The 269226-nt window shown below is 37.6% G+C and overlaps 7 protein-coding genes, 1 long non-coding RNA gene and 1 pseudogene across 21 annotated transcripts; 5 read left to right on the top strand and 4 right to left on the bottom strand.

Moving 5' to 3' along the window:
- Positions 1-18597: 18597 nt before the first annotated feature.
- si:dkeyp-28d2.4 (B-cell receptor CD22) lies at positions 18598-25908 on the top strand. Of its 2 annotated transcripts, XR_007895605.1 has the most exons (11): positions 18640-18677; positions 19022-19095; positions 19237-19641; positions 20964-21281; positions 21426-21689; positions 22017-22107; positions 22218-22260; positions 22527-22781; positions 24106-24373; positions 25037-25082; positions 25390-25908. XR_007895605.1 is itself a non-coding variant. In XM_051681811.1 (8 exons), the coding sequence occupies exons 1-8, from the start codon at positions 18655-18657 to the stop codon at positions 22734-22736; spliced, it is 1428 nt and encodes a 475-aa protein (XP_051537771.1). In that variant the 5' UTR covers positions 18598-18654; the 3' UTR covers positions 22737-24099. The 2 variants fall into 2 exon arrangements, 1 of the variants encoding a protein (XP_051537771.1); XM_051681811.1 differs by lacking the exons at positions 24106-24373; positions 25037-25082; positions 25390-25908 and having other exon boundaries at positions 18598-18677; positions 22527-24099.
- A 413-nt stretch (positions 25909-26321) lies between these two features.
- Positions 26322-37684, bottom strand: LOC127431425 (phosphoenolpyruvate carboxykinase, cytosolic [GTP]-like). Its single transcript, XM_051681808.1, has 10 exons — positions 36869-37684; positions 32265-32480; positions 31879-32063; positions 30730-30936; positions 30432-30619; positions 29849-30011; positions 29269-29484; positions 28455-28592; positions 28230-28325; positions 26322-27509 (listed from the first exon to the last, which is right to left on the bottom strand). The coding sequence occupies exons 1-10, from the start codon at positions 36898-36900 to the stop codon at positions 27040-27042; spliced, it is 1911 nt and encodes a 636-aa protein (XP_051537768.1). The 5' UTR covers positions 36901-37684; the 3' UTR covers positions 26322-27039.
- Positions 37685-46937: 9253 nt separating this feature from the next.
- Positions 46938-56303, top strand: LOC127431433 (proteasome activator complex subunit 1-like). The gene is made up of 11 exons (XM_051681815.1): positions 46938-47160; positions 47336-47368; positions 47728-47790; positions 47960-48061; positions 48228-48282; positions 48587-48684; positions 52305-52373; positions 52485-52552; positions 52690-52744; positions 55745-55831; positions 56016-56303. The coding sequence occupies exons 1-11, from the start codon at positions 47122-47124 to the stop codon at positions 56100-56102; spliced, it is 756 nt and encodes a 251-aa protein (XP_051537775.1). The 5' UTR covers positions 46938-47121; the 3' UTR covers positions 56103-56303.
- A 144-nt stretch (positions 56304-56447) lies between these two features.
- On the bottom strand, positions 56448-59551 carry LOC127431431 (fat storage-inducing transmembrane protein 1-like; annotated as a pseudogene).
- Positions 59552-60191: 640 nt separating this feature from the next.
- On the bottom strand, positions 60192-70381 carry LOC127431427 (DDB1- and CUL4-associated factor 11-like). Of its 2 annotated transcripts, none has more exons than XM_051681810.1 (15): positions 70166-70381; positions 69330-69528; positions 69081-69208; positions 68792-68910; positions 68533-68597; positions 68241-68341; positions 66746-66892; positions 66604-66658; positions 65889-65957; positions 64753-64810; positions 64046-64231; positions 63333-63486; positions 63043-63195; positions 61292-61398; positions 60192-61147 (listed from the first exon to the last, which is right to left on the bottom strand). In XM_051681810.1, exons 2-15 carry the CDS (start codon positions 69515-69517, stop codon positions 61043-61045), a joined length of 1635 nt encoding a protein of 544 aa, XP_051537770.1. In that variant the 5' UTR covers positions 69518-69528; positions 70166-70381; the 3' UTR covers positions 60192-61042. The 2 variants fall into 2 exon arrangements, with proteins under 2 accessions (XP_051537770.1, XP_051537769.1); XM_051681809.1 differs by having other exon boundaries at positions 70170-70381.
- Positions 70382-71499: 1118 nt separating this feature from the next.
- LOC127431435 (elongin-C-like) lies at positions 71500-73051 on the top strand. Of its 7 annotated transcripts, none has more exons than XM_051681820.1 (4): positions 71500-71586; positions 71832-71859; positions 72109-72252; positions 72582-73051. In XM_051681820.1, the coding sequence occupies exons 2-4, from the start codon at positions 71856-71858 to the stop codon at positions 72770-72772; spliced, it is 339 nt and encodes a 112-aa protein (XP_051537780.1). In that variant the 5' UTR covers positions 71500-71586; positions 71832-71855; the 3' UTR covers positions 72773-73051. The 7 variants fall into 7 exon arrangements, with proteins under 7 accessions (XP_051537780.1, XP_051537779.1, XP_051537784.1 ...); XM_051681819.1 differs by having other exon boundaries at positions 71522-71586; positions 72106-72252; XM_051681822.1 differs by lacking the exon at positions 71500-71586 and adding an exon at positions 71685-71703.
- Positions 73052-73580: 529 nt separating this feature from the next.
- Positions 73581-92120, top strand: LOC127431434 (probable ubiquitin-conjugating enzyme E2 W-B). Of its 2 annotated transcripts, none has more exons than XM_051681816.1 (6): positions 73581-73638; positions 74700-74791; positions 86239-86341; positions 88110-88265; positions 90304-90379; positions 90475-92120. In XM_051681816.1, the coding sequence occupies exons 1-6, from the start codon at positions 73624-73626 to the stop codon at positions 90486-90488; spliced, it is 456 nt and encodes a 151-aa protein (XP_051537776.1). In that variant the 5' UTR covers positions 73581-73623; the 3' UTR covers positions 90489-92120. The 2 variants fall into 2 exon arrangements, with proteins under 2 accessions (XP_051537776.1, XP_051537777.1); XM_051681817.1 differs by having other exon boundaries at positions 73604-73638; positions 74703-74791.
- A 5808-nt stretch (positions 92121-97928) lies between these two features.
- On the top strand, positions 97929-268691 carry LOC127431424 (double-stranded RNA-binding protein Staufen homolog 2). Of its 5 annotated transcripts, none has more exons than XM_051681806.1 (15): positions 97929-98053; positions 100341-100548; positions 101683-101813; positions 104792-104954; positions 105325-105460; positions 131146-131305; positions 134727-134831; positions 151605-151817; positions 152525-152662; positions 157489-157620; positions 158883-158940; positions 170987-171291; positions 192785-192898; positions 246600-246688; positions 266810-268691. In XM_051681806.1, exons 2-15 carry the CDS (start codon positions 100350-100352, stop codon positions 266934-266936), a joined length of 2070 nt encoding a protein of 689 aa, XP_051537766.1. In that variant the 5' UTR covers positions 97929-98053; positions 100341-100349; the 3' UTR covers positions 266937-268691. The 5 variants fall into 5 exon arrangements, with proteins under 5 accessions (XP_051537766.1, XP_051537764.1, XP_051537767.1 ...); XM_051681804.1 differs by having other exon boundaries at positions 246600-246706; XM_051681807.1 differs by having other exon boundaries at positions 105310-105460; positions 246600-246665.
- Positions 154357-156885, bottom strand: LOC127431438 (uncharacterized). The gene is made up of 3 exons (XR_007895608.1): positions 156570-156885; positions 156336-156412; positions 154357-155197 (listed from the first exon to the last, which is right to left on the bottom strand). It is a non-coding gene; the product is annotated as an uncharacterized LOC127431438 (long non-coding RNA).
- Positions 268692-269226: the final 535 nt, after the last annotated feature.

Here is a 269226-nt window from a genome sequence, read left to right as displayed (position 1 = left end):
CCATGAATACTAAGTGTAGTACATGTGTAGTTAATAATGAGTTAATAATGATGTGCCCCTTCAAGTAAAGTCATGACATGATGCTGCATTAACAAATCATGGGTTATAATAATAATAATAAAACTTTATTTTCTATAGCGTCTTTAAAAGTTGCATCTCAAAGCGTTTTACAAGAGAAAAATAAAAATACATTGAAATACTAAAAAGAAAAAGAAAACATGCAATCAGAACAATTAAAAAAGAATACAATAATAATCATATAATAATCACAGAAAAGCAACCCTAAAAAAGTGAGTTGTAAGAGAAGATTTAAAAATATTCAGCATGTCTAACCTCAGAGGGAAGAGAGTTCCACAATTTTGGAGCAAAAGAAGAGAAGGTCCTGTCACCCATAGAATGTAGACAAGTAGAAGGAACAGTTAAAAAACCAGATTAGGAGGAACGGAGAACACGCATTGTAGTGTAGGGGATTAAAAGTTCAGACAAGTATTGAGGGGCCAAACCATGCAAAGCCTTGTAGGTAAGCATGAGAATTTTAAAGTCTAAACGAAACTTGATGGAGCCAGTGCAAGGACTCCAAGATAGGAGTGATGTGATCACATGTCCTGTTCCTAGTCAAGATTCTAGCAGCAGAGTTTTGCACATACTGCAACTTATTTAAGGTAGATATAGAGACCCCAATAAGTAAAGCATTGCAATAATCAATATGAGAAAATACAAAAGTATTGATCGGTTTTTCAGCCACCGAGAAAGATAACATGGGGTGCAGTCTTGCAATGTTTCTGAGGTGGAAGAATGATGTTTTAACAATATTTTTGACATGAGGATCAATTGTTAAATTTGCATCAAATATCACCCCCAAATTTTTCAATTTTGTTTGAAACTCCATAGCAGAGCCATCCATATTTAAGGTTAAAGAACCAGCTTTATGAAGCTGGTGGGGTGAACCAATGAGCATAACCTCAGTCTTGTCACTGTTGAGACAAAGAAAATTTATAGACATCCATTTTTTTTATCTCAGTAATACATTGTGCAAGAAAGGCGACAACCACACAATCACCAGGTTTTGAATGGATGTAAATTTGGGTGTCATCTGCGTAAAAATGATAATTAAGAACAAGAGATCTTAAGAGCTGACCAAGGAGAAACATGTAAATGCTAAAAAGTAAGGGGCCCAAAATCGATCCCTGAGGAACACCACATTTAGACAAACCAAATTTGGACCTACATCCACCCAAGGAAACAAACTGCCAATGATCTGAGAGATAAGACTTGAACCAGTTTAATGCAGTATCAGTAACCCCAAAGACTGTCTCAAGACAGTGTAGTAAAAGAGAATGATCTACAGTGTCAGAAGCGACACTGAGATCAAGAAGGATCAGAATTGAAAGACACCCAGTGTCTGAAGCTATTAACAAGTCATTTGTAACCTTAACTTATGCCGTTTCAGTGTTGTGGAGTTTGCGAAAGCCAGACAGAAGGGGCTCAAAAAAATTGTTTAAATACAAAAAAGGCTAAATTAAAATTGTGTGTTAACTTCATGAATTAAATCAAATCTCTTTTTAAAGAAATATGAAATGCAAGTAAACTATATTGAATTAAATCTCTTTTTAAAGATATATAGTAAAAACTTACATTAAACCCCAAACTTACCTGTAAAGACATACAAGACACTTTTAGATTATTTATATTGTGCAATTTGTCTCTCCCCATCTCACTGGATGTCAATGCTAATAGGCTAATATTAGTACATAATATGTTCAAATAACAAAATATGCCAGCATTACTGAGAAGTGCCTCAAACAGCGAACACCAACAGTAGAGTGCGCCGCTTATAACTGAAACCAACTCTCCACATACTCCACGTACTGGAAATTTAGCAATTTAACTGTTTGCACTTGCTTTGGATGAAGTTAAACAAATGATGTGTTGATTTCCATTCATAAATGTACACATCATCATCATCATCATCATCATCATCATCCTCAACAACATCATTTTGAATTTTGATGAAACTTACCAAGTAAATCATGAAAAATAATGACACATAATATAACCAAATATTGAATCAGTAACACACTCTTTCCTATATGTTCTGGATGATGAGTGAACCAGAGCATGTGAGCGAAGCGGAGCGGTGTGACACTCTACTCAATAACCCGCTCCATGCGCATGCGCTCTGCTCAACCGCTCACGGCCCAAACGAACACTCTGCTCAAGTACTGCTCACGCTCACCGGTAAAAAAAACGTTAGCTGAAATCTCGCTCCGACATGAAATGTCTTTGTAGTATATTTGTTTCCGGGCACGTCCACAGGGGGGTGGCTACATTGGCCCGAGTAACTGCCCCTTTACCCACATGGGCTGAGGTGCAAAACTCTGGGTGAAATATAAACTAGGCCAGGGGTCAGCAATCTTTTTGACATGGAGTGCCATTTTTTTATTTTACTTGTCAATGGCTGTGCAACGCTTATGCATTCCAATCTACTGTACATCTTGATATAATCCTTCCTCATGATCACGCAGCGTGTTTTCGTGAGCTGAATGGGAGGCTAAACACTATTAAAGTGTGTGACAAGACTCACGCTGTGCGTGCAAGCCATTCGCGCATCACAAGCCAATCAACTATTTAGCCCTTTTCGTTGAATTGCACCTGTAAAATCTTAAAACTTTATTGCCAGGGTTCATTTATATTTTGAGTAGACTCAGATTTTTGAACCCCATGATGTGGGATTATGTTTTCTCTTTTAATTGTTTAATGTAATTTTGAGTGTGACCATGGTTTAAAGAGGGTGTACCTGTATGCTGGGTGGAAATCTCAAGGATTAATAGTGGTGTTCTCCTTACTACATGGCATGCTGATCTGAAAGCAAAAAACAAAAAACAAATGAAACACGGAATGTAGGCTGTCATCCACACAGCCAAACCGCAGCAAAGCGGGCGCATTTACTCATGCGATTAACCGAAAGTGAAGCGCTGCCGGCCTGTGATGCGCGAATGGCTTGCACGCGCTGCATGAGTCTGTTGGGTATACTGCAGTCTCGTCACATTTGAACTTTTTTTTAGCCTCCCATTCAGCTCATGAAAACACGCCGTGTGATCATGAGGAAGGATTACATCAAGATGATTGAAATGCAGGTGCGGAATTTATATAAATAAAATAATGTACTCCTCTCTTACTATTGCTGGCGTGCCAGTGATTACCCCTCCATGTGCCTATGCTGGCACACGTGCCATAGGTTGCCGACCCCTGGGCTAGGCTATAGGCTGACATTTATTAAATTATCAAATGCTAACTTTAAAGTCACGAGCCAGGACATTTGCGTGTTTAGCAAAACTCTTTATGAAGACACGATACAATAAACGTAGCAAACTTTAGGCGATCTAGCTAAAGTTAGTCTCCAGTACCTATTTAGCCTGTTTACAACCTGCTTTCTTATAAATTAACTTAAGCACCCGACGAATCAATGAAAACCGTCGTACACAATGTGTGTCAAAGCTGAAAGGGACAAAATAGTGTTTTTTTTAAATCGTGTTTTAAAGTATAGACGTTAAAAGCATGCAATTTCTGATCTTCGAGCGTATCTGAGACAAAAGTTAGTGAGACTTTTTTAGTTTACTATATAAATGACACATCATAGATGTATTCAGATTTTTATTATAAAATGTATTATATTCTGATATTTCATCATAGTATGGCCCCATATCCACAGAGGTCTGGGCTAAGCCCTGAATGTCTACTGACCCTAGTACCGCCCCTGGATAAAACATATGTGTGTGGTGCGGAAACTCACATACGTGCAAATTTTTGGTTTTCAGTTTAAACTGGATCTGAGTGACACAACTGACCCAGAACAACACAATCTATTCAACTTTAAAGTTTGTTAGAGTCATTTATGGCAATAATGAAAACATGGGCGAAGGGGTTCGGTCTTTAGTTGGCTGGCAGAAGCCGCCACTGGCGGATCACATGACCTGCCACCAGCCACTAGCAGATGGGGAGACGACAGTGGTAGATAACATGACCTGGCAGTCCATACTGGCAGGAGTCAAACACCTAGTGGCAGGTCACGTGACTATCCTCTTCGTCAAATGGCTGGAACCATTGACAACTGTCAGATTTATGAGGATTGTTAATCTCTTAAATCTATTTACAAAGCTCCAAATTTTGCTCCCTTTCTTCTACTGTAACTTCAAGGAATTATAATCATTTATTCTCATGGATCTAATCTTGGATATGATCATGGATCTAACGCTGTTTTACGGAATTTGCCTTTAAAGCAGTCGAATTACCATGATCAATGACCCAGAGTTTGAGCTCTGAACTTTGCATTCCTCCTTCCGCTCCCTACAAGGAATTACATTAATTTATTCTTATGGATCTATTCATGTAAGTCTCTTTATGGAATTTATTTGTCTTAAGAGCTGTCTATTGACCATGATCTCAACTGGTAAGAAACATCCTCTCGTACTGGTCGGTAAATTCAGCCAGCTGCTATTACGTTTAATAACCCAGACTTTTGCAATATTCCTTCCATTATCAACCCCAAGGAATAACATAAATGACTCTTTATGGATCTATTCTTATGCATTAAAGCCATCCTGTCTGTATTTATGTGACATTAAAGCTGTCTAATGACAGTGATCCCAAATGGGAAAAAAATTCCACTTGAACTGGTTAGTCAGTTCAGCCTGCCATGATTGCGTTTAATAACCATGATTTTTGCATTATTCCTTATAGTTTCACTCCCAAAGAATAATATAATTTTGTTCATATGTATGTTTTCTTTGCACCAAAGCCATCCTGTATGTATTTATGTGACATTAAAGCTGTCTAATGGCCATGGCCCCAACTGGCCACTTGTACCAGTTAGTCAGTTCAACCCACCACAATTTGTGCAATATTACTGACATTATCACTCCTTAAAAATGATATCAATTTGTTCATATGGATCTATTCTTATGCATTAAATGCATTTTTTCTGTATTTATTTGCAATGAAAGCTGTCTAATGACTGTGATTTAGACTGGTAGAAAATTGCTGGTTAATTCAACCAGCCGCAATTGCATTTAATAACCCATATTTTTGCAATATTTCTTCCATTATCACTTCCCAAGAATAACACTCATTCATTAATGACCGTGGTCCCAGCCTGCCGAAAGTTTCTGGTGGTTCTGAGGGCCAAATTTCCCGATAATGATGGATCTTAACTCATAAGAGCATTCTCTGTGGTTCTCTAGAATTTAATTTCTAATAAATCAAGTGGCCACTTTGTACCAACATGGTCATGCACACAAATCCGTGTGTTTAATTGATTTATTGGCCTAATTATTATCATTCATTAACTGATTATTTTTATTTCATTTATCTTTTTATGTATTTTATTTTAAATTGTATAATTATATATTGTTTTACATTAGTTCATAAAATGTCTGTGGCCCACAGACATGTTTATATGAGAAGTAGAGCTAAACAATGTTAATTCAAATATAAATAAAAAAATAAAACGAAATTATCCTAAAGCATAAAGTTTAAAAATCTCAAAATAAATGTATTAACTGATTTAAACAGAATGAAGTGTGATTTCACAATTGTCATGCAGGTGTCAGCATAAGTCTTTGTCCTTAGAATGCTCTTAAGCACACTATGATAACTCCAGATCACTCCTAGATGTAGCAATAGGCTACTACTTACTGTAAGTTCCAATGCTTTTGGGAAACGGGCCGTAATTCTAAGATTCGTACGATTCTACTTAGGCTTATGATGCTTTTGGGAAACGAGGCCCTGGTTAGTCAATGCAGCCAGTCGCTATTGCGTTAAACAACCCTGATTTTTGCCATCTCATTCTATTATAAGTCCAACACACTCTCATGGTGAAATCGCCAGGATTCGTACAACTTTTCTAAATTTGGCTAATTCATATGATATCTGCACTCGTTTGAATTCCAACGAAATTCACTACAGCCAATGACGTCGCTGGACATGGTTTCCATCTAATACGCGACAATTACTTGCTTCTGTCACACACAACAGCTTCCTATCATGTTTACACACTCTACTGATTGGTTAAGTTTAGATAAGGGGTTTGGGTAAGGGCATAATATTAGTAAGTATGTCCTTTACACCTGGTGCGCAGAACTGGTGCTTACTTCCACATTAGATATCCGGGAATTTGCACGTGATGAAGTCGTATGAGTTTATGCAAACAGCATCATGCAACACCATACAAAATAGCCAACTCGTAAATTATATAGGACTTTTCATGTATAAGTCCCAATGAAAGATTTCAGTTTATGCTTTTGGATCTATTCTTATACATTTAAGACCCTGGCTTTTAAAGCTGTCTAATCACCATGATGGTTAGTCAAAGCCAATATAATGTTTTATGTTAGCATATTAATAATAACAATATTAATAATAAAGATAATAAACATAATTATTATTAAATACTTTTTCTAGTCTTTCATATATCTTTTATGTTATGAAATATAACATGGTTATTGATAAAATCATTATGATTTTAATATAAATAAATAGGCCTTATATGTGGCTACTACTAATTACATTAACATTTTAAATATATTTATTTAACAGACGCTTTTATCCAAAGTGACATACAAAATGAGGAAAGATATACAAAATAAGCGATTCATCTTAAGGAGTCAGTAACATGAAAAGTTATGCAATTCAGTGTTTCATCTGTATTAGATAATGAGTCAAGACAGAGATTAGAGTGCAACATTTTTTTTTTAAGAATGAAGGGTCTAGCTTCTCATAACAAACCTCTGGATTTATTGATTTTTATAACTATTTAATTATGAATCGTTATTTATTGCGTTTATTATTGTAAATACAGATTAAAAATATGTGTATTACTTAAAAGTGTTTTTTAATGGTTTTTGTGTTATTGTGTTTATAAGAATTATTTTACATATTCATTTAAATGTAAATTGCTGTAAAAAAATAATAATACAAAAAATAATACAAGTGTTATACAGTAAATCCATGTTTGGAATGCCTAAAAGGTTCTACTGTATATGGGTCATTCTGCTGAATTAGTTCAAACTGTGGTCCCACAATGAAAAGAACTATAACAAAAAAAAAAACAAAACAAAAAAAAAAAGAATTCAGATATTTGATATGAATATGTTATGATCCATTTAAATCCAAGGCATTGATTGAAATAATAAGCTAAAATATATACAAACACATAATTTATAGGGTTCTTTATTTTCTAAACTTTAAATTAACTTATGAAAATAATATTTAAAAAAAAAAACATTGTTGTTTTTTAAAATATATTTTTGATTTCTTTTAAAGAGAATGGAAAATATATATGTTTTATTAAGGGTTAAAACATTTAAATTATACCATTTAAAAAGGCTGTCCCACATTTTCATGTTACTACTGAAATACTGAAAGTTTTAGTAGTCCATTGGCTGAGCCTGATTTTAGCCTGTATTTTTGAATGGGAACAGGATGTGAGACTATTGGCCATATACATAGACAAGTTATTCCAATCACTTCGAAGTAAATGTGCCCCAAAGTCAGAAAAATCAGTGTATAAATTTAAGAATCTCTGCCTGGAATCTATGAAACCCCTCCATCTCTCTGAAAATCTGAATGGTTATCTTCAAACAAGAGAGAGAGAGAGAAAGAGAAATACCATCACTTATTATATATATAAGAAAGATTAAATGTTTTTGGCATCATAAATGTTCAATTTGAAAACCATAATACACATACAGTTGTGCTCAAAATTTGCATAACCTGGCAGAAATTGTGAAATTTTGGCACTGACTTTCAAAATATGCAAAAAAAAAAAAAAACCAAAAAAACTGTCTTTTATTTAAGGATAGTAATCATATGAAGCCATTTATTATCACATAGTTGTTTGGCTCCTTTTTAAATCATAATGATAACAGAAATCACCCAAATGGCCCTGATCAAAAGTTTACATACCCTTGAATGTTTGACCTTGTTACAGACACACAAGTTGACACACACAGGTTTAAATGGCAATTAAAGGTTAATTTCCCACACCTGTGACTTTTTAAATTGCAATTAGTGTCTGTGTATAAATAGTCAATGAGTTTGTTAGCTCTCACGTGGATGCACTGAGCAGGCTAGATACTGAGCCATGGGGAGCAGAAAAGAACTGTCAAAAGACCTGCGTAACAAGGTAATGGAACTTTATACAGATGGAAAAGGATATTAAAAGATATCCAAAGCCTTGAAAATGCCAGTCAGTACTGTTCAATCACTTATTAAGAAGTGGAAAATTCAGGGATCTCTTGATACCAAGCCAAGGTCAGGTAGACCAAGAAAGATTTCCGCCACAACTGCTAGAAGAATTGTTCGGGATACAAAGAAAAACCCACAGGTAACCTCAGGAGAAATACAGGCTGCTCTGGAAAAAGACGGTGTGGTTGTTTCAAGGAGCACAATACGACAATACAAAAATGAGCTGCATGGTCGAGTTGCCAGAAAGAAGCCTTTACTGCACCAATGCCACAAAAAAGCCCGGTTACAATATGCCCGACAACACCTTGACATGCCTCACAGCTTCTGGCACACTGTAATTTGGAGTGACGAGACCAAAATAGAGCTTTATGGTCACAACCATAAGTGCTATGTTTGGAGAGGGGTCAACAAGGCCTATAGTGAAAAGAATACCATCCCCACTGTGAAGCATGGTGGTGGCTCACCGATGTTTTCGGGGTGTGTGAGCCCTAAAGGCATGGGGAATCTTGTGAAAATTGATGGCAAGATGAATGCAGCATGTTATCAGAAAATACTGGCAGACAATTTGCATTCTTCTGCACGAAAGCTGCGCATGGGACGCTCTTGGACTTTCCAGCATGACAATGACCCTAAGCACAAGGCCAAGTTGACCCTCCAGTGGTTACAGCAGAAAAAGGTGAAGGTTCTGGAGTGGCATTCACAGTCTCCTGACCTTAATATCATCTAGCCACTCTGGGGAGATCTCAAATGTGCGGTTCATGCAAGACGACCAAAGACTTTGCATGACCTGGAGGCATTTTGCCAAGACGAATGGGCAGCTATACCACCTGCAAAAATGTGGGGCCTCATAGACAACTATTACAAAAGACTGCACGCTGTCATTGATGCTAAAGGGGGCAATACACAGTATTAAGAACTAAGGGTATGCAGACTTTTGGACAGGGGTCATTCCATTTTTTTCTTTGTTGCCATGTTTTGTTTTATAATTGTGCCATTCTGTTATAACCTACAGTTGAATATGAATCCCATAAGAAATAAAAGAAATGTGTTTTGCCTGCTCACTCATGTTTTCTTTAAAAATGGTACATATATTTCCAATTCTCCAAGGGTATGCAAATCTTTGAGCACAATTGTACATTCAGTGACTGAAACTCATCAGTACTCTTTGGTCAAGATTCTTCAACCTTAGCTCAAGTGTAAGCTTGTCTATCATTCTACTGATAAAAGGCATATTTTTTAAGGAAATAATTATACTTTTCTTTTTTTTTTTATCTGCTTTTATCAAGTCACCAATAAACATAAAAAATTATGTGGTATTGGTGGTTTCCTTAAAGACTTTAATTTTGCTCAAAATGATTTTTCCTGCAATGAATGTGAATGGTGACTGAGTGTGTCAGTCCACATCATTCTACCTAACACCTCATTTTGTGTTCCACTGAAGAACAAAAGGGTTTGGAACAATATGAGACTGAGTAAATGATGGCAGCATTTTTATATTTGGATGTTTTTTTTTTTCATATTAGGTGTGCTGCATTCTGTTTTTTTCCAGAATGGGTCTGCTATGTATATATCTTTATATATCTTCAAAACAGACATTTTGGGAGACAGCTTGTAAACAGTAAATAGCGTTTTTCCCCTTCTATCGTAAAATCTAATAAGGCACCTTTGTATTAATACCACTGATTGTGGCTTTCTCCAGTGCAGTGTTCACTGCAGTGCAACAGTCAGTCACATTAAAACAGTTACTTCCACCTAAACCCATTTCTATGACTTATGTCTACTCAGCGTAAATTAAATGTAGTGTTAATTCAATCCTTCACTCTCTCCTCCAGTGCTCTCAGCTCTCCCTCCACCTGTGCAGGTAGATCAGCCCCAACCTGTTGGGTGAAGTAGGTTCTGAGCTCCTGTGTTTCTTTCTGCCAGAAGGGCTTGGGCAGGTCAAAGAGGGCACCTGTATCTATATTACCACCCATGCCTTCTGTGTTTATGGCACCCTTTTGTGGAATCCAACCAATAATGCTCTTGGTGGCAGCCTCATCTTCGCTGGTTCGGCCACATCGCTTGAAGATCCACTCGAGGACCTTCAATACACAGGTAAATGCTATCTCAACTGAACAAACCATATACATACCAGGTTAATTTTATTGTGAGAGATGCAGGTTAGCTGTGCTGTGGCATCCATTTAGAGTTTGGAACAATCACAATCTTGTATGCTCAACAAAGTCTAAACACAAAGGAGAGTTAAAAAATCTTTAAGAATACACACTGTTAATTAAATAAAAACTTTAGTTTAAGGTATAATCATTAAGTTCCGTGCTGTTGATTACCTAAGAAAATAATTCTGATTTCCCTCAGTTTGTAAAATGCACTTACAATGGAAACTGTTGCTGTTCTGCTGCAGTCCATTATGCACCACTTTTTAATTGTCATAAAGTTGTTGCAGGAATAACATAATGGTTTAAAAAAGTTATATTTTTAGCGTGCACAGTAGTCTAACACTGCTCGTCAATGTCATTTGAGATAACCAATCAAATCGATGAAGGCAGGATTTAAATTAAGAAGTTTAGCGGGAACCAGGTGGATTATTCCAGCGACATGCAGCACGCATCAGTGTCAACAGTTTAGGTTAAGATTGTTAGTGTCATTTAAGATGCCAGTATCTAACTAAACATGCAATATTTGCCCACTGTTTTATGATTTAAATGTTGTACAGACCAACAGTAATTTCCACTGGTGCAAACTATTCACAATTTGGAGAAATTTGCCGTTGTGAATTAAAAATGTCATGCACAGTACGTTATTTGGATGTCATTCATAATTGTGAATGTAAAAACATTAACGGAGAAGTTTTCAGCATGTCAGGCTTAAGATAAAGAGTGAATGTGTGGACATCGTAAAGGAACTGAATGAATGTGCTAATCTGGTAAGTTTCTGAAGTAGCTTTTTAGAAAATTCACTTGATATTGTCTTAGAAAGTGATCTATAACACAAAGTAGAGCGTTTACACCCTCAGATTAAAACTAGAACATGGTAAGACCTGTGACTTGTGGCTTCCATTGAGTTTTTAGGTTGTGATGAGGACAGATTAGTGTCATATATGTTTAATGCAAATATTATTAGGTAATAATTAAAAATCAATTTAAGATTTTCTAAATAATTTCTTTGTCTTTAATTCAGAATTTTGTACAGAATCTCCTAAGAGTCTTCTTTTAAAAGAGACCATTTTATTTTGAGTATGTCCTCATCAGGTCTGTGCTAAAAAATTAGCCACCAGTTAAAGTTGTTCACCTAAAAATTGAAAATTTACTTTTACTCACTCATTTACTCACCCTTATGTTGTTCAAAACCCACATGCTGTTACGTTTTCTTGGAACATAAAAATAGATATTTTAAGCAGCTCTATTCCACAGAATAACAGTTTATAGTGAGCAGGAGCTGTCAAGCTTCACAAAGGACAAATACTATAAAGCGTAATTAAAGGTTCAGTATAAAGACATCATAACAGTAGTCCATATGACTCGTGCATTATATTCCAAGCTTTCTAGGGCCACACAACAGCTTTTTGTTGTATGGACTACTTTTATGGTACATTAATAATGATTTTTTTCGGGGCCTGGGTAGCTCAGCAAGTATTTACGCTGACTACCACCCCTGGAGTTGCGAGTTCGAAATCAGGGCGTGAGTGACTCCAGCCAGGTCTCCTAAGCAACCAAATTCGCCCAGTTACTAGGGAGGGTAGAGTCACATAGGGTAACCTCCTCGTGGTCGTGATTAGTGGTTCTCACTCTCAATGGGGCGTGTGGTACATCGTGCGTGCATCGCGGAGGGTCGCATGAGCCTCCACATGCTGTGAGACTCCACGGTGTTATGCACAATGAGTCACGTGATAAAATGAATGGATTGACAGTCTCAGAAGTGGAGGCAACTGAGACTTGTCCTCCAGCCACCCGGTTTGAGGTGGGTAACCGCGCCACCACGAGGACCTACTAAGTAGTGGGAATTGGGCATTCCAAATTGGGAGAAATGATTTTTTCCCTTTGGACCTTGACAGTAGTGATCAGTATGAACTGTTTTTGAATGGAAAAGGGCATCATTAGAATTCTTGAATAAAAGATTGTTTTAAGATTCTACTGGGGAAAAAATACAATGAGGGACAACTTGATGGCAGTAAATAATTTTGTGTATTTTCTTTTTGCTAGCCAACTGACACGGTCATGTCATTTTATAGATACATCAGTGATGAAAAGAAAATCAAATTTTATTCATCTTTTATTTGATACAGCTCAAAAAAGAAAGAAAAGATGACTAAAACAGGCAAATTGCTAGCAATGTAGACACAGTGGGAGTCTTGTTCTATGTGAATTTCTTTGTGAAAAATTATTTATATAAAGACCAAAAATTATATAAATATAAATGTTGGTGCTTTTTCACATTTAAAGCCTTTATTTTGAAAATGACTGCATTCAGAGCTTTTACTACTTTTAAGGACCAAAGAGGACAATTATATTTGCACACAACTCATACAACACAAGTACCTAAAATGCTGCAAGCAGTCACTGATGGCAGAGGAAGCTACACACGGTGATAAGAACCAAGGATTCTTTTAAACAGAATAATTTATGTAACTGTATTTATAGTTTTTTTCATGTGGAATATGCGTAAGGGATAATCCATGACTAGGTGTGTGTTAAACTATTTTAAATGTACGACGTGGAGGCAAAGAACCACCCAACGTGAAGCACTCATGGTCACAATACTTTTTGTCTTAATAGGTGGAGCTGTAGATCTAACGACCCTTAGATAAAATTAACCTTTTTTTTTTTTTCTACCACTCAAAATTTGCACTGCAAAAAAATCGATGACAGCTGTAACTAATCAATTCTGGCAAGTGATCATGGTATAAGCGGGATAATCCACAGCTAGGTGTTCATTAAACTATTTTAAATGCACTTCACGGAGGGTGGTTCTTCGCCTCCACGCTGTGTATTTAAAATAATTTAACACACACCTAGCCGTGGATTATCCCTTACATAAATTATGCAGCCCCTTTAAGACATTACATAAGGGTGTGTTAACTTGTGAGCTAAGTGTAAACTTATAACTCCAAATATACTATCATAAAAGAAATCAAAAATCACAGACCTGTCACCCTGACGTCTGTGGTCATGAAATCATTTGAGAGACTGGTGTTGGCCCACCTGAAGAACATCGCTGGATCCTTTCTAGATCCCCTTCAATTTGCTTATCGAGAAAACAGGTCTGTGGATGATGCAGTCAACATGGGATTGCATCATATCCTGCAACATCTGGACAGACCAGGGACATATGCAAGGATCCTTTTTGTTGACTTCAGTTCGGCTTTTAACACCATCATCCCAGCTATTCTCCAGAATAAATTACACCAACTCTCTGTTCCCATATCTATCTGTCAGTGGATTACCAGCTTTCTGATGGACAGGCAGCAGCTTGTGAGACAGGGGAAACTCACTTCCAGCACCTGTACAATCAGCACTGGTGCCCCCAGGGATGTGTGCTCTCCCTTCTACTCTTCTCCCTCTACAGCAATGACTGCATCGCCAAGGACCCCTCTGTCAAGCTCCTGAAGTTTGCAGATGACACCACTGTCATCGGCTGCATCCGAGATGACGATGAGTCTGCATACAGAAGGGAGGTTGAACAGCTGGCTGTCTGGTGCAGTCAAAACAACCTGGAGCTGAACACACTCAAAATGGTGGAGATGATTGTGGACTTTAGGAGGAACACCCCAACACTGACCCCCCTCACCATTCTAAACAGCACTGTGGCAGCAGTGGAGTCATTCAGGTTCCTAGGCACTACCATCTCAGGATCTGAAGTGGGAGACCCACATTGACTCCATTGCGAAAAAGGCCCAGCAGAGGGTGTACTTCCTTCGCCAGCTGAGGAAGTTCAACCTGCCACAGGCACTGCTGATACAGTTCTACTCAGCAGTCATTGAGTCTGTCCTCTGCACTTCAATAACTGTCTGGTTTGGTTCAGCTATGAAATCAGACATCAGAAGACTACAAAGGACAGTTCAGACTGCTGAGAGGATTATTGGTTGCCACTGTTGCCTTCTGCCTGACGCTTTGGAGCTCTGAGCACCAGAACCGTCAGGCACAGGAACAGTTTTTTTCCCTCAGGCTCTCCATCTCACGAACAGTTAAATTGCCCCATTGAGCAATAACTATGTGCAATACACAGTTTAGTCTTTTTTATATTTATCCAACACATCCTACCTCTTCTGCCATTACATTCCTCTGAAAAAAAAAAAGAAAAAAGATTTGCACTACGTATGTGTATGTGTGTATGTGTGTATGTATGTATGTGTCTGTGTGTGTATGTACAAATTTGTATAATTATTTTTTATTTTTTATTATTATCTATGTCTTGCTGCTGTTTTTGTATTGTTTTTATATTGTTGTACACTGGAAGCTCCTGTCACCAAGACAAATTCCTTGTATGTGTAAGCATACTTGGCAATAAAGCTGATTCTGATTCTGATTCTGATAAGTGTCACATGGCTTCTGTAAATGTATTAATGTAAACACACTTTTCCTTATTTAAAAAAAAACTGAGTGACTGAGACAAAAAAATCTGTGGCAATCAACAGCATAACGTAGACCATCAAAGTTTGCATGTAACCTGAAATATTCCTTAAAGTACACAATTTGAAATTCAATTACTGAATCAAATACTACTACAAAAGCTGTACTGTTTTTAATGGGGAGCATTTAGAGCTATCTTATGCATATTTAAGCACATAATATAATAATCTAACATGACTACGAATAGAAAGTTTTCTTAATGAAGCACTTTCTGCATTAATTTACCTTGTAGATTCTCCACAGCCTCCTGAACTTAAGCCGCAGTGATCTACCGTATGTGATGGAGAACACAACAGTCAATGTAAGCTGCTGTGCTGAAGCCCCCTGTCTCAAACAACCTCCTAAATTATCCTGGTCAAACATCCCCAAATCTGCCATCATTACAACACAGTTACAGGAGAAACCTGATAAAACCCAGTCAGTGTTTTCTCAAATCACCTTTAAACCTTCATACATGGATGACAGAAAGAACATCTCCTGCACTGTTACATATCCAAGAAATACATCTAATGACACAACTGTGGAGACCACCATGATGCTACAAGTTCTGTGTAAGTTAATTCCCGCTCTTATGAGTATTGATATTGTCAGATGTGTAGGGTTATGGCAATAATCAATGTCATATATAAATACATTTTTTGTTTTTGTTTTTACAGAGATCTCATTTATGTATGTACATACTGTATATATTTAACTTTTATGAATGCGCTTCTGTTTTCTCTCAAAGTTCCCCCAAAAGAAACTCATGTCACCATTAAGCCATCTGCTACAGTCCCTGTTGGCACTAATGTAACGTTGACCTGCAAAAGCAAAGCCAGTTCATCAAATGATATGAACTACACCTGGTACAAATGTGGCGTGGAGTCTGCTGATGCCAAGCTCAAGGTAGCTTCGGGAAAGAAGATGACCTTTAATGTAACCCACAGTAATGTAGGATGGTATATATGCAAGGCACAGAATATACTTTGTGAACAGACATCAATAGAGGTCCAGCTGATAACTGAAGGTGATTACCAAAAAACATTTTACTTTGTTAATATTTGGACTATTTGGTATCTGGCTGCAGACAGTCCATTTTTAGTGTGGACACATTTGAAACTTCTCAATATTTCAAATGACACATTTTCCCAACAATTTTATTATTTTACTGTATTTCAGAACAGAATAAACATTTCAATCTTATGATTGCTGGTTTTCTGGGAGGAATATTGGCTGTGCTTCTGTTTTCTGCTCTTATTTTAAGTATGAGGTAGATTTAGTTTCATTCTCTTTCATTGCCCCATGCATAGTACAAATTTCCACACTGTCATTATGAATATTATAATTGTGTGGCACCATACATACTACAAAAGCACTTATAAAAAAATAACATTCTGACCTTCCTTGCACTCTCATAGGAAAATGACTTCCACTAAACACACTGCCAAGGGGAGGGATCCCTTTGCTCAAGTAAGTTTCTCATCATAGTATTTTTATTTATTTATTTATGATTTATTTGATAGGGACAAATAGATAAACTGAAAACAGCTATTCAATGCAAGTATCATAGTGTTTATAGCAAATGCTAATTTGCAACATCCGTCCCTAAAAGGACTTTTATGAGACTACGAAGTTTAAAACAGTAAAATAAACTGAGTACAGCAAGACACCATAAAGCTAAATTAAAAATATAACAAAATACACAAATTCAAGGCATTAGGTTTAAAAACTAGACATGAGTACAGGTTTGTGCTGAATTAACCAGGATTTGGTTGCTCTCTTAAAAGTGAAGTTTGCAGCAAATTTCTAATGATCAGGTAGCAAGTTCCAGAGCTTTGCTCCTTTCACAGAAGAAGCTGTCTGAGCAAAAGATGTTTTACAGAATGGAACTTTACAATTGCCACATGAAGCTGCTCTGGTGGATCTACTACAACTCTGTAATTTCTTGGGGGGTGAGGGGGGGGGGGGCATATCATTTATACAGTTGAACACAAGCTTTACATAATGAAAATCAATAAAGTTTACTTAACTTAAAATCTTATATTTATTTAAAATATGAGAATGATGGTACCTTATTTGCTTTTTGTCCAGAATTTTCAAGGCTCTATTATAAAGACACTTTATGGATTTAACTGTCGACTGGTTGGCCTGAGACCAAATAGTTAAACCATAGGACAGATGTGAGAATATCATTGAGTTCTGGTATATAAGAAGTCAGGATACTAGACATGACATTGAAATGTTAGGCATTATTATTTATTTATTTTTATATTCACAAGCTAATTCATTGATTGAGAAAAAAAATCAATGTATAGACGCATACATTATTTAGAATTATTCTTTTTCTCTTACTGACTGCAAAAAAGATATTACATATAACATTTTGCACATAAAATATGTTTCTAATCTGTTTTCATTGGGCACAGGATAATAACAGACATGTATTATCTAAACAATGACATCATGATCAATGAACAGAGGAATATTTCTGATGATAAAACACTAATCGTCTACACTTTCAAACTACTGCATCACAAGAACAGACTTTAAATCTGATGAATTCACAGAAATAGAGTATATTCAGGTGTGTTAGAAATGTGTATCATGGCCAATAGTAAAGCTATTAAAGGATGCTATGCTTATAATGCACCATGTAATTTTATATATATATATATATATTCAAGTTTATTAATTTAGTAAATGTTGATGAGCTGTTTTCTTTATTGCCTTTACTTAGTAAAATTAATGTTGGTAAATACATGCTAATTTGTAAACATGAATTTGTTGAAAACTAAATATTTTTGAAACTTGTGTTTTGAATATGTCTCTTGAATCCTCTTGGAAACTCTGTGTTTACAGTGGATCATATGTGACTCAGAGAAAGACTATTGGAAATAAATGGCTTGTTGACTGGTTATTGGTTAAATGGATTATTGTGGCCGAACTGAATCTTATAAAGACAATTTTAAAATGAAAATGTGATATTCAATGTTTATGGTTTTAATGGTAGGCCTACTGGCTTAAATATTTGATCAATTTGCCTACACAATGTACATTTATATGACTTAAAGTTATAGTTCACCCAAAAATCCTGTCATTATTTACTCACCACCATGATGTTCAAGACCCATATTACTTTTTTCTTCCATGAAACACAAATGAAGATGTTAGGTAGTATGACAACCTCAGTCACCATTCACTTTTGATTGTATGGAAAAAAGATGAAAGTGAACGGTGACTGAAACTAACATCTGTTGTGTTTTGACAGTAGATAGAAAAGTAAAGGTGATAGAGGTTTGGATGAGGGTGAGAAAATTATGACAGAAAAAAAAATACATATATATATATATATATATATATATATATATATATATATATATATATATATATATATATATATATATACACGCATACTCGCATACATGGTTGCCAGATTGCATAAATTAAGTATGACATAAGGTGAAATACTGTATTTCCTATTTGTGCATGTATAAATCACTAATTGGGGTGTTTCATCTATTATCTGGCAACCCTGAGCATATTAAAAGCTTATGGATGTGCGATAGGTCCCAAAGTCAGATAAATGAAAGATCTAATAAAAAACGTTCATGATAAATTGACCCGCAGGCAGTAGTTTGCCCTGGTCTGCAAATGAGGGTGCTCTAAGTTTCGTTTGAACACCCCCTGCTCTTCAGTGTTCCAGTGCTAGTACAACTACTGGCGGGTAGTCAGTGAAACATCACGTCACTGAAGCTTTTAGTTGCACAAGAGGAAGACAAGTTTCTTAACTTCTGCTCTTTTTTGAATGCAATACCGTACTGTTCAGAGGTAAGGTTTTTCTCTTGCAGACTCTTTAAAAGGATCAATCATTAGAAGAATGTGAACATTTAATATTTATTTCAAATTTTCACAGTTTTTTCATTGTAGTAATAAAGTATCAGTGATTGATTCCTGTGAGAGTTTACAGTTACGAACTCAACAGTGGAATACATGTTTCTCTACACAGTAATTTAGCACACAAACTTAAAGTACATTTATTAGCTTACAGTTTAGGACACAATAATGGCAAAACTTTGTGATGCATAAATGTATGTAATATGTATGTAATACATGTAAACATTTCAGTAAAAACTCTAAACCTCAGACTGATTCTGTCTTAAAATCTTTTTTAGAAATCTGGAGATGTCTGTGCTCAAGATCACTTCCCTCATTATCATCAGCTCAGTGTTACTACATACACAGTCAGGTAACCTTGCACTCAGTTTATTATAACAAGTACAGCATTGCTGATATAACAACACAAGTACAAAACTGTGTATGCTTAACGGTGTTAAAACAGGGTAGACTGGTATATTTGTTCTATCACTAAAGTGTTTTTATGTTTCAGCTGACTATTTGTACTTTGCCACGTTGCCTCACAGAGCAACAGCTCTGACAGGCTCTTGTGTGCAGATACCTTGCACATTCAATATCTCTCATTTTGAGGACAAACTGCAGAAGACAACATTTATTTATGGAAGCTGGCTGAAAAATATATCACAGTTTGCTCACAAAGACAGTTTTATCGCTTTTAATAGCAGTCACAACATCGTTAAAGGATTCAGTGACATACAGATGATTGGAAATCTTTCTGAGGGTAACTGCACCACTGTCTTCAATGACATCATGAAGAATCATTCAGACCTCTATTTCTTCAGACTGGAAATGGAGCCAGATGTGTTCAAAGCAACATTTAACACCAATCATGATTATTCAATTAAGTCACACAAGACTGTGAGGATCAATGTCACAGGTAAGTGTTCTCTCTAATGAACAGACCATCAACACATCTTATTTTTTGTGAGAGTTTAGCTTAAGTATCCAGTGTCAGTATAAGGATATTAAAAATAAACAGACTTACCAAAATGTAAACTGTAACTTAAAAGAAAATATGATATTTATTACATTAAAACTTAATTCTACAAACAGTAATAGGTAGGCCTACATAGGATTTTAAACCAAATTTTGCAAAATCTGCAAACTGCATTTTAGCAAAATACCATAACAGTTTATTAAATTGTATCTTTGTTAGGTGATTGTCCGCTATCTTAAACATAATTATTTCTTATGTATGTAGTGACAATAACAAATTTGCCATCAACATTTAAAGGTGCACTCAGTAATTTTTTTCCCCTCATTAAAAAAGTTTAACTCCTTAATACGTGAATTGTAATTTTGCAATATATTTAGGAAATCATGACCACTCACATTAAAATGAAGACTCCAGTCATATCAGTAACCTTATAAAATCTGTTTTATTCTACATGGAGAGGGTCCGCACATGGGGGCTGCCATGTTAGAATCACATGACCAGCTGAATACTACACACTTAATCTCAGTAACCGTCCTGTTATTTGACACTTTCAATCATGGCTGACTGTGAATAATACATTTCTACAATGGCATCTGAAACTGAAAACTATAGCTTTTAAATTATGTTGCATCCAAGCTGCTAAGTGTCAGTTTAAGTCCAAGATAACACAAAGACAAAAGTCACTGAGTGCAACTTTAAATCACAAGTACTTGATTATATTGATGTTTTACCAGTGATAGATTTTTTGTAGGGCTCTTAAAAGCATGAAATGAACTGTATTTTTGTATTCTGCTGCCTTTGTCATCTCAAAAAGTGTGTGTTAAATGAATAAATGTAAATGTAATCCTTAGTGAAGGTCTTGGGACTGTTTGTGTTCTTGCGCTGTCATCAGCCAATCAGCATTTTCAGGAAGTTATTTTCTTGTTGCTGCACAGTAGTGAGTGAAAAGGGAAGTAAGAACAAGCAAATTAATACCACAACCAACCACTACACTAATACCAGTGAAATAGTCGATCTGTAAAACATAATTGATAAAAACCACACCTCAAGTGCAACTGCCAGACAGAATCCTGACAAAAAATACAGACATGAAAATTCAGACAAAGAAAGCACCCTGTAATGTACAATATAACAAATTATCTGCTGTCTTTAAAAGTCCACTGTTTTCAATTACAGTGCAGCTTTGGTCCTACTGACCATTTTTTCTCCTTGTCATGGATGTTCTCTTCATGATAAACTTTCTAAAATCATTTACACTGTAGATTCACCACAGCCTCCTGAACTTACACCCAATGATCTACAGGAAGTGATGGAGAACACAACAGTCAATGTAAGCTGCTCTGCTGAAGCCCCCTGTCCCAAACAACCTCCTAAATTATCCTGGTCAAACATCCCCAAATCTGCCATCATTACAACACAGTTACAGGAGAAACCTGATAAAACCCAGTCAGTGTTTTCACAAATCACCTTTAAACCTTCATACATGGATGACAGAAAGAACATCTCCTGCACTGTTACATATCCAAGAAATACATCTAATGACACAACTGTGGAGACCACCATGATGCTACAAGTTCTGTGTAAGAGATTAAGTAATTTTGCATGCTCATTTTCTCGTTCTCGTTATCAAATGTGTATGTGTATGGTCATTCAGTGTCATGTATCAAAAAGGGGAAATATCTCAAGTCTCATGTTATGAATGTGGTCATGCTTTTCGTCCCAAGATCCGCCAAAAGAAACTCATGTCATCATTGAGCCATCTGCTTCAGTCTCTTTTGGCACTAATGTAACTTTGACCTGCAAAAGCAAAGCCAGTCCATCAAATGATATGAACTACACCTGGTACAAACATGGACAGGACTCACCTCTAGCTGGGGGAAAGAAGATTTCCTTTACTGTATCTCAGAATATAGAAGGATTGTACTTCTGCACAGCAGAGAATAAACATTGCAAACAGTCATCAGCAGATGTCCAGGTCGCAGTTAAACGTGAGTGTAGCATTGGAATACACAACTGTATTTTTGATTTTAATGTTCAGATGCTAGGCTCCCTGTTGAAAAGACTAGCATTGCTAGTTCACTAGCATTCAGAACCTTTCAACTACCACAAGCTAACCCTCATTTTCACATACAGTACCTGTATACATACAACTTTTATTTGGATATATAATTGTTGGCAGAAGTTACAATTTGTGCACAAACTAGGTATTACTTAAAAACATTGATTACAGGTCTTCACTTATTTGTGTCCGTACGGCAGCAATGAGGATTTTACATTTCACAATGTATTGTTTGTAACAGTCTGATGTATTTCAGGTCAGAATGGATCATATAAACTTGTGATTTATGGTGGAATAGGAGTTTTGGCTTTGCTTCTGTTATCTGCAGTATTTTTTTATTGTATGAGGTAAAAGTATCCTACAACATTTCTTATGTCTTCAATCTTGTATTTATAAGTTATACTGTATAAGCAAAACACAGGAATTATTTTAAAATTACATTGTATTCTCTCAACAGGACTAAGATATTGGGTCAGGGAAATGTCAGAGGAGGAGATCAGGTGTGTACCACTCTGTTTTAAGGATTTTAATAAAATACATTAAAATATAGATTATTTAAGAAATAATACTTCTAAAAATGTTTACCACTATACCAAGAATCTTGTTCTTGTTATACTTTTTTAAAGTAATATTTCTTCTAATGTTCTTAAGACTAACAATTACCCTCAGTTACTGGAGGAAAATATCTCTTCAAACACCAGTTAATTTATTTTAGACCATATTTATCTATAGACCAGATAATTGTTCACAAAATCCTTTTCCTCAGGCTGTGGATTCAAACACTGACATGGCAGCTATCTATTCTAACACCACACTCACGATCACCAAGAAGAGTGAGATTTCTGAAAAAAAAAACAATGAGCTCCACTATGGAGAGATTGACTTCTCCAAACTCCAGACAGACCACATGACAAAGAAAGAGAATATCAAAGACCCAGAGACAGAGTATGCTGAGGTTCATGTGTCAGAGAGATAGAAGCAAATCAACAGTGTTCAGCAACTGGACGAACTTTATGCTCAGGTCAAGAAAAAGTGATTTTTGCTACTGTTAAATCTATTTTCTGTGTGGGGGTGACACTTGTCAGCTTTTCAAAAATGCCATACTAACATTTCTAATGTGTGGTGTCACATTTGATAAAAAAAAAAAATAATAATGTCCAGTTGTGAATGAATGAACTCTCTGACATGCGATAATGACCTGGATGAATGAAAACCTTCACAGACATTCTGACCTAATATTTACTAAAGGGAGAACTTGGTTTGATATAAAACTTTGGATTTGGATCTGTATACACTTATATATACCAGAGTGATGTACATTTTGGAATAAACCTTTTTCACAGACCGTGATGACACATTTCCACCTTATTTAGCAGCGTAAATCTAGCTTTTTTATATTTTAACTTTGAAAATTATTTAGTAAATTTATACTATTTTTCTTTGAAAAAACTCAAAACTGCTTGAGGGGTGAAATGTTGTTCTGTGTTGTCGAATACGCTGTTGTCAGCGCGCTCAGAGCAGTTCACGTTAGAAGCCACCGGGGTCAGGACAGGTCAGTTTTTCAAGTAGGGTTCGGGTTTGTAGTTTATGAAATAATATACAGGCCTTCCGAACTTGCTTCGCCCATGTGCTCTCACATTCTCTTTGTTTTATATTTGAACATCACTGTAAACAGGGTGATTTATTTTGAAAGTTTACACATTGCTTTCACAACGGAAGTACATAGACTGCATTTAACACTTGGGGGAATGGGTTCTTGTTAGAGTTTGCAGCAGCTGCTGACAGACCTCCTTTAAGTTTTAATGTATTAGCTAACTTAAATGTCTGGTGTTAGTTTTAATTCATTTACATTATATACTGTAGCTAGTTTTGCACACAAATAATGGAAATTTGTTCATGACAGTGGTTGAAAATTTCTTGCCCATCAATTACTATTATAAATATTAGTTCATATTAATCTATAAATTCATTCTGCGAATTAGAATCATGTAAATATGCTTGAGAACATCTTGCATGAATAAATCAGGAAATCCTGACCCTTATTTCTCACAAGTGATATTTAAATTTATTGTTATATTTCATCTCAAGCATACTCTTCACTGACACTTTTGTCTGTTTTGTTAAACTAACTTGACAAAAAGTTAATTCCATTTAAAGTTAATTTTCAAAAAGGGAAGATAATTCCCTCTCTTATGAGTATTGATATTGTCAGATGTGTAGGGTTATGGTAATAATCAATGTAGTTTATAAATAAATAATTTGCTGTTTTTACAGAGATCTCATTTATATATGTACATACTGTATATATTTAACTTTTATGAATGCGCTTCTGTTTTCTCTCAAAGTTCCCCCAAAAGAAACTCATGTCACCATTAAGCCATCTGCTTCAGTCTCTGTTGGCACTGATGTAACGTTGACCTGCAAAAGCAAAGCCAGTTCATCAAATGATATGAACTACACCTGGTACAAACATGGACAGGACTCGCCTCTAGCTGGGGGAAAGAAGATTTCCTTTACTGTATCTCAGAATATAGAAGGATTGTACTTCTGCACAGCAGAGAATAAACATTGCAAACAGTCAGTCATCAGCAGAAGTCCAGCTGATAATTAAAGGTGATTGTTGCACAAACGTGTCAACAAAATTTTTATTTTTTTGATATTAAGACCATTTGTTGTTGCAGACAGTCAATTTATCATCTGGATACATTTTTAATACTTTGAATTATTACTTGAAATATTATTGTATTTCAGGACAGGGTGGACCCTTTAATCTTATGATTGCTGGTTGCGTGGGAATAATTGTGGCTGTGCTTCTATTTTCTGCTCTTGTTTTAAGTTTGAGGTCAGTTTTGTTTAATTATATCTTATTGCCTCATAGTGCATATTTAGGGAATTTGCAGCATGCTAGAACACTAGCACAGACGCCTCACGTCAGTGTTATAGATGGGCTCTGAAAAAATATTTCATAAATAGTACACTCATGTATGGCAAAACAATGACAATTTTGAATCCTACAAGTTATTTTATTAATTTAGTTGCAGGTGTAAAATATTAATCTTAATTTTCTAGGATTTACATGAGCATTCTTTTAAAGTCATTTGGCATCTCACATTGTTTAGTCGCATATATTTTTCTGTCAATGCTGATTTAGACTTTATTAGTGTAAGTGAATATTATTATGCAGAACATATGCACTACAAAAACACATAGTCATCTGAATTGTGATCAAATGCCCAGAAAAAAAACAGAATTTTGAACTTTTTCACACTTTTATAGGAAGAAGACTTTTTAAAAATCCTCTGCCAATGATCCCTCTGGTGAGGTAAGTTTTTAAAAAGTTTTATTTTTTTTAATTTTTTTTTTTTTATGTAACAGGTCAGGATACAAGACACTGTAAAAACATATATATATATATATATATATATATATATTTAGGTTAACATATTTTTTTCAGTGTGCACCGAAATGTTATTTGAATGAGTCTTAGACATTTATTTATTCACTCCCCATCTTATTTACAAATTAAAGATTTTCCTTTACTTAAAATAATTCCTTTTGATCCCACTGCTTGTGAGAGATATTACTTGTAGCAAGTAAATGTGTTCTTTATCTGTTTTCCTTGGGCACAGGATATTAACACAGATGTGTATTATGAAAACACTGCCATCATGATCACCACTGCCAAACAGGACATCTTGATCAATAAACAGCTGAATATTTCTGTTGATTAAACACTGATCATCTATTATAGCGAAACAGACATTTCAAGACTGCAGAACTATTGCATCACAAGAACAGACTTCAGGAATGATGAGTATATGAAATAAAGTAAATAGAGTGTATACAGTTGTGTTAGGAATTACCGGCGTAGTCCGAGGAATGATGTGCCAGAAAATTGCATTCCTAAATGCATTGATTTATAAATAAATCAATAAACACATCTGTATTAATTCAGTAAACATTTATGAATTCTATTCTTTCAGTAATTGGCTTTGCTTATAAGAATTGGTGTTGATAAAATGTAATTCGATTGTGATCTTTTATTTCCATTTTATTGAAACCTGTATTTTGATTTTGGCATCCATTCCTTTGGAAACTGGACTACATGGGACTAAAGTACATTTCTTGTTGACTAGGTAATTACTAATTGGTTTACTTTGCATTGTCACATTCTCAAATCTGACAATGTTCAAATATGAATAAAAAACAATATATATATATATATATATATATATATATATATATATATATATATATATATATATATATAAAATCAAATACTGTATTTTTTTCCCAAATCTTCATGTATAAAGAGTGACCTAAGACATATTCTAAGATATGTAATTAGGAGAGTTTTAGTGGTCTTGTTCTTTGTATAAAATGTTTATATTTTTAACTGTAATATATAGGCCATTTTCTGTTTGTATTTTGTAGACATTTAGCTCTCTTAAAAAAAAAAAAAAAAAACAGCATCAGTTTAGTTTTTGCTTCCATTTTATAATAATGACAAAACTTTATTACAATCATTGTGACGTAAAGAAAAATACCCGACACATTAAGATTCAGATTTTTTTTTTTATTCTGTCAGCTCAGGTAAAAACATACATTCAGTGACTGAAACTCATCAATACTCTTTGGTCAAGATTCTTCAACTTTAGCTCAAGTGTAAGCTTGTTAATCATTCCACTGATTAAAGGCATATTTCTTAAGGAAATAATTATACTTTTTTTTTATCTGCTTTTATCAGGTCATCAGCAAATGTAAAAAATTATGTGGTTTGGTGGTTTCCTTAAAGACTTTAATTTTGCTCAAAATTGTGTGTGAGTGTGTCAGTCCACATCATTCTACCTAACACCTCATATTGAATTCCCCTGAAGAAAGCAAGCGTTTGGAACAATATGAGAGTAAATGATGGCAGCATTTTTATATTTGAATGTTTTTTTCATATTAGGTGAACTATCCCTTTAAACTGTATGTAGTGTACCCATGTGCTGTATTTTTTTTTTTCCAGAATGGGTGTGCTATGTATATATCTTTATATATCTTTTATGTGTTCAAAACAGACATTTTGGGAGACAGCTTGTAAACAGTAAATAGCGTTTTTCCCCTTCTATTGTAAAATCTAATAAGGCACCTTTGTATTAATACCACTGATTGTGGCTTTCTCCAGTGCAGTGTTCACTGCAGTGCAACAGTCAGTCACATTAAAACAGTTACTTCCACCTAAACCCATTTCTATGACTTATGTCTACTCAGCGTAAATTAAATGTAGTGTTAATTCAATCCTTCACTCTCTCCTCCAGTGCTCTCAGCTCTCCCTCCACCTGTGCAGGTAGATCAGCCCCAACCTGTTGGGTGAAGTAGGTTCTGAGCTCCTGTGTTTCTTTCTGCCAGAAGGGCTTGGGCAGGTCAAAGAGGGCACCCATATCTATATTACCACCCATGCCTTCTGTGTTTATGGCACCCTTTTGTGGAATCCAACCAATAATGCTCTTGGTGGCAGCCTCATCTTCGCTGGTTCGGCCACATCGCTTGAAGATCCACTCAAGGACACGGGCGTTCTCTCCAAACCCTGGCCAGAGGAAGGAGCCGGTCTTCTGATCTTTTCGGAACCAGTTAACATGGAAGATCTTAGGGAGCTGGGTCTGGGCCTTCCGTGTCTCCATACTCAACCAATGGGACAGGTAGTCGCCAAAGTTGTAGCCGAAGAAAGGACGCATGGCGAAGGGGTCATGCATGATAACTTTGCCTAAAGAATATGAGTGATAAATATTATACGTTATTAAAGAGTTTCAGTAACAAACTTTCTGATCACTATGCAAGTCAGAGTTTAAAGTTACTAAATATTAAATGTAAGGGATAATGTACAGTCAGCTGGTTGTTACTACAAATTAAACCCAGACAGGGTGGTCAGGAACCCAACATGTAGAAGAGGGTTTATTTTGCAATAAGGATGAGCTGATTGTACATTATACCGCTTATTACACAGTGTTGCATAATGTTGATTACCACAATAAATAATTTCGACTAGTCTTTTCTAAAAACGGAATGGAAGTGAATAGGGCCAATTTTTGGAGGATTTAAAGTCAGAAATGTGAAGCTTATCAGTTTATAAAATAACTTACATTCATTTTTCTGTGGAAACTTGTGTATTTTTGAGCTGTAAAGTTGTTTAAAACTTACAACAAAGTTGTAATATTGGATATAACTTTATGCAGAAAAGGTTAGTAAGCGATTTTATCACACTAAAATCATGTTAACATGCATATTGTTCACATCTTGTTGCTATACTTTTGAATTAGTGAGTATTTTAACATTTACAGATTGGCCACCTTCACTTCCATTGTCCAATATCAGAACGGTGGGTGGTGCAATCAGAATCGAGTATTCCAGAGAGCTGTGTAATAATACAATTGATTACTGAATTCCTTTACATTTATCATATGAGGGATTGAAAGTCAGATTGTACCTTTATGTTCAGCAGCAGCTGTAGATTCGGATCTCATGGAAGCGCCCACAAACACACCATGACGCCAGTTAAATGACTCGTACACCAGAGGCACACCTGGGAAACAGGCACAAGTACATTTAGAGAAAATGAAATCTGTATTATCTCTATTACAAATACTAATATCTAATCGAAACAATATAAATAATGTGCAAATAGTGCTGAATTTGATTCACTGACACCCACCCTCTGGTCTTCTACCACCAAAAATTATGGCATCGATTGGGACGCCCTCATCACTCTCCCACCGTGGGTCTATGATGGGGCACTGGCCAGCTGGTGCGCAAAATCTGGAGTTCGGATGGGCACACAGTGTTGAATCACCTGAGAAAAATAAGAAAGACAGACATGTTGCTGTTTATTAAAAATCAAAGCCAACAGATTAAGCACATACTGTAGGTTAAATCTTATGGTCAATATAAGACCAAAAATATGACTATAAGTATGTACATGGCTATTAATCGTGGTTAAAATTTAGTAGGATCAATTTATATTTTGATTGCAAAACCAAACCAAATTTCCGTCAGCATTTGAAATGTTGAAAAGGAACATGTAGAGCTCCCTCTCATACATTCCACTCATAATAAAAATGTCATAAATGTTTTCAAGATTTGTGCAGCTTTTGTTAAAATTGTGGATCTGTTGTGACGAGGAGGAGGGCGTGGCTGGGCTGTGAGTGTGCACGCCTGGTGCTGAGCGGCCCAATCAGCGGGAGAGACATAAGAGGAGGAGTCAGGAGTGCTGGAGAGAGAGAGAGAGACACACATGGAACTGTGTGTGTGTGTCGTCATGTTATTATGTTCCAGTTCAGTGTTTTAAGTTGTAATTAAAGTCTTGTTGAGTGTCAGTCTGGTTCCTGCCTCCTCCTTTACTGACGAACGAGAGGCGTGTCTGCCACATCTGTATTTATTATTATTACATATTCTTCCTGTGACCTTGATGTAGCATACATTAGCTCAAGAAAACAATACAGAGAATATGCTTTTAGGAAACTACATACCATACTTCCATGATTTTCCATGCCAGTCGGTGAGCTTGATTCCAGATGCAGGTGGTTCCAGTCCCTCCCACCATACCCCTCCATCACTGGTCTCTCCCACATTAGTGAACACTGTGTTCCTGGAGATGGTTGCCATGGCATGAGGGTTGGTCTTTAGGGACGTCCCGGGGGCAACTCCAAAGAAACCATTTTCAGGGTTAATAGCTCTGAGCTTACCTAGTGGAGAGATACAAAATACACAGTCTGTATTAAAAACATCTATTTATAACCACAGAGAACAGCCGGTTAAACATTACACCCTCTAATAGACCAACATGCATTAGTACACTATACAGCCAAATTGTTTCTTAGCAACTGGTAGTTTACATACTTTTTTAGTATGTTTAGTTTAGATATAAAGCTAATTTTATGAGTGTTTTGCTTGCTGAATAATTTTGGTTTTAATTAGTTTTCTCTCTTTTGCTCAATAAAACTGCAAAAATAATATATCTGGTGGTGTTTTTTTGGCCTCTGTATAACCAACCATGTTAAAGTGTAAAAATAATTGTGTAGGTTGTGTAAGACAAGTCATGTTTCTCACCCTGACTGTCAAATTTCATCCAGGCAATGTCATCGCCCACACATTCAACTTTCCAGCCTGGCATTGCCGGCTTCATCATGGCCAGGTTGGTTTTCCCACAAGCACTGGGGAAAGCTGCTGCAATGTAGCGCTTCACTCCCTGAGGATTTGTGATTCCAAGAATCTAGAGGAAAGAGAGAGAAACAGATATCTCTATCAATTTCATGTTAATAAATCATCCCATTTCTCTAGCTAATAGAGTAGATGGACTGCAAGTTTATATCAAGGTGCTTGATTGCTACTTGATCAAAATGGCAATATGTAAGGTTGTAAACTATACAAAAAGTTTTAAATAATTTTAACTTTGATTTCAAATATTGGACATTATGCAGTACAAATAAAAGATCCTAGGCATACTTTTTAAAGGACAAATACAATCAGATCTGATACTAGGTTTGATCCCCAACACTAAAAAAACTTTTTGAGCATGGATGTTTTATGAATTGTTTGCAGGAACATTTAGGAAATTATTGAACATTCACATTTTGAAATATTATGTGGACATCTTTCTAAACGAAGCCCCTGTATTTCTGGAGTCCCTTACCAGCATGTGTTCAGCCAACCAGCCCTCATCTTTGGCAATACGAGAGGCAATACGAAGAGCAAAGCACTTCTTTCCAAGCAGTGAATTTCCACCGTAACCGCTGCCGAAGGACAGGATCTGTCTGGTGTCTGGGAGATGTGAGATCAATACCTTCTCAGGATTACAAGGCCAGCTGTTTACTAAAGGAGCTGGGAGGGAAGAGTAGAGGAAGAGGTATAGACAAAAAAGACATGAATATTAGCTAAATAAGGGTTGAAGCATTAATTACATTCAACATTAATGTAAACTAGTACAGTACCTTTGAGTGGTAGAGGTCTGCCCACAGAATGTTGGCATCGCACAAACTCTGCTCCCTCTGCCAGTTTCTCCAGGACGGGAGTTCCCATGCGTGTCATGATGCCCATGCTAGCCACCACATATGGAGAATCTGTCACCTGAACACCAAACTTTGCAAGACTAGAGTTCACTGGGCCCATACTAAAGGGGATTACAAACATTGTCCGTCCTACAGAGGGACATAAATATAAAAATATTTTTACTTTTAAGCACTACAAATAGTATTTAGTCAATCTCCTTCAGGACTATCCTGCATTATGGTCTGGAGTGCATTCAAGTTACATATTTTATCAGTTTGTCTGTTCCCTGGGAATTGAACCCATTACCAATTTGTCTGTATCAATAATTACAAGTCACAGACTGCCCCTGTCTCTCGAGGTGTACCGCAGGGCTCAGTTCTTGGTCCTCTACTTTTCCTTATCTATATGCTCCCCCTTGGCCACAAAATTCGACGACATGGACTTAATTAGCATTGTTATGCTGACAATATGCAAATATACATTAGTTCTCAGTCCCCGTTAGGTTTTCTACCTCCTTCCATTAAATCATGCATCCAAGACCTAAAAGTGTGGAAGGCTTAAATCTTCCTAAAATTAAACAATGATAAACTAAAATCCTGCTAATTGTCCCTAAAGCTCTTGTGTCACATCACTCCCATTTTATACCAACTTCACTGGCTACCTGTTTCCTATCGTATACAATTTAAAATCATTGTTACTATTTTCAAAACTATCTACGGCTTGGCACCACTCTATTTGTCGGAACTGATTCACCCTTTCACTCCTGCGCACTTTCTTAGGTCCTCCTATGCTAACTTACTAGCTGTACCAAAATTCAGATTGTCCTCAGTGGGTGGCAGGTCTTTCAGTGTCACTGCCCCTAAACTCTGGAACTCCTCCCCCAACATCTCCATGATATTTCCTCAATCCAACAGTTTAAAATTGAATTGAAAACCCATTTATTTGCACTCTGTTATTCAGAAGTATTCATTTCTATCACTTGTTTTAGGACTGATGTATTTGCCACAACTTTTCCTATTTCTCTGGTGGTTAGCTGATATACTTGACTGGTTTCAGTTATTGATCAGTAGTTTCAGGTAGCACACACACACCTGCCATGCAGCCAGGAAAGCGATCCTCTCTGGCCTTCTGGAAGTCTCCTTCACTCATCCAGCTGCCCAGCTGGGACTTGGTGCCTCCAGTGGGGATGGGAATAGTGTCTCTCTGATCCTTAGTGACAATCACTGTCTTACTCTCCACACGAGCCACATCTTTAGGGTCAGTACGTGCCAGCCAGCTGCACACAGCAATCAACAATTATTACAGATCAGAAACAATTTATATCAAGTTTAATACAATGTCAAATCATTCATGTTGTCATTAGTATTAGTTTGAATGATTTCAATATGAAGACACTTAGGGGGGAAAAAGTACACAAGATCAAAGTCTTCGCAAAGAAGTGGCAAAACCAGCCCTGAAGCCGTCTGTGGGTACTCACCAGTTTTCATATTTGGTGAGTTTTTTCACCATGCCATCTTTCTCCAGGTTGGCCAGAATATCTGATGTCTCCTCTGGTGTGCCTGTGACCAAGTGCACTTTGGCAGGTTTACACTCAGCTGCAGCCCCTGACACAAACTCCGCCACAGATGGAGGCAAAGAGGGGATGGAGGAGAGGGACCGGGCCCCAACTGAAGCTTTACTGAGGGCATTCCGCCTGTAGAGACAAAATTCAACAAACAAAAACATACAATAATAACATAACTCTTCATAGACTTTCCTTTACACACAATAAACCACTGTCTAGCATTAATCACACCATAAGGTGACAGATGGCAGACCGTAATTTTGCTAAGTAGGACATGTTCCTGGATCAACAACCTTGTTGGTCTTGGAACAACATTCCTATCAACCAATCAGATTTTAGGGTCAGGCTTTATGTTGGGGCTTCATTAAACATTCTTATCAACCAATAATTTCCCTTTGATTTCATGAAATGATAATGGTTAGTATTAAAGTTCATGGTTATGGTAAGGACTGTTTGCTTGACAGGAATGTTGTTTTAGGAGTAATACAAGATGTTAATCCAAGTAAAGCTCCTACCTGGCAAAACCAATAATAGACATAATTTCTTGAAATTCTTGTGACCAACATTTGGGAATGATGCTCCAAAGATTTTAGTTTGAATTGAATTATTGAGAAACCAAGGGCAGTTCTGAAGGTTTTGAGTTTGTTCTCCAGGAGCTGCATGAAAACAATGGGGCAAGACTAGGCACCAGATCCAGCATCATGTCAGTGGAACAGGTGTAGGAGTGATCATTTCTTTAAAAAGAATGCCAACCATAGGCATGGTATATAAGGGTTATTTTCTCACAGCTACCAGGCCAAACCACCATAAACAACAACACTAACAAAGCATTCAAATCACATTGTTCCACTTCTTCTGCAGGCACTGTCCATGGAAAAAGGTACAAGGTTTCAGTGAAGATAATCCAGTATGTGTCCCCACCACATACTGGAATGTATCTACATATCTAAACTTTTTAAAGTCTAGTCTACAGACCTCAGCTGAACATATGGATCTACATAATGACACTTAAGATTAATGAATAAACATTCAGTTGATAGTAGCATATTGCATCTCAAGTGCATTACTTATCTGCTGTATGTATTAGATATCTTTGACTGAAGCTGAAAGATAACTGATTTAGAAACTGTAAGACTAATCAGTGGTGTCCTTTGGAACAAAATGCACTACTTGTACACTACCAGTCAAACATTTGGACAAACTTGACTGAATTTATGCTTTTCATGATTTTAAAATCATCAAAAACAATCTAAAGGCTGATGCAGTACTTCAACGTTTGAAATAAGTTTTGAAGACAAATATACATTTTGCCAAAGAAACATTTTCTTAGCAAAACTACAGAATGTTATATAAATGTTAAATGATACATTTCTTTAGTGGATACATTGAACTGGAAGGTGAAGGAAAATCAGCCAACAATTGCCAGCATATATGGTAACTCCTTCAAGGCTGTTGGAAAAGCATCCCAAGTGACACCACATGAAATTGGTTGAAAGAATGCCAAAAGTGTGCAAATCAAGGCTAAAGGTTGAAGAAACTACTTTGGCTACTTTGAAGAAAAGAAAATACATATAGTTTTGATTTATTTATCCCGACTTAATATGGAGAGTCAACTATAACTAAGGTATTCGTTTGTTGATTTCCCTTTAAAGGAATATTCCGGGTTCAATACAATTTAAGCTAAATCCACAGCATTTATAGCATAATGTTGATTAACAAAACATTTTGACACGTCCCTCCTTTTCAAAGCCAAAATCTTGGTTACAGTGAAGCACTTACAATGGAAGTGAATGGGGCTAATCCATAAATGCTAAAATATTCACTGTTTCAAAAGTATAGCCACAAGACGTAAACAATATGCGTGTAAACATTTAGTGAGATAAAATAACTTACTAACCATTTCTGTATAAAGTTATATCCAATTTTATAACTTCATTGCCATTATGACCCTGTAATCCCATAAAAACTATGATTTTTAACAACTTTACAGTTTTTTACTAAAAAAAAAACACAAGTTTTAACAGAAGAATTAATGTAAGTGCTTTTATAAAATTATAAGCTTGACATTTTTGCATTTAAACCCTCCGAAAATTAGCCCCATTTACTTCCATTGTAAGTGCCTCACTGGACGAGTTGACATAATTTTTTGCCACAAATGATGTAGACTGAGTTAAACTTATATTGTGGCTCAGTAGTGCTATCAAAACATTGCTCTATTTGTTTAGAGTATACGAAAATCCCAACATAGCAACATCCCGACTCAAACAATGGTGTATGCCTGGGGCGAGAATATTGTTTGTTTGACGAGTGTTCTGGAAACTTCATTATTGGAAACTTGTCATTATTTTTGCACTTCCGTTTGGTGACTCTAGTGGTGCAGTGCAGAAATTACCAGCTTCACCTTTAAAAAAATTTGGTCACTGCATAATTCCCATACTTCTGTGCTATTTCATAGTTTGGATGACTTTACTTTTGAGTGAATGAAATACTTTATTACTCTCAAATATGTAAAATAGTAATTATAAAGAATAAATAGGTCTGTTTCATTACAAATGTACATGGCTACAGGGTTTAAGTGCGCAAGTTAAACAAAAGAAACAGAAGGCAGAGACATAAATAAGGGAGAAGAATATCCTGTAACCTTTACCACAAGAAAGCATAGAAAGAATGAGGTAGAGAAAGGGAGAGAGCTAAAGAGAGAGAAAAGAGACATTTTCAGTGAACAAACAAAACAACAAAAACAGAACAATGATTACATGACAGAGGAGGGCTGACTTTTGTCCTTTTTTGCCATTCAGTTTTAGCCTGTAAGGGTCAAAAATCATTTAAGACAAGCTTTTCCTTGTCATTCTTTAACAATGTTAGCTGAACCCTGGAAGCAGTTTCAATTAACAAGACTTGTGACTGGAAAGCCTGGTGACTAAAATAGGGAGGATATCTAAAGGCTAGCAAGAAATGGTCAGATCGCTGACTTTTACCCATTTATTTTGTTTAGCTCAAGTCCCAACCCCCCACTCCAACACATTCTTCTCCATGCTTCCAATCTATTGTTTTCTAAATTCATAACATGTATATGAACTTTACTAGAAAAAAGATAAGTCTCTCAGTCTATCACCATTTTGACCCCCACAATCTCTCCCTCTCCCAATAATGGCTGAGCTTTACACCATTAATTATCGTAGGCAGTTAATAAACACACTCCCACATGAACTGACCAATCAGACGGACTCCCTTGAATTCACTCCCCTCCCATCAGAGCCTGGTTGAACTGGGCATGGCCACAAACAGCAAACTCTGTTCATGCATGCACACATAACACACGTTTTATGAAAAATGAGTGCAGCAATGAAATTGAGCCAAAAAAAATAGCCTTTACTTTCTGAAACATATGCATGCAACAAGGGTTGCAGTAGCCATACTCCTTACGTGGACGCTTCAGTGAAAATTAATCTTGTTAAACAAGTTAGTAGACTGTTTGACTCAAAATACACACACACGTACACCAACAGTACGTGCAACAATCAGTTCCTGGTATCATGCATGTGGAGGGTAAAGTTTAGCAAGTGACGTTCACACTGTGCATATTTACTTGAAGTCTTCCGTTGATATAATCACTTAGTCTGGTGAGAGAGTGACAGAGCAGATATAGATGCAATAAAAAAAAGTTTTGAACAAGGATATGCAATAATATCTGCCAAGACATTCTTTAATTCGACATCTCGCTCTCTCTATATAACTAATCATGCTTTGAAAGGCCAAAAGAATGTCTGTTATGTGCGACTGCTCATTCATAACACACCTTCTTTTTTGATTATAGAAATGAAATTATCTAAATTAACCAAATTTTCAGACACATTGTGATACTGGTGATTCCTTTTCAGAGTCAAGGTGATTTATCTCTTAGGCTATATGTTAAAACCTGTCTATAACCACTAAAGAGAAAAGCCAGTTCTCTACGTGACTTACATTTCAGCATTCCTAGGTATAGTACGTATACTTTGACATGTACATAATGTGTCAAAAGTCATTATTTGGGAGTACCAGAACTATAACATTTTATGGTATTATAATTTGCTATTTATCTCAATATAACCCCATCTAGATAATTCAGTTTTGTAGTACAATTCACTACCCCCTCAAAAAGGGAGTTGACCCTGTAATTCTACAGGAATGATGCAAGTCTGTTTAAATATCTATTCTCTCATCAGTAAACTATACAACAAGGATGTTTACTTTGGAGAAAACCCAAATGCAATATATTGAATTGGACAGCCAGTAAATTCATGCAAGGTATACCTTTAATTCTTAAAGGTTTCACAGTTCTTTGGCCAATGTGTATGGACATTCAGTGAACCATTTCTAACCATTAAGGTTAGTTAACCATAGAGATATGAAACACCATGCAAGTTGGAGTGATACACTTTGCATGGTGGTGAATGCAAATACTAGACACAGATTTAGAAATTGTAACCATGTTAAGCAATGATAATAATAAAGATATAAAAAAAGACACTCACCTCCTTAGTACTCCAAGCAACAGGCAGGACATCTTTGGTGCTAATACTGTAAATTTCGTGCAGTAAACAACTTAAATTATGGCTTATGAGAAAGAAAGAAAAAAAAATATATATATATAAAAAAAAAAATAATAATAATATGAGAGGGGTGACTTGGTCCTCTTCAATCCTGGGCACCTCTCATATCAGACTGTGATGAAGTCCAGCTCTTGAGGTAGAGTAAGACCCTTGCACTTTAACACGTGTAACTTATCGTTATCTGATCCCACCCTCATATCCTCCGCCAATAATGACACGCTCTTCTCCCAATTGCAAACCAACCTGCGATCATCGTATGTTTCAATAATAAATAAAGCCTGCTGTATTAGCAAACTTCCTAGTCTAAAAACATATTTTCAAAGTTCAGCATTTCAGTAGAGTAGGCGCGCGCTTTCAATAAAACACGACAAAGTGGAGTGCAGCAACACTGTGTTAAATCACGGACGAACCAGAACTTTAGTGTCTGCCGGCTAATGCAAGCCTATTGGTTCCTGTCTATCCGATTCCGCAATGGACACGATGAGCTCGTGCCGCACGTCCCGCGCTGCTGCTCAGCTCTGGCTGCGAATAAACAATTGAGTAAAGTACTGTAGAGCTGAATCTTATATTTAAAGCTTCCCTGAGTTCTGAGGTGGTGCTCGTGCCCAGTCAGCAGATGTTGATAAACGTTGACGGTGTGTGAATGGTCACGCGGAAGCTCGTTGGCTCAGTGACGTCGCTCCATTCATCGTCACAGATGTGTCTGTGTGTGTAGGGCTCGAGACACTTTTAAATGCTCAATGAGATTAATAAGATGGTAATACATGAAAAAAGACGGTTATAACGTGCCCAGTAGCTAGTATGTCTGCTTATTACTTTACATTAAGTGTCGATTTAATGGTGCAACAGTTCAAACACCCTGACTGCCCAGCTGAAAAAAAAAAAAAAAAAAAAAGAGAGAACTAAGCTAAAAAACTAAGCTGGTGGGCAGGTCTTATCTAGTCATCCTGTCAGGCACTTTTTAGCTGGGCCTCCCAGCTTTGCTAGTCATATATAACATGGTGAATTATATGGTGATGTATTCTTGTTGGCCTAATAGCGGTAACACTTTTCAATATGGTTAAATTAATTAACATTAGTTAACAAAATTAGTTAACATGAACTAACAATGAACAATACTTTTACAGCATTTATTAATCTTGGTTAATGTTAATTTCAACATATAGTAATATTTTTTTAAAATAAAAAGTAGTATACAGTATGTTAACATTAGTTAATGCACTATGAACTAACAATTAACTAACAATGAATGAACAATTGTATTTTTATTAACTAGCATTAACAAAGATTAATGAATGCTGTAAAAATATATCATTCATTGTTAGTTCATGATACCTAATGCATTAAATAATTTACCGTTAGAGCTATGTATTTTTATAGAACAATAATGTTTAAGGTGTCTATAATAGTTTATAAATTGTTTGTAAATGATACCATAGAACTATTAAGTAGAGTTATTAGGCCAGTGTTACCCATAGTGCAATGGTGATCATTGGAAATAAAGATTTGATTAGAAACTAAACAAATGAACCGTTGGTTGTGATTTATCAGGCAATCCTTGAGACTGGAGAGGTTATTGCTTATACAACATAAGTCCTTGATCAGTGTTTGGAATTAAGCTCTAGTTAATGTATACCTAGAGATCTATTGTTTTTTATAGAGATACAATTTTAAAAGTAAATTTAAACACTTTACTATACAGGCTTCATTGCAAGAGATGCCTTAGTACATAAAGTAATGTCGAGTTGTCAGTGCACACCAAAACTGCAGCAAAACTAAATGCATGGTAAACTCTAATGCATGCAAAGTCTGCAGTGGAATCACTATGGATGATTCTCAATCAGAAGGCTGCAGCCTAGTTAGGCTGGATATCTCAGCTGCCACATCATCAAGCACATTTGAAGACCGTCTCAAGTGTGAGGATCCATTGGAAGGCAGCCTCGTTTCACAGCCTTTGTTCGCCATATTTTGGAGGATGCATCAAGTGCATCCTTCGCGGCCTTCAGTCACCCACATTCCCTTGCACATGCACACTTACTAGACCGTCTCATTCTAGTGCTGAATGCTGTGGAGGAGTCTAGCCTACAGCCTCAGAAGGACTGGTCTAGGAAGGACACAGCCTAACTAGCAGTGTTGGGTGTAATGCATTACTAAGTAATTAATTACTGAAAAAAATTACTTATTCATTGAAAAAAGGTTAAGTGAGGGATTACTCTTAATTTTTCAGTTATTTAATTACAGTTACTTCTGATGTGTTAAATACTGTATAGACTATAGAACAATTCTATATAAAACAATAGTGAATTTAAAATCGAAATGTAACATCTAATGTTAAAATGTATAATGTAAAATGTTTTCTAATTAATTTCTTTGGCCAGTTCATGAATAATTTATTTGATTTAATATGATTTATTTGAAAGAATTAAAAGAACAATTTCAAGTCTATCCTTGTATTTTTCATCTGGTTGAGGTTGATAAGGGTTTTAGTAATAAGTAAATAATTAGTAATAAGTAATGCAATTACTTTTCAGACAGAGTAATTAGTACAGTAATCTAATTACACTGTAGAAGATGTAATTAGTAGTTAGTAATTCATTACTTTTTTAGAGTAACTTACCCAACACTGCTAACTAGGCTGCAGCCTTTCGACTGAGAATGATTGAGACAGAGAGAGTGTGTGAGACGTGAGAGCGGACAGGGACCTGGGAACAGGCTAAAGATCACAATGTTTGTGAAAGAGTGGTAGATCAGTGGATATAGGATAAAGATAAGGTGAAAGAGCCATTGTAGTTAGACTTTAGTCAGTGTGAAGTAACAGTATATCAACTTTCAGAGACCAAAAGCTCATATATAATTATTATCTCCAATACAATACATTTAAACACATTCAAAGCTAACATTAAAATAATAAAAATTAATATTGCATGAGCAACGCATTTGTTAGGAAACATCTACTAAATAAATGTATCCCTATGCCCAGATTAGTTTTCTTGGTTTTGTACCAGTACACACCCTTGTTAGACTACATGTCAACAGTGATGGTTAGGAAACTCAGCTCGTAATATATGTTTCTCAATAGACAGACCATGAAAATTATCCAGCTAAGGACTTTAGGACATAAAAGAAGTGTTTACAAACAACTCATATCTGACAACAAATATTTTATTAGATATAATTTTAGCAATACTTGCTTATTCTATGCTTCAGGTAAATACATATATAATTAAAAACCTTAAAGATTGTACATGAATTTGATCAACGATTGTGGTTATGATACTAAAGACTATATACACAAACACATACGCTAGTTTTGATGACAAAAGAGGACTTTACACTTTGGACTGAGCAGTAAGGCAAAAACAAAAAGTATTACATACGTCATGTCAACCCAAAATAACTCCCCTTAGAGTTTTAACCCATTTAAAAATACTTATTGTTTGAGCCTAGAAAATGATTACAATTACACAATTTTGTACACATATGCACATTGCAAGTTAAAATTCATTCTTCAATTCAATTTGACAACAACAAGGAGATGAATAAAGTGTTGAATAATCTCCTTTGATATGGAAACCACCAATGCAGCACTGTAAATAGTGGCATTCTGTTTCATCAGTGGGTATCTAACAGTGGATGAAAGAGAGTAAACTATTCAGTGGATGAACAGAAAGTCATTGAATAAACAAGTTCTCTAATCTTGTCGCTTTTAATCTTGATTTTATTGATTAGATCTTGTTGGCTGAACATAATTGCAGTGCACTATGGTATTTGTATTGAGGGAAATCAGCACACAGTGTTCTCTATATTTCCAGATGTGTGGCCTCTGTGCATTGTTTTTACCAATACAAGAAACTTTTAGCAATAAATAATGAATTTTAGATTGCTTAACAAAGTACAGCACATATAATACTGTTTTCCTTTGTCTGTCAGTTACACTATATTGCCAAAAGTATTCGCTCATCTGCCTTTAGACACATATGAACTTAAGTGACATCCCATTCTTAATCCATAGGGTTTAATATGACGTCGGCCCACCCTTTGCAGCTATAACAGCTTCAACTCTTCTGGGAAGGCTTTCCACAAGGTTTAGGAGTGTGTTTATGGGAATTTTTGACCATTCTTCCAGAAGCACATTTGTGAGGTCAGACACTGGTGCTGGACGAGAAGGCCTGGCTCACAGTCTTCGCTCTAATTCATCCCAAAGGTGCTCTATTGGGTTGAGGTCAGGACTCTGTGCAGGCCAGTCAAGTTCTTCCACACCAAACTCGCTCATCCATGTCTTTATGGACCTTGCTTTGTGCACTGGTGCGCAGTCATGTTGGAACAGGAAGGGGCCATCCCCAAACTGTTCCCACAAAGTTGGGAGCATGGAATTGTCCAAAATCTCTTGGTATGCTGAAGCATTCAGAGTTCCTTTCACTGGAACTAAGGGGCCAAGCCCAGCTCCTGAAAAACAACCCCACACCATAATCCCCCTCCACCAAACTTCACAGTTGGCACAATGCAGTCAGACAAGTACCGTTCTCCTGGCAACCGCCAAACCCAGACTCGTCCATCAGATTGCCAGATGGAGAAGCGTGATTCGTCACTCCAGAGAACGCGTCTCCACTGCTCTAGAGTCCAGTGGCGGCGTGCTTTACACCACTGCATCCGACGCTTTGCATTGCACTTGGTGATGTATGGCTTGGATGCAGCTGCTCGGCTATGGAAACCCATTCCATGAAGCTCTCTACGCACTGTTCTTGAGCTAATCTGAAGGCCACATGAACTTTGGAGGTCTGTAGCGATTGACTCTGCAGAAAGTTGGTGACCTCTGCGCACTATGCGCCTCAGCATCCGCTGACCCCGCTCTGTCATTTTACGTGGCCTACCACTTCGTGGCTGAGTTGCTGTCATTCCCAATCGCTTCCACTTTGTTATAATACCACTGACAGTTGACTGTGAATATTTAGTAGCGAGGAAATTTCATGACTGGACTTGTAGCACAGGTGGCATCCTATCACAGTACCACGCTGGAATTCACTGAGCTCCTGAGAGCGGCCCATTCTTTCACAAATGTTTGTAGAAGCAGTCTGCATGCCTAGGTGCTTCATTATATACACCTGTGGCCATGGAAGTGATTGGAACACCTGAATTCAATTATTTGGATGGGTGAGCGAATACTTTTGGCAATATTGTATTAACAAATGCAGTGGTGGTGACCTTGTCTCTATAGGCCTTTTAAAGAGAGTGAAGTGTCTGTTTAGAATGCAGTACATACTGTAAGCCTTTGTTTTGGTAAATGATAATCAGTGTTGGGTAAGTTACTTAAAAATAGTAATCCATTACAAATCACTAATTATTTCTCTAAAATTGTGATCAGATTACTTTACTAATTACTTCATTGGAAAACTAATCACATTACTAATTATTTTACATTTAAGTTACTGTACTGTCCAAAACACGTTTCCGGTCAATAAATTCAAAATAATGTCTATATTTCTTTCTTGTTCATTGTTATGCACAAGTCACTCAGCACCTCAAATTTCTCCTTCACAATGATTCGTTACAGGGCCATAATTCTTGTATTCTACATAAATAATATTTTAGAAATAAGCATAACCTAAAATGTTCTTAAAAGTAATTAAATTAATTGAAAGTCAGTAACTGTAATCTGATTACAATAATTGAAAATGTAACGAATTACACTACTTTTTGACTACAAAGTAATTAGATTACAATAACTCATTACTTTGTAATTGGATTATACCCAACACTGAATACAGGATTGGGGAGTAACAGAATACATGTAACGGGATTACGTATTTAAAATACAAAATATTTGTAACTGTATTTCACTACAGTTACAATTTAAATTGTTGGTAATCAAAATACAGTTACATTCAAAAAGTATTTTGATTACTGAAGAGATTACTTGGCATTTTATTGTCATTTGTTCAATTTAATATTTATTCTTTTCAGTTGGAAAACATTTATCCATATATAACAATACAATCCGAGGAGTGTTTAAACAGCGTTGACATTTTTTAAAAGGTGCACTCAGTAATTTTTTACTCATTAAAAATAGTTTAACTCCTAAAGACATGAATTGTAATTTTGCAATATATGTAAGAAATCATGACCACTCACATTAAAATGAAGACTCTAGTCATATCAGTAACCTTATAAAATCTGTTTTATTCTACATGGAGAGGGTCTGCACATGGGGGCTGCCATGTTAGAATCACATGACCAGCTGAATACTACACACTTAATCTCAGTAACCGTCCTGTTATTTGACACTTTCGCTTACTGATTAAAGGAATCATGGCTGACTGTGAATAAAACATTTCTACAATGGCATCTGAAACTGAAAACTAGCGATTTTGAATGATGCTCCATCCAAGCCGCTAGGTGTCAGTGTAAGTCCAAGATGACACAAAGACAAAAGTCACTGAGTGCAACTTTAAGATGTGTTACATTTATACAAGGAGACTGAGAAGTAAGTTTGGAGCAGCAGAAATAGAAATAAACCTTGTGTATATTGGCATGTGAACATTTAGCTTTATGCTAAGATAAAATGCTATTTCTAGCCATTTTACATGCACCTGATACCAGGTACGATCATTATCAAGAAAATCTATGTTAGATCACTTTTTTCTCTCTCTAGTAAGACCAAAAATCTTATTCTTGATGATAACTTTTGTATTTTTATTTTATTTATTTTTTCTGTAAAAATATCTAAAAATCCTTGAAACAAGATCAATTTGCTTTATCTTGTTTTAGAAGCAACATTGCATAAGATATTTAGGCTTTTTTTTTTTTTTGTTTTTTGTTTTTTTTTTAGATAATGTATTTTTAACATGTGTATTTTTTTCTTACTTAGGCTACTGGCAGTTATTGGCAATCTACCAGTGCTAAAGAAGTAATCAAAAGCAGTGTTTCCCTGTCACATATTCCCTGTTTTGTTTTGTTTTTTTGCATTGACTTTTATGTTGAAATTCTTGTTTAGTTCCCATGATCCTGTTTCCTGTTAGTTTGTAGTCCTTTTGTAGTTTCATTTTATGATTGGTTTTCCCCTGATTGTTTCCACAGGTGTTCCTCGTTCCCTTGTTTGCCCCTGTGTATTTAAGCCCGTTTTTTCTCTGTTTCTTTTGTCAGTCTTCACATGTTTTTGGCATGTTCTGTACCTGGTTCCCTGTTTTTTGTTTTCAGTTTTTATTCAGAGTTACTTTGTTCATCTTTTGTTTCCATTAAAAGCTGCATTTAGATCCTCCAGCCTCGTTACAGAAAGACTGACCAAAAAATGGATCTAGAGTCCGTCAGAATTCTGCTCCTTCAATAAGGGGACCGTCCAGTTAAGGATCACGTCTGAGTTTTTAGAGCTGACAAATGTAGTGCGCTATCCAGACCGCTCTCTGGTGGTTTTCTTCCTGGCCGGTCTGAATAGTGCACTGAGGGAACTGATGCCTCCGGCTGATCCTCACTGGACGCTCAGCGAATATGTGGAGGAGGCTGTGGAACTCTGCGGTTCCCTTTTATACAGTAGATTATGGTGGGAACCCCGGGCCAAAACCTGCGTCCACGGCTCCCTGTCTTGAGGCCTTCCACGGCCTCCTGACCCAGTCGCCCTGGCTCTCCATCCTTCCGGCTCCGCCTTGATTTCAAGCCTCCCTGACTTTGCCTTGTTCCTCTGCCCCTTGTGTCCCCCTTGAACTACCTGTTTTCCCCCACATCCCATGGACAACTTTTTTTTTTTATTGGAGTGTGTGGAATCCAATCCTTAAAAGGGGGGCTCTGTCCGCCCCCCCCCCCCCCCAATTTTCCATTAAAAGCTGCACTTAGATCCTCCAACCTTGTTACATTCCCAGCTGTTTTTTTTTTTTTTTTTTCCTGCCATGGCACACTTTTTACGACTAAATTCTGCGGCACACCACTATCCCACACAGGCTAACCATCGTCAATATTTTTCCTTTTTCAAGAACTTGTTCATGTTTTCTGTCCGTCTTGGTAGCGTGTTTACTTGTTTGAAATGTGGCTATGCAAAAAAAAAAAAAAAATTCACATAGGTAGGCTACGCTGTGTGAGGTCACATGTGGCAAGAGCGCTAAATGGGTAATGAAAAAACAACAAATTTGCTTTTCTAATTTGTAGATTTGTTCTTGCAATGCCACAAATTACAGAGATGCAAACTTATGAGGGGCGAAAAAGGTAAGAAAATCACTGGTCCACGAATATTTTAAAGAATAAGTTGAAAGCACCAATTCCAGCTGGTTTAGTGATTGGATTTTACAATTGTGCAGAATTAGTTGCAAAATAAAGAGTATTTTTGTGAGGCTTGCTTCTGTTTCACAAATTTGTTCGAGTTTATCGATTAGATCAGTGACCCCTTCTGGAAATGCCATTAGGTGGGGACAAATGAGCATCTTATGTGCTATGAGTGAATCATTTTGAGTATTCATGACCGAAATCTACCAAGAGACTTTATAGTGTTTAAGCATTAAAAGAAAGCAGATCTATAGTCTTCCTTCAGTCTGAGCATTATTTTTCATTCAAAAAGACAACAATAATAGTCTAATAACAGTGAGTTTCAATAGCGTCCTTACCTTCTCCTTTATTAAAACTTGCACGGCTACAAATCTACTGACTTCAGTATAAGAATTATAAACACAAAGCAGATAAACTGCTGAGCATGGCTTTTATCAGAAAAGACCACAATAATAGACAAATAATAATAATAATTTTGAGTTTCAATAATGTTCTTTCGTCATTGTAAAGCGCATTTCACATGAGTTGAGTCGAGACATCAATGCTCCGTTCAACGCCAGCATCAAGCGCCTCGTTGCCCTCCACATGACAAGAGCTGCAGAAAGCGTCACAGAGGGGCGATTTTACGAGTTTGCCATGTAAAAAAGCGGGAGGTGTGCACAATAAACATTGAAAACATGTATTTGGAAGAGAGAAAAAAATCTTGCAGTTGCTTTGATAGCAGAAAGTAATAAAAAAATCACTCGTTAATGGTTAGGTCTAAGCATTTTCTTGGTGAATTTAAATTAGTCCAATAACTGGGGTCTCTGATATTCGTAAACGATAAGGTAATATTTAATTAAAAGAAATGAGACATTCAATATCTCCACAAATTTGGACAGTTTTTAAATATTTCTTGTTACTTAGTATTCTCAAAGACATTTTTGGTGAAGCAAAAATGTGTGTGAAAAACACTTTGGTGTAAAGTGACGTCACTTCATAGACTTAAATGTATTCTGCAGTGGTGACGCGAGTCATGTTAAAGACCCTTAACGAGTATAAATATCACTCACTTTTGCACATTAATCATTGCTCTTCACAATCACAAAAGTGACCGATTAAGGTTTCAAAACGGCGAATTTCTCCGAAAGGTGAGTAGTTTGGATCCCTGAATTTATTTATTTATTTATTTTTTCATGCATTTATTTATTTCGTGGAATTTGATAATTATCCACAGCACACCTGACAAATTTTCACGGCGCACTTGTTGGGAAACACTGCTCTAGAGTATTTAGAATACGTTTCTGACCTTGAGTAATCAATAATCAATCAACAAATGACATTTTACAGCATGTCAAATCAAATCACTTTTATTACTTTTAATAAACAGCATGTAATCTGTAGTGGAATACATTTCAAAGGTAACCATCCCAACTCTGACTGATTATAACACACGTGTGCATGTTGAGTTCATTATATCCATCTTCCATATGTATATGATGAATATATTTAAATTGTAGCAACCCCAGGTGGTACTGTGTACTGTTGCTTTGGATAAAAGCACCTCCACAAGCATCTCAGTCCAGTTAAACAAAAGCTAGACATTTTGCGTCAGTATGTGTTACTCATTGTGCCCTATTACCCCATTCTACCCCATTTTTTTCTAGTTGGCAAAATAGCAGGACTCTTATCCTAGTTCGCTTCCGTTGTTATGTTGTCGCCTCCTTCTGGTCATATCGGTAAATATTTATTTAACACTAAATTCACTTTCATTTTCATTCTTTGTGCTGAGTAACGGTGGCTTGTCGTCGTTTCGTCGATGACAACTGGATATTTACTTTTCTGTCGTATTTAGATCCCACGCTATCTACTGGGATAAATACATTCAGTAAGCGTTTATTTGCAAAAAGGTTTCATAAAGTTTTGCACTAAGGTACATTTCTGCAGCAATGACTTCCTTAGACATGAGCCCCGCGTCTAAAAAACAGGTAAGCCACGCGTTAAAGGCCTGAAAACTGCTTTAAGCTGATTTCTGACTGTCGTTTGGGCGAGAATACTTGATTTTGAGTCGACCATCTACCAACATAGTATAACGAAACGTGTAGTGTTTGTGTGTTGACTGCGCGTGATAAGTTTGACTAACACTTCCTATCTAAATTGCAGGTGGATGGATTCGCCCAAAAAATTACTAAAGAGGTAAATACAGATTCCTTCAGTTACCCTCTCTATAATACTTTGCAAAGCATTTACCATGGTAATCATAATTTCTCCCAAAATACCATAGTTATTTATTGTGACTATAGTAAAACTGTTGAAACTTGCTATTAGCCACCACTGTCATTAATAACAAACAGGAATGACAGACTTTTACACTAGGTTCTTACACTGTTTTGAAGGAAACTCCATACAGTGTTAATGTATTATGGTTTTACAATAACTGTAATAACTATGGTATTTTAGTGGAAACTATGGTTACCACGGTATATTTGTAAGGGATATCATGGTTATTTTTTGTAGTGTTATGTTAATGACACATGTCTTATACCTTTCAAAAGGCCGAACAGTTGCTCTCTAACTTCTTCCCAGAGAAGATTGCAGAGATGGACAACCTGTTGCAGGTATGAAGTCATACATGTATTTAGAGAGAGAGAGAGAGCAGGTGTCAACATTCAGTCACTATGACTGCACAGAGAGATTATACTGGAGCTTTGAGTATAATGCTGCTGCTGCTGTTGTTGTTTGTATTTATGTTATTTATTTATTTATTTATTTATTTTTTGTCTCTAGGGATCCTATAGTCTAAAGGATCTGTCTGTCATCAAGGCTCCTCTAGAAATCCCAATCCCAGACCCTGCCAAAGAAGAGCTCAAGAGGAAGAAGAAAGAGGAGGCAATCATAAAACATGCTATATTATTGACAAAGCTGCATTATTCGCCTTAAAAACGTTATTAGTTCATTGATGCTTGATCTACTGTATTGTGTCACAACACCTGTCTGTGGTTTGATGAAGTTACTACCTAGACTTGAGCTCATTAATGAAATATTATTTGCACAGAAAGAGGCCAAAGAGGGAAAGAAGAGTGGAGCTAAAGAAGAAGAAGAGGATGAAGGTAAATTAATTCTCCACTATGGAAAATGAATCTGAAAATGTGACTTGCTCTTTTTTCTTTTCCTTGGTAGAGAATTCCCCTAAATATCGTCTCAGTAGGTGTAATTCTCATCCTGAACACTGGATGGCAGTGTGACCCCTTGAATTACTGAAAAAGATTTAAGCAACATTTTGAATTTCTGTGTTGAAGTGCATTTATCTCTGTCATAAGAAAGTAATTTGTAATTTGAAGTAAAAGTGATTTTGAAATGTATGATGATGCAGGAACACAAATTAAATCTAATGATGTTGATTCGATTTGAAAGGCCCTCCCTGTGGTCCCATCGCCTGCAATGAGACAGTAGAGAAACTCATCAAACAGATCAAGCCTGAAATTCAGACTGTACAGGAGTGTCTTAACACGGTGAGGTTTTAACACTATAGCAATGGAACATTTCAACATTAGTGTCACCTATTGGACACAAGGATTTAGATGGCTCAGTTTTAAATTGTGCATGTGTGTTACTTGAGATGCTGCAAAATAATAATAACAATATATATATATATATATATATATATATATATATATATCAGTCTGTTTTTAATATTTACACATTTGAATTGTATGACACATTTTTATCAAACTGAATTGAGTAATCCCTAACAATGTACACTGGTGGCCAGAAGTTTGGAATAATGTACAGATTTTGCTCTTATGGAAAGAAATTGGTACTTTTATTCATCAAAGTGGTATTCAACTGATCACAATGTATTGTCAGGACATTAATAACGTGAAAAATGACTATTACAATTTGAAAAAAATGTTCAGAACTACTTAAACTACTTCAAAGAGTTCTCATCAAAAAATCCTCCAAGTGCACCAGTGACAGCTTTGCAGATCCTTGGCATTCTAGTCTGTCAGTTTGTCCAGATACTCAGGTGACATTTCACCCCACACTTCCTTCTCACACACCTTACAGTCTAGCTGATCCCACAAAAGCTCAATGGGGTGTAGGGCTTTACTGGTTGTTTAGATCAGTGTTATTATCAGAAATAATTAATAATTATTTCTGTAGTTATTAATCAATATTTAAATTAATTAATTGGATCTAACTCATTAAAACCTCATATGGGACTCCAGTAAATGTAGTGTGCTACGTTTAGGAGCAAGTTTGGTTATTAGCAACAATTAATAATTATCAAAGATAATTATTAATTATTATAATCAATAGAACATTGATGAGAATCAATGTTAGTTTTTAATCCTTTAAATCAACAGTTATCAAAGATAATCGTTAATTGTTAACGTCGATGAAACATTAATTAAAATTAACACTAGCTTATTGATCATTCAAATTCAATCATCAAAGATAATTATCAATTATCAAAAATCAGTAGAATATTAATAAGGATTAACATTGACGGAGCACCACCCTGAAATCAGGGACTAATAACCGAATATTAGATTGTTTTCTTAGGAAAATCGACATCCGAAGAATATCGATTTTCGGGAAAAAAAACAATGAATGAAGGCTTGAATCCGAGCACTGACATCCCGTCAGCACGACACAGGCGTATGCAAAACAAACCAAAACACTTATCTTTGTAATATAAACAAAGTTTATTTATGCAGTAATATCAATTAATAATTAATACAATGCAGTCAATAAACGTCCGACTTACAACTACAAACTAAACAGTGATATGATTAGATATGGAAATAAAAATAATCCTATAACACATAAGGTGTGTGTGTGACAGTGTGTTTGTTTGTGTGTCAGTGTGGTTAGTGAGAGAGAGAGAGATTATTAAGTGACAGCCCGAAAGCTGATTTCGCGATAGCTGGAGATAAAGCAGCCGTGTTCATCACTCAGAGACGCGGTTTTACGAGCGGGGCTCGTAAAAGTCCCTTGTTATTTGACTCTTTAATGGATGAACTCAGTTGCTGTCTCACCCGTGATGGCGAAAATGCACAACAATCCAATTTGGTTGGACCACAATACAGCAAAACAAATTTGTGATAATTAATACCCTGAGTATTAATAATGAGCGGACATGGCGGTCCGTAAACTGTACAAGCAAAAACCTTGAAACACAAGAATAGCACACTATAATATTCTATCTCTGCCCAGACGTAAACCTCTTACTTGAATCGCATGAGGACACAGGTAGAATGTGTTTTCCTCCGTCCTTTAACTTTGACCCGGTTCCTTGAGGCTCGGGTGATGACGAGAAGACGTTTCCTCGCGCTGTCGGCGGGCGGTACGGCTGTTGATTCTCAGAGGGCGGTACGGCTGTTGATTCTCGGCGGGCTGGCGGAGAACTCAGAAATGTCGACTTGATTGAAGATGGAAGAGAAATCTTTAATCTCTTCACTTCTGTAGGCCAGTGGATGAAGATGTGAATTGCTCGGCGGTCTCCTTCGGATCCGTTAGAGTGTTCGGTTGAACACAGAGTAATCTCAACTCGTCCAGCGAGATGGAGATCGTATGGCTACAGTTTCAAGTCGGACATTACATCCTTATGCCACGAGGTTGCACCGGAGAGCAGCAAAAAGCTACATCCGTATTCAGTGAACAAAGTCGCTGGAAGCCACTTTGGAAGCATTTCAGAATTATTTGAAGTCCTGATGATGTCATGTTTGAGGGACGTTCTGTTGTGTGCCTCATCCAATAGGAGCTGAGTGCTCAATCCTTTAGTGAGCAAGGCTTCATGGATTTGTAGTCTGTTTTGGACTCCCTTTGTTTGATTTTGGCACGATTTGTATCAGTAAGATTTACGACTTAGAAGGTGGGGGCTTAAGTTATGTTTTTACGACTGTGTTAGGCCTGCCTTTGTCTTCTGTCTGAATACATGAGGCCCAACAGGGGTTAAGATCCATAACACTCTTTTCCAATTATCTGTTGTCCAATGTTTCTTTGCCCACTCTAACCTTTTCTTTTTCTGTTTCAAAAGTGGCTTTTTCTTTGCAATTCTTCCCATAAGGCCTGCACCCCTGAGTCTTCTCTTACATGAAACTGGTGTTGAGCGGGTAGAATTCAATGAAGCTGTCAGCTGAGGACTTGTGAGGCGTCTATTTCTCAAACTAGAGACTCTGATGTACTTATCCTCTTGTTTAGTTGTACATCTGGCCTTCCACATCTCTTTCTGTCCTTGTTAGAGCCAGTTGTCCTTTGTCTTTGAAGATTGTAGTGTACACCTTTGTATGAAATCTTCAGTTTTTTTGGCAATTTCAAGCATTGTATAGCCTTCATTCCTCAAAACAATGATTGAGTGATGAGATTCTTAAGAAAGCTGTTTCTTTTTTGCCATTTTTGACCTAATATTGACCTTAAAGCATGCCAGTCTATTTGCATACTGTGGCAACTCATAAACAAACACAGAGACAATGTTAAGCTTCATTTAATGAACCAAATAGTTTTCAGCAGTGTATGATATAATGGCAAGTGATTTTCTAGTGCCAAATTAGCAATTTAGCATGATTACTCAAGGATAAGATGTTGGAGTGATGGCTGCTGTCTAGATTTGAGCAAAAATTACTTTTTTCGAATAGTGATGGTGCTGTTATTACATCAGTAATGTCCTGACTATACTTTGTGATCAGTTGAATGCCACTTTGGTAAATTAAAGTACCAATTTCCTTCTGAAACAGCAAAATCTGCACATTATTCCAAACTTTTGGCTGCCAGTGTACGTTATGAATTTAAGCATGATGTGAAGCATTTAATTAAACTTAAATACTTCATTTGTTTAATTTATTAAAAATATTGTAGATTATTTAAATATTACATTTTACAAATTTGTCATACAACTGAAATGTATGAATCTTAAGAAATTGACTGAAATATTTAAGTGCACTAATTTATGCACATTTGAAACCAAAGAAACAGTTGATTTGCTTATTTCTTAGAAACCACTTTTACAGGCGCAAACGTAAAATGTTCAATTAGTTTAATTCGTAGTTAACGACATGCTTCATGTAGATGTTTAGAGTCTTGTAAAGTTTGTTGCATAGTTTAATATATGTATTCAACCTTTTTGCAGGTGTCGATTTGGTTACAGCTACTGATCCCCCGTATTGAAGATGGGAACAATTTTGGAGTTTCTGTACAGGTCAGTCAACCACAGCTTATGTTATATTTTTGAAAAAAAAAAAAAAGAATCCAAAGATTTACAGTAAATTTTGATTCAGTTAGAGATAAGACAATATATAATTTCTCACAGGAAAAAGTTTTTGAATTGCTTACCAATACTCGTACCAAGATCGAGGGATTCCAGACACAGATTTCTAAGTAAGAGACCAGACAGCATCACAACCCTAAAATCAAACATTAACTGCCATGTTTTTATTAAAAATACATTTCCTTTTTGTTAACCTAGTCAGCATGTGGATTGTGATTCATTTGTCACTGTATTTCTGTATAATCAGGTACTACAGTGAGAGGGGAGACGCTGTAGCCAAGGCTTCCAAACAGCCACATGTGGTCAGTTTATTTTGTGTGTGTTATTTAAAGGAGATTTTGCCATTGCTGGTTACCACCTGGGGAAAAAAAAATAGTAAAATCTTTGTTTAGGGTCGCCATTATCATGAAAACCTTAAAATACCAGGGAATTTTAAATGTTGTTTTCCAGGGCTAGAAAGTCAAACGAATTTAATAAAATCTCAAATGTCAGGAAAAAGTCATGGAAATATTAGAATCAGAATGAGCTTTATTGCCAAGTATGCTTACACACACAAGGAATTTGTCATGGTGGCAGAAGCTTCCAGTTCAAGAGAATGCAACGTGTATATACACACATACAAACATATACAATTAAAAATATGTACGGACAGTGACAAAAAAATGATATAAAAATATGGCATAATAAAAAAAATAAAAATAAAAAAAAGATAAATATACAATAGTGCAATAATGTTGTTAGAATATTTTATATACAGATATATATTTATGTGCAGGTAATGTATTGAAGAAGAGGTAGGACATGTTAAATAATGTAAATGAAAAATGGATATAAATTAGAATGGCTGGATTGAATATTGCACATGGTGTATTGACCAAAGGAAAGTTTTTGGGGACAGTTTTAACTGTTCATGAGGTGGATGGCCTGAGGGGAAAAAACTGTTACTGTGCCTGGCTGTCCTGGTGCTCAGTGCTCTGTAGCGCTGGCCAGATGGCAACAGTTCGAAGAGGAAGTAAGCTGGGTGAATAGGGTCAAGAGGGATTTTACCAGCCCTTTTCGTCACTCTGGATGTGTACAGTTCTAGCAGGGTGGGTACGGGAGCGCCAATAATCCTCTCAGCAGTCCGAACTACCCTTTGAAGTCTTCTGATGTCTGACTTGGTAGCTGAACCAAACCAGACAGTTATAGAAGTGCAAAGGACAGACTCAATGTCTACTGAGTAGAACTGTATCAACAGAGCCTGTGGCAGGTTGAAGTTCCTCAACTGGCGAAGGAAGTACAACCTCTGCTAGGCCTTTTTCAAAATGGAGTCAATGTGGGTCTCCCACTTCAGGTACTGTGAGATGGTAGTGTCCAGGAACCTGAATGACTCCACTGCTGCCACAGTGCTGTTCAGAATGGTGAGTGGGGGTAATGTTGGGGTGTCATCTCCACTGTTTTAAGCGTGTTCAGCTCCAGGTTGTTTTGACTACACCAGAAGTCCTGCTGTTTAATCTCCCTTACGTATGCAGACTCATCGTCATCTTGGATGAGGCAGATGACTGTAGTGTCGTCTGCGAATTTCAGGAGCTTAACAGAGGGGTCCTTGGCGATGCAGTCATTGGTGTAGAGGGAGAAGAGTAGTGGGGAGAGCACACATCCCTGGGGGGCACCAGTGCTGATTGTACATGTGCCGGAGGTGAATTTCCCCATTCTCACTAGCTGCTGGCTGTCTGTCAGAAAGCTGGTGATCCACTGACAGATAGAGCCGGTAACAGAGAGCTGGGTTAATTTAGTCCATAGGAAAGCAGGGTTGATGGTGTTAAAAGCCAAACTGAAGTCCACAAATATCCTTGCATAAGTCCCTGGTAGGTCTAGATGTTGAAGTATGTAATGCAGTCCCATATTGACTGCATCATCCACAGACCTGTTTGCTCTATAAGCAAATTGAAGGGGATCCAGAAAGGGTTCAGTGTTGTCCTTCAGGTGGGCCAACACCAGTCTCTCAAATGTCTTCATGACCACAGACGTCAGAGCAACGGGTCTGTAGTCATTAAGTCCTTTGATCTTGGGTTTCTTTGGGATGGGATGATTGTGGATTATTTGAAGCAGCAGTGAACTTCACACTGCTCCAATAATCTGTTGAAGATCTGTGTGAAGATGGGGGCCAGCTGGTCAGCACAGGATTTTAGACAAGTGTGTGAAACACCATCTGGGCCCTGTGCTTTCCTTGTCTTTTGTTTCCGGAAGACCTGGCACACATCCTCTTCACAGATCTTAAGTGCAGGTTGAGTATCAGGAGAGGGGAGGAGGGTGGTTGCAGGAGGTGTAAATGTTTATGTGCTGTGAAGGTCAGAGCAGGTGTGGCGTGTGTGTGTGACTGGGCTTTTCAAATCTAGAGTAAAACACATTCAGGTCATTAGCCAGTTGTTGATTCCCTACAGTGCTGGGGGATGGTGTCTTGTAGTTGGTAAAATCTTTCAGGCCTCTCCACACTGATGCAGGATCGTTAGCTGAAAACTGTTTTTTCAGAATAGCTTCTTTTAGCCACTCTAACCTCCTTTGTCAGTCTGTATTTGGCCTGATTGTACAAGATTTTATCCCCACTTCTGCAAGCATCCTCTTTGGCCTGACGAAGCTGCCTGAGTTTTGCTGTAAACCATGTTTTGTCATTGTTGTATGTTAAATAAGTCCTAGTAGGAATGCACATGTCCTCACAGAAACTGATATATGATGTCACAGTATCTGTGAGCTCGTCCAGGTCGGTGACTGCAGCTTCAAAAACACTACAATCAGTGCAGTCAAAACAGGCTTTTAGTTCCAGCTCTGCTTCATTGGCTTCATTTCTTGAGTGAATATATATTTTTCTAGTTTTTTTTCTGCTTTTAAAATGTTTAACGAGCTAGATATTGCTGTTGTGTAGAGTAAAACTTACTTAAAATGAATAGTTTCAAAATGAGTAATCAAAACGAATCACAGATCGGTCTAAATTATTTATTAGTGAATTGGTATGAATGATTAAAAAAAAGGTTACCCTACCAGTAATTACAAACGACTGGAAAGGTCATGGATATGCATTGGTCAAAAAGGGTGGGAACCCTGTTTTTTCAGAATCTACTATTTAGAGGTTTTAAAACTAGTGAAAAATATTTCAAATATCTGTAGAATCCATTGAACAATACTTTGAGATTCAGTTGATTAGTGCTTTCAAACCATGTCAAAAATAATTAAAAGATCTCATGAAATATTTGAAAGATGCCTTAGATTCTACGGATTTGGTTGTTTTGATTTATTGGTATTGTCACTTTGCTGTATGACATCAGGGAGATTTCAGGCAGCTTGTCCATGAACTGGATCAGCACCAGTACTGTGAATTACGCATTGTAGTCCTGGAGATTCGCAACACTTACGTAAGTTCAGACTTTGCTAACCTTAGACAAAACATTTCTGCATCTTATGTTGCTGTTCTTTAATTAACTTACATTTATTAAAGTTGATGCTTCCTTATCTAATAAGATCTGTCTGAAATTGTAAATCACCTGTAATTTACTGGCTGTAAGTTTTGGCTCTCAACCATTCTCTTTCCAATTTTAGGCTGTGTTGTATGATGTCATCACTAAGAATCTTGACAAGATTAAGAAACCCAGAGGAGACTTATCCTCCAAAGCACTTATCTACTAAGAACCCCAGCCAATCTGCACTGAAAAGACACAGACACACAAACATACACATTTTCTGAAAGTGAAACATGTCATATTGTATTTCGCATCTACTGTCATAGTGCATTGACTAAAGCTTCAATTTCATTTATTACAGAAGAAATCTACTGTAGTACTGTTTTTTTTTTTAACACAATAAAGTTGTGATACCGTGTGTAACATCGCTCATGTTTCCTGTTAAATCTAACACAGAACATGTCTTTCCATAATCTTGGAAAAGCATTAGGTTATTTGAAAAGACAAAAGAGTTTATAATAAAAGAAGTCCTCTTAGGGTGTTTGCCAAGACAAAAAAGGAAAAAAAAAGAGCTAAAATTAAACACTAAAATTAAATCACACTTAAAATGTATGAATATATCATAAATAAACTATAAAGCAAAATATTTAACCAATAGGCATTATTTTAATGATATACAGCAAAACACTTTTCAAGCAAAGTATTTCACAAAAAGTTTATGAATTCAAATTATAAAACAATAGATATTTTGTTCAAAAGTAAGATGAAATTATTTGGACATTTTATGGTTGTCCAAATAAACCCTTCAAGACATCAAAAGACCCCATTGTGACATAGAGGCACCATTATGACATGACATAAAGACTGCATTATGACAACATAGAGGCCAAATTATGACATCATAAAGATTCCCATGTTGTTCCAAATGCATGATTTTCTTGCATGGAAAAAAAAAAGTTAGCCAGAGTGTTACTTACTGAAACTCAGTCCCCTTTCACTTTAATTAAATGGGAAAAAGATGCAATGAAAGTGAGTGGTGACTGAGGCTAACATTCTACCTAACATCTCATTTTGTGTTCCACTAAAGAAAGAGAGTCGTGTAGGTTGGAAACAGTATGAGGGGGAATGAAATACAGTATGACAGAATTTTTAATTTTGGGTGAACTATCCCCAAATAGCTTTTATGGCCCACTTTACACTCTCTCTCTCAAACCTCTCTCAAATAAAGACTATACATTTATGTGAACACATCTGGTGTGCACATACACTGACAGCACCAGCCTGGCTTCAAAGTGAACCAGCCCATGTGATGTCCCTTCCATCCCAAATACCTCCGAGCTCCACCAACCAGCTGGGAGGGGAACTGTGGAAAGTGTGCCAGCAAGCTGAGTATTAGGAAAATCCAGAGACTTAACAACAACATGCACAACAGGAAAAGTATCCTCAATGGGAACCCTAGAGCCAAGCAGAGCCCAAAAACACTAATTTCCGCAACACAAGCACAGAATCAAGATATCAAGTTACTTTACATCCCTGCCACTTTAAGGCATGCAGCTTTGCCCTTTTCCTGTCTCAGAAGCAACAAGGGGCCCCTAATGGCTTTTCAGACTCAAGGAGCTCCATGGGGTTCCAATGGACTTCTGTGGTGGTATGGAGTGGCTCGAAGCAGCTTCGTGAGGCATCCACTAGGAAGGAGAGTACACGGCAGAACAGAGACCACAGAATGCCAGCCACAGCAAGCCGAGAGAGGTGACGAATAGAGTGAATTGGGGAGTTACTGATGCAGTATGACAGAAGAAAGATGAAGGAGCCACAAAAAACACAGGTCCAGCCCCAGCATGAATGCAGAAATAGCCTAAAAGATCAAATTCATAATGAATAAGAAATCAATCAGGCACAGCACATGCACTTAACACAATGAAATTAAAAGAGACTAATGTAATATTTCCATTGTATGTGCACTCAATACAGTTCTCATATATTAAATATTTAAAAACATTTATTGTAATATATTTAAAATATATAAAAAATATTCACAATATTTAGTTAAATATTATCTTAACTATTATGTTTTTATTATAATTAATTATGCATATTATTTAATAAATATTTAATAATATGTATTTCTATAAAAGAAATACAAAATAAAAGATGTTAAATATGTAGTAACAGTTGATGGAAATAAACAGATCAGCCTCAGAGACTTCAAATGTAATAAGATCTTATAAGAAGTTACTCAGGCTTACAGTTGCAGCCAGTAACTGAAAAGGAGAGTTGGATCTTGCCTGTACAGGTAGTGGTTCTTGTTGCCAAATATGCTGTACTTGGAGTCCCAGAGTCTCAGAACAGGTCCAAACAACACCATCACAGAGAGTAGGAAGTGAAAATAAAATCTGAATAACAAATAACCTAGTAGTCCAGCTGTGAGATCAGTGACAACCACCAAAGCTGTGTGTAGAAGTTTGTTAGTAGAGTTTTGAATCCTACGTATCTCCATTAGCCCACAAGATCCATACGGGTTTACTCAAGGCAGTGATTCCAATGCATTTCCAACAAACAGACTAACAGCATGAATTCAGAAAAAGACAGATGAAATTGCTCAACCATATGTCAGTGGTCTGTTATTGGCCCTTGTGTGTTTACACAACCTGCTGGTTTATGCCACTTCTCTCAGTTAGAGTCCATGACATCATTCAGGTCCCTTACAGCCCCAAACATTCCCATCTTATCAGATTTCTCTTCTATATGACCCTGTGTGTCTGACATAAAGCAGTACAGCAGCATTCCCTTTGTGTTTTAAAAGGTTTGTATCATTTCCAAGTGTTTTTAAAAGATGCATTATAAATTTATGTGTGTGTAATATAACAAGCAGATTTTCTTTAACCCTTAAATGCATACGTACCTCATTCCACCCCCTGTACCTCATCGATTTTGTAAGTTGTGCCCACACATCTTAAGTATTCCTTAATCCATCTCTTATAAATAGTGTAACACACAAAAAATGAATGAATGTTATAAAACAAATGTTATAATGGTTTAAGAACCAAAAGTGTCTAGGCTAGAGTCCCTTGGCAGTGATTGATTTTTTTCACTTCCATAAATTATACTTTTGATGATTATTTTATATCTATGTAAGTTTACTATCACAGGACAGCTATTTCTTTGTTTATTACAAGATAAATGAGTACTTTATTCATACAAATAAATACTATATCACATTGATTTTCTGTGCAACAATGGTGAATTATCTGTATCCCATATACAGTAGGAGTACACATACATAGTGTATATGCTATTTCTTACTCAAGGTGTTTAAGTGATTGACTTGATTGACATTTGACATTGCTATTCGATGAAGAAACAACATGGAAGTAAACTATAGCAAGTGTAACACATGAACAGTATGATATGACTATTGTTATTTTAGTGTAATACTGAAATGATTTAAGTTGTGCATCTATTTAGAGTCAATAAGGGCCTGAGAAAATACTTATGTGTAGCTTATATGTAGATTATGTGTTATGTGTAGCTCAGTGTGTTTGACAGCCAGTTGTGTTTCATGAAATTTCAGTGAAAATAATGAATCCTGTTCTAGATTTGTCCTGATTTGTTGCATTATTTCTTTGATATATGAAAAATAAAACATCAAAATATATTTTATTAAAATAATTAGAAAATTTGACATTATCTGGGAATTTTGTAGATCCATTTGTGATGGATATATGTGCCGGGTCTCTAAAGACCCAAATACGCAAGAGTGTTTGGTGAAATTCGAATGCATTAAAGAAATCTTGGCTCTAACATAAATTAAAATAAAGAAAAATCTGTTTGAAATAAATTCTGAACATTGACCTAGGAAAGAAAAAATATCTGTAAAAATACAGACTACGTAGGAGGATTTCCTAGATTGCTTTCGTCTAAATTGTTACTTTGAAATTATTTAGGTTATGAGAGACTGGCTCTTTTTGTGATGTATTTGCTATTATGCATTGAAACATTATAAAGCAAACCTATACTAATATAAATGTACAATAGGTACTTTTCCCCTCATTTTGGGCTACACATTTACTGTAATAAACATACTTTTCTCATACAGAGCATTTTTTTTTTTTTTTTTTTACTTTTTCACCCTTTTCTTTTATCTTCACAGACACATTTTAGAACATTCCTTGAAATAATCTAAATGTATATAAACTTTGATCTTGTCATGAATTGCTGGAATAACAGTCAATTGAAATTTTCAGTTCACCTTTAAATACATGTAGGACATAAGAGAAATTGACTTTTGAGATATGATTTAGACTCAAAACAAAGATAAAGTTGTGAGCATAAGTTTAATAATTCTTGTAAAACAATTTAGTGAGTGTCTCAAAGAGTTCTAAATGCACTTAGATCACACACAAAACAAATCTGTGTCGACAGAAACATACTTGCGAACACTCTCACACACACATACACATAAAGAAACTCACTTCCGCATCCGTAAACCCATGACAAAGTCTCCAGCCACACTTATACCACACATTCAGATTTTTGACAAGGAAAACCTTTTTCTTTACATTGAACTACAAAATCAAATCCTGGACATTAATAGCAATAAAATATCTTACAATATTTAGAATTATTTTCCAATGTTTTTTTTTTTTTTTTCAGTTTTAGAAACATATCCTTCATGTCTAAATTATTTTGCTATATTTACTTATGCAAGTATTGCTTTTTTGGTAAAGCAACATTGTTGCCATACAGTGGGATTTCAAGCAAAGCATTGTCTGAAATAATGCTTCCATATTATTTGTGAAATTGAAATCTTTCACTTAAGTTTGAACCTGCTCTAAACAATCCCCTGGGAGCTTAGAAAGAGGTGTGACAGTAGGCATAAAAGAGAAATCATAAAAAAAGTCTCCATTACCTATATGTCACTGCACCTTTATGCTTAAACTTCTATATCTGTATTGTGATTTTTTTCTTTTTTCCTTTTGCAGACAGACAGAGCAATGTGGAATCAAACAAATAAAACCCTGACAAAATGGAAACCCTGCCTACTACATCATCAATGTGATTTTACAACACTCTGCACAACATTTGTTCTCTTTTATATATATTTTGTTAAATTTCTGTTTTCAAATCTGCGGAGACAGCACCACAACCCATCCCTGTCTGACATCATCAACATTTCGCTGTCATCTCCACCTCTTCCACGCTCCTTCGCTCTCTGTCTTTATCCAGAGGGTGATTCTGTGCGTGTTCCCACAAACGTATAGCACCATCCCACTGAGGACACATGAAAGGAAGATGAAATGTAAAAGGAGAAAAAATAGCCAAGCTGTCGCCAGTATCAACAAACAATTACAAAGAGTGATATTTAAGCACTGACAATAGACCTAAATTTATATATTATATAAGATGTTTACTTACCGAACTGCTAACCATGTTGACTTGATAAGGGTGCCAACTGACGTCCCTCACACATGCATCATGATTGGACATTTTGGACACAACGGATCCCGTCAATACATCATAGACTTCAGAAGGAGTGGGAGAAAAAAAAAAAACAATCAGGCAGATTAGGATAAATATGAAAAATCCACAAACTACATCAAAGACATTTTTTTTGTTATTTAATCATGAAAAAAATAAAAAAAATTGTCATGTGACAAAACATGTGACAAAACAACATGGCACAGATCACAGCGGAGTTTATCTTTGGGAGAAACACCAACAAAACTACATCTGGTATGAAACCAAATTAAGTTTGTACATTGAAACCTGTTTGAGTCAAAAGATTAGAGTTTCATCCGATATGCCATTTATATTATTTGAGTGATTTATCATGAAACGCCAGGCTGCTAAACACGATGTACACTATAGTGGACAATAGCACAAGGTTTTCATTAGAAATCCTATATTTACTGTAAATTTTTCACATTGAGGAAAAAATTGCTTTCAGAGGCCTTATAAGGAGTTAGACCAGTGCAGACAGACAGCACACTGGAGGTTAAGTCATTCACTAAATAGGGAGCAAGGGAGCATCCTATAGCTTTCCTATGAAGCCAAGTGCATTCACTCCTAAAATCCAACCAAAAGTTCAGTTTCAGACTGCAGATGATGTTTGGACCACTCAACATGTTTGGCAGACATGGGACAATGGTAATCAGTACATAGATTCAGAATTTATCATGTATAATTTTATTTTAACATGGTTGGCAGTGATTGGATGATGCTGGCTATTACTTTGAATCAGAATTAATTATGCTAATTTCTGATGTAATGTCTGTAATGTCTCAAAAACATGAATAACCAACACTCCTATAAACATAAAAACAATTTGATTTAAAAAAATTTGACTTTCTATAGCTTGGTATTATTTAAAATTTCACAACTTAGTCCCGCTGTCCACATATGTGGACATAATTTTTTAAGAAAACTATTTGCTCCAGAAAATTATTATTTTTATTGCATGTTTATTAGGTTCTACTAGTTACAAATCAAAAAGGGAAATGGAAAATGCACACAGCAGTCACACTCAGATCTCAGGAAGTTAAGGCATGATACACTTTTGATCCTTCTTTATACACTACCTGTCAAAACTTTTGAAACACTTGCCTGAAATGTTTCTCATGATCTTAAATAAATGTTTGAAATTAGTTTAGTAGACAAAAATATAATTGTGCCACCATATTAATTTATTTCATTATAAATCTAAAATGTAATAATAAAAAAAAGTATTTGAAATTGATGACTTGGACCAAATAATAAAGAAAAGCAGCCAATAAGTGCCCAACATAGATGGGAACTCCTTCAGTACTGTTTAAAAATCATCCCAGGGTGATACCTCAAGAAGTTGGTGGAGAAAATGTCAAGAGTACATGTCTGCAAATTCTAGGCAAAGGGTGACTACTTTGAAGATGCTAAAATATAACACAGTTTTGATTTATTTTGGATTTTGTTTAGTCACAACATAATTCCCATAGTTCCATTTATGTTATTCCATAGTTTTGACAACTTTACTATTATTCTAAAATGTGAAGAAAAAAAATTATAATAAAGAATGAGTAAGTGTTTCAAAACTTTTGACCGGTAGTGTATATATAGTCAATGATATCTCTTTATTACAAAGGTTACTAAACCACTCCACTGTTCAGGCAGGTATATGTGGACACACTTACTGACGATTTTGCCTGTTGAACAGCCTGTGTAAATAAACTTCTGTCCAGTGCTGAATTCAGGGGAAAAGCGACACCGAATGAGCGTGTGTAGAACCCCGTGACCCCTGTATGTCATTACAGAGGTGTCGCCGGTCAGCTTATGCCTCTTTATTGCTGCAGAACAACAAGACAAGATGAAATGATAAAATAAAACAGCCGCATTGTGTTCATGTGTAAAATTAGGTTGGAAAATACTCCAGTTTGTCTGACAGGTTTATTATACATAGACATCCTAAGTAAGCTACACAAACCTCTCTGGGGAACCTGCTGCCAGCGGTAGTCCCAGTTCTGTTGTGTGACAGCAAGTCGAGAAGCAGCAAGTCCTTCTTTAGGGGAAAATTTCCTCACGTCCCACAGCTTAATAGACTGATCTTTGGAGTTACTGATCAAATACCGAGCGTCGCCCTTCAGAACAACATACAAATAATGCTTAGTGCACTAAATTTTTAGTCATGTATCAGTTGACTGATGTTTTTAAACTAAAGCAACTAATACATATCAAAATAATATTTCCATAGTATTTGAACCCGGATGACCACACTCATACGTGCTTGTTGAACATTTTATTTCAAAGCCATTGGCATGACAGAGCCACGTTGAAAGTCCTTTGGTATGCCTCATAATACTGAAAATGTTTATAAAAGGAGACTGCATGGCTGAATGCTTCTTTTTATGCACCTGTTAGTAATGGGTGCAGCCGAATGAGCCAAACCCATAAAATAGAAAGGGGCGTCTTCATACTTTTGGCCCTTTAATGTACCGTATATGAGTTTTTATTTAGTTACTTAAAAGGCTGCTCTACTATCTTGAGTGTAAATTGTACTGTGGTGATTCAATATAACCATTTTGGCTTATACTGATACATAATAATGTCAAAGGTTTTTTTATGTTTATCATAATTGATGTACATCACAGTGTCTTGGCATGATTCCACCAGATATATTGTGGTAATGTGTTAATATACCTTGCTGTGTATGAAGGTGATTCCATCTCTGTGTCCTGCCAGCTGACCCACAGGCTGCGGTCTGTCTTCTCTGAGTGTACGCCTGTCCCAAACCTTACAGAGAGCGTCATCACTCCCTGAGAAGAGTAACTGTGATGAACTGTCTGCAAATGCTACAGCATTCACATCATCCTCATGAGCGTCAATCTGAGAGACAGAGAGAAATACATATTAGTTATGCTTCTAACAAGGGCAATTTCTTCTTGGATTATTGTATAATATTCTCACTAGTTTATCACTGATCTCAAAGAACTAATTTTAATTCGGAGTGGTAGACTTTTGATTTACGGTGACCAGAAAACTGTAGAGGTTAAATTCTGTCATCATTTACTCACCCTCATGTTGTTCCAAACCTGTATGATTTTTTGTCACCCAGAATGTTCGCTTTAGTCACCATTCACTTTCATTTAATCTTCTTTTCCCCATTCAATGAAAGTGAATGATGACTGATGCTGTCAGTCCTTAACAGTCTGCCTAACATCTCTTTTGTGCTCCATGGAAAGTCATATGGGTTTGGAATAACATAAGGGTGAGTAAATGATGAGAGAATGTTCATTTTTGGATGAATTATCCCTTTAAAAGGGACTTAAGACTTATGGTCACAGTATAGAAGAGAATGTATGACATTAATTTGCTAGTTCACACATTCACCAACATGTGAACCATACCTTAAGAGTTCTCTTGTTTTGTTCACGATCGAACACATACAGGCAGCCATCGTTTGCACTGTTTAATAGAGATAAAGGTATCTCAGGAACAGTGACAAATTATCTTAAACATACACTTCATTTCACCATATGGCAGCATCAGAAAAGAACTTGTCCATTTAGGGGCAATATTTTTCCCCTGGACTTGATTTTCAAGGGATTTTTCTTTTTTTACCTTTATGAGGGCTTGTGCTTACTTATCAAAATAAAAAATAAAAAATTCTTCAATTTATTCAATTAACATAAATTCGCTAAGTAATTATATAGCATGTTTCAAGCAATAATGTGCATACCCAGACCTAGAATACAATATAAAAAATATATCAGATGTTTCAAATAAACATTTTATTTTATTTATTTTTTTTGCCACTACATTGTGTATTTTAGGGGCACTTTTGTCACTTTTGATGGCATTTTTGCCCCAAGCCCCCCTTAATTTCTGACCCTGCCGTGTGGGTGATTCTCATGAAACCTGTTAAGAAAATGTCTTTGTCATAATTAAACCAAAATCAATAAAAAAAAAAAGAAAAGAAAAAAGAAAATGAAGCCTACATTTAGGAATATTACAATTTATTTTATTTTTTATTGTGACATTTTTTTCAGGACACTTAAGCACTTTTGCCCCCCAATTCTAATTATCGTAATGCGTCCGGATGTTTTACTTTAACTATTCCAGTTGTTTTCAATGATGATTCTTGAAAATGTAACAGTAATTTTTTTACTGTATTAACACGTTTTAACATTTAAATCAGCCATACTATGTATTTATACTATGATGTATAACTACTTTACAATTTAAATAATGCGTAATTTTTTTCACACTGCGTTAATGAGAATATCACAATGGCCATCTTGCATTGTGGTAATAACAATGCATGAACAATGCATTCAAAAATGGCCCTAAAAATAGGCTTAATTTTTCTAATTTTTTCTTTTGATTTTGGAGTCAAACAGTACCAAGACATTTTCTTGACAGGTTTAGTGAGAATCACTCATGTATGGTGAGTGGAATTCAACTAATCCAACAGTGTAATTGGAAACAAAAAAAAAGCTTCCAGACATGTTAATAAATGTAGAACACAGAATAAGATACTGACCCGCCTAAAATCTCTTTTCCATCTGTGGATGCTGCCAGTGAGAAAACACAGAACCTCCGTTCATCTGGACTGAAAGAAGAAAAAAAAAAAAAAACCTGTCAGCATCAGTAACACTCTAAACATAAACGACTATAGTCCATGGTAATTACATTAAAATAACTTACAGGCTATATACTAACATACACAAATATAAACCTTTGAATGTATGAACTCTTTTCCATTTGCACAGCTCTACCTTACTTGTGGTCCAAATCTCTAAAAGCATAATATAACAGTTGTTTATCACAATATTATGCAATGTAAAGCAGCTGTGAAAATGGTGACATGAATTTAATGAGGAAAGCAGCTTGGTTGTGAAAAACACGCTGGCAAAGTCAACAGCTGGCATTTTTAGCATATCTCAGCAGACAGGAAGTGTTGCTGTTCTCACATACAATCAGAATAAACAAATGGTTTTTTCACATCATATTAACACTAAATTTTTAACTATATTTTCCTTCCTTTATCATAAAACCTCAAAATAAACAAAACAAAAAAAATATGACAAAACTTTGCCAACATGTCCAGCTTGGTTAACTCACAGTCATGTGATGGATTTAGTGATGAATGGTTGTTATTGTGATCTGTTCTACTGTCTGTCATCCACATGAGGAACAAGCATACAGGTGATTACCTGAGTTGTAATGCTATAATGTACTATGAGGGAATCACTAACTTGAGGTCCAGAGCAGTGTGTGTTTCATTGTCCCCATCTATACTGCACACATGGACTATGGAAAGAGAACACAGACAGATGTGCATCAAAAGAATGTCAGTACTCTCAACAAAACAGTATGGGTGAGTTGTCCCTGTCTTACTGTAGTCAGACCAGCTGGAGTAGAGCACACAACTGGCATCAGGGGTAAAACACACATCCAGAACGCTCCAACCCACGTCTCTGGCCTTCACAGTTTTCTTCAGAGCAAAACGCCCTCTACTAGTGTCATATAACCTGATATTCTGATCTAAAAAATAGAGGCATAAATACCAGAGTTTCAATTACCGTGATTCAATTATAATTTTGAAGATTGCATAATAAAAACACAGAACCTAATTAAAAAAAGAGTTCAAACATTAAACTTAAATTAGTACTTTAATGACAAAAATGATAATAACATTTATACTACATGAATTAAGTGAGACTTTAATTACCGCGCTTGCAAGATAGCACTGTACTGATATCACTGAAGTTCTGGTTAGGGGTTTGTTCCTTAACTTTAATACCCAAACATGAAGTATTATATCCCTAGTCTAATTCACCACGAACCACTAAATGCACAGACTTAAAGGAATATTCTGGGTTCAATGCAAGTTAATCTCAATCGACAGCATTTGTGGCATAATGTTGATACCACAAAAAATTAATTTTGACTCATCCCTCCTTTTCTTTAAAAAAAAAAAAGCAGAACTCTGGGTTACAGTGAGGCACTTACAATGGAAGTGAATGGGGACAATTTTTTGGAGGCTTTAAAGTCGAAGCTTATAATGTAAAGCTTATAATTTTATAAAAGCACTTAGATTAATTCTTCCGTTAATACCTGTGTATTTTTTGAGCTGTGAAGTTGTTTAAATCATAATTTTTTACAGTCATTTTAGGGTTTGTTGACATTACATTGTCATGACCAACGAAGTGGTAAAATTGGCTATAACTTTACACAGAAAAGGTTAGTAAGCGATTGTTTATGTACTAGACACATGTGGTTTGTGTCTTGTTGCTATACTTTTGAAACAGTATTTTAATGTTTACGGATTGGCCCCATTCACTTCCACTGCAAGTGCCTCACTGGAACACATATATTTAAAATTAAATTACTTTTTTTGGTAATCAACATTATGCCACAAATGCTGTCGGTTGCGCTTAACTTATATTGAACCCGGAATATTCCTTTAAAGTACAGACTAAAAAAAAGTTTACAATTTTGCATACTGAATAATGATTGGTCTTGTCTTCCCTGCATTTCTTTAACCATTTATAGATGCCTTTACACAGCACAGTGACAGCCAATCCTGTGCCTCCAACTGAAAAACAGATGCATGCTGAGTGTCATATTGTCAAAGCAGCTCTGATCTGGCATTTATTTATGTAGAACCAAAGCCTAAAACCTAAGCTTACCTACAGTAAAATATTAGCACTATAATTTTGCTGCTTTGCAAGCACTGGTCTTTCCTTGAGGAAATGAAAACCTAGTTGTGATAAAGTCCTTTATTATACATTTTTGTGTGTCTCACATGTGGATTTGGAAAATTATTAAGCATTGAAAATAAATGCTAAGTGCAAAGACTTGGTCGACAGTTAAGGAATCTCTGTTTCACCTTGGCATGCTGACAGGAACATGTTTCCTTCGTCACTGTAGACTCCACAAAAGACTTTCTGTTGATAAGTGTCCTTGTATACGACATGATTGGGCATGAAACTATTAAGAAATGTTTATGAATTGTTGTTATGAAAAGTATGCAAAAGACTGATCAGTTTAAGAAGCAGAAAGAAAATTCCATTACAAATGTACTCTGTGTCTGTATAATGTCTGAGGATACAGCATACATCAATGTGTCCAATAGGCATTATTATTTTAGAATAGCGTTTGCATGTGTGTGTTACACTCACTGCGAAAGAATACGGCTACACTCTCCATGAGAGAAACTTGACCCGCGACACCGTCCCTGTTCCCGCTTCAGCAAACAATAAAAACAGTTAGTTTATAGGAAGATGCAGACACACTTCTGAATTATCACAGTTTCTTTAAATACTCAACATGCATCCTGTATGAACAGTGGACTGCATAAATATAGATTCTTTGATCTCAAATCTGAGAAGATTTTTTTTTTTTTTTTATGTGATGTATGCATGTGTAAACTCATTTTACCTCTGCCAGCATATGTGTGAAACTGTGTCTCCCCTTTAGTCCTGAGGAAGCAGTGGCAAGCAGGATCTGAGTTCGGATCTCACTGCGATCTACTTCCTGTGTGTCTGGTTGGGCATCCACTGAGAAAGAATACAAAATATGTATCATATGATGAGCAAAAACACATTCATATCAGTGTGTACTGTGGGTTTATGTTTTTGTATACTTTTTTCTTATTGAGGGGCCATTAGTTTCTATTAAATCATTTCTAAACCTTGAAAAAGACTATAAAGGTCTGTATTATACTCACCAGGAGGGTCATATCGATGTCCTAACCGCCCATCCCAGGCCCCATCGCTGTCCTCGTCAGAGTCTGAATATGACTGCACGAGCTGCAGGCCTGTCGCTCCACTTCCATGGACCAGGCGCACCTGGCCCCTATGGTGGATAAAATGTAGAACACTTTTTAAATTTTATACAAAATGAAACTAAAGAAAGGACAAACAAAAAGGGGGGAGTATCTCCAAATAAATCTCATACGGGTTATTTATTTATTTACCTCCGCAGTAGGTACGCCAGAACTTGTGCTAAGTCAACGTCCTCTTCTGATCCCGACTGTCTCTCTGACTGCCTCTCTGCCTGTGTGTGGCCCGTCTGGTTGGAATTCTGGTTGGGTTCTGGTTCTGACTGGTCTGGGTTGTTGCCAGAGCCCTGACCGGACATCCCAGAACTGGACTGAGAGCCCATAGACTGATTATCTGCCAAATAATGTTCAGAAAAACAATCACACTCAAGAGTTAGTCTTTATCATTGTAAAAAGCAAACTACATTATCAAATCAATAAACATAATCTATAGAACCTCATTTAGCCTTTGATTTGTCAAAACAACAATACTTTCAAAGGATAATACTTGTAAATAACATGACATTCAGCCGAATATGAAGACATTATATTACAGATTCAAATCTGATAAAAAAAACCTGACCACAGAGCATGTCACAATGCAAAAATCCATAAAACTAAATAAAAATAATGAACACTGAGATGTGGGGGATGTCAGTGTTGTTTATATCCCAATACTTACTCTCAGATGAATTATGGTGTCAAATAGATTATTTAAATTAGGTTAGTGAATGTTGACATAAAGCTTAGCTGACAAAAGGCTGTAATGTAACTGACAGGCGAAGATAGCTAAAATGACAGGCTAGAACTGAAAACTGCAAATAGCATGGGAAAAACTTCATATAATGGTTTCAGATGTAGAAATTAGAGTTTAGCATAACACAATTCTAAAATTATACATATTACTTTTAATATCCATATAAAACAGCCCTTTGTTAAGTTAGCCCAGGAGCTAGCAGACTGCAAGCGACCTACAAAAGAGAGACACCTACCTACCAGTTATATGATAGCAATGCTCTGACAGCTTCTTGACTGATTTTGTATCTTTCTGCAGACCTCGGTAAATTACCAAGAAACGATGTAGTCAAAATTGACTTTATAAATGTGTTAGTTCTGTGTGCTAAACGCTTCAGTTCTTCCCTTAGGTGTTTTCAAGACTCTCCAGGTTCGTGACGCGCCATGTTGTTTACGGGTCTCGAGACTCGCCTTCCTCTGGTCACGTGACCCACAGACGCGCTCGTGCGGAGCAAACAAAAATAATAGAACAAGTACGTTGACACCATTGTGTTAACACATTTAACGTTGTGCTTGCACTAGCAATAAGCGGAAATTGTAGATGAACTTTATTTAGGTCTTGAGTCTCTCCCAAAAATTTCCACAACTCTGGGCGTGGGAAAATATTTTAAAATAATCATTTTGAAGAGACTTACACTACTAAATGACTTCAACTAAGGCAATGTGTCTTTTATGAGCCATCATAACCGTAACATAAATGTGTCACAATATTTAGCTAGTACAAGATCTAGGTGCATATTTCCGACTGACTGGGTGGACCATAACAGGAATAATCGACATGAGTTGCCTAATAATATTGGCCTGTACGAGATCCTATAGTTTAAAAGGGGTATTATATTCTATAGCCGAGTAATAACAAGTAAAATATTAATAATCATAATAATAAAATAAGTAAATAATAAAAAACAGAATTATTAGAAGAACTGAATCTACAGTTAGAAATACAGTATATTAAGCACTCTGTATTTCTTGTCCAGGTACAATGCGCCTCATTTACTGGCTTTTTTTTTTTTTTTTTTTTTTTTTTGCTGTATTAAGTGTATGTATTTGCTATTATACAATGTCCTATAATAAAATGTCTGTATTTAATTGGATTTAAATTATATATATTAAGTTTAATAAATGTTTTAAGATGATATATTACATGTTTTCTGTTTTTATTTTTTTATTGTAACTTTTTTACTTATTTTTTGTTTTAGATTTATATTTTATTGATATATATATATATATATATATATATATATATATATATATATATATATATATATTCATATTATATTCGTATTCATTTATTTTTTAGTTTGTTGTTTTATCATTAAAAGTTTTTATTAAATAAAAAGGAGGATTTAAATAAAGTTATATTCTAACTACATATTTACATCATAGATCAGAGATCATATCTGAGAGTATTGTTTACATGTTCTGTCATATTAATATTATGGAGCTCATTCTCCTTTATGTAAAATCCAACTTTCGTGTGTGTGGTGTATACAGAGATCGTTAAAAAAAATTGGTCTGATCAGTGTGGTGACCGAGAGGACTTTTATAACGTTGAACTGTATTATTGAACCGGAAGTATTCGGTTGTGTCTAGTACCAACTAGTTTTGTTGTTTTGTGGTAAGTACAACAGTTTTACACTCAGGTCTTGACTTTAACACCGGGTGTCCCGCTAATTGCGGTGGTTCGGGGCGGTGGCGGGTCAATCCACTTTGTTTGGGTGACGGAAGGTTTCAGGTGTTTTCCTGCACTGAAAATACTGTGAATGTCGGGCCGCACTCTCATATGCTGCTTCATAATAATACAAGTCTTTTCCACAGCAGTGCTCAGTTACATAGCCCAATGTTTTTGTTCTGTTGTTTCAGGAGTAATACAGTTCCTGTGAAACAATGGGTTTGTATTGGACTTATTGAACTTTATAGAAAATTGGAATATCTCGATCATCTCTCAAATGCTTTTTGTAAATACATTTGATACTTTATGAAACCAGTTGGATTGGTGTAGGACGTGATTGATGTTAAAATGTTAATTTGTTCTGATTTCTTCCTTGTATATGTACTCTGCTGGATAAGAATGTCCAGCTTCTGTTGTGTCTTGTTTTCCTGGAGGGGTTCATATAATATTTGTTCTATATTTCAGCAGATGTTGAAGAGAGGATTTACGGTGGTTGCGAGGGCCCAGATGCTATGCACGTAAAGTTGATCTCCACAGATGGTCATGAGTTTATTGTGAAGAGAGAACATGCTTTAACCTCTGGCACCATCAAAGCTATGCTGAGTGGACCTGGTAAGTATGAAACAAGTTCAAAGTCTAGATTTCAAAACATGTATGCCGCTGTCAACACCAAGGTCATGGGTTCAATTCCCAGGGAACACAAACTGATTAAAGGTACACCTTGAAGTTGCGTTGGATAAATATGTCTGCCAAAAGAAATGAATGTAAAATTATTCATGTTCTATAGTGTTTTTTGTTTCTGTTTATGGTGTTTTCAACCATTTTACTCTTTAATACAAATTATTTCCAATTCACTCCATCTCATTTTTTTTTTTTCTTGATGATTTACAGTACATCTGATTATCTTTTGCTATTGTGTGTTTTTCTTTCTTTGACTATAGGTCAGTTTGCTGAAAATGAAACCAATGAGGTAAACTTCCGAGAGATCCCTTCTCACGTTCTCTCCAAAGTGTGCATGTATTTGACCTACAAAGTTCGTTATACCAACAGCTCAACAGAAATTCCAGAATTCCCCATTGCTCCTGAGATTGCACTGGAACTGCTCATGGCTGCAAACTTCCTAGACTGTTAGATAGTAATGGTGTATAAGTTTACTGTGACCTACTTACATGCCATTTGTTCACCATTATATATGAATCTCTGATTATGAGTGTGTATTTATAAATATTAAAGAGTTTTTTGCTTTGTTTTATGAAAACAAAGGCTTGACTGCATGCTTAACTTTGTAATGAATTGATCATTTGTGTTTTGTATGCAATGTTTTAAACATCTCTTAATCATTTTGTATTGGCTAGTCTTTTGCAATTGTCTGAGTGACATCTGCACTAGGAATAAATATGGATGAAACTAATATATAACTGGTATGGTTTATGAATTTCCAGACTGTTAACATGGCTTTTGCAGAGTGTTGTCTGCAAATGTATGACTATACAGAATGAACCAAATTGCTTACTTTTAAAGTTTGTTCATAAATTACTGTTAATTCTAGTTAGATTGTACCTCTTGGTCAGCTCATAAATATCTTTGTGATATTTATGAATGATTAAATTAGAATAAAGAGAGCTTTTTTAAAATCGAAGGTCAAAAACATACAAACCAAAGATATCCATATCAAGGCAAACAAAAATAAATAGGGGTAAAGACAACACTTGCACTTAATTCCGCATCCTCAACTATATTCAGCAGTAGATCTCGATTGATTATTATTTACATTTAATAATATAGTCTAAAATAATAATAAAAAACATGAAAAATTCCTTGGACATGCAACAAAGGGAGTTATATGTGCAGGAAAGGTGTGGATTTTATGATTTTGGGACTGTCAACAAATGTGTTGACAGTTTGCAGTGTGCTCGTGTGTCACGTGACGGTGACGTCAGTCGCCCTGCGTTACTGTGCGCCTCTGATGCAGGGGGAGCCATCATGGCGTCGATGCAGGTAAGATCACAGCTGACATCTAGCTCTGTTTAATCTGTCAATCACGCCTCGAACAGGTGCTGAGTGTAACGTTTCTGATAGTGTTGATGGTGTTTTGTATATAGGCCTAATAAGGTGATCGAATTGTTGTGTGTTATTTGTTAAACCATAACTTGTCCTCCTCGCTCTGCCTGAGCTGTCAGGGTGAGAATCATCGGCGCTTTAAAAGCAACAGCTGGCGATGAAGACTCACAAAAAACAGTCGATATAATCAGTAGAATATATATGTTACTTTGAGAAATATTGTTTATTTTCCCGTGGCTTTAAACCTTGATTTCTCCACTTATTTTATACATCCTTACAAGATTACTAAGGAAACCACGGGATGTTTGAACTCATGTTTTTTATTACCTGAACGTGTACGGTGTATAATTTGATCTATATAATTAATTAATATAATTATATAATTAATCTCCCATAAACGAATTAAATACATAATTTAAAAACACTTGCAATGTCTGTACGTCTTTTAGTACTGTATAAACATATTAGTGTTTTATATTTGCTTATGAATGTAAAATTCAGAAGGAATATGGAGGTTTAAATGTGTCACAACAAAGGGTGTCGCAAAACTTAGTGAGATGTCCAGAGACAGCTTTTTTCTATTATTATATATATATATATATATATATATATATATATATATATATATATATATATATATATATTATAATATAATAATAACAAACATATAGACATTGCATGTAAAGTTAAACTATGCCTTCAAAAAAAAAAAAAAAAAGTACCCAAAAATGTCCTAGATGCAGTTACAGTAAAAATAAGCGAGAAATATATGTAAAGAAAATTAAATTAGCCACAAATACATACAGTAAGCGGCTATTGAAATATACAGCTATTTTTACATCGTAGGAGCAAAACACATCCAGTCTTTTAAAGATGCCAGCTGAAATATTTCAGCACTGTAGTAATGTTTCTGATTCAAATAACATTGATGAAGTCTCTGGTATATTCTATTAATAATTTACTGATATGATTTTTCTTTTCTCTCTTGTTCTTAATAGAAGAGGTTACAGAAGGAACTGCTAGCCTTGCAGAATGATCCGCCCCCTGGAATGACTTTGAATGAGAAGAGTGTACAGAACACCATCACACAGTAAGAACCTCACTTCTTGACTCAATATTTAATCTTCTACCCATGTGTGTAATCACTGTCTACTTATTGACTGGCTGTCTTTTTCATGTCATTCTTTATCCCTGATGGAGGGCACTCATAGGATAAATCTGTGAGAGTGCAATATGCCTAATATTTTTTTTTTTTAGTTATTATTACTTACTTGTGTGCATATAGTTTGGCATCATATCATATTATATTTTGTCATTTATTTATATATATATATATATATATATATATATATATATATATATGTATACACACACACACACACACACAGGGTTGGGGAGTAACGGAATATATGTAGCGGGATTACGTATTTAAAATACAAAATATAAGTAGCTGTATTCCACTACAGTTACAATTTAAATCATTGGTAATTAGAATACAGTTACATTCAAAAAGTATTTTGATTACTGAAGAGATTACTTTGCATTTTATTTGCATTTGTTTCATTTAATATTTAGTCCTTTCAGATGGAATACATTTATACATATAAATGATGCGATCCAAAGTGCATTTGAACAGCGGTGAAACACTTTCTTATGATGTGTTACATTCATACGAGCAGACAGAGAAGTACGTTTGAAGTAAGTTTGGAGCAGAAGAAATAGAAATTGACCTTGTGTAAATTGTCAGCTTTACGCTAAGCTAAAATGCTATTTCTAGCCATTTTACTTGCACATGTTACCAGGCACGATCATATTTGTTTATCAAGAAAATTCACGTTAGATCATAATTTCTTTTTTTCTAGTAAGACCTTTGATATTAGGGAAAAAGACATATTCTTGATCATAATTTTTGTATTGTTTTCTTGTAAAAATATCTAAAAATCCTTAAAACAAGATCAATTTGATTAATCTTGTTTTAGAAACAACACTGCATATTTAGGTTTTTCAGAGAATGTATTTTTAACATGTATTTTGTCTTGCTGTACTGGCAGAGTTTTTATAGTCAAAACAAGTGAAAAAATCTACCAGTGCTGAAGAAGTAATCCAAAGTATTTAAAATACGTTACTGACCTTGAGTAATCTAATGAAATACATTACAGATTACATTTTACAGCATGTATTCTGTAATCTATAGTGGAATACATTCAAAAGTAACCCTCCCAACCCTGTATGTATGTATGTATGTGTGTGTGTGTATATATATATATATATATATATATATATATATATATACACACACACATACATTTAATCGTAGAAAACATTCCCTGTCTTAGGTCTGTTAGGATCACTACTTTATTTTAAGAATAGGGCTGCACCTAACGATTATTTTTTTTATAGATTAATCTAACGATTCTTTTTCCGATTAGTCGATTAATCTAACGATTAATTTGCCGATTATTCTAAAGGTTTTTTATAATTATTACTTGATTAATATAACAATTAATTAACCCAAAATAAATATACAAAATTTGTCTCATTAATATTTCAATATTTTATTAAATCATCTTCTCTTAAACACAAACAAATGTACAAGAAACAAAGTGTGCACTGCAGGGCATTATTCTGCAACAAAAAACAGTGTTACTATGAATGCAAACTTTAATACAGTGAAAAAGACTCTATTAGCATAACATAAATATATATATATATATATATATATATATATATATATATATATATATATATATACAAATTTCCAACATTCTTTTGAATGTCCATGTACTAAAATAAAATATTTGATGCCATGAGTGTACCTTCATTTACTATTACTATTATTTTGAATGGCCATGGAAAATGAAGCAATGTGATAATTTTACCTGGTCGCAAAAAGCAGTCCGTTAATTTACCTGATGAATTTTCACCTTTTGCTGACACTTTATGCTTTGCAGAGCTAATGTGTGCTTTTAAATCACTTGCACCTTTATTAGCAACTGACACATAAGTGCCAGCTTTACATGTCATACATTCTGCTTCCCCCGCATCTCGACCTGGATGAAAGCATGGGAATTTTGTGCAAATCTTCTGTAAATTTGCACTTTCGTTAGGGCATTGTTTCCACTCAGCTGTCATTTGCTGCTACTGTCAAGCTGTTTGATGCCGAACACAACAGCGCTTTGTGCGTTCACGGAGAGATTGACAGGCAGAATTTTAACTAATAGTTGCTGCAAGCCTCTTATAATTGACCAATTGGTGTGCGAGAAGGCGAGGCTTACAAAGAGGGGTTAAAGCAATGCAAATATGCGTGTACACACAATGAAGTATTAGACCAGATGCACATCATAATGCAACTAAAGCCGAATCCCGGACATTTTTGCAAATTTAGAAATCCCAGCCGGACGCTTTTTGAAAAAGAGGACATGTCCGGGAAAAAGAGGACGTATGGTCACCCAACGTTAGCAGCGGTGCAGAAATTACTTTTAACATGGGGGCGATGAGGAAACATTTAGAAAATCAATTTAAAGTGACTACTACTAACAGAAACACGTGTTGTAATACTAATATGGCACGCTTGGGTGGGGACAAAAAGTAAACAGGACATACGGTGCTGCCTTGCTGCCGTCTTGACAAAGCGCTCTGGGCTGCTTTCGCTTCAAGTGTTCGTTCATGGCGGTTGTACTGCTGTGATAAACCATTTCCAATTTGCATAGATTACACAGCACCACATTGTTGGGTCTCTGGCTAAAATACTCCCACGCTTTAGATGACCGTAGGTGAGTTTTTTTTAGCTGCAGCTTGTTTTTTGGGGGAATCCATACTTAAACCGGGCGCTGCCATTTTAATTACTCCATTGCGACGCGCCGACGCATGTTATGCAAATCGACGTATTTCTGTAATCGATGACGTCGATTACGCCGATGAATCGTCCCAGCCCTATTTAAGAATGTGAATTGTCAGGGGCCTCAGTGGTAAAGACGCTGGCTACCACATTCCCAGTGAGTAAGAAGTTTACATACAATTAGTTAGTATTTGGTAGCATTGTCTTTAAATTGTTAAACTTGGGTCAAACATTTTGGGTAGCCTTCCACAAGCTTCTCACAATAAGTTGCTGAAATTTTGGCCCATTCCTCCAGACAGAACTGCTGTAACTGAGTCAGGTTTGTAGGCCTCCTTGCTCGCACACGCTTTTTCAGTTCTGCCCACAAATTATCTATCAGATTGAGGTCAGGGCTTTGTGAAGCCACTCCAATATCTTGAATTTGTTGTCCTTAAGCCATTTTGCCACAACTTTGGAGGTATGCTTGGGGTCATTGTCCATTTGGGAGACCCATTTGCGACCAAGCTTTTACTTCCTGGCTGATGTCTTGAGATGTTGCTTCAATATATCCACATAATTTTCCTTCCTCATAATGCCATCTATTTTGTGAAGTGCACCAGTCCCTCCTGCAGCAAAGCACCCCCACAACATGATGCTGCCACCCCCATGCTTCACGGTTGGGATGGTGTTCTTCGGCTTGCAAGCCTCACCCTTTATCCTCCAAACATAACGATGGTCATTATGGCCAAACAGTTAAATTTTTGTTTCATCAGACCAGAGGACATTTCTCCAAAAAGTAAGATCTTTGTCCCCATGTGCACTTGCAAACTGTAGTCTGGCTTTTTCATGGTGGTTTTGGAGCAGTGGCTTCTTCCTTGCTAAGCAGCCTTTCAGGTTATATTGATATAGGACTCGTTTTACTGTGGATATAGATACTTGTCTACCTGTTTCCTCCAGCATCTTCACAAGGTTCTTTGCTGTTGTTCTGGGATTGATTTGCACTTTTCACACCAAATTACGTTCATCTCTAGGAGACAGAATGCGTCTCCTTCCTGAGTGGTATGATGGCTGCGTGGTCCCATGGTGTTTATACTTGCATACTATTGTTTGTACAGATGAACGTGGTACCTTCAGGTGTTTGGAAATTGCTTCCAAGGATTAACCAGATTTGTGGAGGTCCACAATTTTTTTGGCTGATTTCTTTTGATTTTCCCATGATGTCAAGCAAAGAGGCACTGAGTTTGAAGGTAGGCCTTAAAATAAATCCACAGGTACACCTCCAATTCAGTACACCGCCTATCAGAAGCTAATTGTCTAAAGGCTTGATATCATTTTCTGGAATTTTCCTAGCTGCTTAAAGGCACAGTTAACTTAGTGTATGTAAACTTCTGACCCACTGGAATTGTGATGTAGACAATTAAAAGTGAAACAATCTGTCTGTAAACAATTGTTGGAAAAATTACTCGTGTCATTCACAAAGCAGATGTCCTAAACAACCTGCCAAAACTATAGTTTGCTAATATTAAATCTGTGGAGTGGTTAAAAAATGAGTTTTAATGACTTCAATCTAAATGTATATAAACTTCTGACTTCAACTGTGTTTGTGTATATATGTATGTGTGTGTGTGTGTGTGTGTGTGTGTATATATATATATATATATATATATATATAAATATGCAATACTGTTCATGTGTTTTACACTTGCTATTGTTTACTCCCATGTTGTTTCTTAAGGCCTTTGCACACCAAACGCGAATGTTCAGCGTGATTTCTCGCCGCGATCAACATTTTGAATCAAAACAATAGATTCCTAACTAGCCATTCTCACCTTGAGCGAACATTCGCGGCGAATTGCACATCGAAAAAGCTAACCTTTTTTATTTACGGTGAGTGTGTCGATTTACGGTGAATGTGCCCTGACCAATAATATATAAGCTTAAGAAGCATTTTTTTTTCTCATATGGGTTCTCTTAACATGTAAATGATATTGCTGCATCACTGCTTTGCATCCCCTTTAACAATTATCTGATTTTATGTGGACTGTCTTCATAATTTATTCCATATTGCTGCGTTGTGTGACCTTTGCATTTAATCTTAAGTGAGTTCTCTTATATCTTTAATATAATATATATTGTGGCATCTTTGCCTTTGTATCACTTTTTAAATAAACAACTTTACAGATCTTAAGTGTTTTTCTTTGCCACATATTAATGATATAATTACTATTAGTGTGACTTGCAGTGCACTCTGTGCACCTTTGAATACCAAAAATAAAATCGTTATTGCTGTGCTATTTTTAATAATTGTTAACAGCCTCTGTCGTTAGCAGTATTAAAGTATCTAATAATGGGTCAGAATGAAGATGGGTTTTGGTGGGTGAGATCGCCAGCTTGCTTACTGGGAGTCTAAATACAAATATTATTTGTTTATTCTAAGGCACAATTTACAATAACGTTTTTTTTATCAAACCGCACAGTTATGATTCTCATATATTACCGATATTACAGCTTCTTTTTCTGTTAAAGCATAATTTTCTGTAAAGCTGTTTTGAAATAATGTGTGTTGTGAAAACCGCTATACAAATAAAAAGTGACTTGATTTATTGCTTGCACTCTTGGAGCGTTTAAATTTCATCACGTTTAACTAGTAACATGCAGGGTTTTAAACAAATATAACACAAGTAGATGTACATGGCAATAAGATAGTCAAACATTTGTTTTAACAGTCATTATAAATGTGCATTATGCAGTGATTATAAACAAATGCACTTAACACAAGAACATACAGTATGCATGTCAGTGGCATATAATTAATATTGTTCCAAATGATAAGATATTTTAGCCATTAAACCATTTTTTACACTCAATTCTTTCTAATCCCCCCTCAGACTGTGTGTATACATGATAATACTGTCAGTCAACTTGTACAGCAGGTGAACTGAAATAGTTTGTGAAGTGTCTCAATAGTTTTCTTTCTTATTGAGCAAATCAAACACACACTTGTCATCGCTGCTGCAGCTGGTAGAGAGATGCGTTTTATTTTTTTCAATCTGCTCACTAGAGAATCATTTGCTTTTCATGTTTGTTTTGCAAACTTGTCAAATGGTTAGTCCTTCTTCTCACCCGGTGATGGGCAGAGGGCAGACCAGCTCAAAGGTGAGCATGAATGTGCTAACGGCAAACATTCGTTTAGCTTTCTATGGGAAAGAGCCATTCGTCAGTGATTCGCCTCTCATAATCGTGTCGCGTTTGGAGTGAAAAGGCCTTTAGTCAAATAGCAGATTTAAAATGTAAATCAAGTCAATCACTGAAACATCAGCACCACCTTGAACAAGAAATAGCATGTATAGTATGTGTGTACACACATATGGGATTCAGATAATTCACCATTGTTGATAATCCACCATTGTTCCACTGAAAATCAACGTGATATAGTGTTTATTTGTATGACTGTAGTACTCATTCCTCTTGTAATAAACAAAGAAATATATAACATGTGATAGTAAACTTATATAAATATGAAATGATCATAAAAATATTATTTATGGAAGTGAAAAAATAACATACAGGAGGAGAATTCATAATAAAAAAAGATTTAAATTTTGATCCGTTTCTCACCCACACCTATCATATCGCTTCTGAAGATATGGAGTCATATGGATTACTTTTATGCTGACTTTATGTAGTTTTTGGACCTTCAAAGTTCTGGGTACCATTCACTTGCAGAGCTGAGACATTCTTCTAAAAATCTTTTTGTTCAGTTGAAGAAAGAAAGTCATGCACTTCTGGGATGGCATGAGGTTGAGTTAATGATGATTTCATGTTTGGTTGAACTATCCCTTTAAATGGTTCTTGATCTTGTTTTTGGCATTCACTCTCTGAATAAATTAATAGTAGCTGACAGCGAGTAGCGCATTTTTACAATGACATGGGTAACTGAGAACATCTGATTTGGCTGTTGCTGCATCTACGCCACTAGGTGTCTGTGCAACATAAATATAAAAAATACACAAATTAAAAAATATTACATATTTTGTAAATATCTAAATAAATGTACCAATATTAAATGAATGTACTAGATACTGCAAGGTAGAGGGTTCTAATATGGACATATGTGTTTGTTCATTATTAAGGCATGTTACTTTATCTCAGGTTTTAATGACCTATATACTTTTTGGTAATCAAGCGATTATAATAAAATATCGTTTTTGCAATTTTGCCATTTTTTTTTTGATGTTACACTATTCAGAAGAGAAAGGTTGATGATGAATACTAAAGAGGTGTGGACATAACTCCAAAAAAATGGATGAGTTACAGGGGGTGGAATGAGATCCCGGGTCACTAAAGACCCGAGGTATGCATTAAAGAGTTAAAATTTGTATATTTTTAGATGATGCTAAAAATGTCCTCAGGCCTTAAAAAAGTGTTTGTTACAGATCCAGTTGTGGGATCATAAAATATAGTCTACCATTTTTATTTGGTAACAAACATTTATACCCTTGTCTTAGTCATATAAGAGAAATTTGAAATATGAAGTGCCAGTTTAGCAACTTGCCAAACATGTTTGTCCGGACTAATTGGTCTTTGTGTTCAATGTTGTCAGTCAAGTTTTTGAAATAGATCCCTGTGATGTTAATTAGTCAGTCATGCTTAATGGAAGGGTAGGGGTGTTGAGCTGAAACAGAGGTGTTTGACTCTGGGCACAATAGCGTCTTTTGCTTCTCAGCATCATGAATTAAAAATAAAAGTCTAATTATGCAGAATGAAGTCATCGACAATAAGCATTGTGATGCATCCCAGTACCTGCCTGCTGGATTTGACTTTGGTTTAAAGGGATAGTTCACCCAGAAATGAAATATCTGTCATCATTTACTCCAACCTCTTGTTGTTCCGAACCCGTATGACTTTCTTTCATGGAACACGAAAGATGTTAGGCTGAATGACACCCTCCTCAGTCACCATTCGCTTACATTGTATGGGAAAAAAGAAATTCATACGGGTTTGGAACATGAGTAAATAATGATAGAATTTTCATATTTGGGTGAACTGTCCTTTTAAAATGCACAGTTTGTGCTTTTCTTTTGTCATAGCTCTTAAACTAGACTTAATCAAGCACATCTTCTAGTGTCTTTTTTGTCATTTGAAGGAATACTGTATAATTGTCAAGTAATGCAGACTCTCACATACAAACCAAGGCAGAAATGTGAGCTCTTCTGCAGACACAGCTCTGGTAGTCATGCAATATTATCGCTTCATTTCTGGAACTTTCATACTTTTCTGAAAAAAAAAAAAAAAAAAACTGCTGCTGTTGATATGTGAAAATGTTGTTGCTTGAAAATAGCTCTGCTGATGTCACTTTGTCTAATTCTGGTATGTTGCGAGAGTTGCATATTTGTTTTGTATTTGAGCCAGTCTGATTTCTTCATGTGAACTCCTGATAGATTTTGGTAGCTTTTAAAATGGAAGGTTTGATCATTAACAGTCCCAGAATCTCCATTGTCTGGCCTGATTTAGGGAGGAAATTTGTGTAATTATTTGGAATGGGTTTAAATATGGGGAAATGTGTACACTCAAAAAAAAAATCATGTTGTTTCAACTTAAGTGTTTGTGTGGCCATGTGTCAACTTAAGAGGGAAAGTTTTTTTAAACAGAACAGAATGTTGAGTTTGAACCAGTCTGGCCATTCTCTGTTGACCTCTCTCATCAACAAGGTGTTTCCGTCCACAGAACTACCACTCACTGGATGTTTTTTTGTTTTTGGCACCATTCAGAGTAAATTCTAGAGACTGTTGTGTGTGGAAATCCTAGGAGATCAACAGTTACAGAAATACTCAAACCAGCCCATCTGGCACCAACAATCATCCATATGATTATCTAATCAGCCAATCGTGTGGCAGCAGTGCGGTGCATAAAATCATGCAGACAGGGGTCAGGAGCTTCAGTTAATGTTCACGTCAACCATCAGAATGGTGAAAAAATATGATCTCAGTGATTTGGACCAAGGCATGATTGTTGGTGCCAGACGGGCTGGTTTGAGTATTTCTGTAACTGCTGATCTCCTGGGATTTTCACAGTCTCTAGAATTTACTCTGAATGGTGCCAAAAACAAAAAATATCCAGTGAGTGGCAGTTCTGTGGATGGAAATGCCTTGTTGATGAGAGAGGTCAACAGAGAATGGCCAGACTGGTTCAATCTGACAAAGTCTATGGTAACTCAGAAAACCGCACTGTACAATTGTGGTGAGAAGAATATTATCTCAGAATGCTACTCTGAGATGCGGGTTGGAGCTGTTTTGGCAGCACGAGGGGGACTTACACAATTTTAGGCACAATAGGCAGGCAGTTTTAATGTTATGGCTGATCGGTGTATACCTGCATTTTAACTGCACATGCACAAAGAGAATTGGTCAACGGGTCCCAGCTTTACCAAATAGGACACATATCATCAACAGATCAAACAACTATTTGCAACAAAAATAATACTACAAAAGAGCTAAAAAATATATATAAATTCTTAATTACAACTATTTAAATACTCTCATTGCTTCACTTTGATTAAGGAAACATAAGTAAATAAGATAAGTACAGTGGACATAAATATTTGAGTTATGAGCCCAAAACCTGACATTTCAAGTAATAATTAATGCAACTTGATATTTCCAGTAATGACAACTTTTATAGGGTTTACAATCTATTGTCAGAGGTTAAATAAACTGCCATTTGATGGTAAAGTTGATGATCAGAGACCAGTGCCTGATACCTCTGACAGACTAAGACTAAGGCTTGTCAAGGAGACACATATGGGCCTCAAAGCACAAATCACAATGATGGTGACAATCATCAAACTCATCATTGAGTAAAACAATGAGCTTTGAATTATTGTTACATGACAAATAACTAAAAATGACAACAAACACAACAACCAACTGCGTAAATAAAAGCAGCAAACAGTAAGTAAATTAAAAGTATGACCGTAACACTGCAAGTTGCATAATTTATTCATGCCGCATTGCATGCTGGGAATCCAAATACGTGAGCGTGCATAGTTCTCTTGACTAACGTCTATTTTTTATTTCAGCTGAATAGTTTTTCAAAACCTCAATAATCATATCACAAATTCAACCAACAAAAACTTGGATAATTGAATTACCACAACAAGATCAATCCATGACAGTTATTCTAACTCTACATTTTAAGTTATGATCCTATCCATCCATCCATCTTCTGTAGCCGCTTGTCCTATGTAGGGTTGCGGGTAGTGCTGGACCCTATCCCAGCTCTCTCGGGCCAAAGGCAGGGAAACACCCTGGACAGGTGGCCAGTCCATCACAGGGCTAACACACACAGACATGTACATTCACACTCTTACCTACGGGCAATTTATAGTTTCCAGTTCACTTGACCTGCATGTTTTTGGACTGTGGGGGAAACCGGAGACCTCGGAAAGAAACCCATGCAAACACGGGAAGAACTCGCAAACTCCATTATACATAAAAGGCTAAATAATTTTTTATAGTGTATTACACTTTTTTTGGTAGCCAATACTACAATTTTATTGGTAGTTGATCAAAATCCAGTTTGTCAAAATATTTAATAAATAAGCAAGGGCCAGGGGATATGTTCTATTAAAACATGTTTTTTTGTAACATTATATAAAAAGTGCTTCTTTTGTAGGACATTGTGGCTTATTGTGAGAATTATTAACAAAGTGAATTTGAGGAATCCATGTGAAAACATATGGAGCGATGTATGCGTCTTATGCTTTTTGTTCCTTTGTTATTTATGTAGTTTGTTCTGTTGACATAGATAACTTTTTCTTCTGTCCCATGTCACTTAATATATTGTGTAGTCACTAATAATACTTTGAGAGATTCAGAATGAAAGATGTAGAGCCTTTCATTCATTTTCATACTTGGCTACCTTGTCAACAGATCCATTTCTGTTCCTAAGAACTGAAGTTCATTGAGTTAATATTGCTGTCAATGCCAGATGTTTCCTCCAGCGCTATCAGGCTTTGTATATTTAGTAATCTCAATCCAAAAAAAAAAAAAAAAGGCTTCAGATTTAGAGGACACACAAGGACTGGAACACACAAGCACCCAGTGACACATCCCATTGAGTCAGTGTGTTTCTGTTGAGTCAGGAAAATAACTTCACTATCTGTTTATTCTCACTGACTCTTGAGTACTTGTATGCTACTAGGAAAAAAAGGTCAACTTGCTCTCCATCGGTTAGCTGTGACCCAAATGGCTAAAAATTGATTGGATTATCCCGGAGCTTTCAGGTCAGAGTCATACATTGGTCGTACTGGAAAGAGCTGTCATCCGCTTGACCCCTCATATTGTGCCTCTTCCCATACAGGCCTTTTTTTTTTTTTTTTCAAGATTAGTTCTGGAAATGTTATTCTTGTCACCTTTGTTTTTATCTTGCCACTTTTTGTCCCTCTCCTTGTGTTTAACTGTTCTTTTATGGATAAATGAAACACTCTACTGATTGGCTGCGTAGAGATTGTCATAGCAAAGAGGGTGTTCATTGTAAGCAGTGTTTGTACTTTCCAGTCCCCGAAGCTTCATAAAAGTAATTTTTTTCTTAGCTAGCGCACTTGGAAAAACATTGGAAGCTAGCTTCCAATCTTCTCTTATTGGAAGCCTATTCGTTTAAGAGACCATTCAAAAATCAAAAGGCTACATTAAGAACAGCTCTCTTGTTTGTGTTTACAGATGGATTGTGGATATGGAAGGAGCCTCTGGTACTCTTTATGAGGGGGAGAAATTTCAGCTTCTTTTTAAATTTAGTAGTCGATATCCCTTTGACTCACCTCAGGTAGGTAAAGGTGCTTTCTTTGTTATTGAACTAAATATTATTTATTCAGTTGAAGCTAAATAATTAAAATTAAAGACACCATGAAATCAAAATGTTTATGTTTGTTAGCTTTGTGGACATCTGTATGTTAATATACCTCTAACAGGTGACAAAATTAACTTTCAGGAGATATATGCATTAATCAATTTTGGTCGCACTTTATATTAGGTGTCTTTAACTACTGTGCAATAATATTATAATACATACAATACAATGTATTTATTGTGTAACTACATGTTCTGCAAAATTCTCACAAGATTCACATTTGCTGCTATTGAGGTTGAGGTACGGGTAGGTTTAGGGATAGTGGTAGTGGTAGCTGTTAGGATTTAGGGTAAGGGTTGGGGAAGGGTTAGGTTTAGGGTTAGGGGTAAGGTTAACAGTGTTACTACCGATGTAATAAAATGCAGGTACTTTAATGTAAGTACAATGCAACAATACGTACAGTATATACATAATAAGTATATTGTATTAAAGGCATAAGTACATAGTAGTTAAAGACAACTAATATAAAGTGGGTCCAAATTTTCAGTCTTTCTCTTCTGGGAGAACGGACCAAAAATATTGATCACTCATCTTGTTAATATACTGTTTTTTTCCAATAAAATGCTCTCTAGAATGAAAAAAGATCCACCCCTATACCAACTGCATATGACTAGCTATTGCAAATAGTAAATGAAGGTTCTTGGCTAATACATAAACTAAAATCCTATTGGCTATTTAAAAAATATATTTAAAATATTAAAAAGAAAGGGGGCCCTTCAATTTATCACACCCTTATTTTCTTTCAACTTTTAACATGTCAACAGATGAAGTGAAAACTGCAGCCATTTCATAGGATCTTTATTAAAAATGTACAAGAATGCAATTACCAAATACAACACTTTCACCTTCAGTGTAACACCTGGTTATTGGGACAACTGTAGTCTTAACTGTGCCCTTACCTTTTCTTATGGTGCCACTACCTGTGTCTCTGACCCCGAATGCACCTTCATCAGTATAATAAAGGGATCAATCTGCACAAGGGCACTTTTGAGCTTGTAGCATGAAGCTTTAGTGCCACATTTGAAAGGATTAGCTCCAATCATATTTTACATATAACTTCCACTATAAATAACAGACCTGTATAGACCAAGTTAGATAAAAAAGCTCACACACCCTACAGGGGCTTTTTAGGGATAAGAAAACATGACTGTATGGAAACAGAGACTTGACATCCATTAATGAAAACACTCATGATTGCTTAGAGACGATACAAAGGGCTAGCCTATATTTTATTCTTTGTATATATTCTTAGCTGCAGGCGTTTTAAATGCTCTTAAACTGCACTTAAAAGTAAAGGCGAGAGATGAACTTGACAAGATGTGGCCGTAGTGGAGTTTGTGTGCATTAAGTGCATTTAATCAGGTGAGACACTGGCTGTATTTTTCCCCCTAACTGAGAGCGCCTAGTGCCCAAGTCCGGGTCTGGCGCCGGCCTCCCATTCAAACTGCTGTCTCTACCACCTAATCTAGCGGCTTCATGCCAAAGCGCTGGCTTATGCATTAAGTCTCTCTTTTTCTGTATTAATGCGGAAACGTGGTATTGTTCCAAAAGACTACTTTTCCCTAGTTCTTCAAATTCAGCTCGGTGTGAGACAGTGTTTCTGCTTTGTTTTAAGCTTTAAATACTTGTCTGAAAGAGGTGAAAACACTTACAATATGTGTGTGTGTGTGTTTTGTTTTGGCAGGTAATGTTCACAGGAGACAATATACCTGTCCATCCTCACATTTATAGCAATGGCCACATTTGCCTGTCCATCTTAACAGAGGACTGGTCACCGGCTCTTTCAGTGCAATCTGTCTGTCTTAGCATTATTAGCATGCTGTCTAGCTGCAAAGAGAAGGTAAGTGTCTCACCCTATAGTGCAGATGGGCATTTGTTTACTTAGTTACTTAATATCTTTAGATTCTGTCCTGACTGATGGTAAAAGTGCACTAAGTTTTTTTTTTTTAAGCTTTTAAACAAAAAGAAATAGTAATAGTATTTTTTTTTTTTTTTTTTTTATTGAGTGCATTTACATCCAAATCAATATGCTGATAACTACCAAAAATCACCTTATTCAAAAGATTTGACCATGCAAGAAAACCATGTTTACATGAGATATGAAGTCATCAGGTTATTATCTGCTTTTGACGTCAAAACGTAAACAGTCATGTGCACAACACTTGCATATAAAGGCAGAATAAAAGTAATCCATACGACTCCAGTGGTTAAATCCATGTGTTCAGAAGCGATATGATAAGTGTGGGTGAGAAACAGATCAATACCTTTTTACTATAAATCTCCACTTTCACTTTCACATTCTTCTTCTTTTGTTTTTGGTGATTCATATTCTTTATGCATATCACCACCTACTGAGTAGGGAGGAGAATTCATAATAAAAAAAGATTTAAATTTTGATCCGTTTCTCACCCACACCTATCATATCGCTTCTGAAGATATGGAGTCATATGGATTACTTTTATGCTGACTTTATGTAGTTTTTGGACCTTCAAAGTTCTGGATACCATTCACTTGCATTGTATGGACCTTCAGAGCTGAGACATTCTTCTAGAAATCTTTTTGTTCAGTTGAATAAAGAAAGTCATGCACTTCTGGGATGGCATGAGGTTGAGTTAATGATGATTTCATGTTTGGTTGAACTATCCCTTTAAATGGTTCTTGATCTTGTTTTTGGCATTCACTCTCTGAATAAATTAATAGTGGCTGACAGCGAGTAGCGTATTTTTACAATGACATGGGTAACTGAGAACATCTGATTTGGCTGTTGCTGCATCTACGCCACTAGGTGTCTGTGCAACATAAATATAAAAAATACACAAATTAAAAAATATTACATATTTTGTAAATATCTAAATAAATGTACAAATATTCAATGAATGTACTAGATACTGCAAGGTAGAGGGTTCTAATATGGACATATGTGTTTGTTCATTAAGGCATGTTACTTTTCAATAGCCCATTCCCTATTCAAAACTGATCATTTTTAAATTTATGGCATCATCAAAGTAAATACTCACTGTGGTTTCCCATAAATCACTTAATTGTATAATGTATAAAGCCACAGCTCTGAAATTCTGTCAGTGTAAAAAAGCTCAACGCATGCTTGCTGGTGCTGTTATGCTGCTGCTTCGCATGTGTTAAAGGTGCAAGATGTGTGAAAAAGGCCTTACATTAGTAAGACATTACCTGCTTCACTCAGCCATGTCTAGTGCCTCTGAAATTCAACGGCTTACTAATTACACAATTCGTGTAAACAAGTCTTACACTGACTTTTTATAATTTACAGTCTATGACCTTATGAGACTAGAAAGGAAAACAGGGTTGTCAGTTGATCCTGAAAATTAATACTATTTTCCACTCTCACACACACAGTGTAATACTTATTATAGAAGGTCAAAAACTGCAGTACTATTTGCCTGTCAGCTGAATAATATTTATTATAAATGTTTCGTGAAGCCAACAGAGACTAATGTCACTAGCAGTTAACTCAATAGTGCCCCTTAAAGGGATAGTTCACCCCAAAAATGAATATTCTGTCATTTACTCATCCTCATGTTTCAGACCTGTTTGACATTTTCTTCTTCTTCCGTGGAACACAAATGGAGATGTTAAGCAGAATGTTAGTCTCAGTCCTCATTTATTTTCATTGCATCTTTTTTTTCCAAATAATGTAAGTGAATGGTGATTTTGCATCTTTTTTTGTGTTCCATGAAAGCACACGGTACATGTTTTGCACTACCACATCTCTGACTCACAGGGTATTCACAAAATGTAAAAATCTAGTTATTAATAGTGTAGTCATAAATAGTAGTGTTGATTTTTGCAAAATCAGCCCCTAAAAAGTTTATTTGAATTATTGTTATAATTATTTTTTGCAGAGACGACCTCCTGATAATTCCTTTTATGTACGGACGTGTAATAAAAATCCAAAGAAGACAAAATGGTGGTATCATGGTGAGAATTGATATTTAAGTTTGCAATAAATATTACATTTATCAAATTTTCTTTCCAGTGGAAAGTTTACATTTACAACTGCATTCTTTTCACAGATGATACCTGTTAATACGAACTTTCTAGAACTCCTGGAGGAAAGAAGTCCTACTGACCTATTAAAGCACTTTTTTAAATCATATGGTCTCTGAACTTTAACCTTGGACTCAGACCACAAGCATGGACTCAGACCACAAACATGGGTGATGATCTCAACTGCATTATCATTAGCCAGTTGGATGCATGTTTGGGAAAAAACAGATGAAGAATGGAAAATTGATTTTAAAGTGGATGGAAATGAACCCATCATGGGTTAGTGTGGGAAAAATTAAGATTTATCCAAGAAAAAGGAACTTTTTGTAGTGAGATGTCTTGGACCACAAGTGTTGCTTTTAATTTTTACTGCTGGCAAGTTTTGAGGTCCATGTGTCTCGTTCAATAACTAGGAAGGGTCCATGGCTGGGCCAACAATGAAAAATCTAAATCAAAATGTTGAAAAATTGTCTGGCTCAGGTAACTTTTCAAGGACAAAAAAAAAAAAAAAACATCTTTAAATATTCCTAAAAGATGTATTTTCAGTTTAATTAGCCTATATTTTCTCCTAAAGGACTGTTACATAGTTTAGGAAAAAAAAAAAAAAATAAAGAAAAAAAAAATCGAGTGAATATATATCTGATTTGATGCATATAACTCGTAAAATTGCAAGTGAAATTTGTTAACTTGGCAGCATGGTCTATATCTAAATAGACAAAATATGTTATTGCAGAGCACATATTTAATAATAGTTGGATCTTCTGCACTTTTTTCCCCCTCAAAATTATTTTTCTCCTAATGAGTGTTGCTAGAGTCAAAGATTCTTATCTTTTGTGTTTGCTGGGACAAAAAGCCCTTTCAAGATATTCCATCCCCAACAATTGTATATGTTTGATGTACGGTATTCAGTCTGTAGTTTTCATACCAGGGGCATCTGGCCCTCTTCAGCCAGTCATGGCCCGTTCGGCATAACACGACAGACCATTTCGGTTTATCGCCACCTGTGTGGCCCCATTCGGCCATATTTCGCAGTCGGCCCACCTGGAAAAGTCCCGGTTCTCTCTATGGCCAGTCCGCCCCTGTTTCACACTGTTTATCAGCTTCATACACTCCAAAGATGTATTTCATAGCCATCCATTCAGAAATACTTGAATAGTCCAAACTTGGTTGGTTTGTCTTCTTTTCCATTGTCTGTGGTACAGTGTACTTAGACTTCTAAGTGAATGTGTTGGTGTAGGAAAAAATGGAGATGGCCATGGCTTTCTTTTGCACACAATATCAGGATGCTTTATTATATGTTAAACATGTAGTTGTCTATACTACTGAAAGAAAATGTGTACAAATTGCAACAGGGCTAAACTGAATGTGTGATTTGAGGCTGAGAATAATTGTGGTATGACACCTGTCATCATATAAGAGGAAATCAATAAGTGTGTATGCACTTATGGTAATGTAGACTTGGCTGTTAAAAGATGTTGTTCTTTTGTTTGTTTGTTTTCTAATGAAGGGTTTATTTAAAATTTGGTTTGCAAGGTATAACAGGGAAATAATCAAAGGTGAGGTTTTGTTTTTCTATTTCTTTATAAAAAATTTTTTTTTTTTTGGTATGTACAAATTATGTAAGCTGTGCCTGTTAATGTAAAGAATAAAACAGGTTTTGAGTCAGTTTTAATATTTTACACAATGCATGACCACATGTCTTAGAACTTCACTGGTGTGCTGCATTTAAACAATTCATATCAAGTGAAAATCACATTTGTATCTATTAACATAGTATTTTAGAAAACCTGTGATGCCTTGAACCAAAAATAGCCATAAATAGCTGATAATAATGAAGATGAAGATGATCAAGTTTAAAATTCACAAAATCACATGCATACCTGAAGCTTGAAGGATTTCATAGTAGAAACATTGTACTTATCCATAATTATATATGCATATTCACTCACTGACTACTTTATTAGGTACACCTGTACACCTGCTTATTCATGTGGTTATCTAATTAGACAATTGTGTGGCAGTGTAATGCATAAAATCACGCAGATATGAGTAAGGAGCTTTAGTTAATGTTCGCATCAACCATCAGAATGGGGAAAAAATTTGGGCCGTGGCATGATTGTTGGTGCCAGATGGGCTGGTTTGAGTATTTCTGTAACTGCTGATCTCCTAGGATTTTAACACACAACAGGCTCTAGAGTTTACATAGAATGGTGTCAAAAACAAAAAACATCCAGTTAGCGGCAGTTCTGCAGATGGAAATGCATTGTTGATCGGAGAGGTCATCGGAGAATGGCCAGAGTGGTTCGAGCTGACAGAAGGACTAAGGTAACTCCGAACTCTGTCTCCAACAATCATGCCATGGTCGAAATCACAAAGGTCACATTTTTTCCCCATTCTGATGGTTGATGTGAACAATAAATGAAGCTCCTTTTGTTTAACTGCGGTTCGCATACTAAAAGTGCATTACTGCCACCTATCGCTTATCTGCAGAGACACATTACCTAGGCTCCCTGACCCAATTCACTGGACCTTTAAGGGCTCCAGCTTCAGCATGACGCTGCGTGTTCAGCTGCTCCAGCATCCACACAGAGCCCCTTACAATCCAGAGCAAACACCCTACCACACCTAACCCTTAAAAATATATAAAATATAATCATTTATTCTGTATAATATACTAAACTATGATCTTTAGAATATCTATATGCTATCTACTTTGTTACATACTCTCTTAATTACATATTCTTCCACTTAAGTCTACTTTCCAAAAATGAAAATAATTATGATGTTTTGTTACTTCCTACTACTGAATTTAAAAGAGTCTTTAATGTTAACTGCTCTCCCATCCTCCTCAACACCTCTACTTACTTCTGACTTTCCACTATATATTTCTTGCAATTAATTATTACATACTCCACTGACTCATCAACTCCACACCACTCACAATGCCCTGTAGGATGTTTGGCTATTAAGTGCAATGTATTATTCAGCCCTGTATGTCCCAACCTCAGTTTAGATATTATATTTTCTTCACGCCTGCTCTTATCTGAAATCCTGCCTTTCCCTACGGTAGACTGAATTGCATATAAACGTCTACCCCTTGTTTCTGTATTCCAGTGCTGCTTCCCTATCCTTCTAGTATTCTTTTTTTGGCAGCGGCTATTTGCACTAAGTGTAAATAGCGACAAAAACCTTCTTCATTCCACTGAGTGCAAATAGTGAAAGATGCTATTTGCACTCCTAATTAAATACTAACATACAGTATCACTGCAGTTTGTTTATTGTGTTTATTTAGAGTCCCACAGAAACATTACACCAACCCCTACCCCTCCCTAACATTCCCTTATGAAAATTAACCATGGTGTTGTTAATATAGTAACCATGTTTAATTTTGTGGTGTACTGTGATTTTACTACAAAATAGCAAGTATCACCATGCTATTTTGTAGTAAAATCATAGTAAGCCACAAAATTAAACATGGTTACTATATTAACACCATATTACTGTAGTATCACCATGGTTAATTGCATTAAAACTATGGCCAAAAAGCATGATTTCTACAATATTACTTTTGCCTGCATAAAGCACTTTTGCCTGATAATTTAGCCTGCATCAAACTTTTTTCTTTTCTCTTAACTCCCCATCATGATTTATATTCATTTTTATTTATTAATATTAGTAGTATTAAAGGAAATGTTAAGAGTGGAGACAGGATGGAAAAAGTGGGATAAAAACGAATCCACACCATCTTTACACACTACACTATTGCAGCAACAATTGGAGTTGCAGTTTGACTATAATTTCTGTGTTTTCACCAGACTATAAGAGTGCAATTAGCCATGCTGTGTGGCAGGTGCTATTTACACCTAGTGCAAATAGTCACTCCGTGCTTTTTTATTATTTATTTAGTCTCGGATCTACTGAAAGGTACTTGAATTTATGAAACTTTAATTTTACTTCCATTTCCGTAGCTTGTTTTGCCAACACATCTGCTTCCTCATTTCTCTTTACTTCCATATGAGCTGGAACCCATAGAAATTGTATCTTTATATTTATTTGCTGTAATATATATAAATCCTTAAGAATCTCTAAAACCATATCCTATCTTGCGTCTGACTGCTGACCTTCCAGACTTAAGAGGGCTGAACTGGAGTCTGAGCATATGATAACATTTAAAACTATAAATCTCTGTCTACTACCCCTCCCCCTTCCAAAAAGGCCAAATAGCTGCCCCATTTCTTATTAAATAAATCCCCGTTGCCTAGCCTTCTATATAACATTTCCTCAAATGCTACTACCCTGCCCATCTCTGTGCACCACTCCTGAAATGAGGGCGCTCCAGCCGACTTCCATCCCCTAAGGATTACCTGTCTGCTGATCATAACACTGGCTAGGACCCAATTTTTTATGCATTTATCCCCTATATTAATGACCGCTCCATCACCTAAAATACAGAGTCTGGGGCAAAATGAAATTTGAGTGCCAAATACGTCACACATAAAACTCTGAACCCTCAACCAAAATTCTTGGATCTTAATACACCACCAAAAAACATGGGTTGTGTCCCCATCTTCTGATTGGCATCGCCAGCAGGTGGGTGTGTCTTTAAGACCAAGCCTATTCAATCTAGAGGGGGTCCAACAGAATCGATGTAAAATCTTAAATTGCATAAGGAGCACCCTTGCATCTCTAGATGCAGACTTGACATTTTTTAGAATCCTAGCCCACACTCCCTCCTCCAATACCAAGTTTAAATCTTTCTCCCATAATCTCTTGAGAGAAGTTGAAGCTCTATCCCCCAGACTCTGAATTAGCAGGGAGTAATACACTGATGCCTCATGACCTTTTCCAAAAGCAGTAATCACCACTCCCAGAGTATCTGCCGCTTTAGGGGGGTGTATACTACTCCCAAAAATAGTACAAAGCAGGTGGTGCAGTTGCAAATACCTAAAGAATTGAGACCTGGGAATCCCAAAATGTTGAACCATAGTTTCAAAGGATCTCAACACTCCACTCTCATATAGGTCACCGAGCTTATTAACGTCCCTCACAATCCACGCTGTCCAGCAGAAAAGGGACTTATTAATACATAATTTTGGTTTCAGCCATATACTCAAAGCAACATTTAAATAAATGTCTTAATTAACCAGGGGAGGGGCTCTCTCAGGTGGAAGCAACCAATGAGCCAAATGTCTGAGACAGAATGCATAATAATAAAACAAAATCTTGGGTAGGCCTAGGCCACCTTTGTCAATCGGCCTATGTAACTTACTGAAATGTAATCTGGGACGTTTACCATGCCAAATGAAGGACTTCGCTATGCTATCAAATTGCTTGAAATAAGAGAGGGGGACATCTATAGGGAGAGACTGTAGCAGGTAGTTGAATTTTGGAATACAATTCACTTTAATAACATTCACCTTCCCAATCATACATAAATGTAATGAAGCTCACCTGTCCACATCGCTCGAAAACCTTTTTATTAAAGGGACAAAATTAACTCTAACTAAATCACACAAATTTGCTGAGAATAAAATGACCAAATACTTAATGCCCTGTTTGGGCCACTGGAAGGTGCCTGGCTGAAAAGCTATTACTGGGCAGTACGCTGTCAGAGACAAAGCTTCGGATTTAGACCAATTAACTCTGTATCCTGAGAATTTAGAGAAGGAATTAATAATTCTATGGAGGCAAGGCATAGATCTAATAGGGTCAGAGACGAATAATAAAATATCTGCATTTAGTAAAAGCTTATGCACCACACCTCCCGCCATTACCCCTGGAAAATCATTCTCCTTTCTTATTGCGGCTGCTAATGGTTCCAGGGCAAGACAGAACAATAATGGGGAAAGAGGGCAACCCTGCCGGGTGCCCCTATCTGGAGTAAAATAATCTGAATTGAATCCATTTGTTTGTTCCACCGCTACCGGGTGTGTATAAAGTAAATTAATCCATCCAATAAAAGTATTCCCGAACCCGTACATTTCCAAAATCTTAAAAAGATAATCCCATTCTACCATATCAAACGCCTTTTCGGCGTCAAGTGAGATGGCAGCGACCGGGGTCTGATCATTCGCCACTGACCACATGATATTGATGAAATGTTAACAGAAGGGCTACGGCCCCGAATAAACCCCACCTGATCTATATGTATAAGAGATGTCATAACTTTACTTAATCGGTTAGCCAAAAGTTTTGACAGTATTTTAACGTCTAGCTAGATCAGGGAAATTGGACAGTAACTCTTACACTCGCTTGGATCTTTGTGCTTTTAAAGAATCAGACTGATCCGGGCTTGTGTCATGGTTGGCAGAAGCTTTCCATTCTTTAATGATTCCGTATAAACTTCTAACAAAAGTGGAGCCAGTTCTGTAGCCTAAGATCTAAAAAATTCAGTGGCAAAGCCATCTGGCCTTAGAGCCTTGCCTGTAGGCAAGGCCTTAATTACCTCGCCAAGCTCCTCCAAGGTTATCTCAGAATCAAGAGTATTTTTTTGCTCAGTCATCAGTTTAGGAAGTTCTAATGGTTCCACAAAGTTTCTAAAATCTTCTTCAGTAGACGAAGACGTGGAACTATAGAGATCAAGATAGAATTCTTTAATTTTTTCTCAGTTAATTTTTTTTAATTCAATTATACATTCTTCCTCCTATCAACTGAAGCTCTTGACCTGTATCTGCATGATTTTATGCATTGAACTGCTGCCACAACATTGGCTGATTAGATAATCGATCAATAAGTAGGTGTACAGGTGTTCCTAATAAAGTACTCAGTGAGTGTATATACAGTATGCAGTGTGTGTGTGCGTATGTGCGTATGTATATATATATATATATATATATATATATATATATATATATATATACACACACACACACACACACACACACACACACACACACACATACATACATACTTGTGTGTGTGTGTGTGTGTGTGTGTGTGTGTATATATATATATATATATATATATATATATATATATATATATATATATATATATAATAATTTTTTTCTGTTAACAAACCAAAATATAATAACATGATCATTTTTGCATTTACACACACACATGTTGTATGGAATTTTTTAAAATGTACACATTACATAAACAAAGAACAGTGATCACTACTTTAGAAGAAATACAGGAAAGGGACATAGCCAAAGCATCAGAAAAAAATATATAATGAACAATACATTAAAATAAATTGAATACAAATACATTCCAAATTAAAAAAAAATAAAAAAAAAATAAAAAAAAAATAAATAAAAAAAAAGAAAGAAAAAGAAAGAAAGAAAAAGAAATGCACAGAACAGTGGATTAATTCATCTCTAGTCAGTATCAGGAAGCGGGACTGTACCATCTCTGCGACAGATGAGGGGTGTACTCTTGGTTCGGTATCCTCGTATAACTCTCCACAACACGTACAAAACCTTTGCTACCCTTGTTGATTGGAATATAAGTACATATTATTTAAAATACGAAACTGTTTTCGAAATACACAATATATCGAGAAAGCCTACTATGCATGTAATGGTTTGCTCCTAGTCTCACCAGTTCTCTTTAGTGTTTGCCAATGTTGGAGGTGTAACTGGGGTCTGGCCCTGGACGAAGGTAATTAATTATAAATAACTGCATCCTCGTTTGAAGTAGTGATATATTCAGGGTAACAGATGAAAATGCGACCTGTCGTTTGGATATTTGATGGCAGTAGAGGCGGTGTGCATCGTTCAACTGTGAGGGGGTATTTAGCTAGTCGTTCAGCCATGATGTCTACACATTCCCAGCTGAGTTCAGACCGGTGGCCTGCATGCTAGAAAGGGTTATCAAGGCTGTTTTCCTAAAACCTAGCGTGCTGCCTACCAAGACAGTGTTTTTGGTCGTTTTAAACAGATTAGGTTGTGAAACACAGTCTTATACTGGTTTATGCGACTGTTTAGGGGTCTGTAACACACCTCACTATTGTGTTCTGTGAATCAGACTTCTTTCATTGGTGCAAGAAAAACAAGAAAATGACATCATTCAATGCATAGATATAGAGGAAAGAGAAGAGATAGAGAGACTGGTTGAGATGTTTAGTGACCTCACCTTTGTTATGTTATATAGTGTGTTATGTTTTCAAATTATCAGCTGTTCTGGTTCTCAGTCCAAGTGTCCAGGATGGACGTCAAATGTCAGTGACACTGGTTTGATGCTGACGCTTACCTCCATCATCTGTCAGTAATCTTGGATTTATGTCATGCATTGCATTTGATGATTTCTTAGTTGAAGATGAGAAGGACGTTATGTAAAGGTTCCAGAAGTCATGGTAAATATGGCTATATCAGGGAATTTTAAATGTGTTTTTGGGAAAGTCATCGATATGTACTTTGTAAGTGTAATCTGTATTGAATAATGTTTAAAAATCTTAATCCAGTAATCAAAAGGTGAGGAAACTCTGTTTTGTTCTTCTGTAGTTCAGACGCTCACATAATTTGATGCCAATTTGTGAAGAGTGAAACCTAGTGAAACAAGGCAATTGAAAAGTTTTAAATCAAGACAGTCCTTTCAAGAAACACAGTATCTAATAGTTGATGGATGTGATGGATAAGAACTGGTCTTCCTATGCACGTGTCCCAAATACAGTAATATTCTACTATGATTGTGTTCAAGTAGATGTTGGATTGGAACACAAGGCGTAAAACACAAGAGTAAAAGTTAAGGTTATCTGTGCCACTTTTCTGCACCAAAATGTAGATTTTTCTTTTGTGCGCATTTTTTCCCTCCAATGCATCTGTTTAGACATAACACTGTCACATTATGAGTTACTATTGTCTGATGGAATAAACTTTAGAGTTAAAAATGTGACTGCCTTGTCTGTTTACTCACCCTCATGCCATCCAAGATGTGTATGACATTCTTTGTTCTGCAGAACACAAACAAAGATTTTTAGAAGAATATCTCATATGTATGTAAGTCCATACAATGCAAGTGAATGGGGTTGAAAACTTTGAAGCTCCAGATAGCATAAAAGTAATCCATACCACTCCAATGGTTAAATCCATGTCTTCAGAAGTGATTTTATTGGTTTTGAGTGAAAACAGACCAAAATGTAACTCCTTTTTCACTATAAATCTTGACATCTGCAGGCTCTTTGGCGATCATGATTTCAAGCTCGATTACACTTCCTAGTGCTTGAAGCATGTGCAGAATGCTAGATGGTGCCAGGAAGTGTAATCTTGCTTGAAATCATGATCGCCAAGGAGCCTGCAGATGTCAAGATTTATAGTGAAAAAGGAGTTACATTTTGGTAAATTCTTACTAAAAATCGATTGAATCGCTTCTGAAGATATGGATTTAACCAATGGAGTCTTATGGATTATTTTTATGCTGCTTGTATGTGCTTTCTGGAGCTTCAAATTTCTGGCCACCATTCATTTGCATTGTATGGACCTACAGAGCTGAGATCTTCTTTCGGCTGCTCCCGTTAGGGGTTGCCACAATGGACCATCCGTGAGCTGCTAATTTGACTTGGCACAGATTTTACACCAGATGCCCTTCCTGATGCAAAACTTTTTTTCTGTTCTGCAGAAGTAAGTAAGTCATACACATCTGGGATGGCATGAGGGTGAGTAAATGATGAGAACAGTTTCATTTTTCGGTGACCTATCCCTTAAAAATAGTGTGCTTGAGATCTATATTCTCTGGCTAATCCTGTTTGATTTCATTTCATGGAATCGGTCATGTTTGCCATTTAATGCAAAGGAAATTTTGCCTGGCTAAATAATATAATGAATGTAGCCTAATTAAAAACAATGTAGCCTACTCAATACTGTAGCCTATAGAATTGTTAATGAGGATGTTAAAGTCATCAATGGCTTCAAGTTCAGGTTGTTTAAATAAAGGTTTTTTTTTTAAACAGTGATAGAGCATGGCTCAAGTGAAAGTGCAGACTTCATCCCCCTTGCCTGGGTCTGGCCTGACCGCTGTGGCACCCCCTGTGGCCATGCCCAGCCCAGGAGCTCTGGGTCTGCAGCCCACCATAAATGGCACAGTGCTAGCCACAACGCCCACCTGCCCCAGCCCTGCCTCTGGCTTTGTGGACTCCACTGTACCAGCCAACCTATCAGGTATGCTGTCTGCATAAAAATCACATCCATTGTATCAATTAGGGATGTGCCTGGGTGGTCGACTAAACAACTGACTAGACGATTAGTGCGGTCAACTACTACCAGTAATATTTTTATCATTGGTGGTTTTAATGGGGGGAGATGCAACTTCTTAGAGAATGTTTTTGTGTGATTATAGCTTGCTGTACTTAACAGTTAATAACAGTCAGCACAGTAAAACCCTCTCCAAGAAGTTTAGTCACTTTAATGCTTTAAGTTTAGTCCTTTTATGTGCTGCTGTTACAGCAAAGTTGTGCATCATCAATACATTTCAAAGACGATCACTGTCAGACTTTAAATCCTCTGCTCTAAGTAATATTCCTGCATTTGTGAGGTGTTTGCATCAGTATATCACTCTAAAAGGCATCAGATCGGGGTCGTGTGAACATAACAGAGCCTAATATACATTATCCTTAACACCGACTAGTCGATTATGCAAATTGGTAGTTTTCCACATCCGTAGTGTCAATGTAGTTCCATATAGAAACTAATGTTAGTAAAACTGAGATGAGTCTCAAAACATTTTAAAACGGTAAGATTTGTTGTAGGTGACAATAGGTATGCTATGCCCACACAAAAAGTAGGCTATTTAGACACTAATGCCATGCATAGAAATGTATACATTTCATTGCATTAAATAATACAGTGCCGAACCAAATTACATTTGCACACAAATGATGCAAAACAAAGCTTGAAATGCATACTTGTGCCATCTTTCTTTAAAATAAATGCCACTTAGTTTGATATTTTGTTGTCTACTAATGCAGTGATGTTTATACTTTTAAGTGTGGCTTAACAATTGTATCTTGTATTATTCTAGATTAGATATATTACTTTCACACTATGATGTCTCAATTAATCTAAACAAAATAAATCAGATGACCCAGTGTAATGTTAACATCTGGTTAGTCATAATATTCATCTGTCATAACAGTTAGCATTTATTAGGGAATTGTGCCATGGAATGTCATATTGACATTGTTTCCAGTGGATTTGTATTATGTTTAAATGGTGAAATTAGCAAATATATTCATCCATTGTTTCATTCAGTCATTTGTTTGAGCTGATCTTAATGGGATTGTCTCTTTCTGACAGGCCCTCCTGAAGAAAACATGGCAAACCCTAAAGAGAAAACTCCCATGTGTCTGGTAAATGAGTTAGCCCGTTTCAACAGGATTCAACCTCAATATAAACTGCTGAATGAGAAAGGGCCTGCACACGCTAAGGTATGGGAACATTCACAGTAATGCTAAGTAAGGTATAATGTACAGTCAGCCGGTGTTTATCGCAAAATAAACCCTGACAGGGTGATCAGGACCCCACTGCGAAGCAACTACTAACCAAATAAATAAATAAATGGACATAAAATATTGATTTGCGTTGAAATTATCTTGTGTCGAAAATAAATCGTGGAACAGGTGAATTGCACCTCCGGTTTGCGTCAGAGTTCTGATGGTGTTTATTTTGTGAAAATGACAGTCTGACTGCTCATTATCCAGCTTATTACAAGACTACTTGCCAAATAAATGGACATGAAACATTGATTTGGGTTGAAGTTATGTAATTAGGAGAGAAGAAATAAATAGATGAACAACTGAAATTCCACCTCTGGTTTGCATCGGAGTTCTGTTGGTGTTTATTTTGTAAATAATGACCGTCTGACTGCTCATTATCCAGCTTATTACAATATTACCTCCAAAATAAATAAATAAATGGACATGAAACTTTGATTTGGTTGAAATTATTTTATTAGCTTACAGCTTCTGATGTACAGATCTCTCTGTGATCTGAGAAGTAGAAAAGATGACTCGCAATACCTGTATGACCGGTCTGATATGTCTTAATCCTTGGATGTGCGGTTGTTACTCAGAAATATCAGAATGCTAGATGGCGCCATTGATCAATTAAAAGAGTATTTCAGAGAACTGTGTAATACATGTGGTTATGTTATGTTGAGACCCCATGAAATTACTTGGCGTGGGTATTTTTTTTTTTTTTTACGTATTTCCTATTGAAACAGGAAGTTTGGGGGACATATTAAAGGGCTTGTTCCTTTTTTTAAATAGCCAATATGTGGTAAAAACATCACAGCTGTGAAACCTCAATTTTCTACTTACTAGGTCGGTGGCAGGTGTTATTAGGGGGAGGACGATTCTCTTTCTAAGAAGCATTTAATTAAACATAAATCTGTGTTGTGCAAAATGAGTCGTCAATATTTTTCTCCGTTTCCCAGAAGAGAAAGTCCATTGTAAATGCATATTTTATATTGTTAGCTTTTAAGGGTACACTAGCATATACAGGTGCATCTCAATAAATTAGAATGTCGTGGAAAAGTTCATTTATTTCAGTAATTCAACTCAAATTGTGAAACTCGTGTATTAAATAAATTCAGTGCACACAGACTGAAGTAGTTTAAGTCTTTGGTTCTTTTAATTGTGATGATTTTGGCTCACATTTAACAAAACCCACCAATTTACTATCTCAAAAAATTAGAATATGGTGACATGCCAATCAGATAATCAACTCAAAACACCTGCAAAGGTTTCCTGAGCCTTCAAAATGGTCTCTCAGTTTGGTTCACTAGGCTACACAATCATGGGGAAGACTGCTGATCTGACAGTTGTCCAGAAGACAATCATTGACACCCTTCACAAGGAGGGTAAGCCACAAACATTCAAGCTGGCTGTTCACAGAGTGCTGTATCCAAGCATGTTAACAGAAAGTTGAGTGGAAGGAAAAAGTGTGGAAGAAAAAGATGCACAACCAACCGAGAGAACTGCAGCCTTATGAGGATTGTCAAGCAAAATCGATTCAAGAATTTGGGTGAACTTCACAAGGAATGGACTGAGGCTGGGGTCAAGGCATCAAGAGCCACCACACACAGACGTGTCAAGGAATTTGGCTACAGTTGTCATATTCCTCTTGTTAAGCCACTCCTGAACCACAGACAACGTCAGAGGCATCTTAGCTGGGCTAAGGAGAAGAACTGGACTGTTGCCCAGTGGTCCAAAGTCCTCTTTTCAGATGAGAGCAAGTTTTGTATTTCATTTGGAAACCAAGGTCCTAGAGTCTGGAGGAAGGGTGGAGAAGCTCATAGCCCAAGTTGCTTGAAGTTCAGTGTTAAGTTTCCACAGTCTGTGATGATTTGGGGTGCAATGTCATCTGCTGGTGTTGGTCCATTGTGTTTTTTGAAAACCAAAGTCACTGCACCCGTTTACCAAGACATTTTGGAGCACTTCATGCTTCCTTCTGCTGACCAGCTTTTTAAAGATGCTGATTTCATTTTCCAGCAGGATTTGGCACCTGCCCACACTGCCAAAAGCACTAAAAGTTGGTTAAATGACCATGATGTTGGTGTGATTGACTGGCCAGCAAACTCATCAGACCTGAACCTCATAGAGAATCTATGGGGTATTGTCAAGAGGAAAATGAGAAACAAGAGACCAAAAAATGCAGATGAGCTGAAGGCCACTGTCAAAGAAACCTGGGCTTCCATACCACCTCAGCAGTGCCACAAACTGATCACCTCCATGCCACGCCGAACTGAGGCAGTAATTAAAGCAAAAGGAGCCCCTACCAAGTATTGAGTACATATACAGTAAATGAACATACTTTCCAGAAGGCCAACAATTCACTAAAAATGTTTTTTTTATTGGTCTTATGATGTATTCTAATTTTTTGAGATAGTGAATTGGTGGGTTTTTGTTAAATGTGAGCCAAAATCATCACAATTAAAAGAACCAAAGACTTAAACTACTTCAGTCTGTGTGCATTGAATTTATTTAATACATGAGTTTCACAATTTGAGTTGAATTACTGAAATAAACGAACTTTTCCACGACATTCTAATTTATTGAGATGCACCTGTAGATGGCTCAAAGCTAATAGAGTTGGACTAAAAGCCACAAAACTCTCATTTTGATTAAATTTACAGTTTAAAAATGCATTGCAGTAACCCAATGGTGAAATATCCCAAATGTAACCTCTTCTCATTGTTAAAACCTCCTAGTTCTTTCAGGGATATGGCACATGAGTCATGTCAAACAAGATAGTTGATCCATTGGTCTTTTCAAATCCTTTTAGAAAATTAGTCAGAAAAAGATTGTGGGCACATGCCCACCGAGCCCAGACCTTTGTCACACAGTGACATTCAAGTGTTAGTCATAGATATCACAGTAAATGCTCCCCTACTGTTTGTGTGCAGATCTTTACAGTGCAGCTGTGCTTGGGGAACCAGGTATGGGAAGCAGAAGGCAGCAGCATCAAAAAGGCCCAGCACTCCACAGCAACCAAGGCCCTGACAGAGAGCAGCCTACCACGGCCTCCTCCCCGATCTCCTAAAGCTGACGTCTCCAACAGCAACCCAGGTACCAAAATTTCCCATTAACCCACGCTAGAACCGACAGAGCACAATATGCTACAAAGCTTTACAAAATAGAGCTACAAATCTTGCTAAGAGTTCTGTTGCAGTATACAGATACATGTATCTTTTTACAGTAAATATTAAGCAAATATGCAAATAGATGTCAGGGTGAAATGTGCCTGGATAAATTTTAGTTGAGCCACTTCAAAAGATAAACCAGCATTATTTAAGGCCCGTAACAGCTGCTCTTCATAATACAAATGTAGTTAATTCTCTCAGGTTGTTTACTTTGTTGGCTAATTGAAAAAATGTCTTGCAATTATAAAAGCATTAGTGAATGAGTTGTTCTTGGGCTAAAGGGGGTTGCTTTGCAGGCAGCATCACTCCTACAGTAGAGTTGAATGGCCTGGCCATGAAGCGAGGGGAGCCAGCCGTCTATAGACCCCTGGACCCCAAACCCGTCCCCAACTACAGAGCCAATTACAACTTCAGAGGAATGTTCAACCAGAGGTAAGTCCTAATGAACTACAGAGGTGTAATGTTTTAGGAAATGAATGCCTCTGTGAAGCATGTCACTGTTTGTTTTTAACCCCCTGGCAATAATGATTGTTGTGAATGGTCTTTACTGCCATCTAGTGGTGTCTCATATAGCGTCCAACATACTGTAAGATACACAGGGTGCTTGAGTCACATTAGCCACGGGCACTGAACAGGTAATAGGATAATATGTGCACATCATAACTTAATGTGTTTTGCGATATACCTATCTGAAATAATCTTTTCACCATACAATATTTATTTTAGGGTTTAAGTGTAATTAAATTCTCTCTTAATTTACTCACCCTCATGCCATCCCAGATGTGCATGACTTTCTTCTGCTCAACACAAAGATTTTTAGAAGAATATCTCAGCTCTGTAGGTCCATACAATGCAAGTGAATGGTGACGAGAACTTTGAAGGTCCAAAAAGCATATAAGTGCAGCGAAAAAGTAATCTATATGACTCCAGTGGTTAAATCAATATCTTCAGAAGCGATATGATAGTTGTGAGAAACAGATTATTATTTAAGTCCTTTTTTTTGTTTTTTTAACATAAATCCCCACTTTTACTTTCACATTCTTTTATTTTTGGCAATTCACATTCTCTGTGCATATCGCCACCTACTGGGCAGGGAGGAGAATTTATAGTAAAAAAAGGACTTAAGTATGGATCTGTTTCTCACCCACACTTATATCCCTTCTGAAGATATGGATTTAACCACTGGAGTCTTATGGATTAATTTTGTGCTGCCTTTATGTACTTTTTGGACCTTCAAAGTTCTGGCCACCCATTAAAATACATTGTATGGATCTACAGAGCTGAGATATTATTAAAAAAATATTTATTTGTGTTCAGCAGAAGAAAGAAAGTCATACACATCAGGGATGGCATGAGGGTGAATAAATGATGAGAGAATTTTCATTTTTTGGTTGAACTATCCCTTTAAAGGATAGAGCATTTGCAATATGATTAATATTTACATTTAATAATAGTAATAAACAGATCTAAATAACCACATTTTTGACAAAGTTTTGTTTTTGCTTTTGGTAATGTCATGGCTGCCAAGTAATGTAGCTACTTTAATATACACTGCAATACAAAAATATAAAATAAATACTTGATTCAAAGGAAAATATGTTTTGTTTTGTTTTTTACCCCACTGGAATTTTTTTTTTTAAGCATAAACTTTAAATTTTGTTGGATTTATCTGAAAAATCTTATCAATTTATTAATAATATCTTTCAATTAATAATTTTATATTTATCTATCGTTAATTCGACTACGCTATTCAAATCGTTTTTGTAAGTTATTTCTGTCAAATTAATCCATAAGAACAATTCAAAATGTCTTGTGGTAAGAACCTCCCCTGCATTAAAGATTGAGCAATGTATTTAACACTTTAGTGATGTCTGCGATTTTTCATTGTCTGAGACTGTGCCCTCAAAACTTTAACTGTTGAAAGGACAGAAGGCTTTTGGGAATATATAGCGATTTTCTGCTCATTACCTGTAGGTGGAAGTATTGCCCCATTTTTAATCACTCTGCCCTTGTATAAGAGGATTTTTTCCATTTTGTTGCATTTGAATATTTTTTATTGATTAATTCACTATCAACTTAAAAACTGATTAGTACACAATTTTAGTAATGATTAATAGTAAAAAAAAAATTAGTATTTGAAATATAGATAAATATTTTTATTGAAATAATTAGATAAATGCAAGGTAGTGCCATTTATTTATTTATTTTTTCACAATTCGGTATAGTATTGTTTCGCATATGTCTAGGATCTAGGTGAGCAACTTAACAATAAGCATCTTATTAATGTTTCTGCAAAAACTGTATTGGCAAGGTATGTTCCATCATAAGCTGCAAGGATAAAAAAATAACACTGATACTAAAGTACTTCTCATATAAAAGGCAAAGAGAAGCAATGCTGACGTTAATTGGAGAACTACACACTAAAGGGAGTGCATTATATGTTAATCCTGTTGTTATTTGAGGCTTGTATTTAGATATTTGCTTTCGATTTAAGCTAAATGTACACTGTGAGAACAAAGACAAGGTGAGAAACCCGAGTCTTGTAATGCTACGATCTCAACCTGATGGGATTTTATAGACAAAAATGTATGTATTTTCTTCTCTGGCCATCTAGAATTTCCATGATGTAGTCTTTGAAATAGTAAGACAAACAAAGAGCCAAATTAAATCGGATCCTCTGTGCCATTACATCATTTTGGTACAGAGTCTGGCTGAAGACAATCAGGGGGACTTCTCTAGATATTTAGGGGTATTGTAAATGTATTTTACCCTTGAGTCTTCTGCCCTCACCACAGCATGTCTTGCATAATTAAATTCAAGGATTCACTTAATCACAGCTTTCTAACTGATGCTTTTATTAAGAGTATTGATGTTGTGTCTGCACTCTGTACCAGTTTATTATGGTATTGAATTGGCTTCAGTGAATTGTGGGATTATGGGATTAAAAGCCTTGTCAGATACTGTATATCTGAACGTGTATGCTTTAATCGAAAAGGGTATTTATTAGCACAAATGTATTTAATGCAATGGTACTTTTAGAGGTCATGTAATGAGGAACCCATATAATAACCATCTGTATATACACATAAGTAGATTCAGTATTCAGACACTTGGCCTGCCCAGTCACAGTGAGGTAATAAGGAGAAAACAGAATGGATACTATTATTCCCAAACACCAGAAGATCGAAGATTAAAATGTAAGTAAATTGATCAAATATTGAACTGTTTCTGACTGTGTATCCTCCTGCAGGATCCAACATTCGACAAGAGTGACTGAAGTTTATTTTTGATATAGTCGGTGGTCATTTCGGTTTGATCTTAAAGGAATATTCCCGGTTCAGTACAAGTTAAGCTCAATTGACAGCATTTGAGTCATAATGTTGATTACCACAAAAAGTAATGTCCACTTGTCCCTCCTTTTCTTTAAAAAAAAAAAAAAAAAGCAAAAATAGAGGTTACAGTGAGGCACTTACAATGGAAGTGAATGGGGCCAGTGTTTGGAGGGTTTAAAGGAAGAAATGTGAAGCTTATAATTTTATACAGGCACTTACATTAATTCTACTGTTAAAACTTTGAGCTGTAAAGTCATTTAAATTGTAATTTTTACAGTCATTTTAGGGTTTGTTGACATTACAGTACGTAGTCATGGCAACGAAGTTGCAAAATTGGTTATAACTTTACACAGATGCGGTTAGTAAGTGATTTTATCACACTAAAATCATGTTAACATGCATATTGTTTACGTCTTGTGGCTATACTTTTGAAACAGTGAGTATTTTAATGTCTACGGATTGGCCCCATTCACTTCCATTGTAAGTGTCTCACTGGAACCCTGATATTTGTTTTTTTTTAAAGAAAAGGATGGATGAATTGAAATACATTTCTGTGATAATCAGTATTATGCTACAAATACTGTAGATTGAGCTAAACTTGTATAAAAAAAAAACCTCGTAATATTCCTGTAAATTGACCTCAGTGAAAAAATACATCATGAATAATAAATAAAATAATGTACGACCCCATGAACTGGGAAAAAGCAGCTTTTTCCACTCACAATTGATTTAGATTTTCACACATTTCATTTCTGGATAACTGAATCTGAGCTGTATCAACTCACTGCTTACATCTTCTCTCAGTCCACCAAGACAGTGATGCAGATTAACAAAAGAGCTTTTTCTGAGAAGTAAATCCTGTGCTCTAGAGGATATGGTGCAGCTCTAAATTCCTCATCATCCCAGCTTACATAGACCCAGACCAAACCTACACACTCATCCTTGCTCAGCTCATCCAGTCATATGTGGAGCTGAGTGGGAGTTGAACATCAGTCAGGTAGCATCACACAACTACTTCATTTATCCAGGCTCTTTGTGCTAGTCATGGCTAAGATCAGGCTCTGTGTTACTAACAGCATTCTGTGATCGCGTCAAAATTTGGATAGGTCTTTTCCGGGACGACCTCATCTTCTTTGCTCATTTGGGCATGATAGTAACACTGTGTCAGGGCCAGCATGCTCAGATGTAACAGTAATGAAGATAATTGCAGTTGAAGCTCTCCAGTGATATTTCCTGGTTTGATTTTGAGCTGTAGCTGTAAAGGTTGGAAGCTCTGTGGAAGAGAGTCGGGATAGCGGAGGTGGAAATGCGTCACCGTCCAGGCATAATTGGCACCTCTGCTTGTTTTGGTTAGGACAAAGATAACATCGGCATTGAAGAGCAGAGATTAGGAAGCAAATGCTGTCACCCAGAAACCTGTTTCTCGCTCTTGAGGTGCTAATGTTTGTGACCTTTAGAATGCGATTGGCCCTCAATGAATGATGGAAAATACTTAGCAGCCAATGATGAAAAAATGATCTGTATTTTTTCTTGTTTTCCAAGTAACGTTATAAAATATCAGTAACACTTTACAAAAAGGTTCCATTTGTTAACATTAGTTAACAACATTAGTTAACAACATTAGTTAACATGAACTAACAATGAACAATACCTTTACAGCTTTTATAAATCTTGGTTAATGTTAAGGTTACAACAGATAGTAATACATTTCTAAAATCAAAAGTTGTGTTAGTTAACATTAGTTAATGCACTATGAACTAATACAAACTAACAATGAACAATTGCATTTTTATTAACTAACATTAACAAAGATTAATAAATGCTATACAAAATAATTTCAAATTAAAATTGTTCATTGTTAGTTCATGATACCTAATGCTTTAGCTAATGTTAACAAATGGAACCTTATTGTAAAGTGTTATCAAAATAGCTAAACATCCTTAAAGTGTGGTGGTGGGTGAGGAGAGTCCCCTGTTCAGTATGTAAAGCGTTTTGAGTGTAGTGTCAGAAAAGCGCTATATAATTTTTTATTTTTTTATTTTTTTAATTTGATATAAATATAACATTCATTCATTCATTCATAAAGCAAGATGCGTTTACTTAAGAAGGAAAATTGGAGAAGATATTAAGGCTTGTTTTCATAAAATAAGTCCTTAAGCACATTATTAAATTTTTTTCTGGTTTAAGCATAAATCTAACAATGAGGTTAATGAGGTTCATGCATAAAACAAGAGAACAGTTTGCCAGTGATTTAAGAAAAATAAGCTTCGTTTAAAATATAGCCTATTTTTTAAAATTGCTTCTTGAGAAAATGTATTTTGTAAATGTAAGTATTTTTACTGGAAAACAAGATAAAAATACTGATTTATTTGCAATTTTTCATATTTTTTTTGGTTTATTGGTTTTGTGATTTATTTGTCTGTTTTTAGATGCTATGAATATACTTAGACATCAGATGATGATTTATGTTTGTGACATTGCTGTTGGCCAAAAAAAGGCAAGTTAGGCTGGAGAATGGAGTCAACTAGATTCCAAATGGGATGGCACTTCCCCTCAACAATGAGTAAACCAAAATTTCTACAAAGAAATACATTGTTTAGGCAGAGCATTATCTTTCCAACTTTCAATATTTCAGTGTATCTCATCAAAATGTATTCAGGTGAAAGAGAAATCTGTGTTTAGTGGAAATCATTTATCTTTCCTGTAACATCTTAGTCATATTTTTGGATTTATGGCCTTCACTGTCAGACATTCCAAAGATAATGCCTGGTGACCTTGCAGTTTCAGCTCTTTGAGACTGGAATTAAACATTTTTTTCATTGTTAAAATACTTTCTGTAATTCCACTTTAATTGGCTGAAACAAATGTAATCTGATTCCCCCATACCTGTGACCAATAGCGAGAGTTGGGGGCGGGACTATCTGTTTGACAACCAGTGGCAGACAGGGGGAGTGTACAAGAAAAAAAACAGCTTGAAAAATAACATTATTTTTGCGATTCTGTTTGGTTGCAAAGAAATTACACACTTTAAGATAGGTCATGCAGAAATTAACATTCAGATCAGACACAGCTGGACACAGGGGAGGGATTAAATGTTATTTGCAAAATGAAATTTGCAGAGGAAATCTTCAGCCTTCACTAGAATTTATAACACATTGAGAAAGCATCTTGGTATCATGACACTTTCGCCAGTAAATTCGCCATGCCTGACACATGCTGTTAAAGGAAGCAGAGAGAGGTCTTGCCTTCTTTGATATCAGAAGTGCAAGTTAGTACCCCGATTGCCGTTACATCCACTTTATCATGATACTCCTTGAAAAGAAACCTTATATCTGCCTGAAGCACAGCAACCCAGACATAACCCAGCCATTGAAAAGTAAAGGGGACATAGAAAAGAAATTTAAGCCAGCTAGAGCAGTGAATTTCAATTAAATTCTGTAAGGTGGCACACTAATAATCTGTCATTTCACACAAAAGTATTCCTTAAAGGCATAGTTCAACCAAAAGTGAAAATTCCAAAACGTATATGTTTTTTTTTCTCCCCAATGGAACACAAAAGGATAATTTAAGCAAAATGTTGCTGCTGTTCTTTTCCACACATTGGAAGTGAAGTGACCAGGGGCTGTAAAGCTCCAAAAATGACAAAAATCACCATAAAAGTAGTCTATACAACAATATTCAAAGTCTTCTGCATCAGTACAATAGTTTTGTGTGAGAAAGTACCGACATGTAAGTGCAGCAGCTGTCAATCTCTTTCGTGTGCCTGTATATTCAAATATGGCGCATCAAGACACGTCATGACCAGTGTTACTAAAGTTACTAAAAAAGTAATCCAATACAAATTACTCACTACTTTTTAAAAATCATAATCAGATTACTTTACTGGTTATTTCATTGAAAAAGTAATTACATGACTAATTTCTTTACTTTTAAGTTACTTTTTAAAACGCTTGTCACAAACATTTTTAATTTTTCCGCTTAACAAATTCAAAATAATGTCTATTTTCTCCTTGTTCATTATCGCACATTCTTCAGCTGTCACAGAAGCACAAACAGATGTACATATGAAAATGTGAATTTACATTTTTAATTACATTAATTCATTAATTGTATTACACATAAATATTTTTTTTTGAAATATTTGTAACCAAGTAATGTACTTAAAAGTAAGTACTTTCATTGAAATTTAGTAACTGTAATCTGTTTGAAGAATTTATAATGCAATGCGTTACATTACTTTTTGTGCTGTAAAAATAATTAGATTACAGTAACTAATTGCTATGTAATCCAATTATACCCAACACTGGTCATGACAGGTTTAACATCAAAGATGGCAAATGTCATTGGTTCTGGTGTGTTTCACAATTAAATATGCACATCCAATCGCACAAATGAAATTGCAGAGCTACAGCAGAGGGAAAGGCTTTCAGTAAATAACTTGTATTCCGGTCAGTTCCTCACAAAATGTTATCTATTGGCTTTAGTAGACTTGAAATATAGTACACAAGTCATATAGGACTACTGTTTTGGTACATTTATGATTTTTTTTTTGTCATCTGTGGAGCTTGATAGCCCCTGCTCATCATCATATGTAAATGAGCAGTGTGAACTTGGTGAACTATCACTTTAACCAGTGGCCAGGAGTATTATCTTATGAAGGGCTACCAAACAGCATTTTGGATTATCCATTAAGCATTCCGGAGATATGATGTCTGTGTCCAGACGTATATCCAGGGGCGAAAGGGCTGCCAGAATCCACAGTTCATAAACAATGTTAATAAAAACCCTGTTATTAGGGGTGCCGTACTTCCACTCATAAGCAGCTGCCAGAATAATCAATTATTTACCCAATATCACTATCAAATGCATTAGATCATATAACATAGAAATGACTCTGGCTCTGCTTCTGTTTGAGGGGTTCAGGCAGAAAATTGTGTAAACACAGCAAATTGCTATTAACTCATAAAGTAAGAGTTTTATGTGCAGCCCTCAGGTTACCGTTGAACGAGTCACAAAACTGGAACTTAAAAAAATTCACTTTTTATTTGAATTTAGTGTCCTCCTAATGACCTTATGGATGACTAGTTTTTACATTTTCTGCTGATAATGTGTGAGGTTCTTCCTGTGAAAGTCATAGACGCAATGATATTAGATTTGTATTTTTACTTATTCATTGTCTGCTAGGCAAAAAAATAGATTCTGATTTCTTAGAAAAATAATTGCACACTTTCCTCAACAAGCTGCCCAATTTGAGGTATCTTTCATGTTCGTAGCACCAACAGCATGGAGCGAGTGCTCCAAAGTTTAGTGCAGGGTTCCCATGGTCATGGAAAACCTGGAAATATCAGGGAACTTTAAAATTGTGTTTTTCAGGCCTGAAAAAGTAATGGGAATTAAGAAGATCTCAAAGGTCAAGGAAAAGTCATGGACATTTTTCTATTTTTCTCTGTTCTAATATTCACTTTTTTGCTTTATGTTGATATTACCTATATATCTTGATATTACTCCTTGGGAAGAGTAAAATTTAATCACAATTCATAGTGATGTCCGATTTGTTAGTGAATCATTTTGTTTTTTTTTTTCTCCCCAATTTGGAATGCCCAATTCCCAATGCGCTCTAAGTCCTCATGGTGGCGTAGTGAATCGCCTCAATCCGGGTGGCGGAGGATGAATCTCAGTTGCCTCCGCGTCTGAGACGTCAATCCACGCATCTTATCACATGGCTTGTTGAGCGCATTACTGCAGAGACATGTCACGTTATTCTCCGCAGCATCCACGCACAACTCACCACGCGCCCCACCGAGAGCGAACCGCATTACAGCGACCACGAGGAGGTTACCCCATGTGACTCTACCCTCCGTAGCAACCGGGCCATTTTGGTTGCTTAGGAGACCTGACTTAAGTCACTCAGCACGCCAGGTCTGTTTTTTTCAATGAATTTGTCGAATGATTCACTAGCGTAACGGTCTGAATCAAAATGATCCAGTAATCACAAACGACTGAAATTGTCATGGAAATTCATTGTTACAAAAGGGTGGGAACCCTGTTAATATTTAGGGTCACTAAGTGTGAACAACAGTAATAATGATACTTGCGTTAGCAAGCACCACTAATAACCTCTCAGAATCCTAAAATGATTTGAACAACACACTTAGCTACTTAACTACAGTTCATATAGGTTTGAATGGTAGCATCTAATTTTCTTAGCATGTTTGTAGTCAATTAAGAACTTCCTCTTCAACCCAGCTGCAGAGCTGCTTCACGTAATGGATCTGCAAGGTCAAATGAGGTCTTTTTTTGTGTAAGCTGGAGCAGTGTCAGGCTTGTTCTGGGGGTCTCATGGTCAGCCCAGCTGTTGTGTTCCATTCCTCATTCTTGTGGTTTGTTAGTGTGAATCAAGAAGGCTGGACCTGCAGATTCTCTTTATATATTCAATGGTTCCTTTCCACCCCTATCTCGTTCCGTTCCGAGGGGGCGTCAGAGCAAATAACTTCCTGTGAAAAAATGGTTAGGGGTGTTTGTTGGAAATGTGTGGTTTGGAGTGCTCATCAACGATTCAGTGGCACCCCTCCCTCTTGTTGCTCAAACCGAGTGCCTCCCTACGCATGGAGAACTAAAATGTTATTTTGGATTGTGGCATTGTTTTGTTTGGATGAGTCATTATGCTTTTGTGACTTGCAATCAGAGGACAGCTTGAGTCATAAAGCTTGCTTGTTTCTCTACTGTGCCAGGATCCAGTTGCTCGCCGCTTACCGTGCCACACATGTGTGGCTCACACGGGGGCTCTTTCAATGTCAGGCCCTCTGTATAGTTTGATCTCTCATGGGTGATGTCCAACATATACAGTAAAACAAATTTGAGAGCACTTTTTAATAACTTTTCACGGTCATGGAAAGCCTGGAAATATAACAGAATTGTGAATCTTTATTGAATACAAATTTTGTGTAGTTAGGGTTAGCTTTGTAAACATTTCAGTGCTAGAAATTGTTTTTTTGTTTGTTCAATCACCATAAATAGGGATGCACAGATACAACATTTGTGTTTGCCGATACCAATATCCGATTATTTAGAACAACATCTGTCAATACCGATAGTTTGGTGGCTCTGCGTTTTTTATGCTAACTTGTTTCAAATCACTGATAATTAGTTACACAACTTCGAAAGAAATTTAAATATCTTTATTTCTCTGTCTCTATATGTTTTCCATGTTTCAGTGTCAGGTCTAAACAAAATACTGAAACAAAAAGCAACTTCTTAACTCACATTTACTGAATGCTGAGTGATGAAGCTTGTCATTTTTAGCCAAAGCAGCCTCCACTTTAGCTTTTACATACTCATCATATTCCTTGCTGTGTCGGGCTTTAAGTTGAGTAATCAAATTATATTAAGTTTTAACTGTAGTTCCACCCCATTAAATTCTAGCAGTGCAAAGCTTACAAATTACGACTCTGCTGTCATTGTCACCCAATTTAAGGTAATTCCACACAAGTGACATTTTCTTTCACTCACACAATTGTCCGATGCATTTTTCTACTCCCCTTTGACAGGAAATGATCTGCCCTGATCAGCGGCTTTTTAAAAAAAAAAATCTGACAATGTCCGATAGTGCTGATAATTGCATTTACCGATGTTTGGCTGATACATTGGTGCCTCTCTAGCTATTAAATCATTTCAAAATGTGTGCTATTGCTTTAAGTCATTAGACTAAAGATTTTAGCCTGGTGGATGATAAAATAAAAAAAATAAAAATAAAAAAGTACCATAGACTTTCATTGAAGGATAGCCTTGAGCCATATTTAAGGACCATAATATCTTAACTTGGGGGTGGGCTCTTTTGTCTTGTGCCATTAAAGCTACACTTTGTAACTTTTGGCCCTCTAGCGGTTGAAGCATAAAACTGCAAGTTACTTGCGGAGGAACATTGTTTTGATAATTACTTGAGTTGGGCTTCGACTCTGCTCTTCTGTGTGGATTAATCTGATGGTTTGAGGAGTAACCTTGGTTACAGGTGATTATCTTATGGGAGCGAATGTCACTAACGACAACAAAACTCGCCCCCTCCCCTCAAAAAATAAATAACGAAAAGAAAAAACTGATTTCCAAATAAATATGAGCAAGTAGCATGTCTTCCACTGTTGTTTGAAATAAATAGCATTAAAGAAGTTAGGCAACAATGACATTAGACATGACGATTGCTAGTCATATCAGATAAAATCAAACAGTGGAAACTGTTATAACTTTGCTAGCAGGCAAATAGACCAAGGTAGTAACTGGTTTAGAGATTGGCATTGTTACCAGCATAAAAGTTACATTTGTCCTTCCTCGAAAATGAAATTGAAAGCACTGCAGAACCACAATCCATAATAAAATGCCCCATTAGAGTGGCTAACGCTATCTAATGAACTACTGTGCTAAGAGTGCTACCTGGCTCACTATCGGTCCAATAAAATATCTTGCCTGTCCAGCAAGAGAAACTCTGGGTCAGTTTTAAATCCTTTAAGATCTCGGAGTTGTCGCCACCTCTGAAAAGCCAATCCGAGGTTGCTTCTTATTTTATTATGGGCTTTGTCGCTTTCCCTTTTTGCTTGCATACTCTTCTCTGTTCGAGGTTTCTTTATTTTGAAAATGGGTGTGTGACAAGGAGGAGGGCTGGGCCGTGAGGACACACGCCCGGTCCTGAATCGGGCTAATCAGCCGGGAGGGGGAAAAATATTAGCTGGAGGCGCTAGTTCAAGAGAGAGAGACACGCGGCAGCTGTGTTTGTGTGTGCGTCAGTGTTTTATGTTGTTTTGTTGAGTTTGTCATTAAAGTTTACGTTGACTGTTCTGCCGGTTCCCGCTGCATCCTTGCCCATCCTTTAATCATTACATTGGTGCCGAAATCCGGGAAGGAGGAGGGATGTGCTGTTGCGGAGTCCTCTCAGCTGCCATCCGCCAGGGCAGCAGCCGTGGCCTTCTGCTTGGGGACGGAGGGGTCGCTGCCAGCCACCGAGAGTCGGAGGAACCACTGTCGTCTGCCGAGAAAGGAGAGGAGCCGTCCCGTCTGCCAGAGGTCGTAGGACTCTCTGCCGTTCTCCAGGGGAGGAGCAAGCTGTCATCCGCCAGAGGTCGGAGGAGTGGCTGAGGACCAGGCGATGGCGTGTCTGGGGACCGGCGAGCCAGTTTCTCTCTCTCTCTCTCTCTCTCTTTCTCTTTCTCTCACTCTCTCTCTCTCTCTCTCTCTCTCTCTCTCTCTCTCTGTCGCTCCGCCTTGCTCTTTCCTTCTCCCTTTTCCCTCGTCTCTCCGGCAGGCACGGCCGGAAGGGCAACACCCGCCCTCCAGGTTGGGAGGGGAGTACGTCATGCTGGGGGTTTCCCCGGCCTGAGTTGGGTGATGGTTGTGTGTGTCGAGGAGAAATCGAGAGGGGGATAAAGACGAGCCGGAGTCGCCAACTCGAGAGAGAGAGAGAGAGAGAGAGAGAGAGAGAGAGAGAGACAGACAGACAGACATATGCAGCCGCTGTGTGTGCGTCTATGTGTTTTATGTTGTTTTAATTTGAGTTTATGTCATTAAAGTTTACATTTACTGTGCCGGTTCCCACCTCCTTCTTGCCCATCCTTTACTCGTTACAGGGTGATTCCCCAGAGGGTTGCCTTTTTGAATGATCCATGGTCAATGTCGCTCATTTGTTGTGGCTACAAGCTATAATTCAGCTTCAAAATAATACCACACATACCACCACACATATACACACACTGTAGCTGGATCTTCTTTTCTTTACGGACATGATGTAAACACGCACGGATGAATGACAGAAGTATGCAATTTCCCACCAAATCCATCCCAACAGCTCTAAAATATCAATAATTATTATAGGCTTACCATAGTGAACCAGGCTAAGGCAAAAACATGGTTTGGAAGACAGATTGTTGGTTTACTTGCTCATTAATGAAATTGTTCTTTTCTAACAAAAAAATCTTAAATAGTGTAACTTAAAGCAACAACCCAAAACACCCTAGCAACAGCATAGGAATGTGCTATACACAACTCAGAACACATTAACATCGCCTGGCAACCACCCACATCACCCTAACATTGTGGCCATAACACCCCAAAGGTTTTGCACTGCCAAGCACCATTCACACATGTAGCTTTTATGTAATTTTATTTAAATTTGGTGTTGTAGAAACAAGCGTATAGCATTAAAATGAAGAGAAACGTTCTCTAATAAATTATATTTGAGGTCAACAGAGTGGTGTTGTGAACATTGTGATCAAAGCAGCTGCTAACATTCCTAATTAAAACAATCATCTATTACTGTTTAAACTTATACTATTAATGAGGACAGAGGCAGCTGTGCTGGGCATTAGTCCAGCCTGAAACTGCAGTGCCAAAGTTGTTTCATTAGCAATAAAAGGGCCGACTCCTCTCATGCTCCTAGTGCTATCGGAAAAATTTGATGTATGAGTTATATCAGGCATGGACACTGGCTCTCTCTGCAAATGAGAAAGACCCAATTAAATTCCAAGATGTGCAAATGGTCTTATTAAGCCAGTATGTCATTTTGAATAAGTTATTAAGAATCAGGTAGGGTCGGAATTTGACTCGGCCCTGCATTTTTGAAGTGATAAAATGGGAAAACCACTGATTAAAAATCTCAGAGCTTTTTAATCTCATGTTTGTGAGTGAAACCAAAACACACACTGCTGAGGAATTTGGGTTTAGCTGACCTTTAATTAAAGTTACAAAACGCAGATGTTCTGCACTGTGTTGTCTGAAGGCAGATCAGTCTTTTGGCTGTAAAGGGGCATTTTAAAAGCATATCTGGATTATGTGCTGTTCTGGCTGGCTATACCCAATATGGTTATGGACCATTAACCTCTGCTATAGCCCAGTTAATGCCGAACCATGGATATGTAGATGTGGAACTGATTTTGTACAGAAACAACACCACCTGCCGATTTATAATGCTTATGTAAAAAAAGCACAAAAAAAAGCTTTTAAAAGTGGTATTATACCAAAATAATAATGTGTATTGCTTTGATACCAGCCAATTTTTTATTATATATATAATATATAATATTAAAAGTTGAATATTAAATTCAACAAATTATGTCAAAATTATTGTGTAATTTTAATTGTTGGAGAAGGTCAAGATGGAATGGGCCAAAATCACAGTTTAAAGGGATGACTCTTTAACGGTGCAGTTCTCACGACAAAAACATGGGATTTGTGCCTCAAAAGTGTACACTATTTGTAGAAAGTGCCAGTAATTCCGGTGAAGAGAAACCTCATGGTGCCTGTGCTGTTATGTCATTGGAAAGTGTTTTCTGAAGACATCACATATCTTCCTTTCATCATGGGGTGGGGGAGGGGGGAACGCCTGTTGCCGTTCCATATGCCCTCCTGTGATGAGTCTCATGCAGGAGGTCTTCACACCCTGATGACAAACCTTTTGTGCTCCAGTGAGGCATTGCATGGTATCATTTGTCACTACATATTTTGCTTTACTCTCATTTATGGAAAAGTTCTGGTAATGTGATAGGAATCGACACATGGGGGTGGGGGCATAAACAAGGAAAGAGAAAGGAGGAATGATCCATGTTTTCCCTTCTATCCCGTTTCAGTGCTAATGAATGATACCTCAAATCATACTACTTATTGAGGAGGTGTGCTGTTATTTTTCTAAGTGATCAGACCTACAATTTTTGACTGGTGGACCTTAAAATGGACAAAAAATAATAATCAGATTTTCATTGAAAGAGGACCAGAATATCATAGAGATTTTGGGTGGACTCTCTTGACTTGGTCCAGTAAGGAACCAGCTAGCTTGCAACCAACCAACCACAACAGCCTAGCAACTGCATAGCAAGTTTTGCAACATGCTAAAAACCATATTTCATTGGCTATGGCTCATTGTCTCTCACTCGTCTGGACAGTGCGCATACCTGATGACAAGACATCTAGATACCAAGATTATTTGAAATCTGTCGGGGCGTGTTGCAGGAGTGCGCACACTACACGAACGTTGGTTGTGAGAGCTGAGACTTTTCGTCGCAGACCAGTCGCTGACTCAGAACATCACAGGAGATAACCTTGAGTCATGTAGTGTGCACTAGCTAGGCTTTGGCAACCGCATAGCCTAGCATTGTGGTCGCGACTTTTGCACAGGTGAAAAAAACTAATTGCGTGCGTGCAGATTTTAAATGCTTATATCTTCTGAAAATGAATTTTGTCAACGTTTAGAAGTACACTAGCATATAGATTACCTCAAAACTAAAAGATAGGGACGAAAAGCAGCAAAAATTTTATTCTGATTTCACTGGGTCTTTAAGTTCAATGTTTTTTAGGGGAGTATTAGCTATTACATAAACCTCCATTAGGCTGAGGTCCAAAATTGACTGTCCCAATTGTTTTATTTGACCATTTGACAGGAGAAGCCCATCAGTGGTTTAGTCAGACAGCAGACTGTCTTATTGTGCACCTGGAGAATGCATATCACCTTTTATCATGTTTATACTTTCTGTAATACTCACAGGATTTCCAACACTTTAAAAGCTTTCCTTGAAACTTAGAAATGTCAAAAACTCTCAAAACAGTATTCACATAAGTGATGATTGTCTATGTGAAAGTGATCAAAACTGTGGTCGGGCCTCCTATAAGCAGTTCAGATGGCCAGAGATAGATTGAAGTCATCAGCAGCCCAGCATGTGTGGCAGCTCTTACATTAGCAACACATTGATGATCAATCAATGAAAAGAGAGAGAGAGAGAGAGAGAGAGAGAGAGAGAGTCTGGCATGTTGCCTGGCTGTTAAAAGGCCTATCCAGGTGAATGATCAGTTGGCAAGTCAGTTCATTTGGCAGCCATCTTTGTCTCACAGAAGCAGTTTTCTATGAAGGTAAATACAAGTACAGCTCCTATCTGCTTGAATGAGTAAAGACTGAAATCTCCAAACAGTTTGTCAAGAATATGTTTCCGTTATATACAGTTGAAGTCAGAAGTTTACATACACTTGGGTTGAAATCATTAAAACTCATTTTTTAACCACTGCACAGATTTAATATTAGCAAAATATAGTTTTGGCAAGTCGTTTAGGACATCTACTTTGAGCATGACACGTAATTTTTCCAACAATTGTTTACAGACAGATTGTTTCACTTTTAATTGACTATATCACAATTCTAGTGGGTCAGAAGTTTACTTACACTAAGTTAACTGTACTTGAAAGCAGCTTGAAATATTCCATAAAATTATTTCAAGCCTTTAGACAATTAGCCAATTAGCTTCTGATAGGCTAATTGGAGTCAGTTGGAGGTGTACCTGTGGATTTATTTTAAGGCCTACCTTCAAATTCAGAAAAAAAATTATGGGCCTCCACAAGTCTGGTTTATCCTTGGGAGCAATTTCCAATAGTACGCAAGTATAAACACCATAGGACCATGCAGCCATCATACCACTCAGGAAGGAGAAGAATTCTGTCTCCTAGAGATGAAGGTAGTTTGGTGAGAAAAGTGCAAATAAATCCCAGAACAACAGCAAAGGACCTTGTGAAGATGCTGGAGGAAACAGGTAGACAAGTATCTATATCCACAGTAATACGAGTCCTATATCGACATAACCTGAAAGGCTGCTATGCAAGGAATTAATCACTGCTCCAAAACCGTCATAAAAAAGCCAGACTACAGTTTGCAAGTGCACATGGGGACAAAGGTCTTACTTTTTGGAGAAATGTCCTGTGGACTGATGAAACAAAAATTTAACTTTTTGGCCATAATGACCATCATTATGTTTGGAGGAAAAAGGGTGAGGCTTGCAAAGCCGAAGAACACCATCCCAGCCGTGAAGCATGGGGGTGGCAGCATCATGTTGTGGGGGTGCTTTGCTGCAGGAGGGACTGGTGCACTTCACAAATTTATGGAAAATTATGTGGATATATTGAAGCAAAATCTCAAGACGTCAGCCAGGAAGTTAAAGCTCGTCGCAAATGGGTCTTCCAAATGGACAATGACCCCAAGAATACCTCCAAAGTTGTGGCAAAATGGCTTAAGGACAACAAAGTCAAGGTATTGGAGTGGCCATCACAAAGCCCTGACCTCAATCCGATAGAACTGAAAAAGCATATGCGAGCAAGGAGGCCTACAAACCTGACTCAGTTACACCAGTTCTGTCTAGAGGAATGGGCCAAAATTCCAGCAACTTATTGTGAGAAGCTTGTGGAATGCTACCCAAAACGTTTGACCCAAGTTAAACAATTTAAAGGCAATGCAACCAAATAAGAACAAAGTGTATGTAAACTTCTGACCCACTGGGAATGTGATGAAATAGCTGAAATAAATCATTATAAATCATTATCTCTACTATTATTCTGACATTTCAAATGTTTTTTTATTTATATATTTTTTAGCACCATAAAACACCATAAAAGCGGTCCATAAAATCTTCTCTCAAATTTAATTCACCCATGTATATTTTCAAACATGTCAGTGACACCAAATGCCATTGGTTCTTGAATCTTGTTACCTATCGTGTTGAGGTTAAAATTTGCGCGTGTGCGAATTTCAGTGAATAATGGCCAATGAACACTTGGAATATAGACACAAGTTGTGTAGACCACTTTATGGTGTATTTAGTCCTCTTTGGAGTTGATAACCCCTGTTCACAATATGCCTTCACTGTATAGAACAAAAGTAGCTCAGAGATTCTCCCAAAAAAAAAAAAAAACATTTTTTGTGTTCTATGGAAGAAAGTAAGTCCTATAGGTTTGGAACAACATGAGGGTGAGTAAATGATGACAGATTTTTCATTTTGGGTTAACTATCCTTTTCGAAACTCTAACTTGCTGAGAGGTATTCTAAAAACACAAATCAGTAAATTAAAAACTGAACTATACTACAAAATCCACGGTGGAAATGTAATCTAAATGCCGAGGCAGTGTCAGGTTGCTGTAGCCTGATATTTATTCTGTGAAAAGTAATACTTTGAAGACTAATTACGTATAAAGTTGTTAAATGTCACAGCAATGTCTTGCTGATAGTGGCTCAGTAGGCATCAGTCAACGCTTAGCTGATGTATTGCACAGATTAGCTGTTCACTTGAAACCACAGCTTCAAAGTCTTCTTGATAGTCATTCTTTGTGGGTTATCATTTGATTGAGTCATTCCCCATTTCTTTTCATTCTCGTTCTTTATCGCTCTTTCTCATCCTTTTTTTAAGTCACATGCATTCACACGCACAAATAAAAGACAACACTAATGTTTGCCGTTCAGTGGGTTTCTCGCCGTCCTCTCACTAGGTGTTCCCACTTTGGCTTGCGATCTTTTCTAATGCAGACCAGACTAGGCTGGATGGTGTGTGTGCTGATAGATTATTGGGTCTAATGTGGCTCAGAGTGTGTCAGAAACTTTCCCACGTTACACAAAGGGGCCCTCCTACGAGCCGGGGCCAGGGCCACTCTCCCTGCACCTGTAACCAGAAAATCAACCGCCCCGATATCCTGGCTGGGTCCCATGTTGCACTTGGCATTTCCTCTGTGAGTCTGGGATCAGGCTTGTCATGCAAAGGGCAGACTCCGCCTCCCACGGAGGGGTTGTGGTCAGAGAGAGTTGCTGAATCATTGTTGGAGCAGACAGGAGACACACAGGATGCTGGTGCAGAGATGTGGCTCCGAACACACATGTGCTGAAATGATTTTACACTCCTTAAAAAAAAAAAAAAAAAAACTACACAGACAAAACCTCCCACTCAGTTAGAGGAATCGCGGAAGGAAGAATAAATCTTGGCAGATTCTGAAATAAATGAAAACAAAAACACAGGCATACCCAAATGATCAGTTACAGTCACAAGTTTGTTATTCTGAGATGGTTGTGGACTGTTCAATTATTAATTTGCTACCATTACAAGTTTATTATTAGGGCCCGAGTATATTTCAGTTGTCTGCGTTGCAAAGCGCACAGTATTCGTTACGCAAATTTCTTCATCAGCACAGTCAGCTCAGATTGTCTGCGTACGTGAACAGTCCTTGTCTCTGCGAGTTGTTGGCACATCCACCACCTACCCTCTGTGTGTAACTCGTCCTGCACTGTTTGAGCTAAAGATATGAATGAAACCTTAAATTGTGTGGCTTGTTTGAGGAGGGGAGTGCTGATATTTTTCTAAGTGACCAGACCTGGCAGAGAAAAAAGTCACTTGCAAAATACCCACATTGAAGGAGGGACCTGAGCCATATCTAGGGACCAGAATTTGTTGCACACTTCTGTACTATTATACACCCCTTTGTAGTGTAAGTAGCGTGTGTTGTGTGTTCACACTGAAAATGCATGGAGAAGAAGTGTACTACGAGTACTCGGTTGATGTACTACTTCAACGAAAAATAACGAAGTGTGGAATGTTGGACATATTCAGCAGGTGCGTCTTGCCCTATGTAGCGAAAGGGACATGGATACCTGGCTGGCCTGACAATACAATAGAGCGCAACAGTGCCTGCCCACTTTTTCAACCATGCTGGTTCCAGAAGTATTTTTCCCATTCATTTTTCCCATTGACTTTTCAAATAGTCTTTCATAAAAGTGTTCTAAACCATGAACCAAACCAACCAGCTCCAAGGTGAATCACAACATTGCAAACTTTGATTTAAAACAAAAAAGTATTAGAAAATTGGATAAAAAGTAGTTTTAGGGTGAAAGAAGATCGACTGAAAGTGGGCGGTCTTTTCCCGGGCTTTTTTGGCCGCAGTTCTCTGATTGGTGGATCTTTCACTGCTGTACCACGGGTAGTGTAGTGGTTCACCAGGAATTCTGCTATTAAACACGATTTTTAAACAATTAAGTTGAAATAACGCTGACAGATGGCTTCAACAGAAGCATATACCATGGATTAACAACCTTGGAGTGCACGGTAGGTCTGTCTTTAAAGGTTTATGAGTTATTGTTAAAAATCAGTTAGACAATGGAAAATGGGATTTTTACTTCCGGAACCTGACTGTTACGCTCTATTGTAATTAATGGCAAATGTGTCACTTAGCGAAATTTCTGTGAAGACAGCAACTTGAAAATCTGAGCTGAATGCTTTCCCATCACCCCATGCTCTGTGAATATGTAGGTTATTTGAGATGTAAGTGTTAAACTGAGTTTGGCTAACACATTTAAGCGGCAACACTAATGTGCGTTTGAAACGTCACTTCCGTCAGCTGAAAACATTCTAAATTCATACTGTACATGGCAAAGTGCATAGTGCATTGTGTAAGTTCACAGTGTATAGTGTGTCATTTGGGACTCTTTTGACTTGGGCCAGTAAAACTTTACCTAGCAACCTCCTAGAACACCATAGCAACCACATAGCAATGTGATAAAACACTCTGAACACCTTGGCAACCATAAAGCAATGTGCTAAAACACTCCGAACACCTTAGCAACCATAAAGCTATGTGCTAAAATACACCAAACCCCCTTGCAACCACATAGCAATGTTTGCTAAACACTCTGAACACCCTTGCAACCACATAGCAATGTGCTAAAACACTACGAACACTTTAGCAACCACATGGCAATGACAACCACCTACAACACCTTAGCATCATTGCGAGGTTTCACACAGGCAAGCACCACTCACATTTAAAAAAATAAAAGTTACATTATTATTATTATTATTATTTTACTAATTTGGATACTTAAAATCAACCCATGTTTTCATATTCCACATTTTCAGAAATCTGTTTGAAATATTTGAAACACAAGGTTTCTAATGAAGTTATAATACAACCCCAGTTCCAAAAATGATGGGACAGTATGAAAAATGACAATAAATACAAAAAGGAGTGATTTATTGAAAGCACTACAACAACACATAATTTTATATTTTACCTTGTGAATTTAATTGATTTTTTTTGAAAATATACACACATTTCAAATCAGATGATTACAACACGCCCCAAAAACGTTGTGACAGTCGAGCGTTTACCACTGTGTAACATCACCATTTCTTCTAATAACACTTATTAAGCATTTGGGCACTGAAGACACAAGTTGGTTAAGTTTTGCAAATGAATTTTCCCCCATTCATCCATTATGCAGGTCTTCAGCTGCGCAATTGTACCGGGCCTTCGTTGCTGTATTTTGCGCTTCATAATGCGCCACACATTCTCAATTGGAGACAGGTCAGAACTGCAGGCAGACCAATCTAGTACCCGCACTCTCCGCTTACGCAGCCATGCACTTGTAATCCGGGCAGTATGTGGTTTGGCGTTGTTCTGCTGGAAAATGCAGGGACGTCCCAGGAAAAGATGACATCTGGATGGCAGTATTTGTTGCTCCAAAATTTGGTGTTCTCACAGATGTGCGATTTACCCATGCTATGGTCACTGACACACCCCTGGCCCATACAGACACTGGCTTTTGGACCTTACCCCTGTTTTTTCCAAAAACTATTTGAAATGTGGACTTGTCGAACCACAAAACACGATTCCACTATTCTGCTTTCCATTTCAGGTGAGACCGAGCCCAGAGAAGTCAGAGGCACTTCTGGACAGAGTTGATGTTTGTCTTCTGCTTTGCATAGTAAAGTCTTGCATCTGTGGATACAGCGGCGAACAGTGTTAACTGAAAAAGGTTTACTGACTATTCACGAGCCCATATCAAGATATCCATTACAGATGCATGCCGGTTTTTAAGACAGTGACACCTGAGGGATCGGAGATCATGAGGATTTAGAAGTGGTTTTCGGCCTTGCCCTTTACGCACTGAGATTTTCCCGGATCCTTTGAACCTTTTAACTATATTGTGTACTATAGAGGATGAATGCCCCAAATCCTACCAGTCTTTCTTTGAGGAACATTGTTCTGAATGTGCTTGATTACTTGCCGCCGCATCTGTTGGCAAATTGGTGAGCCTTGACCCATCCTTGCTCATGAAGGTCTAGTCTTTTTTGGATGCTCCTTATATGCTATAGCACAATTGCCTCACCCGTTTAACATCACCTGTTTCATATCACCTTGTTATTTCAACTCATCCGAATGTTATTAGTCCTAAATTGCCCCTGTCTTAACTTTTTTGGAATGTGTTGCAGGCATTAATTTCAGAAATAAAGTATATCTTTAAAAAAGCAAAGCAGCTGATTAGGTAAAACATGAAGTATGTTCATGCAAGTCAAAGTAAATTAGCAATCACTCCTTTTTGTTTTTATTGTCACTTTTCATACTGTCCAGACTTTGTTTGAATTGGGGTTGTAGCAAGAATTAAATACAGATATATTTAAAATGTTTTAGAGACTCACTTTCATGATTTATGTACTTGTACTAGTTTACTCAGTCATTGTGGCATTATTATGATGTAATTATTTTGGGCAGGGATATAGTTCTGCATTTTATTATGATTTGTGTAACGCTATGCTTTCTTCTTTCCTGGTGGCTTTGGCATGTGCTTTGATTTCAACATTTCCCAGATGGCTTCAATTGCTCTTAAATCTAATATCACAAGCCCTACAATGAAATGGAAGTTATATGTTAGCTGAAACTAAGTAACAGGAACATTTAGGGTAAAAGTACAATGTGTAGACCAATTGAACTACACCACACATGTCTGTTTTAGATTATTCGTCAAGCAAAGGGTCTGACGGACCTTTTTTTTGCTCATGCTTAAAACTGAATTATCACTGAACATGGTACTCTACTAAGGTCAAGGATGCAGTATTCTTCCTTAAATGTTTCATGTTAATTCATTAACTGCATTTGAAACCCTCCGTTTTTTGTTTTATGTTTCTGGTCCTTTTTTATGTGTTAAGCACATACAATATTTTCTTAATGCCCAAACCATTAATAGAACTAGTATTTAATCCAATCCTTTTGAATTTACTTTTGATTAAACTAATAAAATAAAGTTTAAACTTTAAAACTCAAAATCGAGTAGAAATGCCAGAAGTTGTGATGAGTCAGATTGATCGAAACAAATATGGTGTTATAACGTAATGATGAAATAATTTTTAACAGTGTGCATGACTGTTGTTGATGTATTTTTAATTCCCAAAATGCTGATAAGAGCTAAAACTGTGAGAGCATGATGATTTTGGAAAGCAGCTACTTTTTAACACAGTTCGGTCCCTAGATGCTGGAATGGAGAGTGAATGGGTTATCCTTGGTGAGGGGGGGCGTGAAGGGGGAGAGCTGACGCAAGGTCAGTCGGTACCGTTCCTCATAAAGGCCTTAAAGTGCAAACAGACCCTTAAATCTGCCCACTGAACAGCGCCCTGACAGCCCTGCATGGGTGAGCCAAAGTTAAGATAAAGAAAGCTGGATATATGTGAAGCTGCTTTTGTTATGAGCTCCTTCGCTTGGAGCCAATGGGAGTCATTATTTCACCAACTCATTGTTATGTCATTGACCCCTTGGAAGAAGGGCCCTTTAATTTAGCCATTTATTACTCTACCAATATTGTCCGGGTTCCACCTCAGAAATAAATCTGTCTTTTCTCTAGTTGTTTTAAAGCTTAATCCACCACTCCCATCAGCCTTTGTGTCTTTAAACACTTACTTCATGGGAGCTCTGTGGCAGTTAAGCACTCACATTAGCGAAAGGGGGTAAATAATGGACGGTAAGGCCTGTTTCACACCACATGTATAAGCTATGTGTAAGCAAAACAACAAAACTTTCACACTTACAGTGTTTCTGCTGCGTAACAGAACTGCACTCCATATAGAAAATAAATTGATTTCTGTATTACCACATTGTTTACTTTAATAATGGTCATATATTATAAAATGGCTATCGGGAGTTGGTCATTAAGAAATATTACAAACTTAATCATCTTTAAATGTAATTTACATGAGGAGGGGGATCACATTTATATCCCAGTGGAAATTATTCTACATAGAAACAGCCCAAATCTTAAACTGTAGCTTTAAACTTCTTTAATCGTCTGAATTAAATCAGATTTACTTAATAGAAAGTGCTGTTCTGTTAAACGATCGGCACTTTATAATGATTTCGCTCCGCATGTAAACACCTCTAACGTCGCTCCAGCAGGTTATCCAATGTGCGCAAGTTTGGTGGGGATGCTTGTTTATGTTTTGATGTCAAAAGTGGAGAATAATCTGATGATTTCAAGTCTCATGTAAACGCAGGTTTTTTTTCTATGTTGGTTATTTTGAATAAGCTGATTTGTGGTGCATGTATGTAAACACTCACACTGTGTATTATTTCAAACAAATGAGTAGTTTGCTTTTTTTGTTGCTTGACTAAAACATATATTGCAAAAGACTGGTGCCCGCCTGCTCTGATGCAACCCGCGAGAGATTTTAGAAATGGAACAGAATTTTGGCCCGCTATTGAGAAATTATATGAAATTCATATTCTGAACAGTGGGTGTCGCTATCACGTACAGCCACATTTCACAGCGCATTTGTCTCCACTAGTGCATTCTCTTTAGTTGCCACCAGCTTCATCCATTGGAAAAGTTCAACAGGAGTTTGGAATCCTCCAGATTTCCACAGATGAAACGCCACGCAAAAAGATTGATGTGTTTTTTTTATAGGACTAGAATCAGGTTACATCCTTTGCTTATGCTCTCGTTCTCGATAAAATGTCGAGATACCATGCATAATACAACCGAGTGGAGCTGCCGTTGTGCAGCGTGAGCGGCCGCACTGAGTTTGAGTGCGCGTGCCTGCCGAGCACACTTTTCTAAAATGTCTTCTGTAGCGCTGGGAAGTTTAATTCATTGTAGTGATTTGGTTCTTTCTGATGTTTTATTGAAATGTAAAAAAATGATTCATGGACTTCCCAGCGCCATTAGAGAAGGACAGAAGGGAGAGCGCTCAAAACACTTGCACATCTCTGCTTGTAATGCGTGCACTCAGCTCATACTTGCGTAACCAAATAAAAGGAAGTGCAATCATTTTGATCAAATTAAAATCGTATTTTAACACAAGTAACAACAGAACAGTAAATATGATTGAATTACTAATAAATAAAGGGTGATTCCTTGAATCAGGTCCTAGCAGGAAAATGTAACTTATTCTGATTATTGTGATGCGCCACACCCAAAACTGCTCAGTAGCAGCTCTATGTGCTTTGCAGTGACACTAAAAGTGGATGTAAAAAAAATAAAATAACCTTAATACAAAGAAATCCAAGGGCAATGAAAGTAACACAAGCTTACACAGTATAATTATTTGTTACATTACGGCATTGTCAGAAATGAACTTCCATAAAGGGGCCAATAATTACCCACTGGATTTAATTTCAGGGGCATTTTGTATGTTTATGAGGGCATTTTCCTAAACTTATAAAAATGTACCACGACACCTTATTTCTGTTTGCATCTGGCCCACAGTAGAAAAAGTTTGGGCACCCCTGATTTAGTTGATAAATAGGTTTGAAATGCATTTTCTGGTAAGTTTAGCATGTTATGCGCAGCAAAAAAGGATTGGGCCAAAACTTTCACCTACTTTTTTTGTTATGCTGCACCATGTTGCTCACATGGCAAGTGTGAATGCTGTAACCTGTTATATCTGTAATATGTGCCACTTTTGCCAAAGGGTATAAAAATGGGATTTTTTTCTCTTGCTGTTTCCTGTCACAAGTCATATTTTTTTCCTTGTTTCTTCCAATTACCATTATTTTCAAGTAAATCCCTGTTAATTCCAGGTGCTTTTTGTGGTGTCTATCGTTTCCAGTCTAGAGTTTGCTAAGTAATAAAACTGCCAAGTTTCGATAAGCCAATCCTCTTAAAAATCAAAGGGCTTTTTTTCCCCCTTTACCTTTTTCTCTTTCACTCAACTTTTCCTTCTCTCTGTCTTGGCTCTCTCCCAAACCTAGGTACCATTACCCAGTGCCTAAGGTATTTTATGTGCAGCTGATGGTGGGGAACAACGAGTTTATCGGAGAGGGGCGGACTCGACAAGCTGCCCGACACAATGCAGCCATGAAAGCCCTTCAGGCCCTCAAGAATGAACCCATTCCAGAAAGACCACCTCAGGTAACCCTCACACCTATCTCAGCATACAGACCACACAATACAACGGCAGTATAATCAAACTCTCTTGCTCTGCATCTCTGTAGATTACATGTGTATCTTATACACTCATTCACTTTGTATAAGATACAAATTTACTGTCAAATTCAAATAAGCTTAGGGAAGCCCTCTGGTGTTGTAGTGTCTCAGGGAAAGTAGCTTTTTAAATGCACATTAATCTAGTATTGCAGTTTTATCCATAATTCACATCAAATAGTTATTGTCTGGTTTATAGTTAATATCACACTCATCTATACATAAATACCTATAATGCAATTAATGTCATAAGCATCCTTAGCAACTTTGATTCCAAAAATGGTGTAAGTTTGTGGCAAGACTGTTTGGCTGATCAGTGTGAGATGGGGGAGTGCTCGGAAAATCTGTTTGAAAATAGTCATTAAATTGATGAACAAATACAATGGAAGAATTATCACTAGTGTTATCAGACTTTTGGACAACACAGTTTTCTTTTTTTTAGTTCTCATACTTGGAATAACTTCAGTGCTCTACATATTCATAACGTGTTGTCATGTAAAAGTGATATTCTGGCTGATGATCCAAGTCACGATATTTAAGAAGACACTGTTTACTCGCAGCTTTAGTTTCTGTCAGAGCTGTTTTTTCCTGTAGCTTCAGGCCATCCTTCAAAATACTAATTTCTCTCACCGGAAATTATATTACATTGTTCTCCAAATGCCCGGCATCCAGGACGGTTATTTAAACTGCAGTGGCGCCTCTCCTGTTTGGTCTTGTCCCCCTTCTGTCTACAAAATTAGGCCTTTGTCAGATGCATCTTTTGTATATTGCTTTACAAATTGATACACACCAATCCTGTGTACACCTCAGGGCAAAACTGTGTTTGTCTGCTTGTTCCCCCACTCCTGTACCATATCTCAAACCTCAAGTTGGGTATCATGCTCACACAAACACACACACTCACACAATATTTGTGACTCAATGTTTGCTGATTTTATTGTCAAATACACCAAGTTTTCCTTCCTTTTAACTATCAAAAAAGAATTATAACAAGATATTTCCAGCCTTGCGATGCTGTTCATCATTATATTTATCTATTTGCCCTGAAATGGCTTTAAATAGTGATTTTTATTTTTTTTTTTAATCAGAGGAACCTGCATTTTGACTAAACATCTACACTATTGTAGCCAAATAGATTCATATGTTTAGTGTAAGAACTAAAACTGTAAACATCTAGACATTTTTCCCGCACTTTTCATACTTCTCACTAAAAGAACACGAGGAAAACTGATACTTAATAATTGTCTTCTATATACTCCAGTCTACATTGTAATAAACAGTCATATTTATGTACATATATCTTTTCACTAAAGCATTTTGAGTGATGGTGCAAACGAAGCATTGAATCTGAGTTTTGAATTGATTCATTGCAACCAGCTGTTTGAACTGATTCACAGAAATGAATCAAACTTACCAACTCTCAGGCACCAACTTTTTGCTACTGAAGATGCTATTAAAACATCTCTGTTTTAATGCTTATGCTTATATTTAATATTCCAGCCCAGCTTTCAAAACAAACAGATCCTGAACAGTGCAGAGCAGTTTTCCTAATCAAATCCAGTTGTTTACTATGTGCTCACAGCCGAAAGATTGCATTCCAGAGAGGGCTACAAGTCAGTGAGAATAATCACTGCAGTAAGTACATAAAGCCCCACACATGCAGACTTTAAGATGCTGTCTTCTCAGTACTGTTAAAGACAGACTAACAGGTTCTGTCCACTTGTTGTCATGGAAACGGTGCTCGGTGACCGAACACTGTACGCAGGAAATCGCCTAGATGAAGACGTGCTGACAGACAGGTGGATTTGAGGCTTTTTCAAAGAGAACACACTGATTAACCCGTCAGAAATGTTGCTTTCAAATTTGCTGCACTTTGAAATTCGGCCTGTTTTACAGCTGAGAAGATAAATTATGTTTGTTGCACATTTTGGTTTATATCAGACTTTATTCAGAGGAAAAAAAATAGTGTTGTTATTTTTAAGATACTTTGCTTGAGTAACTGATTTAGATAAAAAAAAAAATTGTATTGAAGTCAACATGAAATGGCATTCGCAAACCATTTTTCCTTCCTTAATGTGACACATTTCTGAGTGAAACAGAATATTCAATGAGAAAAAATATTTAGGGCGGGACATGATTTTATTCATAGGGAATTGATTGGATTGTGAAAGTGGGCATTCCATACTAGAATGGAGACAAAACCTGAATGGAAGTTTACCTAAACAGCTATTTGGATATTGGTTAACATTAACTAGTAGCCTGACATAGCTGATGTCAGTGGTAAAGGAAAATCGGTTCAGTGACAGTTCATTTTGATGAAAAATTACAAAGAAAATATTTTTCCTTATGAATAACGTGAAATGATGAATCACGAAAAATATGACCAGGAATGTGTATTATGAAATATATAGGGTCATTTTTGATTTCATGTTGACTTCTAATAGGGCACTCCAGCTCCTTTTAAACTCTAAAAATATAATAGATTTAAAGAAGTTCAAAATTGTTTGTCAACTGTTTATTTTTAGCTGTAATTTTTTAATCCTTCTGCATTGTTTAATCAGTTTGACCTTTTAGATCTCCCTGTGAGAACATCAAATTTAGCTTGTTATCTGTCATATCAGAAAGGCACACAAGTGAAACTTCACAGTCTGTCACACAAAGTCTCACACTCTCCAGACCACCTGACGGCTTTCTGTCCCAGACATCATTAACAGGCGTTTGAAGGAAATGCGCAGTGACATCATGCCATGTAATCACTCTAAGGAAGACACAGAAAACACAGTATTGAATGTCTACAAGAAAAGCTCAAGAGCTGTGAGATCACACATTTGTGGACATGTGTTGCATGAGAACACTGTTCATTCAGAAAAGAAGAGAAAGGTCAGTGGTGTAATGTCGGTGACCAAGATAATATGCTGTGGGGATCATATTAAAAGGCACCCTTTGGAACTTGTCTTAGATTACTATTGCAACTCCTTTTATAATCAATAAGATTTGAATCAGAACTAAGGGAAAATAGTCTGGGATCAGTTTGGAAGAAGTTTTTTCCTCTAAGCCAAAAGTAACTCTTTTCAGTGGAGTCACATGAGTAGACCTGCAATCAGATTGGAATTGAGATCGAACAACCTGTTTTTAGATCAGTGTTTTTTTTTTTACCTAGTTTTGTTTCAGGACCCAAATTTTACATTAGACATCAAGTGGCGACCCAACACAATAACAAAATTGTTCACTAAAGTAAACTAAAATGTCCTTAAAATCAAACATGGAAGTGTACTAATGTTGGCCTAAAATGAACTTCATAGACGGTACTTTCAGAGACAGAAATCTGCATGTGTTGTGTGTTTTTCAGTGTCCAGAAGAAAAGGAGACAGAGGAGAACAGTGATGCCAGCAAATCGGAGATCAGCCTGGTCTATGAGATCGCCCTAAAGAGGAACCTGACTGTTAACTTTGAGGTAAACTGTACAAATGTAATTCAGGATATATAGAAATGCAACATCGATCAGAAAACATGAGCAAAAATGTACCTGATCTAGTGACCCAACCCTGCTGGAAAGACCAGCTTAAACTAGCTCAAGGTCTTAGCTGGCCCCCAAGCAGGTTTCCACAGATCAAACTGCTCTAATTTGATGGTTTTAGAGGGGTTTTGGGCACTTCTCAGCTGGTCAGGCTGAGAAACCAGCTGGCTGACTAGCTAAACAAGCTGAACACTTAAGCAGCAAACCATCTTAGGCTGGTTTAAGCTTTTTTTTTCTTTTTTTTTCAGCTGGATATACATGCCATTAAAAAACATAGTTTTCTTAATCTTAATTGTTTTATGCACCAAATATATATGCCTTTGACACTAAATAATTTTTTCCAGTCATAAAGCACAACAAAACCTGTCTTTTGTCATTACTAGTTCATTGGACTCAAAACCAGTTGAGAAACTAGTTTCTCTCTTTAAAGGTCCTGTAAGTGATTTTATTTAAATGAAATGACATGCTGAAAGCATCCTTATTACCTGTCAGATATCACTGAAATAGGTGCCATGAAATATCACACCTTTCTCTGTAACAGCCCTAGGCTCGGTAAATGGCGGGGGAAAAGATGTCCGCGGGCCGCAGTGAGATCGTGTATTTAGCCAATCAGAAGACTTTCTGCCTGTCAATCATTAGCCGCTTTTCCACGATCGGGCCAGTATGAGCCAGGTCTATCAACAGGTTAGCTGGGGCCAATAGCCTCTGACCTCAAGCCACAAGACCAAAATCGATCTGCATTCCCACCATCGGGCCAATAGCCCTGCAGCGTTGCCCTAAAATGTCACACACCCCACCCATTTCACAAGCAAGAGGGAAGCTCAAGCTGAGGTATCATGTTATATAGAACATCAAGTTTACAGTATATCGTATGTAAACATTAGCTAGCTAGCAGTTAACTTTGACAGCTCACCGACTGTAACTGGCATGTTGTCCCAGCACACCATCCATAATCCCGAACCATGGAAAGTTCTTCCTTTAGGCAGCACTTTATCCATTGTGTGTCTGAACAGATTTGTTCTGTGCCCAAAATTGTATTTTATTTTTCCCGAACCTGTACCGTTGTGCACTGGATACACAATTTGGAAGGTTTGGCGACAATATACTTAATCACGAAGTAGTTTTGTATCTTGGTGCTGACCCTGTGACCTAATTCAGCTAAACTCTGCCTTTGTCATTGACTTTGCCTCAATAATTGCTTTAAAAGTGATGATATTGAATGCCTGCTCTTCGTCAAGCTCTGTCAGCATCAGTTAAATCCAGTAATTGTAATTGCTTTAAAACGTAAAAGCGTTTATCATGGGCAGGAGAGTGCTTTTGACACCATTCAAATTCAGCACTTTATTAAAGAGCATCATCAATGACACTTCAAATCAGCACGAACAGGGTCTGCTTACCCAGCCTCTACATTCTACAAGAAAACCCTAGCAGAAGTCTTGAGGTTCTCCATAACCTTACTACTACCTTGTCTTCATTTATCTTAAATGATTTTCTATGGCTGTCCCAATCATCTGTTTGGCTTTGGTCAACCTTATTGTAACCTAGTTTCCATCCACTTTTCACGCTGTTTTGTTATCGACAAACTAAAATGCGTAAAAAAAGTTTGCAAAATTTGCCATCTTCTGCCTATTTCCATTCAAATGGCCTTTTATCGATATATATGGTGTGCGTTATGTCATGCTTAAAAAAAAACACTTTGTTATTTGTGTTGGCACTCCTGGAAGTATCATGATGCGGATGTGTTTGCAGCATCTGATCTGTACAGGTATGCTGTTAAGACCAATCCATAACAGTGCGAGTAATGCTTCATGTACAATAAATTGGCTTTTAAGCATATATACCTTGTCATCATGATTAACACAGGCTAAAGATTGGGGTATGTGACACTACATTTTTGTATTAATGCCAATTTTCTTGACAAAAAGTGTTTCCAAACCAGTTTTACGTGACATTTGAAGTTTCGACATAGAGTTTATGCGCTAGAGTTAAAAGGAAAAATATTATGTTGACACTTGTGAAATTTTAGCAATAATTTGCTTTTCCATCAGCTATATCGGTAAACTTTTTGATGCGCTACACCTTTTGTCACAAAAAAACCCCTGGGATGGAAGCATAGTTTGTGATCCAGAGGGAGCCCAATCTAACTTCATTTGGACACAATGTAGCAACCCCCCCCCCCCCCCCTTTTTTTTTTACTTTTTACTGTTTCAACCTTGGTTGATCTTTTCAGGGATTTTCTCCACAGGTATTTGTAGAAATGGAAATGTTTTCATTTCTGATTCAATTATCCAAACATAATCCAAATATTATAAAGTTACCGTATATGAAAGAAATCATAAAGAAAATATTTTAATATTGTTAGATGTTGGGAACATCAGCTTAAACTTTTGAATTCAGTTTTACTCTTACTTTCCAAGAGTTAAAGTAATAGGTCACCCAAAAAATTCAAGTTCATTTGTCATGTTGTTCCAAACCTGTATGACTTTAACTCTTGTGTGGAACAAACTCTTTTAGTTTTCCACAGTGGGGAAAAAAGTCATAGGGGTTTGGTACAACATGATTATGAGTTTTGGTTGAACTATTATTTTAAGTCGAGAATAACGTCATCTCACTTCTCCCTTAAGAAGTAAAGGATCATTCAAGAGTCTACATATTCACCTTCAAGTAAGTGTCAAACAATATCAAACAGATGCCAACTTCAAAGGGACAAATATATATTAATCACTAATTTCTTCAGCGGATGACACCTTGCTTTGGTACAAGAGTGGAAACCTGGGCCAAGAACCACCCATCATGTATATAAGTACCTTCCCGTAGGGCATACACATAAACAATCCATACAAAAGAGCTTTTCTTCATTATATCAGTCCTTGCCATTGACCCACCCTGGCTTGGTATCCTGCCTTTTCACCAGGCTGAGGATATGGCTGTCTCACTAATACCATATCTCCCCTCACATCCATGAAGAGATGAAGAATGATCAACCTCATGTTACAGTTATTCCTTCCTACAACTTGATCTCCGTTGCCAGCCATGCGAGACTGGATTGCAGACATAGGAACTGCCCACTGTCAGACACAAGAATCAAACGCTTTTGCTGAAACCCCATCGCCAGCTGAGGATACCATATCATATGTTGCAGACAACACAACCTCGTCTGCCGCCACGGAGGGAGTCGGGACCCAGTGCCAAGACCTCCCCACAGTCCTTGTTCACCTGATGAAACTTATTCAACGGCTGGAACTGCGCCTACCTACCTTAGTCCTTTACACTCAAAACCAGCCAGGTTCTGAGTTACCAGGCCAGTTTAAGCTTGTTGTTGGTGTGGTCGGTAAAGTAACCTCAGCCTGTCCTCATTAGCAAATCATTTCTGCTTGAAATTGAGTTTTGGGTTCCTTGCCACAGTCACATTTGGCTTGCTCACTGGGGGCCTGAAGACAAATAATTTTTAAAGCATGATTTTCAATCACGTTTTCACTTAAACTTTATTAAAACAAACATTACAGCAGTGTTTTCTGTAACTGCATAATTTTCTGTAAAACTGCTTTGAAACTATGTCTGTTGTGAGAAGCGATATACTAATAAAATTGACTAAATCGCTCTGTTAAAACTAGCACAAAAAGATTTATGGTGACATTAAAAAAATAAAGTTTTTTAATTATATCATAGCAGATATATATTTTTGCTCCAACAGCATAAGAAAAAACTATTAAGTTTCCATGACTTTCTTAAAGATGAAAATATTAGAGAGAAATGGGTTACAGGAGTCATAAGAGATAAATTTACTGTCACTCCCTCAGCAGCTGTGTTAGAAACCCCGTCGCAGCAGTGGTGACTAGTTTTATTTTTAATTAATGCCAGGGGGTTATAACCCAAAGAATAATGGTATAAATTTACATTAATTAAAAAAAAATATATATATAAACTTGCTAGGTTTACACTGCTTAATAAAGACACAAATGTCTTTATAAAGGATCCATTTTGTTTGGTGATGCTAGTGACACAAAAATGACACACTTAAGCTTTAATGTCAAATAAATGACATGCATTAGCTCTTAGAGTAAAACATTTGCCTCATCTTATTAAAGGAATATTTCGGGACTCAACATGACACCATGCGAAGGGCAGACGTGTGAGAGATAGCTCACGTTGCTAATTCTTTTTATTATTTTCATGACATAATCCAGTGAAATTCGATACACCCAGTTACACATTTGCTGTTTGAGGTAAACATGGCAAAGAAGTCAAAATCATCGGGCTCTGGAGACATTAAAAGACACTTACGGGTTTAAGATGAAAGCCCAGACAGGCCTGTGGACCGGGGACTCGATTTGGATGGCGCGGCGGTAGAAGGAATCCAGCGTCAGCTATCCAACATGTCGGTGATGAATATGTTGATTGATTACGGCGATAGAAAAAAATTCTCTGAGTTAGTCACAAGAGTGACAGATGTTGAGAGATGAATCGATTATTTGGAGTCATCAGAGAGGGAATTAGCCACTAATCCGCCAGCGACCAAAGTTGATTTGGAACGTGTTCTTAAAAAGCTTGAAGATTTTGAGAATAGAAGCCGCAGGAATAACTTTGGAATTGTGGGAATTCCTGAGCATGAGGAGGGCAGAGATATGGTGAAATTCCTAGACAAGCTTTTCCCGAGTCTGCTCGACATAACAGGCCATAAACTGGAAATTGAGCGAGCTCAAAGAGTCCCGGCTCGCAGATCTGCTGAGGGAGACAGGCCCCGATCAATCCTGGCCAAATTTTTGAGATTATCCAATAAAGATCTTGTGTTGCGCCAGGCGAGGAGCAAAGGAAAGCTTTTTTGGAAGAATCACAATATTTTCTTGTTTCCGGACTTTGCAAACTTGACGAGTGAAACGCGATCGGTTCAAGGAATGCAAGAAACTCTTACATCAGCGGAAGATCGCTTTTGCACTGATGTTCCCTGCCAAACTGAGAATAAACACCAAGGACGGCTGCAGAGTATTTACATGTCCCAATCAGGCAATGTCTTTTATAGAAACAATGGGTGAGTAACCATTGGGTGTTTCTCTTGTGAGTGGATTGACTCATTGTACATACTCTGGCTTTCGGAGGAAGCTGGGCGCCATTTTTGTTTCTTTTTGCGTTGGCTCCGCCGAGCAGCTGGAGTTTGTTTTGTGGATTAACACTTTTCTTTAAAGAAACTTTTGCATTGACGGAAGATCACTTTTTCAATGAAGTTCCCGGCCAGATTGAGAATAGACACTATGGATGACCGCAAAATATCTACATACCCACACAAAGGATGTCTTTTATAAAGTTGGCGTACTGTGTAAGTCAAGGGATATACTTTTATGCGGCCTCCGAGTGAATTGACTCTTGACCATCCGAGGAACCGGGATGCATGTTTTGTTTCCTTTTGTTCTGGTTCCGCCTAGCGGTTGGAGCTTGTTTTGTTAAATAACATTACTTTGGGACAGTTATGGATGAATCTGTCGGTTCCTTGTGCTTATGCCTCCTGCTGGCTGGAGTATGATTTGTGGAGTATTTTTGTGAGACATTGGAATGATTACAAATTTGTGAGGCAAAATGTAGCAATCCGATGGCAAAGTTGTCGTGGGGGCTCTCGTAGGCGTACATGGACTCTTTGAGTTTAGAGGGATTGACGCTGGTTGCTGCTGTTGTGCGTGGGGTTAATGCGCACGTTTTTCTTTTTTCTGTTTGTTTTGTTCGGGGGGAAGTTTGGGGTTTTATTGTTGCATTAATGTTGAAATGTGGTCATCATAATTTTGTTTTTGGCACACAATTTATTTTTTCTATTATATCAAAATGCCAAATGTTAATATGAGTGTACTATCTTTCTCCACATGGAATGTTTATAGGGTGCCCCAACCCATTCAAAGAAGGAAGGTTATTTCTTTTCTTAAACGTAAGAAATATGATATAGTGTTTCTTCAAGAAACGCATCTTTCACCGCAAGAAGCTGGAAAATTTGGGAAGATACGGGGTGGACATGTTTTCTTTAGTGCGGGCTCAAGTAAGAGCAAGGGAGTCATTATATTGGTAAATAAACATTTACAATTCAAATGTCTCAAATAGATTAAACATAAATTAGGGAGAGTCATTATTGTTTTAGCAGAAATTCAGGTTCAAAGTCTTATTTTGGCTAATATTTACGCACCTAACGCTGATGATCAGGGCTTTTTTATAGATCTTGAAGGGATGTTGCAAGCCACTGGCACCCCTCATGATATAATATTGGGAGGACACTTTAATCTTTTGATGGACTCAGTCCTTGATCATAGTGAAGCAAAAGTGTGTAAGCCCCCTAGAGCAACATTGACGCTTCACAGGATGTGTACAAATCTTGGTCTTGCAGATATTTGGAGACTTTTGAACCCATCTGGTAGGGACTACACATTTTTGTCATCAGTCCATAAGATTTATTCTAGAATAGATTTTAAAAAAATATCCGAATCCCTCATTTCATCTGTTGTTGATTGCTCAATTGGAAACATCTTAGTCTCAGATCACGCCCTGGTGAGTTTAGAGGTGTTGCCACATATAGAGAAAAAGAAATCATATAGTTGGGGCCTTAATGTATCCCTTTTGCAAAATCCTGATTTCCAACAAATGTTAAAGACTGAAATCAATGTTTATATGGAGACCAACTGGTCTTCAGTATCTTTTGTGGGTGTGGCTTGGGAGGCACTTAAGGCAGTTCTTAGGGGTCGAATCATACAGTATGCCTCATTCATCAAAAAATCCAAGGCACGAGAACTCGTGGAGTTGGAAGGAAATATTAAAAGTGCAGAGGCAGAGCTGAAGCGCCGTATGTCATCTGATGGCCTCAGAGAATTTACCCGATTGAAATATAGATATAATACTATTTTGTCCCAGAAAGTGGAGTTTTGGTTATTCAGGGCAAGACAGTCATACTTTGAGTCGGGGGACAAAGCAGGGAAGCTTTTGGCTAGATATATAAAGCTGAGAGAGTCTCATTCTACCATTCCTTCAGTGAAATTTGCTGGTGGTGACATTTTTTACCTCGGCCATTGATATTAATAATGCCTTGATCTTTATAGTTCCACGTCTTCGTCTACTGATGAAGATATTAGAAAGTTTGTGAAACCATTAGATCTTCCTAAATTGACGACTGAGCAAAAAAACTCTCTTGATTCTGATATAACCTTGGAGGAGCTTGACGAGGTAATTAAGCCCCTACCTACTGTCAAGGCTCTGGGGCCAGATGGTTTTGCCGCAGAATTATTTAGGTCCTATGCTACAGAACTGGCTCCACTTTTGTTAGAAGTTTATACTGAAAATACGCTGGCTACCACCCCTGGAGTTCGCTAGTTCGAATCCCTTGAAACTCCAACCAGTTCGAATCCCTGGTGACTCCAGCCAGGTCTCCTAAGCAACCAAATTGGCCCGGTTGCTAGGGAGGGTAGAGTCACATGGGGTAACCTCCTCGTGGTCGCTATAATGTGGTTTGTTCTCGGTGGGGCGCATGGTGAATTGAGCGTGGATGCCGCGGTGGATGGCGTGAAGCCTCCACACGCGCTATGTCTCTGTGGCAACGCGCTCAACAAGCCACGTGATAAGATGCGCGGGTTGACTGTCCCAGACGTGGAGGCAACTGGGATTCGTCCTCCGCCACCCGTACTGAGGCAAAATCACTATGCGACCACCAGGACTTAGAGCGCTTTGGGAATTGGGCATTCCAAATTGGGAGAAAAAGGGGAAAAATCTCAAAAAAAAAAAAAAAAGAATGGAAAGCTACCTCCAACCATGACACAAGCCCGGATCAGTCTGATTCTTAAAAAGGACAAAGATCCAAGCGAGTGTAAAAGTTACCGTCCAATCTCCCTGATCCAGCTAGATGTAAAAATGTTGTCAAAAACTGATTAAGTAAAGTTATGACATCTCTTATACATATAGATCAGGTGGGGTTTATTCGGGGCCGCAGCTCTTCTGATAACATCAGGCGTCTCATCAGTATCATGTGGACTGTGGTGAATGATCAGTCTCTGGTCGCTGCCTTCTCACTTGACGCCGAAAAGGCGTTTAATATGGTAGAATGGGATTCTTTTTAAGATTTTGGAAATGTATGGGTTCGGGAGTACATTTATTGGTTGGATTAAGTTACTTTATAGACACCCTGTAGCAGCGGTACAAACAAATGGATTAATTTCAGATTATTTTACTCTGAATAGGGGCACTCGGCAGGGTTGCCCTCTTTCCCCATTATTGTTCTGTCTTGCCCTGGAACCATTATCAGCCGCGATAAGAAAGGAGGATGATTTTCCAGGGGTGATTGCGGGAGGTGTGGCGCATAATCTTCTGCTTTACGCAGATGATATTTTATTATTCGTCTCCGACCCCACTAGATCTATGCCTTGCTTCCATAGAATTAATAATTCCTTTTCCAAATTCTCAGGATACAAAGTCAATTGGTCTAAATCCGAAGCTTTGGCTTTGACAGCGTATTGTCCATTAACGGCCTTCCAGCCGGGCGCCTTCCAGTAGCCCAAACAGGGCATTAAGCATTTGGGAATTTTATTCCCAGCAAATTTGGCTGATTTAATCAGAGTTAATTTTGATCCTTTAATAAAAAGGTTTTTGAATGATGTGGACAGGTGGGCTTCATTAAACTTATCGATGATTGGGAAGGTTAATGTAATTAAAATGAATTGTATTCCAAAATTCAACTACCTGTTACAATCTCTTCCTATAGATGTCCCCCTCTCTTATTTCAAGCAATTTGATAGCATAGCGAAGTCCTTCATTTGGAATGGTAAGCGTGCCAAGTTAAATTTTAATAAGTTACATAGGCCGATTGATAAAGGTGGGTTAGGCCTACCCAAGATTTTGTTTTATTATTATGCATTCAGTCTCAGACATTTGGCTCATTGGTCACTTCCACCTGAGAGAGCCCCTCCCTGGTTTTGTATTGCCCCTATCTCGCCTCTGCAAAGCCTTTCGATCAAATTAATCGGAGAAGTTAAGTCACACCCCGTTATTTTGCATTTATACTCGATATGGAAAAAAGTGTCCAGTGTGTTTAATTCAGATATTTATTTAAACCTAGCCTCAAGCATATGGCAGAACCCTAAACTATGCATTAATAAGTCCCCTTTCTGTTGGTCAGATTGGATTGTGAGGGGTGTTAATACACTCAGTGACCTATATGAGAGTGGAGTATTGAGTATTCAAAATTTTGGGATTCCCAGATCTCAATTTTATAAGTATTTACAGCTGCGCCACCTACTCTGCACTGTTTTTGGGAGTGGCACGCACCCCCCTAGTGCGGCAGATACTCTGGGAGTCTTGATTACTGCTTTTGGAAAAGGTCATGAGGCATCAGTGTATTACTCCCTGCTAATTCAGAGTCTGGGGGACAGAGCTTCAAATTCCCTCAAAAGATTATGGGAGGAAGATTTAAATTTGATTTTTGGAGGAGGGAGTGGGGGCTAGGATTCTTAAAAACGTCAAGTCTGCATCTAGAGATGCAAGGGTGCGCCTTATGCAATTTAAGATTCTACATAGATTTTACTGGACCCCTTCTAAATTGTATAGGTTTGGTCTTAAGGACACACCCACCTGCTGGCGATGCCATTCAGAAGATGGAGACACCACCGATGTTTTTTGGGGGTGTCGTAAGATACAGGAGTTCTGGTTGAGGGTCAAGAAATCTCCTTTTGCCCCAGGCTCTGTATTTTGGGTGACGGGGTGGTCATTGATGTAGGATATAAGTACATGAAGAATTGGATCCTGGCCAGACAGGTTATCCTCAGAGGATGGAAGTCAGCTGGAGCCCCCTCGTTTCGTGAGTGGTGCGAGGAGATGGGCAGGGTGGCAGCTTGGGAAGAGTTGTCATATAAAAGGCTAGGCAACATGGATATGTTCATCAGGAGGTGGGGCAGCTATCTGGCCTTTTTGGAGGGCTCTCGGAGAGGGGCAGTGGAGGGAGACGTGTTGTTTTAAATGTGTATGTTGTAGCCTTTTTGTTTTTGAACATATACTTTTTTTAAATGTATTTCTAAATATTTTCTTCTGTTTTATTGTCTGTTTGTGTGTCTTTGTAAATTGTATTTGACCACTGGGGTATCTGTTTGTGTTGGGTGGTGGGGTGGTTAATTTTCGGGAGGAAGGGTTGTAATTAATATAATGTGATTCCAAATATTCTGTTATTTTTTTTTATTTTTTATTTTTTATATATATGTTATATGGAATCAATAAAAACTTTTAATAACAAAGGAATATTTCAGGTTCAATACAATTTAAGCACGGTCGACAGCATTTTTTGGCCTTATGTTGATTACCACAAAAAGAAATTTGACTCGTCCCTCCTCTTGGGAAGGTTTGAAGACAGAAATGTGAAGCGTAAAATTTTATAAAAGCACTTATATTAATTCTGTTAAAACTTGTGTGTTATTTGAGTTGTAAAGTTGTTTAAATTGTAATTTTTGTATTAATTTGTTTGTTGACACTACATTGTCATGGCAATTAAGTTGTAAAATTTGCAATAACTTTACACAGGAAAGGTTAGTAAGCGATTTTATGACAGTAAAATCATGATAAAATGCATATGAGTTATGTTTTGTGGCTTAACTTTTGAGGCATTGAGTATTTTAACATTTACAGATTGGCCCTATTCACTTCCATTGTAAGTGCTTCACTGTAACCCAGATTTTTACTTTTTTTAAAGAAATGAAGGGGTGAGTGAAAATTAACTTGTATTGATTCTGGAATATTCCTTTAAGGAGAATCTTAGCCATCTTGGCCACTTTTCCCTAAGAATTTCCTGACTACTTCATAGCTGAATTCTGTTCATTTTATAACCACTGACTGCCGGAGAAATCAAGGATAGTTTCGGACCCCGATGATGTAAATTAGCGCCATCCCAGATAAATATCCACTCTTAGCCTACAAAATAGTTTTTGTAGGAGTTCTCTGAATGACAGACTTACAACTTAAAGCTCTTTTCCTTCCTTCCCCACACCTCATCCTCGCAAGAGAGCTGGAAATGACATGCTCCCATTTTCAAGAGGGAAGTGCACCAGAATTTCATCACTTAATTTTGAGCGCAGAAAGTGATGCTTACCTAGAGGAATTCTAAATTCTTATGTAACATCTATGTGTGATGATCTAATGCATTCCACATCAAGTCCTAGTAAATATTGGGTCATGCTGCTCTGTCAAGTTTGTGGGAAATGCACAGTGCTTTCTTGTGTTTCTCGGTTTCTGGCCATCTTTAGATGAAAGCCCAGATTGTTGGGGATTAGGAGTTTACAGATGAAGATTAATGATGTGTGGCTAGGCTACCATTCAGCTGTGTTGAGGGATAGTTTGATCAAAAATTGAATTTCTGTCATCATTTACTCACTCTTGTGTCACTCAAAACCCATATGATTTTTCTTCTTCTGTGGGACACAAAATTAGGTGTTTAGAAGAATGTCCTGACTTCTTTTCTTCTTACAATAAAAGTGAGTAGGAACTGGGACTGTCAAGCTCCAAAAAGTGTCATAAAGGCATTATAAAAGTAGTCCATAAGACTCATGCACCATATTTAGGGCCCTATGAAAAGTGTTTATTTTTTCTCGTGCTGACAGTCGATTAAAATTTTTATCGCGATTAATTGCATTTTTTTTAATAGTTAATTGTGATTAATTGCACATTTTGAAAGTGTGCGCATTCTCTCTCCCTCGTCTCTGGCGTGGTCCCTTTATATCGCTTTCCCCAGTGCTTACTGCAATCAGAAAAGGTGATAGACATTATAGCACTCAGGTGTGTGCACACTTCCCACTTTCTCTCTCTCCGGACGAATGCTCGACCACGCCCCCGCTGCCACATTTTCCAAAAAAAGCCTTCCATAGTATAAATATAGAAATGCACTAAAATAGCACCAATTCAAGTACGATTAAATGTTTCCCAAAGTCTTAGTGGGAGGTTATCTTATTGAAATAACTACTCCCCCTAGGTTGCATATTCATTGCAATGGGCATTAAATCTCTGTGTAATGACTTTGGGTCGACACATCCCAAAGGTTCCACCTTAGTCCCGCTAGTGTTGTTGCTGGTTTATGCTTTTTAATATTTTTATTTTTTCTAAAATTCTGTTTTATTTTTCCTGAATTTCATTTTTAAGTTTTCTTAAATTTGATCATCAAAAAAACTGTCTAATCAGATAAATTCATAGAACTTGATTCAAACGAAAACTTTTACAGTTACATTTTAAAATACCATTGCTTTTTTTTTTATCAAATGAAGTGCTTGCAGATCCTCACAGCAACACAATCCACAACATTGGAGTCAGTATTAATGAAAGCATTGATGAAAACTTTAGTACAACTGCACTCTTACTTGCGAGATTGCTTAAATATAATGTAATGATTATTGATATTATTATTAATAATAATACTATTTATTAATACTGCATTGAATATTACATTTTACTATACAGTAGTAATATATTTGTCAGAATTTCTTCAATTTCATTTGTCTACTTAAATTAAGCTTTTATTTTGGTGAAAAAACGAATGATGCACTTTCATTCTGCTTTTGATTTCAGCTTCTCACATCAGGATAAGCACTTTGCTATATGGCTTAATGTGCATATTAAACTGCAAAAGGGTGCAGTTTTATTATATTAATATATAGTCTGCATATTCTGCGCACTTCATAGTAAATAAGTGCCTTGCTCTTTCTCATCTAAACACTCACATAACGTGTTGATGTTTATGATGAGGTACATGCAGACTGCATATTTGTTTAGTTAAATCTCAGCCTTTTGTGGCTCACTAATCATACTAGGGCATATCATGATTTTACTTTGATTAATTGTGCTTTCATACATTCAAATAATCCCAATTATGTTAAATACCGTGACATTCAGTGTTTTGTAGTTAATTTCGTTTTTATGACTCGATTCTGTGATTCCGTCTGTGTTTTTTTGCATCGTGGAAATCATAGGTCCCCACATATTCCAAGTCTCATGAACACATACAATAGCTTTGTGTGCACCTTTAAATTTGTGATCTATCCACGTAAAGCTATTGTATGAGTTCAAAAAAATCATAGCGCAGGAGTTGTATGGACTACTTTTTAGTAGTATGGACTACTTTTGTTATTTTTTTTTCATCCTTTTCGGAGCTTGATAGCCATTGTCACTATGATCTCTCATAGTATGCAAAATAGCTGTGGGACGTTTCTTAATATTTGTTTTGTGTTCCATTGGAATAAAAGCATATGGGTTTACATAAGGGTGAGTAAATAAATACAGAATTTTCATTTTTGGGTGAACTATTCCTTCAAGGCATTGCATTTTGGCTTGAAATGACATGGGCCTTCAAGGCTTCATTTCTGTAAGCTTTGAAGCTTAGTAATATTTGCTGTTTTATTTGAATCAGATGTGATAATCACCAATAGTTGTGAGTTTGTGTGGTGATAAGGCTCTTCTCAGCTGAGCCTCATTTCACTGGAGTGTCACATGTTTGTGTGAATGCCAGAGTGGTCATGTGTGTGAAGAGAGGATGTGAGGAGGGCTCTCTAGAGACGGATAACTTTCAGTTCTGACTGAGCACACAGAGGCCCACCCTCAGCTGTGTGTGTGGGTCTGTGTGAAATTCAATCCCCCCAGTGTTGCCCTTAAAAGCTCAGAGCTGCTCACCTGTTCCCTCCACCATAGTGATGATGTCACAGGAAGTAAAAATGATTACACATGCGTGACATAAACCTTTGGTTTCTCACGGCAACATTGGTGAGAAATGGGAGATATTGTTCCTCTATTCTTCCAGAATAACACAAAATAACAACACCCAGAAATTTAAAGGTTGTAATTATACTCTATGCTAGTATGCAAACGCAGATGGAAAAGTGCAATCCCTTTGTGCATTCTTAACGTGTGTTCTTGTGTCTCTGTGTTAACAAACGTTAGTACTCAAAAGGACGATGGAGTTACCTTCATATGTCTGTGCCATTAAACTGGATTTGTTATGATTCAGTTAGCTAGCTAGCTATTAGCATGTTGCTAATTTAACTAACTTTAACTATCATGCTCTGCAAGATTGTCTCCAAACTGTTCCTCCACCATAAAAATAGTTGACCTGTTAGAGAACTAATCCTAGAAGAAAACGGTTTATGCTAATGCCTGCTTCCCTAATTGCGGCAATGCTGAAAATGCAATACAAGTTTTGTTAATTGACACATTTGGAAAAGCATTAATGCTTGAAATCAAGCTTGTGTGGCTAGAGGTGTTTTCATTCATGTATCTATGTAGAGTACGTTTCGTTCCTAACACTATGTCCATAAAAGATAAAACTCTTACGATAAAAGCTATCTCTTCAATGTGAATTCGAGTTTTTGTCCTAACCACCGGCGACAGTGCCGAGCAGTTTTTTTTCACAGTTTTTTTCATTATAGTCATAATTTGTCTTTGTCCTTTAAATAATATTTCATCATGTCATATTTATTTATTTTACTAATCAGTGTTACTGACTAAAATGGCATATCAGTTTAGTTGACAAAAATAAACATTTTAGCTATATAATAGCGTAAAATGTAAATACTGAAGTATTTGCTACTTTTTAGAAGTTAATCTTTTGAGAATACCTCACGTTTAGACAGCTAAGGATATTACATCGGAAATACACCAATCAGCCACAACATTAAAACCACCAGCCAAATATTGTGTAGGTCCCCCTCGTGTCGCCAAAACAGCGCCAACCCGCATCTCAGAATAGCATTCTGAGATAATATTCTTCTCACCACAATTGTACAGAGCAGTTATCTTAGTTACCATATACTTTGCCAGTTCGAACCAGTCTGGCCATTCTCAGTTGACCTCTCTAATCAACAAGGCATTTCTGTCCACAGAACTGCCTTGTTTTTGGCAACATTCTGAGTGAACTCTAGAGACTGTTTTTCATGAAAATCCCAGGAGATCAGCAGTTACAGAAATACTCAAACCAGCCCATCTGGCACCAACAACCATGCCACGGTCCAAATTATTGAGATCACATTTTTTCCCCATTCTGATAGTTGATGTGAAAATTAACTGAAGCCCCTGACCCATATCTGCCTGATGTTATGCATTGCACGGCTGCCACACGATTGGCTGATTAGATAATCATATGGATGATTGTTGGTGTCAGATGGGCTGATTTGAGTATTTCTGTAACTGCTGATCTCCTGGGATTTTCACACACAACGATCTCTAGAATTTACTCCGAATGGTGCCAAAAACAAAAAACATAAAATGAGCGTCAGTTCTGTAGATGGAAACGCCTTGCTGATGAGAGAGGTCAATAGAGAATGGCCAGACTGGTTCGAACTGACAATGTATATGGTAACTCAGATAACCGCTCTGTACAATTGTGGTGAGAAGAATATTATCTCAGAATGCTATTCTGAGATGCGGGTTGGCACTGTTTTGGTGGCACGAGGGGGACCTACACAATATTAGGCAGGTGGTTTTCAATGTTGTGGCTGATAAGTGTATGTGTAGCATTTTTTTTTTTAAAGGAAACAATATATTCACAACGCAAGTGACTTGCGCATTAGATCACCTGTCCATTCTCTTCATTGTCAGTGCAGATGTAAGATATTGTTACATAATGTAATATTATGTTAATGTTGTGGATATGGCTGATATAGAATGCGTTTGAGTGAGGTAATTAACCCTTTAGTTAAGTTCATTGTACAGGTGTTATACTACTCTAGCTAATCTGGGAACTTGACAGTGCAGATATTGTTGATTTTTGTATGACTAATTGATTGTGTTCAATTAGTAAGTCATTTGTAAGTACTTTGGATAAAGTGTCTGCAAATGTAAATGTAGGTGTTCAGCTCTTTCAGCTCACAAAGCTAAAGTGGGGAAATCCCCAACGTACTATGACTGAATTATTTGGTTTAATTCTTTCTAAATTTTTCTTTCTTAAAAAAACAGAAAAAAAGAAGAAAAAAACAGTGTTAGTTCATTGTTAATGTCTTGCAGTATTTTTGTCTCGTCATATTTTCATCAACAGTTTTTTTTTAATTAAAACCTTTTAATTATCGTCATGATGCGTCTTTTTCGTCTTCGTTACTGTTGACAAAATCAACAAACCATTCGTCAACAGTTTCATCAGTAATTTCGAGAGATTATCACTGAGTGCTGAGCGACGAGTGGCAGGACATTTCGACCATCACTTGGTTTCGATTTCTGCAGTGTTATGCTGGGTAGCCCCGCCCATTATGAAACCTCATTGGTCCAAAATCCCACTCCACATAACTATACATTAAACATCAGATAACTTATTATTGGCTGTGATTGTGTCGCATTGCGCAACAGTTTGGTTAGGAGACAGTCTTAGACAGGATTAAAATGCGTGGATGGTAATTCTCATCTATATTCATACATAATCATAGTCCTATATTCATACTGGATGTGCATGTTTAAGACTGCGTTCCAGTGGTCTCTCTATATATGAGTTTGTAATCTTGATGTTAGACCAGACTGCTCGGATGTACTGCGTCTGATTAGCAGTATTCCCATTTCCTCTGCTGAGAGAGAGGAAGAGAGACAGGGCAAAAGTAAGAGATTGTACATGCAGCAGACATGGCCTGAGGGCCAGAGAGAAAGAGGGTGTGAAAGGCGTGACTGGAATAACTGCTGTTTCCACCTCGGCTGATGAGCTGCATGCATATGTATTTTCTTGTGTAACTGTGTTCATTACATGCCCCTCAGGTCCTGAAGGAAAGTGGACCCCCACACATGAAGAGTTTTCTCACACGCGTGACGGTGGGAGAGTTCTCGGCGGAGGGAGATGGGAACAGCAAGAAACTCTCTAAAAAAAGAGCGGCCCTCTCCATCTTACAGGAACTGAAAAAGCTGCCAGTCCTTCCTGTAGTGGAGAAACCCAAAGTGCATTACAAGAAACGGCCCAAGACTATATTAAAGGTGGGTCCATTTAAGAGTGGAACCATTTGGAATGGTGTATCCTGTCTTAAAGGGACAGTATACCCAAAAATGAAAATTCTGTCATCATTACTCACATTTACTCATGGCATTCCATAAGTGTATCCCTGTATGGTGTTTTCAATACATTGAAAACCCCAATTTGCTACATGCATTTTTAAAAATTACATGTAATAATACAATTATTAATAAAATTACGTCTTAATAATAATTACCTTGTAATAATAACAAGATAATACCTAACAAGATAATGCCAAAAAGTGCATCAATTGATGCAGTCTTTCAGAATTTAACTGCTGTGCGTTCACAGATATGTGTATTTAGAGTATATTTCAATGACTTTAAATGTGGTTCATCCAATAAGAAGATAGAGCCAGAGCTATCATTTTTAAAAATATAATTATGGTATGTATTTTGCATGATTTAAAGTGTTTAATTCTATATCAATGATCAACCACTATGTAAGCACACAAGGAACTGAGGAAGCACAGCATTCTTTTTATTACTTGAGCCTGCTTTCTGAAAAAGCATGTTCAGTGGCTCACTCACTCATTCACTCAATCATCCTCCTCCTTCTTCATTCTCTTGACAGGTGTACTGACGTGAACATTAACCAGCTGTCCGTCTGCTTTATCAGTGTCTCTCATCCTCTTTCTCATTCTCTTTTTCATTCTCAATGTCTCTCTCAGACAGGACCAGAGTATGGACAGGGCATGAACCCTATTAGCAGACTGGCTCAGATTCAACAAGCTAAAAAGGAGAAGGAACCAGAATATATGCTGCTGTCAGAGAGAGGGATGCCCCGCCGCAGAGAATTCATCATGCAGGTACATTACACTGAGAGAGAGAATCAGGAGGTGTAAAGTGAAAGAAATACTAAGGATGGAGTCTTGGACAAACGCTGATAACCTCCCACTGTGCAATCTGTCTTAATCACAAAGACTGTCATCTCCTCCGGCTCTGATTACTGCTGACCTTCAGCGCTGTCAAAGTCACGCAGTCACACACTCACAATCTCTCATTCATCATCTACCCATAGCAGTAGTTAATAGATAATTAGTCTTAATTTAGATGATTTTTTGGGATAATGTGTCCCTGTATATACAAGCACAGCTTTAAAATGCAACTTTGTGCAAAGGTTTGTGCCTATATTATCATGTAAGTGTATTTATGCCCTTGACCTCTTGCACAAGCCAACACTTTTCAAATCCCAGGGCTGTTGCTTTGTATTGAATTGTAAAACTTTTTTTTCATGCATTCACAGTTTTGTTTATATTTCACACTGCATTACTGCTTTTGAAATGTAGTAGAGTAATTGAGAGTAGAGTAATTTAGAGTCGAGTGTGGTAGAGTAATTCAGAGTAGAGTAATTATGAGCAGTGGTGGGTGTATCCTATTACCAAGTAATTAGTTACTGTAATCAAATTATTTTTTATTCAAAAAGTAATGTAATACATTACATTTTAAATTCTTGTAATCAGATTAGTTACTGATTTTCAATTAATTACTTTTAAATTAAGAGAAGAGTAGAGTGATGTAAATTTGAGTGGAGTAGATTAATTCAGATTAGAGTGTAGTAGAGTAATTATAGAGTATAGTGTAATAGAGCAATTTAGAGTGGAATAATGTAGAGTGTAAAAGAGTAATTTAGAGGAGAGTGGAGCAGAATGGAGTAGAATTGAGTGAAGTAGATTAATTCAGAGTAGAGTGCAGTAATTTAGAGTAGAGTGGACTAAAATACAGTAAAGTGTAGTAGAGTAAATTAGAGTAGAATTATCTAGAATAGAGTGTAGTAGAGTAATTTAGAGTAGAGTGTGGTGGAGTAATTCAGAGTGTACTAGAGTAATTATGAGTAATTTAAGAGTAGAGTTTGGTCAAGTAATTTAGAATAAAGTGTGGCAGAGTAATTTATAGTGGAGTAGAGTATTGTAGAGTGGAGGAATTAAAGAGTAATGTAGAGTGTAGTGGAGTAATTAAGTGAAGAGAACAGTGGAGTAAAGTTGAGTGGAGTAGAGTAATTTAGAGAAGACTGGAGCACAGTTGAGTGTAGTAGAGTAATTAAAGAGTTGAGTACATTAGAGCAATTTATAGTGGAGTAAAAGAGTAATTTAGAGGAGAGTGTAGTAGAGTAATTTAGAGTAGAGTGCAGTCATTTAGAGTTGATTAAAATGTCCTAGAGTGAGAAATTAAAGTTATGTAGAGTGTAGCAGTGTAATTAAGAAAAGAGTAGAGTGGAGTAAAGTTGAGTAGTGTAGAGTAATTTAGAGGGGAGAGTGGTAGAGTGATTTAGAGTAAAGGATAGAAGTGTAATTCAGAGTAGAGTGAAGTAGAGCAATTTAGAATGGAGTAATGTAGAGTGTAAAAGAGAAATTTAGAGGAGAGTGGAACAGAGTGGAGTAAATTTGAATGAAGTAGAGTAATTCAAAGTAGAGTGTAGTAGAGTAATTTCAAGTAGAGTCATTAAGAGTTGAGTAAAGTGGCCTAGCGTGGAGGAATTCAAGAGTAATGTAGAGTGTAGAAGAGTAATTAAGTCATTTTTATTTGTATAGCGCTTTTCACAACACACATCGTTTCAAAGTAGCTTTACAGGAAATCATGCATTAACAAAAAATGAAACTATAATATCTAATGTCTTGGAGTGATCATTGTGTAGTTTGATTAAATATGATTGTAAATTGTGTATAGAAATTAAATAATAATTGTATTTAGAACCTCTGTGAGCAAGCTGAACACAAAACTCCATAAGATATTGGTTAATAGAGAAAAATAACCTTGGGAGAAACCAGGCTCACTGTGGGGGCCAGTTCCCCTCTGGCTAAACAACATGAATTTATTGCCAGTACTAGTTATTTGTGTGCAGTGCAAGTCATGGTTTAAAATTTGTACATTGAGCATTAAGGTCCAGTGTTTAAAAAAATATTTTTTATTAACTGTAAGATTGACTAATGTTTTTGAAGTTCATCCTGAATTAACTGCAGAAGTTCACATAGATGCATTGTCCTTTGTTAGTTGGCTGATGAAGGCTTTTGTTGGCAATTAAATTATAGTCTATTTATTCCATTTCAAGATTGTAGTTCATCAATAGACAAAGGTGATGCAGGCAGAGATCAGTGAGGTGCATCGCAGTTCAAATGGCAGGTCATTTCGGTGAGGATCGGTGGGGTCCATCCTAAGGCCAAGGTTCAGGCAGTGGCATATGAAGTATCCGATGTCTTACAGTTGGAGTTGGCATCAGTTCATCCTTTGAAGTCAAAAGAATGAAGTGATGTCTGGCTAGCACCGGCTGTAGTTTGTCAACAACACGTAGCAGTGGAGTCTGACACCAAGCAGGAATGGAGCTGGATCTGGCTGACTCTGGTAACCTCGGGATATGAATTGAGACATGGTTAAGACATGGAAACAAATAGAATAATATTAACGTAGATGCCATTCAATTTTATGCAGCGTTATAGATCGTGATAGATGTTTCTGGTTCTGGCAGACCTAACTAAAGCAGCCCAATTGTGAGTTGATGGATAAATTAGTTGTATGCCTGGCTAAATAGATGAGTCTTTAGTCTAGACTTAAACTGAGTGAGTGTGTCTGCGTCCCGAACAGTTTTTAGGAGACTACTCCATAGTTTAGGAGCCAAATATGAAAAGGATCTACCTCCTTTTGTGGATTTTGATATTCTTGGAATTATTAACAAGCCAGAATTGTGTGGGGCCTGGGTAACTCAGCGAGTAAAGACGCAGACTACCACCCCTGGATTTCGTTAGTTCGAATCACAGGGCATGCTGAGTGACTCCAGCCAGGTCTCCTAAAGCAACCAAATTGGTCCGATTGCTGGGGGGGTAGAGTCACATGGGGTAACCTCCTCGTGGTCGCTATAATGTGGTTGGCTCTCGGTGGGGCACGTGGTGAGTTGTGCGTGGATGCCGCGGTGGATTGCGAGAAGTCTCTACTAGGGATGCACCGATACCACTTTTTCTCTTCTGATCCGATTCCGATATCGGAAATCTCAGTATTGGCCGATATCGATTCCGATCTGATACTAGTGTTGTTTTTTTGCATAATCTGTTTAGAATATCTTTACATTATTGTATGGAACTAATTGGGTATGCTCTTTAATATGTAAAGAAACACAAACCTCTAACTACACATTATTTCAATATAAATGTATAGCTTATTAAGAAACTTTATTGTTAACTAGTATACTGGATAATGCAGCAGCAAAATTAACAGTAATTCCAGTATAAGTCATCAGTAGAAAAGAAGCCGGTTTTTTTATTATTATTTATTTATTTATTTTTTGCAAAATTTTTCAACTTGTATCTGGACTTTAAAGATTCAGATCTCTTTTTTTGTTCAATTTAGTTGTAAGATATCAGCTCACTTTTCATTCACATAGTTATTTTTTGGAACCCATTCAACTTAAATATTATTATAATTTGTAAACAAATGATAATTATAATAATATATTATAATAGTAATATATATTAATATATCTCAATCATGCACCTTTTGTCACGGATCCACCGGTCTCTCTTTCTTCATCATTGCCGTCACAGCGCTCACTCTCCCCTGAGTTCTGATTACTTTGTATGACATTAAGTGATAAATGAAAACTATTTATTTCATTACTTTTGAAGACATCCACACTATGCAACATTTTTCCCAAGTGCCTAAAATTTTGCACAGTACTGTACATTATGAAGAGACTCTTCCAGCACTACCACACATAAATGCACATACACACAAAGCAAGTATCAAGCAGCATCCAAGTTGGAGTTCCTCATCCCTGTCTCTCGTCCGATAATCCATGCTTTAAATTTGTGAGCGTGTGGTAACGCAGCCTCTAACTGATTCTCCATGCTCCTTTCACTGTTGCATTAGACTCTGCTTGTGTGTGTTTCTTTTGTGTGGCCTAGTCGCTTCTAAAATTTCCACATTGTTCCCCTCTGGCCTGTGAGCATCAATACGTGTCTGTTTTCAGGGTTTCATCCACACACCATCTTCCCCACCTGCTGCTTTGCTCCTAATAAATATGGAAAGATAGTTTTCTGGGTTAGAGATTGTTTTATATTCAGGTTTGACATCACCATTTTCTGCTTGAAAATAAACTACAACAGATTGATTGTGGTTGTATTTTTTTGGCAGCGTTTGGCCTCCTTGTAGTTTGTTTTTACAGGCAATTTTGTTCAGACTTTTTCAGACCACCTTTGATGTATTATTGTGGCTTATTTTATTAAAGGTCCTAGTTTTGTTGCTGCATGAAGGAAAAAGAAACTTACATTTGATTTAAATAATCCAACTGCTGTTTAGTCACTAGTGGTAACTGTAATGAGTCATGCCAAAAAATATTAAGTCATGCCAAAAAAAAAAAAAAAGCAAATGGTTTTCTCTTGTTCATACAAACTCCCTAGTAGTACTGTAGACATTTACATTAAAGGTATTGCCTCCACACGCTGGATAGGCTGGTGTTCCTGTAGCTGAAATGGTAAAGCATGGCACTAACAATGGCAATGTTATGGGTTCAATTTTCAGGGAATGCACGGACTGATAAAATATATACCTTGTGACTTTGGGGAAAAAGTGTCTGCCAAATGCATGAATGGAAATTGAATCAAGATAGCTCTTAAAAATCTACTACTGTGTATATGTGTGTTGGCAGGTCAAAGTAGGTACTGAGGTGACCACAGGAACTGGACCCAATAAGAAAGTGGCTAAGCGTAATGCAGCTGAGGCCATGCTGCTTCAACTGGGCTACAAGGCTTCTACACCATTACAGACCACTCCAGAAAAGGTTAGTTTCAACAAGTGTTGGAAGCTACTTTTAACTAAGCTACTCTTTATTTAAAGTAGTTGTCAACTACTGTCAAGATATAATTTTGAAAAAGTAGTTAGCTACACTACAAGTTACTAACCAAAAGTATCTACATTAAAACTATGCACTATTTATTTTATTTTTTTATTGTCATCATTAGATTAAATTCCAAATATTTAAAGTACTTATCTGGCACAAAAACAATGAGGATCTCAATTAGTGCAACAACATCAAACTTGAACACCTAAATGTACACTAAAGACACCAATAAACACCTTAATGTATATAACTGAATTGAAAACGTAGTCATAAACAGCAATATTTGTTTTTTGCAATGTTACCCAAAAAAGAGCAACCCTAAAAACAGACCAGCCTAACCACCTTAGGCTTGTTTAAGCTGATTTTTCAGCAGGAATGTTGCATTTTGTCACAATATACTACTAGTAGCCTGACCTAAATATGCTCTAACTATCCTCTGTCATTAACAACAATTATAGGTAATTTGAACATTAAATTCCATGTTTTTACATTAAAGGTGGAGTAAGCGATTCCTGAGAAAGACTGTTGATATTTGAACTCAACAGCCAAACAAACACACCCCTCCCTTCAGTGCTCCTTCAGAAGCTCCACCCCCAAATTCATGCATGCGCAATAGTGTTGTGTGGATCAGTCTGATCCACTTTATTTTTTTCCCATTTACAGAGCCAGGGCTGTGTACAAACACCAGATTTTTTTTCAGCGCCCACACAGGCAATTAGCGGACCATGAAGAGATATTCGCGGAATTTGACAAAAAGTGTATTGGATTAAAATGATTTACTCCACCTTTAAGTAACTATCTAATGTCTTTGTCATATCTCAGTCCTTTATCCTTGTATAGCGAGCTAATTACCCAATGTCTTCACCACATTCGGTATGAACAATGTAGCAGGGGGTATCAGATGCCCATCAGTGAAAGAGTATTATGGATGTATAAGTTTGTATCATCATGCTGCTTTCTATTTTAATGTATACAATCTTAATCTTTAAATCCCCCATCTACTTTGTCTTTGCGAGTTAGTGACACTTATGCCATGATGTCTCAATTTGGTTGCGATTCTCCCTTTCTAATGGAAACAAGGGAAAGCGACTTGTCTGACACGCGTGAAAAGGGGTTTGCTAAACTGGCCCACTCTCTCTTCTCTCTCTCTCTCTCTCTTTCCATTTCTTCCTTCTCCTCTATTATCGCAACATTGGCCACAGATGGACAACAAAGGCTGGAATGGACAAAGGGCTGCTTTTCCTGAAACAACGACCAACAGTAAGTGTTTTTCTCTCTGTCTGTGTTTCCCGGTATAGGTGATGGCGGGCCGTTTAATCTATCTGACTGATAAATAAGGAACCGAGTCTCGGCTCAGTCAGAGACTCGCTTCTGTGTAGAGCCTGTGAATTCCTCCCTATTCAGACAGACTTATGTGCGTTCCCAGGGGGTCTGTGGGACCACTGTATTACACACACACACACACACACATGCTGGTGTGGCTATCCTTATGAGGACTTTCCATAGACAATGTTTTTTATACTGTACGAACTATAGATTGTATCCCCTAACCCTACCCCTAAACCTAACCCTCACAAAAAACTTTCTGCATTTTTACATTTTCAAAAAAACATTGTTTAGGATGTTTTTTTTAAGCGATTTGAATTATGGGGACACTAGAAATGTCCTCATAAACCACATTTATAGCATAATACCCTCATAAACCACCCAAACCTGTACACACACACACACACACACACACACACACACCAGCCACCCACAAACACTTCTCCACATGACAAATATAATTTTCTTAATCTGTATTTTTGTTGTGTGTTCCAGTAAAAACATATCTACACATCCTAAAAAGAAGAATAAATGTACTTCTTAAGCAAAATTGTATAGGCTTGGTCTTAAATACACACCCACCTGTTGGTGATGCCAATCAGAAGTTGGAGACACAACCCATGATTTTTGTGGTGTGTTAAGATCCAAGAATTTTGGTTGAAGGTTCAGAGTTTTATGTGTGACGTATTGGGCACTCAAATTTCATTTTGCCCCAGACTCTGTATTTTAGATGATGGGGCAGTCATCAGTATAGGGAAGAAACTCATAAAAAAATTGGGTCCTAACCAGTGTCATGATCGCCAGACAAGTTGTTTTAAGGGGATGGAAGTTGGCTGGAGCGCCACCATTTCGGGAGTGGTGCTTGGAGATGGGGAGGGTAGCGGCATTCGAAGAAGGGTCATCTAGAAAACTGGGGAATTTGGATTTATTTGTTGGGAAATGGGCCAAATATTTGGCGTTCTTGGAGGGCTCTCGGGGTGGGACAGTGGAGAGAGAGGTGTAGTTATTGATGTGTGTTATTATATATATATATATAATTTTTTTTTTTTTTTTTTTTTTGTGTGTGTGTGTATGTGCTCATGTGTGACCACAGGGGTGTTTGTTGAGGGTCGGGGTGGGGTTGGAGATTGGGAGTGGGAGGTGTGGTAGTATTCTGTATATATATGTTTTGCTTTTCTTTGTTTGTTGTGTGAATCAATAAAAATGTTAATCACAAAAAAAAAAAAATATTTACTTTATAATTTGTCTCAAAGAACATGCAAGAAATTAGTTATTCATCAGTTATTTTAATTATTTAAATATGTAAATGTTTTAAAAAAATAGCGGATAGAGTTAGACACATTTTTACAGGTATAAATCTTTGATTCAAGTATATATTTACATGCCATGAAATCAGTGGTCATGCTGTAATTAAGTTGGGCAAAATCTTTTGCTGTTTTCCAGTGCAATTTTTAATAAGGATCAAAGGGGCAGATTCAATTCATATCAAGCTTTTTTGGCACGATAAACTTAAGTGTGCATTGCCAATGCATTATTAGACACTATACATACAGATATAAACACAATGCTAAAGTTTAATTTGCTGAAGTTTAAAATCTCAAAACTATTATTTTATCTGGCTGCCATTCAGTCTCTATTGCGCACATGCTGGGTCTCACGCAGTTTTTGCATTTAACTCTGGTTTAGATGACAGTGAGTGAGCATTTTCGGGTGCTGCGAAGAGATACTGTAGCTTGCCCGTATCTCTCCCACACCTGGCTCACCACTTGTGGTCTCCATTCTCCGTATGGTAAATCTGCTCCAGTGATTATTATACCCGGGACACTCGTTGAGCGGAATGAAAAAGTGTGAACTGCTCCACACAATCAGTTTCTGTGCTAGGATATGCAGTCGAGTCAAGCGTGTACCTCCTGGGAATTTATATATTCCAGTTTTAACCACAGGAAGTGGGGAAAAACATTAGTGAAGTTTCAGGAAGTGAACAAAATGGATACTGCATTAATTGCATTATTAAATCACATTAAGCAGTTGACTATTAATTGCAGAAATGAATGTGTTAAATTTCCCAGCCCTAAAAGTAAGACTTGTCGTTATAGAATGTGGCTTGAATTGTTTCTTTTTCTCACCCCATTAGCAAATTTTTTTTTAAATTTATTTACAATTTTTTTTGGTCTTTTTTCATTTTAGAGTAAACCTCACTAACTTTTGTTACAATTATGCTGAAAACATGAAAAAACTATTTGCCAAGGGGCTAAGAAAAATAAACTTAATTCAAGATAACATTTTTTATTTAGATATTTAGATGTCTTTTTTTCCAGTACAAATATCTCAACATTCTACAGAACAACATAAATGTCAGGAAAATTGTGTACAATACTTAGATAATAATACTTGTTTTCATAAAAATATGTTGAATGAAGTTTATTTCTCATATCCTATTGACAAAAAGTTTAAACTTCACAAAGTATTGATAGATGGATTACAATTTTCCATTTGGGTAAGAAAAAGATACTTCCAAGATGTATTCTCTGCAAGCAAGCCTTTTATATTAGGCAGTAGAAGTACATTTATCTTATTTTAAGGGTGTTTATATATTTTTTCCTGGAAAAAAGACATAAATACTGATTACAAAAATGATTTTTTTATAGTACAGGGTAGAACTATGGTCTGCCATCAAGGCTTAGGATTATGTGAAATTGCATGATGGTAAATAATTTTCTTACATAAAAATCACTGTCAAATGATCAGACAGCTCTAACAGCGGACACAGGTTCTCTCGAACACACAGGATGCACACATACCTCCTAGATATGCAGGTTACAACAACAGTAAAACAGATGGATATGCCCGACATCCTTGTATATACAACATTCATCGGTGAATTTGCACTGACCGCATCATGTAATTAGGTGTCTGCAATTTTGTTGCTTGCTTCAATTGAATCAGTGCTGAGCTTAACAGCTGTTTTGGATGAATCTGTGAAAAACAAATGTTTTTCTAAATGATCTCACTTATGTTATTACGTTGGAGTGTATTTGACCCAACTTTGTAGTGACATTCCTGGAACCAGCACACGCACTGACGAATGCTTTTGGCTTATGGAAACACCTTTATTACTGTGTTTAAGCCAACCATTTCTTACTACTTTTCCTTCTCCATAATTAATTCAGTTCAAATCATTAAATGAACACTCCATTCACTATCTATTTTTGCTCTTTAATTTAAATTTCTTATAAAGTATAAAGTTTTAAAAGTTTTAAATCCATTCACTTATAGTGGTTGCCTTCAAAAAATATTTAATGGATAGCAATGATGTCCTTGTTGTATTTGCATACTGAACAGTGATTGGTTGTCTGTCTTGCATTTATTTGCATACTGAATTGCGATTTTTACTGTCCTTTCTTTCTTGCATCAACTTAACCATCTACAGCTGCCTTTACACTGCAAAGATGGTGTCACATTGTGTTAATTCTTGTGCACAGTCAACAGAAAACAAGATGCGTGCTGAGTGTTTCGTTCATCCTCTGGTTTTTTGTCATCTCTCTGATTCTTTAGACACACAGTCAAACTCACGCAAACTAAAGGGGAATGCTATTTTGCGTCTGTTTGCACAAAAGATCCAAGTGATTGACGTTTCTATGTTTCTGTCCTCCTGGGCCCTTGCTGGGGATATAATCCCCAACTTCTTTTGGCCATTTCTCTGCTTTGGACAAGAACCATTCTTCTATCACACTTGATCTCACCGGTGTTGTTAAACCTCATTTATCGCCTAATTGTCTTTCTTACAATCTTTTCCAATCAGCGAGCATAAAATGTCAGAATAACGCTTGCTAATTTACCGTTTCTGAAAGCTGCCAGTGGGAGAATGAATGTATCTGAGGGGTGTTAACTCAATTCAGAGCAGATGTGTGTGTCAGTGACCTGGGAACCAAGTTTTTCTTTTCCACCTCTGTGGGCACAGAACTAGGTTCTCTAAACCAGATTTACGGTACTTTGTTCATCCCCGCAAACTGCAGATTCATCTGAACAGCATCTAGATTTTGCAAGAAGAGTGATTCAGATCCTTAGTGCTGCATTCATACTTTATTGCTGTAATGTCTTCTCCCTGTGGCCATTCAAAGTGACACATGGAGCTGTATGCCCAGGGTTGGATCCCTCTCAACAGTATTATGGTACAGGATGAACTAGACTCTGAAACAAAAAGGAAATTTAGCCGAGATTATGCGGTGAGTCACACTGGGTGTCATGGGGCCATGTAACATGGTGTATTTAGAGCAACAAGACAATGTGTCAAATGTTATAAATCAATTTCCCTCACTGTTATTCTGCACTTGAACAGACAGAGTAAAGGTTGGAGCTTTAAGAATCAAGGAGATGCATGTCATGTTATTGATAAACTTTTATTTTCCTGTTGAAACAGTGGCTTTGCATTCAGTGTGAGTGCTCAGGCATATTGAACTATCATGGGGGACCTGGGGTCACGTTCCCCTCCCTGTCCCCACCCTCTCATCCCCCTATTAAAGTCTTTCAATAAATGCCATTTTAAAAATGTCCTAATTCCCCCAAAATTATTAAAAAAAAAGATTTCCCTTAAATTCAAGATCTTTTTTTCTAACAAAATTTCTAACATGGGTTACAGAGTTGAATGGTTAAGTTTGTGTTGAATGCAGACTAATTAAGACAAATTTGTACAAATTGAGAAAACAAAATTAGATGGTTTACTTGTCTTTTTGCCATGCTGTAGAAATGTGACTAAGTAGGGGTGGAAAAAAAAATTATTCTGTTACAAATCACGATTTCTTGAGACAAACGATTTTAAAATCGTTTCTGATGAAAATCGATTTTTAATTTAATAAAAAACATTACACGCTTAGCTTAATACTGTATGCTAATACAATGATAGATCGGTAGAATGATACATAGATAGATATAGAACGAAAGATATAAGAATCAATATTTGTGCGGAGTTCCACACAAACAGGTTTTCTCTCTGAGAATTATCGTCTCTTTAATTCTTGTTTAGTCCTCAGCCATCAAATCGCTGCTTGTTCACTGTTGGACGTCTAATCCTCTGCTATTGGTAATGTTCCTGTTATTATGTATAATCCACAAGCTTGTTTGTGAGGTGTTGTGGATAGTATTTTTCAGTAGTCATTCTGCAGATTTTTTCTGATACTGTCTTGATAAATAGTTGCAGTAAAAAAAGCTAATCATACTGTTGGATGCGATTAAACTACATGTTGCGCGCCTGCACTATTTATAATCTAACAGCTATGCACTTTTGAAAGTGGAATGAGGATTGCTCTGTGACTCCAAGCACTCCAAGTCCAGTAAATTGTGTCATTGTGCCACCTGTATTGAGGCCTTTCTTTTTCCTACTTTTCTTATTTTGATAGTTTTGTGCGATAAGAGGTTATACTTAATTAGCCTATTTATTTGTTGAATATTCATTAGTAACCCTGTTTTAAAGGGCTGTGCTTGCTGTCCATATATCCTTATGAAATGTTTCTGATTGGGGTCACATGGACAAAGTGCAGCCAAATTATTAATTGGTTCCTCAACACTGACTGGTTGACTATTGCTCAGATAACAGACCAACTAGTCAACTATGAAAATTGGTAGTTTTGCATCTCCCTAACTTTTACCTGCAAATTCTGTATTACAGAGTGAAACAGTTGTCATGTTGGACACAACTATTTTTCAATAAACATTTTTTCTTAGAAAAAAGGGATTAACACAGCTAAATATATCATAGCAGCTAATCGCAATACTTAAAGAATTGAAGATTTGAAAGATTTGAAAAATCGCAATACATATCGAGTCTTCACCAACACAAAATAGGTATCGTTTTAAAAACTTAGAAGCTCTACTTTACAATGCATGTAGGCATTATGACCAAAACTGAACAAGTGCTTTGAAATTTGCATACAAATCAGAAGTGTTCCATTTTGATAATCTATTAAAAATTTTACTGTTCATGTTATTGTAATCAGTAAAAAACAAACTCAACAAATAGACATGTGTCACAAGTTGTTGGAAAGCTCTCAAAGAGTAGAATACAACTAGCCTATTGTGTGTTTTACTCAGAGACAAAAATATGTCTTTGATATACCTGTTCATGTGAACAGGTGTTGCTTATATGCCGCATTTTCGCTTAAACTTCACAAAAAATAAACGGAACATAAAATATCACATACCATTACTTAGAGGATGTACACACAAAGTAATCGGATGCATAGATCATTAGATAACCCACACAAAGCACAATGTGCACATGGCATCTGGCTATCTGACATCTTGCTATCTGGCTACAAACACGTTAACTTTCCTGGATCAGATGATGTCGTCAGAAATGCTGTAGCATCATGGAATGCTAAACCAATCGGACTGGGATCAGATTGCTCCAACCAGTGGTGATAGTCCTCCATATTTTGGCAGAGTCATGTGATCAATCACTGTAATTACATATGGCCACCAGAAAATGGCACCAAGTACATGACACATGACTCAATGATGACTCAAATGGCACAGAATGAAACTCATTCTGTGAAATCTCTTTACTAAAATCATGCCTGCATGCTATGCAAACCTTTAGTCATTGTTGTGTTTGCATGTGTAATTAGTTCTTATGTACAATTATTATGTTTAATATGTTTGGAGAGGCTTTTTGACACTAAGATAAATTATTTTTGTAATGCTATAACTTTTGATTGTTGTATCAACACAAACTTTTACTCATATACAGGTGACATGATTGGGAACAAAACAAAAGCAGTATTTCGGAGGTACCTTATTTACACCTTAGAGAATATATAATGTCAACTCAAGTTTATATGTGATTTTTCAGCAGTTTAATATATAAGACAATATACAGTAAGCCTTTAATTTTTGGGTATGCCACTGAAACAGGACATCTTTAAATAAACTCAGAGCTTAAATTGTTAAACTAGCTACTTTTTATGCAAGATTAAATTGACATTTGATAAAAGTTTACATGTCTTATAGCATATAATAGTATATTTACATATCTAATAAAAAAAGCATAAGATTTGCGCCTTAATGCGTTAAACAAATAAGTAATGGAACACCAAAGTGGAAAGTGCCACATGGTATTTCCACTATAATTCATGTGTAGCTTAATGAATTGATAAAGAAAATGAGGTGTGAGGGACGAATTGAGGGAGAAACAGGGAGTCTTAAGTGTTGCATCGTGTCTCAGAAAACCAACAGATCTTATTAATTGAGTTTTTAAACCCATATGGCTATGTATGGCTATGAAAAAAATAAAAGCCAAAACTCCATTCCAATTTAGATAAACATTTCAGCAGATTTTTTTCCTTCTATTTACATTTTTTTTTCTGGCAAAGTTGCCATATTTCACTTCCTCTTGTATGTTCCTGGTTTGTGTTTGTGTGAGTGTGAGAAAGTGTCCAAAGAAAGCACTGTTTGTGTGTGTGTTTGTGTGTGTGTGTAAAAAGGGAGAAAAGTAGTGCCGGAATCCACGAACAGTGGATGTATGAGTAAGACAGGGCTCTGCTTTTGTGTGTATGAATATGTCAGTGTGTTAGTGTTTAGTGTCTTAGAGTATTGCTTCATTGTGTTGATTTACAGTTGGGCCTTGTGTGTTATCTGTTTTAAATCACAGCTTGGGCCATGAGCTGGCCAAACTCCAGTCCACCATTCTCAAATTCAGCCCATTATGCTGGGTGGAACCTGTTGGAACAAAGAGAGAAAGAGAAAAGGGGGTGCTGAGGGGGATGGGGGCATCGTTTTTTCTTCGTATTTATGTGCTTTTTGTTGTAGCTCTCTGCTGATGTCATCCTGGCTCACACCTTTTGTTTTATGCCATTTTAAGTATGCATTTTTCTTATATGGGCCTGCAACTCTGTTTTCTGTAGCATGAAATTCGAGTTGTCATGTAACATTTTAAAAAAAAATCAGTGTTGGTTGCCTCCTTGCCAGTCAACCTTGCTGAACATGTCCGGAGAGAATTCCAAACTGCTGGTTTTCATTTAGCTTTCTCACTCCATGAATTAAAGAGCTGCGTCAACAGCACGACACAGTGTTCAGAGGAACTGTCTATTTACATTTCTTACAATTTCCTGTGATAATATTTACCGATTTTATGGACCGAACGCTAAGTTAAATCAGTTGTTGCTTGCGCTGGGTTGTCAGAAATCATGGAAACAGTCGGCTGCTTTTGGAGATTTGATTCAGGGCAGCAAATGCAAACAGGAAGCAGAATCGATGCACAGCTGAAGACATTTGCTAAAGTGACTCACTTCTATATTTTGTTGTCTGTTTGGGTAGATAGGCAGCTCTGTTCTTAAGAACCTGCTATGAATCAATTCTTAAGTTTAGTACGGCCAAAATATCAAGTAGTATTGTACGTTCAATAGAATACTTAACTCCTTAAACTCTATGGACCTGCTGGTGGGTCCAAAGGGGGCACTATATCGCAAAAAAAGTTTACGCTTAAAACAAGTCTCAATATACGTAAGTCAGACATATGAGAGCATTTGAAAGCTTAGAATCTGAACTTTTCAGAGATAGCCATCACTTCTGCATTTGTTACTTAAAATAACAAAATAAGGCCTCAAAACATTCACGTTGAAAATTAGCACCCCCTAGAGGTAATGGGGTAGACATATTAATATGAAAAGTCCTTCACATAGCACCTAATTGGACAAGTCATATATCAAATGAAAGCTCTCACTCTCAGCGACTGTACAGTTTATTTTGTTGCCCTAATACCACAGTTCGAAAAATTTTAAAAAGAATCACAAAGTGATTTATGATTTCTGTAAGTAACAGGGTAAGGGATGGGCAAGGAGGTGGCTGGAACCGGCTAAACAGTCAAAGTAAAGTTTAATGATAAAACTCAACATAAAACAAAAACAAACGCAGACACGTATGCAACGCGGCTGCGTGCGTCTCTCTCTCCCTTGAACTGGTGCCTCCAGCTCGTCTTTATCCCCCTCCCAGCTGATTAGCCCGATTCAGGGTCGGCCGTGTGTCCTCACGGCCTGGCCCCACCCTTTTCCTCATCGCACTCCTCCATCGCCCGATTCAGGGAAACCCCCGGCATGATTCACTCCCCTTCCTGGAGGAGGGGGCATTGCCCTTCTGGCCGTGCCTGCCTGCAGGTCTACCCTGCCTTTCTGGAGCCCTGGGAGAGACGAGGGGAGGGAATGGGGAGAGGGAAAGAGCAAGGCGGAACGACAGAGAGAGAGGGAGAAAAACTTGCCCGCCAGTTCCCAGATGCGCCGTCGCCCGGTCCTCAACTGCTCCTCCGCCCTCTAGCGGATGCCAGCTCGCTCCTCCATAAAAGCATGCTAAACAAATCATCAGAAAAATATATTTTCGACTATTGATGATAACATTTTATATATCATCACAAAGGGTAGGATCTCAGCTTTCTAATGACGCTTTGATTGAGCTTCTAGTCCACTTGAGGCTGAGATATTCAATTAAATAACGAGGGTGGTGCATGAACTGAAAATGAGACTGAATGTCTATGGACAAGCACATCTTTGAAGGCAAAAATGCTTATCCCTTACTGGCAATTTTCTCTCATATTTAATTGAAATGTTCAGAATCTATTTACTGGGTCATTTTATGGTTTTAATATGCAAAGCTATAGTGTAGCAGTGAACACGTGCTCTGGCACAGTGAGTCATGGTGATAATGCGGGTGACGCAAGTTCAGATTTATCTAGTTACATTTCCTGATCTATTTCTCACTATCCCTGTAATTAAAGGGGTCATGAAAAGGAGAATAAAATTTTCCTTGATATTTACACATATAAAAGAACAAACTGTAAATTTCAGAACTCAAAACTTACTCCCCAGTCTACGCTTAAGTTTTAAGGAGGCACTTAGGCCAAAACCGAGCATTTCAGACAAGAGGGCCAAAAACAGGGTGGAAAATGATCATATATTACTAAATTGTGACTGGTGCCAAAAAACCTTTATAACTGTATCATTGGGCCTCAGGGAAAATAATAAAATTATAAAAAAATAGCACTTCAAAACTAGCTAAAATACCAAAAATTAAATAATTTTAATCCTACCAACCAAAATCACACTTTCATAAAAAAATTTAGTTTTTTGTTTCATGACTCTTTAAGAGCCAGAACATCCCCAGTTTTCCTGACTAACCACTGGGTGGTGTCATGATGATTAATTTAATTGCCGCTGGACTGTTTTCTGGTTCATTTCTCCAAAAGAAACTAAATTTACATTTTAAATGTATTCATTTAGCAGATGCTTTTATCCAAAGTTACTTAAAAATTGAGGAAGGATACAAAATAAGTGATTCAGCTTAAAGAGACAGTAACACGAAAAGTGCTGCATTACAGAGTTTCAGTTGCATTAGAAAAGTACTAGACAAGACAGAGATTAGAGTGCAACATGAATGAATTATTATTATTTTTATTATTATTATTAATTTGAGTGTATGATCAAGTGCTCAAGAAAAAGTTGTGTCTTTAGTCGTTTTTTTGAAGACAGAGAGGGAGTCTGCTTCACTGATGGAGTTAGGAAGGTCGTTCCACCAGCAGGGTACAATGAAGTCGAAAGTCTGGGAAATTGATTTAGTGCCTCTTTGTGTTGGTACCACAAGGCACCGTTCATTTGTAGGCCGCTGCCTTCTGGTGGGAATGTAGCTCTGCAGGAATTATTTTAGGAAAGCTGGAACTGACCAAATGACTGTTCTGTATGCTAGCATCCAGAGCCTTGAACTTGATACATGCAGCAACTGGCAGCCAGTGTAGAGAAACAAGGATAGGTGTAACATGCGGTTTTCTTGGGTTTGTTGAATACCAACGTGCTGGTGCATTCTGGATCATTTGCAGAGGCCTAAATGAGCATGCAGGAAGGCCAGCTAAAAGAGCATTGCATTAATTAAGTCTAGATATGACATGCGACTGAACAAGGAGTTGTGTGGCATGATCAGAGAGAGGAACGGTCCTGCGTTCCGGGCTGTTTTTAAGATGTGGTTGGGGAAATTGAGTTGGTTGTGTATTATTAACCCTAGATTTCTGACCGTTTTGGATGGTGTTATTGTAGATGAACCCAGCTTGAATGGTGATGTTGTGCTCAACAGCAGGGATGGCTGGAAAGACAGGGAGCTATGTTGAGTTGAAGGTGGTGTTCTTTCATCCAGGCCGAGATCTGAGCAGTCAATGTGGGGTCGTCAAGCTGGAAAGACAGGAAGAGCTGAGTGTCGTCAATGTATAAGTGGTAAGAAAACCTGTGTATTACTAATACGAGCATTCCAGATGTTGGATGGAGTAAAAATTAGTTTAGGTTCAGCTTGTGCAGTGGTTGGTTGTCATAACCCAAAGTAGTTCATGATATCAAACCTTACTAATCTTGGTTCATAGCTTCACATGATTCTCCCACTCCTTAAACTTTGACGAGCCCTTCATGGCAGGAAGAGAGTCATGCTAAGCAAGTTAATTAAACTGTCGGCTTGTTTATAGCTAGCTACCTAAAGTGTACTTCGGTTTTGCATGTGCAGCTACGTCTCGCGCAAAGTGCGCAAATTTGGTCATCAGTATGGTACGCACATGCAACCCATCTTTTCTAGACTCGCGGCAGTCTGCTTCTGTGCATGTCATCTGAACATGCACCTGCCGCTGACTGTACTAAAGAGTATCACAAAGCAGTTGTAGTGTGTATGCGGTTGAACATGTCCATACAGGCTATCGGTCAAAAGAGAATACCTAAGGATACCCTGGCCGTAAATAATAGCAAATCTGGTTTCATTGCCGGACCTTTGAAGGTAACTCTATCACACCCTTGTGTACTGAGGTTTGTTACCACCACAGTAATGCAAGACCAATGGGACTGTGTGCTTGCAATGCATTGACCAAACATTTGTGTACATAGTTACATTGAAAATATTTCTGTCCAAATACATGTACATGAACTAATGACACTGTTGTGACTGTGTGTCTCACTCCAACCCTCTATAGCACAGAAAGGAATTCTTCACCTCTCCCCAGACATGTATCAGGAGATGGAAGCAAGCCGGAATAAAGGAGCCCCTGGTGCCCCTGGAAACTACCTGACACCCAAAGACATGGGCCAAGGGTTCACAGAGCCTTTCTACACCCCTATAGTGGGCAACACTGCAGCCATTGCCAGAGAGCTGCTACTGAACGGCACTTCACCCACCGCCGAAGCCCTGATCCTGAAGGGAAAAGCACCTGCTTTACCCTGTGGCTCCATCCAGCCTTCACAGCAACTGGAGTACTTGGCCCACATTCAAGGCTTCCAGGTATGGAAAATCGAGTGGTTTTGCAGAGCTTTTTGTTTGTTTATCTCTCTGTCTCTTTCTGTCTCTGTCATGCTCCCCACTCATAGTTCTACTAAAAACTTAAGGTACCTCATGATTCTATTTGATTCTGATAAGTCCGATTCTAAAATTATTCTTTATGCATCTAATTTTTGAGCAACAACATAAGGGTGTAAATCTTTGACAAGTCAAGGTGGCTTGTTGCCAAATTCAGAGTAGAAATTACACAGACAAATTCTTTCAATGTTATTTAGTGGTGATAAAAAACCCTTGAGCGTAACCTGACCTCTAGTTTTACAATATATGTACATAATTCAATATTATTTAGTGGACTGAGCAAAAACCGATCGGCAGACATAATTCTTTTGGCCTCTTCCCCCGTTTCACTTTGCGTGTAAACTTCACCGGTGTTGTTACCGGCTTATAACATGTGTGCAAGTGTTGTGCTCATACCCATTTTCATTTCTACGTCAAAAGCAGAGAATAATAAGTGTCATGTAATCGCGGGTTTCTTACATTGTCAGATTTTTGAAAAAGCTTGTTTATGTTACTTATGAGTATCTTGCTCAGTGTCATGCTCCGTGTCGTCTGGGAGAGGCTGGATGTTAAATGCAACTTTGCTGCTGCTGTTTCTGCCTCACAAATCCACCGATTTGCACAGTGATGTTGACGTAAATAAAACAATGTTTGATGGACTGTAGCACTGGGACATGATGCCGTTGTTTGGCAAATTTGACAAGCTGTAACGCTACAATCTACTTGGCGTTTGCAATTGATCTTCTCACCTATGTACTGTAGAAATGTTGCTCTGTTTTTCCTGTGAGCGCTTAGCGCCTCCTCACCACGGAGGAGATTGTTTCTCAGCTCTTAGTGTTGCGCTGCTTGGTTTTAATTACACTATAATGTGTTTATGTATCGTACAATACATATGGTATTGAATCATGAGTGTTGTGTCGTACGATACAATACCAGGTTTTTTCCTGCATAGAGAATTATGAGGCAGCCGCCTCCATCAAATTTCGTGCCGCCTCCGACTGTCAACGAAACTCAGGCAAGCAGTCATGTGCATAGATAGACCCCAAGTGGTGCTCAAGCACCTGCCCTCTTTCACTAGATAAGTGCCCTTTTTGCAAGTCTTTTCTTATTTTTTTAATTTATATTTTAGTTTTTATTTAAATTTGGCCCTTGGCATCAATTCTCAATTAAATGTGTGCCCAACATCTGCATTTAAGTTATAATTCTGCGAGACCACACGAGCCCCTCCCCCTCTTTGAGATTCTTTGACACAGCCTCCAAACAACATCGAAGTCTACCTGACCAGCCTTCATTTGTGACAGCCAGGTAAGGATAATATTTGCCCTAAATTTCGACATTGTTTGCCACTGCTGTGAAATTAAACCACTATAAAAAATCTCCATAGAGCCAGCAGAACTTAGGCAATAGCCCTCCATTAAGCTTAACAACAAGCAAGCTAATCAGGCGTTGGCTCAAAATAGGGTCGGAAATGCCCCCCAAAATTCAGTATTTGAATTGCTCCTGTTTGAGTTGTTTTTTTAAATTGATAACATAACATAGTCAATCCTCTGTGGTCACCGGAGGCGCCGGTGCGATCCCCTGACTTTTTCCCTGATAAGAGTAAGACATCATTCGAAACTATAAAGGGTTTACTTTTATTTGTATACACTCACAATAACAGCAAAACATTGTGGTTTTGTAAAATAAAGAAATCATACAGGATGCACTTTCTGCCATCTCTGTCTCCATGAACTTCTGTCTGGAGCGCGTCACGAAAATGAACTGAAACTCAGCGTATACTTGCCTCGCAGACATGAGAAATATGTGTATAGAAAGCTTGAATTGTTTACTTTTAAATAGGGCTGCCCCCGACCAAAGATTTTCCTAATCGACTAGTAGTCAATAGTTTATGCCATTAGTCGACTAGTCGCACGTTGATGATATTAATTTAATTGCTTGAATATATTTTTTGGGGGGACATCAGAAAATGGTTTGAGTTCCAGGGCTGAGAAAAAATGTTATAAGTAACATTGCTAACACTGTTCTACATTACAGAGAAATACTGAACCGTAATAATGAGCCTTTAAAATATAGATTTTACAAGCTCGCGCACAAAGTGAGCCGCAGTGACACCGGCAAAAGCGGTAATGATTCTGAATGTGTCGGAAAAACCAGCAAGGAGTCTGTCTGAACATTTTGTTAATTTATAGAGAAATGCACATTAAAGTTGTGCCGACAGACAAGGATCTCGGGGATCGACGATGGTCAGAGTGATTGACAATAGCTGATGCCTTTGACGATGTCAAGACAATATTTGGCTCGTTTTCCCATTAATGCATTAAATTAGTATTATTATTATTAGGCTATTATTAGGCTATTATTATTATCAAATTAATGTTACAAATAATTTGCCCATAGATACACAGACACATAAACACGCGCTTGAATAAACACCCTTTATTATATTATTAAGAACAGATGACAGAAAAGCCATCTATGCACCTGTATGACACACTGTTTGTACGGAGGCATGCAGTCTCGTGGAACATGCGCATGTAAAAGGTTCTCACTCTTTCTTTGTTTCTGTCTTCTCACACTTTTTTTTTTTTTTTTTTTTTTTTTTAAAGAACAGTATCGTCTATGAGTGCTGCAAATGACCCCAGACATCTCAGCTCAGGAGGTGCTTTGAGTTCAGTTCGCTTTATTTCCACAGAATATTGTGACCACAACTCTGCAGCCTATACATCTGTGATTAAAACATAAAATAATACAAAAACACATTCACCTCGAACCATGATTTATATATCAGTGATTATTATCATCATCATAATTATTATTTGTACATTTATAATTGTTTTTATGTCTTCATTTGTGTAAGTAATTTTCCACCTGCATGTTTAGACAGATACTTGCCTGATGGTAAATGGAAAGGTGGTTACTTATATAATTCTTTTATCCCTTTATTTTTTATTTATTTGCTTTTTCATTTCGTTTGGAGTGCAATTTGAATTTAGAAATGTATTTAATTTGTTTTTCATTTTTTAAATAAATGTATTTAATTTTCAATGCAAAATCACTAAAGCAAGAATATTCACAGATCCCTCAGCCCAGGGTCTGCTGATGTAATTGGATATTGCAATATATATATATATATATATATATATATATATATATATATATATATATATATATATATATATATATATATATATATATATATGTATATGTATATATATCGTGAAGGAGGGAACAAAACAAATTTATTCACACACATGATGAATTTTCCCCGGATAACGAAATACCTGACCGGTTGAGAATGCTCAGATGAAGTAGGTTCTTTGCCAGTGAGATGTTGACAACTGTTGTAAAACCATCTTTCAAAAAGTTGAACAACACACATTTTAATTGCACTTATTTTTTTTTCCAGTTTCATTTGAATTTTTAGTTAAAATAAATAAAAAATAAAGTTCTAAGTTTGAAATCAAGGTGTCTTGCTTTATTGTGTAGGCTTAACCCTAACCCTGCTTAATGAAAATTACCCCATAGTACCACCTAGCATCCAACCAGCGGTAATACCGGTTTGTCGTTTTTATGTGGAGTTTTTTCTGTAACCAACTGACCAATCAAAACTTGGTCAACCAAGACTCTTCTCATCGACTAACCTTTGGTCGACTATCAGGGCGCAGCCCTACTTTTGAATGAACCAATTTAAATTGAAAACAAATATTCTCTGATTGTGTAATCCGTATGAAACCAACGAGAGGTACAGTCTTTCCCGTTTGAGCTCATTATTGTTTTTGGAAGAAGACACGCTGTGAATTGACCTCAGAAGAAGAGCATGATCCGATACGGCCTTTCTAACACAAAAAGTGTCCCACAAAAGTTAATTTTGTGAGCGAAAACTGGAGTCTACAAAATCTATTATGTGTTTCCTGGCCTTACTTCAGTGACTTAAAAATTACTAACCACACATAATCTTGATTTTCTCAAAAATGCAAACATGAACATCTCATGTTTGGAGGCTCTTATGTTACAACACTGCTGAGAAAGTGATGCAGTTTATTTATTCATTTTGTTAATTATTCATGCTTGACATGATGACTACAATCATGTTAACTGTATCTGGGCAAAATTTTGTATTGTTATCTCAAAGCAAGTTATGGCATTTGGAACCAAGGTAGCCTTTTTTATCAAAAGTCCAAAAAAACTCTCCAAACAAGTGATCTGAGGGTTTTACTGAACCTAAGAACTACTTACATTTGTAAATGCCACAATAAACCAGAAACATAATTACATAGAATAAGTAACAAGTAATAAGATCCAGCACTGTTTCAGTTGTGCGCATGGTAAATCAAGACATGTCAATCTAAGCGATCAGTCCAATCCAAGCTGTAAAACAGTGGCCGATTGGTCTTTACACATCGTCCCTTCCTGTCATACCCACCCACATACCTGAGATCAGAGATGATCTTATTATCGGTTTAAGAGGTTAATCAAGTTTGCTGTTTGTTAACTATAAATGAACACATTAGCTGTTATGTTGTATTTAATTAATGTTGAACAGGTTAGATTTTTTAATTAAATATGCTATAAGTTAATAATTGTCATGTTCTTCAACCATCTAATTATTAGAACACCTAAAATATGTTGCTTGTAAGTGTTTACTTCAGCCATGTGCACATGATCAGGATAGTACCACCTCTGCCTCATTTTGAGCTAGGAAAAACCCTGAATATAATACAATATTTTTTTGCACCCCTAGTAAATACTAGGGCTGTCAATCGATTACAACTTTTAGATGGATAATTCAAAAAGTGGCTTTAGAAGTCAATACATTGTTTGTTTTATTCCCATATCATTGAACATAAGCCTACTGTCCCCAGTGATCCATTTTGTAATTGAGTTGGTGAATATGTGCGGTTGTCACAGAACACGTTCTTGCGTTCCGTCTGTGGTATTTTTAATTGTTGTCTATGTACATTTGCATCAGACAGGCGCTTTTTGAGCGTATCTGGTTTAATGACGATGTGTCAAGTTAAAAGTTGAAACTTTGAAAATCGCATCTCGAGATCCCTGCATTATGTTGTGCTTCGTCCAGCTGTCAGGAAGGTGTCCTGTGTGACCAGCTCATTCCATGGCTGTGCTGCCTGTGAAAACAGTTACATGTACTTTAAGCTTAAATTGCTTTGATGGTAGAAACATGCCTACTTTTATTATGGAATTTATGTACGGATCAGGGAGCATGATTAATTGCGTAAAAAAAATATTTTTTTATGTAATTAATCACGCTAAATTAATGAGTTAAATCGGCAGCCATAGTAAATACATTTATTCCCTTTGAATCAGGGCTGTCGATTGAATGTGTTAATTCAGTGCGATTAATTGTTTAAAAAATAACACTTTAAATTAACACAATTAATCCGGACCGTAAAAGACCTTATTCACAGTAGCGGCATCTTTGATTTTTGACGGGAATGACAACAAGGCTGTAAGGGATAGACACACAGTCTCTCAATAGGTTGTACTGCAGTTTAAAGTCTTTTTGGATTGTTCCGCTTACAAAATATTGAAAAAACATCTTTCTAAGAACATTCAGTAGACTAAAAACTCCATACAACATGAGTTGTGGAAAATCAGATGTGATCTAGTAGCTTTTTACAGCTTTATACCGTTTATGCCATTGAAGAGATGCAAGTCTATCCCTCAAAGCCTCATTGTCATTCCCATTAAAATTCAATGATGGTGCTACCATGAATAAGGTCAATAAGAATATTACTACCATTGGAGCAATTCACCTGTTTTCTCCAGGGAGCAGTAAGCGAAACTCCTGCTGTATAGGCAATGCGCAGCTTATACAGAGAACCAACCACACGCATCTTCCACCTGGTCGTCTAATGATTAGACGGAGACCTGGAGAGCCCTTCAAGCCACAGTGTCTCGCACCCACTGTGAAATTTGGTGAATGATCGGTGATGATCTGGGGGTGCTTCAGCAAGGCTGGAATGGGGCAGATTAGTCTTTGTGAAGGATGCATGAATCAAGTCACGTAAGGTTATCCTGGAAGAAAACTTGCTTCCTTCTGCTGTGACAATGTTCCCCAACTCTCAGGATTGGTTTTTCCAGCAGGACAATGCTCCATGCCACACAGCCAGGTCAATCAAGGCGTTGATGGAGGACCACCAGATCAAGACCCTGTCATGGCCAGCCCAATCTCCAGACCTGAAACCCTAAAACCTCTGGAATGTGATCAAGAGGAAGATGGATGGCCACAAGCCATCAAACAAAGCTGAGCTGCTTGAATTTGTGCGCCAGGAGTGGCATAAAGTCACCCAACAGCAATGTGAAAGACTGGTAGAGAGCATGCCAAGACGCATGAAAGTGATTTGAAAATCAGGGTTATTCCACCTAATGTTGATTTCTGAACTCTTCCTAAGTTAAAACAGTAGTATTGTGGTGTTTAAAACTGAATATGTACTTATTTTCTTTGCATTATTCGAGGTCTAAAAACACTGCATATTTATGTTATTTTGACCAGTTGTCATTTTTTGCAAATAAATGCTCTAAATGACAATATTTTTATTTGGAATTTGGGAGAAATTTTGTTAGTACTTTATAGGATAAAACAAAAATTTTCATTTTACTCAAACACTTACCTGTAAATAGTAAATCCTGAAAAACTGATAATTTTGCAATGGTCTCTTAATTTCTTTCCAGAGCTGATGTGATTAAATGCAATTAATTAGATCAATCACAGTTAATTTGATTAATCGGCATACCATGTAATTAATTCAATTAAAAATTTTAATTGATTGACAGCCCTGCTTTAAATCTAGAGTTCATAATGCAGAATGTAGGTTGGTTGTTGTCCTTAAGATGTTTAAGATGTAGTCCTTGGCTGTTAAACCACAAGTGACACAGTGTATGCACACCTTTTCATAAAATAAATGACGCTGTACATGCGTCCTCTGTGCCGTTTTTGCATTGTTGCACACCGCATGGCACTTATGGTATGGGTAAAGTTTTGTCTTGCATTTGGTTTTCCAATAAACTCAATTGTTAATGAATTCAAAATTTGTGACATTGTGGATCGATCCTGAATCGTTTGGGAAGAATTGCAATGCATCTGTGAATAGATTTTTTACTACCAGGAGAATCAGACCTCGAATTTCATAACATCTCTTGCAGAATCTAAACTTGATTTGCTTGGCTTGTGCTGTTCACCCATCTGGATGAGACTGCAGGCATGTGGAGCTACAGTCAAGTTCCTGATTCTGCCATTAAATTTCCTACAGGCCGGCGATGTCATTTTCTAAAGTTACATTTGCCTTTCCCGTCTACAGTGCTGTGAAAAAGTATTTGCGCTATCCTGATTTCATGTATATCTCATACTAAATTGTTTCAAAAATTCAAACAAAATCTAACATAAATCAGAGGCAATCTGAGTAAACAAAATTTTCAAACAGTTTTTAAATGATAATGTTATTTATTGAAGCAAAAATGTTATGCAATACCAACTGGGCCTGTGTGAAAAAGTGTTTGCTCCCTTAGTTACTAAATCCCCAAATCTATTAATTTAGTATTTAATGGGTTTCAGATGGACTAGACACGCCCAGGCCTGATTACTACCAGCCCTGTTCAATCAAATCAACACCTAAATATAACTTTTTCAGCAGCATGAAGTTGGCTAAAAGGTCTTACCCAGTAGCACACTATGCCAAGGTCGAAAGAAATTCCAGAAATTATGAGGAAAAAGGTGATTGAAATACAACAGTCTGGGAAGGGTTGCAAAGCCATTTCAAAGACTCTGGGACTCCAAAGAACCACAGTGAGAGCCATTATCTCCAAATGGAGAAAACTTGGCACAGTAGTGAACCTTCCCAGAAGTGGCCGTCCTTCCAAAATTCCTCCAAGAGCACAGCGACGACTCATCCAGGAAGTCACAAAAAAGCCAAGGATAACATCCAAGGAACTTCAGGCCTCTCTCACATCAATAAAGGTCACTGTTCATGACTCCACTATCAGAAAGACACTGGCCAAAATCCATGGAAGAGTGGCAAGGCGAAAACCACTGCTAACCCAGAAAAACATTAAGGCTCATCTGAATTTTGCCAAAACACACCTTGATTATCCTCAAACCTTTTGGGAGAATGTTTTGTGGACTGTTGAGTATAAAGTGGAACTGTTTGGAAGACGGGTACCGTTACATCTGGTGTAAAGCAAAGAATTCCACAAAAGAACATCATACCTATGGTCAAGAATTGTGGTGGTAGTATGATGGTGTGTGGATGCTTTGCTGCTTCAGGGCCAGTGCGACTTGCAATAATTGAGGGAAACAGCATTCTGCTCTCTACCAGAAAATCCTTAAGGAGAATGTCCAGTCATCAGTCTGTGAGTTGAAGCTCAACCACAACTGGATTATGCAGCAAGACAATGATCCAAAGCACAGGAGTAAGTCCACCTCTGAATGGCTCAAAAAAAGCAAAATTAAAGTTTTGTAGAGGCTTAGTCAAAGTCCTGAATTGAACCCGATTGAGATGCTGTGGCAGGACCTTAAACGGGCAGTTCTTGCTCGAAAACCCTCCAGTGTGGCTGAACTAAATCAGTTCTGCAAAGAAGAGTGGGACAGAATTCCACCACAGCATTGTGAAAGACTTGTGAAAACAGTTGTTGCTGCTAAAGGTAGCACAACCAGATATTAATTTTAAGGGGGCAGTTAGTTTTTCACATGGGTGATATAGGTGTTGGATAACTTTTTTGCTTCAGTAAACAAAAAATATATTTTTTGTTTACTCAGGTTGCCTTTGTTTTATGTTGTATCTCGTTTGAAGATCTAAAAAATTTAGTATGAAAAATGCACAAAAATAGAAGAAATCAGGAAGGGGGCAAATACATATTCCATTGCAGACGAGGGATAACCACCTGTCTTTATCTGATTCCTCTTCCATGGCTCTGTTATTCCCCCATATGTGTGTTCTCATTCTTTTTCACGGTTCTACGGAAAACCATGTCAATGACTGGAAACCGCCCTGGAGTACCTCACCCTCCATCTACCCACTTAATTTAGCAGCAGGTGCTTTTCATATTGGACAGTGAAAACATTTTATCTTAACCTGCTGAGGTTGCCTTTGAAAAAGGCTTTTGTTTTTGCTCAGGCCTTCCTGTAGACTGAAACCCGATGAAGAACAGTGAGGCAGCCAAACGTAAATGTGGAAAAACATCAGGTTTTCCTTTAAAGGGACAGCTGCGAGGGATGAGCCAACCTGCCTGTGTGCATCACTCCGTGTTTAAAACCCTTTCCCCCTCAAAATCCCTGATAAGAATCCCGGCCAGCGATCCTAATGACTTTATCCCTCCCATTCCTCTGTGTCTTCTATCAGGAGGGATTTGAGTGTGTAATCGAGAAAAGCAGGAAATATGTGTTTCATTGAGACGATGCGGGTTGATAATGAAAACCTGAATGTACGAAAACAAAACAAACCATCGAGCTGCGTCTTTTTGTGCTAAGAGGCAGATTCCAGACTGTTATATGTTCCTTGGCAGATGTTCGTATGGAATTCGTGCAAGTGGTTTGAGCTTATTGGCAAACACCTCACTGTTTCTAATCAGTGCGCTAGACATGCTATCCACAATGCCAAAGGACACGTTTAAATTATACCAGGCCATTCAATGATTCAATTTGGTCTTGATGGAGCTTAAACATTTGCTGTTATGAAAGCCCCTATGAGGCCCCTTTCATACTGGCATTGAAGCAACAGGGACACCTGCAACAGTTTGGAAAGCCAAAGAACCAATTTTCAATCAGTTTCCTAAAGCATTTGTGCTACACTACAGATGTGGCACTTATTGTGGACTCGTAGACTTGTGGTTAATCATGCGTCTGTTTCCTCTAAAGCCTGATTCTGATTTTAAAACTCAAAACACTTAGTTTAATTAAGAAGTTAATGGACAAATAGGGCTGTGCCTTGAAAAAATAAAGACTTGGGACAGTCTGTCTTTGGTGTTCTTGGAATTCATCTTCATTTGATTGAGATTTGATTCATTCACATTCTCTCTCTCTCTCTCTCTCTCTCTCTCTCTCTCTCTCTCTCTCTCACACACACACACACACACACACACACACAAATATGTCAGGCCCCAAATAGACACATGGGGCAAAAAGATTTGATTGATGGATTTTGGCCAGAGGTTGAAAATGAGATAACATTTTTGGAAAGAGTGCTGTTGAGGAATGGGTTGGAGAAAGCAGTTTGTTTGTTGTTAATTTTACTGTTTAGGGCCTTGTTGGCTCAGGCTATATTTGATGGAAGTAGGGCAGAAAAAATGGAATCGTTGGAGTAATGCACAACATATGCCCTCTCTTTTCCTTTCTCTCCCTTGTGTTCTCTTTCGTTCTCTATCCCTACTGTACCAGTGCAATGCAATCACTTTCTTTTTGTTCTCACATTTTGGGTGGGTTCATGCCCACATTCTCTCCAACCTTCTCTAAAGCTCTCAGTGGTATCGTTGTCTTCAACCCAACATGCAAGTGTTTTCTTGGTCCATCTGACATACCACACATAAAGTCTGTAACCCTCACTGTTACAAAATATGGTTGTAAATCGCACCAGATTAGGGATCTTTGGCTTATAATAATACCCAAATCCCTTTTGGTGCTAATTAGAACTTTGTTTCATGCATTTATATTTACAGTTATATTTATGCATTTGGCAGACGCTTTATCCAAAGCGACTTGCAGTGCATTCAAGGTATACATGGTATCAGTTTATGTGGTCCCTGGAAATCAAACCCATGATCTTGGCATTGCTAGCACCATGCTCTACCAGTTGAGCTAGATGAACACCGATTTTAGCCAGTTTTTACCTTTTTTGTGTGAAATTTGTATCGGACAGTCAATATGCAGTCCATGAACGTGCCATTAAAAACAGCGACTAAATAGAACCCTACTTTTTAGGTTCGATAAAGATCCTAGTGCAGGAGTAAAGAACCTTTAACCCAAACACAAAGAACTATTTCAGAACCATTTCTGACATAATTTACTCACCCTTATGATATTCCAAACTTGTATTACTTCCATGCAACCAAACATGAGGGTGAGTAAATGATGACAGGATTCTCGTTTTTGGTTGAACTATCCTTTTAATAATATTATAAGAACCTTTATAGAAATGTTCTTTTAGAGTGCAGAGCCAAAGCTGTGTTAAACCACAACACAATGTTTCCTCTATACTCAAAGTCTCCTCTTGACTTATCTGACATGCTTTGGATTATACAGTACCCTTGAGTGATATGGTTAAACTCTTCAGCCTCTTTTGGTTGCTTATTTGGTGCTGTAGAATCACCTCTTGCTAGACCCAGAGATGGATCTTTTCCTAAATCCCCCTTCGCTTGAGCAACCGGAGCCCTGCCAGCTCACGCTCACTCCCCAGGCTGGGGACACAGAGAGTCGGAGAGGACGAAAGAGAGAGGAGAGGTGGAGCAGTGAAGCCAATCTCTGTGGGAACGCTGTTCTTCGCCACATGTCAGGTGCACATCATAAAGGGCCTTTTGTGCAGAGCCTCTGAGCTGCAAAGCAGTCTGGGTGCGTGGAGAACAGCAGGTAGAGCTCAATGTTAGAGATGAGTCCTACACTATCTTTTATTTATGAGCCCTGTTCATCCCCTCAGTCTTTGAGACTGTGTGAGCGGAACACACTGTACCGTAGTCCTCCATCCAACAGTACATCACCTGGCATTTCCATGAATATAGTGCACTTTGGTGTCACATGACTTTTTTTTTTTTTTTTAATGTAGAAGCACAAGTCACATATTTTTTGTTGTGGAAACTGTTAAATATTTTAGATAAACTAGTATCTAACGCAAAATTAACCTAGCATGAAAAGTGCAGAAACGCATTAAATGTCTTTAAATGGTGTTCTTGACCTTCGACTGTATCCAGATTAAAATCATACAATGATGTAATAATTTAGATATAATCTGTTGAGTTGATATTAAATTAGTTTTAGTAAAAGCTATTTTTAATTCTTAATTTTAATTGCCAAAATTGTAAAATGTAGCTATATGCCACATTTGTGTGTATTCCTATTACCGCAGGATTTTCTCCCTCTTACAAAAAATGTAACATTGCTTAAAATTGTGGCATCCAAGAAGTAACACTATTTGGACTCTTTCTACAGCATGGCAGGAAGACAAGTAATTATAATTATAATAATACGTTTTTATTTATACAGCACCTTTCAAGACCTCAAGGTCGCTTTACAAAGTAAAAAACCTCATTCCATTTCTCAGTTTTACAAATGTTGTTCCCATCGTAAACAATGTCATTTTTAATTTTTATAAATTGTCTATTTAATTTTAATGTTTATATAATTTTTATTGCTAGAAAATAACAATCACTCAAATCATGGGCCTCATTAATAAAACGTACGTACGATCAGATTTGATCCTAAATTCCATTGACTTGATCCTACGTCAAAAGTGAAGAACAACTTGAGATTTTTAAAGGTAGAAACTGATGTTAAAATGTTCTTATGCGTACGTCAACTGACAAGCATGCATATGAAAGTTTTTTGTGCTCATGCTCTGGTGTTCCAGTGTGTGCTGACTTGATTTTATTTTGACTTTTAGTGACGCAGATACGAACAGTCAGTGACTGACTGAATTTATTAATAAATGAGTGAGCACGTTTACATGAACAAGAATATTTCAATATGAGCCAGAATGTGGTAATTTTAGATTATGTATACGTAATATACATTTTAGATTATGTATGCGTAATATACATATATGTACATTTACATATATGCTTTATTTTGGATATCTGCTTTAGCAGAATATTTATTTATAGCCCTATCTACACGTTTCCATAATAAATAAATTGAGACCTTCGAGATAACAGGCAGATGTAATATACGGTATGTAAAATGTCAAGCACATTTTTGAAGCGAGGAGGAGAGATTATAGTTTACAGCCCTTAAAACAAAGCTAAATTAAAATACAGATGGGTGAAAGCACCGCAACAATCTCGTATTTAAAACTCGCCAACCTTTTTATTATCAATTCATCTTTCAGCATCTTGTCTGCTGTTGTTGAGAACATAAATTAAAACAAATGATCTGGCTAAAATGCAGCATAATCAATGGTAAGAGCGAGCAGAAAAGCATAAGAAGAATGCGCGTATAGTTTTTAAAGAACATGATTGCCATGTAGTCTATGCATATTTCATTATACTTAAAGAGCATGTAAACCTCTTTTTGCAATTAAGGTTTAGCAAGAATATGGACATAGGTTGAAGAATGGTATGGATTTACAGTAAACATGGTCAATGAATGGATTTATTATTCAAAATGAAAATGAATAACTGATGATGAGTTGTTGAATAGGCTACATTTATATGGGCAGAAACCTGTAGTTTCACTCGCTTTTTTAGAAAACCTTGCACAAGAACATTCCATATGAATGAATGAACGAACAAATGAATAGCTTACGCTTTTATCGTATTCTGTCTCATATTAGGATATTTGATGGTGCTCTGTAGGTGTAAGTCCATGCACTCGCTCACGTGCGCATGATTTTAAGATAAATTACATTTTATAAAGTGGGATGCATTTTGGGAAAATTTTCATGCGTACATACGTTTTATAAATCGTTTGTAGAAACATTTAGGAAATTGTTGTACGTGCATATTTAAGATCATTCTACGAACATCTTTACAAATGAGGCAAACCTTCTCATATATTTAGTTAGACCTCCTTTTGTACTAATTCATGGAAATTGCCACCTATACTTGGAGAACCCCACCTTGTGGTCTGTCTGGTTGTTTGTCTACTTTTCAGCTTTCCCTCTCTACCCCTTCTTTTATCCAACTCTTTCTGTTTCCTCATACCCTCCGAGCCCCTCTCTCTCTTTGCCTGCCTGTTTCTCTTTCTGTTTATGTCTCTCACACATGGTTTCGAAACTCTGCTAAAAGATACCAGCATACCAAGATTCAGATAACACTGTTGGTGGCTTCTCCAAATCCCATCCATTGATGTTTCCTGACCTTCTAGTGAATCGCAGCTGCTTCTGTAGATGAATGGAGATGGTTTGATTGAAGAAATCTTGCCTGGAGTTCTCATCTTGCCAATGTTGGGCAAACATGCATCACTATGAGGTGCTGGTGCTTTGATCTATATGCCAGCTGCTCTGCAGTCATACCATAAATTGCTATATGAGCAGCCTTTCTAAGCCTTTCACTGGCCTAAAAGCCAGTTTGATGACTGGTCACTGATAAGTTACTTTAAATGAATTATGCTATAATTTCCATGCTACACATCTGCTGCATCTTCACAACCTGCCTGTAACCCACCATCCTGCCCTTAATAGCAAAGCACTGACTAATAATGGAGATATTTAATTTAATAATAGAACATCTGGACTCCTATGGAGTCAAAAAACTGCAGGTTCATAATTTCAATTACAGAAGTGGATTGACGTGGATTGATGTGAGCTTTTAAAGTTGACTCGTTCCATTTATGTTGAATGATATGATTTATGAGGTTTTTGGCACTGGAATGCCTTCAACATCCAACCCTGCCCAAGAATATTGACTGGCACATGTTAATACTTGGTGAATAATTGTTTTATAATGACTTAAGGGTGTATTTAGTAATATTTTGGTTTATGTCGACTTGGACTTACACTGACACCAAGGGTGTGGATGCAGCATCATTCAAACATAATAGTTTTAAGTTACCAGTGCCACTGAAGAAATTCACTATTCATAGTCAGGCATGATTAGTTTAATCCATGAGGTAAAGTGTCCAATAACAGGGCAATTACTGAGATTTAGCCAGGAGTTTTGGATGGTCATGTGATCCTTGCATGGCAGCCCCCATGAGGGGACCCTCTTCATGTAGAATAAAACAGCTTTTATAAGGTTACTGATAAAAAGCTGGATTCTTTGTTTTACGTGAGTGCTCATTCATTTATATATACTGTATGTTTCAAAACTACTATTCATTTCTTTAGTTGTAAAACTCTTTTAATTAGGAAAAAATTACTGAGTGTACCTTTAAGCGTCAAGTGAATATACACTTCATGGCCAAATGAATGTGGACACCCCTTTCTAATTAATAGGTTTGGCTATACCAGCTGCACTCATTAACAGGCGAATAATATCAAGCATAAAGCCATACTTTTGGTGATGTAGTTTATCTTGATGTTATAACTGTAAAATCTGGCATGTATCAAATTTGTTGATGCAGTGTCTGCTGCTGTGGTAGAAGATGCCATATTTGGTTTGGAAAAGTGAAGACTTATATAACAGGCTTCATAGACTATAGATGGTGTGACAATCTGCTGTGTGTATAGTTTTTAAAAAGATTTATTTGGCAAATAATTTAGGGTTGTATGCTATTTTTCCTTCTTTTTGCATGTAGAAATGCCACCCTACTTGTCAAGGAGGCTATTAAATACATATAATGGCTAACTTACCACATGCTGAAACTGGACTTACCACAAACAGAGACATGTTATGATTTTAACTGCTGACTTATTACATGTACAACTGCAAAATGATGTTATCAGGTATAGTCATATGTTAACTCCACCAGTAATGTTAGCAGAGATAAGGATCAGCAATGACCGTGTTCTTATGTTGAAGGAAAATTTTTGTTCCTCTTTGTTTTAATTTCCCCCTTCCTTGCAATTACTCGCTCCCAAGTCGTCAGGGACCCATATGACTTTCTTTCTTAAGGTCCCAGCACACTTACGGAGAAGTTCTTCTTCGTTTTTCGTTCAGAGCCTAAAAGAAGTTCGAAGCAGCTTTAAATCTGCCATAAATATTGGCTAAGATAAGGATCACAGTGACTGTGTGCTTAAGTCGAAGATGTTCCATTCTGTTAAAATTTTTCACCTTCCTTGCAATGTAGAAAATCCCACTTTAAAATAAAAAAGATTGGACAGTGTATATTTTGAACATCTGCACTAGAAGATGTTCCTCAAGTTCCTTATGACACTATTCATTCCGTTTTGTTTTTCTTACCCCCCGTACTCTCTGTTGTCTGTGTGAAACCCACATCAAATAGCACTGACAGCGTCTTACGTTTGGCTTGGCTCCTTTTCCACTGCACATCTCCGTCTTATACACAGTCAACATCAAACGCATCTCCTGTCCAACCATCGAAGAGCGGGATGGTTTGTTTCTGTCCGTCTTGCCCTTTCCCTGTATCTGGACGTCGTATTTATGCTCGGATTTTCATTAGCCAGCACATGTTGGACGTGCTAATCCCTTATGGTCTGATTTTGTCTCATTCTGATGGGGCCCAGCTGTATGGCTGTGGCGAATTTGTGTGAGGAGCGATCTTTGAAAACAAAGTTTGTCAGGGAGATGAATCTTAAGTCTGACAGGAAGCTGGCACTGATCTGGGTGTCTTAAACTCGATGGTGGCCTGCAGTTATTTGCTCAAAGTGACAATACTCCAGCAAAATTAAGTGCATTTGGAAAAGCTTTAAATCAAAGCCAGTCACAAACAGCACCAGTAACGGATACACAGTCATCGCTATGCTTACGTTGTAGCTCAAACACGAGATTAAGTTAAATAAATTTCATTTGGCCAAGGTGTAGTATTGTAGCTCAGAAATCTTGCTGTAGTTTCCATGAAGAATCAAAAAAGATTGTTCAAGCAATTTGTTTTGGCTTTTGTTCTCCAAAGTGACATTTCTGGTTCAAGCTCCAAGACAACCTGATCTAACTTTTAGGGTGCTTTCACATAAAAGCTTTTGGTGCAGATACAAGTTCATTTGACATCAGACAGCAGTGTTCTGAACTTAGGTGTACACCAGCGAATCACACCTGAGTCATGTGAACTCTGGCACGGTTCTTAGTTGATTCCAATCTGTCCTGACTCTCAGAAGTTTACCTCCATTGATAGTGTATAATTCGTAATAATACATATTTGCATGCTCCCTGTCATGCTTAAAATGGTATAATGCATTTTTAATAACCGCTGGCTTGTCTCCGAATAAATTGTCTTCTGAGAGCTGCTTGCATTCTTTGCATCTCTTGCAATGTAATTGTGGCAGACAAACACGCATGTAAAGTTCTGGTGGTAAATCCAAAGGGGCAAAAACTCCCATAACACATTGAAACTGGTGTCTTCTCTTGAGTCGTTACCTACATAGTAACAGTGGTAAACAGCTGCTGCAAGTAGTCATATTGATTGCACAAATGTACTTTGGTTAACAAAACTACAATGTGAAAAGAGACCTGAGGGGAAAATGGAAATTGGAGAGAAATCGAACTTCGGTTTGTGCCAACCAATCGAACCAAATGTGAAAACAGGCCAGAAACAAAGCCAATGCGCTGTTCCGGCTGAATATGCTAATGTGTGCTCTTGCGTTACTTTGGCGGTAACAAAGCTCAGTACTCAAGGGGGCGATAGAGTTAAATTGCAAAGTTTGTGTCATAAGACCGGATGGTATAATTTAGGTAAGGTTGCTATAATTATATTGACTTTAACTGACTTGCTCAGCAATATTATCTTCAAACTGCTGCTCCGCATTACAGTAGCTGACCTGAAAGAGAAAACTCACAGTGGAAGCACAGAGTTCACATTAATGTCCATTGTACCACCCCTTGTTGCTACGTGTACTTGTGTTGTTATGAATTGCGGTCTGTCACATTTTGGAACACAACAATGCAATAGGTCGTTCTTGTGGAGCTAGAAGGGACTAAGTCCATGTACTTGCTTAGAGTATGTTTCAGGCTTTAGAGTCAGCTTTGAAATAATTATTTTCTTTTCCTCTTTGTATTCTGGTCTTCTGTGTCCTGATAACCTATGTAGAGCACAATCTGTTGGTGTAGAATTCAACAAAAATATGAATAAACTCTTTAGCTAATCAACATTTCTGCTTTTTACCATACACAAGGTGTTTGTATATCTGTATGAGTTCCTGTTTCCTGAGGCTATGAACCAATTACATGTTCTGTTTTAGCAATTGGTGTTGTTAACATTGTCTTTATAACACACTTCGTAGTGGAATGCCTCATGGATCTGGCCCATCAGGCCACTTGAGGACTAAACATAAATGTTAAGTGAGAGATTCCTTCAGTCTGCACTTTCAGTAATTTAACTGTTTTCTTTTCACCACTTTGTCATGTGGTGAATCTACATTTTAATTTGCTTTTAAATTTGAGTTTATGCATTACCATGTTAAGATATTACATAAAAAATAAATGCTCTGTGAATAATGCAGAGGTTTAGTACAACACAGACTGAGATTAACACTTGATCTGTTTGTGAAATAATGCCTTTCTGCTACAAGATCACATTAGCTGGGTTTCCATCCACGTATTAATGAGCATTTTAGGATATCGCATAAAAACTGCATGATGGAAATACCAAGATAAAATCTCCAAAATGGGCATTAAAACGACACCGATCAGCCACAACATTAAAACCAATGCTTAATATTGTGTAGGTCCCCAACAAGTTGATGAGAGAGGTCAACAGAGAATGGCCAGATTGGTTCGAACTGACAAATCTACGATAACTCAGATAACCACTCTGTACAATTGTGGTGAGAAGAATATCATCTCAGAATGCTATTCTGAGATGCGGGTTGGCACTGTTTTGGCGGCACGAGGGGGACCTACACAACATTAGGCAGGTGGTTTTAATGTTGTGGCTGGTCCGTGAATACGGTCGCTTGAGGTGGATAAATTTTTTATTCGATAAGAAGAAATGCGCATAAACTATGATGGAAACACATTTTCTGGATAAACTCCTATTGAATTTACTAGGAATAAAAGATGCGCATCAGAAAAAGTAATGTGACTGAAAAACTCGTTCATAACTTGACTAACCAGAGGACCAATCATCGCATCTGAAATGTTGCTCTGGTCATCCTGAAATAATGTTTTCTAGAAAATTCAAAGCCTGCAAAGAGTTTGAAGAGCAAATAATTTGAATACAAACGTGAACTGTGCTGAAGAGCTGACACTTTTGGAAATTATTTTATAGATCTGCGTGGGAGGAGGAATGCACACACATAGTGCTCCCAGAACTGTTTGATACGCTGTCGCTCCCAGACATGACTAAACCGCAAGTATTTTTTTTAATAAAAGAGTCACAGTGGCTAAAATTTTTCCAGAAGTGACTATTTTGTTCTTTTGAACACAGGGATGGAAACGCGGCTTTATTCACACATTGTTTTTGCGATATAATGGTTTTTCGCAAAATCAGATTCGCAACTTGGATGGAAACAGATTGAGTTGTAGTAAAAGATGTAGTAATTTTATTTTTAAAGCAATGGCAATACAGATGTCAAAGTTCGCTTTTTATTAATGAACCAAACTCAGTTCTAATTCAACTGGTTCCTCAAGCATTTCAAATGCAATACATTAATTTTCCTTTTTTGTGAACATTTGAGTTTTTCAGGGAATGGATTCAAAGTTATCATTGAGAGCAATCAAGCTTTAGACAGTCACATCAAGAGTTCGGGAATTTTAAATGTCTGCATACTTCATAACATCCATTTGTCTATCTTTACCTGCTGTAACCAGCCTGTTGACCCTGATGTCTTGAGACGTGTTTTTCAGAATTGAACTGTGTTTAACTTGACAGGAGATCTTAAAAATGCAATGCTAATGGTATGAGATGCTGAGAAACAGTGAGACTCGATGCAGTTGTCAAAGATGTCCATCTGATATGTGTACGCAGACCATCAGTTATAATTTCTTGCAGACAGAAGGTGACCTGTGTGAATGGCTCCCCAGGTCTGCATTGGACAGGTTGACAAATGGATTGCTGTGGACTGTAGACCAGTTATAGGGTTAAGTTCAATTCAATGATATATAAATCAAATATTGATATGCTATTAATTAATCAGCTTATCGTAATTAAATAAATTACAATTTATCCATCTCTTTTTTCTTTCTCTTTATCCCTCTGTCTCATCCTCGCTCTCCAAGGAGTAGAGCATTCTATAAATTACACCTAAATAATTGCATGCTCTTTGTGCTTTTTTACTTGAAAAACTTGCCTTTGTTCTTATCTTCTCTCTATTGTTCACTGTTCTCTTTTTAAATCAGCTGGCCAGTAAGAGTGGAAAGATCATGTTTTGGGTTGTGTGAGTCTGTGTATATGTGTGTCAGATGACCTAGAGGTAAGTGTAAAATGCAGATAAGATGAACCGGTTTAGTGCTCAAACTTAAAACCCATCCACTCAAAATCCAGAGTAGCATCTGTCTGGCAGAGTGCATGCTTGCTGTTTTGTTTTTTTAAAATACGAACATAAGTCAATCCAAGACAGTTCTTCTGCTATAGAGCTCTCTGGAAGCACTCAGTCACACATTGTATTCAGCCGTCCAGACAGCCATGTGCAGTTTTGCCATAGAGCATCTAACACCTTCCTTAAATCTGTATAATCACACATAGATTCTTATCCACTGGATTTTCTCAGCTGCTCCAAGAATCATGTCAATTAGCATAGTGCACATTGCCTTAATTTAACATGCCTCTTACACTACCAAAGCCATTCTAACTTGTTCTGAAAGTTATAAAACACTTATGAAGTGTGTAATTTCTGCGCCACCTGTGGCTCCAAACGGAAATGCAAAAATAATGACTATTTTCAAACAGCTTTCCTGAACACTCCCCCCGACTGCCATTGATTGGCGAAATAGATTGTCCCACCCCAGACCCATTCCAGTGGTTGAGCCAATGTTGCTGTATCGGGCTGATTGGGATGCTTAGCCAAACAGAACAATATTTTAATAGTGCCGCATTGACACAGTGTTAACACTTTTCGGGTGAATCAACATACAAATGGTTTGCAAATAAATCTGGGATCGGAGAAAGTATTTTAACATACTTTGCACACTTCACCTTTAAAATATAAAATACTAGAGATTACATATCAGATTACACTGTCATTATCCGATGCTGCTCTCTTACAAATGTCAGATTCATCTCCTTAAAGCTTAAGATGTCATGACTTGCTTGAATGTGTTTATAGGTCAGGCTGATGATGATCAAAGTGACCCAGCATACAGCGTCCAAAATCCACACACACACACACACACACACACACACACACACACAAACACACACACCCACACACACACACACACAATCCTTTAGGTGTTGCTGAGTGGAATTTGACATGCAGAGGTGTTCTGGGAAACCCTGGAGAGTGAAAACGGGGCCAGATCTCACCTCAAAATCACCATATCATTTGCACACGCCATCAGAGCACGCAAAGCATAGACTGTAAACCATTCTCAAGGACAGAGAGGAAAATCTGAAACCACTGCTGGTATCAAGCAAAATTGAGTGCACATTGCCAGCCAAGTCCAAGAAACCAGTTAATAATTTTCCCACAAAAAGTTTTCAAAGCTCAGAACTGCAGTGCTACTCATTCTCTAAATTGCATCACATAATATTTAACATTCTCTTCTCTTTGTCTCTTGTCTCATGCAGGTGCAATACACAGACAGGCAAACTGACAATGAGTGTATGACCTATCTCACTCTCTCACCTGTGCAGATGACCTTCCATGGCATTGGGAGCTCCATTCCAGCTAGTCATGACCAGGTAATAGAACTGAAAAAGTAACAGTACCAGTCAAATGTCTGGGCATTTATGTTGGCCACATTGTAAAAAAAGAGTAACGTCTTCAAAACTATGTAGCTTATGTAGAGACCAAAAAAATGAAACATCAAAACTATTTAAGATTTTAGCTTCTTCAAAGGAGTCACCAATTGCTTAGATCTGCGCACGCTTGGAATTCTGTAAACCAATTGCATAAGATATCCACCTGGAATCTTTTAAAACAGGGTTGAAGGGGTTCCCATGAATGCTGGGTACTTGTTGGCTGTTATTCATTCACTATCTTGTCATACTCATCCATTACAAAATAAAATCATCAGTTAAAATTATAGTTTATAAAGAAGATCATATGTGGGGACAATTAATATTTGCCTGCAAAGCTAATTGCAAACATTTAAAGGTGCACTCAGTAATTTGTTCCATATTTAAAAAGTTTTAATCCTAAAGAAATGAATTGTAATTTTGAAACATATGTATAAAATCATGAGTATCCAGTCATAGTCATAACCTTATAAAGCTGTTTTATTTTAAATGGAGAGGGTCCCCTCATGGCGGTGGCCATATTAGGATCACATGACTAGTCGAAAAATACTTAATCTCAGTAACCACCCTGTTATTGGACACTTTTACTCATGGACTAAATTATTCATGGTTGACTGTGAACAGTGAATTCTACAATGGCATTGGTAACTGAAACCTATTGTGTTTGAATGATACTGCATCCACACCGCTAGGTGTCGGTGTCAAGCCCAAAATGACAAATTACTAAGCACTGAGTGCACATTTAAGCTTTTCGAGCAAAGGTTTGTATGGTAAGAATTGTTTGTTTGTTTTTTAGTAAAAATTAATTCAAGTTACGTGTTAACGCATAATTCGTTTGACGCCACTAATTATTTTAACACCGTGAATGCGTAATATGGCCCTTTGATTAAACCGTAGTTCATGAGAAGCAATTCGTGCAAACGCCGCTAATGTCACATGCATTGATCGTCTGTAAAACAGATGGTGGGAGACATTATGCTGATACCTGTGACAAGCATTTTATCAATGTAGCACAGCAGTAGAACATGCCTGCAAAGCACAGATAGATCTTGGAACTTTGAAACATGATTGCAGCGGCAAGACAGCTGCCATTTGAACACTTGCTTTGCACTGCGAGGCGCATTATGAAAGTTGCGAGGTGCGGTGCAAGTAAGAAGTGAAAGTGTGAGAGCGAGGCGATCGTCTGTGTTCCGTGACTGCTTCCAGGTCCTTGGTGGAGTTTCTGGTGCCCCCCTAGGGAGTTGTTTCCCTACGCAGATTGCGTAATACGCGTATAGGGAGCAGCAGTACTGATTACTGTTTCACGGAAACCCTGCTGCTGTCTCCAAGGTTCTGTCACAGTGTCTCTGTTTGATAGTGCACTAGCCAATGCAGAAGTTGAAGACATTGCTGGAACCCTGCAGGTAATCTACACTGTCATTAACCCATTTAATCCCACCGGTATATATATATTTATACACACACACACACACACACAATATATATAGTATATAGTGTGTGCACTTTTAGTGTGTGTATGTCTTTATTTGGGGTGGTGAATGTTACATGAGCTTCAGATACAAATTAAATTGAGTAATTTGTTCAACTCGCTGGTATTTTGTTGCATTTTTCCAATGGTTTTTCTAGATTGTTGATGGCGTTTCATGCTGATTTGTTGATTGCTTTTGAATAGTACTGTAATATTGGGAAAAGGGCAAACCAGTTGACAAACTTGTGCTGACAAGACTGAAAGTACCAGAATGTGCTGTCATTAAGAGGTGTTCATTATGGAGATTCATTGGGGAGAACATGTTGTGCACAGATCTTTTATTGCATTGTTTGTTTGCAGAGTTTCCTTGGATATGTTGGATTATACACAGCCAGTGGCGTTCCTTATTTTCGTTATCTCGTGGACTTACAGCAGAGGCATTTAACTCTTCAAGATTTTATCGGCACATTCAACATTCAGGCAATCAGAGCATGCACTGCCATTACCCCCATTGTTAATGATAAGCGTGATTTAGTGACAGACCAGACCGCGTTTGATTAGGTTTTCTTTTTACATTTTTCTTGCAGTAATTATGAAACAAAAAGGGCCCTAGGATCTGGGCTGGCTAGTATTCATGAGGTGGCGTATTGTGTTGTGTCATCCATGCAGAAAACCGGTTGCTTACATTATCTAATCTAAACATAGGACACTCTTTTGTTCTGCCCTTCAAAGCTCCACTCTCTAATAAAGGCCCGTTCTATAATCAGTAATAGGCATTTCTGTTGTGGGGACACAGCCACTAAAGCGAAATGAAGGCAATAGAGGCCATGGACTTGTTGTTGCCAAAAGCACTGGTGCATGACCGACTGTTTGGGAGCCTTTCTTTTCCAGATTCCTTGGTACAGTGGCATCCAGCCACAAAAGGAGTCAGAACAATGAGCCCAGGGTGATTCTGGATTGTGACACTTTTTGGCCCAAATTGCTCCACTGCCCCACAGTCCACAGTTGCTGCTTCTAACAATAATCCACTGCAACAAGAATCAGTGCATTTCGTTGTGAAGTTCTGGTAAATATAATGTTTTAAGCAATTTAAAACAATAGTTCACCCAAAAATGAAAATTATTTCATAATTTACTCACCTTTAGGTTTTACCAAATTTGTATGACTTTCTTCTGTGGAAAATGAAAAGAGATCTTTTAAAGATTTGTAGTGGTCACTCTTTTCCATGCTTTTACAATGAATGAGGATGTAGGTGTTCAAGCTTTTAAAGGACCATTAAAGTTTCATAAAGTGGTTAGTTTGACTTGCATGCTATATCACAAGTCTTCTGAAGTCTTTGAGTGAGGAACAGAACGAAATAAAGCTGCTTTGAAACTGTGTGTTGTGAAGAGCACTAGGCTATAGAAATAAAAATGACTCGACTTGAAATTTAATTCATTATATCACTGATAATTTTCCCCTCAAGTGAGTTATTAACCTCTATGACTGGATCATTTAGTCAGTGTGAACTTGTGAACCGAATCAGACCGATTTGTAAAGGAATCATTCAGACTTGTTTTGTGAATTTGATTAACCGATTAATCTAAAAGATCTTACTCAAAAGAATGATTTGTTCACAAATTGGACATCACCACTTCTCTCATGAACTCTCATGAACATGGCATTTTCAGTAAATAACTTTTTGAAATGAAATTTCAGTTTGTTCCACATACAAAGCTATCATATGGCTTCATAAGACTTGGGTACAGCCCACAAACCAATTTTTTGGTACTTTTATGGTGCTAAGAAGTTTGAGGGCCTTGATCCCCATTTGTTGTAATTGTGTGGAAAAGAGCATCCAGTACATTCTTTGAAAAATTTCTCTTTTTGTGTTCCGTTGAAGAAAGTCATACAGGTTTGGAATGACATGAGGGTGAGTAATTAATGACCAAATTTGAATTTGAATTCCTTTATTCTGCCCCCCACATTGATAGTCACCAAATCATGTTAATGCTCATTTGCCTAAAGTTGAACTATGCCCAACTTTGTTACATTATTACATTAATTAATTTAGGTTGCTCGGGGGCTGAAAATCGCTGTCAGTGTGAATGTGCCTTTGGAGTGCTTAGTCAAGTAAGAATACAGTGGATTAACAACAACGTACCTGGATGTGTGTTATCAAGGTTGAGGAATCAACCTCGCATGCTGTATGGATGGGGATTGTTATGCAGTTGGGCTGATTCACATGTGCTGGGATTGCTCAGATTGACTGGCTTAGTTGTCAAACTTGACATTGTGAATGAAGCCAATGCGATCGGGTCCAACTCTTTCCTGGAGATTACCAGCAATTCAAGCTCAACCATGACAATCATCCCACAAGAGATGACTCTAACTGTGTGCAACAAAGAAATTGGTTCTGATTCGACATGTTTAATGCATCAAATTTTAGCTTGGTAAGCAGATTAGATTTTGTCATCATATTCATCCATTTGACTATTCTACATTACTGTGCCTTTAATGCCAAGCTGCATAAAATGTAAGTGTACTAAGTTTTTTGGACATGTACCATGGTAATACCATGGTATTTTTTGGAAAATAACAGTTTAAAGATGCCATTATCATGGTAAAAGAATATGGTAATCATTCAGTATGGTCATTGCCTGATGGTTCCACCATCTTCACCCAAAAAAAAGTACATTGGTTGTTCCACAGTATTGTAGTATTATAATTAAATTTTATAGACAGAATTAAGATGTTGCACATTGATTGAACCTAAGCCATGTGATGTCTCGACCATAGCAGTACCAGGTCACTGTGACATTTACGCATTGGTAGAATTGACAGAGTCCTATGGAGAGCTGTGGAGAGTTGCTCCTGCAGAGTCTGTCAGTTTACAGAGCCCTTGGCCCTGCTCTTTCTCACTACCGAGGAAGACTTCAAGCCCCCATAGCCTGACACCCCTCCTGCCCTGATCCTTGGCCCTCCATGTGCATTCCTTGAGGGCCTGGGCGTCTTAGATATACAGCTGAGCGCCCCCGCCGACCCCCGTGCCAGCTACGCAATGCCATCTGCCCAACACATGTTTGCATTCACTCCTCTGCATGTTTCTCTAAATGCCCTGCCTTCAAAACTGAACTCACTTGAGGTCAGAATATATCCTTAGTTGAAACTGGATTTTTCTGTCCTGTTTGTTTTCTTTTTCTAATGACATAATAACAGGTTTTCACTGTTGATTCTATAAATCAGTTGTCTTTAATTGACATCAAGAATGCTAAATTGGTTTGCTTCGCAATCTTGTTTCTTTAAATGGTTAGTTCAGCAAAATAGGAATTTCTGTCTTCATTTATTTCATTTCTTTCCAAACCTTTAAGACCTACTTATTTCTGTGGAGCACAAAAGGTAAGGCTGGACATTAGAAAATGACAGCCTCAGTCAACCTTCACTTTCATTGTATGAAAAAAAAAAAGATGCTATGAAAGTGAATGGTGACTGAGCTTAACATCTGCATTTGTGTTCTGTTGAAGAAAGTAAGTTATATGGGTTTGGAACAGCTTGAGGGTGAGTGGGGGCTGTGTTCTCTCACAGAGCTGTTCACGATGTAATCTAAAAACCTAGATGAGAATTAGCATTTTCGAGCCATGGGTTCCCTTGGGACTTTCCTATGGTTTTTATATTGGCAGTTTTGGATTTATGAGTAAAATATGGTTTATGGTAAACATTACTTTAAGATACTTGGGCGCTTTGTTCTACAACATAAATTACACAGCGTGAATTTTGAAGCCACCGTATTTAAAAAAAATACATTTAAAAAAGTATGTTGCTAACCAGTTGCTACTGTAGATGGTTTTCCGTTTCCTTAGACACGTTCACTCACATGCTTGTGGTGGTTGTAGTCTTTATTAAGCATGTTGTGAGCAACTTATATTTTTCAAAAACACGGTGACTCATGTCTGATATATGACTGTGTATCTTCAAGGAATCTTTACCACAGACCTTATTTACTCATAAATTAAAAATGGCGAATTAGCCTTCTAGACTCGCCCTACAAATTGACGCCAAGGCTGAACAGCTTGTCACTGTGTCGTTGTTAACATGGTTTCATTGTGTTTGAAGCTAAATTGTTAAAATAAACATTCTCCTCTCCCACTTTAATATTCAGAAAGAACTATAAGTAAACCATTGGTTGGTTGATTTCCCCAAACATTTTAAGCACTGTGACTTGTAAACATTGGCTCAACCAATGGAATGAATTTGAGGCAGGACTGTTTGTCAAACCATTGGATATTGTTCAGGGTGAGTGTTTAGGAAACCTGTTTGAAAACAACCATTATTTTTGCAATTTTGTTTAGTGATGCTAGTGGCACAGAAATTACACACTTCAGCATTAAGAAAACTTCAAAAGTTGGTCAGAGTGGTCCAGCAAGTTGTTCCAAAGTATTATTTATTACAATTTGATTCCAGGAAAGCTGTGTCCATTTTTGGCTTGTTAGAGCCTTTAAATTGTCAATGTTCTTCCGAGCTGAAGAAACAAAAGTGTCAGCCCACAGTGGCAACAAACATGTCAAAGAGTTTGCAGAGCCGTGCACGAGGTGTTGCTTATACAACATGGAGTCCTTGAAATCGAATGTGACAGGGTGAATTTGGCTGCTGCTGTGTGTGCATGCTGTGCTCAGCTGGCTGCTCTTTTCCCATGAGCCATTGCCTCCAGCCATCAAGCTGAGGCTTGTGAATACTGCAAACTCATACATCAGGAAAGATTTCAAAGTTGGCACTTTCTGAAGTTCTCAAATCAAGACTAAGAGCTGGCTATCAGAGCCTAGAAATTCTCAAAACTCTGCTGTAATTTGGCCTCTTTTTCTTTCTCACTCTCGCATGGAAGAGTCGTATAGAAAATATATAATATCCTTTTGGCAGTGTTTAATGCATGAGCATTAGAGTTGGCTTGGCTTATTAAAAGCTGAAGTTTTAGCCAGCTTGTTTGTTCCAGTTGCGTGAGAGGCTGTCCCATAATCTACAGGAAGCTCAATGAAAAGTCCTTGTTTCGAGAGGTTATTTTTGTATTTTCACATAACTGGAAAGAGTTGGAGACAGTTTGTGTTTGTAACCGTTTTATTATGGTACTGACTTTCAACATCAACCACACATCTCAGCACCTCAACGTCTTAACTACATAAAAAAAAATTTCAATTTCCTAATATCTCTACTCAGACTTCCTGACAGAACTGAGACTTTAGCTCTGTTTCAAAACCTAGAGGGCTACCTCAATATCTACATCAGCAGCTGTTTTTAAAAGGCTAGGGTATACTCTGTTTTTTTGTGAGCCGTTACATCTCACGCACGGTGGAATGATCTAGCTTTTCAAAGTATACTATTTTAACCGCAAACCTGTATGGACACATTTAGCGCATGTGCACTGCGACTGGTTTGTGATACTTTTACAGTCAACTTAGTACAGTCAGCCCCAGGCACATGAGCAGATAGTGTGCACAAACGCACACAGGTATACGAGGCTACAAAAACTGCAGACTGTGCTGATGACAAAAAATTTTGTCATGCACAGTGTGTGCAGGATGTAGAAGCATCTGGAAAACTGAAGTATACTTTAGCCTTTAGGCAGCATCCTAATGCTCAAGGAACATCAGAAGTAACTGATTTGGAATGCTATAAATAAAGTAAGCAAAAAAAGAGCCCAGCATGGAATACTTGACTTACAATTGAGACATAACGCTCTTATTTCACAATACTCCAAGCATAAAAATACATTGCATACACAAATATTGGGTAAAACATTTCAATGTTCATTTCACTGATCTATTTTTATAGATACTTTTTAGTATTGAATTAAATGTAATTTTTTGTGGGATTGCCTTTCTTAAGGATACATGCCAAAAAACAAAACAAAAAACAAAAAAAGCCCAGTGTCCGAATATGCTTGCTTTCCTACTATGTAGTATGCAAAAGTAGTATGTCAAATGAGTAGGAAATCGGAATCCTCAGTATTCATGAAAAAGTAGCCGAACAATACCTGGATGACCACCTGCATTTGCTGAGATTCTGAAGTGTGTAATACGTCCTGGAATGTGTTAATACTACACGCCTACTCACTTAAGAACTTATTTCATTAAGAATTATCTTAGAAGGCAGCATAATTAACCATTTAAAGCCTGAGATATGAAATCGTAGTCAGTTTTATAGACAAAATAACAAACAAACAAAAATGGAAACATTTTTTTAATATATATATATATATATATATATATATATATATATATATATATATATATATATATATATATATATATATATATTTCGTATCATATTTGATAAAGCAGGCTTTAAAGGTCATTATCCTCTTGAGACCCAGCAATTAATTTTGCAACTAAGCAAATACAAATTTTAAAATATAAAACTGAGTGCTTTCAGTCAAGTAAAATATTTAATTACGATTAATCGCATGATTTTTCTTGTTTATCGCAATTAATTGCAGATTTTGAAGTGCTGAAATTTCACTCTATATGTACTTTTTCCTCTCCAAATTCATTTAGTTCCTACACAACAAAAAAACAAAAGATTATAATGTTTTCATATTTGTTTCAAACAAAAGCAACGTCTTGTACTGCTTTTAGTGCTGACATTGTCCTCATAATGATACTTCAGCCAAATTGCCTGCTAATCATTAGCTGACACTTTGAAAGGTCAACAGCAATGGGCTCAAAGTTAACTTTGATTGGAGCATTGACACACCTTGCTTGCACGGGAGAACTCCAACAAAGCTGACCAGTGGTCCCTCATTAATGCCATGTATCATGTGTTTGCCTTTCAGATGATAGTCAAGACTTGACGTTCTTTTGTCATAATTAAATTCTGCTTAACAAACTTCTACTTCCAGAAGAGCACGTAAACTTTCATCCGGAGGCAGTAGACATCAAGTACATTGTATTCAACAGGTTTTTCAGTAAAGTATGCTAATGATGTAATGGCTTTAGCAAAGCACATATCAAATATGATATACACAGCTTTATATTGTTAAGATGCCTATGTTTTGGAACAACTTAAGCCTCAGGGGAGCACATATTATGTCTCAAAATGCTGCCTCCGTAGGCAGCTCACAAGGTTTTGCAATAGAGCTTTTGTTTCAGCAGTTAATTGGAGCCCTTGGATCTTGTACTTTACATTATGAGCTTGTTTGTTGCAGCAGGAAGCCTGTTTATACACGAAGTGCATTGTTTGGTTGGGAAACAGCTCTTTCATTATGACAGTCAAGGAGAAAGTGATTGTGCTCTGATGCAGACACCTGTTGAGAGGATGTGCAGCTATTGACAGACCTGATTCATGGCTGAGAGGCTGCTGTGTCCATCTTCAGAAGGTCTCCCGCCGGGTGCAGGGCTGTTTGAAGTCTCCTCCGTCCCAGGGCTGGAAACGTTAGTACAGCAGGCCCCCTCTGTCAGGGGTCTCGGCATGTTACTCAACTGCAGCTGTTCACGTTTTCTCTTTGACACGGACTAAACCTTACATAATGTCTCTGTCGCCTACAACAGCACCTGTAGGAAATCTGTTTACGTAAAAACAGAACCAAAAGGGTCTTGCCTAATCTTCATTGTTTGGAAGGGGATTATTTTTCAAAGGCTAATTGTATTTTGAAGGTCTACTAAGCAAAGACCTGTTCACTGAATGTCAGGATGAAAGAAAAGTTCATTTAAGGTTATGTAATTTTTTATGATGTTGATCTTTGGGTACATTAAAAATGGTTTTAGCTCCTTTACAAAGGCTGAGGGAAAATGAACATAAAATCAGTCCAAATTAATTTTAACAGTCATGGATTGGAAAGGGTTGCCCAACAGATTATAATATGGAAGTGATTTTGACTCAATCATTGGGTTGCAGCATAGTAATAGATCAAATCTCACAAAACCTGTCAAGAACATGTCTGGGTCATATTTCACCCCAAAATAAAAGAAAGCAATACAAATTTTTATTTGTGTAGAAAAACAAAGCCTTTTTTGAATAGGAAGAGTTTTTAGGTTTTGATATTATTTTCATGACATTACCATAATGAAAGAAAAAATATCTTTCATTTTATCATAGTATTTCTTCACTGTAACGATAATGTTACAGTAATGATAATCTAACAAGAACCATTATTGAGAGTAAGAGTTACATTAATTTTATTTTTGCTAAATATTTTCTTTTTTCTTTTGATTTTGTGGTGAAATGTGACATGCAACATACACCCAATAATCCTCTTTCATTTTTAAAATAGCTAAAATGGAAGTACAAATCAACTGAAGTCAGGGCTTGCTATACAAACTGTTTAGAGGGCTACTTACCATAAATATGTAAATAAGAATAAAATGCTTATCACATAATAAATATGTGTTAACATTTTTTCATTTGACTGACAACTTGCAAATGGGGAAATGCACAAATAATTGACCATAAAGTAACCAACAATTTTGAAAGTTCCATATTGTAAACCAGAAGAAAGGCACAAAAAATTAATAAATGGCTTATTTTGTTGTCTAATCTCTTCTTGACTGCACCAGAGTCATTTAAGTAATTTATATATAACACTATATATAACACTCCAGGTAAATTAAAGTAAATGATTTGTAACATCATTATTGCTATCGGCAGATGCACATTTGGCCACTTGTAAGGAAAGTATGTACACGCAATCTACAAGGCATAATCAAACACATTTTTGAAACTTCTTGAAATTGATAATGTGTTGGAGCTTTTGTCATGTGACTTCCCCCATTTTCTTTCCTAATAGAAGCAGCTGAATTTTCAATGACCTTAGACTAGTCACACTGAAAAACTTGTGTGTGGAATCACATGAGATTCTTATAGTACATTGGGATGGGTGTGTTTTCTAGATAATGATCCAGTGAGTACTGAATTGAATGGGGCTTTGAAAGTTTCTCCTTTTTGTACACTTTTATTTTGTGGAATCCCTCCTTTTAGTGGGGATTCTGGCTCCCTCATTATGTTACTTTAAAGCTAAAGTTTGCCCAAAAATGACAATTCTATCATCTTTTACTCACCCTCTTGCCATTTCAAACCTGTATGACTTCCTTTCTGTTGTGGAACACAAAAGGAGACATTTTGAAGAACTGTACTTGTTTTGTCCATGCATTTACATTGAATGGGGACTGAGGCGTTCAAGCTCAAAAAAGGACAGCAGTATCATAAAAGTAGCCCATAATATTTGTGTGCTATGTTTTAATTCTTCTGAAATTATACTAAAGCTTTTTTGGGAAAACTATTCCTTTAACACATTTAGTGTCATTTAACATTCATCTCTTTTTTTAACCCTTCTGTGCATTGATCATTGCCATTCAGGTAAAATGTCAACTCCTATCACTTCTTACCAAGTGTCGGGAAGAAAACTAATAACAACAATGCAACGTCGCAGTTTGGTGATATCTATCCCTTTTCCTTGCTCCTTCCCCTGTGTGGAATCCAAAGCCCACCATTTCAGATGCGACTTTTCCTCTCTGTTTGAAGCCCCTGCTTTCAGCAGGAGGTAGTGACTTGATCAGCACACATTTGTCAAGCAGTCCTGCACTGCGCCTATACCCCATTAGCCCATCTTTGAATGGCACTGTCTCAAACCGTCCCATCAAGACCCCCTGACCGCCCTTCGCACCAGCAGCCATGGGCTCTGGTGAGAAAACAAAGCCCTGCCATCACACCATCACTCACCCTCTCATGTCTGTCATCTGTTTTTCTTAGGAAACGACTTTCAAAGTTGAGCCATTAGAATGCGGGGGACCTCAAACAAAGCGTCAAAGAGATGATAGGGTGGGAGGGTGGTCGAGAGGGAGAATAAGAGAGAAATGTCTTTTCTTCTTTCCTCCTTGACCTCCCCAACGCCCATCCCTCATCAAGCTTTGGATCAGCCTGCCAGTGGATGTGATTGTCAGGCAACTAATCTAAACATGAACTTGCACATTAAGGGCAACTTGTTGATACCTTAAGAGGCCTCTCCAAACACAAAGGGTTTGATAATGGGGCATTAGCGCTTTGACTAACTCTTAAGAGCCAGACTCACTGGGGTTAACTGCCTGCGGTGCCATATCCTTGCTTTCCAATCAGTTTCAAAATTGAGTGGGATTCAATGCCACAAGATTTCAGGTTTCACTTTGAGTTTCACAACACACTTACTTTGGGAGAAATTGTTCTGATGTTGAGCTGTGCAGTGAGCATAATTAATTTGTTTAGCTGTGATTCACTGAGACGAACTGACCAGATTTGTGTCATGTTTCACAAGCTGAGTATTAACATTTAAATTAGTCTAATAACATTTATGCAGCTTTGGCTCCAAGGACATCTAACACAGTAAAGTACAAAAGGCTGAAGTCAATTTTTTTTACTTTTTGTTAAATTTCAATCTTCTAACCCATAGTTATATATTCGATTCAAAGAAACATGAAAAAAAATCTGTTCGATAAAAGACTGAAGTCAAAATGTGCATGGAACTTTATTTTATCACTTTTGTTGAATTTCAAACCTGTGCTAACACATTTATATTAAGTTTGTGGAGTAACCACATGAAAAATGAAAAATAAAATCTGTGTCAACCCATCTATTTGATTTTGTTGAGTTATCATAAGAAAAATAAATCTGTTCGATAAAAGACGTGCGCAAAACTTTAGTTTTACAATTGTGTTGAATTTAGTACATATTTATATTTAGTTTGTGGAGTTATCACAGGGCTGGTACTAGGATGTGATCTTTGAGGGGACATTTTGACCTTTACACTTAAAAGTATACTTCAGTTTTGACGCGAACGCTTGGCATCTGCGTACAAGTGAACGCAAGCCTGTCAAATTATACTCCAAATAACTGTGCGCACATTCACAGACGGTTGGCGCATGCGCGCTACGATTGCTATGAGATACTGGACTATTTCTCCTCAGGAGTTTAGACACAAAGATGTCTTTATATTCCTTTAGCCTCAAGTTATACAAAGGTATCTCCTGACCTCTTCACACACTAATTCTTGATGCGCACATCCACTGTTGTCGTTTTCTCATTCTTCTCCAGTTGTTTAGCGCAGATTATATCTTCTTTTAATGCTTATTTGTGTCATTGGCTCATATGTGAGTGTTGCTACCTTGTGGACCCATTATAGTGCAAAAATTCCAGACACATGTCTGTTTTTTACTTTTTGTTGAATTTTAAACCTCTGCTAACCCATATTTATATTTAGTTTGTGGAGTTAGCATATGAAAAAAAATCTGTTCAACAAAAGGCTCAAGTTAAGATGTTTAACTTTAGTTTCTTTTTGCTTTTTGTTTAATTTTAAACCAATGCTAACCCAAATTTATATTTAGTTTGTTGAGTTAGCATATTAAGAAAGTCGTGCCCAAACCTCGAAGTTGTGAGGAATGTTTGTAGATGACTTGGGGTTGGTGGATTTTGTCAGCTCATGTCAAAACAAGTTTGCATTTTTGATTTGTTAATCTTTGTTACAAAGGTTTTGTTTATTTTTCGAGGAGCAAAACAAAACAAAGGCTTAGTAGCCGAATGAGAACATACACCGATCAGCCACAACATTAAAACCACCTGCCTAATATTGTGCAGGTCCCCCTCGTGCCACCTAAACAGTGCCAACCAATGCTATTCTTCTCACCACAATTGTACAGTGCAGTTATCTGAGTTACCGTAGACTTTGTCAGTCTGAACCATTCTCTGTTGACCTCTCTCATCAACAAGGCATTTCCATGCACAGAACTGCCGCTCACTTGATGTTTTTTGTTTTTGGCACCATTTGGAGTAAATTCTAGAGTCTGTTGTGCGTGAAAATCCCAGGAGATCAGCAGTTACAGAAATACTCAAACCAGCCCGTCTGGCACCAACAATCATGCTATGGTCCAAATCACAGAGATCACATTTTTACCCCATTCTGATGGTTGATGTGAACATTAACTGAAGCCCCTGACCCATATCTGCATGATTTTATGCACTGCTGCCACACGGTTGGCTGATTAGATAATCGCATGGATGATTGTTTGTGTCAGATGGGCTGGTTTGAGTATTTCTGTAACTGTTGATCTCCTAGGATTTCCACGCACAACAGTCTCTAGAATTTACTCCGAATGGTGCCAAAAACAAAAAACATCCAGTGAGCGGCAGTTCAGCGGATGGAAACGCCTTGTTGATGAGAGAGGTCAACAGAGAATGGCCAGACTGGTTCGAACTGACAAAGTCTACGGTAACTCAGATAACCGCTCTGTACAATTGTGGTGAGAAGAATATCATCTCAGAATACTATTCTGAGATGCGGGTTGGCGCTGTTTTGGCGGCACGAGGGGGACCTACACAATATTAGGCAGGTGATTTTAAAGTTGTGGCTGATTGGTTTATGTTCGCCTTATCTGCAAGTTCATTGCATATGTGGGTGTTAGTGGTAAAATGATTATTTCAGACCACAACACATCACCCCGTTGAGTTCTTCTGACACAAAGCTGCTGTGTTTTCACACCCTTGGCCTTATGTGTTAAGTGTTACATTCATTAGCACATTGGTGCCAACAGAGCTCAGTGTTTTGCCAATGGCCATTGATTAGTGTTATTGAGAGAGGTGTGTAAATTTACTGTTTGCCCAAACTTTAGAGTGAGCAGTCATATCAGTTAATCAATTCAAGTCAAAATCAAGTTCTGTTTGACTACTTTTAGCCACTACAGTCATAGTTTGTTAAATGTTTCTTTCAGAAACATCTCATTATTAGCTGCTAAAGATATGTTTAGGAGGGATCTTCTGTTTATAAAAAGATGCATTGTTTTTTTCAAGTGCACTTAAGTGGTTTTATGGTATCAGAACCACACAGGTCAGTCTATGGCAGTTTCCTGCATAACTATAGCAGTGCTACACTAAAATAAGTTATATTTTACCCAGTGAGTTAAAAAGACAACATGTCTTTCTGTTAACATAGTCTTCACCAGCTTCAAGAACAAACATAAATCATGACCAGTATAGTCCGATTCACAAACGAATGATTCTTATGAGCTGTTTTTTTTTTTATTTTTTTTTTTAATTAAATTTGTAAAAAAAAATTTTTAGAGACTTAAAAAAACAAAAAAAAAACAAAAAAAAGTATTTTAGAGACTTTTTGTTTTTTGTTTTGTTTGAATCAGTCTGTAGAATTACTTGATGAACCCTTCAAAGCGGTTACCACACTGACTGGATGTTTATGAAAACATGAAGTTAAAGATAGACATATACAAAAGAGTTTTGTTAATTATATTTGTAATTGTTTATTTGGTAACACTGCTCAATAGGGTTGTAATCATTAACATTAGTTAACTGTATTAGTTTATTTGAACAAACATTACAGTGAACAAATGCCTTCTTTTACAAAAAAAAAAAAAAAAAGTTAATGTTCATTTTAACTAGAGCTGTCAAAGTTAACGCATGCGAATAATTAAAGTTTAACACGTCATTTTTTCGTAATTGCAATTATTGCAGTCACTATTAATAAAGCAAAAACCAGCATAAGCAGTGTTCGGAGTAGAAGTAGATCGATATATCAGTTTTACTGATTAATCAGTGCCGATAGTTGCTTTTTAGAACTATCGGTTATCTGCAAAAATCTAATCCGATAGTTGCCCATAGTTTTTTTTATTCCTCTGATAATTAAGTTTTTTAAATTGAAGCGAGGCCATGCAAAGAAAATTTTTACTATATGGAAACATCCCTCATCCAACTTCATATATTATGAATAATAATATATTGGCTTTAAAAAGCTTAATTTTGGAAATATTAAATATAGAGCATTGTAACTGAGCCAAGTCTCTGTTATTTCAAAATAAGAGTCCCTGCTGTGTTTCAGGCTTGTTTAGTATTAATTTTAACTTTAATTTATGCACCCATCTTTTTTCTGATTATTAATAGGATTTTGGTTAAAAAATAAACTACATCTGGGATTTAATTCATTTTGTTCTCTATGTCTGTGCCAACTAAGAAAATGTTGTAACATTCTATGAATCTAATTTAAAATATAGCGGCCAATTTATCAGTTATCGGCATCGGCAAAATCCACTATCAGCCAACCTCTAGTTTGGAGCGGGGCGGAACCTTTGCTATGTGCTGACGTGTCCATCCGGAGTCATTACACAGATGCACACACCACAAACACACAGACTGTGTCTCGTTTGGAAGGCTGCGTCCTCCGGAGGTCGCATTTCTCGTTTTAGAAAAGCGAGTAGGACACTTCGAATGTGACCTTCTTTCACGGGAATTCGGAGGATGCATGAGGTGTATCCCACAATTCTTTGCTTCAACGGAAAGGTATAAATAAAATGATGCCAATTTGCCCGTAAATATGATGTTCAAACGCAAGTAATGTTAATTCCCAAGTTGAAGTACCTCAGTAGATGGGTGCAGAGTATATAATATGTATAATTATATTAATATATCATTAAAATAAAGTATTAGACTAAAACTACTCCTGTAAAATCTGTTTTCTTTTCTCTTTACATTATTATAACTCTCCTAAATTTTACCTCATACATTGCCTTCTAAAGGGACTTTGATACCGTCTCACTCAAAGCGCTCACACTTGTTAAAGAGTGGCATGCTGTCATAGCAACCATGTTACGCTCCGTTTCCATTTGTTCTACGAAGGCCTTCTGGTTTAAACAGGACTTGTTTAAAGGAGGACACTCGGTATACCGCAGCCTTCAAAGGACACGTTCTACCTAGCATGCATCCTTCCAAACGAGACACAGCCACACACAACAGCCGTGTCAGTGATAAAATGATGGAGAAAGGACCTCTTAATGCTATTTGATGTACAAAACAAGCCCAAATGTAACTTGTGACAGAAATCAAGTACTTGGCAGCCTCTGTAAGGTACAATTTAATTAACACAGAAACATGTCAAGTCTTAACTATCACCAAAACGCAGAACAAGAAAATGTTTGCAAGCACTTTTAATGTGGAGTTCAAAGTGGTGCTTGACGCTGGCATTGACGCCCTGACAAGAATCATGAATACGGCTTCACGATTGCTATAACAAAGCTGATAGCCACAGTCTGGGGAGGAGGAGGTTTTAAAAAATGCACATTGCAATGATTAATTTAACTAAGGTTGTATAGTACTTTAATTTGGTCAACGTGTCGATTAGATTTTGCCAAACGTTTAATGTTTGTTGAATTGGTGCCATCTTAGTGCATTTCTATCTTTATACTGTGGAAGGCTATGTTAATTAGGCATTATATTGTTACATATTGTTTTGTTTTCTTTCCTAAGAAGAAAGTAAGTACATTTTGACAGGAAAAGAATTATATATAGAGTAAAATTTAAGCAGTTCCAAAATCTGCAACTAATCGCGATTAACTATGAAAAATTATGCGATTAATCACAGTTAAAAATTGTAATCGACTGACAGCACTAATTTTAACATACTAATTAGTGCTATCAGTCGATTAAATTTTTTTTGATCATGATTAATCAAAATTTTTCATAGTTAATCACAATCGTAGATTTTGAAAGTGCTAAAATTATACTATATATACACTTAATTTTCTGTCAAAATGTTCTTATTTCCTTCTTGGCAAAGAAAACAAAACCAAATATAACAATAATGCTTTATTAATATTTTCCAAACAAAGCTTTCCACAGTATAAAGATAGAAAAATGCACTAAAATAGCACCAATTCAAGTAACATTAAACCTTTCACAAAGTCTAAGTGGGAGGTTGACTAATTGGAAGAAGTTGCATGTTCATTGCAATGCATATTAAATCTCTTAAACTCTCATCCTCCTCAGGCTGTGGCTATCTGCTTTGCTACAGCAATCGTAAAGCGTATTCATGATTTGTGTCAGGGCATCAACGTCAAACGCAGCTTTGAACTCCACATGAAAAGCGCTTGCAAAAAATGTCTTGTTTTGCATTTTCGTGATAGTTAAGTGCTTCTGTGGTAATTAAATTGCGCATTAGACAGGCTGCAAAATACTTGATATCTGTCACAAGTCCCATCTGGGCTTGTTATGTACAACAAATAGCTTTGATCATTGACATGGCTGTTTGTGTGTATTTTGTGGTATGTGCGTCAGTGTGTAATGACTCATCGAGAACACATCACAAAGGTTTCGCCCTTTTCCAACCAGTGTTTATGCTGGTTTATACTTTATTTACATAAAAGCATTAATCGCGATTAAGAAAAATGAATGCGTTAACTATGACAGCACTAATTCTGATAATTTTTTTTAATTAAAAGTCGTATACATCAACATTATCTAATGCATTACGAGTAAACTAATAATGAACAATTGTAATTTTCATGAATTAACTTTAAGAATAATAAATGCTGTTAAGATTTTTGTTCATTGTTAGTTCATGACACCTCATGCGTTAACTGATGGTAACAAATACAACCCTACTGTAAAGTGTTACAGTTAATTTAATATACATTTTATTTATTATAAACCACATTTTATTAATGGTATTAAAAATAAATATGCAGTTTTACAGAAATAGTATTGTTTTATTTAGTATGTTCTGTATATAGGAATGGAAAACATTATTTTTCCTATCTGTGTGTATCTCTTTCTCATTATGCTTTCTCAGAAGTAAACGTTCTTCTTTATTTACTTGGTGAGAGGAAGGAGAGCTTTATTAAACTACATTTACAAGTCCCTGGGAAGACTGGGTTTCACACACAGCCCAATCTACAGGCCTGAAATAGTCTCTTGATTCCAATTTTCTTGATGTACAGTGATAGATTCAGTCAGGAACAAACCACTGATATTTGTAGGTTCCGCCCCTAAAACAAACTCTTTGTCTGCTTTCTTAGTTATGCTTTAGTTTGAAAACCAGAGATTAAGATCCTCTTAACTTGATATGTGACACGCGTCTTGCGGTTAAGAGCTGTTCTACATTAATCATCACAGAGCACTTCTTTGAGAACAAATTGTCAGCTGGACAACGAAACCCATTGTTGTGTAATAATTAACCGGGGGTAGCGGCTTTCCACAACTGTGAAACATTATCCGAAGATTTATTGATTTATTCATTTAATTTTGTTTTTGTTTTTAAACCTGTAATTGCGAAATGTTCTTGCTAAAATTATAGACTATTAGTTACACTCAATGTCTTTTGTGACAGCCGCAGAGTCACGGCTTGTTCAAAGAACTGGTGCGGTTGTGTGCAAGAGTATACATTTGCTTTTAACACGACACAGGCGGACATGTGAGCAGATACATGCGTGCATTTTCTTTGTGAGCGCGTGAATGTAAATAGATTAGGTTTGCATCCCAGCCAATGTGGATTTCTTAGCAGGGGTTCATTAGTTGACCAGTCATTTATAAGCACCTTATTTAAACCTATCTTATGGAAATGAGAGGAGCAATTTGAGAGTGTTTTTCTGTCTGTCTGGGACCCGCTCTCATCTTTCAGTTAACACATTCTCACACGTCATGGACCAGACATCATGAAACGCCTGTGAACAACGAGTGCACCAGGGGTTAACGCGGATTACGATCGAGGTGTCACACACTCCTGCTGCTAAAGCAAACAACAGGCTTTTGTGTGTGTGTGTGTGTGTGTGTGTGTGTGTCTGGTATGTCTTAAGGCAAGGAGCTTGATGAGTTGGCCTAATGTTGTCAGGATCCATGTACAGTGGCCCCTAGAAATTTTTGGACACTTAAGTTGCCCTTAAAAATAGCATTGTATTAGATACAAAACATTGAAACCAAGAGGCATCTGCAAACAAAAGTTATACTACTTTTGTACTTTTTTTTAAATTTTTTATGTTTTGCTTGGAAAGTGTGTTTGTGCAATATTTAAAATAAAAACCATTTGTTTCATATTTAGTAATATTATGCAAAGACATTCATACAAATTTAAGTGTGGCTTAAGTGTCCACATACTATCATAAAGAGCTATCATGAATAAAGACATGATAGCTTTTTTTACAACCAAACACTTTTATTTCAGTATATCACTGTCTGTTTCAGGGAGATTATTATTTCAGATGTGGGCAGCCTTTTGTCGCTGGTATTTACCGGAGATTTAAGCGCCTCAGGAAGTATTCAGAGATGCATGACATGTTTTATATGTCAGATTAATATAGCCTTTGCTTTTTCTGATTGGAAAAGGAAATTTGTAATGCATGGTCCTATCACATCTTCCTCAACGCTCATGTGCATAGATTAGATTAGACAGGAAGGAGCTATCAGCCAAGTTATAAAGCAAATTTAATGATGCTGTTGTCATCATCTATTTAAAATGTAAAGGTTGTCACGTGCAATCAACATTTTCTGGACCGTTGGTATGCATCGAAATTCAACATATCGAGCAAAATGTTCAATTATCTACATATTCACTGTAAATATTAATACACAGAGTGTGATTTGACTCTATAGTAATATAAAGTGTCTGAGACCACATACAAATGTTGGGATTTTTTTAATAAACCAAGTTTTAGATTTTCAATGATTTAAAAAAGAAAGTTTAATCACGTCACTATGTAACTATGTAAGAAAATGTGTGAAATTTGTGCATGCTGTCATAAATTCTGAATTTTTGTCTGAATTGTAATGTTGATAATATAACTTAATATAATATAATAAAAAAATCTATGTTAAATTAGAAATATGCAAAATAAAGGCACTTTCACTTGTGCTCTCAGCCCACTGTATGTAATTACAGAATGTAATGTATAGAAGAAAGGATATATAATTTTTATTTTAGTAAAATTTTTAATTGATAAATCACATAATTTTTTGTAGTTAATCACAGATTTTGAAAGTGCTGAAATTGTACTATATATATATATATATATATATATATATATATATATATATATATATATATATATATATATATGTATATACACACACACAGTTTGCATACCCTGGCAGAAATTGTGAAATTTTGGCATTGATTTTGAAAATAGGACTGATCATGCAAAAAAAAACTGTCTTTTATTTAAGGATAGTGATCATATGAAGTCATTTATTATCACAGTTGTTTGGCTACTTTTTAAATCATAATGATAACAGAAATCACCCAAATGGCCCTGATCAAAAGTTGACATACCCTTGAATGTTTGGCCTTGTTACAGACACACAAGGTGACACACACAGGTTTAAATGTCAATTAAAGGTTAATTTCCCACACCTGTGGCTTTTTAAATTGCAGTTAGTGTCTGTGTATAAACAGTCAATGAGTTTGTTTGCTCTCACGTGGATGCACTGAGCAGGCTAGATACTGAGCCATGGGGAGCAGAAAAGAACTGTCAAAAGACCTGCGTAACAAGGTAATGGAACTTTATTAATATGGAAAAGGATATAAAAAGATATCCAAAGCCTTGAAAATGCCAGTCAATACTGTTCAATCACTTATTAAGAAATGGAAAATTTGGGGATCTCTTGATACCAAGCCAAGGTCAGGTAAAGACCAAGAAAGATTTCCGCCACAACTGCCAGAAGAATTGTTCAGGATACAAAGAAAAACCCACAGGTAACCTCAGGAGAATACAGGCTGCTCTGGAAAAAGATGGTGTGGTTGTTTCAAGGAGCACAATATGACGATACTTGAACAAAAATGAGTTGCATGATCGAGTTGCCAGAAAGAAGCCAATGCCACAAAAAAGCCCGGTTACAATATGCCCGATCAACACCTTGACAAGCCTCACAGCTTCTGGCACACTGTAATTTGGAGTGATGAGACCAAAATAGAGCTTTATGGTCACAACCATAAGTGCTATGTTTGGAGAGGGGTCAACAAGTATTGTGCTCCTTGAAACAACCACACCGTCTTTTTCCAGAGCAGCCTGTATTTCTCCTGAGGTTACATGTGGGTTTTTCCTTGTATCCCGAACAATTTTTCTGGCAGTTGTGGCTGAAATCGTTCTTGGTCTACCTGACCTTGGCTTGGTATCAAGAGATCCCTGAATTTTCCACTTCTTAATAAGTGATTGAACAGTACTGACTGGCATTTTCAAGACTTTGGATATCTTTTTATATCCTTTTCCATCTTTATAAAGTTCCATTACCTTGTTACGCAGGTCTTATGACAGTTCTTTTCTGCTCCCCATGGCTCAATATCTAGCCTGCTCAGTGCACCCACGTGAGAGCTAACAAACACATTGACTGTTTATACACAGACACTAATTGCAATTTAAAAAGCCACAGGTGTGGGAAATTAACCTTTAATTGCCATTTAAACCTGTGTGTGTCACCTTGTGTGTCTGTAACAAGGCCAAACATTCAAGGGTATGTAAACGTTTGATCAGGGCCATTTGGGTGATTTCTGTTATCATTATGATTTAAAAAGGAGCCAAACAACTATGTGAGAATAAATGGCTTCATATGATCACTATCCTTAAATAAAAGGCAGTTTTTTTGCATGATCAGTCGTATTTTCAAAATCATTGCCAAAATTTCACAATTTCTGCCAGACTGTGCAAATTTTTGAGCACAACTGTGTGTGTGTGTATGTATATACATATATATATATATATATATACACACATACACTATACTATACTTCCTGTCAAAATGCATTTATTTCTTTGGAAAGAAAACAACATTATATATAACACAATGTTACTTTATTAACATTTTCCACACAAAGCCTTCCACTGAATAAAGATACAGTAAAATAGCACCAATTCAGGTAACATTAAATGCTTGCCAAAGTCTAAGTGGGAGTTTGACTAATTGAAAGAACTAGTTCCCACATAGGTTGCCTTTTCATTGCAGTGGGCATTAAATCTATTAAACTCTTTTTCTCCACAATATTAATCAGCCCGCAGTCTGTAGATATCTGCTTGGTTACAGCAATCGTAAAGCCGTGTTCATGATTTGCATCAGGGCGTGAACGTGAGTGTCAAGTAACGCTTTGAACTCCACATGAAAAGCGCTTGCAGACAAAAATGTCTCATTCTGTGCTTTGGTTATAGTTAAGACTTGGCGTGCTTCTGTTGTAATTAAAATGTGCCTTACTTAGGCTGAAGAAAAAAAAAAACTAGATTTTTGTCACTGCTTAAAGAGGTCCCAGTACTTTATTACTGGCACTGAAAGCTGCTGTGTGTTTGTGGTGTGTCCATCAGTGTAATGACTGCGGGCGGACACATCGCAAAGGTTACGCCCTTCCAACCAATATTTATGCTGGTTTATGCTTTATTAATGGTAAATGCGTTAATTGCAATTAAGAAAAATTTACGCGTTAAACTTTTTTAATCGCATTGATTTAGCAATTAACGTGTTGATTTTGACATTTTTATCTTTAATTTACCGTGTTTCACAATCATTATGCATATGTTCCAAAGAAAACATATCGAATTATGTATTAATGTGATTTCTTAGTGCATAAAAAATGCACTGCACAAGCTGCATATTGTACCAGCCAAGTCCTTGGTGTCTGGAACAGTATGTAGTCCTTGAATGAAATAGCTCTGCTTAACATCAAGCCTTCTATTCGAAGTAGAAATTTTGTAAACATATCCTTTGTCTAAGATCAGTCTCTGTCTACTTTGCCTTTCCCTTATTTAGATGCTGCCTCCTTAACCTTGGAGCCCATTTCTGTACCTTGCATTAACAGAATGAGTCTTTGAAATGAGATGCGCTGTGGACATCAAGGAAGAGGCTTTACGGTGAAAGGACAGTGCATTGATTTATAAAAAGAAAATGTTTTTTAGAGGCTGAAGAAGGCCACAAGGCCCTCCATTAGTCTCCTGACCTCTGACAGAGGGAGCAAAGAAGAAAAGAAGTAAGAGGATTGGATAAGAATGTCTTTTGCTCTGAAGTCTGTTCTTTTGGTTTGGAGGGCTCAGCTGCAGGAATGGGGCTTTCAGACTTGCCTCTTTTGTTTCAGGCACTCCGTCTGTCCTGCACCACACTCTTTTACAACTACCCTATTAGTTTTACTGTCTACGATCTAATTAGCTCCATCCTAATCATGTGTTAAATTGCATTACCTGGTGTTTACTGTCTGTTAGCTGTGCAGTAAAAATGTGTGAGGGTGCCCGTAAACTCAGATTACAATTAATTTGATGATTTTCCCCTCCTTTTTAAAGAGTTTCTGGTATGGGAGGCACAAGGCTGCATGAAGAAATGCAGCTTGCAGAGCTGGCTTTTAAAGAACTTAGTCCTGCACGGTGCATTCTGGGATTGAGTTTTCTACTAAGGGAGTATTTGTGAATATTTTTGACCATGTGCTAAGGACCGATGCCATAGAATTATCTCAGTGCCAGCTGAAGTCAGTGCATCTAAGCGCTTTCATAAAGAGTTTACCATGAATATAGATCCAAGAACAAGGATCTGATTAGTGACCTGTCACAGTTAGATACAAAACATCCTGTTGAAGACTACCAGTCACGCATATACTCATCTTTTTCCTTGTAACCCATGGAAATGCATGGGTATTTCTTGAATTCACTCAGTTTGCTGTAGTTAAAGGGATTCAATAACTTTTGTGTGACGATCAGACCAAAATGTAAGTAGTTTTTTCACTAATAATCTTGCCTTAAAAATCTTGCGTGACAGCTGTGGACACCATTCACTTTCATTGTATGGAAAATAGCATCTTGGACATAAATCTGCTACAGTAAATGGTTTTGTGTTTCCACGAAAGAAAGAACACGTACATTTTCAGATAAAAACGCTTTCATTTTGCTATGTTTACATCTCTCGTCCACAATGAAACGCTCGCTAGTATCTCATGCTTTGGAAAACGATGACTTTAGGAATTGTAAAACATTAGTGTGGACTTGGCCTCAGCCAAAGGGATTTGGAACTATATGAGTGTGAGTAAATTATGACAAAATGTTTAAATTTTGGGGTGAAAGTATCCCTTTAACATTATTTGAATCAGTATAAAATCGTATTATTTGCACACCTCCCCTTATGCAATCAGTCTCTGACATTACTGACGAAGATTGCATTACGAATATACTGTTCTCCTCTTCGACACTGTGCACCGTGTGAATGCTCTGCAATACATATGCCTCTCTTAAACTAATAGTCCAATCAGGCACATGTTATACATTCGTCAAGTCCAAGACACACGGATCCAAAAGTGCCAAGATTTGAACTTCGCCACATCCCTTGAGTGTCCAGCCCCTTTGATACAAGAAATCCAGAATGTATTGTTTTTTTTGTAAACACATCTCAATGATGAAACATCCCTTGATTGTGCCTCACATCTCCCTGGCAACAGGGTCATGTTTTTACCCAACAAACTGGCCAACATTTTGATGGAGTAAGCTGCAGTCGTTTTTGTAATGAGTATGGAGCGGTATATTTGGTGGGAAGGCAGATGAAGTCTTCCGGGGGAATGGACCAAGCTTGTTTGAGTAATGGGGAATCATGCACCCCTTCAGGTATGGGCCCTGCTCATTACACTATGCATTTGAGCATTTTATTGGTGCGTCCCATTTCTATATGGACTGGTTAAACTTCCTCTGAGGCAGCTATGGGGGGTGCGGAAGTGGAGGGGGGGTGTATCGGGACAGAACGGTGTAAAACGCTGTCTGACTGCAAACACTCTCGAGTTACAGGATTCGGTTACTGTGACTTACATGCATACACACACACACACACACACACACACACACCTTTTATTCTCTCCAAACTGTCTGTTCCTTTAAGATAAACATTGTGAGACAGGTAAAGGATTATGGCTGAAAATAGTTATTTTATGACTTAAGCCAAGCGCACACTACATGACTTGCAGTCGGCACCCTGCGCCTTGTTTTCCATTGTGCTGGTGCTCATACTACATAACTGATTGCAGACTGGGTTAATCAACAACTATATGACCATTCGTCCCCAACTTAAGCCCTCTGTACACCTGGTATTAAGATGTGTTTTGGTTTATCTGATCACAAGTGTACAAGCGAGACACATCACCGTTACACCTGGTCATCTCATTTGACCACTTGTGTAATGATTGCGATGGGAGAATCTCTGATTTAATGAGGACATAGATCAATCAGTATGTCTGTGCATTACTAAATGATAAAAAAGCAAGAAAAAGTAAAAGAAAATGCTAAACACCGGTGCACAGTTTCTGTATTTATACTTGCAATTATACTTAATTATAATTAATTATACTTGCAGTGCAAACATGATGATTAGAACTTAATTCTTTATTTTAGTGGAATACATGTATTAACTGAGCTTGTGTTTCTCATATCTGTGTCACTGCATGTTGATATCAGACACACTGAAGAATTTCATGAAGTTCTTGTGAATGTACATGCATTCACTTTTTTAAAATTTCCCTTTTAAATCCGCATGCAAAAAACGACAACATGTAAACTTGTTTTATTAGCAGCTCCGCTACTGTGACATTATGAGCCCAATGTCTGATAGTGTTTGAAGTGGACAAATCTCAAAACAGTTTGGACCCCATTACAGCTGTCTTTAGTGTTTTCCCATTTCAAACGACTCGCCCAAATCTGCAATCTCTCTGGTTAGTTAATTATTTATGCAAATTACATGGATGTTATTACACGCCCTCACTAAACCATGCTTTCTTCACTGTTAAGCTTATGATTAAAGGTCTTTTCCACTTGGTATGATTTTACATGACATTTGCATTTGCTATCTTCTCAGCTGACCCATCTTCCTCTATATTCATTGTTTTCCAGGCTTACTATTCACTATGATGAAATCTGTATATTGTGAGGAAAGTAAAGCACTGTGAGGGAAAGCTCACCATATACAGTGTCTGATAGGCTGATAGACTTGGTGCTGGTGTCCACCCACAGTTTTGCATTATGCTTAAGGCAACCTGTTTCGACCAGGTTTAAGTGCGTGTGAATAAGAGAGAGAGAGAGGTGATAAGAGATACTCCCAGCAGAGAGGAAGGGAATCCTTTTTCCATGGTGGTATCCCTCTATCATAGAAAGTTGAACTGTGAATGATGTTGGTGGAAGACTTGTCTCATGGTTCCATATTAAAAATACAGCATCTCTATTGTGAATCATTATTTGAAGATCACAGAATTTACATCCTTAGTGATTCATGAAAGAAAAAAAACAATAAATAAATACAGTTCCCCAAAAAATTATTTGTACAGTTAAAAATGTATGAATATGATTGCATTCAATAACAAAATATCCAACCAAGTGGCATCTGCAAACAAACATGTAAAAACTTTTCTCAGACTTAAAGGGACAGTTCACCCAAAAATGAAAATTCTGTCATTGTTTACTCACCCCGATGTTGTTATAACCCCATATGACTGACTTTCTTTTCCTTAACACAAGGAAAAAAAAATTGTGAAAAAAAAAAAAATGTGCTCAGTGATGTCATACAATGGTAGTTTATGGTGACTACCTCTTCAAGCTTTAAAAAGGAAGCAGAATTATAATTCAGAAGTCTAATAAATTATTGAAGGTGGCTCATACCTTTTTCTGAAGGCATATGATAAGGCTTGGTGAGATACCAACCGAAATTGAATGTATTATTTAGTGGAAATCTTCACCAACCATTGCTCTCCTGTGCGCGTCCATGAGAGTGCACGAGAGCAGCAGTTACGCTGCCCTGGCTCGCGAGATGGTCCGTTCAAGCTAATTTGTTTTTAAATTTATCTAAAAACTGGTCCGCCAAAGTGATTGTAACAACAGAACACAACACAGCTGCACGCAAACCAGAGAACAGAACTAAAAAAATTTTTTTAAAGTCAAATAGGAGATGCATTTCTATGCCCAGCTTTATTTGTTTGAACCGGAGTACTCAGAAATCAAACTGAGAGAGATGGAAGAGGCTGATGCAGCCTCACAAAAAACACTTCGAAGCTATAGTCAGACAGAGAGTGCAGAATATTGGAGTGTTTGGTGGTTTTGAATGTTTCGCTTACCGAAATTAAACTGGAAGAATGTTTTAATTGTAGATTCAAAATGTTTTAATTTGTGAAATATTTCATCACACTGTTTTAAACTGCTTTAAACTCTCTTGTTTGATTGCAAGTGTATATAATTTTATATTGTTTTGCACTTTACACTTGAAGTTGCATTGAATTACTCTTTCTACATCTGGCCCTACTGTTTTGAAATGGACAGAGGTCGTTTTCATTCTTTGATTTTCTTTTTCTTTCATCTTTTACCCCCAAAAAGGTTAAAGAACCAATAGGTCAGTCACATAGACTGAATTTCTTGTTGTTATATTTCATTTTGATAAAATATTTACCTATCCAGTAAACCTAACCTAGATATGATAATACAAGCATAGGTACGACTAGCACAGGAATATGACTTAATGCTCTAGATAAATGTATTTTTCCAAATTTACGGTTTGTTATTCTATAAATTATAGTGGAGCAGGTGAGCCCATATGTGATCATATAACTGTTCTCTCTGATTAATAGTATGAATCTATGCCTGATATACAGGGAGTGCCTGTTCCACGCTGGCTCGTTCAGATGTTGAGGTATGCGGTACCCTGCACCTCACCCATGTGGTTTGTATTTTGTCATGGGAGGTGCCATCCACGCTGTCCGAATGACGAACAGATAAAGCAGCCCTCTCCAGCCCTAATGACGCATGACATGCTGCTGCATTTTGGCTCCTAATTTATGGCTTCCTATGTCAGTGGAGTCCTTCTCTCCAGGGAGGTTCAGGCAATTATTACCTGCATTCTGGACACATTCCATGAGAAGGCAAAATCTGGAATTTTGATTACTCCAGAGCTTGTGAATGCAGATGTCTCGAACTTGTTTTTAGCAGTTTACTACCTTGAATAAAAGGCAGGTGTGTTTTAAAGGATTAGATATATGATTAAAAAAACATTAGATATGTGATTTTATTTGTCTTTCCCCAAGAGTCCATAAATGATAATCTACACAACACAGGACATTTGGTAGACTTGTTCTGCACTGTTAAAGATCCACTAGTACATGCAACTGAATATGGCATTATAGATTGGTTGATCTAGATGGACTCATGCCATTGTTTGCCAAACAGTCATGCTTTGAAGTCAACATGAAGTCATAATTTAGTCAAGTCATTTCTATTTGTATAGAGCTTTTCACAACACATATCGTTTCAAAGCAGCTGTACAGGAAATCATGCATGAACAAAAAATGAAACTGTAATATCTATAAAGTCTTAGTGATCATTGTGTAGTTTGATTAAATATGAATGTAAATTGTGTATAGAAATTAAATAATAATTGTATTTAGAACCCCTGTGAGCAAGCTGAAGGCGACTGTGGCAAGGAACACAAAATCTCCATAACATGTTGTGTAATGGAGAAAATAACCTTGGGAGAAACCAGGCTTACTGTGGGGGCCAGTTCCCCTCTGCCTAAATAACATGAATATAATGCCAATATTAGTTATTTATGTGCAGTGTAAGTCAAGGTTTTAAATTTGTTAATTAAGCGTTAAGGTCCATTGTTTAAAAAAAAACAAAAAAAAAAAAAAAAAATATATATATATATATATATTTTTTTTTTTTTTTTTTTTTTTTTACTTTAAGATTAATGACTAATGTCTTTGTTGTCCATCCTGGATTAACTGCAGAAGATCACATTGTTGCCTTGTCCTTTGTTAGTTGGCTGATGAAGGCTTTTGTTGGCAATTAAATGATAGTCTATGTATTCCATTTCAAGAGTGTAGTCCATCAATAAACAAAGGTGATGCAGGTAGAGATTAATGAGTTGCATCGCAGTTCAAACTGCAAGTCATTTCGGTGAGGTTCGGTGGGGTCCATCCTAAGTCCAAGGTTCAGGCAGAGGCATATAAAGTATCCCATGTCTTACAGTTAGAGTTGGCATCAGTTCATCCTTTGAAGTCAAAAGTGATGCCTGACTGGCACCGGCTGTAGTTTGTCATCATCTTTCAGCGTCACGTAGCAGTGGAGTCCGACACCAAGCAGGAATGGAGCTGGCTCTGGTAACCTCGGGATATGAATGGAAAACAAAAACAAAATTAATATTAGCATAGATGGCATTACATTTTATGCAGAGTTGTAGATCATGATGGTTCCGGCAGACCTAACTAAAGCAGCCTAATTGTGAGTTGAAGGATAAATTAGGTGTATGCCTGGCTAAATAGGTGAGTCTTTAGTCAAGACTTAAACTCTGCATCCCGAACAGTGTTAGGGAGACTATTCCATAGTTTAGGAGCCAAGTATGAAAAGGATCTACCTCCTTTTGTGGATTTTGATATTCTTGGAATTATTAACAAGCCAGAATTTTGTGATCATAATGAACGTGATGGAATATAGCGTGTCAGCCCTCTGGCAACTGCATTTTGAACAAAACTGAAGTTTATTTATTGAACTTGCTGGACATCCTCCCAGTAATACATTAAAATAATCTAGTCATGAACGCATGATTTAGTTTTTCTGCATCGGCAACAGAGAGCATGTGTCGTAATTTAGCAATATTTCTCAGGTAGAAGAACGCTGTTCCACAAATATTGGAAATTTGATTTTCAAAGGACAGATTGGTATCAAATATAACACCCAAGTTCTTTGCTGTAAAAGACGACATAACAGTACATCCATCGAAAGTAAAATTTTATTTTAGCTGCTTATTTTTTAGAGGTTTTTGGTCCAATTGTTAGTACCTCTGTTTTGTCGGAACTGAGTAGAAGGAAATTTCTGGCCATCCAATCTTCATTGATACACTCTGCTAATTTGGAGAATTGTGAATTTTCGTTGGATTTAGAAGAAATATAAAGTTGAGTATTGCCGGCATAACAGTGGAAACTTATTCCATGATTCCTAATAATATATAAGCATGTATAAATTTAATATAAAATTGATCCCTGTGGCACTCCATACTTTTGTTTGATTTGACAATTTCTCGTTTACACATACGAAGTGGAAATCGATCTGTAATTAGCCAATTCTCTAGGATCAAGCTGTGGTTTGATAACCACTTATTTGATAAGCCATTTTAAAGTTTCTTGGGACATGTCCTAAGGATAGCGAGGAGTTAATAATAGTAAGAAGAGGTTCTGAGATTACAGGTAATACCTCTTTTAAGAGCTTAGTTGGTATTGGATCTAACATACATGCTGTGGCTGTTGATTTTTTTTTATAAGTTTTGTTAGCTCTTCATGACAACATTTTGCGTTACAAAATTAAGTAATCTGATTACAGTTACAGACATGAATAAAATTAAGTTACTTGGATTACACATTTATTGCTAAAACATTAATATTAAGTAGAATGCATTTTAAAATGCATTACGTTCCTGTGTTGGTACTTTTATATGTGTTGCTGTGTTAGCTAATGAGCATGTGCTCTAACAAACCACCATGGCATAGAGGACACGTATCGAAGTGATGGCAGATGAGTGAGCTGTGTTACTATGAATGCAGCGGAGTGTAGTTGTTTATTCAAATTGAAAACGAAAGTGAAGCATTTCAAGTTTTCACGTGCTCACAATCAATCTCAGCAAGCTCTGTGTTAGCATGCTCCCAGCCCTGGCTGAGGCACACAAGGCTGGGCCACCGACAAGTCTTCCTTAAATATCCGCACTCTTCCCCATCCTCACACGTCTCCCACAGGTGTCCCTCTGCAGCTGCCATGGGAGGAGAGTGGATCGGTTTCAGATGTATATGGAAAACAGCACTTGTTCCCATCTGACAGAGGGATATATCACTCACAAAGTGGGAACATTTGCAGAACGGCGTCTTGAAAAAGACGTCGCTAAGCAAACAGCTTTTTATGTTCTTTATGTACTGTACACAATAAAACACAAACACAATGCTATAGCATTACAGATGCACAAGTGATAAAGGATGCTCAATTCGTGTGAGCACAAGCAGGGAGATAATCCACTCACTGTAAAGTTGTGTAAATACACACATGCTGCACATGTACAAACAAAAACAGACATACATGCACACAGACATGCATGATGCAACACATAAGCAAACCTGTATATGCACACTGAAAAGAAACAACAAGCATTCCAATACACAATGGTTTTACAGTCAAAGCTGTCTGCAAATGGGTTTTCAGAAATGTTTTCAGTTCATTAGTATTCTTTTTTTCTGTCTTTCACAAACACAGGTAAACAAGCTTACTGTACACATACATGCCACACACAGCTAAGAAGGTTGTAGATAGCGGACACACACACACACACACACACACACACACACACACACTTGAAGATACTACTACAGCATAACTGAGATAAGTTGCATTTTTAGAAATGCATTGGATCTCTTTAGCCTAGTTGCTGTCTTTGTCATATTGCTGTAATTTGGTTAAGATTTCAGTCAACATTAAAGTACTAAAAGAGCTATTAGTGTCACATTTTTTTTATTTATTTTTTTTTTTAGAATGTAACTTCAAAGTAAAGCATTTAGTAATCTAATTACTTTCCAGATTAAGTAATTAGTACAGTAATCTAATTACATTTGGCCAAAAGTCATTAGTAATCCGTAGTTGATTACTTTTTTTGAAAGTATCTTACCCAACACTGTTCATGACCTATGACAGTGAAGGATTGAAGTTGGATTGTGAAGTGAGCAAAATTATGAGACACTGTTTTCTGAGGTGCTGTGACATTTGATTGCACAGTTCCAATTTGATTATTTCAATTTTATCAGTAAAGAAATTCATGAAGTCATTACTATTGTGCTGCGATGGAATTTCTGGTTCAGTTGATGCTTTATTCCTAACCAATTTAGACACAGTACTGAATAAACACCTAGGATTGTTGTGGTTATTTTTTATGAGTTTGCTCAAATGTGCTGACCTGGCAGCTTTTAGTGCCTGTCTGTAGCTACAGAGACTATCCTTCCATGCACAGCGAAATTCCTCTAATTTTGTATTCTTCCACTTGCGCTCCATTTTCCAAGCTGCTCTGTTGAGAGCACGAGTGTGATCATTGTACCACGGTGTGAGGCTTTTTTCTTTAATTTTCTTTAATCAAAGTGGGGCGACACTATCAAGAGTGATCTTCTAGACTTTTTGGCTTACTGTGTATGTGAGACAATTCTGGAAAAATATTAGTGGAGCTATATTTAGTGGTCGAAAGAATAGTTCTACCTGAATGATAGCGTGGCGTAGATTGAGTAACATTAGCTGATCGCAACAAACAAGATATGAGGTAATGATATGAGATGTCATCACTCACTATACATTTCTATAGTATCAGCATCAACTCCATATGACAGAATTAAATCTAGCGAATGATTATGGTGATGAGTTGGTCCTGTCACATTTTGTCTGACTCCAAGAGAGTTGGGAATATCGATAAATGCTAATCCCAATGTGTCATTTTCATTAGCTATGTGAATGTTGAAGTCACCGACAATTAAAGCTCTATATACATTAACTCTGGGGCAGTGGTGGCTCAGCGGTTAAGGCTCTGGGTTACTGACCAGAAGGTCGGGGTTCAAGACCCAGCACCACCAAGATGCCACTGTTGGTCCCTTGAGCAAGGCCCTTGACCCTATCTGCTCCAGGGGCACCATATCATGGCTGACCCTGTGCTCTGACCCCAGTTTAGCTGGGATATGCGGAAAAAAAGAATTTCAAATGTATATGTAGATTATTTCTGGTAGAATATTTGCAAATTCACCCAGGAAACCAGAGTAAGGCCCAGGTGATCTATATACTGTAGCAAGGGCAAAAGACGACAGAGATTTTTTATTGATATCTGACGTATATTAAGCATTATTAGTTCAAAAGGCTTAAACTTATATCCTGTCCTCTGAGTAACACCAAAAACTTCACTGTAAATTGTAGCAACACCTCCTCCTCGACCCTTCAGATGAGGCTAATATTTATAACAATAACCTGGGGGAGTAGATTCATTTAAACTAATATATTAATTTGGTTTAAGCCAGGTTTGTCAAAAAGAACGAATCCAAACTATGACCTGTAATAATTTCATTTACAATTAGTGCTTTGGTAGAAAGAGATCTAATGTTTTGTAGCCCTACCTTATATGATGTTTATCTTCAATTGTTTTAGTTTTTTTCAAGTATATCTAGGTGATACAGTCTCTATGTGTTGTAGTTTATGTGACCTGTGTGACGTCTCAAGGCAGCTACCAGACATTTGGATTAACCAGTTTGTCTGCTTCCTGATCTGGGCCCCAGTTAGTCAAATACTATCATTATTAAGACTGTGAGCCAAATTACTAGAGAGGAGAGCGGCACCCAATCGCCCTGCTGCGGGGGCTCTTCAGCCGGAACCAAAGTGTGTGTGTTGCTCATTGTTCTACCCGCATCCGAAACATCGGAAAAGTATCTACCGGCTTCTCTTCCTCACTGACCACCACTAGTGTGCGGATGCGTGTCTCTAACTCATTAACCTTCTCCTTCAGTTTGACTAATTCCTTACATTTATCAAATGTAAACCCTTCACTGCTGACGGAAGAAGCTATAGTAAACATGTGGCATGTAATGCAGGAAACAATAACACATGCAGATGCCATGATTACAGCAATTTTTTTGTTGTTGTGGTTGTTCTTGAGTGCCGAGGGTTTGAGATCGATGTGGTTCCTAATCAGCAGATGTTTGAGATTGATGCAATAATCCGTGTAAAACACAGTGGGGAAAACGAATGCACACAGTCAAAACGTGAGATTTAGACAAGTGGAAAAAAGAAAGAAAAAATGAGAGAAACAGTAGAAAAGCAGAAAAACCAGAAGCATGCGGTAAAATGGCAAAGGATAAAATGATGAACGTATAAGAATAAGCATTGCTAAGCAGACTAGCAAGCTACAAATGCTCGTGCAGCGTGCCGTCTGCAACAGGAACAGGAAGTGATGTCAGAAACAGGAAGCCAACAGCGTATCAGATCAATTGATCAAATGACCCTATTTAATTTTGTAATACAAGTTTCCTGGTCTTGTTGTGCTTGAATCATTAGTGAATGGTACTCCAAAGAAAAAATTTTTTTGACTTCGTAATCTTTCATCAAAACTTTATAACTTGCTTCATGTTGACTTTAAACACAAAAAGAGCAGACATCACCCCTAGGGCCTTGCTATAATGTGGTTTGCAGTCATTGCCACCCAAAGCACCAGTCCACCATCATAATGAACTTTATTCCTAATGATTCCTCACACCTCTTGTTCTTTTCCTCACCTACAAAATTAGATAATCCAGAATCAACAATTGGGGTTGATAGCATGTGTTTGTGTGAAACACAGAGATGAAGGGGAATTATTTTTATTTTTTTTATTTTAACCTTCTTACCCATTCACATTACAGGGAGCAGGTTTCAGCTCTCCAAGCAATAAAAAAATTTAACGCTTCCACCCTTTGAGTCATGTGCCTGACGGTTTTACAATTAGCAAGGAGCCCAGCAGACGCGAGTTTGAACGTGTTGATGAGCGGCAATAAATTACGTGCAAATGTGTGGAGCGTTTATCACTTGCCATTTTAACCATGGACCATTATCGCTTCATCGACTTAAAGGGAGAGGGTCTCTTTTTTTTTTTGGTGAAGAGGATGTGTACTAATCTCTCTGATGGGCCTACAGAATTGTCGGGAAAAGAGAAGCTGGATTTGATAAGTGGCTGAAATTCCACATCTCCCTCCTATTGGTTTCTTCTTTATGTGTGATTTCACAGCTCATTGAGCCGAGGCCTCTGGTATGTCCTGCTTCCAGAGAGGCTCATTTGAAATGGCGCTCAACTGCTCCACGTCTGATATCCGGCCTGTTTCAGACTTTATGGATGTGAAATATAGATGGTGTAGGACAGGGAGCCTCTCCTCTCCAGGCGCTTTGGGCGCAGTTCGGCAACTTTCCAAACGAGAGGCAGGAATGTTTCTGTGTGTTGTCTCCAGAACTTTGATGTTGGGAGAACGGTGGGCTTTCTGTAGGATACTCTTTCCTCCGGCCTCTCAAGTTACCGTCGCGCTCTGGAGGGGTAGTGGCTGCATGGATTTATATCCCTTTTTAAAAATGGGAACAACTTTTTTCCCCACTGTACAATATCCCAATTCTCTCATAAAGTGATTTTACACATAACATTTAAAGAACATTCTCTCATTTCATTCCAAACCCATAAGACTTTGTTTCTTCAGTGGAACACAAAAGGAGAAATTTTGAACAATGAATTGGTCAATCTTTTCCAAGCAATTACTACGAATTGGGACTGGATGCAAAAGCATCACAAAAGTATTCATAAGAGAAGTAGAGATGTCCGATTTGTCAACAAATCGTTTAGACCTTTATGTGGACCTGATGAACAAATTCATTGAGAATATCAGACTCAAAAGAACAATTCTGTTCATTTTCAGTTAATAAAGACTTAAATTCTCTCTCTTCCTCACACAAATCAATCATATTGCTTCAGAAGTCTTTAAATATAACATATATAAAGTCATACGGGCTACTTTTATTATGCTTTTCTTTACTTTTAAAGCTCCAGTTCATATTTATTGTAATTAGATGTAAAAGAATGACCAGTGCATTCTTCTGAATTTTCTCAGTTTGTGTTGTACTAAAGTAGGAAATTATACAGGTTTGAAATGACACGAGGGTGAGCAAACGATAAAAATATTTTTATTTTTCTGTGAACTATTCTTTTAAACCGCAGCATAGGTTTTTCCCCATCTTCCCGTCCTTGCAAGCTGTAATAATTGTTTAGTCTAGGATGAAATATGCCGCAACCTCACTGCCTCAAGATGTCCATATATTTTAATCCTTCCTTTTAGCTCTGATCCTTATGCATTAGCGAACTGATGAGAAAACCCCTCTGTTTCTTTGGATGTCAACAGCCTATAACATTGTGTAATAAATAAAACAAAGAGAAGGATTTGTGTTTCCATTCACTCACATAAGTTTGGATGGCTCAGAAACCCATCTGTTGGACAGTTGAGAAAAAGCCCTCTGGCATTGCCGTGCACAGAGCGTTTGTGTGTGCATTAGAGGGGAGATACTGAGTGAGCCAGAGAGAAAGACATTGTGTCTGTGTGTACACCTGCAGAGTGTTTGATTGCGTTTCAGATTGTGAGTCTGTTTATAGTGCTGCCAAAGATGCTGTGAGTGGTTCCTCATCATCAGTGCTTAATGGAGGACTAAATGGGCTGTGTCTTCAGCAGCATGTCTCATAGAGATGAGGTGGCAGAAAAAACAAATGATGAAATGGCGATCAAAGGCCAGCAGGGGGTAGGGACTGATGCTCTTGGATTAGACCATGGATGAGCTTTGGTGGGAAGCTGTGCCGGACCATGGGAAAAAAATTACTAGTCGACCAGATGAGAACTTAAGTCCACGGCTTCATCTGTGCCCAGTACAAACAGGAGATGACCAGGTTTATTAGCGTAGACTGCTACGCCCATCTCACAAATATTCCCTCTTGTCAGTACAATGAATAAGAAGGTTAGAACTGGAAGATCTCGGAATCAAAACTCAGAATCTCATGCTGTTTAATATCATGGTTGCTGTTGGCTAGCGGTTTGTGTACATGTTTTGAGCCGTGGTGCTCACATGGACAATGTGAGTTTGAGTACTGTTCGCAATCTATAATATCAATAAATGTAGAAACAAATGCCCCCGCCATTTAACTCTCACTGTCATGGGTGCCCTGGTCCCTTGGTTTGTGTATATCATTGAGCCGTGGTGCTATTGTGGGTAATGTGAGTTTGAATCTTGTTCGCAGTCTTTTATCAATAAATGGGAAAAAAACACTTATGCCATTTAACTCTCATTGTTGACATGGCATAGTGGTAGTGCACGTGCATTGTCTGCATGAGCATAACGGCTCAATGTAAGTTTGAGTCCTGTTCGCAATCTAATATCAATAAAAGGAGAAACAATATTGGTGCTGTTTAACTCTCACTGCCATTGGTGCCATGGCCTAGCAGTTATTGCACATCGAGTCGTAATGCTCATGTGGGTAATGTGAGTTTGAATCCTGTTTGCAATCTACTATTGACAAGTGGGGGAAAATATTCACTTATGCTGTTTAACTCTCACTGTCGTTCATGCTGTGGCCTAGTGGTTAGCACACAGGCATTGAACCATGCATCTTATGTAGGTAATGAGTTTGAGTCCTGTTTGTAATCTGCTATCAATAAATGAGAACAAATATTCACTAAAAAATCTCTCTGTATGAAATCACAAAACTGTTGCATTACTTTATTAAATGGTATTTCAACGCAAAACCATGCGTGTCTAATTCGCAAACCACCTGCAGTCTAACTTTGAAATTAAGTCATTGTAATTCTTTTCTAGGCAAAAATGACACCTTTCTATGCAAATGAGACTCCTTTTAAATGTGATGAATTTGCGAACGTCAGTACTTAGGTCTGGTGCACTTAAAGTTGCCCTATTACTGAAAGCGGGTGGTAAACTGAATTTTATTTAAAAGGAATTTTAAGTGTGATCATCACAGCAGTAATTCATCAAATGATAATGAAATGATGGAGAAGAGCATTATAAGAGCCGATTCAGATGTCTTGGTCATAGTGGTGGAGCGATGCTGTACAGTCCCAGCAAAGTATGTCAGATCACAATTGTCTGCTGCATCTTCCATAACCTATTACTTTAAACCGGCCTGTAAGCTGGGGAATGTCCTGACAAATTTCGTTCAGCCCAAATTTTGTGGTTGTGATAGCGCCATTACCTGATTTTCATAATTCCTTTTTAGTGAATCAAGTGCTAAAACAACACAAACAGGTTGTTTTGCAAGCACAATTGATTCTTAGTGAATTCTCCGATTAATGTCTTTGCTACAGCAACCCACTGCAAGGAGAGCGTGAACGGCTTAGTGCTTTCTTTTTACACTCCATCTCAATGAGTGATTGGCTGTCAGTTTCTCTCCACTTCGGCTTGAAGGCTTCCGTGTTATCCTTGTTGGATGCCCTCCCCCTGTTAGAGGCAGGTCGATAGAGGTGCTTGGCCTGTCGATCGATCACCCCCCTCCTGTCTGCAAATTGGCCTCTGAGGCATGAAGCTCGTCTCTGGGGGAAAGTGCCACTGTTTAGCCAAGGCACTGAAGGAAATGAAAATGCAATCAGGGAAACCATTAAAGCAGCGTAGAAAAATGACTCCTCACTGTCCTTTGTCAAAGTTCTCAGTTCGTCTTCCTCTCCTGCCTTTTAGTCCGCACCGAGATATTTAGCCTTGACACATTCCACATTCGTTTTTTTCTCTTTCGTTTGAATCCAACAGCGAGTTGATAAATGCAGCCCGCTAAGTAGCGCTTGTTGAGATTTATCAATTCTGCATGCTAATGCCTTTGCTGAGTGGTGGCGTGTTATCTAAAGTAGGGGAGAGAGGGGGTGTCATCGAGAGTCCCAGGGCAGCACTTCTTCTGATCTGATACTCTCAACGACAGAGATTGACCACTTCCAGGTTGGGGGGCTAGACTAAACATATTTCACCCCTGTTGGTATCAGCCCATCCCTGCTTCAGCAGGCTCACTCTGTCTCATTATAAAAATAATGATGTAATTGACTGTTGTTACAATAGATAGTTGGGTATTTATCTTTGAGCCTGCTGTTTGGTGATGGGCCGCCGGGCTTTTATCACGAGCCTGTCTTCCTCGCTTGATTCATTGTCTTTGTCTGGCAGCACAAAAGCAGATGCTGCTTATTTACTCAGACTTTAGTGGCACACACACACACACACACACACAACACCGGTAATCACCGTTGTGATTGCAATTTATTGGCGACAAGAGAGGCTGAATTATAAGCCTTGTAATGTAAAGGCATCTGCTTTAGAATCCATCAATAGTCCAAGCTGCACGCTCAAGTCTCAAACCTAATTTATAAAACAGATAGTCCAGACTCTTAATTCTGATTGGATGAGCCACATTCAAAGATGTTATAAAGTGACAAAAAACACAACTGTGACCACTAGGGCTGGGTAAAAAATATTGATTTTCTGCAATCTGCATTTGAACGATATAGATTCTTAAATCTAAAAAAATATATATATATTCTACTCTATGTGGCAACTCTTTACAGTGCATGTAAATCACTCGCATATGTGACCACATTTTGGGCTATGCGACTAAATCTGTGAAATCTGTGATTAGCCATTGGCTGGTTAATTTTCAGGCTTCACTAGTGATTGAGTTGAATATTGGTGAAGAAGTTCAGCGTTGAGATTCTTTCACTGCGTGTTGAGATTAAATGTTTGGTTTGATTCGTTCCGTGTAATGTGTGTCCAAAGACGAGATCCATGCAACCCATTTGTCATTGAAAAATGTCTGTTTTAATATCTTTTCTGTTCTTTACAGTCAGTTGTTGACCAAAAAAAAATAAAGAAAATAGAAACAAGTAATTATAATCACACATAGCACAGATGTGGCAAAGAAACAATTCGGCTCCACTCTCGTGTTGTGCGCTCAACCAAAACACTTTTGTGAGACTCTCACTGAACTGCTGCTATTTTTAAAGAAACTGTATCATTTTAGCACTTGTTCTACTAATCAATGTAAACACTTGTAAATAGTACAAAGTTACATTTAAAACATGTAAAAAAAATAAATAATTATATACGCAATATAAAATATGCAATTTCAAGACACTTATTGATGGAGACGTGGATTTGTACATTTTTAAAAAGCTAAAATGTGACAAATTATGAAAAACTAATTATTAAAAAAATTGTATAATTACTATTTTCACAATTTAACTAGTTAGAAGTTTCCCTGTAAAACAGTATTAGCTGAAAGAGAATTTCTTTCATCTGTAAGCAAAATGGACATAAATCCAAATGAACTGGAATCGAGTCAAATCGAGAGCTTGTGAATCGGAAACTGAATCAGGAAATCTTTATCAATACACAGCTACAGTGTACAAACATTCTATATTAAAGACCACATGAAATCAAATCAAATATACAGTTTTGTGGCTTTTAGTCCATGTGTGTTATCTATGTGCTAGTGCACTCCTAAATGTTGACAGAAGTCCTGGGCCCGTATTCACAAAAAATCTTAAGGCTAAAAGTAGATCCTAACGCGAAAATTTAGGAGCAACTCTTAAAAATTAGGGGCGTATCACTCCTAAATTTCATAACATTTTAATCTAAGAGTAATTCATGAAGCATTTTAGTGCTAAAAGTAGCTCCTAAACCTAATTCCCTAAGAGTTATTCAAACGATCCGAAGCATGGCTGCTGTCATCAATCCACATTAAAAACAATATATACGAATATTATTATGACATTGACCATTTAAAAAGGCATCTCCTGAATCACAATTGAGTATATATTTTAATAATATAATATTGTAATATTATAAATGTTGACATTGACCTTTAAAATGATATTGTTTGAATCACGAGGGTGTTTTTATTATTGTTAACTTAAAGATGCAGTCACCTCTCCCACAAACCGAAACAACCTAATAACACCGGAGATAATGGTTTTGGCAACTCTGCACTCCCTGGCCACATCAAAATAAAACTGTGAAGCATGGATGAATTGTGAATTTCTGCCATCCATCAGCAGAATAATCTATCCAACTATATATAATATGCCTTCTCCAGACCAGACAGCACATCATCTGACAATTCATAGTGTGTTTTTTCCTGTGGATGTGCGCTCGCTGCAGAGAAGAAAGGTGGCATTTGCAGGGAATCACTGTAAATTGCGGGGCTACCCAGTGTTTACCCAGTGCCCCAACACAAAAATGACAAATAGCTGTTTTTACCATCATGGCTTTAAAAAATATGTCCGAAGATAAATATTTTTACATATCTTATGTTTTTAATGCAATGCCCCCCAGGGCCTGGGTAGCTCAGTGAATAAAGATTCTGACTACCACACCTTGAGTCGCGAGTTCGAATCGGGGGCATGCTGAGTGACTCCAGCCAGGTCTCCAAAGCAGCCAAACTGGCTCGGTTGCTAGGAAGGGGAGAGTCACATGGGGTTAACCTCCTTGTGGTCACTATAATGGTTTGGTCTCGGTGGGGCGTGTGGTGAGTTGTGCGTGGATGCCGCGGAGAATAGTGTGGGCCTCCACACGTGCTATGTCTCCGCGGTAACGCGCTCAACAAGCCACGTGATAAGATGCACGGATTGATGGTCTCAGACACGGAGGCAACTGAGATTTGTCCTCCACCACCCAGATTGAGGCGAATCACTATGCCATCACGAGGACTTAGAGCACATTGGGAATTGGGCATTCCAAATTGGGGAGAAAAAGGGGAGAAAAAAATTTAAAAATACAATGTCCCCCAAAATTGAATCACATTTATAATTTGCAAGATATGATTTATGATTTATGTAATCCCATATAAGCGCTTTACAGATATAAATTCATAAATACATCATATTAACCTCAGCCGTCCTGCCATTTACACATGTGCTTTTAAGCCAAAAGTTCTGTGGAGGAGATGATAGGCTTTTGGTCACCCGTTTAGTCACGCTGTCATGCAACTTCTGCCCATGTGTAGTGTTTTCACAAGAAGGATCAAAGATTATTCACAGGGTTAAAGATTTGATTATTGGCTGAGAGAACAGACTTGCTACTAAATCGGTTGTGATGTGTAATATACAGTAGGTAGATATTAGGCCTAATCTGTGAATTAACATGAAATCAGACAACCCAAACAAGACCAACACTGACTGATATACAAAGAACAAAAACAAAAATACCTGTATGGTCTAGAAATGAGACATGTAACAGGTGATTTATGAGGATGATATGAAGTAGACTGTTTCAAATAATCATCTTCACCCTGCAGCTGAACAGCTCTGATAATAATAGCCTTATAGCCATAGTGATCTTGCTTCTTTTCATATCAAATGCCATTATCATGTCAAATTAATGTTTACATTTTGAAACATTACCTAATTAAATGTATACTTATATACGACTGTGCCTTGGCGCGTCCAGTATATTATGCATTTGCGCGTCTTTGCGAGACAAGTATACTCACGCTCGCTCCTTGGTTAGAAGACTTCGTTCGCTTTGTGTAATTTCTGTGCTCTCTCGCTTGTTGTTTGCTTGCACTAATGTTATAAATGCAGCACTGGCCCGATCGGGCAAGTGACAGATCTAGCAACTGGCCCGAATCTTTCTCACACTGGCCCCGGCCCATTGGGCAGTCCTTATTGCCGAGCCCTGATTATGCTGTAATTTTTATAATAAATGTTGCTGTTTTATGAACTTTTTTGTCTTTTGTCATATTGTTGTTGCTCCCATTTAAGAAAAGCCTCTAGTGGCTTATTGCTTTATTTTACCCAGCATGCATGGAAATCTTACTACACAAGTCTGTTTTAGCACACCATAAATGTCAAAATAAATTTAGTCTCAAAGAAGGTTTTTAATTGAATTCAGAGATGTGAAATAGAAAAATTTATATTTTTTTAAGGTGCGGTTTGTTTATATAATTTATAAGGGACATTGAGTTTATGTGTGAGACTGGTGTTGTTTTCGTTCTCCTTCCATTATTCCTTTCTATAACATGCCTGTGCTCCCTGAAGTACATTAAATGCATGTTGAAGTCGAAAAGCAGAGTATAAAGTTTGCCTACAGATGATTTATACGGCATTCAGGAAGTCATTGTGGTGCACGCTCTTTCATTGCAGTCCTAAGAACTGTACATTACCAGGAAAATCTAGAAATGCCTCTAAATTGTTGTCTGGAATATTGAACAATTTCTTGGCTGAAAAATGTCCTCCTTATTGAGCCTTGCACACGCTTGTCATCAATCACCAAAACAAATTTAATTTAAACCTGATTTATAACCAGCTCAGGCATCCCTGGGAATTTACATGCATGCGCTGGCTAGCAGATTGTAGCCAAACAGTATGTTCCATGATAGATAAGAGCTCATTTTTTTCCCAATGATTTCACAACTTGATAAGACATTCCACACACAAATACCCCAGAGTGCTCCTTAAATGGACTAATATTTGTGATGCTGTATCTCCCTGCTTCTGTTAAATGTGTATAGCATTGACCGCAACAGCATGACTTCACTTTTCACCATTTGCAGGGATTTGACCATAATTCCTCCAGACCTTTCAATTATTAGAGGAAATAAGATATGAGAACAGATGGAAGACATGTACTGCACTAATTTCCTGTGCTTTGGACTGCTCATCTCCAGTTATCTTCACATTTAGCACTTAATGGACCATTCTTAAGGGTGTTAAGTCAGATAGGTGCAGGTTTTTGTTAAGGTTCTGCAACATTATTCAGTTAGATTTGAGCCTGCCTCCTCTATATGCTGTTTCCCTGAAAGTATCTGGACACTTAAGACACACTTGAAAATGCATTAATGTCTTTCCATTAGATAACAAAATATCAAACCAAGTGGCACAAGTGCACTTTTCAAGCTAAATATTTCAAAAAAAGAAGTTTGTAAGGTTTTAGATCATAAAATAGATATGTTCAAAATTAAGACAAAGTATCTGGGCACTTTCTGATTATCAAACTTTGTAAGACATGTCCATAGTTAATGTGAATAACTATACCTGTTATTACTCTGTTAGGTCACCTGTGTGAACTTGAGGGGAACTGACTTCATATATCCACTAAAGTGACCATGAGACCAAAGTAATTACAAGTAATTGCAAAAATGACACAGAGTAAAGTTAAGTTTTGAAAAAAAAAAAAGGTTGAGGAACATTTCTTGTGCAAATGCCAATTGGTTTGATATAATATACTGTATAAAATGCAAAGAAATTCATTCACTTTTAAGTGTGGCTTAAGTGTCCACATAATTTTATGGAACAAGACATGATGTACTGTATCTGAGATCATGTGAAATGAGATAGATAACACTTATGTGTCCAAGAACTATTACCTTTTACTTTCTTAGATGCACAAATGCACATGTTGTTGATAAAACACAACTAGCTGCAGTTATTTGATCCGGCCTAAAATGTATTAATCAGGGTGAGGAATGCACACACATCTGTCCAGTCCAGTCCACCCGTGAGTGTGGTTTTTAGGGCTGGGGGGGTTGAGTTCAGAGGGAATAGGCTGTCAGCTGTGAGAAATATGTCATGGTTTCTGCAGCCCATACAGCACATCTGGTGCTCATTGGCAGAATACTGGAGAGAGAACATCAGCCCGACAACCAGGTGGATCTGCCAATTCTCAACCCGCGTCTGTCACTGTGAGGGTCTCCTCTGTACCCCCTCCCCACCAAACTCTCTCATTCTCTATATTCTTGTTTTCTCTCTCTCTCCATCCTGTGCTCTAACTCCCTGTTGAGCCATGACTTTCAATCATAGTAATTTGATTTGGGCCTGCTGAAAGGGCTTTAGAGACTGTGTGACAGACAGCAGGAGCGGACATGACTACTATCATGTTCTGTCGGACTTCTATATATCTGCAAGAGGCGAATTGCATCTGCGCATGAGCTCTGACTGCTAGGCTGCAAACTCGCAACGTGTCCAGCTTAGGGATGTGCCACGGTGATTGACTAATCATCTAGTCCTCCAAAAACTGTCTTGTCGATTAGTGGGGTCAGCTACTAACATTAATATTTAGTTGTGGTGGTTTTAATGGGAGACTCAATTCTCATATAGTCATGAACTAGATGTATACCCACGTTATCTTGCAGTTCTGTGCTTTTGAGTGCACAACAAGGATCTCCTTGAGACTCCCTACCTCTATGAACTCAAGCACGTCATTCTGCATTCAGGATGTGCATAAGCGGTTTTGCGCCATTCTGTATTAAATTCGTCTTTTATTTTACTTTTTTTACAATGATAGTTTTGTGCAGTAAGATGTTATTGTTATTTTGCCTATTTATTTGTTACATAAGTGTTAGTTGCCATGTTGAAAAGCTGAGCTTAGCGTCCATATATATACTCTGAAATCCTTTTGATCGGGGTCACGTGATCATAATGGATCCTATATTATACATTATTATCTTTAACAACAACTAGTTGAGTAGTAGTTCAAACAACCGACCAACTAGTCGATTATGAAAATTGGTAGTTTTGCACATCCTTAGTTCTTTTTTTTTTTCTTAATTTGAGGCTAGTTCAATTCCTTGTACCACTAGTACTACCTGTATGCAGCAGGGAGCAGTAAACGAAACTCTAGCTGCATAGGCAGCTGTACAAAGAACAAATTACATGTAGGCTTGCTTGACACTAGTCTCGTGTAGCCAGACCTTTGACTAAAACAGCAAAGGTCTGGGATCTATACCAGCTTTAATTGGCCAAGGACCATTCAGTTAGACAGGAAAAGCCCTCTAACTGACATGCAAAGCGATTAATCACAGTTGGAGAAAATAGCGTAAAATATTTTCAGAGTCAAAGTAAAACACAGAAAACCTTATAGTATTTGATTCTGCTAAACAAAGTAGAATATGCAGCTCTGTTTAAGGATATCTGCTTTACTTTCTGCAGTGTACCTCAGAAGAAACTCTAAATGTCTTTAAAAGATTTGATATCACTAATCTGGCAAACGTGGACGAATCGCATATTGTCATAACTCGGAACCTTGGGAACACGATCCTGTTTCCAGGTGTGTTTTTGTGTGCTATTTGCATCAAACGATTAGTGCACAGACTTTGGGTGGTCTGACAGCGGATTAACACATACTCCATGAGCGGGGCGTGAGCAACGCTTCGCTCGGCGGCAACGGCGGGCAGTGACTTGCACTTGTTTATCAGCTTACTTGGTTGTGATTGGTTAATATATCAAAGTGTCTTTCAAAGCAAGTCAGTCCACTCTGCGGTCATTTTTGGAATGCTCTCGGGCAGGCTGGGCGGCTTTTTCTTTGTTAACAAGCGGCATAAAAGTACAGCTCCTATCTTCTTGAATGGGGAAAGACTGAAATTTCCAAAACGGTTGGTCATGATTTCGATCAAAGACCATATTTAAAGTCTTAAAATCTGACAACAATAGTATCATAAATGAAGGTATTTCAAGCCAAACTCCCCAAGCAAATGGACGAGCAAGGCTTCGATCCAGAGACATTAAAAGAGCTCCGCACCACTACAGACTTAGTGCTGCGTGCCATGAAAGTCACTGCGCAGGCCATCGGCAAGTCTATGGGCAACCTGGTAGTTCTGGATTGGCATGTATGGCTGACCCTCACAGAAATGAGTGATAGGGAAAAAGCCACTCCGTTGGATGCTCCAGTGTCTCCAGCCAGCCTCTTTGGTGGCTCTGTGAATAAGTTTGCCGAGCGTTCCGTCGCGACTCAGCAGCAATCACAGGCTATGAAACACTTTATGCCAAAACGGAGTACATCACAACCTGTTTGCCCTCGCTCTGTTTCGAGCCAGCACCCGACTAAAAGCCCCATACCTGCTACCTCAGCGCCGGCACCTGCCGCCTCCAAGCCACCGGTGAGGCCATGCAAGCCATGGCCCAAACGGAAGCAGCCGAATCAGCACCTGTCTCACGCTGGTGGAACAAACCCCCACGTGCAGCAAAAGCGCTCCTGACGGACACAGCCCTTTGAAGCAGAAAGCAGAGTCCGCGGTTCCCTCCGGGTTTGCTCCAAAGAAGGCTTGATTGGAGACACGAAACACTGTTCCCCATCTCCTCACTGCTGTTTGTCGGGAAAGGAATATTGTTGTACACAATATTGCTCAAAATGTTGTTTCTGTTTCTTGCACTCAAATAAATGCAATAAAAAATACAAAAAAGAATACAACACTCGTTGCAAATGCATGAGATGCTCATACATTCTCAATAAAGAGCCCTTTTTCTCTTCAAAGCCCACACATTATGCGCAACCGCTTCCCTATGGTGAGCGACACATATCATACAGTGAGCAAACCAAATTGCCCTCTGTCCCGTAACGTGGACGCGTGGCGAGCCTAACGGGTATTTCAGAATAGGTGCAAAAAATGATCGAACATGGTTATACGATCCAATTTGCACGCCGACCACCCCGTTTCAATGGCGTTCTGTCTTCCACGGTTTCCTCCGAAGACGTGCCAGTGTTATGAGCTGAAATACACAATCTCCTCATGAAAAGTGCAGTAGAGGTTGTGCCAAATTGTCAGTCCCAAAAAGAGTTTTACAGCCGTTATTTTCTTGTCCCAAAGAAAGACGGCGGGCTTCGGCCGATCCTGGATCTGAAACATTTGAAACGCGCACTTACAAAGTGGCCATTCAAAATTATTACTCCGAAACAGATCTTATCGCATGTACGCCCACATGATTGGTTTGCGTCGATAGATCTGAAGGATGCGTACTTTCATATCCAAGTTGTACGACATCACAGGATGTTTTTGAGATTCACGTTCGAGGGAACAGCGTATCAATTCAAAGTCCTGCCCTTCGAACTGTCTCTGGCTCCTCGCACGTTCACAAAGTGCATAGATCAGGTTCTCACCCCTTTGAAACTGAACATCGTGCATCTTGAACTACCTCGACAATTGGCTGTTACTGCCACAATCAGAGGCTCTGTTATGCCAGCACAGACTTGCTGCTTCAACATCGAAACAGCTTGGGCCTCAATGTGAACTGGGCGAAGAGCACGCTCTTCTCCCAGCCAACAAATCTCCTTTTTGGGAGTCCACCTCGACTCCACGAGCGGGCACGCGCACCTCACGAGCGAGCGCGTTCAGGCCATTCTACAGTGTCTGTCACAGTTCAAACTGGGGAGAACACTTCCACTGAAGCTGTTTCAAAAAGCATTGGGGTTTATGGCGGCTGCATCCATCTTCATTCCATTAGGTCTCTTACACATGAGACCTCTTCAGTGCTGGCTCAAGCGTTGTGTGCCACGACATGCTTGGCGCCATGGGCGCATGCGCATCACTATATCCTGCCGCTGTATAGCTGTTTAGCACCTTGGACAGCTCCTGCCTTTTACCAGCGTGGTGTCGCGCTGGGGCAGATTGTCAGGTGGAAAGTGGTGACTACGGATGCTTCCAACACAGGTTGGGGGCATTTTGCAATGGATGCCCGACTTTCGGCACCTGAACAGGTGCGAAGAATGCATGGCACATCAACCGCCTAGAGCTATCGGCTGTATACCTAGCCTTAAAGGCTTTTCAGTCAGAAATAGCAAACTGTCTTGTCCTGGTTTGCTCAGACAACATGACAGTTGTGGCATATATAAACTGCCAAGGCGGAATTAATTCACTGCCACTGTTGAGACTGACACGTCACATTCTCCAATGGCACGAGCATTATCTCCTCTCTCTGAGAGCGACAAATGTCCCTGGCCGCCTGAATTAAGGTGCGGACCTATTGTCACGCCAAGGGGTGATACCAGGAATTGAAACTGTATTGAGGATTTGGGAAATATTCGGCAAAGCAGAAATCGATCTATTTGCCTCAGTGGGGAATACCCACTGTCCCCTCTGGTACTCAAAGTCCCAAGCCCTGCTGGCCAGCAAAATGCAAATATGCATGTCCCCCAGTGTGCCTGATTCACTCTGTCATGAGAGGACAAGGAAAAACGATTTTATTGGTTGCGCTGGAATGGCCCAACCAGCCATAGTTTTTGGAAATTATAGAAATGCTGTACAGCTCGCCATTGGAAATACCGTGAGGAGGGATCTCCTCTCTCAGGCGCAAGGCACAATCTGGCATCCCCAGCCCAAGCTGCGGAACCTGCATGTGTGGCCCCTGAACGGAGCGTGCTAAACGCGCCAGAACTGATGGATTCAGTTATGAACACCATTTTACAGGCCAGAGCGCCATCCACGAGACGCCTCTATGCGCTAAAATGGAATGTGGTCACTGATTGGTGTCTCTCACATGGCAAAGACCCAGAAAACTGCCCTATACATGAAATTCTCATATTTCTTCAAGAGCGTTTAGACGCAGGGCTCACTCCGTCAACTCTCAAAGTGTATGTGGTGACTATATCTGTGTATCACGTACATGAACCCGGTGCCTCTATAGGCAAGCTTGATTTAATCAAAGTTCCTTAAAAGAGCAAAATGATTAAACCCACCTCGGCATCAACTTAATTTTAGTCCTAAAAGCTCTCGCAGGGCCCCCGTTCGAGCCTTTGGACTTTGTTGATTTGCGCATGCTCTCCATTAAGACCGCACTACTGCTGGCTTTGGCCTCAGTAAATGGGTCGGTGACCTGTGTGCACTATCAATCGACAGTTCATGTCTAGAGTTTGGCCCTGGTCTTTCAAAAGCCACTGTCAAACCCAGAAAAGGCTATGTGCCTAAGGTCCTAACCATGCCCTTCAGAGCGCAGGTGGTTCAGACCTTCAGGCCTTCTTCCCTCCTCCATTTAATTCTGATAAGGAACAATCATTGCATTTGTTATGCATGTGCAGGCGCTGCACGTATACGTTGAGCATTTGCGCCAGTTCAGACTGTCTGATCAGCTCTTTGTATGCTATGGAGGATGCACGAAAGGAATGTCTGTCTCCAAGCAAAGACTTTCTCGCTGGACTGCTGATGCAATTACCCTGGCTTATGAGTCGCAGGTTAAGACTTGCCAAATTGGTGTTAAGGCACACTCAACTATAGGCATGGCCTCCTCATGGGCATGGATGAATGGTGCGTCCTTACAAGACATATGTTTTGCAGCAGGATCGTCTTCTCAAAACATATTCGCAAGGTTTTACCACCTAGACATAGCGTCTCTCTCTTCACAAGTCCTCTCTGTTTAGAGCGCTTGCTATTTCATTGGCCAAATATTTATACTTATGCAACTGCCTTTAAGGACGAGCTCCCCATCTTTTTACACAACCGCCTGCATTCAGGCCATTGTAATTTACCATAAGTCACAAGCACTTACATTATAAATAAACTCCCTTTCGGACTGGGTTCGTGATGGAGTTAATTCATACTATATGACTATAGTTCATATAGTCATTCTGAGTGCTCCCCTCCTGGCCCAACACGAGGGTCAATCACTGCGGCATACTCATGTAGGTCGCCGTCCCACAAGACTGCGGCATCATGCTTCCTTTCTGAGAGGTTATGTCGTGTAGTGCGGCGTGATGGGATTCTGTTCCTCACAAGTGTACTGAGTCGTAAGGGAACATCTCGGTTACATACGTAACCTCGGTTCCCTGAGACAAAGGGAACGAGACATTGCGAACACTAGCCGCGCTACAAGACTCAGAGTTTTTGAGGCACGAGCGATGCGCTCCTTGTTCTCAGTCAGAAATTCTGAGGAAATGGTGTTTGTGCACCTGTTTTTATAGCGGACAGCTTCGCGCCAGAACAGGTGGGGCTCAAACCCATAGCCAATATTAGAATATTGGTGTTATTGTAGAGAGGTTTCAACTAGGTTGTGTAAGAAGGCCCCATAAGCGTTAATAAACATAATGTCTCGTTCCCTTCATCTCAGGGAACCGAGGTTACATATGTAACCGAGATGTTTTCCAGTCATGGAAAATTAGAATAATACTTAAATGTCATGGAAAATATTTTAGTATAATAAAACGGTTTGTGTTGCTAGCAAGGTTTTCGTTACATGTACAAAAACATGGTAATGATTTGGGGATCGGAATAGGAGTCAAATACACAAATTTGTATAGTTTTGTCACTGTCGGTGGCTGTGCATTGTGAAACAACGTCAACGGTTAAGGGCGCTTACACCCTCATGATTGATTACAGCATCGTCCAATCGTGTGCTTCGCAATTGCGGTCCAACTGAGGCAGATTGCTTGTTTGGTTACAGCTACAGCCAATTGCGTGCACAGTGAGAAGCAGCACTCGTGAAACTTCTCATTCATAAACAAACTTAATGACCTGGTACATGTACCGACCGACTGAATGAGAGGGGCATGTTGTTCGTTCACTTCAGCATCGGCATGTGAGTCTACCTTATTCATCGTGGAGAGAAAAGGGCAGAAGAGCTATTAATGTGTAAAAGTGACTGATGTTTATACATGTTGAGGGGCTTTCACATGACTCGTGTCAGCGCTGCTGAGTACATTGAAGACTATGAAGTGACACGTCAGCGCAACCTCGGCTCCAATTTCACACCAAAGTGTTTTTCTCACAAGTTTTTGCCTCACAAAAATTGTCTTTGAGAGTACAAAGCTACAAGAAATATTTTAAAACTGTCCAAATTTATGAACAAATATTGAATATCTCATAATATATTTTAATTAATTATTACCTTATCTTTTCCAGGTATCCAGAGACTCCAGTTATTGAACTACAGTAATTACATTTACCAAAAAAAAAAATTTAAACAAAATGCTAAGACCTAAACATAAATGAGTCCTCTTTTTATTTTCTACAATCAAAGCAGTTGCCATTTTTTTCTCTTTCAAATACATGTTTTCAGTGTTTATTGTGCACACCTCCCGCTTTCTTGCATTGCAAGCTCATGAATTCGCCCCTCCGTGATGCTTTCTGCAATGCTTGTCATTGTGCAAATAATTTGCTATACTTGAATCATTAAAATGGCTTAAGTTGGTGCTTTTAACTTATTCTTTAAAAAAAAATAAAAACCCGGAAAACATGTTCTTGGATCCAGGGGCGTAGATTCCAGGAGGGATGGGGGTGAGGTAACCCCTCAATAATCAAAACAAGCAAGTACAACTCCCCCATTATTTATACCATGATCAATGGAAACATGGGTAAACCCCCCAATGTTCAAGCCAAATCTATGCCCTTGCGTGGATCAGTGATTGTCTCACCTTTTTCGCCCCTCATGAGTTTGTATCCCTGTGATTTATAAACTTGAGACAACGATGACAGTTGGACCACTGATTTTTTATTTTATTTTATAAATTCACACTGGGTTGGTAGCATGGTGATTCAGCCTTAATAACTAGGTATGTGAATTAATTTTCATTAATTCAACAATCGGAGTCAATTTATACTGCGGTTATCACATGTAGTATGTGGAAAACACGGAATCTAGTCATAAAAATGGCATTAGCAATAAAATGCAGAATGTCATGGAATATGACATATTTGGATGAAAATGAATGTTTGAATGTACAATTAATCAAATTAAAATCGTGATATGTCCTAGTGTGATAATTAAACTAAAGTCTCTGATTTTATTGAATAAATAAATAATCTGCAAGTGATGCACACTTCAAAATGAATGTGTATAGATGACTGCTCATACACTGAAAACACCTCATCATGATCAACACATGCATTTTTTTGTGTGAGGTGACAGAGACAGAGAGGACTCTGAAGTGCACAGCGCATACAGACTGTATTAAATTGAATCACAGCTTTATGGAGATTAATAATCACACTGGGCCATGGAGCAAACTGCTTAGCTGGAGGTGAGAAACTGCCATCAAAAACAAACAGAAATGCCAAAATAAAATGTAGATTTAAATGGACGCATGTGTTTTTGCTTAAATATTACACATGTTGGGTGCATAAAATGTCCTGGAAAATTGTGCCTTGAAAAGAGTGGGAACCCTGAAACCTTTTTTTTTTTCCAGGTTGGATCAGCTAATGCGCATGTGCATTCTTGAATTGATTGACAGGCCGTGTCTTTATCTAAAAGGTGATTGGCTCTTTTACCTGTAAGGTGGGAGTCCTGCAGATTATTTATTTATTCTTTCCTTTATTTAGTTATTTTGTGTTTGTATGCAGACCTATACATTGTAGTGTAGTTTCGGTTTAAATATTGTTTATTTGCTTTTGCGTCTTTTCTATAATCTCCTGATTATTTTAGTTTTCTGCTACACCCAGAGGCGCTTCAGTGTGAGCCACATGGCAAAAATAGGCTTGGCGCCGAAACTCACTGCCGTGTCTGGGACGTGTCACCTCGTGACTCACGCTTCTAATGTGAAGGGTCTAATCTGTTAACATGGGCGCCGAAATGAAAACGCGCGGCTCACGCCTCGCTCATGGAGGATATGTGAAACCGGCATGAGGCTGAGACTAGCTTGACATTAGCAACAGAACAAGATGAGAACGGCTTCTTATGCTCATACAGCAGGATGGAGTGCAATTCCGAATGCAGAGATCTCGAGACGAGTTTAAGTTTCAAATTACGTAAAAATTGACACATCATCCAAAAAACGAGCAACCTCAAATTCTTTGTTTCAAACACAATTCACTGACTAGTTCTAGTACCCATGGACTCAATGACTTTTCAAAGGAAAACAGGATATCAGTTACACCTGAGTTATCATACAATAATGTTTCAGCACACTGTGTCCGCACAGTTGATTTATTGCAAATTTTTTGCATATCGGGCCATAACCTGGCCAAGCGGCAAAGCAAAATCCCGCCCATCGGCTGGAGAAAATGCAAGGCTGAAAATGTTGACCTAATAACAATAGATAAATATTAGATAAACAGAGAGCTGGAAGGAGCCAAACATAACAAAGGCAGCAGAAAGCGTCCTGTCAGTTGCGGGTTTCTGATAGTAAGTGTTATTTAAAAAGCAGCTGATGTGGGTTATGTTTCCTCACTCAAAACCATCTGTTTCATTACCTCACACAGGCAGCTCTGAGTGCCTTGAAACAGCTGTCAGAACAAGGACTGGACCCGGTGGATGGACCAATCAAGGTAGAAAATGGATCATGTGACATGTATGTGCACACAGAACTGTAAGTACACCCACACCTAACACCTTTATTTTAGAGAGGATCACATATGTAAATGACTCACCGACCATAAACGATCCGTTGTTTTGATGACGTGTTGTATAAATGACAGAAGTGCTTTGAGGCAGTCTGGGTAGCCATTGCCTTTTATATAAACTGTTATGAGAGACTCAAGATGGTTTTACCAAGTGGACATGATTGATACTTTTTTCCATTTAAATATTTACAGATAATCATGTTAGGACCCTTGAAATGCTTGCCATGTGTTGTTCCTTACAGAGTTAGCTTAATTTAAGCCAATATTGGCCCAATTTGTGCATTGCCATTGAACAGGATTAATTGTAACATCATCAAATATGTTATGAATACAACCCTGAAAATACCGATGAAGGCAAGTAGAAAATAGAAGTTTATTTAGGAAAAAAAAGAAAAAAGAAATCCCAAACACTGTTTGAATAATTGGTCCTTGAGATCATTGTTATAGATTGTGGTATTATTAGAGCTATCAAAATTAACGTGTTAACGCTTGCGATTAATTTTTCTTTAATGCGATTAACGCATCTACCAATTTGACATTAGATTCTGACATTTTATTCAGCTCTATGTGAGTGCTGAACACTGGTTGGTAGGGCTGAGAATAGCCACAGACCACCCTATTCAAAATTACAACAATATTTATATGCGCATCCCGGACGCAGATTGACACTTCAATGTAAACGGTGCACTTGAAGTCACAGGGTGCACCTCGCTCCGCATTCAGAAGTGCACAGCTGTTATAAATAAAAGATTATAAATATTGCAGGCATGCAACATGTGCTGTAGTTCACGGCATTCAACAGTTTGATGAGCCTTTTTACTGATAAACTATTTGTTAAAGCAGTGTCAGACACAATCTGCAGAATGACTCCTGACAAATACATTCCACAACACTTCACAAATAAACCTGTGGATTACACGATCAGCCACAACATTAAAACCACCTGCCTAATATTGTGTAGGTCCCCATCGTGCCACTAAAACAGTGCCAACCTGCATTTCAGAATAGCATTGTGAGATGCTATTCTTCTCACCACAATTGTACAGAGCAGTGTTGAGTTACCTTAGACTTTGTCAGTTCGAACCAGTCTGGCCATTCTCCGTTGATCTCTCTCTCATCAACAAGGCATTTCCATCCGCAGATCTGCTGCTCACTGGATGTTTTTTGTTTTTTGTACCATTCTGAGTAAACTCTAGAAACTGTTGTGTGAAAATCCCAGGAGATCAGCAGTTACAGAAATACTAAAACCAGCCCATCTGGCACCAAATATAGCTTTACTGTATCTATCAATTATTGTTTTAGCATTAAAGTAAACATGTAATTTTTTTTAATTACATTTTATTAATGCATTTATTATCAGGAAGACAATTTTAAAATCAGCAGCATCAATTCTGTAACAGAATAGATTTTTTCCCACCCCTTACTGGTTGGAAATGGGTGGAACCTTTTCTATATGTCCGGGACATTACACTGATGCAAACAAAAAGTGATTCCGTATCAGTGATCAAGTGACGAAAAAAGGACCTCTTAATTTGTTGTACAAAACAAACCCAGATGGGACTTGTGACTGAAATCAAGTATTTTGTAGCCTCTGTAGGGCACAATTTAATTAGCACAAAAACTTTTCAAGTCTTACCTATCCCCAAAACACCAATTCAGTGAAGTATCATTAAGTGGGCATTGCCAGTGCTAAAAGCAGTACAAGACATCTGTACTGAGTTCAAAGCGGCACGGGATGATGGCATTGATGCCCTGATGCAAATCATGTATGCGGCTTCACGATTGCTATAGAAAAGTGGAAAGCCACTGTCTGCCGCCCGATTAATATTGTGGAGGATGAGATTTTGAGATTTAATGTGCATTGCAATTAATACACAACTAATGGGGACTAGTTCTTTCAATTAGTCAACCTCCGACTTAGACTTTGGGAAAGGTTTAATGTTACTTGAATTGGTGCTATTTTAGTGCATTTCTATCTTTATACTGTGGAATGCTTTGTTTGGAAAATGTTAATAAAACATTATTGTTACAATGTGTTTTGTTTTCTTTCCAGTGTTGGAAATAAATGAATTTGACAGGAAAAGAAGTACAAATGGAGTCAAATATCAGCACCAAAAAATATCATATATAGAAATATCAGTTAAATCTGCTATTAATTGTGATTAACAATGAAAAATTATGCAATTAATTACAATTTAAATTTTAATCGACTGACAGCAATAGTAATCAAAAATAATTTGTAAGTTATATTGGCTACTTTGCCCCTGGCTACACTTAAAAATGCTGTAAGTGATTTTGTATTAAACGACATGCAGAAAACATCCCTATTACCTGTCAGATATCAATGAAATAGGTGCCATGAAATGAAATATCACACCTGTCTCTGTATCAGCCCTAGGCTCTGTAAACAGCAACGAAAAGGTGTCAACGGGCCACGATCAGATCCTTTGTTTAGCCAATCAGAAGACTTTCTGCCTGTCAATCATTGTGCACATTCACAGGGCGGCAGCCCATACATGCTCATCGAAGTGCAGGTATGGTGTCCTGCTCCTCTAAGTGCAGGTATGGTGTCCTGCTCCTCTAAGTGCAGGTATGGTGTCCTGCTCCTGTGACACGCTCCGGGTCAGATGGCGAATCACTCAAGGGGACCCCCCGCCCTCCATCTGCACTTAGGACAATGGATTTTAAGTATCTCTGTGTGTGTGCACGTCTTTGGAGTGCAATGTTTTGTAGAGAGGGTACGTAACTAATAACGGCTAAGTCTGGTGAAAATTCCAGGACGGCTAAAACGCAGCACCTTTAAAGACCCCATGAAATTTTGTGGCTTTTAATCCATGTCTGTTAGCTTTGAGGCCATCAATATGCAAGTGAATTCCTTAAACAAAATTACCAAAAAAAAAAAAAAAAAGAAGAAGAAAACTTTTCTCAAATTATAGACATTTTAATGTTGCAGTGTGAGAAAAAAAAAATGTTGATGACTCATCTTGCATTCAGTGGGGTAGCCAAATTTTTGTCCAATGAAATGCTTTCTAGAATGAGAATGTCCCTTCCCCCTAATACAAAAATACTAAATGCAACAGCAAGATGCAAACAAAAGGCATTTGGCTATTTAAAGAAGGGACAAGCCCTTCGATTCTGTTTCCATAGGAAATACGTCAACACTGGGAAAAAAACATGTTCGTCAATCCATTTAATTTAGTATTTAATTATTACATGCACTCAATATAGTAAACATCAGTGGCAGATGGATATCAGATGGATTTTGAGCTGGAGACAGACAGAATTTGTCCTTTAAATGTCAACGTCTGAAACCTGCCCACTCATTTCACTTAATGCTGAACAGGATTATACACACACACACGTGTACTGTACACTGGCTGAGCTTATCACTTTCACACTATAGGTGTGTTGTGAATTTTCCTTCAGTGGTATTGCCCATTTCTCCAATCTGTCGTCCCCAGTGGAAACCCTCACTGTTATTTCCATATACCACTCCACTACATTTGTTGCTACAACAGAGTGCTTTGCATGATCTTTATCCAGCTGTTATCAGAGGGGTTGCTGTGGGAAAAGAGAATCGCTGTCATATGTGTGATGAACAGGGCGATGAAGAGTGAAATACGAGAATGGAAATGATAGACACACGAGAACGGAAATCACACCAAACCATTCAAGAATATTTTCATAGTAGGTGTGCCATAGGAAAAGGTTAAAGAAATGTTTATTTACAGTGGCTTCGGTTCTTCAGCGCAGTCATGAGCTAGCACAGAACAAAGAGGAAAAGCTGCCCAATTCAACAGCCCATCTAGGTCACAGTGGATGGGGCTGAAGGGAGGGAAATATCATTAAGATTGTATCCCCTGTACCTCGCTACATTGGTCTTGTCTGCATATATAATATGGTATTATAGATAATGATTGGAACACAAAATTACCTTAACCCTTAAAGGTGCAGTTATTTTTTCCTCATTAAAGACATTTTACATCTAAAGAAATAAATAGTACTTTTGTACTTTTGCATGAGATTACATGAGAATCCAGTCATTTCAGTATTCTGATTACAGTTGTTTTCAATAGAGCTGTGCTACCTCATGGGGGCTGCTATACTAAGATCACAGGACCAGCTGAATACTAATTTTTTTATCTCTATAACCCCTGTATTATCGGATAATTTCACTTACAGAATAAATGAATCATGGCTGACTAAATTGTGCTTTTCTACAATGGCTTTAGTAACCAAAAACTATTGCATTTGAATGATGTTGCATCCACTCTGCCAGGTGTCAGTGTAGGGATTGGAATCGTAATGAATTCAACGATTCCAGTTCTAATTCTGATTCCTCTTAAGGTTTCCGGTTTCTTAATGATTCCATGCATGTTTCTTTTAGTACTATTCGGGTAGATTTTTGGAAATAAGTAATGCAATTCTTTCTGTATTTAGGGCCTACTGCCCTCAACAATCTGTTACGAAATGACAATCATTTCATGTTTTATTGAAACAAAATCTTGCAGAAGGCCAAAAATATTGACACCCTTGGTAAATATGAGCAAAGAAGTCAATGAAAAAAAAAAAAAAATCTGCATTGTTTATCCATTTGATCTTTCATTCAAAGAAATCACAAAAATGTAACCTTTAATTGAAGTAGAACAACTGAAACAGGGGAAATATCTCATTATTAAATAAATATTTTTCTCCAAAATGCATTGGCCATAATTATTGGCACCTTTTATTCAATACTTTTTGCAACCTCCCTTTGCCAAGATAACAGCTCTGAGTCTTCTCTTATAATGCCTAATGAGGTTGGAGAACACCTGGCAAGGGCTCTGAGACCATTCCACCATACAGAATCTCTATAGGTCCTTCAAATTCAGAGGTCTATGTTGGTGGACTCTCCTCTTCAGCTCACCCCACAACTTTTCTATGGGGTTCAGGTCAGGGGACTGGGATGGCCATGGCAGAACTTTGATTTTGTGGTCAGTGAACCATTTTTGTGTTGATTTTGATGTTTGTTTTGGATCATTGTCCTGCTGGAAGATCCAACCACGGCTCATTGTAAGCTTTCTGGCAGAGGCAGCCAGGTTTTTATTTTTTATCTGTTGATATTTGATAGAGTCCGTGATGCCATGTATCCAAACAAGATGTCCAGGACCTCTGGCAGAAAAACAGCCCCACAACATTAAAGATCCAGCACCACATTTAACCGTGGGCATTGGGTACTTCTTCATCTCTGTGTGCGCCAAACCCATCACTGGTGTTTACTGCCAAAAAGCTCTTTTTTTCATTTTGTTGGATGAGAGCAGAGGCTTTTTCTTGAAACCCTCCTAAACAACTTGTGGTGATGTAGGTGATGTCAGATATTTTTTTGAGACTTTCTGACCCCAAGACCCAACTAATTTCTGCAATTCTCCAGCTGTGATCCATGGAGATTCTTTGGCCACTTGAACCATCCTCCTCACTGTGCGTGGAGATAATATAGACACATGTCCTTTTCCAGGCCGATTCTTAAGATCTCTAGTTGATTGGAACTTGTTCATTATTGCCCTGATGGTGAAAATGGGCATTTTCAATGCTTTGGCTATTTTTTTATAGCCACTTCCCATTTTGTGAAGCTCAACAACCTTTTGCCACACATCAGAACTATATTCTATAGTCTAACCCACTGTGATGGATGATTAAGGGAATTTGGCCTGTGTGTTACCTCATATTTATACTCCTGGGAAACAGGAAGTCATGACTGAACAATTTCATGTTCCTAGTCACCCAGGTGCACTAAATATTTTTTAAATATGAATGGAAATATCCTACAGATATATTTTACTCATAAGAATTTCTAGGGGTGCCAATAATTGTGGCCAACATGTTTTGGAGAAAAATATTTAATAATGAGATATTTCCCCTCTTTCATTTGTTTTACTTCAATTAAAGGTTAGATTTTTGCGAATTTTTTGAATGAAAGATCAAAAGGATAAACAATGAATCATATTTACCAAGGGTGCCAATATTTTTGGCCATCACTGTACACATTACATAATATGGACATCTAGTTAGTAATTGCTATGATTTAAGTCTTATGAGTTGGACATGGTGAAATTAATGACTTAAGTAGTTTTTATTTCACTAAAATGTCCCAACCAGTTAGTCACTCATTAAGGAGTTAGCGTTGTATGTTTTGCGGTGTAGATTCAAACGAACCAGCTCATATGAGTCATTCATTTGTAATCTGGCTGCACTGGTTGTGCAAGAACCAGCTCATATGAGTAATTTGTTTGGGAATCTGGCTACACTAGTCATGCTGTATATATCGCGCTGTAGATTCAAAAGAACCGGCTCATATGAGTAATTTCTTCTGGAACCAGGCTACACTTGTTGTGCTTTATGTATTGCGCTGTCGATTCAAAAGAACCAGCTCATATGAGTCATTTGTTTAGAAAATTGGGCTATACTGGTCATATTGTATATATCGTGCAGTAGATTCAGAAGAATTGGCTCATATGAAGCCGTCATTTTTATTTGTATTGCACTTTTCACAACACACATAATTTCAAAGCAGCTTTATAGAAAATTATGCTTTAACAGAAAAAGCTGTAATATAATAATGTCTTCGAGTCATAATAGTGCGTTTTAATAAAAAAAAAAAAAAAACATGATTGTAAATTGTGCCTTAATATAAATAATAGAAAATAATTATATTTATGTTTAGACCCCCAGTGAGCAAGCTTAAGGCGACTGTGGCAAGGAACACAAAACTCCATAAGATGTTGGTTAATGGAGAAAAATAACCTTGGGGGAAACCAGGCTCACTGTGAGGGTCAGTTCCCTTCTGGCTAAACAGCATGAATATAATGCTAATATTAGTTATTTATGTGTAGTACAAGTCAAGATTTAAAATGAGTAAACTAAGTAAGTGTTAAGGGCCAATGTTTAAACAAAAATATTTTGTATTAACTGTAAGATTAATGACTAAAGTCTTCAAATTTACATTCTTATTTAACTGCGGAAGTGCAAACAGGTGCATTGTCCTCTGTTATTTGGCTGATGAAGGCTGCAATTAATTAATTTATTATCTGTGTATACCATTTTAAGAGTTTAGTCCATCCTTTGACCAAGGTGATGCAGGCAGAGGTCAGTAAGGTGCACTGCAGTTCGACTGTAAGCTTGTGGCAGATTAATTTCCGGTGGAGTTCATCTTAAGTCCAAGTGTCCAGTGAAGTATCCCATGTTTGACGGTTGGTGCTGGCATCAGTTCATCCTCTGTGAAGTCCATCATAGTAGACTGAAGTGATATCTGGCTGGCACAAGCTGCAGTTAGTCATCATCACTCAGCAACACGTAGTAGTGGGACATCAGGCAGGACCAGAGCTGAATCTATGCAGTCTCTGTTAACCTCAAGATATGTATCCCAAGGTTAAGACAGGGAAACAAATAGAATAATATTAGCGTAGATGCCATTCACTTTAAAACATGATTTTAGAACATGAGAAGTGTTTCCGTTTCCGGCAGACCTAACTAATGCAGCATAACTACGAGTTGATAGATGAATTAGGTGTATGCCTGGCTGAAAAGATGTCTTTAGTCTAGACTTAAACTGAGAGTGTGTGTCTGTGTCCTGAACCATCTTCGGAAGACTATTCCATAGTTTAGGAGCCAAAAACTGCTTATCACACCGAAGACCAGACTCAAACAAAAAGGTGACCAGGCTTTTACGGTGGCCAGCCCCAAACTATGGCATGCACTGCCTCTACATATTAGGTCCACCAAATCTTTTCCAGCATTCAAATCCATGTTCAAAACCCACTAGCTCTCTTAAGCCTTAAAATACTGCCTAAATCCTCTGTTTGAAAAAACGTATTTGTTTTTTTGTTTTGAAAAAAAAAAGAGGGGTTGATGTGCCCTATGTCTTTTAATTTTTATTTTTGTATTTTACTGTAAAGCACTTCAGTCAACAAATCTTGTTTTATTAGTGCTATATAAATAAAATTGATATCTACCTCCTTTTGTGAATTTTGATATTCTAGGTATTATTAACAGGCCAGAATTTTGCGATCTTAGTGAACATGATGGAATAAAGTGTGATAGGAGGTCACATAAGTACTGTGGAGCTGGACCATTCAAAGCTTTGTAAGTAGTTAGAAGTATTTTAAAATGAATAATAAATATAACAGGTAGCCAATGTAGCGATGTTAAGATTGGGCTGATATGTTCATATTTCTTGGTTCTAGTCAGCACTCTAGCTGCTGCATTTTGAATTAACTGAAGTTTATTTATGGAACCTGCAGGACATCCTCCCAGTAATCTATTACAATAATCTAGTCTTGAGGTCATGAATGCATAAATTAGTTTTTCGGCATTAGAGATAGAGAGCATGTGTCATAACTTAGCAATATTTCTAAGATGGAAGAATGCTGTTCTACAAACATTGGAAATGTGGTTTTCAAAGGACTGATTGCTATCAAATATAACACCAAAGTTCTTCGCTTGACAGTAAATCCATCGAGTCAAATCATATTTTAGCATCTTATTTTTAGAGGATTTTGGTCCAGTAATTAGTACTTCTGTTTTGTCGGAATTGAGTAGAAGGACATTTCTAGCCATCCAATCTTTGATATCATTGATACCCTCTGCTAACTTGGAGGATTGTGAAATTTCTTCTGTTTTGAGGAAATATAAAGTTGGGTATCGTTGGCATAACAGTGAAAACTAATTCCACTCTTCCTGATAATGTCTCCCAGGGGAAGCATATATAAGGAGATAAGGAGAGGCCCTAAAACTGATCCTTGTGGCACTCCATACTTAACTTTAGTTTGATCTGACAATTCCTCGTTTACACAGACAAAGTGGTAACGGTCAGATAAATAGGACCTAAACTAAGCTAATGCCTGTCCACAAATGCCAACATAATTCTCAAGCCTATCCAAGAGAATTTCATGATCTGTTCTATAGTGTCGATGACAGCACTGAGATGTAAAAGCTCTAGAAGAGAAATGCAGCCATGATCAGGTGATAAGAGCAAGTAATTTGTAACTCTAAGTGTAGTCTTTGTACTATGATGGGGCCTAAATCTTAACTGAAATTCTTCATATATACAGTGCTGCTTGAATGTATGAACCTCTTGAGCATTTTGAAGTTTTCTATTTTTTTTACCATTATTTCTTTATTTAATCAGAACCAGTATTTTTATATGATATAACAGGTGTATGTTTATCAATTCCATATACTTTTTTTGAGGAAATCAACTGTGTAGTCAAAAGACTAAATTAAACATATTTTTATGTAAACTTTTGTAGGTGCAAAAGTTAGTGAACCCTGAGCTGCATTGCTTAAAACGAGCAGGTAAATACAATTAGGTGGGACAAAATTGGTGGCTAAATTAACCAATGAAATGAGAGATCTTTAGGGAAGAAATTGGGCAGCACTGATTGAAACAGAGATAAAACCAGGTCAGTTTAGTCTTACCAAAGTGAACCCATACAGGTCAATCATGCCGAGAGAAAAATAAATCTCAGAGGACCTCGGGAAGAGGGTAGTGACAGCACATTAGTCTGGGGAAAGCTATAAATTCATCTAAAAAAAATTGAGCTCCATCAGTCCACCGTGAGGCAGATCATCTACAAATGGAGAGCACTGAAAATTACTGCAACTCTGCCTAGAAGTGGACGACCTTCTAAAATATCTGCAAGAGCCGCAAGAAAAGTGATAATTCAGATAAAAGCCAACCTAAACATAACATCTATGGATTTGCAGACCTCTCTTGCTGCACCTGGGACACACGTGCATGCTTCCACAATAAGAAGAAAACTCCATCAACATGGCTTCCATGGGAGGGTTGCTAGGAAGAAGCCTCTGCTCTCAAAAAATAACAAAGCTGCCCATCTCAACTTTGCCAGAGAGTACCTGGAGAAACCTGAAGCTTTCTGGAAGTCCATTCTGTGGACAGATGTGTCCAAAATTGAACTGTTTGGTCACAAACAAAACCCTGCACTGCATACCACCATAAGAACCTTCTCCCAACAGTGAAGCATGGTGGTGGGAACATTAAGATCTGGGCCTGCTTTTCATCCTCGGGACCTGGACAACTCCACATAGTCCAGAGAAATCATGAATTCTGAGGAATATTGTAAAATCCTGGAGCATAACCTCAAGCCGTCAGTTGTGAAGTTAAAGCTTGGCCAAAAATGGATCATGCAACATGACAATTCCAGCAAAACAACCAAAGAATGGCTGAGGAAGAATAAGATTCGTGTTTTGGATTGGCCCAGTCAAAGTCCGGACCTGAATCCAATTGAAATGCTGTGGTGGGACCTGAAGCGGGCAGTTCATGCCAGATGCCCATCTAACCTCACTTGACTGGCTGCGTTCTGCAAGGAGTGGGCAAAAATCCCCCAAAGCAGATGTGAGAGACTGATTAGTCGCTACAGAAACCATTTGGTTGAGGTTATTGCTGTGAAAGGAGGTGCAATACCCTATTAACTGAAGGGGATCACATATTTTTGCACCCATGAAATCTGAGTTTTTGTTTAATCAACCACTTTCGTTAAATAAACAATGACAATATATAATTTTCTTTTGTTTGAGTCCATTATTTGGAATGTCAGTATTATGAATTGGGATATAGATTAACATTTAATAAGGTTATTTTAGTATTTTTTACAAAAATACAATCTATGTAGGGTTCACAAACTTTCGAGCAGCACTGTACCATTTTTTTTGTAAAATATAACATAATTGGGAGACACTACCTTTTCTAGTATTTTTGACATAAATGGGAGATTTGAGATCGGTCTGTAATTAGCCAAATCTCCAGGATCAACCTGTGGTTTCTTGATAAGCTGCTATCATAAATTTTCTTGGGACATGCCCTAAGGATAATGAGGAGTTAATAATTTTAAGAAGTGGTTCTGAGATTACAGGAAGCACCTCTTTTAATAGCTTGGTCGGTATTGAATCTAGCATACATGTTGTTGATTTTGATGTTTTGATAAGTTTGTTTAGCTCTTCCTGTCCTATGACAGCAAAGGATTGAAGTTGCTTGTGGGGAATAAAATGAGACACTGTCTTCAGAGGTGTTATTGCAGATGGTTGCAACGGGGAAAACGAGAGGCAGTGGAACATGCTTTTATATCAATGAAAGTTGGTGTACAGATGTAACAACGTTAAAGATGATGTGCTGTCCTAATTAGGAAGCATCTTTATCAACTGTAAGCCTTTATATTTGCCACAGGAGTTTGCCTCATTTATTCTGGTGAGTGTTTATATTCCTCCACATGCGTGTGTGAATGCAGCGCTGCAACAGCTGGCTGATCAGATCACAGACACGGAGCAACAACACCCGGATTCACTTATTATTATTCTCGGCGATTTTAACAAAACGAACCTCACCTGTGAACAAAATACAAGACAGCACATTACATGCCCCACCAGAGACAGAAATATATCAGACCACTGCTACACAACATTAAAGGATGCATATCGCTCTGTCCCTAGAGCAGCTTTGGGACTCTCTGATCACTGTCTGGTTGATCTTATTCCAACCTACAGGCAGAAACTTAAATCAGCTAAACCTGTAGTAAAGACAAAAAAAGATGGACCAATGAAGCAGAGCTGGAACTACAAGCCTGCTTTGACTGCACTGATTGGAGTGTTTTTGAAGCTGCAGACACCAATCTGGATGAGCTCACAGATACTGTGACATCATATATCAGTTTCTGTGAGGATATGTGCATTCCTACTAGGACTTATTTAACATACAACAATGACAAACCATGGTTTACAGCCAAACTCAGGCAGCTTCCTCAGGCCAAATAGGATGCTTACAGAAGTGGGGATAAAATCTTGTACAATCAGGCCAGGAACACACTGACAAAAGTGATTAGAGTGGCTAAAAGAAGCTATTCTGAAAAGCTGAAAAACAAGTTTTCAGCTAATGACCGTGCATCAGTGTGGAGAGGCCTGAAAGACATTACTAACTACAAGACACCATCCCCAATCATGGTAGGGAATAAAAATCTGGCTGACGATTTGAATGTGTTTTACTGTAGATTTGAAAGGCCCAGTCTCACACCCCACAACCGCTCTGACCTTCACTTTACATAAACACCAACAACTCCTGCAAACCCCCTCCTCCTGCTACTCAATCTGCACTTAAGATCAGTGAAGAGGAGGTGTGCCGGTGCTTCCAGAAACAAAAGACAAGGAAAGCACAGGGCCCAGACAGTGTTTCACCCACTTGTCTAAAATCCTGTGCTTACCAGCTGGCCCCTATCATCACACAGATCTTCAACAGACCACTGGAGCAATGTGAAGTTCCCTGCTGCTTCAAACACTCCACTATGATTCCTGTCCCAAAGAAACCCAAAATCACAGGATTTAATGACTACAGACCGGTCGCTCTGAAGTCTGTGGTCATGAAGTAATTTGAGAGACTGGTGTTAGCCCACCTGAAGGACATCACTGGACCCTTTCTAGATCCCCTTCAATTTGCTTATCGAGCAAACAAGTCTGTGGATGATGCAGTCAACATGGGATTGCATCATATCCTGCAACATCTGGACAGACCAGGGACATATGCAAGGATCCTTTTTGTGGACTTCAGTTCGGCTTTTAACACCATCATCCCAGCTATTCTCCGGACTAAATTACACCAACTCTCTGTTCCCACATCTGTCTGTCAGTAGATCACCAGTTTTCTGACGGACAGGCAGCAGTTAGTGAGACTGGGGGAATTAACTTCCAGCACCTGTACGATCAGCACTTGTGCCCCCCAGGGATGTGTGCTCTCCCTACTACTTTTCTCCCTGTATACCAACGACTGCACCACCAAGGACCCCTATGTCAAGCTTTTGAAATTTGCAGACTACACTACTGTCATCAGCCTCATCCAAGATGACGATGAGTCTACATACAGAAGAGAGGCTGAACTGCTGGCTCACTGGTGCAGTCAACACAACCTGGAGCTGAACACGCACAAAACAGTGGAGATGATAGTAGACTTTAGGAGGAACACCCCAGCATCCCACAAACCATTCTGAACAGCACTGTGGCAGCAATGGAGTCATTCAGGTTCCTGGGCACTACCATCTCACAGGACCTGAAGTGGGAGACCCACATTGACTCCATTATGAAAAAGGCCCAGCAGAGTTGTACTTTCTTCGCCAGTTGAGGAATTTCAACCTGCCACAGGCGCTGCTGATACAGTTCTACTCAGCAGTCATTGAGTCTGTCCTTTGCACTTCAATAACTGTCTGGTTTGGTTCATCTACGAAATCGGATATCAGAAGACTACAAAGGACAGTGCGGACTGCTGAGCGGATTATTTGTTGCCCCCAAATCAAATCAAAATCAAATCACTTTTATTGTCACACAGCCATATACACAAGTGCAATGGTGTGTGAAATTCTTGGGTGCAGTTCCGATCAACATAGCAGTTGTGACAGTGATGAGACATATATCAATTTACAATAACACCAGGTTAGCACAGCACAATTTAAAGTTTAATATACACATAATTACACACAACACAATATACAAATAATAACATACACTGTACAGTATACAATACACACAATATAGATACACAATATTCAATCAAAAAAAGTATATATAGTATATATAGAATGTACGGTAGGTTGTATTGTACTGTATTGACATTCAGGCTGTTGGTTGATAGTAAGTTGTTAAGAATATAATATAATAATAATATAATTTATGACAGTCCGGTGTGAGATATAAGAGTAAGAGTAATAAAGTGCAGTGCTGATGTATTTTGATCATGGGAGATCAAGAGTTCAAAAGTCTGATTGCTTGGGGGAAGAAGCTATCGTGGAGTCAGCTGGTGCAGGTCCTGATGCTGCGATACCGCCTGCCTGATGGTAGCAGTGAGAACAGCCCATGGCTCGGGTGGCTGGAGTCTCTGATGATCCTCCGAGCTTTTTTCACACACCTCCTGGTATATATGTCCTGGAGGGAGGGAAGCTCACCTCCGATGATGTGTCTGGCAGTTTGCACCACCCTTTGCAGTGCTTTGCGGTTGTGGGCTGTGCTATTGCCGTACCAGGCGGAGATGCAGCCAGTCAGGATGCTCTCTACAGTGCAGGTGTAGAACCGTGTGAGGATGTGGCGGTTCATTCCAAACTTCCTCAGCCATCTCAGGAAGAAGAGGTGCTGATTCTTCACTACGACTTCAGTGTGGATGGACCATGTGAGTTCCTCAGTGATGTGGACACCCAGGAACTTGAAGCTGCTGACTCTCTCCACTGGTGCTCCATTGATGGTGAAGGGACTGTGTTCTGTCTTTTCTTCTGAAGTCCACCACAAGCTCCTTTGTCTTACTGACGTAGAGGGAGAGGTTGTGCTCCTGACACCAGTGTGTCAGAGTGTGCACCTCCTCTCTGTAGGCTGTTTCATCATCGTCAGTGATCAGACCTACCACCGTCGTGTCATCAGCAAACTTAATGATGGCATTGGAGCTATGTGCTGCCACACAGTCATGTGTGTACAAGGAATACAAGAGTGGGCTGAGAACACAGCCCTGTGGGGCTCCAGTGTTGAGGGTCAGTGATGAGGAAAAGTTGCTGCCTATTCTAACCACCTGGCGTCTGCTTGACAGGAAGTCCAGGATCCAGCTGCACAGCGAGTTGTTTAAGCCCAGAGCCCGGGGTTTCTCATCTAGCTTGGAGGGCACTATGGTGTTGAATGCTGAGCTGTAGTCTACAAACAAAATTCTCACATAAATGTTCTTTTTTTCCAGGTGGGAGAGAGCAGTGTGTATTGTAGATGCAATGGCATCATCAGTGGAGCGGTTGTTGCGGTAAGCAAACTGCAATGGGTCTAGAGAGAGAGGCAGCACAGAGCAGATGTAATCTCTGATTAGTCTCTCAAAGCATTTGCTGATGATGGGGGTCAGAGCAACAGGACGCCAGTCATTTGCGCAAGTGATTTTTGATTGCTTTGGAACAGGCACAATGGTGGATGTTTTAAAGCATGTGGGGACTACAGACAAAGAGAGGGAAAGGTTGAAAATGTCCATAAAAACACCAGCCAGCTGGTTCGCGTACGCTCTGATGACGTGGCCTGGAATGCTGTGTGGACCCGCGGCTTTGCGGATATTCACCCGTCGGAAGGATCGGGTTACATCCGCTACAGAGACGGAGAGTGAACTAACCTCTGTAGCTTCAGTCGTGAGAGCTCTCTCTGCGAGGGCGGTGTTATTTCCCTCAAAACGAGCATAAAAAGTATTTAGCTCATCCGGGAGAGAGGCAGCGGTGTTCATGGCGGAGTTTTTATTCCCTTTAAAGTCCGTGATGATGTTAATTCCTTGCCACATGCTTCTACAGTTGGTGGTGTTAAACTGTCCTTCAATCTTGTTCCTGTACTGGCGTTTTGCTGTTCTGGCTTGTTTATGCTCCTCCGCGTTCCCGGAATTAAAAGCGGAGGTCCGCACATTAAGTGCCGGGTGAACATCGCTATTTATCCATGGCTTCTGGTTCAGATAGATCCGTGTTGTTCTTTCTCGGAACGATGTCCTCTATGCACTTTCTGAATAAACACATTACGCTATCAGCATAAAGCTCCATGTCGTCATCAGAAGCGGACCGTAACATCTCCCAGTCCGTGTGATCAAAACAGTCTTGTAGCGTAGAGTCTGATTGGTCCGACCAGCACTGGATCGTTCTGAGGGTGGGTGCTTCCTGTTTCAGTTTCTGCCTGTAAGCGGGCAGAAGCAGAATGGAAGAGTGGTCCGATTTGCCAAATGGTGGGCGGGGGAGGGATTTGTAGCCATCCCGGAAGGGAGAGTAGCAATGGTCCAAAACCCGGTCCCCTCGTGTGTTGAAACTAATGTGCTGGTGGTATTTTGGTGCAACTGATTTGAAGCTGGCTTTATTAAAGTCCCTGGTCACAATGAACACGGCCTCAGGGTGCGCGGTTTCCTGCTCACTTATACTCCCATACAGTTCCTTGAGTGCCCGGTCTGTGTCGGCTTGTGGCAGGATGTACACAGCAGTGATAATGACCGCTGTGAATTCCCTCGGTAGCCAGAATGGTCGACACAGAAGCATGAGAAATTCCAGATCAGGAGAGCAGAAAGACTTGATAGAATGTACGTTCCTCTGATCACACCAGGATTTGTTGATCATAAAACATACACCACCACCTCTGCTTTTACCTGAGAGGTCTTTCGCTCTGTCTGCTCGGTGCACGGAGAACCCCGCGGGTTCAATGGCTGAGTCTGGAATCTCCGCAGACATCCAAGTTTCCGTAAGGCAGATAATGCAGCAGTCCCTCGTCTCTCGTTGGAAAGAGATCCGTGCTTTCAGCTCGCAGAGCTTGTTGTCCAGAGACTGAACATTTGCCAGTAGAATACTGGATAGCGGGGGTCGATTTGCGCGGCGTCTTACTCTGATGAGAACACCGGCTCTGTTTCCCCTTTTCCTCCTGCATTTCCGCGTCCGGGCTGCCCAGACAAAGGGCTCCGCTTGCATGTTTGTGAACAGCGGGTCGGCATTGAGGAATTTGAAGTCCGGTTTATGGTGTGTAATTGCTGAACCAATGTCCAAAAGTGTTTGTCTGTCGTAGACAATAAGGCAGACAACATCCAATACAAAAAACATAAGAATTGTAAACAAAACAAACAAAACACTACCATGTTGTGTCGGAGCTCACAACGCAGCAGCCATACTCGGCCCCATCTTGAGTCCCTGCCCTCCCTTCAAGGACTGTACACTTCCAGAGTGAGGAAAAGGGCTGGAAAAGTCACTGTGGACCCCACTTACTCAGCCCACTACCTTTTTGAACTGTTGCCTTCTGGCCGGCGCTACAGAGCACTGAGCACCAGAACCGTCAGGCACAGGAACAGTTTTTTCCCTCAGGCCATCCACCTCATGAACAGTTAAAACTGCCCCATTGATCAATAATTATGTGCAATACACGGCTTGGTCTATATTTATCTTACCTCTTCTGCCATACATTCCCTTGCATCTGTATATAACAGATTTGTATTTGTACATACGTATATACATATGTACGTATTTTTTTGTCTTATTGTGTATTTCTATATATACTTATTTTTTCTATTTGCTCTTTATTTTTATTCTATTTTTTTTTATAATCTCTGTCTTGTTGTATTGTTTGTGCACTGGAAGACAAATTCCTTGTATATGTAAGCATACTTGACAGTAAAGCTCATTCTGATTCTTATTCTGAATACCAATTTTGTTTCTAATGATTTCAGTTTTATCAGTAAAGAAATTCATAAAGTCATTACTTCTGTGCTGTGATGGAATATCTGGTTCAGTCAAAGCTTTATTCCTTACTAATTTATCCACAGTACTGAATAAACACCTAGGATTATTAGGTTTTTTTTATGAGTTTGCTAAAAATATGCAGACCTGGCAGCTTTTAGAGCCTTTCTGTAGCTTGAGACACTATCATTCCATGCACCACGAAAGACCTCTAATTTTGTACTCTTCCACTTGTGCTCCATTTTCCGAGTTGCTCTCTTGAGAACATGAGTGTGATCATTGTACCATGGTGCGGGGCATTTGTCTTTAATTTTCTTTAATCGAAGGGGGGTGACACTATCAAGAGTGCTAGAGAAGACTGTATCTATATTTTCTGTGATTACATCAAGTTCTTCAAAATTTTTTGGTTTACTGAGTATTTGAGACAAATTTGGAAGGCTATTAGTGAAGCTATCTTTAGTGGTTAAAAGAATAGTTCTAGCCGATCGATAACACGGTGTAGATTGAGTGACCTTTGCTAAACGCATCATACAAAAGATGAAGTAATGATTTGAGATGCCATCGCTCTGCGGCAGAATTGCTATATTATCAACATCAATTCCAGATGACAGAATTAAATCAGTGTATGATTATGCCGAAGAGTTTTCCTGTCACATTTTGTCTGACCCCAACAGAGTTGAGAATATTGATAAATGCTAATAATTGATAATTTTTTTTTTTCAAGTTTGGTTTCAATAAAAAAAAAAAGTCTAAATGACTTAGTGAGTGTTTCGTGTTTGGTAGTTTGGGGAACAGACACAGTCTCTATATGATATCTAGGTGATAAAGTCTCTATGTGTTGTAGTTTATGTGACCTGTGTGACGTCTCAAGGCAGCTAGCAGATGTTCAAATTTGCCTGTTTTTCTGCTTCCTGACCTGGGCCCCAGTTAGTCAAACAATATTATTATTAAGACTATGAGCCAAATTACTAGAGAGGAGAGCAGCACCTTCCCTGGAGGGATGGAGTCTGTCTCTCTTTAGCAGGTCAGGTCTTCCCCAAAAACTTGTCTAGTTGTCTATAAATCTTATGAGATTTTGCGGACACCACTCAGACATTCAGCCATTCGGCAACACTAATCTACTATAAACCTCATCACCATGATGAGCAGGGAGGGGACCAGAGCATATTACAGTGTCTGACATAATTTGTGCAAGTTTACACACCTATTTGACATTATCCTTCTTGATTTCCGACTGGTGAAGCCAGACATCGTTAGTGCCAACATGAATAACAATCTTAGAAAATCTACATTTAGCATTAGCCAGCACTTGTATATTTGATTTGATGTCAGATGCTCTGGTACCCGAAATGCATTTTACTATGGTGGCTGGAGTCTCTATTTCCACGTATCTTACAATAGAGTCACCTATAAGCAGGGCGTTTCCAACAGGCTTCTCAGTGGGTGCATCACTGAGTGGGTAGAATCTATTGGAAATCCTAACAGGAACGGGAGAGTGGTATAGCTTTGCCCTAAGAGTATGCTGCCGAGACGTCACCCAAACGCCCTGCTGCAGGGACTCTATAGCCGGAACCAAAGTGTATGAGTTGCTCGCTGTACTTACCGCATCTGAAACAATATCTACAGGCTTCTCTGTCTCACTGATCTCTACTAGCATTCATATGTGTGTCTCTAACATATTTATCTTCTCCATCAGCCGGACTAATTCCTTACATTTATCACATCAATCCCTCACTGCTGACGGATGAAGCTATCATAAACATGAACAGGTTGTATGAGTCATATGAGTCATTTTTCGGGAATCTGGCTACACTGGTCATGCTGTATATATTATGCTGTATTCAAGAGAACCGACCCATATGAGTCATTTGTTCGGGAAATGGGATACACAGGTTGTGCTGTATATGTTGCACTGTAGATTCAAAAGAACCGGATCATATGAGTCATTTGTTCGGGAAACAGGATACACAGGTTGTGCTGTATATATTGCGCTATAGATTCAAAAGAATTGGCTCATATGAGTCATTTGTTCAGGAATCGGTCTACACTGTTTGAGCTTTATGTTTCGCGCTGCAGATTCAAAAGAACCAGTTCATATGAGTCGTGTGTTCGGAAATTTGGCTATACTTGTTGGACTTTGTTTCGTGCTTCGTGCATTGGGCCACTACTGAATAGTAAACGACTATTTTAGTGTGGTGTTCTGTCCGTATCAGTGGAAAAATGCACATTCGAGAATCGTTAATTGAACTGAAAGTCATGAAAATCATTTGGTTCCGGTATTTTTTAATTTTTTTAATGGAACAGAAATGGTTATTTTCCATGAATGCAAATTGTTCTCAGTTCCCAAGTCCAAGATGGCCATATCAGACAAAAACATAACCAAAAAATTACTGGCTCATTCACTAATAAATTTGTACAATTTGCATATTTATGTGCACAGAAAAATTCACTGCACAAAATGTCAGCCGAATTCACAACAGATTCATACGCACAGAAATTAGTTTTTTTTCCTCTGTTGTAATGTTGATGAATCCAGAGTATTCTAAATAAAGTAGTGCGATTTACAATTTGATCGTTAATTTAGAGTAAATTTAAGGGCAAACTTACTGTGTGTGTAAACGATTGTGCGCAGGTTTCACACCTTAATACGTGCCTGTACATGGTTAGTGAATGAGGTCCACTGAGTGCACCTTTAAAACATGAGATAAAATCTGATGAATTATTATATCTTTTGTACGATTTCATATGATAGGTCAGTTTCAACAATATTACTTTTTTAAGCAATGCTGAAGATTGATCCTGTTTAACCTTTATTTCCACCTGTTTGTCTTATAGACAAGTGAAACGTCTGGGCGAGAGGACCGACAGTAAACCGACTAACTCAAGCACCACTGCTCAGGACTGCAAGGATTCAAAGGCCGTCGTCTATGAACTGACCCCACCCTTAAGACCCTCCCCCTGAGAGCCCCCACGACCGCCGCTGCATCCTTCTACACGTGTCAACATGCAATATGGTGGATGTGTCCCATGAAATATAAATGAAAAAAAAAGCATTCTTCGAGTCTATGTGAAGACAACACTATTTAAACACAACATTTATTTACTCTAGAGTTACTTAAAAAGAGCAAGCAAGCAAGCTAATATTTAAAAAAAAATATATATATATATAATAAAAATGTAGTGCATGGTACTGTTTGAAAAACAAGGGAACTTCAGTGACTATGTAGAATTTCCCCATTTGATAGATGTTTGAATATTATTTTCACCTTGTCTCCAAGTGATATGGTTTAAAACAGGCTTATATGATGCATTAATAGAAACAAAGCATTATTGGGGGCAAACAAAGTTGTGTATCTTATTTGGGGGGTTATATTATTTTCCTCTTTAATCTATTAATAACAATGCTTGAGTATTTAAGGATTAACTAATGCCAGTGCTGTGAAGTCGTAGTTGTTGTCTTCATATATAGTCACCCAGCTTACTGTATATGCTGACATAAAGCATTCATCTATCTATGTGGATGTATATGACTTGTAGATTATCATACGCAGAGGGAAAGAAAAACATACTACGAGTGTAAATGGATAAAACTGATGCTAGAGGTAAACAGCATAGGATCATAACGTTCCTTCAGAATAGCAAATTCCACTATGATGATTGTTTTCTTCTCCCCTCAATTTTGTCCAGCACATCTACACCCATGTTGTGTGTTGTATTGACTTGATACATCAACTGAGTGCTTTTAAGGACTGCATTCCTTGGAAAGAGAGGCTCTAATGAATTGACAGGCTCTCTTTTCAAAATGATTGAGTCATAGAAAGAACAATTACTTGACATGCCAAATGTAACTCTCTGGAAGAGCGTTTTTCTCTCCCTGAAGATCTACAGTGTAACAACAGACATGTCTGTTCTTAAAATGCAGTAAAATCACATCAGTTCATGTTGAAACCAGTGGTGTGTGTTGTCTTTTCACCTGAGTGAATTTATATGCAGTGAGTTTGCATTTTTCTCATTTTATACAAAATTTTTACAAATGTTATTATCAGCATTCCAATATGAATGAAAAGTTGAACTGAAAAGTTAACATACATTTAAGTATTTTGGGATTTCCTCCTTTTGCATGCACTTGAGCTGGCATAGACTCAACAAGTGCAAAACCTAATGATCCATGTTATCCAGCATGATTTGATAATGTTCCAAAAAACATCTTGTGGTGCTTCAATGGAAGCAAGGAAATCTGACCTTTTGTACAAAAAGGTCAATGTCACAAATTTGCCTACATTTGATTTAGTGACTTAGTACAGAATCCCAAATATTTATTCACTTTTTTATTTTATTTTTTTTATTTTATTTTTTTTTACATTTAAAAAAAATCATAAAACTTTCCAAATATATCCAGGTAAAAATGAAGAAGAAAAAATAGCAAATAATCTAGATGTTCAATTTGGTCTTAGATTTTTGGACCCCTCTATATGTAAGGATTTTAATTTAATAAAATAGGGAACGTTTGCTGCATCCTCAGTTCAGAATTATGCATTCTTTGTAGCAACACATGAGTCTCTCAGTCGTTGCGACAGCAGTCTTAAAATAGATCTGTACTGTAAGATTATGCAATATCACCATGTAAACAGTCCTTTATTCATTGTAAGAGGAAGATTCCTTCTTTACATCACCACCATATACTGTAAGTTCAAGCTCATTAAATTCTTCAATAGGTGGTATAACGAGTCTGTTGCATATTTGTCATTAGTGCTGTATGCCAAGGCAACCATCACTATTACTATTGTTCATACCAGGATGTTAGAGGTTTGTTCAAATCCTAAAACCTAAATATTAAACTTTGGTGTGTCACTCCAGACTTTAAGAATCATTTGTGCTGCGGGCATGAATGATACCTCAAATCATGCGGTTTGTTGAGAGGTGTGCTATTATTTTTCTGTTATTGATTAGAAAACAGGCTTGAGGGACCTGAGACATATCTAGAGACTGTGGGCTGGGCTGTTCCATTAAGGGGCAATATTTGCCCTCTGTTTTTGATTTTCAGAGGCATTTTATACCTTTTAAAGGGCATGTTTTTTTCTAACTAAATAAAGTGTAATCCTGTTATCAAATACTTCAATTCAAACAATATACATTTTCAATATGAATAACTAGATTGAGAATTTATTACCTCTTATTCATAAATTCAATCAATATCAACTTCTATTTCATACATTAATATGTATAAGTATGCCTAAATAGAGGAATCATTA

The sequence above is a fragment of the Myxocyprinus asiaticus genome, chromosome 41 (assembly GCF_019703515.2).
Source record: "Myxocyprinus asiaticus isolate MX2 ecotype Aquarium Trade chromosome 41, UBuf_Myxa_2, whole genome shotgun sequence".
In the NCBI taxonomy this organism is placed as follows: Eukaryota; Metazoa; Chordata; class Actinopteri; order Cypriniformes; family Catostomidae; genus Myxocyprinus; species Myxocyprinus asiaticus.
The sequence above is the reverse complement of the archived record's forward strand: the minus strand, read 5'-3'. Positions and strand labels throughout refer to the sequence as shown.

Excerpts from the sequence above, each read along its gene's own strand:
- si:dkeyp-28d2.4 (XM_051681811.1), top strand. The coding sequence starts at position 18,655 with ATGCAATACCGTACTGTTCAGAG. Across the intron at positions 18,678-19,021 it reads CAATACCGTACTGTTCAGAG|AAATCTGGAGATGTCTGTGC; the intron begins GTAAGGTTTTTC and ends AATCTTTTTTAG. Across the intron at positions 19,096-19,236 it reads GTTACTACATACACAGTCAG|CTGACTATTTGTACTTTGCC; the intron begins GTAACCTTGCAC and ends TTTATGTTTCAG.
- LOC127431425 (XM_051681808.1), bottom strand. The coding sequence starts at position 36,900 with ATGTCCTGCCTGTTGCTTGGAGTACTAAGGAG. Across the intron at positions 30,937-31,878 it reads CTTTCCTGGCTGCATGGCAG|GACGGACAATGTTTGTAATC; the intron begins GTGTGTGTGTGC and ends GTCCCTCTGTAG. Across the intron at positions 28,326-28,454 it reads TGGTGGTAGAAGACCAGAGG|GTGTGCCTCTGGTGTACGAG; the intron begins GTGGGTGTCAGT and ends CCTGTTTCCCAG.
- LOC127431433 (XM_051681815.1), top strand. The coding sequence starts at position 47,122 with ATGACTTCCTTAGACATGAGCCCCGCGTCTAAAAAACAG. Across the intron at positions 52,374-52,484 it reads ATTTTGGAGTTTCTGTACAG|GAAAAAGTTTTTGAATTGCT; the intron begins GTCAGTCAACCA and ends AATTTCTCACAG. Across the intron at positions 52,553-52,689 it reads TTCCAGACACAGATTTCTAA|GTACTACAGTGAGAGGGGAG; the intron begins GTAAGAGACCAG and ends CTGTATAATCAG.
- LOC127431427 (XM_051681810.1), bottom strand. The coding sequence starts at position 69,517 with ATGGGCTCTCAGTCCAGTTCTGGGATGTCCGGTCAGGGCTCTGGCAAC. Across the intron at positions 68,911-69,080 it reads ACATCGATATGACCCTCCTG|TGGATGCCCAACCAGACACA; the intron begins GTGAGTATAATA and ends ATTCTTTCTCAG. Across the intron at positions 68,598-68,791 it reads TCACACATATGCTGGCAGAG|CGGGAACAGGGACGGTGTCG; the intron begins GTAAAATGAGTT and ends TGTTTGCTGAAG.
- LOC127431435 (XM_051681819.1), top strand. Across the intron at positions 72,253-72,581 it reads AGCTATGCTGAGTGGACCTG|GTCAGTTTGCTGAAAATGAA; the intron begins GTAAGTATGAAA and ends CTTTGACTATAG.
- LOC127431434 (XM_051681816.1), top strand. Across the intron at positions 86,342-88,109 it reads ATCCCTTTGACTCACCTCAG|GTAATGTTCACAGGAGACAA; the intron begins GTAGGTAAAGGT and ends TTGTTTTGGCAG. Across the intron at positions 88,266-90,303 it reads TGTCTAGCTGCAAAGAGAAG|AGACGACCTCCTGATAATTC; the intron begins GTAAGTGTCTCA and ends TATTTTTTGCAG.
- LOC127431424 (XM_051681802.1), top strand. The coding sequence starts at position 100,350 with ATGGCTCAAGTGAAAGTGCAGACTTCATCCCCCTTGCCTGGGTCTGGC. Across the intron at positions 152,663-157,488 it reads GCAGAGAATTCATCATGCAG|GTCAAAGTAGGTACTGAGGT; the intron begins GTACATTACACT and ends GTGTGTTGGCAG. Across the intron at positions 158,941-170,986 it reads TCCTGAAACAACGACCAACA|CACAGAAAGGAATTCTTCAC; the intron begins GTAAGTGTTTTT and ends AACCCTCTATAG.